This window comes from Gymnogyps californianus, chromosome 24, assembly GCF_018139145.2.
Source record: "Gymnogyps californianus isolate 813 chromosome 24, ASM1813914v2, whole genome shotgun sequence".
Lineage (NCBI taxonomy): Eukaryota > Metazoa > Chordata > Aves > Accipitriformes > Cathartidae > Gymnogyps > Gymnogyps californianus.
In genome coordinates this window covers 5,997-275,801 of record NC_059494.1, presented here as the reverse complement: position 1 = coordinate 275,801, position 269,805 = coordinate 5,997, and the positions used below count along the sequence as shown (strand labels likewise).

The following is a 269,805-nucleotide window of genomic DNA, read 5'->3' as shown; positions in this document are numbered from 1 at the left end:
GTGAGGGAGCCTTGGCACGGCCGCCCCACGTCCCTCCCGCCGCGGGAAGGGCTGCAGCGGGGACAGGCAGTGGCCCTGGGCTGGGGGGCACGGGGCCCTCTGTCCTGCTGGGGAGCGATGCGGGGGGCACTGGGAGGCAGCACTCCGGTAGGGCAAGGCTGGACCAGGCTCAAGGGTCAGCCGGGGCTGTCTGCTCCAACACGTCGCCTACGGTGTCAGCAACAGCCCTGCCCAGTTCTGGGGTCTGGGTCAAGATGGGGGCATCCCAGCTCTGCCCACGGTGCTCAGGGCCTCTTGGGTCCTGCCACGTCCCTGACGTGGCACAGGGAACCCCGGCTGGACCCCCGGAGTCCCGGCTGCTGTAAGCTCCCTCCACCTGGGCACATCCCGGGCTCTGCAGGGTACCAAGGCCGAGGGGCCAGGAGCACCCAGGGTCACCCCAGTCCCTCGGGGGACAGGATGGCCAGTCCTGGGGTTGGCTCTGCCTCCAGAGCCTCTTGCCTGCCCTTGGTCAGTGCAGCCCGGTCTGTCCTGGCCAGGAACAGCAGGCACCCTGCATGCCCCGGGCTTGCTGCGTGGTGTGAATGTGCTTACGCAGTGTGGGTTACTCCAGTCTAGACAAGCCCTGACCAAAAATACCTTCCCTGTGCAGAGGGAACTCCCTCACTACACGCCGCTTTTCTGTTTTCCTTTGAGAGCTTTCTTCCTGCAAGCCCTTCCCTGGTCCCCCAGCAGGGTCCTTCCCCCTGTCCCAGCCCTCTGGGCTGGTTGTTTTAATATCTGATGGTGTAAAACAAAGCTGGTGGGAAGTGCCAGGGCAGGGCGTCTCTGCCGCAGAGTTTGCAAACAAAGGTCTGTAAAGGAGCAGCAGCTCCTGGAGTCGGGGGCAGCGAGGCACAGCCCAGGTTTGGGAGCTTGTCTGCTCGGTTTTCCTCTGGCCGGGCTGCGGTGCCCAGCAGCTGCCCCAGTTCCTGGCATTGCCTCGACAGCTCCTCTGTGCAGCCAGGAACGTGCCTGCTCCCTTCCCTTGAGATCCAATTTCGCCCCTTGGATGCATCTCTGGAAAAACCAGCTGGGCCACAATGCTGCAGTGTGCGGCTCCGAAGGGCAGGGCAGCCTGGTGCGTGGCGGGGAGCGCTGCTGCTCCTTCCCAAGGTGGACGAGGCTGCCTGTCTGCTCACAGCCGTGCCCCTGTGCAGGAAAGGGGCTGAGACCTGACCAAATTCATGGCATGACAAGCCATGAGTAACCTGCAGTTGGAGGGAGCTCCCAAGCTGTGTCTGGACACAGCGAGGGGCTGTGAGCTGCAGCCAGCCCCTGCCCCGTGTGTGCTCCCTGGCCCCTTTCTGGAAGGATGGGGGATGCTGGCAGGGAGCTGCCTGTGTGCCGGCTCCTTGGCCCCACGGACGCCAGCAGGGCACTGGGGAAAGCGAAGCAGGTCCGGTTTCTGCTGCAAAGTCTGCAGTCCCTCCCGCCTTCACTAGCCCTGGTCATGGCTGAACGCCGTGGCGTGCTGCCAGCGCTGCTCCAGCTCCGGGCCAGACCCCGCTGCTGGCGAGGGTGCTGCCTCGAGTCCCCTGGTCCGAGCACCGGGAGGGTCTGGGCCGGGCTCGCTGTGCTCCTGGCATAGCAAGGCTGCTACTGCTCTTGGGAGCTGAGGGTGGGGGAGCAGGGTCTAGTGGTGGGGTAAAGTGCCCCCCACCAGCCTGTGTGCCTCGCTTTCCCCCTTTGAGGTTTGAGTTTGTACCAAGCCCCGTGGCTCAGAGCTGGTAAGAGCTCCGTGCATCCTGCTTTGGTGGATCCCAGGCAGCCCCTCTCGCATTTGGGGTGAGTGGTGGCCCTGGGCATTGTGCCGGCTTGTGACTGGGGTGTCCAAACCCCTTTGCAGTGGGTGACTCAGGAGTTAGGGATCCAGTCCTGGTTGTGCTGGGGCAGATTCAGCGGCAGGCTGAAGCCAAGCAGCGTTGGCCCGCAAGGCATTGCTGGGACCTGCTCTCTGAGAGCTGTCCTGTTCCCCAGCGTCAGCAGCTCCACGCACCAAGCGCTCAGCCAAGACGCCTCCTTTCCAAAATAAGCTGCTGCTGGCAGCGCTCAGCCAGGCTCTGGCTTCCAGCCCCGCTCCGGAGGGGGCCCTGGGCTGCCTCCCCCAACCTGTGCCTCCTGGCTGCCTCCCGCCTTGCCACGCAGCATCCTCCCTCTCCTCTCCTCTCCCTGGCACCTGGGACTCCTCCTGCCGATTCAACGGGCTTCGGCTGGGTTCGTCTGCCCTGGCCCCGTCCCCAGGTTGCCTCCTGCTCTTGGCTTCTCTCCCCAGCTGACTGGGGCAAGAGGCAGGCGAAGGGGCTGAGCTTCCCGGTGCCCGCAGCGCGCTTCCAGGAGCGGGCCGAGGCCTCGCCAGGAAGGATGTTACTCATCCCCTAAACATCCCCTTCCCTGGCCGGCAGCCACGGGAGGAGGCTGCCACCAGATGAGCCTGCGGCTGGGGGGGCGGGAGGTGGCCCCTGCTCAGGGACCGCCCCGGGAGGGGGGCCGATGCCTGCGGGGGGAGCAGGTCGCACCTTCGCGTGGGGATGCTTGCAGCTCCCTGCCCGAGCGCAGCCTGCGAGGAAGCGGCGCGGGGGGGGGGGGGGCCGCCACGCCGCGTGGGCCTCTTCTCCTCAGCGTGGCGAGGGCAAAGCCGGGGTGTCCGGGCCAGGACGCCCAGGCCGTGGCCCCTGGAGGCGGGAGTGCTGCCCAGCACGGCCCTCGGGGGCTGCGGGGGCCCAGAGCGGTTGCGAGTGAGCGGCTGGTGCCCGGACGGGGCTCCCGGAGCGGCCCCCGCCCCCGGCGTCAGCCCCCGCCTTCCCCCGGGCGCCGGCACCGTCCCACCGCGCCGCCGGGCAGCGGGTGCCGCGGCCCGCCGCACGCTCCCGCGCCGGGTCAGAGCTGCCGGGCGGGGCTCTGGGCGGCGGGGGCGGCGGGCGGCGCCGGGCAGCGCCGGGGCGCGGCGGCCGGCGGCAGAGGGCAGCAAGAGCCCGGCGGAGCCGCGGCGCCGCTGGAGCGGGGCCGGGACGCGCGGGGCCGCCCCGGCAGCCCCGGCCCTTCCGCCGCCCCGGCCGCCGCCGGTGCCCGCCGAGCCCGCTCCTCTCGCGGGTGCTCCGCTGGCGCAGCCCCGGCGTAGGGCTGCCGGGCCCCTGGGGGGCACGGCCGGCGGAGCCCCCAGTCCCCGGCAGCACGGCGGGGCCGCCGCCCCCGCCCCGATGTCCCCCGCGCCCTCCCCGCGCTGCCCGGCCCGGCCCGGCCCGCCGGGACCCTGCGCGGAGCCCGGGTGCTCCCTCCAGCCTGTCTTCTCCTTCTCCTTCTCCTTCTCCTTCTCCTTCTCCTTCTCCTCCTTCTCCTTCTCCTCCTTCTCCTTCTCCTTCTCCCTCCTCTGATCCCATCAGTGCCGCCTCCCCCCACACCCTTTAATCGACGATTCCTATGAAATGTGCCCAGTGCCACAGACTCCTCTGATCTCAGTGAGTAAGGGAAGGAGGGGGGTAAAGAAGAAATTAAATAGCAAAAGAAGGAGGAAACGAGGAGGGGAAAGGCCTCCCATAGGAGGCTGGTAAATTATGCCTCTTTCTCATTAGAGCAGCCCGGCAAGAGCCTGTCCCAAGCCGGTGCCCTGTCCCGCTGGAGCGTGCAGGGTCACCCTGCTCTTGGTTCTGGCACCCGGGTTGGAGCTGGCTGGGGATGCCCCTCGGCAGAGCAAGCGGCTGGGGCAGCAGGCACCGCTGGGAGCCCTCCCCACTGCGTAACCCCGGCCCTGCTAGAGCCGCTCTGGCATGGAGGAGCTGGCAGCCAAGCCTGGAGAAGCAGCCAGAGGGTACAAGTAGCAGTTTGTTTTCTGCCGCTTGCCAGGAGCCGCGCGGAGATGCGGCGCTGCCAGGGACGTGCTCTCTGGAAGCATGGGGCTGCCAAATGCCAGCCCTGCCACGGGATGGCTGGCCTTTCCCCACCGGCCCTGGCTCTTGCTCAGGGGAAGGCCTCACCGGCACGACGGCGGATGAGGTGGGTATTCCTGGGGTCCTTTCCTTTCCCACTCCTACCATGACGTTCCCACCAAACCAGAGTTGCACTGCGAGGCCACTGGGGGCTGCAGGTCCCTCTCCATTATGGCAGGGATCACCCTGCTGCCAGCATGTCTCTGCCTCTCGGAGCTGCTGCGTGAGAGCTGGCTGCTGGACAAGAAATGACCCACACGGCGCGAGCAGGTCTGTCCCTGCCAAGCCTGCGCCTCTCCCTCGCCTGCTCTGCCTCTGCGCGGGATGGACGGTGCGGGCAGCCGGTGGTGACGGATGGTGCTGTCAGAGCCCCGGCACCTGGGCCTGGGACAGGACAGAGGGGCTGCCGCTGCCCGGCTGGGAGCGGGCAAGGACAAGAGAGACCGCAGGGGCAGGGCAGGGGGATCTGCCGGTGGCTTCGTTGCCTTCCTCGTCAGTCCTGCAGTGGCGTTTGCCCAGCTCTGCCGCCATCATGCCCCCACGTTGGGGAATGGTGCAGCTGGGGGGGAGCCCAGTTCCCCCTGTGACAGCCCAGCGCTGCCTCGAGCACATCGTTCCCCCAGCACACAGGGGCACGAGCCTGTCCCCGGTCCCACGCCCTGGCACGCCTGAGGGCTCCCCGAGCATGGCACAGCATGCGGGGTCTGCCGCAGCCAGGGGAGAGGGACTCGAGGGGGCTGCGAGAAGGGGCCGCCTGAGAGCAAGGGCACCAGGGTCCTGCCGGGGGCCGCTCGTCGGGGTCTCTGTTCTCCTCTGCTCCTTCGGCCTCTCTCACCCAGCCAGCCCCTCGCGCCCCTCTCAGCCCCCTCGGCCCCGTGGGGTGATGCTGGGAAGTGGCAGGGCAGAGGGGACGGGGTTCCCAGGCAGGGGAGGGGGCTTGGGGCAGAGATGGCGCCTCAGTCCAGCCCTCAACTGTTTTTTTTTTTGTTACTTTAATATTTTTCCCTTTTACACTCTTGCTGCCTTAACATGACCTTGGCCAAATTATTTCCCCTCCCTTTGAGATTTATGGCCCTCTTCCAGAAATTATCTGTTCCATCTACGAAAATAGACGTTGTGCTGTTATTACATTTTAAAATATAATAAGGGCTGGGAGACTGCTCTTCTGCCGCTTTTCCTCCCCGGCCACCCTCCCTCCACAGAGCACAAACCCCACAGGTCGCTGGTGCGGGGCCAAGAGTGGGTGCAGCAAGGGGGGGGGCATCCCCAGCCCTTTCCAACTCCAGAGAGGGGGGGTCTCCCTCCCTGGCTCCCCTCAGCGGAGCTGGGGTAACGGGAGATCTCCCATCTGAGACAGCAGCTGCTCTCAGAAAATGCTGGGACTGCCGGGGGACAGACGGGGTGAAACGGGCTGGCCTTCCCACGGGGGGACTGGGGGTGGTCCCTGGCTCTGTGAAGCCAGCAGGACTCGGCTCATGGCTGGAAAATCCTGCTCACAGCCCGAGGGGACAGCGTAGCCCATCGCTCTGGGACTCCTGAGCCCTCCGGGCACGTGCAGGGTGGCCTTTGCACAGTCACGCTCTATTTCAGTGGTTTTGTTGAGGTTATTATTATTGTTCTTTTCTACCAGGGCCTGGAGGCGAGTTGTCGTCCCCGAGGACGGGCTCTCCTTCCCCTGCTGCGTACCCCGCCAGCGCTGCCCCGCGGCGCGTTAGGAACCGGCGTGAGCGGCCACGCGCTCCGGTGCAATGGTGATGGGGAGCAGAGGCAAAGGCAAGTTCAAACCCACCTCCCCAGCCCCGTCTCAGCCGGAGGGGGTCTGGGATCACGGGGGTGTCCCGGAGATGCCAAATGGCTGCAAATAAACCAAACGTGAAAATCAGATCAAACTTGGACGTTTCGGTTGTTGCTTTTCCTCCCCATCGCCCCGTTTGTTTCCTGACTTGTGCATGCGCGTGTTTATGTGTGCAGCTGTGTACGTTTTGGGATAATTCACTTTCTGTTGGATTTTCCCCCTCCTGTTGTAAATGCAGAGCCTTGTGCTGTCTCCACTCTAGGCAATCCGCAGAGGTGAGCCCTTAAACACGGTCCCCCTTGGGCGCAGGAAGGCTGTGCAGATGCCACACTCAGGTGGTTTAAGGGGTGCATTTAACAGCAAATTTTAACTCTGCAGGATGTCCAGAGCTGATGTCTCTCTGGACAAACACCATCTGGGCAAAGGAAAAGGGGCTGGGGAAGCGTCTGGGTTTGCTTTTCATTCTGCTCAGAGGAGTCACTTTGATCATCCTGGAAAGCCTGTGGCTGTGCGCTCTGGTGTAAGGATGGGTCTGTCCCACGGGCCGATGGCGTCGCTGCCTTCCCGAACGGCGACGGGACCAAGAGGACAGAGCCGTGGTGGGGAGGAAAGGGGCTGAGCCTGTTCGTGGATTAAGGTTAAACAGGAGGAGAGGCTGACCCCTCACAGCTGCTGCTCTTCAAATGTTTTATTTCCTGCTCTGTGTAAGCCCGGATTGACCTGCAGGCAGCAGAAAATGTCGAACAACAAACGATCCCCCTGAAAGGAGAAAAACACCAGAAAACCCACGAGAAAAACCCAGTGGGTTGTCTGGACCCCAGCCTGCTGGCTGGAAACACGGGGGGCTCTGGGGAGGAGGGTGGGCAGCACTGGATGGGGGCACTGGGGCTGGTGTAGGGCAAGTGGGCTGGCAACGTGGGGGTCCCTTTCTCCAGCTCAAGTATCCACCCATGCTCGAGTTTTCCCAAGGGCAACGGGCCTCCCGGAGCAGCATCCTGCGTGGCTGCCGGGGCTGCCAGAGCTGCCTTGTGGGGCGGGCAACGGCAGGGAGCTGGGGCCGGGGTGCTGGCAGAGCCACCTCTGGGCCCGGTGGGTGCCAGACTGCTTTGCTGGCGGGCGGGGGGATGCGTGGGGGTCCCTAAAGGGGAGTGGGAAGGGGGCTCACGGGGCCGTGGGAGAGGGCCGGACCCAGGACCCCTTCCCAGGCCGGCACCTGAGCTGAGGGAGGAGAGGGATGCTGCCGCTCCCCGCCATCACACGACGCAGGGAATGCTCGGTGAGCCGAGACCTGCAGCCCCAGGGGAGGATTTCGGGTTTCGTTTCCTTTTCTTGATTAAAAAAAAAAAGGGACGCGCACACGCACACACACACACACACACACGACTTCTTGTGTTTAGCGTTTATTAGAAAAAAGCCCCAAAACCAGAGCGCTGCCTGACCGGGAAGGGGTGGCGGCAGGGCCGGCGGCGCAAACCTCACGGCTCCGGTTTGCGGGCGAACCTGCGGTGCCGGGGGGGGGGGGCGGGGGGCTGTCCCCCCGCGGGGCTGGGAAGGGGCCGTGCCCCGCCGGCCGGGGGTCCCGCGGGGGCGGCCCGGGGGTGCAGCCCCCGCCGCGGCCCGGCCCGCCGCTCCCCGCCCGGCACCGCACGGGTTAACCGCCGCTCCCCGCCCGCGCCGCCTCTTCTTTGGCTGCTCGGCCTTCCCCAGATTGACACCTTCCGCGGCGGCCGGCCCGGCTGGCCAATGGGAAGGCGGCTCCGCGCGCCCCACGTGGGGGCGGGCCGCTCCCGCGGCGCTCCCATTGGCTGGCGGCCGGGGCGATTGCCCGCACGGGCCAGGCCCCACGTGGAGCTGGCGCTGGCGCTCGTTCATTGATCGCGCTCCGCAGAGCGGCTGCCGCGGCGGGGGCGCCGGCCCGGCCGGGCGGGGCGGGGCGGGGCGGGGCGGGGCCGCCGGCCCGGTGCGGCTCGGCTCGGCTCGGCCCGGCTCGGCTCGGCTCGGCTCGGCCCGGCCCGCCACAGGGGCGTGCGCCCGGGCCCGCAGCCAGCATCGCGGTGAGTCGAGTCCCGTCCCGTCCCGGTCCGCTCTCCGCCGCGCCGGTCCGGGCCCGCTCGGGGACTCCCGCCGGGCGGGGTCCGGCCCCGCTCGGGGCTGGGGGGGGCGGCGGCGAGGCCGGTCCCTCCCCACGGCCGTACCTGCTGCGGGCGGCGGCGGGGCCATTGTCTGCGCGGCGCGGGGGGCGGGGGGGTGCGGGCCTGGGCCGTGCCCGCGGCGGGGCCGGGGGGTGGCGGAGCCCGCGCACGGGGCGGGGAGCCGGCGGGGGGGGTGTGTGTGTGTGTGTCCTGCGGCGGGCGGGTCCCGCCGCGCCCGGAAGGAGCTCCGGGGCCCCCCCGTCCCCGCGGGGATGCGGAGCGGCTCGGCTGGGGCGCGCGGTGTGGGGGTCCCGGGTCCCGGCGGCCGCGGGGGAGCTGCGGGCGGGGCCGGGTCCCCGGGGCTCTGCCCTGCTCCGCTGTGGCTCCCGCAGGGCCCCGCGCCCCGGCCAGCCGCGTGAGCCGGCAGTGCCGGGCAGTGACTCCCCGTCTGTCTCCCAGGGCCCGATCCGGAGCTGGGACGTGTCCTCAGGCCCCCATCCTGAGCCTGCAGCGGGGCCCGGAGCGGCGAGAGGGATCCCGGGCCTGTCCGGTGCCAAAGATGTTCCCGCAGAACCGGCCCTCGGTGAGCGCGTGGCTTGGCCTCGTCCCCTCTGGCCCACGGGCGAGCACATGGTGCTGTGGTGGCCGCGCTGGCCTGGCCCTTGGCACGGCCCCGCGCCCCTAAGCCGGGCTCGCCGCCTGCCTCGCCGTGCGGGGGGCGGGAGGTGTCGGCCTTGGCCTGGAAAGTTGTTCCAACGGCACGCAGCACGCTCAGGAGCAGTGGTGTGGCTCTTCCCAAACCTGGCTCAGCCCCAGGGCTGCGGGGATTTGGGTTTTATGACATGCTGGAAGCTGGGTCGCGGTCAGGGCGTGACCGTGGGACTGGTGACGAGCCGGCGGGAAGCTCTGCTGTGTGGTACGCGGGCGAGGACGGACCCCCGGGGCCGAGGCTGGGCGGGAGGGCCGGGGGGCTGCACGCTCTGCGCGCATGGGCTGCACGCTCTGTGCCACCCGTCGTGGTTGTTAATCCTCCTCTTCTGGCTCAGTGGCTGAACCGGTGCTGAAAAGGTGGAGAACGATTGCCCTTGGTGCCCGGCTGTAAGCAGTTTCCTCTGCGGTAGCTCTTTCTGCCGCCTCCTCCGTGTGCTGCTCTCCCAGACGTGCCCGTAGCCTCTTCCCTGGGTGCAGGAAACCCCCAGGGCACTCGCGAGCCTTGCTGGGTCAGCAGCAATGACCCTGGGGGTCCCCTCCTCTGCCTAGGCCCATCTCCAGGCACCCTCCGCTGCCTCGGGAGCCGCTGTCGCTGCCAGTGCCATCCCCAGCACCCCCCAGTCCCTCAAGCTGACTTACCCGGAGACCTTGGACCGCATCAAGGAGGAATTCCAGTTCCTGCAGAACCAATACCACAGGTGAGAAGCTGCCAGAGCTCGCGTGCCAGCAAGGCGCTGGGCACTTAACTGGCGCTGGCGAGAGGCAGGCTCCCCCTCGGCACTGGGCATCAGTGCGGGCTGGCGGGAAGCGCCGTCCCATGCTGCTGCGGGCACTGGTCCATCTGGAGGTCGGCTGTGCCAAGCACCACCTTGGTAGCCTGAAATGACGCTGTTTGAGGGGGAAGCTCGCCCTCCTCCTGCCAAAAGCCCCAGGATGAGGGTGCTGGCTTCCAGGGCCTGGCTTCTGGGCTGAGCTGGAGCCGCCACTTAGCAGAGCTGGAGTCCCCCTGATCCCCCCTGCTGCTGGCCAGGATCACCTCCCCTTCCCCGCACGGTGCTGGGCAGAGCAAGGTTTGAAATGCAGCTCGGCTTTGCAGCTCGCTCCATTTGGGAAGCAGATGCTGGGGAGGGGGTTAAAACTCCGTGCACATTGCTCCCTGACACCGGATCCCTTTGCTGTCCTCCTCTTTATCAGCCCCTTCCCACCCTCTTTCAGGTGATTTTCTTGGCTTGTGCTGGGAGATGGGATTGAATCTGAGAGCAGGAGGCTGAAGCACGTGGTGCGCTGGGAGGGCTTGTGCTCTGTCCAGCCCAGGAGATCTTGTCTCTGGGGGGACCAGGGGGTCTCTCCCTCTCCCTCCCTCCCTCCCTCCTTCCCTCTCTCTTTCTTCTCTATATTTTTACAGCTTGAAGTTAGAATGTGAAAAGCTGGCAACAGAAAAAACAGAAATCCAGCGTCATTATGTCATGGTTAGTGAGCTCCACCTGAAAGGAGGAGGGCGGCGGGGGGTGTCTTTTCTGAACCATCAAAGGACACACAGCCCTGGGATGCTTTGGCTTCCCCTTGCGTTTGGGTTGTGTGGCCAGGTGCTGAGATCTGGTTCCTGTGGCTGTTACTGTCTGTTTTTCCCCCAAAACGAGCCGTGGTGTTTGAGCAGGGCTTGCTGTCGCAGCTTGTGGTGGCGAAGCCACTCCCGTGCGGGTTGTCTCTTTTCCCACCGGCAGCGAGTGGGAGCCCTGGGAGGACCGTGTCCGTTCTGCGGTCGGTGGCCGTGTGCTGGAGAGACCTCTGCTCCCGGGAGAGGAGCTGGGGACCGTGTTCTCTGCCTGGCCTGGCCACAGCATGGGCGTTTGTGGCCGGGCTGACCCCACACGCCAGCGCCGGAGAGGACTTTCTGGTTGCGAGTGCCCCTTGGCTCCGCAGCCGTGCTGATGCTGCCTTCTCTCCCTCGCAGTACTACGAGATGTCCTACGGCCTGAACATCGAGATGCACAAACAGGTGAGTCTGGGTGGGACGGGAGCATTGTCCCAGCTCCCCTGTCCCTGCTCCCCGTCCCCGCCTTGCCGTCTGGGCCCTTCGGGGTCATCCCTTCCCACGGAAAGCGTGGGATGTCACTCCCTGCTGTCGCCCAGGGAGGGCTGTGCTTGTGGGGGATGTGCTCCCTTCTCTGTGCTTTGGGAGCTCTGTGCTGCTCTGCGTCATGGCCTTCGTCTGTCTCCTCAGCTCTCTGCACACGCGTGTGCACTCCGGTGTGAGCTGCCGTTTGCTTGCTGCGTTCAGGGTGCGCGTTCCTGGCTGGGTCGCGATGTGCTTGTTGCAGTGGGGAGAGAGCAGCGGTGGAGGACTTGTGCTTGCACGGCCGCTCACGCCAGTTGTAAGCAGCCGCTTGGGGACTGTCGTGGAGGAGACTGGCTCCCGCAGGGCAAGGGGTGCTGCAGCGTCACGGCAGGGTGACGGGCAGGGTGACGAGCTCTGGCTCGCTGCCTTTGCGACTGTCCGGTGCCAGCTGGCCCTGGGGGCAGCTCGCCTCGGGGCCGGGGCCGAGGAGCATCCTGAGGTGGGAAGGAGGGGGCTGGGGCGTGGGTGCAGGGTGGGCTCCCCGAAGGCTCGGGGCTGCACATTCCCCCTTGCTGCCTCCCCATCCCTCCCTCCCTCCCTCCCTTCCTCCCGCTGTGCCGCGCTCCGGGTCACCAGCTGCTCTGAGACAGAAGGTTTCTTCTCATCTATTTTTAAAGAGGCTGCGGAGGAGCCTGGTGAGGCGTGCTGCAGCCACAGCCTCCTTCCTTCCCGCCCCGCCGCCGCCAACTGTTGCGCGGGAGCCGGCTCGGGCGGGCGGCACGGGGGTGCCGGCCCCCGGCCCCCCGGCACAGGGCAGGCTGACGGCCGCTCTCGCCAGCTCTGCGCTCGCCGGGTGGGTGTTTCTGCCGCTCTCCTCATTTCCCGCGGCGCGCCCGTGCCGCCATCCCCGCCGTGCCAAGCCGGCCGAGAAGGAGGCGTGAAGCTGCCCTTGCGAGGGGCGATGCCGAGGGTCCGCCCGGCAGACCTCCCCGGCTCTCCCCCAGCCCTCGCAGGCCTGTGTTTTCTGCCAGTCCCAGGTGCCGCTGGCTGCCCGCCAGCGAGCTGTCTGCACTTTTAACAAGGGCCCGTAAGTCTGCTCTGACAGCCAGCGGCCATTGTGTGAAAAATGGGAACTGCCTGCGTGGGAGCCGTGGGTTATCGCTGCTGTGGGGAGGTCGGGTTGCTGTCTCTCCTCCCCTTCCCCCAAATCCAGCGCTGCTCGTGGGCATGGGCAGGGGTCCTGAGCGCTCTTGGCTGCCCCGGGAGCCCCGAAGAAGCACTTGCCCCGTGGCTGCTGGCGAAGGCAGGGTAGTGCCGTGGTGCGGTGCTGCCTCCATCCTCGCTGTGCCTGGCTGAGCATCCCCCAGAGGCTCCCCGGGCGCCCAGCTCCCGCGGTGCTGGCGTCTGCAGCTTTGGCACCGGCAAGGGCCGAGGCGCGGGGAGGTTTTGCCCTGGGTTTGTCTGGAGGGAAATGGGGCTGGGGGCTGGGGGGCTGGCTGTGGTGGTGCAGCTCTCCAGGCAGCCACAGGCTCGGCAGGGGAGGCTCAAGACAGGAACGAGCAGGAGACGTTAATTTTTTATTGTTGTTTTGTTTTTGGCATGGAAGGGGCCTGTAGCTTTTTATAAAACCACCTCCCCGAATCTGCCTGGCCTTGGACTTGCTCACCGTGAGCCAGAGGGGAGGTGACGGTGCTGGTGGCTGGGGGGGCTGCAAACAGCATCATCATTTTTCATGCTGAGAGCGTTAAAGTGCCAGTAAATTGCACATTAACGAGTGCGAGTGAATTGGAGGCAGCTCTCCCCAAGGAGCTGCTGCCCATCAGTGCATTAGGGAAGAGAATCCATCACTGCTGGCCCCGGGAGACAGCTAAATCCTTCCCAGAACTGCCGGCTGCCAAATCTCCTTGCTCCCCCCCGCCTTCCTTTCTTTTCTTTCTCTTTTTTCCTGCCTCGGAAGGGGAAGCGAGGGCGGGTGCCGGATTGTTTCTGCTCTCTGCGGGTCTGGCAAAAACGAGTCGGTGGCCGCTCTGGAGGGGAGCATGGGGTGTCCCTGGGTCTGTGTCCCCACACCGACCGGGCAGCGCTGTGGCCCTCCGCCCTGGCACTGCGGTGCCTGCGCCAGCCGGGCATGGGAGACGTGCCCAAGGTCCCGGCGGGGAGATCGTGGGGTCAGCTCCATCCCTGGCTGTTGGGGTGCTTCAGCCTCTGGTCTCCTCCTGGGGCTGACAAGAGGGTCTGGGTTCGACCCCCTCCTCTCAGCCCCAAGCGTCTCCGTAACGCTTTCATCCTCCACACTGGGGTGGGCAGGGAGCTCCTCGGAGCTTGGGACAGCACATTACCTGGAGCCCCCATGCCTGGGGCATCCCCCGCCTGTCCAGGAGCGGAGGACCGCCTGGGTTTAGGGAGAGCTGCTGATCTCTGCCCCGTCTCCAGTGCTGGGGTGGGGTCCCCAGCTCTGCGTGACAAAGAGCAGCGTGGACGTCTCCGCTGTTGCCTCGAGCAGTGTCTGCTCTCCCGACTGTCACCCGCTGGTGCTTGGGGCAGGGGCCTGACCCCGCAGCCCCTGGGGGTTCTCCCCAGGGACGCGTCTGTGGGGCCGGGGATGGCTTAATGTCTGTGCTCTCCCCTAGCTCGGGATGTGCAGCATGGGGCCGGTGGGGGCCCTGCCCTGGCTGTGGGGTGCGATGGGAGCATGGCACGGCACGCCGCCGCTCCGCTCGCTCTCTGCGCGCTGCTCCCCCCGCTCTGCGCTCCTGATTGCCTGTGGCACTCAAGTGTTGCAGAAAAACAGCAGCTGTAAGGAGAGCACCTCTCCAGGGCTTCCTGCGGGCCAGGAGAGCAGCAATTAGCAGTCGTGGTGCCGGCAGGAGGCTGTGCGGAGGGCGGAGGGGAGCCTGCCGGGGCCCTGACCTGCGGGGCTGGGGGCTTGCTTGGGGATGGCCCCTGGTGGCGTGGGCCATCGGGCTCCATGTCCCTGGCAGGGAGGAGGCAGGAGCCATCCCAGAGCTCTCAGGGTGGGGACGGAGGATGCTGGGCTCGTGTTTTTGGAGGGGGGGGCGTTAGGAAGGAGAGCTTTCCTGGTCCCCACCGCGGTGTTTCTGCTCCTTGGTGCTGAGCAGCAGCTCTTGGGGCCAAGTGCCAGCACCCTGTGGCTGCTTGGGCGGCGATGGGGAGGGGGCGTCTGCCTGCCTGGGGAGCACCCTTGGCAGGAGGGGTCTCCTGCGGTGTTGGGGGCCGCTCGGCACGGGGGCAGCTCTGCCCCTTGCCCTGACGGGCACTGCCTCTCTTCTGCTGCCAGACGGAGATCGCGAAGCGGCTCAATGTGATCTGCGCCCAGCTCATCCCGTTCCTGTCTCAGGAGGTGGGTGAGCCCTCGGACCCCGACCGGGTGTGCAGAGCTCCTTCGGGGCACAGGGAGCGTCCCTGCTGGGGGACTCAGGCCCTGCACTTTGGGCTGGGCTGGGGGGGCTGGCTTTGCCCCATTCCCTGAAGAAACAAGACTGCCGCAGCCCTGCTCGCTGCAGGAGTCAGCGGGGGCATCGCCTGGTGCTGACGCGCTCTTCTCTCCACGCAGCACCAGCAGCAGGTGGTCCAGGCCGTGGAGCGTGCGAAGCAGGTGACTATGACCGACCTGAACGCGGCGATCGGGGTACGTCAACCCTCTGCCCACCCCTTCCCGCCACCCCCTGGCTGGGGGTGCTGGGCTCCCGCAGGCGATGGTGCCCCCCTGCTCCCACCATCCCCTGGGCTGGAGACCCGTCGTGCCCCGAGCACAGCGGGGTCGGCTGCAGCCCCCTGCCCCTAGTGCCTTCTCCCACCTGTGGCTGAGTCAGGCGGAGGAGAGGGGCAAGCCAGGCTGGTTTGGGGGGCTGCCAGCAGTACTCGGGGTGGAGGAGATGCAGCTGCTGCTGCAGCGGTGTCGAAGCAGGGTGCGGGGGTGATGGCTGGTGCGTGTCACTGTGTCCTGATGCCCTGTGGCCCGGGTGGAGGGGGGGGGTTGTCACCGTCCCCACACCTCGGCTGTTCCCTTGAGACCGCAGCAGTACAGTGGTACCGATACGCATAGGGTCCCCCATCCACCCCAGTAGCTCCTGTCGCGGGGTGGGAGGAGGCGGCGGGAGGGATGTGGTGGCCCCCACAGCTTGGCTGGGGGCACCCTGGGAGCGTGCCCTGCCCCTCCTCACCCAGCTCCCCGTCCCCTGGCTGACCCAGGGCTGCCGGTGGGGAGGAGCAGCCTCTTCCCCCCCCTGCCCGGCAGCCGTCCTGACGCGGCCCTTCGGCTCTGCTCTCTCCTCCTGCTCCTCTCCAGCACCAGCTCCAGACCCAGCACCTCTCGCACCACGCTCCTCCCATCCCGCTGACCCCCCACCCCTCTGGGATGCAGCCCACCGGCCTCGCCGGCATCAGCAGCGCCTCGGGGCTGCTGGCACTCTCGGGGGCGCTGGGAGCCCAGGCCCAGCTCCTCGCCAAAGATGACCGAGGAGTCCATGACACCGAGCCTAGGGGTGAGCGTGGGGGGACGGGAGGCAGGGGGGGGGGGGGGCAGGTCGGGTCTGGTGTGACCCTCCTGGCGGCAGGCAAACCTGGGAACGGGTGATGTTGGGCCCTGGGGCTGCCTCTGCTCCCCATGCCCTTCCCGCTCGGGCACTTCCCCAGGGTGGGGGCCAGGGCTGGGTGGGGGGTGGCTTGTCGGTGTCTCGGGGCTCCCGACCAGGCTGGTGGAGTGGGGGGCTTGCCGGCCATGAGGGGTTTGGGTGGGGAACGTCCCACACCGAGCAGCACCTCCTGGGAGGGCAGTGGGGTGTGCTGGGGGGTGGTGGTGGGGGTGTCATCCCTGGTGGGGGCCCAGGACCACCCTGCTGCTGTAGTGGTGGCCCGGCCCTGCCACGAGCACCCCAGCACCTGCGGGAGGAGCGGGCAGCTTTCCCGGGGGGCTCTCGGCGGTGGCACAGCGTGTCCCTCCTTCCCTTCTCCTGCTGCTGCGCCTCCGCGTTGCCACGGCGACAGAGCGAGACCCCGGCCCCGTAAGTGCCTTTTCCTTCTCTTGCACCATGTCCCTCCCGCTGCGCAGGCTCCGGCCGGGACCCTGGGAGCAGGCGGCCGCGTGGGGGACGGATCCTGCTCCCCGGCCGAGGCGTAGCCGTGTGGGTGGGTGCACTCCCCGCGAGGACCCCTTCCCCGCGTCACGTGGGCAAAACACGCCATCCCCCCAAGCAGCGTCCCCCTCCTCGCTCCTTCGGCAGGAGCTGAAGCACGAGCTGGCAGCACGGGGGGCTGCACTGGGGCCCTCCGTGCCCCAGGAGCCAGCCGCAGCCCCGTGTTGGTGCTGCCTGTCCTGGGAGTTGGGCACAGTGGCTCACGGCCCCTAATGCTGTGTCCCCCTGCCCCAGAGCTCCCTGGCACTGCCCAACGGGGACCGGGCACGAGCCATCTCCGAGTACCTGAGCAGCAGCAGCAAGAAGAGGAAGGTGGAGGAGAAGGACTTCGTTACGGACTACGTGAGCCTGGGGCTGGGGGGCTTGGGGCATCCCCATTTCCTCTTGCGGGGCGATGAGCAGAGCTGCCCGCGCCTCCGGCACTTCCCAGGCGGGAGCGAGGGCAGCCTCAGCCCCTTTGGCTCCGACCGTCCTCTGTGTTTCAGGGCAGCGACGCAGACAAAAGCGAAGACAACTTGGTGGTGGATGAGGTCAGTGTGCCGGGGGCTGGGGTCGGTGTGTTGCTGCCTGTCCCTCTCCCTGAGGCGGGGGCTAAAAGGCTGTTACAGGCAGAGGCGGGCAGCACGGGGAGGTGGCAGTGGGACCCCTGAGTCGTGCTCACCAGCCCTCGCTGATGGCAGCGATGAGCCCCAGGATCCAGGCTCCCAGCCTGGCCCTCGCTCGAGCTACCAGCTTGCCATGGCCCAGGACATCCCTGCGCTCCTGCCTGCTCTGCTGCCTGCTGATTTCCCTCCCCCCCCAGGACCCCTCTTCCCCGCACAGTGTCCACTCCTACTCGTCCCGGGAGAACGGGGTAGAGAAAGTCCCGCTGGGGAGGAAGGAGGCTGTACCACTCAGCCCGACCTCCATGGCCTCCTCGAGCAGCACGTCCCCATCTCGGAGCAAGGATGCGCCCATGGTACGTGCGTTGCGTGGGGCAGCTGGGGTGCTTCGGTCAGGGGTTGTGCTTGGCGTCCCTGCTGCCTGGGTTCGACTGGCAGAGCTGCTGGACATGGGTCCACCTGCTTCCAAACCCATGGGGCGAAGGCAATGCTGGGGGGACAGGGAGGGCTCCTGCTCCATTAGATCCCCTCTCGTGTCCCATCCCACAGACCTTGCAGCGCTGGCTGGGCTGGGCTGTTGTCAGGGATGAGGAACAGGGACCAGCTTGCTGGGGGGGACCTGAGGAGACCCCCTGGCAGGGCGGCAGTGCAGCTGTCAGATCTCCCCGCTCTGTTCCTGGCAGGTGGAGAAGGCAGGGACGCCCAGCCTGAAGTCCAGCACCCCCACCTCCCAGGGCGATGCCGCGGCCCCGGGCTCCAGCGGTGCCCAGCAGTTTCGCCCCACTGCCGCCAAGGCCCCCGTGGACCCGCTGGGTGAGCTTGGACCCGCCGGGGCCTGGGTGGGTGGCTCTGAGTGCTGGTCCCGCCAGCCCCCGTGAGGACGGACCCTGCGCCCCGTCCCTTCATGCTGCCTCTCCCCCGACAGCCCTGGGCCTGAGGAACCCTCTGGGAGTGCAGAGCCCCTACTCAGCTGCCTTCGGCATAGCCCACCCCGCGGTTAACGGGGACATGGCCGGGACCGGCGCCTACGCCAGCCTCCACCTCATGTCCCCGCAGCTCAACGGGGCTGCGGCTGCCGTGGGAGCCGGCAGCTACGGGCGCTCCCCCCTGGTGCGTGAGCCTCTTCCCTGCGGGGCTGTGGGGGCCGTGGGGTGCGAGCTGCTCTCACCCGCTGTCCCCTCCAGGTGGGCTACGACCCGCACCCCCACATGCGCGTCCCAGGGCTGGCAGCCGGCATGCAAGTGGGGACTTCGGGGAAACCGTAAGTGGGGCCGCACTGGGCTGGGGGCTGCACTGGGGGCAGGGGGCAAGGTGTCCTGCAGGGCTTAAGCTGGGAGGCATGGGTGGGCCAGGGCGAGCAGGGGTGGGGAGCACTGCCCGGGGGGGGGCACCCGTTCCTGGGCAGCGGCAGGCTGTCGTGTGCCCAGCCAGGCTTCACCGGGTGCCACTCTGCTCACAGTTCCAACTCCAAACCATGCTGCCTGTGTCGAGCACACTGGGTCCGATGTGGCACCGGCCGCTCTCCATGCAAGATCCTTGGCTGGTTCTCACCGCTCTGTCCCTTTCCAGCGCCTACTCCTTCCACGTCAGCGCCGACGGGCAGATGCAGCCGGTGCCTTTCCCACCCGACGCCCTCATCGGCTCCGGCATCCCCCGCCACGCTCGGCAGCTCCACACCCTGACCCACGGCGAGGTGGTCTGCGCTGTCACCATCAGCAACTCCACGCGGCACGTCTACACCGGGGGCAAGGGCTGTGTGAAGGTGTGGGACGTGGGGCAGCCGGGCACCAAGACGGCCGTGGCTCAGCTGGACTGTTTGGTAAGGAGGGGCACGCCGCCACTCTGGCGTGACTTGTTTCCCTGTTTCCCTGCGCTGTGGTGAAGAGGGGGTCTGGGGTCCCTGTTGGGCATCTGAAAGCGATGATGTGCACCGAGGAGTCTCCATGTGTGTTTCTAAGCGGAGGCGCTGTGGGGCTGCTTGGGAGGGATGGTGGCTCCATGCTGCCAGCATGCTCCCCTGCGCTGCTCCGTCTTTTCTGAGTGTCCCAAGCTTTTGGGGGGTCTTTACACCCCCACCCCTTGGCACTGCTTTGTCTGACAGCACCTGCCCTAAGACAAGCCTTTGCCAGCGTCAACCCCCCACCCCCCCCCCCCCGGCCAGATACTTTGTACGGGCCAGAGTTGCAGGGGCTGAAGCATCACTCAGATTCAGCTCTGTCCTTCCTTCTGCTTTTGCTTGTGTGAGTCTGGCTGGAGGGAGAACTCCTATTTCTTTTAAAAATAAATGAAGTGGACTGTCAGACCACAGCAATTCACCAGAGCCAAGCTGGAGGCACAGCCATCACCTGAGAGTATTTTTAACCTGTGTTCTTTGAGATTTATTTTAAACGCACTGCTGGAATCGGAGTCCCTGTGCCTGCTTTGAACAGCCCAAACCCAAGTCCTCTCCCCGACTTGCTGGCCTTGGGGCCTGGGCAGCCTGACAAATGTTATTCCTGGACAGTGCTGGCCTTGAAGATACAGATGCATAAACAAGGAAATGACCGAGTCATGATAATTTCAAGCTGCATCAGAAATTCGGGAGCAGGGGAAAATGGTGTTTTAGTGCTCGGAGCTGTGGGCTGTTTCAGCCTTGTTGGAGCTGCTTCCCCGGCTGCCCCTCGTCTCCTCCAGGACCGGCCGTGTGTCAGGCAGCTGCTGGCAGGGGTGCTGTGGGGTGAGGGTGTCCCCAAGGCCGTTCATAGTGCAGTAACAAACTGAGGGGCTCCTGTGGGGGCTGGCTGGGGTGACTGCTCTGGGCATGGGATGGGGTGGGCTGCACAGCTGCCTCTGCCCCAGCCCTGCTGTCCCAGGAGGGCGGCTGGGGGTCTGCCCCACTGCTGCTGCTCCTGCCCTCAGGATGAGCTACTGGCCCTGGGATGACCAGGCAGTCTGGGATGGGTGCAGAAGGGCTGGAGGGGAAGGGGTTAACGGGGTCCTCCTTCCTGCACCCCAGAACCGCGACAACTACATCCGTTCCTGCAAGCTGCTGCCCGACGGCCGGAGCCTGATCGTGGGGGGGGAGGCCAGCACCCTCTCCATCTGGGACCTGGCGGCCCCCACGCCCCGCATCAAGGCCGAGCTCACCTCCTCTGCGCCCGCCTGCTACGCCCTGGCCATCAGCCCTGACGCCAAAGTCTGCTTCTCCTGCTGCAGTGACGGCAACATCGTGGTGTGGGACCTGCAGAACCAGACCCTGGTCAGGTGAGCCCGGGGCAGGGGGAGCGTGGGCAGGGCTGCTCGGGGCTCCTCAGGCCAGGGACCCCTTGGTCCTCTCCAGGGCGTCCCCACCCTGCCCCGCAGTCCAGCCCTGGCCATGGGACAGTCCCTGTCCTTGCAGCAGGGATCTCGTGCTCCTCACTGCTGGGTGCTGCCCCGGCCCACGCTCTGCACTGCAGGCGCTGGCAGTCCTCACAGCCGTGCCCTCGCCCTCTCCGTCGCCCTCTTTCCCAGGCAGTTTCAAGGCCACACGGATGGTGCCAGCTGCATCGACATCTCTAACGATGGCACCAAGCTGTGGACAGGGGGGCTGGACAACACGGTGCGGTGCTGGGACCTGCGGGAAGGGCGTCAGCTGCAGCAGCACGACTTCAGCTCCCAGGTAGGGGCTGGGGCGGCCGGGAGCACCACGGGGCCGGCCGGGACCTGCCGGGCCGCTGCCTAACCCTGTCTCTCTCCCCAGATCTTCTCCCTGGGGTACTGCCCGACAGGAGAGTGGCTGGCAGTGGGCATGGAGAGCAGCAACGTGGAGATCCTGCATGTCACCAAACCGGACAAGTATCAGCTGCACCTCCACGAGAGCTGCGTTCTCTCCCTCAAATTCGCCTCCTGTGGTAGGCACGCCTCTCCCGGCCCCCTGGCTCTGGAGCCTCGGGGATGTAGTCTCCTCTCCTGGCCACGTGTCCCAGGGCTTGTTGCACTGGGGGCAAGCACTGGCTCCAGTAGCCAGCCCGGTCCTGTGTGGATGCTAGTGGTATCCCTCAGAGAAGGGGCATCCGTCCCTCCTGGAGCAACACCCGCGGCTGCACTCTCAGCTGTTATCCCAGGACTCCCCTTTGTGTTCCTTAAAACAGCCTCTTGGCTAACGAGCATTGCCCCCTTGTCCCCACCTTGTGTTACACAACCTGGGCATGATTTGCTGCAGGAATCCAGCTGGTGGGCCTGGTTTGGTGACACAACGCTCCTCTTTGTCCCTTCTGTCCCTCCCACAGGGAAGTGGTTCGTGAGCACAGGGAAGGACAACCTGCTGAATGCCTGGCGGACGCCCTACGGAGCCAGCATCTTCCAGGTGTGGGGCGTACGCAGATGTTCCTCTGGGTGAGGGTGCCCAGAGCTGGGACTGCCCAGTACAACCCAACTGTAAATATATCTTAGCAATAATGAGGCCCATAAACAAACTCGTCCCTGCAGCATCCCTGGGCACAACTCGGGGCCCCAAGTCCCAAGGGGTGGGAGCGGGACCTTGCTCTGGGGCTGCTTCTTGCACTTACCCCCTGCCCTCCTCTCTCCAGTCAAAGGAAACCTCCTCCGTCCTCAGCTGCGATGTCTCCACAGATGACCAGTTCATCGTGACTGGCTCAGGAGACAAGAAAGCTACGGTTTACGAGGTCATTTACTGAGAGCGAGAGAGGTGCCAACTGCGGGGAGGGCCCATGCAGCGTGGACAGGCGGACATCCACGTGGACGGATGGGTTGACTCTACCTGCCCTGCTGCTGACTTCCCGAAGAACGTGCAGCCCGTGGCCAGGGCATCCGAGCCAGAGGAGAGCGGCAAGGGGTGGAGGTGGCCCTGGGACCACGGCCAGGCGTCATGCTGGGCTGGGAGGTGGCGGCTGCTGCTCGCGGTGAATTTCCTGGGGACTTTCTCCTTGTTTTGTTCTTTATTTGTTGGTTTGTTTCTAAATCTGGACTGGGGGAGTTGGGGGGGAGGGTCTGGTGGTGGTAGGGGTTTTGTTTCATTTTTTTGAGGATTTTTTTGTTTTTAACTTCTTGCTGTGGGGTTTGGGTTTTTTTGTTGTTAAGGCTCTGGGCCAGGCAGGGGAGGATGGGTGCTCTCCTCATCTCCCTCTGTGCCTCCTAGGGTGTATTTAATAATAAAAATAAACAAAAAAGCACAGCGGTGCCTTGTCCTGGGCAGCAGCCTCAGTGCTCTGTGGCTGTGGGATGGAGCCAGCTGAGGGTGGGTGAAAGCAGGGGAGCCGCAGCAGTAGCGTCATCCCCTTTGGCTGCCGCAGCTGGCCGCTCCTTTCCCTTTCCTGCATTGGGGCAGGTTTGCTGCCGCTCTCTGCTGCAGGCAGGGTGGTGAGGCCCGGCAGCAGGACGGCGCTGCCTGCCCTCTCTCCGCTCAGCCCTGCGTTGGTCCTGTGCGCAGCCGGAGCACTGCTGCCCACGAGGGGAAGGACGCGTGGCGGCTGTGCAGTGCCATCCCTGGAGCAGCCTCTGTTTCTGTGGGGTGTGGGGGAGAGGCCGGCGCTGGAGGAAGCGGTTTTTGAAGGAAATGAGATGTTTGCAGTTGGCGCTGGCTTATCGGTCTGGCTTCCCGCCAGAGCTGCTGTGGGGGAAGCAGGGCTGTTGCTGAGAGCCTTGGAGCACAGCCCGGTGGCAGCGGCCACGGCAAGGGCTGGCAGGGAAGCAGGGTGCCGCCGGCTGCGGTGTGGCGGCCGCGATGCACTCCTGCCCCGAGCCCGGCCCTGAGGCGCAGCTCGCCACATCCAGCCCAGAGCGGGGGCTGCGGCTGCAGCAGTGCCAGAGCAGGGGCTGCTGTGGCGGGCAGGCAGCCAGGGCAGGAGCGGCTCCGCCACGGTAGGAAAGGCCTCTCCAGCGCTGCTGGCTAAGGGAGGGTGGGGTCCTCTCCTGGACCCCCAGCTACACGAGCCCAGCTGGACAGCGCTGGCTGGGGAAGCCACAGCTGAGGTGACCCTCGCTCCGTACCCATGAGGGGGTGCAGGATGGGAGCAGCCCCTGCTTCTGTTCCTGCCTCCATGGCAGGGCCCCGGCACCCCAACTGCCACCGTGGGAGGGGGCTGAGCCCCCAGCTCCATGGGTGCAGGTGCCATTTCAGGGGATCTGGGGCTGGGGGTCAGCTCCCTGGGAACAGGTTTCCATTGGTCCTGCAGTGAGATCAGCCCCTGGCCTGCCACCAGACCAGCCACTCTTTTATTCCTTTTTATTAGTAAGGGATTGAAAACACAGTTAAATACATTTCTTTACTGATAATTTACAGCTGTTTCTGCAGCAGAAAATGGGTGCCATTAAATCAGTAGCAGTACTTCAGGAGCAACACTATCTCGGTCACTCTTGGCCTCGTTGTGCCGCCCCGCCAGCCCTCCAGCTCCCCGTGCCTCCAGCCCTGACGGGCAGACAGGCCCTAGGACGCACGGACCAGCCCCTGCCTGCTGCCCAGCTTGGGGGGACGCCTGGCCACGAGCGCTCACCTCCAGCGCTCTCCCCTTCACCTCTGCGACGCGTCGGGCAGGAACCAGGGCAGGGGAGCGGGGCCGGTGCCCTGGCCTTGCTTTGGCGCCTGAAAGGAGAGGAGGAGGAGGGAGAGCAGGGCTGCGGGAGGGCTGGCCCAGCACTGATGGATGAGGGATGGTGACGGACGGGGCTCAGTACACCACCTCGTACACTGTGGCCTTCTTGTCGCCAGAGCCCGTAACGATGAATTTGTCGTTCACGGAGATGTCGCAGCTCAGCACCGACGAGGACTCTTTAGACTGAACGTGAGAGAGGCGGGTGGTGAGGGCGGCGCTGGTGGCTGAAGCCGCCATCATCCACCCCATCCAAATGCTTTCCCCCGCACCTGGAAGATGCTGGCTCCGTAGGGCGTCCGCCAGGCGTTCAGCAGGTTGTCCTTCCCCGTGCTCACGAACCACTTCCCTGTGGGAGGGAGACAAAGCGGGTCAGCGTTTGGGACTCCATTCAGGGGCGCTGAGCATGGCGGGGGGGGGAACCAAAAGGACTTGTCTGGGGCTGTACACAGCCCAAGCAGAAAACACAGCGCTCGCCTACCACAGGAGGCAAATTTGAGGGAGAGAACGCAGCTCTCGTGGAGGTGCAGCTGGTACTTCTCGGGTTTGGTGACATGCAGGATCTCCACGTTGCTGCTCTCCATGCCCACTGCCAGCCACTCTCCTGTCGGGCAGTACCCCAGGGAGAAGATCTGGGGAGAGAGACAGGGTTAGGCAGCGGCCCGGCAGGTCCCGGCCGGCCCCGTGGTGCTCCCGGCCGCCCCAGCCCCTACCTGGGAGCTGAAGTCGTGCTGCTGCAGCTGACGCCCTTCCCGCAGGTCCCAGCACCGCACCGTGTTGTCCAGCCCCCCTGTCCACAGCTTGGTGCCATAGTTAGAGATGTCGATGCAGCTGGCACCATCCGTGTGGCCTTGAAACTGCCTGGGAAAGAGGGCGACGGAGAGGGCGAGGGCACGGCTGTGAGGACTGCCAGCTCCCTAAGAGCCAGCATCCCCGCCACATTCCTGCCCTGTGGCACCAGCCGCCTGCCCTGGGCTCACCTCACCATGGTCTGGTTCTGCAGGTCCCACACCACGATGTTGCCGTCACTGCAGCAGGAGAAGCAGACTTTGGCGTCAGGGCTGATGGCCAGGGCGTAGCAGGCGGGCGCAGAGGAGGTGAGCTCGGCCTTGATGCGGGGCGTGGGGGCCGCCAGGTCCCAGATGGAGAGGGTGCTGGCCTCCCCCCCCACGATCAGGCTCCGGCCGTCGGGCAGCAGCTTGCAGGAGCGGATGTAGTTGTCGCGGTTCTGAATTGGGATTACAGGGAATGGGGCGAGTGAAGGAGGAGCTGATCAGTGCATGGGAGGGGTGCAGGAGACAGATCTCCTTTTCTCGTCACAGACATGAAAGGACCCTCTGTCCCCCTCCATTGTAACAGGCGCACATTCCCCTTCCCAGCCCCCCAAAATGCCTTTCTGTTCCTCCTCTTTACCAAGCAGTCCAGCTGAGCCACGGCCGTCTTGGCGCCCGGCTGCCCCACGTCCCACACCTTCACACAGCCCTTGCCCCCGGTGTAGACGTGCTGTGTGGAGCTGCTGATGGTAACAGCGCAGACCACCTCGCCGTGGGTCAGGGTGTGGAGCTGCCGAGCGTGGCGGGGGATGCCGGAGCCGATGAGGGCGTCGGGTGGGAAAGGTACCGGCTGCATCTGCCCGTCGGCGCTGACGTGGAAGGAGTAGGCGCTGGAAGGGAGCAGAAGAGAGGACTGAAGAATCCCTGGGTGACACCTGAGTGCAGGAGCTGACCTCACCCATTAGCCACGCTCGAGCCAGGTGGAAGGTGTCCTGCTCTGGCTAATGAGGGATATAATTAACCAGCTCTTTGTTACCACCAGCTACTCAGAATGAAACAACAGCATTGGACTCAGAAGTGGAGAGAAACTCTAGCCAGGCCCTGCCCTGCCCTACACCTGCTGGGTGTAGAAACGAGCCCTGGGGAAGGAGATCCCCCCGTACCCATCCCGTGCTGCCCGGCTTGGCCCCTTGCTGGCCACCCTCCCTGCAGCCCCCGCGTGTGCGGCCACACTTACGGTTTCCCTCCTGGGATGGTGGAGAGTGAAGACGAGATGGTGGAAGCCCTCAGGTGAGGGTGTGACTCAAAAGCCACCTGCACAAAGCAAAGGGCACATGATGAGCAAAGGAGGGGACACGAAGGCTGGGCTCATGCCTTTCCCCACATGCCCCGGGATGGGGCCAGCCTGGCTCGGTGCACAGTCCCTGCTTGCTGCTTCATCCACGCGCAAGTGACAAAGGCCAAAATGGGCTCCCAAAGACACAGCTACACACCAGTGGGACCAGTGGGGGCTTCTCCGAGAGCTCTGCAGCCTCCACCGGCCCCACAACCCAGACACCTCCAGAAGGGAGCCCTTCCTATGGTGCACCCCTCAGCCTGAGCTCATTGCAGCAGTGCAGATACTGCACATCAGGGACAGCGCGTGCCCGGGACAGCAGGGGACAGGCAGCAGAGCCAACACGTGCCAGCAGACTTGGCTTATCCCTCAGCGACTTACCATCGGGGACCGGCCGTACATCACAGCGCTGCTGACCTGCGGCGAGAGGTGGATGCCCATGTACATGCTGGGGGCTGGGAGCTCCCCATTGAGGGTGGCATGAGGCACCATCCCGAAGGAGGACGTGTAGGGGCTGGACATGCTCAGCGGGCTGCGGAGAGCTGCACAAGGAGAGACCCGCTTATTGGCCCTAGCCGATGGGTGTGAGCGAGCATCACCCAAGGGAAAAGGGCATCTGGCAGAAGCCAGGCAGCAAGAGGCAGCGTCACCTCTGCACCAGGCCCAGCCAAGCCTGGCATGAACCAGCGGATCAGGAGGAGGGCAGGCAGGTTATGGATTGGGAGCCAAAGACCCAAGGAGAGGGGGAGCCCCTGAGGCTCATCAGTCATGGACCTGGCCTGCAGATGCAGCACGGGAGATCAAACGGCTCCATCCCTCCAAAGGATGCACCATGGACCAGCCGCTAACCCACGGCTACCCTCATCTCTGCTGCCAACGTCCTTTCAGTCTTGGCCAGGCCAAGTTGTCTGCAGTTGATGGCTAAGTGGCTCCACCTCCAGGGTTTCGATGGTTTATTGAAATCGATTCCAATTCAATTTTTGCTAAACCGCTGTAATTTTCTAGCCCAGACAAGGGCTTAACGTCTCCAGTCCTGGCTCTATTTCTCCCTTGGGATAGCTGTCCTCCTCCCATCACCTTCTGGCCCCTTTGGCTAGACAGTGGCCAAACTGTTCCAGAGACGTCTTCCCAAGGCTTCCCTAAATGTCTTCAAGGAAACTGAGGCAGGAAAAGGGGGTGTGACCAGTTCACCATCAGCCACCACAGAGGCCACTACTGAGCCCTCATCCCCCTCCTTTGTGCTTTCAGAAGGCAGCAGCCACTGACAGGGGGTCCTGGGTCAGCTGGATCTCGCCCAGGGTCTCTGCAGCACCCAGTGCATGCAGACCCTCACCCCTACAGAGATCCTCAGCTGCACAAGGAGACCGGCCACGTCCTGGCCTCCCGCATCCCCATGTGCTGGTGGCAGCACTCAGCCACCCCTCTGACCCCTGCAGCCAAGCCCTGAAGCATGCAGCTTCACATAGCAACGCCAAAATGACAACTTGTCAGAGAAAAACAACAATCTCCAGACAAAACACCTGCCCCCCGTAGTGAAGAGCTCCGCACATCAACACACCACCTCCAGCGGGTCTGAGCCTGCCAGGAAAGCGTCGGCAGTTGGGTACGCGGTAATTGCACATAGGTGCACACGTTGGCTGTGGTCAATATGTTTGATTACGTGGAGCAAAATGGTCCTCCCAGCTCTGCTGATGAGAGAAAGTGTCCTGCCTCCCCTCGCCCCAGCCCCATGGCACCGTCCGCAGCAGAGCGCGACACCCCCCGCTGTCCCCGGACACTCACTGATGGTGTCGGTGGTAGGTGCCTTGGTGGGGGGCTGCCGGAGCAGGGCGGCCGAGCTGGGTCCGGGGCCGGGCGTGAGGGAGTCACGGGGCGGCGAGGAAGCAGAGGGCTTGGAGGTGGGAGCGCTGGCTGGGGGGTCGGTCTGCACAGCAGAGGGAAGAGCAGCCTCAGCGGCGGGACCACTGCCTGGGAGAGCGATCCCCGGCACCATACGCCTGCCAAAGGCCTCGAACCACCCGGGAGGGGAGGGGGACACCAAGAGGCACCACTCCCGGACAGAGCTGGATGGGGACTCGGCCATCCTGGGCCCGATCCCTTCTCCTTTTCTCCTTTGCCCCTTGCACCCTTCCCATGATGTGGAAGGAGCCCCATGTCCCCCCCCTCGGGTGTAAACGCCCGATGCAAGCCCCAGGTCACCCCAAACTGTCACAATCCTGCACCCCTACAGCACCCTGCTGCCAGCACGCAGCCCCGCGGGGCCATTACACAGAGATTTGCTGCTCCCTCGTGTGAAATCCCTCTGCGCCGGGGGCACCCCCATCCCCAGCCTGCGTGGAGCAGGACCGGGAGGATGGACGCCTGGGACGAACTGGCCTCTCCGATCCCCACAGCTATTTCATTCCTTTCTTTTTTCTTGCCTCTCTTATTTCTTCCTCTTTTTCTGCCTGGGGATTTTGTCAACACTAGCAAAGGAAAAAAATTAATAACAGAGAAAAGCTACGTGCTGCGCTGGCAGATTGCTCAGGGCGCTTTGTCTGCTCTAATCCGATTGTGCTGGGGAGCTGCTGCTCGCTGCTCCCTGCGGCCCCCAGCCGGCTCCTGACCCCGGGATGGCGGGGATGCATTGCTTTGGTCCCTGCGGTGGCTGGGAGGGCCGAGGAGTGGCAGAAGCGTCCCTCCCCCTTCCCGCATGCTGATGTTTCAATCTGAGCATTGGGCTGGTGCTTCGCAAGGAGGACCGGGGAAAAAAAAAAAAAGAAAAAAAAAAAAAGAAAAATCGATTGCCGAGAGCAGCTCTGGGGAATCCTGCAGGCAGCTGGATGGAAAATACCTGCATAGAGCCAGGCCTCTGCCTAGCAGATGATTAGCCTCCCTCTGAGGGCACGGACCTCTGCTCCCAGTGCTGGGGAGTCTGGCAGTGGGTACCAAGCACTCGGCACCGGTGTCTCCTCACCCACCTTCGGGCTGTGGCAGACAGGCCACAGAGAAATTTGGGGCCATGTCCCCAGCTCCGCTGCCCACCCACGGCCCGGGCTGCCCATGCTGCTCCCTACCAGACTCTGGTCCTTCGGCTTGAGGGGCGTCGTGCTGCGGCTAGAGGTGATGGAGGCAGGGCTCTCGGGCATCTCCCGGCGGGCTGGCGGGAGCCGGCTGCTGGGTGCGCGGCTGGGGCTGCCGGGCTCCGAGGGAGGGTCCTGGGGGAAGAAGAGGTCTCTGGGGAGCTGGGAACCGCAGTCGCTCTGCGCAGGAGGGCAGGCACAACAGGGGCCCCGGAGAGCCACCCCCAGGCCCAGAGCCCAGCAGGGACCGTCAAGCCCCAGTCTGCTCCCCCCTGCCTGCCAGGCGAGCTGCTCGTCCAGCCGCTCACTGCCCCACATCTGCCTGAGCTTAATGAGGAGCATCCACGCAGAGGCCTCAGCTCTGCTCCACAGTCCCCTGGATGAGAAACCTCCTTGATTTTTCTCTTTGAACAAAATCAGAGGTAACAGCAGATTCAGAGGACACTGGTGGCCACGGATGCCTTCACAAGGAGGGATGGCGACCAGCACACCCAAGGAACTGAGAAAGGGCCTCTTGGCAGCTCCTCGACAGCATTTCACAGGCAAGGCCACCCATCTGCTCTTGCACTCCTATAACCATTCAATTAGGGCTGTGATTTTTATCACCATAATTACACCGATGAGCAGTTTTTATAAGTGTCATTTTCTGCAGAAATCCCCGCTGATGTTCCTTTCAGGGCTTGTATTTTCTTGGGAAGTGGCAGGAGGAAAAAAAAAAAAAAATCACGTGTGTTGTCCCTCCCCCCAGTCTTCCAGGGGAGAAAAAGGGATGTCCCCAAAAACATCATCTCTGCCAAGAATAGCTGAGGCTGTGCTAAAGTACTGTTGTATCTGCCTTGGTGGTCAGGGAAGGTTGTACCTGAAGCACCTGGCAGTTTGGTTGCAAGAGACTGAAATTCAGTGTACCGTGCACTGAGACACAGGCACAGGCTCAGTGTGTTAACGTCAAGGCTGCTCTAAGGCCAGGCACCGTATGAGACTGCCCGGACGGGGGCTGGCGGGGCCGGGCCGGGTTGGGGGCATGCTGCGAGCTCTCCTGCCAAAGGCAGCACAGCAGGCCTGCCTGCTCCTGCCACCTCCGCGCGCGTGAGCTGCCAGCAGCAAGCCCAGCTCCCTGGGGCTCTCATCCCAGCTTATCAGCCTCCCCATATGGGATGCTACAGGAGAGGGGTGAAACGGGATTGTGAAGTGGAGCCAAGTTTATGGCTGGCAAAGCTGATCCCTGGTTGGCACAACCTTCAACCCAGAGCACTGCGAATCGGAATCAGCCTTGGCTGGCATGAACACATCAGAGCAGGGCTGGCGCATGTCCTGGCTGGCCGCTCCTGCCCAGCAGCAATGACCCAGAGCCTAACAAACCCCAAAGCTCGGGAACCAGAGTCCTAAACCTGATGATTTGAGCTGGATACCCTGCAAGGCTTCAGCATGCCCTTAAGGGTGTGGGCTTACCTCATCCACCACAAGGTTGTATTCGCTCTTGTCCCCATCGCTATCCTGCAAGGGGGGAGAAACCCAGAAAGGCTCAGTCAGGAGTGGGAGAGGCTGGACCAAGCTCTGGGCTCTGCCCCACAGGACCCCAGCCAGCAGAGAGACCCCATTCTCTCCTGCACATCACTTCTCGTGGACCAACACCATGCCCTGCAGGCAGCGACCCAACCCTCTGGCTGAGGGGCCTCCCCGGGGCTCTTAATTTTGTTCGTTTCTTTTCGCAGGATTACAGCCCTCTGCTCCCAGGGCAGGCACAGAGCTCCCCGGCCACCTCCAGGGCCTGGGCCCGTCTCCCACAGCCACACTCTTCGGTGCACTCACATAATGCCCAGGCAGGTCCTTCTCCTCCCGCTTCCGCTTCAGCCCCGTGCCTCCCGTCCGCTCCTCATCCTGCAGGCTCTCGGGAGGGGAAGCAGAAACGCTCTGAGCCAGAGAGGGGAAGAGGAAGGCGTGTGAGCCGGTGAGAGAGCAGACAGCCTGCAAATCCCTGCCAGCCGCATTTCCTCTCTGGAAGAGACCTCCCAGTGCTGCTGCCTGCACCCAGCCAGTGTCCAGCATCCAGCCAGCTACCCGTGCAACCTGTGCCACAGCCGGTTTGGGGGGCAGGGGTCCCCTTCCCCCACCAAGCAGGTGTCAGGGCTAAAGGGGGAGGCTCTACTCTCCCCCTTGGCACAGAAACCTGTGGCATCCCCTGACTGGCATCCCGTGCACCCTTGGCCAAGAGTCCTCTAAGATTCAAACATACCTAGGGGCAGACATGGGGTTTAGTCTGGTGCTTTAAGCAAGGCTGGGGAAGATATTTCCAGACCCCTGAGTTCTAGCCTGAATTCATCCATTCAGCTCCGACGGGGCAGAGAGAAGGGAAGCAGGATGGGGACTGTCCTTGGGGGTTGGCTGCCCACAGTCTCCTGGCGTGGGCAGAAGGCAGATGCATTTTTAGGGTGCTCAGAGACTCACCCACATGCAGCCCCAACACGCCATCACCTCCCTTTCCCAGCTTGGCCCCAGAAAGACTCCAAAGTGAGCTGCCCTCACTCCTTCCCCTGCCCACTCTTCACCTCTCAAACCTGGCCAGGCCCCACGCCCCAGCCGCTCCCCAGGGAGAACACGGCCGGTCCATCATCCCATCATCGCCTCCACCCCGGCAAAGCATCTCCCTGGCTGGCGGGCAGGAGGAAGAGGGAGAGAACAAAGCCCTGCCCAAAACCCCAAAGCCACAGGCTCCCCTTCCTTGCCAGAGCAGAGGGGTGGGCAACAGGGCAGGGGGGCAACAGCCCCAGCCGGCAGACAAGCCCTGCTGTGACAGGGACGAGGGAGGACAAGGAGTCCCAGCCGTGCCCTGGCCCAGCCGCTGGCATGCAGGGCTGCGTGAAGCCAGGAGCTGAGCGAGGCAGCATCCCTAGCACAGCTGGAGAGCAGATCCGCCCCTTCGGGAGATAACAAGGCATGGCGGAGTGGAAAATCCCCATCGGAGACGTGTTTACTTCACCTTAACCCTGCCGCTGCAGGAGCCAGCGGGCTGGGAAGCAGGATGGGGCCAGCAGGACGAATGCCCCTTCCCCGAGATGCTGCCAGCAGCCGCAGGGGTGTCTCAAATCCCCTCCCGCCCCCCATGCTCGCTGCTCGGAGGACGATAATGCAATCAAGTGGTGCCTGCCCACCTGCAGCCCCCTGGCTCTCCTGCAAACCAGAGGAACACCAGGCTGACACCAGTTACCGGAGAGGCTGCCCTTCCTCCCAGAGCAGCCGGGGTGCCTGGGCCGGGGCAGTTTCTGGGGCACGGCTCCCCAACCTTCCCAGGACTGCTCTGCAGAGCAGTTCGTGCCAGGGGTCCGGGAGAAAACGCCCCTTCCCAGGGCTCCCACATGGTTGATTGTTTCCAGCACAGTAGGATTAAGAGCCTCGACACATACAACCACAGAGCAGAAAGGATGCTCCCAGTCCCCCGGGGCGATCTCTGGAGGAGGTACCTGGGTATATACAGGATCACAGGGGTGATCCATCCTGCACAACACAGCGACCATCTCTCCCTCCTCCTCTCCCACCTGACTGCAAGCCTATGAAGATCAATGCCAATTGCTCCCCAATGGAGGGGCTCGTTAACCCTTCCTTCCCCTGCCTGTACCAGGAGCTGGAGCTCTGGCTTACTGCAGCCACGGATTCTGGGAAGGGAGTCATAGACCTGGGACTCATGACAGGCTGGGGGGTATCTTAAAAGGGAGGGTGCAGCCAAGGGTTGCAGAGGGGCTGGCAGCACTGGGCTTAGGTAAGCAGACCTGTTCAGAGCGTTTCCTAAACTGGAAACTTCTTGAAAAGGACAGGGCTGGTTATTTCAGGAGCAGCCCTCGACCTTTAGATCCTTGCATCAGCAAAGACTCTGAACTGAGGTGGCCCAGAACCTTCAGCTACAAAACCCCGATGCAAACAGAGCCCATCCAAGCCAGCAAAGCAAAGGCAACAGGGGCTGCAACAAGCAGAGCCCCTTTGTCTTCTATTCTCCGCTCAGATGTTCTCCTGGACTCCCCTACATCCCTACGCACACATATTTGCCACTTGGCTGCTCCCACCCTCCACACTGCAGCTGGATTTACTCTCCAGCCTGCAGCACCACGGAGTTCAAACACGGCTCTGTTCCACCCTAGACACGGCTGCATTTCAGCGCTGCCTCCACCATGCATGTGCCAGTGGAGCGGATGCCAGCTCAGGTGCAGGAGCCGGTCTGGAGCCTGTGCATTCACACCCCTGGGGCTCAAGCTGGGTTTGCACGTGCAGTGCTGTTCGCCAGAGGGACTGGGCTGCCCCAGAGGTCAGGGCAGAAGTGCTGGGCCCTGCTCAGGGGCGACAGCAGAAGGGCTGGACACCTTGCCCTGGATAAACAAGGGTGGGAATGCACAGCGGGACACGGGTCAGGGCCCCCTTCGTTAGGCTGGCCTGGAAGGAGGCTCCTTCTAGCCCTTGGGGAAATCAGCTCCACTGAGAAATACGAGATGACCCCCAAATTCCCCAAATCCAGAGATTTGGCCCAGCCTCGTGAGGACCCCTGCGCTGCCTGCGGGAGAGGGCAGAGCTGCCCCAAGCCCCTCTCCCCACCTACCCCCAGCTTCGTGGCTTGCCCTTGCCTTCTTGCCATGCTAAGCCCTTGCAAACTCAGTACCCAGGGGAAGGCCAGTCCTGGGAGTCTGTCACCCTAGTCACCTTGTGTGCAAACACAGCCAGCCTTGAAAGGTGACTCAGGGTGGCAGGGGGAGATGTCCCCTGCTCTTATGCACCAAGCTGGGGAGGGAGGGGGAGGAAAGGAGCCCACACATTGGGAGGAATGAATGGGAGACCCAGAGCCCGCAGCAGAAGGAGAGCAGGGTGCCTGAGCTGTGGTGTACAAGGGAACAACATGGACCTGCTCTGCCCGCAGAGCTGCCTCCCCTCCCCAAGGAGCCCCACGACTCCAACCTGGCCCCACATGCCAATGAAACCCCCGTCCCTGCCGCTGCCTCCCCTCGTGCTGGAGCACGGCCTTGCAGGCTGCCACCAGACAGAGGACAGCTCAGCTACCTCTGGGCTGTTTGCTTTGAAAAGGTCAGGAAACAAAACATTCCTGGAAATCCTACTGCAAGCGCTTGCCAAGGGAGCCGTCTGCAGCACCTGCAGAAGACACAGCCCCTGCTCCTGATCGCACTGCCCCAAAGCCAAGCCCACCGCTGCCCCGGGGTGCCCTCCCCGCAGCCAGGCTCTCCCAGCACCCACAGCCTTTCCCAGGAGCCTGGCAGCCAGCTCTGCCTCCTGACTGGAGCATGCTGGAGATGCCTGAAGTGACTCTGGGGGCTGGCAGGCTGCCGGGCAGGGTCCCGTGGAGGGAAAGCCTGTCCACTTGCCCACGCACTGAGGCCAGCTGAGGCCACCAGCCCGGCCAGAGCCAGGCGTGCCGGCACGACTTACCCGGCTCGGGGTGTGCTCTGGAGCCCGGGCGGCAGCAGGGAGAGCATCCAGGCAGGTCCGTGTCGGTGAGGCAGAGGGGAGAGGAAAAGGCTGTTAATGCGGAGGCTGTGCCCCAAGTACCCGGATAGGGAGGAGAAAGGGGCACTGCAGGGCAACACGGGAGGAGACAGCGGGACATGGGCTGAAAAATCACACCCAATATCCCACTTTGACCATCTGCAGCGTGGATTCTCTGATGTCTAATGGGAGGCGAGCACATCGGTCTTCCTCGGGGAAGCAGGGGGAATCTCTATCCACCCACCTACTTTCAAGAAATTCACTCCAGCTTCGGAATCTCTTCCCTGGATGTGGGGACAGGTCCAAGGCTGCCAGGAGGGGACAAGCCAGCCAGCCAGCTGAGACCTCCTGAATCACACCCATCCTATTTCCTTAGGAAGCCATGCTAAAAAGCCCTACTTCGAAACCCTCCGAGGCTTTTTTACATGCACAACAAAACAGGTCCACCTCCCTGAGCTCAGGGAAGAAGTGCCAGGCATTTGCTGCAAACCTAAGCGTGGGGTCATGGGCTGGGGTCTGGCAACCCGCCCTGGTTGATTTTCATTCCTCACGATCCCATCAGCATTCGGAGAGAACAAACTCGTCCTAGTCTCTGCTGGCAAAAGGAGGCAGGCGGGTATCAGGAGATGAGGGACGCTGCGTGTGGGCGGCTGCTCCATGGGTATGGTCAGCACGGAGCCGGGGAAAGGCGGGGGAGAGGGACCGGGTGCCTGCCACCAGCACTTCAGCCCTGGCTCAGCTTGATCCACACCAGCTCAGGCTAACCATGGCAGAGCACCGGGGATTAACCCAAGCCATATGTAGCATTTCACTTTTTTTTGTTGTTTTAAAAGGAATTATTCTGAGTGTCTTTGTGCCCTCTGCCACGGCTGGATGCCCATGCCAAGGGGCAGCTCTGGGCCGTGCATGGCAGGAGCTGCCGCTGGAAGCGCAGGCTGCCCGGGTCTCAAAGGGTTAAGGCAGGCACAGCACAGCCTGCTTTTATCCTCTTTCTGAGTTTGTTTTTCTCCTTCGGGGGAAGGCCATACTTAAAGAAACACTGACAGAATTAAAACCACAGACACCTGCGTACAGGGGTGCAAAACAGACACAGTTTCCTGCTGCTATTTTCACCACCTTGAAATCTTACAAGCAAGACCGGATCATTAGGAAAATGCAACAAACCCCTCCACTGCCCAGTTTTGCTGTTACCGTTGGGTCCTGGCCCAGCAGCATTTCCAGACCCTGAATCAGGGACACAGGGAGCAGCCAGCACCTTCCCCAGAGGAGTGTGCAGAGGAGCATCACTATGGCTGTTGAATTTTACTGTTTCTAGCCCATAGAGCTGCCCTGCTGCCCAGAGCCCTCTGCCTGTGCCTCAGTGTTCCTGTCAGCAAAAACACCTGATGCCTGCGCTCTGCAGAAGGTGACTAGAGCTCAGAGCGGCTTCTCCTTCGTGCAGCACTTCAATAGCAACAAGCCACCAGCAAAGCTGGGTCATGTTATTAATTTGGCCCAGGCCTGCCAGTAGCATTCAGAGCACTGATTTAACGATGATTAAATATTGATGATGTTTGTAAAGCACTTTGTGATCCTGATAGGAGGAGGCACCCATAAGGATGAGGAATTACTGCTATTTACAAGGCACCACACACACAATAAGGCTCTGCTTTCTAAATTCCCTGCCACAGACCTGTGGCTCCCACAATTTCTACCAGGGGCTTGCAACAGTATTTTCCCTTAAAGTCTCAGCTTCAGGCATCAGATCTTTATCTGGTGTAAACCTTGGTGTAAACAGAGAGGGTTTCTCTGTGGTGGGGATCTCACACGCTCCCAGCTGCCTCATGGAGGGGGACCCTCACACACTGGAAATACTCAGGGGAGCAGGAACACCCATGTGTGCACACACGTGCCCAGAGCCCTGCTGCTTGGCCTCTGGGGTGCACACACAGCCGCCCGCCCACCACCACACACCATCACTGCATGGCAGCTGTTCCCCTGGTCAGAAATAGAGCCAGCCTCCCGGGGCTGCAGATATTTAATTAGCTGGATCTGCCATTTGCAGTGCTTGCTGCTCCCCCTGGCCGCAGGGAGCAGCTGCCAGGCACTGAGGAGCCCCAGGAAACAGGCAGAGCGGGCAGCAAGATCCCTCCCAGCGCTGTCCGTGCACCTCTGGGACGTCTGCCCAGCACTGACTCAGTCAGTCTTCGAAGGGTTAATCCAGCTGTGCTTCTTCCCCTTACCTCTGTTCTCCCCATCCTGGGCCACTCTGTCCTCCTTGGCAGCCAGCTGAGACTGCGCCATCAATGCCCCCGAAAGGGCCAGGAGCCCCGAGGTGCCGCTGACCCCGCTCAGGCTAGAAGGCTGCATGCTGGAGGGGTGGGATGTCAGCGGGATGGGGGATGCGTGGTGGGAGAGGTGCTGAAGCTGCTGCTGCTGAAAGAGAAAGAGCAAATGGTCCTCGATCTGGGAGGAGACAGCCGCAGCCATGCCCGGCACCCCTCAGCTTCCCGCATGAACTGCAATGCAAAGCGCAATGGGATGAGACGCAACGCAAGGACAAGGAGGGGAGCAGAGCTGTCGAGGCTGCACAGTCCAGGTCACATCGCCTGCCCCTGCCACCCAGGGCACCTCGAGTACCTCCCCGCGGCAGAGGTGATCCGGACACGTGGCAGACGAGCCCAAGCCGTGGCTCTGCCCTGCTCTGCTCAGGGCGGCGGGGGGCAGGGAGGATCCCAGAGGCCATCCACCGCCTTGGGGACACTGCGGCAAACCCTCTCACTGCAGGGGACCAGCCCCGGGCTTATCAAAGTAGTAAAGACCCTGGCTTCCCCCATCACTGCACTGCGTGGTCTGTACCCCTGAGCAGGAAAGAGCCTTCGCCCACGGCTGGGCAGCGGGACTCACCCCGACAATGCTGTTCAGTTCCCCCATGGTCACCTGCTTGGCCCGCTCCACAGCCTGCAGGACCTGCTGCTGGTGCTGGGAAGGAAGAGCACGGGGAGGTCACACCATGCCCCTGGCCAGAGGGACCACACGGCCCACCATCGCCCCAGCCGCCCGGGTTGCGCAGCCCCCTCTCCCATCCCTCCAGCGCCGGTACAGAGGTTTCCCCCCCCCGAACCTCCCGTTGTTCAGGCTGGACTCAGGTTTGCCTCTTCCTGAGGGCCTCGAGAGAAGCCTGAGCAGTCCGGTGCACATCCCCTGCCTCCTTCCTTACCTCCTGCGTCAGAAAGGGTATAATCTGGGCACAGATGGCACTCAGTCTCTTGACAATCTCTGCCTGAAAGAGGAAGCAGGTATCGCTATGGACGGGAGGGCTCTGAGCCCCATCCAGTCCCCTCCAGCAGAGAGGAGGGCAGCCAAGCATCCTGCAGACACACGCAGCCTCTGCGGAGGAGTTAAAATCTCCCCACCCACACCCGCTCAGCGTAAATCCTCCTGCTGCCTCTGCGTCCCTGCTGGGATTTCCAAAGCTGCTGCCAAGGGAGGACTCTGCCCAGGGCTGCGGGACCCTCCCAGGCTGTCAGGTCCCCCCAGGCACATGGGAGGGAACCCGACTCCTAAATCCCTCCGTGGATCCAGGCCAAGCCGAGCTCTAAGCTGTCAGTCCTTTCGCAGCCCAGCTGGCTTTGCTCAGCCCAAACCCATCTTGGCTTTGTGGGCTGCCGCTCTCGCAGCCAGCGGGCAGGCTGGCAGGGAAGGAGGAGAGCCGAGCCGCAAGCGCTGGCAGCGGGCCATCGGCATGCTGCTCGCTCTCTCCCTGAACGTCGGACTCGAAGCCAGGGGGAGAGCAAGGGGGACGCAAAATTCACACAAACAAATTCAGCCCTCTCTGCACCGCACCAGCAAAGCCCTGCAAGGCACCAATGGTGGTACCTGCTCTGCCCTCCCTGCCCTGGCCACAGCAGGGGCTCCTGCTCCCACCCCTGCCGAAGCCCCAGGTCAGCCGGCAGCTCTCCCTGCTCCTTCCAGAGGGGGAGCGGAGGCACAGAGCACCCCCATACCTGTCCCCTGCCCAGCAAGTGGCAACGAGGAAATGCAGAGGACCTGGCGCGTCCTCTCCTCAGCCTGTGGTTACAGACAGACCCACAGCCTGGCTGCGTCCCCACCGGGTAAGCGGCATTTCCCAAGGGAAGGGGCTGTGGCTTCCAGCCCAGCCTCTCCAAAAGAAAACCCACGCCTCCCGGGGAAAACTTGATCTCCCCCACCCGCTGCAAATCCACCCTGGCACTGGCGGAGGGATTGGCTGCTGTGAAGTGTTTTCTCATCTCAGGTTTCCGACAATCCCTGACAGCATTGCAGAGAGGTCAAACCACGCACAAAGCCGGCAAAGAACAAAGGGAACATTTACCTGCTGTGCTCAAAGGCTGCCTGCGCCTGGGAGCACACCCGCACCCACCAGCGCCCCGGTCACCCGCAGGTCCCGGCTGCTGCGTCAGCCACTGCCACGACGCCCACGCAGGACCCCAGCAGCCAGAGACCCCCCCTCCTCCGGACCTCTCCTGCCCACGCAGAGCCAGGAGCCGGACCCGGGTGGGCCAGGGCTCCCTCTCCTCAACCACTTGGCCATCGCCTCTCTCACCTCGCGGGCAGAGTCCCCGGCCCTGCGTGGCTCGGGCCACCCCTGGGTCCCAGTCCCACCCCTGGGTCCCAGTCCCACTGGAGCTTGGAGCATGCGGGGATGGCAGGAACGTGCTCGCGGGCTCTATGACTCTCCCTGCTAACAAAAGGAGCAAACTCGGAGGGGCTGAGCCAGCTGGAGGAATATGGCAGTTGACTTGCCACTTTGTCAGGCATTGGTCCAAACTAATTTCCCTGGCAGAGAGCCCGTGATGACTAGATTGATAAATCTGAAGAGGGAAAGCAAATTAACGCTGGAACAAAAGGGGAACCAGGGAAGGGTGAAAACACTCCTCTGGCTTCGGGAAAGGAAAAGGGGATTAAAAAAAAAAGAAAAGAAAGACAATCCATTTGCCTCTGGGCTCCAGCTCCTGCTGTTTCCTCCACGATCCCTCCTGCGTCTGGGGCCCCAGGGAGAGGTACGTGCACAGGGCTCATGGCCCGGCTCTGAGAGGTGCTTTGGGATGGCAGGGAGGGGGTCCTGTCCCAAGGCACCTACCAGAACTCAATAGCGCACATCCTGACAACTGCTGAACCCCTTTGCAGGCCAGTCCCTCGCACAGAGCCGTGCTACGTCTCCCATGCCATTACAGCTACATGGGGACGAGGGAGATAATTTTCCAACAAAGTCTCCACCCTCGGCCTCTTCCCCACCATCCCCTGCTGCTGGCCCGGACCCCACCTCACTTACCTGCTTGTGCATTTCAATGTTCAGCCCGTAGGACATCTCATAGTACTGAGAGCAAAATCACAACACAGCCTGGTTAGGAGCTGCCCAGAGCAACTGGCCCGTTACCAGCCAGGGGCTCGGCAGCCAGCCCGCCCCTGCTCCCCCCAGCCGAACACCACCGCTGCTGCTGAGGGTCCCTGCTCCCCCCAGCCGAACACCACCGCTGCTGCTGAGGGTCCCTGCTCCCCCCAGCCCATGAGAAACAGCTGTCCAGCACAGCATGGGCCGAGACCCGTGCCATGAGCCTGGGACAAGGTGGGGAGCAGCTGCAGTGTAGACTGTTTAACACCTGTAATTTCTGCATTAGTTTAATGTGTAAACCAGCCCCCTTGCCTCCCACATCCCCTCCTGTCCTGGCCTGTCCTTCCCACCCCTAACCCAGACCCAGTCCCTGACACAGCTGCCCATCTAGTCACACGGGTGGCCATGCCTGCGCAAAAGCAAAGGTGACATCGGGTTACACCTTTCACCAGTCACTAGTGACTCTGGCAGTGGTGACAGCAGCAGACCCCGTCCCCTTGCCCCTGAGGACAGGGAGAAGGGGGGGACCAGACGACCCGCCTTCCTCCAACAAAGCCCATTTCAAAGGCGGCAGCCCACCTCTGGGAACCCCTGAGCCTCCGGGATGTGGGAAGGGATCCCAGCTGGTGGGTGACAGGAACATGCCCTGCGATGCCGATAAAGCCTAGCAGACCCCTGGCCTCACGGACAGGGCTGTCATCACCCGGGGGATGGGGGTTGCCCAAGTTTAGGTCTGTCTGCCTTTTGGATGGTGTAATTTGGGTTCCCCCTTTCCCTAGAGAGGCCAGTAATGTCAGATGCTGAAGGAGAGGGAATGCTGCTCTGGCTCTGCAGTTCCCATCGTCTTCCCTTCCTTCCAGCAGCTACCCCCCCTCCTGCCAGGGCTGCCAGCAGAAGGCCTGGCTCTGGCTGGTGCCCGGGTGTGTGCGTCGGTGTCAGGGCCTATTAACCCCGCGCTGGCAACTGCGGAGGGCTCCTGCCCTGCTCCTTCTAAAGGCAGCTTCCCCTTCCACCCAAAACACCAGCCTTGGGGTACCACTTCCAAGACACCCCCCCCTTGGGAGAGAGACAGGGAGGAGGAGGAAGATCTCTTAAAAGGCCAAACAGAAAAAGGGAAAAAAGAAAATAAAAGAGACAAAACCTATGGCACCACTCCTGGGCTCAAGCAGCACCCAGTGGCAGCAGACATCAGCAGAAGAGCCAGCCGTTGCTAAGAATAACGATTAACTCCTTCCTAACTCACACACCCCCCAGCCCCACCACCCAGGCCAGACCCAGGCCAGGCACCCCCCGGCAGGGGCGGCTCGGGGAGGCCGCTGGCCCATTTGGGCGAGCGGCTGAGTGGAGCCCCAGAGGCCGGGGCCTCAGCGGAGGGTGGCAGTCAGGGATGCTTTGGGGGAGGCGGGGGGACAGGGCAGGGGTAGCTCACCATGACATAATGTCTCTGCATCTCCGTCTTCTCACTCACCAGCTTCTCACATTCCAGCTTCAGGCTGCAAAGAGGATCCACGGTTTTCATTCACGGACCCACACCTCCTGCCCCATCCCTCCAGCTCCCACTTTCCACCCCACGACCTCAGCAAGCTCGGCATATCTGCTGCCTGCCCCCACAGTCTCATGGGGCTGCGGGGGTGTCACACGCCCACCCCTAACTGGTGTTGCCATCCCTGGGGGACCTGAACCCCTGCGGCTTTGCTGCCCACGCAGCCCCCGCTCCCCCCCGGCCGGTCTATCGCACCCACCCGGTGCTCCGTTCCCGCAGCACTGCTGCCATCCCCTCCACATCGCCCTACACCCAGCTCAGCCTGAGGGAACAAATCGTGGGTGGTCTCCCCCTTGGGACCCCCACTCAAGACCTGGTGCCCCAATTCACGGCTTCACACTACCCCTCAGCCTAGACCCCTCTCCCGTTCTTCCCCAAGCGCTCCTTTCACCAGGACCCCTTTCTCCATCTTCTCCTGCCCCAATTCACCCCCTGGTCTGCGCCCCATCCTTCCCCCGTGCCCGGACTCCCCTCTCCCCGTGCCCTCAGCCCCCGTTACGCCCCTTCCCCGGATGCTCGCCTCTGCCCGTAGCCCTGCCTGACCCCCGGCCACCTCCTGCCCCCTAAGCCACCTCGTCTCTTCACCTCCCGCCCTGCGCCCCCCCTAAAATAGGGGTCCCCCGCCCGCAGCTCCCTTCCCGACCCTGCAGCCCCGCTCCACCCGCCCCTCACCTGTGGTACTGAGCCTGCAGGAACTGAAATTCCTCCTTGATGCGGTCGCAGATTTCCAGGACCGAGAACTTGAAGGGCTGCCCGGGCTGGAGGGGGGTCTGGGGAGAGACGGCCCGGCTGGAGGCTGTGGCTCCGCCGCGCTGCCCCCCGCCGCCCCCGCCCGCCCCGGTACTTACCGGGTGCCGTCCCTGCGGGAACATCCTGAGGGCCCGGGCCCCCGCCCCGGCCCCCCCGCTCCCCGGCCCCTGCTCCCCGCCCGTCTCCCCGCCCCTGGCGGGGGAGCTCCCCCGCCGGGCTCCGGGGGTCCTCGGGGGTCCCTCGCCTCGACGCCGGCAGCGGGAGGGCGGCCGGGCCGCGGAGTCCGCGCGGAGGCGGGGGGTCGGCGGGGGCGCCGAGCGGCTCAGGCGGGGCGAAGCCGGCTGCCGTCGGGCGGGCGGGCAGGGGGGCGGCCGGGCGGCCGCGGGGTCTCCGCTCGCCCCCCATGGGGGCCGGGGGCGGGGGCAGGGAGGGGGCGGGAGCGGGCGGCGCCGGCGGGGCCCCGGCGGTCCCCGGCTGGCGGAGCTGGCGGAGCTGCCGCCCGGCCCCGCCGGCCCCGCGCGCCCCGTCCGCCGGCGCCCGCTTAAGGTGGCGCGTCCCCGCAGGACGCGGGGGGCGCCGGGGCCCGCGGGGCTCGGGACGGCGGGAGGGAGCGGCTCCGCCGCCCGCCCGGGCAGCGCCGGAGCTCCCGCCGCGCCGGCTCCGTTGCCGCGGCGGCCCGAGGGGGCGGCGGCCCCGCTGCCCCGACCCCACGCTCCCGCGGCGATGCCGGGGACCGAGGCGGGGGGGGGTGTCCCGGGAAGGGGCCGGCCCTGGAGCCGCTGCCCCGGGGCCGAGCGGAACCACGCGGGAGGCGTCCGCCGACACCGCTGCCCCAGCCCTCCGCCCCCGCCGGAGCGCCGCTCGCCTCCGCGGGCCCCTCCCTCGCCCCGGGACCCCCCTCCCGCACGTCCCCCGGCCCGGCCGCACTCGCGCGCGCGGCGGCTCCGCGGGGCCCTGCCCCGGAGCCGGGCTGAGTCGGGAGCGGGGCCGCGCCGACAGCCCCCGGGCCAGAAGCATCCCCGTCCCCCGGGAGCGCAGCCGGCCGCAGCCACCGCCCCCTCCGCTCCGGGCGGACACGGCAGCGGCCACCGGCGGGGCAGCGCGGGGGCGCGGAAATCACAAACGAAAGGCGGCCTGGCAGCGCCCGGCCGAGCAGGGGACCCCAGGGGCCGCGGGCCCCCGGTGCGCTGGGACGCCGGCTCACCGCCGGGCCGGGCTGGGCCGCCACGCTGCGGCCCCGTGCTCGCCCAGCGGGGGCTGCAGAGAGCGCAACGCCGGGGGTGCCTCGGGACCAGCCCCCTCGCCCGCCCGGGGCGGCGGGGAGCACCGGACGGCCAGACGGGCCGCGCTGCCGGGACGGGACGGGAGCGGCCCCGGGGCCGCGCGCTCCCACCGCACGCAGCGGCCACGGCGACCCCGCTCCACCTTAACCAGCCTCGCGGCCCGCAGCGGCGGTGGCCGCCCCTGCCATTGGCTGCCGCTGCGGGAGCGCCGGCCAATCGCGCTGCCCCGTTCCCACATGGGTTCGTGACGCCGCATACCGGGAAGGCCAATGAGAGGCGAGCGGGCAGCGGGCGCCCCCGCGGAGGCGCCGCGGGGCTCGCTGGGAGTTGTAGTTCGTCAGTCGCGGCGCCGGGCGCGGCGGCGGCCGCCCGGGGCCGGCCCGTCCCACCCGCTGCCCGCCGGGGGCCCGGCGTGGCGGGGCCCGGCCTCCTGGGGCGGGCCCGGCCCACAGCCGCCGGGCGGCCGGGGCTCCCGCCGCGGGCGGCCGGGGCGAGGACTACACGGCCCACAAGGCCTTGCGGCGGCCGCCGGCTGCCACTCAAAGTAACGTGGGGCGGCGGGGCCCGGGGCCGCGCTCGGCGGCCGCGACTACCGGGGGCCGGGGGGGGGGGGGGGGGGGCCGCGGCCCGGACGGGCCCGGAGCCGCCGCAGCCGCCGGGCTCAGCCTCCCTGCGGGCCCTGGGCTGCCGCAGCCGGCGGCGCGGAGCGGAGCGGGGGAGGCCCCCGGCGCCGCGCGGAGGAGGGAAACCCCCGGCCGGCCCCAGGGCCCGGGCGCTCGGCTCTGCCGGCGGAGGTTCCCGGTGGCTCCCGGAGAGCGGCTGCGGCGGCAGCGGGGGCCGGGCCGAGCTGCCCCGGCCGCCGCCGCTCCGCACCCGCCGCCGCCGCGGGCCCACCGCGCGGTTCTCGGGCGTCGCCGTGCCGTTAACCCGGGGCCGGGCGAGCCGCGGGGAGCAGAGTGCCGGGCTCGGTGCCCCCCGGGCGGGGAGGATCGCTGCCCCCTCCGCCGCAGGGGCCGGCACAAAGGAAGGCCTGCCCGCAGGCTCTGCCGGCGGCGGCGCGGAGCTGGGAGCCGATGCCGGCCCCGGGGGAGCGGGGGGGGCCGCCCCAGCCCCTCACCAGTATCGCGACCCCCCGGGTTCCCCGGCGGGGCCGAGGCCGGGATCCTGACCCCGCTCCAAGCCACGAGCCCCTTCCCCTCCCCAGCCGCCTGCCCGAGCCCCCGGCTAGGCCACGGCCGGGGCGCGGGGGCAGCTCCGGGCACCGGCCCCCAGCCCAGCGGGGCAGCTCTCCCGGCCTGCCCCAGCCCCGCCGATCTGTGGCCACGCACCCTGCCCCAAGAGCCCCTCCCGCCCCACCGAGGGCCCCTTCCCTGTCCCCCACGATCCCTCCTCGTCCCCCACGACCCTCCAGCTGCAGCCCACCGTGAAGTCGACGCCTTTGGGGGTGGTAAAGGGGGAGCAGGGAACAATCCTTAAATATTGCAGGAACCAGCTGTACCTGGGCACCGCACAGGCAGGCACAAGGTTAAATATTTAATGCCTCGCATTTCATCCTAATCTTTTATTGATTGTGTTATTTACTTGCTGCATGCTGGCCAGGGCCGGGGCAAGGCGGTGGGCACCAGAGGCTCTCCCTCCTCTCCCCACCCGGTGCCATCCCAGGGCTGCCTGCTGCCATTGCCCCTCCCTGTGGTGCCCGGGCAGGGACCGGGGGCCTTCCCGTGGCAGCGGGCAGGCTGGCTGGGCTGGGGGCCCTCCAGCCCCAAACGGTCCCCAAGCGAGCAGCCGGCCCCTGCCCAGCCCCAGCGCCTTCCCTTTCGCCTTCCCTGGCCGCGGGTGCTCACCGGGCAGATCCAGCGCTGCAGGCAGGGACGGCCGCTAGCCAGCCACCTCGGCTCCAAAGCCCTTGAAAAACCTCTTTCGTGTATGCGCGTGTGTGTGCATATTATATATCTGCACATATGACTACACATATTTTAATCCAAATGTAAAGTTTTATTTATTTTTGGTTTGTTGCCTTATTGGGGGAGTTGGTTTTTTTTATTTAAGGAAGGCAAGTGTTTTTTCAAAAGCTGGAAACATTTCAGATCGTGTTTCAAGGGAAGGAGAGACTGAGATGTTTTGCAGCATTTCTCAAAACTCCTTACCAAAAATTGCTGGTTTTCCTTAGGCAGTTTCTCTGTTCTCTTGTCTCAGAGAGTGACACAGGTAAACCTGGAACAGGCAGCTCCGGAATGATGGATGTCACAGGCATCTTCATCACCCTCCATTAATGATTGACGTGGGCCCTGGAGCAGGACAGCCTGTAACCCAGAGATTAATTTGCTTCAGCATGTGCTTGGACTGGGGAGAAAACCACTGCAGTTAACCCTTTGCACCCACAGGCCTCTGGATGCAGCAGCAAAGGGAGCTGGTCCCACTCCTCCCTCCAGGCGCAGGGACACAAGGCGCAGGGCAGAGGACGCGGCTGACACCAGCCAGCAAAGCCGGGCTGAGCCCCGGCTGCCGCCGCCGCTGCAGGATGCTCAGCCGGGGACCCAGCTGCTCCCTGTGGCAGCCACACACTTGTGCCTGGTAGCAGCGGCGCTTGGAAGAGCCCCAAAGGACGAGGGCGTTTGAAATCCACGCCAGGATCGACAGGCGAGTGCTGTAAACAGCCCTTCTGTTTATAACCAGCAGAGAAACCAAACAAGCCCGGGCTTCAGGACACTCGGGAGCTCCGTTTGAACCCAGATCCAAGCAAAACAGGTTGCTGCTGCTGGAAGTACCCTGACGATTTTGCCTTTCAGCTCCCTCTCCAAACGCCAGCCTGGGGCACGGAAACACGCAGCCTCCTGCCCCTGCCAGGAAGGGCAGCCCCGGCGCTGTGCCCTGGGTCCAGTCATTTCTCTCCCCACGCACCTCCTTTGCGCAGCTTCCCACACCCAGCACGTCTCCAGAGTGGACGGTCAAGGGCAGAGACCGTCACGTTTCTCAGAGATGCCCACGGGTGACCAGGGCTCACCGCTCTCGGGGCAGCTGAAGCCTGCACAGTCTCTCCTCCAGCCCCTGGTCTGAAACCCTCCTGGGTGCCCCTTCTCCCGCCTGCTTTGCTCAGCTCTGCTTTGCTCCATCCCTTCCAAATGCAGGCACCAGGCAGGTCGGTGGTGAAGCGCCACGTGCAACCATCTCGCATCCAAGAGGGCTGCTCTACAGCACAAAGCCGCCATGTGTCCAGTTTTGCAGGTGTATTTGCTGGCCTGGCAGGAGACCGCCGGGGATGGGAAGGGAGCAGGGGACATGGCTGGGACCCAGCACTGCCTCAGTCTCCTCGCGGCGGCTGGGGATGCCCCGTTCTTTGCAGACTGGTTCTCTGCACCTGCCTCTTCAGGTCCTCGTGGGTTCAGGGCCTGTTGGGTTTAAGCACATGGGCAAGCGTAGCCCCGGGTGGGCTTTTTGGCAGCCAGGGTTTGCACGCAGGGTTTTTGGGTCGGTAGAGCCATTACAGGGCAAGGGGACCAGAACCGGCGTCACCAGATTTAGAAGATTCACATTTTCCCTACCAAGACTCAATCAACCAGTTTGCCTGGCCTGTGGAAGCAGGGAGCAAACATGATCGTGATGTTTCCAAACCATCCCATTTTCAGCTTCTCACTTGCATACTTGAATGAGGAGCCTTGAACTCGGCGGAGCTGAGTTCCTCGCAACCTCAGACAATGTGAATTTCCCTGGGCATTTATACCAGCAACTGGCACAAACAGGGGCCTTATCCTGGCTGGAGTCTGTCCTGGAATGAACATGAGATGCGAAGAGAAACTAAGGGATGGGACTGGCAGCAAGTCAGCAAGAGCTGAGCCAAAGCTGTACTAGAAATCAAGGTTCTCCAGCGCCCTGAGCCACGCTCCTGGGACCAAACCACAGGTCCCCATCCCCGGGCCCCCAGCGCTGTTGCCTGCTCTTTAAAGCCACGTATCCCCAGAGCATCTGCAAGGCAAACCACACACAGGAGCCGGGGGAGCTGAGGGTCTCTCCTGCCATGCCCAGGCAGGGCCCCCTTGCACGTTGCAGAGCCGGTGTGCTCCCACCCGCAGCCCCTGCACTGCTGCGCTCCCACTTTGCCAGGGACACCTCGTCACCGCAGGGCTGTGGACTTGGGGGACACCCGCAAAAGAGATGCGGCAGCCCTTGGAGCAACCCAGGAGCTGACAGACTCTCGTCTCTGGCGCTGCCTTTGATCTGTATGTTGGCTCCTGTTTGCACTTACCGGCTCTGAGTGGTTTTTAATTATTGATGCCTCTTTTAGCTTTTATCTCGTGCTCACTGCAGCCAGGAAGGGCTTGGCGTTCCTGCATTAGTGATGAATTGGGAAGGAGGCCCTGCTCCACCACGCTGCAAAGCATTCCTGGCTTGCAGGCTGTGCCATTGTTTCAAGCAAAGCTGCGCTGAAAAATGAGGAGGGTGGGAGCGGGAGGGGGATGTGGTGGAGGCGATTCCTGCTGCTGCCACAGAGGCGACGGGATCTGTCCTACGGGAAGAAGCTGAAGGGGATGGACCGAGAGTCAGAGGTGTGGAAACCTCCTTCACCCAGTGAAAAACTGGCACCTGCTCACCTCATCGAGGAGGAAAGATGCTGTTTTATGACCTCTCCAGTGGCAGGCAGGTGGAAGGGGGGGAAGAGATGCGAGACAGCAGAGTTTTGCCAAGCTCCTGGCAGCTGCAAGCAGGAATCGATGGCAAACCTAGGCTAAATGCTGTGCTGCTCTGCGGTCAGGGCACGGGGCGCTGATGGACGGGGTCCTGCCCCTGCCCTCCAGACTCGGCTGACTCTCCGTCCGCCGCAGCCAAAGCTCTTTGGACAGCAGGACAGTGGCTGTCGCTAGGTTGCTCTCTATCCCCCCTTAATGAGCCAGGGCTTTGCAGAGTTTTTCCAAGGATCCCGGTGCCAGGAGAGCTGGTTCTCAGCCCATCTGCCTGCGTCCCTCTCCCACTCTTGTATCACAACCTCTCGCACACAAAGAGAAGGGGTTTCTCTGCCAGGAGCCAGTCTTAAACCATCCCTGATCAGCAGAGCTTTGGAGGCCCCACGTCACCCGCTTCTTGCTTGCGTTGAGCCTCTTCTGCCAGGGCAGGAGAGGAGCTCACGGCTCCAGTCATGAGAGAGGTTACAAGGCAGAGCAGCCTCTTTGGAAGGAGAGAAGCTGTTTCCTCAAGTCTGCAGCTACTGGGAGAGTCATGAGGGAGGTATTTTTAACCCTTTTTTTGCTGCTGGTTTGGATTAGATTTGCAGATTTTGGTACGCAGTTAGATTTGAGCCCAAATCTGGTAAGGCGCCCTATGAAACTACTCCCTTCGGAAATCCAAAAGCAAATGCAGCAGTTGCAAACAGAGCCAGGCTGGAAGCACGAGGCATGGGGAACCGCAGGACTGCCTGTCCATGGGATGGGATATCAGGGTGCCTCCCATCACCCAGAGAAACACTTCGGGTGTGAAGCCAGCACACTTCAGGAACGGGTCATCAAGGGAAGCGGGAGTGGAGCACGAGGTTCAGCTCAGCATCTGCTAGGAGGTGCAGGGAATTTGGAGAGCCCAAAAGCTCTGTCTTTATACTTTACAGTGGGTTAGTCTCCCACAGGGAGCAAGGAGATATCCACAGCCCAGTCAGGAGTGGCTCCCTGGCCCCAGCCTGCTGGCAGCCGAGGATGCTCAGCCAGCAGCCTCATGGTTTGATCGACCCCTTGCCCACCGAACCGAGGCTGCTAATTAGCTCTAACAACAGGGATGTCTGTTCCTCTGAAATCGCCAGCCTGAAAACACCCCAGACCAATTTCTCCTAAATCCTCCTCCCTTGCGCATCCATCAGGAATAACATCCACTTACAGTGCTCCCTACCCCCAGGCTGAGTTTGAACCAGTGACCTCGAGGTGAAAGCCCTTGAAAAGCCCAGGCCCTCCCCACAGCCACCGCGCTCCCAGCGGGGTTTTCAGCAGCACTTACAGAGCAGAGATGGTTTTAGCAACTGTCGCATCGCAGCAGCCCTGGCCCGAAGCTGCGTTGGCCTTTCACATCAGAAACCTGCTCGCTCAGTGTCAGCGAGGCCCTCGGAGCAGCTGCAAGACCATGGGGTCAGACTGCAGCTATTGGTAGCGTTTCAGCCGGCTCCTGACCAGGAGCCCCCGCGCAGTGCGGAGGGGGCAGGCGTTGGACCTGTCTGCCCGGTGCTCCGGCCCCTCCAAGGGTGCTTGAGGTCAGGCCAGCCCCTGTCACGCAGCAGCAGCTCTGCTCTCACCATGGGCTCTGCGCTCTGGATCTGCCCTGCAGCGGCTGAGCAGCCAGCGGCGATGGCTGCTTCCGAGAGCACAGGCGATGGCTGCGTCAGGAGCATCGGGCCCTGCACGGGGCACCTGGTTTGGCAGGGGACAGGGCTGAGACCCCCAGGCAGCCCTGAAGAGTCCCAGCCAGCAGCCAGAGTTCAAAGACCACCACCGGAGCTGTGCTCCTCTGCAGACTCCCCCCCACCCCCCGTCCCTTGCAAGCCTGTGCCGGGAGCCCTGCCGCAGCCATCCCCTGCATAAATGCTGGCGAGGCATCACAGGCAGATAACCGGAGCATTGTCAAGCCCTCGCGCTGCCCACAGGCTCTGTAACCCATCCAAAGCCACAACACAGCTGTGCCAGGCCTGGCCAGCGCTCCCGGGACAGTGGGACACGGGACCAAGCCGCACACCAGTCCCTCCATCCCCTCTTTGCAGCAGGCTGGTCTGCGCCAGAAGAAACCCGTCAGAAGCAGCGCCAGGGAAGGGGCCGAGCGGAGCCGCAGCCCCAGCAGGCGTTCATACCGCACCGTGCACCTTTCCTTAAGCTTCTCCCGCCCTGGACCTGCTGCAGCGGACACAGCCCCAGCCCGAAGCACCACCACTCTGGAGCCAGACCTGGTCCCAGGTCTGAGCCAGTTCAGCAGATCCCATTCCTATCTGCGCTACCACACTCCTCCGACCTCAGTGGGCAGCCGGGGGCACTGAGACCCCCCCAACACGGCTTCCTTCCCAGGGGAAGGAAATTTTCCCACTCCAGCTGGCCTGGGAGATACAGAGGGGAAGATGTTATCAGGGCAGAGCAGGCTCTGAAGCCAGAGGACAGCTCTAATTATTGAGAGCCAATTCCATTACAGCAATCTCAGCCCCAGGGCAACACAGGCCAGATTTTCCAGAGGGGCCGAGTGCCACAGAAGCAGCTTATCCTCTGCACCCACAGGAAAAATGAATTATGCACGCACAGAGCAGACCTGCGGCAACCCACAGGGACCATTCCCATGCGTTACCAAACCACACCGCTCCTGCGCCAGCGGAGAGCCAATAGCCCTTGGTGGCACTTCACTCCAGACCTCCTTGCTTTTTATCCAGAAAGCTCCCAGGTCCCTTTCGCCACCGCCTGCTTTCACCTTGCTCTCTGGGGTTTTTTTTGGCTTTGCCTGGGCATCCTCCTTGCCCTGGCTCCAGCAGACTCCAGCCAAAGCTCTGATGTGGGCACGCGGCTCCGCAAGGATGCCTGGGGAGGGATGGCGTCCCGGAGCTGGATGCAGGCAATGAAGATGGTCCTCATTCTGCCAGCAGCTGTGGAGATCAGAGCAGGAAAGAAGCCAGAACCAGAGGTCTCAATGTTCACCCCCCTCCTCCTGGCTCACAGAGGAGCCTCCAGAGAGAGGGGGCCCCCCCAGGAAGGGCAGCACATTGCACCAGGTAAGGCAGGGACTGGTCTGGGACACGCTCACCTGGAGGAGGGAGGGCAGCTCTTCCAGACACCTCCCACAGCCCGCTGGGAGCCACGACAGCACATGGGGAAACAGAGTCCAATGTCAGGCAGAGTCCAATGCCAGCCAGCAAAGCTACCTGTTCTCCCCCACTGATTCCCCTGTCGGGGGCGGGGGCAGGAGAGGGAGGGAAGTATTTTAAAGTCATCCCAAAGGCGGCAAGAAAGCAGGCAGCAAGTCACAGTTTTAACCAACCTTCTTATTTCTTTATTTGAAAGGCACAGCTTGTACGTCCTTGATACAGCATTTTCAGTTCCTCTTATTATAGGTCAAGTGATTAAACACAAAAAGCAAAACAAGATCTTTCTAAAGGACTATATACAAACACCAGATTATTATTTAATTTTATGCTTTTTTTTGTTCCATTTTTGTTTTTTTTTTTTTTAGAAGACACGCTAGCGCACGGAGATAAGAACAGAGAAAGCTGCTGTATCCTCTACACGGGGTCAGGGGCGCAGGGAGGGGGAGGACCAGGAAAGGCTCTCAGTCTGCTTGCCCCTCTGCCCAGCTGCCCGAGCCCCCCAAAGCTGGGTGCTATGCCGAAGGGGAGCGGGTGGTGGAGGCTCCCCCTCCAGCCCGAGGCCAAGGAGCAGCCGAGGAGAAACCCCGGTGGCCGGAGCGCGTGGTACTGCCGCGGTGCCGCGGGACTGGCGAGGAACAGATACATGCAGAACAGCAAGGTGCCGGCCTGGTATTAGTGCAGGAGGGGCGCAGGGAGGGCAGGGCCAGGGCGATGCAACGAGATCAAGAGCGCTTGGGGAGGGAGGAGATGGTTTTGGGGCAGGGATCCCAGCAGGGAGTTGTGCAGAAACCGTTAGGATCACGGGGCATCTTTAAATACCAAGGGGGGAGCGGCGGGTGGAGGGGAGCCACGTGGCACCGAGGAGCTGGGACAGCCAGGGGGCAAGCAGCCCCAGAGCAGCTCAAGCCAGGCTCTGGCTCGACCCTGTGACAGAGCGGGAGCAGGGACGGGGAAGCCAGGCTGGGCACAGGGAGAGCATGATCGGCCACACGGTTACTGCTATGGCGCTTGCATTGCTGCGGAGCAGCCGGTCCACGGGGATGGCGGTGGGGGCATCCCCCAGGCACTGCTGCCCATGGGAACAGGCCTGGCAAGCTGCCACCAAACACAAGCCCCCGCGATTCTGCTGCGCAGCAACTAGAGAGAGATACTGCATCTTGCATTAACCCGCCCCCCCCGCACCCCAGACAGCCCCCTCCCCCCGGCCCCCCATTCACTCTAATCCGATTTCTCCCCGTCGTCATCTTGGTGGGCATCCCCGTCATGGCCGTTCTTGTCCTCCTTGGAGAGGTGAGCCTGAGAGCCCAAGGCCGAGAGCGAGAGGAGCCCGGTGCCGGCGCTGACAGCGGGGAGGGACGGGGGCTGGAGGCCCACGGGAAGCGGAGTCAGAGGCAGAGCGAGGGCTTGGAGCTGTGACAGCTGGTGAGCTTGAAGCTGCTGCTGTAGAGAACGATGGACGGACAGGAAGACAGGAGAAGGCTATTGTCATTTTGAGTGCACTTGGACCTCAACCCAAAGGCCTAGGCTGCCCAGACAGACTGTGCCAGCAGCCAAGCTTAAACCAGGGACCTCAGGGTCCTGGAGAGCACCACAGCCTCGGGGTGGGGAAGAAAAAAAAGAGATTCTAGAGTCCTTGGGCTGCGACAGCCTCAAGAGAAGACTCAACAGTGTGTCCCCAGCATGACACAGAGCCCCTAGCCCACAGGACATCTGGCCTCGGACTCTGGCATGCTCCAAGGATGCGGTTAAAGCCCTCCCAACCTTGACCAAGAACAGATGGTGTTTTCATGTCAAGGAGCTGCTGCAGTTCCTGCGCAAAACCAAAGCTCCTCTCCTTGCACCCTGCTGGGATGGAGCAGGAATTCGTGCTCCCCTGCAAACCCATGCCCACGTCATAACAAGTCTGGACAAAACCAGCCCCATGCTGGCAGGGCCAGCCCAGCACTCAGCCTCATCCCAGCAGGGCTGCAGCACTGCACGTGAAGCAGCCTGCTCCCAGCACGCAGGGCACATCCCCAGGTTATGACTCCCCTGCCCGGCTCTGTCTCGAAGGCCAAAGGCACGGATTCCCATCCCTCCGAACCCAAACTAAACATGCATCACGTACACGGATGATGGAGTTCAGTTCTGGTGCCGTAACCTGCTTGGCTCGTTCAATGGCTCCCAGGACTTGCTGCTGATGCTGGTGTGGAGAGAACAGAGGAATTCAGGGTCATTTCTAGTATCACAGGGAAGGAGAACAGGGACCCAGCCCTGCTGGGTCTGATACACACACATGTACGTTGTCTCAGCTGTCAATACTGAGATGTCAAGGTGCAGAGGCAGGCTGGTTAATCCCACAGCTGGAGACACCTGCACGCACTTCATTTGTGACAAGGACCTTACACCACTGAGGCCCGTGGTAGCAAGGAGCAGGGAAGGAGGCATGCCTGTCTCATTCCAGTTCCTCACCACAGGGTTAAGCAGGTCCCCTCTTACTCCCATCCTTGTCCTGCTCTGCACAGGCCCAGCGATCCTTGGCCAGAAGGGCTCTAAGGTGGGCAATCCTCTCACCCTGCCTCCCCTCTCCTACCCAGACCTGACACAAAGCAAGACTCCCTAACAAACAAAACAAGCCCTAAAATCAGAAGCTCTTGGGAAGCTCCCCACTCCTTGGGACACATCCCGGGTCCCAACTGCAGCAGCTGGAAGATGCTGCTGTGGAAGAGCCCAGCACGGCTGCTCCAAACACAAGCAGGAAAAACAGCTGTATCACATACTTTAAAAAATAAAGGACAACTGTACTTGCTCCTCTGAGAGTAGAAGGTCTCTGAACACCAGGCCCATCCACTGCACTCCAGCAAGTGAATTTTTCTTTCCGTCTTGGCAGCAGGACAAGGTTGGGGAGGGGGAAGGGGTTGCATTAAGATGCAAAAGGTTTAGTTGTGGCTTAGTTATTAGGCAGCTCTGATAGTTATTAGGCAGCTCTGATCTGATCAGCAAGCCACTTTGTCTTCCCTGAGAACAGGTGGGTGTGAAAAACACAGCCTGTCCCCCAACCACACAGCTAACCCAGACCAAAAAACACAGTCTCCATCCCACAGCTAGTCCTGACCAAAAAACCAGCCGTGAGACCAGCCGTGGAGTTTAGCCTCTGTGGGGTTGTGTGGGGAGATGGACAGATATGGCACTAGAAGTGCTTCATCTTCCTCCTGCCTCAGGCAGCAACTCCCAAGCCCTCCCAATTAATTTCTCAGGGGAGTGGGAGGAGCCCATCAGCTGCATTAATTAATGAGGCAGAGGAACCAGATCTCAAGGAGGAGCCATATGGAGGTATTTTTTTAAACACCCTCCTCCCCCAATTAGCTGCCTGAAGCTCCCACCACCTGTGTAGAAGTGGCCCATGGCTCAGAAATCACAGGCAGGAGAGAACAGAGCCCATCTTTGTCCACAGCCACCAACAAAGGGGACGGGCAGGCACATTAGCCACTGCACAGCGCCTGGGGGGGCTGCTCGAAGGCCTCCAGGCCAAAACTGTCTTCAAGGGCTCATCCCCACGCAGGGGCTGAGAGCAAGCGATGAGGCTTCCCAGAGCAGGGGCGAGGAGCTGCCCGTGCGGGACAGGGGCCTCTGCTCCCCCCTGCCAACGCACCCCCAAGCCAGAGCCGAGGCCAAGCCGGGGGACTCACCTCTTGCGAAAGGTAGGGCAGAACCTGTGCACAAATCCCATTTAGCCTCTTGACGATTTCAGCCTGGAAGGTGGGAAGAACAGAGAGGAAAGGCATCAGGCAGCTCGGGACTGACCACCCTCAGCACCGGCTGCCCCACCTTCCCTCTCCCCAGGCAGGGCCAGAGTCCCCAAACAGCCCTGAGAAAACACACTCCCCCCGGAAAGATGCGGGCAGCGTCCCGGTGCCATGGGGGGGTCACCTCGACCCCAAGGCCCCTCCCTACATAGTTAAACAGATCAATGCTGCTGACTGCAAAGAGCAGGTTTTCAATATTCTCTTCCCTCTCTGGGTCTCCGATATTCATTTAACGAATTGGAAACTTATTATAGACCCAGGTGGGGATGTGTTGAATTACATTCGCCATGCGGACACAGACACACATGCTGCCTCCACCGAGACCCCCGCTCTGCCCTGGAGACGGGCTGCTCAGCCTCCTTGGACTCCCCCTCCCCAAAGGCAAGTGTTCACCCGCTGCCAGCCTCCCCGCGGCTGAGCTGCAGGACTGGGGCTATTCAGGGAGACCACAGGGACTGGGCAGCTTCTTTACTAGCCTCATACAAGCAGGCGGCAAATTTTGGGGTGTTAAATGCTTTCCTCCTGGGAAAGAGTAAAGCTACCAGCCCTTTGCAAATCACTTTCCAACGGAGTCAAAAGAAATACAGAGCCAAAGGGTTTAGGCATGCACTGAAACCAGCTGAGGGGGCCCCACCAGCACCACAGGGGAGCGGACTAGGCTGGGAGACAGTTCACGGGACAGCAGTGAGGATTTGTGGCTCAGATCCTTTACCAAGATGCAGGTTTTCCCAGGGAAGCCAGTCTTGTGGGCTTACCAAGGGCAATGGGATTGGAGGCATCAAGTGCCTTTGTGGGGAGCAGAATTGTGCTAAGAGGCTTATAACTGAGCCACGACACACAGATGACTTTGTGACTGGAAGCTGAAGCCAGATAAAGTCAGGCTCAGAGGAGGCTCATGTTGTTAAAAGCACAGGTAATTAGCTACTGGGGATAATTAACAACTTAACCACCAGCGAGGGTAACGAACAAACTTATGCAGGCTGCAACACAGTCTCCATCACAAGGAGGCTTTCTTAGAAGGTCTGCATCATGTTACCTAATCACAGCCCAAGAGAAGTGCTCTCTGGCCTGACTGCAGCGAGAGCCCAGGGGGAGCCAAATGTGTTTTTCATGTCGGGGTGAAGCCCCAACAAGCCTTCCCGGGCACCAGGGAAGGCAGCAGGGCCAGGAACCCACCTGGGACCCGGGAGGAGGGTGGGAGGGACCTGGGGTCATCTCCTGCCCTCCACCCCAGGTTTGTGTCTGCTGGCCAACTCCGAGCTGCAGCTCCAGACCCTGCCTGCGCTGCCTTGTCCGGTGCTTAAATACCTGTTCAGGCCCTGGGGAGAACCAGAGCGTGCCCGCAGCCTGGGCTGGAAGACCTCAGTCTGGGCACTGCGATCCCGAGAGGTGGCGGGTCCCTGCATTTCGAAGGCAGCTCTGACATTTTACAGGCTCATGGCATTTCTAGTTCCTGAAATACCACTGAAGTGACAGAGGGCAAAGCACGGCAGACAACCCACCCTCCCCAGGAATTAGAGCACTTGGAAATGCCTTCCCCCTACCTGTTTGTGCATTTCAATATTCAGCCCATAGGACATCTCGTAATACTGTAGAGCGGGAGAGAAGAGAACAAAAGAAATTGTAAGTCAAGTCTCCACCTGGTAAAGCGGCTCCATACAGCAGTGCTGAGAACTACTACTGCTTTCCTAGCAAGGTCTTCTACAAAGGCTGGGCAAGGATGGAAGGAGAGAAGAGGCCAGCCCTAGGAAACAAAGACAGCAGGAGGCAAACACAGACAGAGACCCTCTGCAGGTCCAAGGCAGAAGCACCAAGCCCAGGCGTGCCCTTGCCCACCCTCACACCGCTGCAGACAGAGACCTGGGAACTTGCTGACTGGGCCCCATGCAACACCCCTCACAGACACCTTTCAGCAGTCTGCATCAAGGTGAGAGAGCGCGATGCTGCTTCAAACCTGAAAAAAGGCTCAGGGCTCCACAGACTTCCATATCCACAGCCAAAAGAGAGGCAGCCTGACTCTACAAGCTTTGCCCAGCCAATATCCTAAAGCCCACGTGGCTGCTTCAGCAGCAAATGGAAGAGATCACAATTGGTCTTCATCTAGCAAGTAACACATCCAGCTGCACACAGCTCCAGCTATCTGGGAAGAAGCTATGTGGGGAAAAAAACACCACCACACAAAAACCCCACCCAGAAAACCCCCGCACAGCAGCAACAGGCAGCTACAGAGCAATCTATTGGCAGGAGAAGCTAATTCTTGACCCCTGGAAGAAGCTGTTTTAAGGCTGATGTCTGAGAGTTTAGAAATCTCCCTCAGCTTGCAGGCTGCAATCCTGATTCTTCCAAAGGGGAAGAAAAATCCACATCTGTGCTCATTTAATTCAAGGAGAAGATCACTGGCATTTCGGTACCGACACCACAAATCTGAGAAGTGCCCAGCTTGGTATCGCCATGATCTCAGTCTGCTCTAACACCGCTGCTGGCTTTTCAGGCTTCTTTGCATTCTGAAGACTGAGCAGGAAGCAGGAGCCCGACCCCCAAGCTGCTAATTGTGACTTACTCAAAAATCAGAGCAGCTGTAGCAGCTTTGCACATTCACAGAAACCCTCCTCTTTGCTTCCCCGTGACTCGCTGTGGTGGGGAGCGACAGCAGCTCTGCGTGATTCCAGCTCAGCCACGCAGACGAGGCAGGAGCTGCTGTGCCTGCAAAGCCTCGAATGCTGCACAACAAGCAATAGCCCTTCCCCTCTGCTGGTAACCTGAATCAATTCTGGTGACTGTCAGCATTAAGGGAAAAAAAATAGATCTCAGCCACACCTGGAGATGAGAGTCTCCACGCAGGCTGCAAGGCCCAGGAAGCAGTCATTTATCAGGGAGAATGGGGCAGGCTTCCCCATTAATATACAAGGAAAGCTGTGACCTCTTCTCCATGTCCCCAGCCCCAAGCATGCCTTGCTCCTCACAGCCTCAGAGTCCGGACACACGGGCGGTACAGGAGGACGGAGGAGCCAGCTCCCTTATTTCTGGTTTTAAAGTCCTAATTCTGCTCTGAAGAGCTGCTGTATTAATTTCTACATCTTATCTCTTCCTTCCAGGGCAGGTACAGCAGCTGGCAAGCAGGCACCAGCTCATCTTTATGGACAGGATCACAATCTCCTGTTAACTCCTTGATAGGAAAGGAACAGACCACAGCCTTGCCTGGCATCCATCCCCTCTGCTACAAGGGCTCTTCCACACGTGGGAAGACAGAGGCATTACCTGGCAGGCAAACAGTCACCCTGCCTACAAGAACACGGCTGTTTTCCTGGCAGATTTCTCTTTAGAGAGTTATGGCTAAGCCTGCTGCCCATGTGTGGCACCACGTCTCATGCCTTTACCCATCACTGCCCTGGGATTTGCACACTTTGTGCTGGGACACGCACGCCAGTGGGACGTGCTAGCACTTAGCACCATGGCTCCGCGTGGCTGCTGGGGTCATGAGAAGGTGCAGAGGGTTTAGTTCTCGCACAGCAGCTGGTTTCTGCTTCCATCTCCCACCAGGCTTGTGGTGTTTCCCAGCTTCACAACTTCTCAGAGCACTGCTTTGTCTTTCACTGGCCATGACTCTCCCGGAGCCCCCAGACGCCTGCACACCAGCACCTTGCAGCTCCTTCTCAGGTGCGTAAGAGCTGTCACTTCCCCCAGGGCACAGGGAGGAAGGGCACGCAGCCAGTCAGTGGCAAGGCCAAGGACCCCATCACCACCCATCAAGCAGTCAGCCAGCGGGCCCATCAGTTTTCTATGTCCAACAATTCTCTGCTGCTTCCTCGCATTTCAACAATCCACTGCATGCAGACAACACAAAATATAAAAGCGCCCCACTTTCAGAAAAGCCAACGCCAGCCTTGTTTAGAGACCTGCCGCTCCACGGAGCGAAGGCTCCCTGCCAGGGAAAACCCAGGCACAGGCACCTGCTCACCGCTGAGTCCCCACCCGCGCCACCCACGTGCTCTCGGCTGCCGGGGCCGGTCCTTACCATGACGTAGTGACGCTGCATCTCCGATTTCTCACTGGCTAGTTTGTCACATTCCAACTTCAAGCTGAAAAGCCAGAAAACAGTAAGAAAACCACAAACAGGAGGTGAGAGAGTTGATCGCCACAGAGCAGCTGCTTCCTGCATGGCCCCATCCTGGCCAGGCTAGCTTCTCGGACACCACCATCCAGACTCCAAGGGGCGGTCGGAGCTGGGCCACGGTGTGCTGGCACAGCGGCGACCACAACAGAGCCCACTCCCACCTTCCCAGCTGGAGCCTCACCAACACACGTTCAGGAGAAGCAGCACAAGGCTGTCCACCAGCTGGACACCGACCTCCCCCAGGCAAATCCTTTCGTCGGGAAGCAGAAAGCCGGGCAGAAGCAGAGGTGGCTGCCCAGGGACGGGTTTGCCTTTCCTCAAGTGATCGCTGGCAGCTGGGGAGGGCTTCTAGCACGGGCCTGTCTGCAGCACTGAAGAGATGCTCCAATACCACTTCAAAACCAAAGCCAGATCCATTTCTGGATGGTGGGGGGGAGGCCCAAGTGCAGCACACCCCTCCAGAAGAAAGGATTTTTTCTCTCCTCTAGGTTCTTCACACCCTTCAGAGAAAGGGCCGCTGCTCCCAGTGTTTTATGAGACTCCAACTCACCAGCCAAGCAACTGCAGCCAGCATGTGCTGTGGTTTTATGTTTCAAACAAGAAACAGCTTCACCTACACAAAACCTGCTTCTTCTCGAGCAGATTAAGTCCAGGGGGGTGGGGGGATAGCCTCCCTTCCAGCAGGCATGTTTCCTGGACTCCCCTGCTCCCTCGCTGGCACTGCCCAGAGACACGGGGACACGAGGAAATAGCCATTTCCCAGCAGTTTTTCTGCCTGCTCCTGCCAGAACGACACCACCGCAAACCTGTGACCTGGCTGCCCGGCGGAGCCCAGGCTGGGGGAAGGCAGGCAGGGAAGTCGCAGCTGCGTGGCACCAAGGCACGCACCACAACCAGCACCTCGCAGCCTGCTGGGCCGTGGCAGAGGGCATCACCCAGTCGATTTGACCCAAGAGCTTCACGTTTATTTCAGACACACACACACACAAAGCAACAGATCGTCACAAGCCAGCTTTCAGGTCAGCAGCAGCATTTCCACACACACCCGCAGAAAAGCGGAAGCTTTTGGATTTAAGTGCTCCCTGCAGCATTCGCTGTTCAAGAACAGCAGCCAGTGAGAAGAACTGAGGAAAACTCCCAGCAAGACACGGGAGGCCTGGCAAGCCTCTGCGCGGTCCTGGCCGAGCAGCACTCAGAGGAAAGACCTTGGCTGGAGAAGGAAGACGCACGTTCTCCTCGCTGGGCTCCCAAGCGGACGCGACTAATCCCCTGCCCTAGGTCCTCCCCTAGCCAAAGGCGACCCAAGCTACACAGCCGGGTCTCCTTGGCATTCCCGTTCGGTCCACGCAGCAGAGCAACAAAGCAGAAGAATCAGAGTGATTCTTGCATGTCGTGCCACCGCGTGCCAGCCCAGCAGGGGCTGCGGGGCAGACCCGGGCCGGGCCCGGCGGTGCACGGAAGCACGTACCTGTGGTACTGGGCCTGCAGGAGCTGGAACTCGTCCTTGATGCGGTCACAGGAGTCGGAGGTCGTGAACTTCAGCTGCTGCGGCAGGTGAGAGGAGCCCTTGAACAACAGGAGACAGCGCTGAGCGCTGGGGCAGGCAGCCTGCCCGTCCCACCCGCGCAGCAGCCCCGAGCCCGCCCCGGACCGGGCCGGGACGCCTCGCCTCGCACCGGGAGCTGAGCCGCCGCACGGGCAGGCCGGGCCCGGCAGCCAGAGGGCCGGCCGGGCACCCCGAGGGCCGGCGCGCTCGGGCCCGGGACGCGCCCAAGGTCACCCGTGGGGCCGCTGGCGCCCAGCCCCGCCGCCCCTCGGCAGCGGCAGCGGCCGGGGCGGCTCCGCCGGCGCGACGCCCGGCCGGGGCGGGGAGACCCCCGCCCTCTCGCTGCCGGCGGCGAGAGGCGCTCGGTCGCCTCGGCCCCGCCGGGGCCGCCACAGGGAGGCCAGGCGGCCCCCGCGCCGGGCCGGCCCGCGGCCCCCCGGTGCCCGGCCCCGCCCCGCGGCCCCGCCGCCGCCACCCCGGCCCCGGCCCCGGCCGCGCCGGGCTCCCGCGCCCGGCCGCGCCGTACCGAGTGTCGGCTTTGTGGAAACATCATGTCAGGCTGCGGCTCGGCCCCCGCACGGAGCGGCCCGGTGCCGCCGCCCGCTCCCGCGCCCGCCGCGGCTCCCCGCGCCGCCGCCGCCTTTGTCCGCGCCGGGCCCGGCCGCCCCGGCCCCGCGGCCGCCCCGCCCCGGCCGCGCCGCTCGCCCCGCGCCGCTCCCGCCGCCCCGCCGCCGGCGCCTATTGTCTAATGGCGGCTGCGGCTCCGGCTCCGTCCTGCGGCTGCTCGGCACCACCTGCCGCCGCCGCCTCCCCGGGCCGGGCGGGCCCACGGCCGCCCCCGCCCCCGCCGGTCCCCGCCCCCGCCGCGCGGCGCCGGCGGCCGCGGGCACCGGCCCGGGCCGGGCTGCGGGCTTGCGGGCGGCGCGGGGCCCGCCCAGGCCGCGGGAGCCGAGCCGGGGCCCGGGCCGGGTCCGGCGCGCCGGGCCGAGGCCCCGCGCGGCCGCCCGGCTCCCCCGCCCCGCTGTCGGGCGCGGCAGGGCGACGGGGCCGGGGCGGGCCGGGCCGGGCCTTTCCCCCGCCGGCGTCTCCTCCCCGCCTCCGGGTCCCCGCGCCCTCACCCTCCCTGAGCCCTGGCCCTGGCAGTCCTGCCGGGGCTGCCCGGCCCCCCCGTGCCCTCCCGGTGCTGCGGGCTGTCGGACGTCGCTCCCCGTTCCCCGGGCCCCTCCTCGCCGCCGGTGCCGAGGCAGGACCCCGGGCTCAGCACCAGCCGCAGCGGAGGTGTGGAGCGCTGCCCTGCGGGGCCCGAGGGCCGAGGCGCCGCCGCTGAGCCGCCGCAGCAGCTCTTGGCGGAGGCCTCGGGTTTACCCTGGACCGGGGTAACTCTGGGACTGAAGCCTGGCAGGGGTTTGCAGGGCAGGCCTCGGTACCTGCGGTCCCTGGTGCCAGGTCACGGGAGCCCTGGACGGCGCCGGGTCTCGCTGTGTGATGAGGCTTCCTCGCCTTTCGCAGCTCGCTTGCGCAGAAGAGCGTTGGCCTGCCCAGTAAAGATAATTCTTGTGGCTCCTGGCATTGCATCTTTATTACATGGTGTTAGAAGGAAGGGGAAGCTTTGCTGTTAATGAAGCCACCACTCCAGTTTCTCACAGGTTCTTAAACCTGATGTGACACCGCAGAATCTGAACCGTGCTGGCAATGCAGGGAACGCCATCAGATGCGGCTCGTTTTCACATCCTTCCCCAAGCGGGAGAACAGGGTTTGTTTACACAGGGGTTTGTTTTGCTTTATTTCAACACTGCCTTTGCTGAGCACGAGGGAAGGCGAAGGCAACGGCAAGGGAATTCACCTGCAACTGGCCCCAAACAAACTTCCCATCTCCAGACAATGGAAAATTCTGCTCTGGATGCAAACTTTGGTCCTAAACCTGCTGCCTGAGGAGCAGACCCTGCAGTTTGTGTCCTGGGGGATCGATTGCATCCGCACAGAGAGCAGAGAGGTGGGGAATTCAGCCACAGACTTCATTGCTGGAAGGACTTTGTTGCCATGGGGCCTCTTGCAAGCCACACACACAAATGTGCCTGAGCTGAGGCGGGATCAGGTCCTTGGAAGCCAGCCTGAGAATAACAGGCAGGAACACGGCTGGCGTGTGTGAGCCCACAGGGAGCTTTCATCAATTTCAGATGCTGCTCTGTGTCTATCTTTAAAAATCAGTACATTTTCTGATTAAAAATAAAACCCTACATGTCATGGCTCCAGCAATGCGGGCTGGGCTGTTGTGGTATTTATTTTTAAAGAGAACAATATAGCAGCTGAGTTATTGTGACACCTTCTGCATATTGTGCAGTAGCTTCTTCACTTCGACGTCTCCATATTAGTGAAAACTGTGACAGCTTCATACCAAGGATTATTAATAGTGCAGGCAGGCTTTATGGCCCTGCAGAATAAGGGTTGGAAAACAGGGTAGACAGTCTCCCCCCAGCTGGTCAGCGTGCTGGTCCCCTTTTTAAATGTAGAGAAACTGAGCCACCCTAGCCTGGGCTTTGCACAAGGGCAGTGAGATGCAGTTTGTAATTGGTGTGTGCAGGAGACCAGAGTAGGTCACTGCTGTCCCCTTGCAAAGCTAAGGCCTGCCTCTCTGGTGAGCTCTACCTTCAGTGGGAGGCACTGGAGCAAGTCTGGAGCATGTCTCGTGTTCCCTGCCAGGCTTGTCACCTTGCTGCCATGTGGGGGGGAAGGAAGGGACAGTAGGATGCGGAAGGGTTTGGCCCTCAGCTACGTGATGATTCAGATAGACAGTGCCTCGGTTGAGAGCTTTACCATCCCTGGCCCCCAGCACAGAACAGACTGGCCTTGCAGGTAGTAGTCCCCACTCCATTAAAGGAATTAGCTATCTATTATAGAGATGATTATGTTAAGTGCAGAAGAAATGTGCAGCATGCAAATGCTGTGCTTTGAATCACGTGTTCAAAATCAGGGGCTGTGGGCTCTCTCCTGCACTCCGCAGTGGGAGCGCTGGTGCAAGGTCCATTGCTGTGAGCCCATGCATGTGGCCACTGAGAAGATTCTGGGCTGGACCAGCTCATCCCAAGGGGAGCACCCGGAGCTTGGGATCCTCTTGCACGGCTGCTACCTGTGGGGTTTGCACCATTCAGACCGCTCCTGCTTCGTTTGCAGAAGGGCTCCCACGTTGTTCTAAGAAGTTACTCCTTTTAGTTGAAAAAACCCTTTGAGCGTATGTGTGGGTCAGGAGGCTCACATTTGCTGCTAGTTTGGAAGAACAGATTGTGTGTATTCCTGCAGCAGCTAGAGACCTAAACTACAATGTCAACCGCCCTGTGCAACACGTACATGCACATAAGAAAAGATGGCCCCTAAGTACACGGCAGGTTGTTTCTCCCGCGTTACAGACTTTGTCCACGTTAGAGGTGCTGAAGGATGATCTGGTGTGCTGTGCCTGCAGAGCGGTTGCTGTCTGTTAATATCTTCCCATCCAGGATATTGCAGGGGTTGGTCACGATGCAGAGCAGGACAAACTTTGAGATGAGATCTCCAGAGTGGATGTCTTGCCTTATCAGTCCCCTCAGGTAAGACGAGGAGGGCAGCCAGGGCCAAAGGTGTGTTCTTTACCCAGCGGTGGCTGCCTTTTAGTGCAGCTATGTACACACTTTTGAGACACTCAGGAATATCTGTCTGCCTGCCAAGCCAGGTAGCATCTCTGCTCTCCTTTTCCAGCTCATCCCTTCATTGCTCGTCTAGATATTATAATTTTTTCTTTAACTTGAATGAAATTTTTTCCAGTTGAGATAAAGCAGCAAAGTTGCCACGTAGCAACCTGAAACAACAGGTATTCCTAGTGATGGTACTGCCAAAGCCGTGAAGCATTTGTCCTCGATACAAACAGGACCAGGATCTTCCTGTGGTTGATGGACTTCTTTAAACAACAATAATAATTACAAGAGTAGATTGAACTTCCCAGAAGACAATGCAGAGGCACTCTTCCTGGGCCCTGGGCTGCCAGTATGAAGCTTCCCTCGGCTCAGCAGCGCGCAGCCTCCACGGCTCTGCCACGCGGTCCCCCAGCTTAGACCCCGGCCTCTGGAAAGGGCTCGCGGCACGTCTCCAAGGCACACGTCAGCGGGAATGGCTGGGCAGCCGCGCCGCCAGCTTGCTGGCACCTTTGGCCCCTGCCGGGCTCCCCAGCAGTGGGGGGCAAAAGGAACGTGCATCTCAAGCCTTCCCTTGGTCACGGTGAAAGCACGGGAGCCCTGCTCACACTGCCCTGTGCTGCCTTCCCCTCTCTTTGCAACAACTCGCAGTCACTCCCTTCCAAGTGGGAAATTAAATGTTCCTTTATTGGCTTTTATGTTGGCTACAAAATGTTCCATTTTATCTTTTTTTTTCCTCTCCTTTCTTCCAGGAAACACACTAATTTACGGTATAATCTTGGCAAATCCCAATCCAGGGGAACACAAACTTGCTTGTGCCTAGTAAATGACGCTTTAATGGGCCTGTCTCCAGCCGGGCAATGTATCTGCATCTGAAGAAGGGGGAATTATAACCTTGCCCAAGCAGTGGGCCTGCATGTGTCAGCAGGGGTGAATATGGCCTGGGCATGGCAGCAAAACAGCGCATGGAGGAGCCTGCCTTAAACACACCCTGGTAAAAGGAGGGGATTCCCACAGCCCACCTCAGACCTGGCTCAGGAAATGAGGGTTTTTCCAGTGCAGGAAGGGAGCTCTGAGCACGTGTGTAGGAGGTCTCCAAGTGAACCAACATTTGTCTGCTGTGAGGCTGTTTCATGGCAATGTTGGAAAGCTGCAGCTGGAGCAGATGGATCCCCCCTACTCCCGCAACACCTTGGCCAGGAGCAAGGTCATGCCAGGCACTCGCTGCTCCCAGGGCTACGTCGGGGTTGAGCTGAGCTTGCAGGTGGGTTTCCAGGGAGTGTGTCTGCTCCTAGGGAAGCTGGACCATCCTTTGGAGGGGCCGCAGAGGGCAGCCAGGGACTTGGCTGCTGACGTTGACAGCTTAGTCGAGGGCCTGACACTGCATGGCGACTTGGTGTGGGAGGCTGGCAAAGGGGTCTCCAGGCCAGGCCGGTCAGGACACGGGGGCTGGAGGAGCCACTTCCACCTCTCCTGCAGCACCCTGCTTGGCATCAGCTTTCCAGGGAGGAAGGTGCCGTGCCTGCCTTTAGCATCCCTTTAAGGCACTGCGGTACACGTGGTGATCTCACGGCATGCCTGCTGGCCTCGCATCTGCCCCCAGCCGTGTGCCCTCAATTCGTACCACACCACGTCCACACGGAGCTTTGCCTTTCACCATGTCCTGAGCTGGCCCAAGCCTGTGGGCTTGTCTGGCTGGAGAGCAGGAGCAGTCTCCTGCTCAGAGTCAGTGCAGGACTGGACCTCTCCCGTGCCTCCATGCTGGTCTCCTGCCCGCAGAGGCTGGAGGGAAGATCCTGCCATCGCTCCCACTTCCCCAGACATGCGTGTCTAGGGACATCCTCGCTTGCCAGGTCGCCTGGCCACTGGCGCTGGAGCCTGGTTACCCAGGGACCGGGAGTTTATATTTAGCATTGCTAATGGAGCAATAGGCTGTCCCAGTCCCCGGCCCCAGCAGGAAGGGTTTGTACAGGGATGCCCTAATGAGACCAGAGCAACTTCCTATTCTTTCCTAAAAGGAGCAGTCTAACAAAGCTGCCAAAAATAAATCTATTTAATGAAGAGCCTTTGTAAATTATTCAGATATTACATCCCACTCCAGCACTGGTTCAAGGAGAGAGGCTGTACAGACACTTTCTTCTCTGAAGCTCTGGACACAAGGTGAAAGTCATGCTGTCATTGCAATGGAAATGCAGGCTCTAAGATCCTGGTTTTACCCTGAGAATACTGTCTCTTTTAGCTGGAATTAAAGAGGAAGAAATAAAAAAGGCACAGCAGCAATTCGGGCCCTGAGAAAAGGAAGTTTTTTTCCTTTCCCGCCCTGTCTCAGGACCACTCTTGAGTCCCAACATGTAAAACTGACCACATACACAAGTGTTTTGCAGGATCGAGTCTGAGAAATTTGGACTTCCCTGGGCACTGCACGCCTCAGTGCGGTGTGGACAGGACCTCGCTGGAGGTGGTGTGGTTCAGCCAGTGGCTCCTCCTTTGCTTCTCCGTTGTGGTTTGAATGCTGTGGACTTTTTCCAGTAGAAACAGGGCTGAGACCCAGCAAACTCATTAAACTTCAGCTGCCATCCATACACCAGCTGCTAACAAATCCCAGTCCCTCCCCAGGATGTAAAGCCTGGCTTTGCAGAGTGCCGTCCCCCACTGCCACCCCATATTCAGACATCTGTGAGGCATTTTATAAGGCACAGTGGTTGGCAGCTTGCAGGCTATTAGCCACAGCCAGCCCCGTGCCATGCTGCTGGTGCTCACAGGCTTCTCCCCTTCCACCCTCCCTGTTTTCCCAGCCCATCTTCGCTGGCAGCAAGGCAGTGGGGCTGGCTCCTGCTGTGCCCAGCCCTGCAGCTTGGCTCTGGCCAGGGCTGGGCAGAGGAACTGCCTGCTTCTGCTCACCGGCCGCCCTGCCGGGTACATGCCTGACCTCCACGGCTGCGCACAGCAGCAAAACCCTCGTGCAAAGTTTCCCTGCTGACTTTAATGTGGAACCACGTGGTTTCTAGTGCTTTAAAGCTGCAGGGGTTAATTCTGTGTTTTGCTTCAGCCTCTCAGGACTACATTCAGGTTTCTCTTTCTGTGGTTCCTTGCACCCTGCCATCAGCAGTTTGCTGTTGCAGGCAGTCAGCAGAGACTGCATGTGGGAAGGGGTAGAATCTCTTGGGGCACAAGGAGAGGCGCTTGGGACAAGGGAGGCATTTTCACAGAGCGTATCTCGGCCAGGATCCCTCGGGTGGGTTGCCTGTGGGCCGTTCCCACACATCCCGTGACGCAGCCTGCCATCCCAGAGCAGAGGTCGCTTTCTCCCCTCTCCACATGCCGCTGTGATGGGCCACACACAGACTCATTGCCTGTGACTCAGGTCAGGCCCCCGCAGGGATGTCAGGGGCCTGCAGGACCCCGGCAGCATCCCCGAGGGCCAGAGCGGAGGCTGGCAGGGGGCTGGCATCCCGGCACCAGGCTCCCACACTGCTGAGATGTCTGACAGCCCCTCGCCTGCCCCTGCCCCTTCCCTCTCCCAGGAGTCGCTGCGATGCAGCCGCTCAGACGCCTCTGCAGCACCGTGGCTGCCTGCGGGGAGGAGCGCTGCCGGCTGCCTGGTTTGCTCTGAGCGCTCATGGCTCGGGTGGAGGCAGATCTCACGGCTGAGGGCCTGGGGACCGGGCTGTCCATGCGGCACCTACCGTGCCGCCCACCCCTTCACCACCCACCCACCGCGGCCGGGCCAGGGCCCCAGCTCCCTGCCCGGCCAGCCGGCTTCGCCCAGGGAGGCCAGCGGCGCTGGGGTAGTCACGGTGCCGGGGACGGCGGGGGAGGCTGGGCGCTGGGCCCCGGCTCCCTGCCACATCCAGGCCAGCTCCTGTGTGACCTGAGGCCACACTGTCCCTTATCACCCCTCTTATCACAGGGATTATTGGCTTTTTATATTAAACTTTCTCCAGATAGCATAACGCAATCTACCAGACGCCTGGCGAGGGCTTGGCAGGCCCGGGAGTGATTTATAAGCAATCTGTCTCTGCGGTCTCTCTTTCACATACGGGCTGTTTCCTCCTCTCCCTCACCACCTCCCAACTCTCCCCCCACCGCCGCCGTTACCAGCCATGCAAATCTCCCTGCTGCAACGAAGGGCTGGAATGAGCAGCGGGGCTGCCCCACGGAGGGTGGGTCCCCCATGCCACCAGCCGGGATAGCAGCGATGCCCCCGCCGCAGCCAGCAGCCATCGTGCCCGCCTCTCGGGCTGCTGGGCACGGGGCCTTTGGGCCCCGCCACATCCAGGCAGGCGGCCGACTGCCTGGGTAGGAAACATCCTTACGACACTGGTGGCGACACCAGTGCCGTGGCCGTGGGGTCAGGTGGCTGCATCCCACGGGGGTGTAGCCGTGTCCCCCGGCACGTGCCCCACTGTCCATTATCGCATTTCTCACATCTTCCTTCTTTGAAACGTCTGCTGCTGGCCTCCGTCAGGGACAGACACTGAGCCACAGCCATTGGCCTGATCCTGTCCTCTGCAGTCACCCACAGCCTCCTCTGCTCTGCCCGGGGTGGGGGCAGGCCAGAGAGGCAAAACCCCACCTAATTCCCCTCCATTACAACTGCTGACTTGAACACTGTCCTGGGAATTGACATGAGGGTGCAGCATTTGGACGGCAAACACAAGGCAGGTTCCTGATTTAGTTACTGACACCTTACTCAAGCGATAATTTGAAGCTGTCTCTGAACCCCGAAGCTGGGCTGGTTCCTACAGTCGGTCCTGCTGTACTTGCTGCAGCACTGTCTGCCTGGCTGGGAAGAGGAAACCAGCAGGTTCCTGCACTCAGCCTGGACCGAGTGCAGGGTCCCGGTGCAACAGCTGCTCTGGCCGCTGCATCCCTTGGCAGATTTCACTGCTTGTTGCTGAGATTCCCCTGCCAAAGCCAGAGCCCTGTGCCTGGCAGAGGGGTCAGAGCCGAAGCTCAGCAGCCAGGGCTGGCGCTGGCTGGGGCAGCTTTGTGGGGTCATTCTTTGTCTTGAACTCCAAGCAGCAGTTGATAACCCAGGGAGCTGGCAGAAAGTGTGTTCTACCCTCTCAGTGCCCTGGCATTACCTGTGCTGCCACAGAGGCTGCCTGGCACATGGCATTGGGACAGTCTGGGGTGACCTGCTGGTGTCCCCTCGCCTGCTCCCAAAGGTGCTCATCTGCCATACATCCCCGGCCCAGCCCACACTCTGCCCAGTGCTCTCTTCCCCCAATTTCAATGGCAGTGACCCAGGTCTGGGGTCCTGGGCACCGTGGGCTCGCAGGGAGGTGAGGAAGACCTACGGCAGCCAGCAGTGTGGCATTGCCTGTCCTGCGAACACGGCCTTGGCAGTGCACCCGCCAGATGCCATTCTGCAGTGCTGTCCCTCGCCCCCGTCACCGCCCAGCCCCAATGGCTCTGTCCCCTGGGACACCCAGGTGCTCATGACTGGACACAGCAGAGTCCCAGCAGCTCAGCTCCCGCACGGGGCAGCAGACAAAGCACTTGTTCTGCACCACATGCCCACATTACCATGCTCTTTTCCTGGGGAAACTGTCTTGCTGCTTGCCCTCAGAGGCAAAAATGAACCCCATCCCAAATTCCCCGCCTATACCAAGAAGAAAAATGAGAAACTGCCTCATGGATGTGCACAGGTCCCAGCCAGGGGTGGCCTGTGGGTAGAAAGGGCCCATCTCCAAGGAAGAGCCTTGGTCTGGGCAGGCTTTTTACAGCTGGTAAAACATTTCTACCCTCTTTGATCCCGTTTTATCAGTGACTTGGAATAATTGGGTTCCATTCCTCATGGTGGCTGCCCACCCCCCCTTCTGCTGTGGCCTGTGTTTTTGCTGCAGACTGATTAGGGGTAATTATCATCCTTTTTACCAGCCAAAGTGCAAGGAACAGTTCACACTCCTTGCAGGAAGCAGGAAAGGGATTTTGCAGCTGAGGCGTGATGAGGAAGCACATGGCAAGGATGCCTGAAATTGCCTGCTGCCGGGCCAGGGCTGGGACAGCATCAAGCTCCAGAGAAGGGCTTAGCGCCGGGTGGTGTCTCTGAGGCATTTGGTGGGAGATAAACAGGAAGTTTGAAGCCATAACATGGTCAGGAGGTTCAGGGGAATCCACTGACCCTTTGACCATGGGGAGGCTCCTGGGCCGACTAGTTTCTAGAAGCAGCATTTGAATCCCTCTGCACATGAAACAGAGACCGAGTGTGATGGTGGGAGTGATCAGCAGGGGCTGGAATGGGCAAAGGAGGGGCTTCTAGACCAGGCTGGCTGTGTGTCATGGGTATGGCAAGGACTCTCACCTCTCTCCTTCTCTGTTTCCCTTGCTGGACAAAGGGAGTAATGAGATACCAATTTTAAGGTCAAAGGGATCATCCAGGCTTTCCTCCTGCCTAATGTGAGGCAGATAATCTCTCTGGGCAATCCTACATCACATTCCTCCTGCCGCTGTGCAGGATCAGTGCTCATCTACTGCATGGGAGCTCCATCAAATGAATATTTGCAACAACTTCTGAGATTTGCACAGGGAAGACAGATTACTACACCCTTAAGTGTCTTCCTGTACTCAGCTAGTTTAGCGGTGCTGCATTCCAGGTAGGGAGAACATTTCTTCCTGACCTCAATTTATGACAAAACACTGAAGCATGATGCTGGATTGATTGCACAAGGAGATTGTGTCTTAGTAACTCGTGTGAATGCTGCAGCAGCTGTGCTAATTCATCATTCCTTTTTTATGAAATCTATGTGCAGGTTGAGTGCAATTAAATGATGTGCTTTGGGATCCTAGGGGATGAAAGGATCACGGTAAATGTAGGTTTGTTATCCTGATTTACCGTGTGCTGAGCCCACCTACAACAGCCGTGACAAACCAGATGCGAAACATAAGGTTTAAAAAACTGTAATCCAGCAATTGCTGTCACAGGCTGCATTTGTCAGCGTGTCTGATCTGGGTGCCTTTCCCCCTCTTTTCAGAGAACTCAAGTCTCCTGGTGGCATCTTCCTGTGACAGGCAATTGAAGAGCTTGTAAAAATAATTTTGGGGGAGGCTGAAACATTTGACACCTGCTCTGCAGTAATAACACCTGGCACGCTCAGGCTTTACGAAGAGACCTTATGCACCTTGCAGGTACTTATTAAGTACCTCTTGTGGCCTCCTGGGCAGCATTTACAGACTGGGAGCTGCAGCACAGGGAAGGAGATGAAGGAGTTGATGGCGGGGGGAGTCCCAGCTTATGCAAAGTTAGCACTACTGTCATGATTTTACTGGCATAAAAGTGCTTTCATTTATGAAACGATACATTGCTTTCCTTTCCCTTACTGTAAGAGCTGTGCTGGCATGTGATGGGAACTGCTGACCACGCACTGGCCAGGAGGGGGTTAAAGAGGGGCAGGGGCCCGATTCTGACCTGAAACACCAGGGGAAGGAGGTGTTAGAGGGGTGTTGCTGGCTGGAGGCAGGCTGGCAGCATCTCTGCGGGCCGGTGGCTTGCTAGTGCCCTCCTGTGGGAGGCGAGGCTGGCGGTGGGTGCTCCGCGCTCCTTGCGGTGTGCTGGGGCCGATGGGTCTGGATGGAGGTGGTTGCATGCCCAGAGCTGGAAGCGGTGCTGGGGAGACTGAGGTAAGGCGGTTGCAGGGTGCCATGGGCGAAGGGATGTGCTCAAGATGAGGTGCTGTGAGACAATCCTAGCTGTGACCTGCTGGCCCATGTCGGTGTCTGGCATGGCCTGACCTGACCCAGTTTGTCCTCGGCTCTTGGTAGGCACTGCCGGACCACCCTCTGGCTGCAGGTCCCGGTGACCCTATCCTCTTCCCCATTGGAAAACATGCCGTGTTTTCTGTTGGCCCCTGGCTTGTCCTGCTTCTCTGTAATGGCTCTGCCTCTGTCCTCCTCTTCTCGGATCAGAAAGCCCTCTCAGTGCCTGGGTTGTGCTCTCAGGAGTGACAGTTCTGCTGGCACGAACCCAGAATGTGCCACCGATGCATGAACAAGTCATCAGCATCACAGACATGATGCAAAGGCCCTGGTATTTTCTAATGCAGCCTTGCTGTTGTGGCCTGCCCCACAGCAAGCACTGGGCATGCAGCTCCCTCCCAGAGGAACCTGTGTCTCCATTCAGGGGAGTGATGGCAGAGAGTTTGGGGAGGAAGGTATGCACTTGCCTTTCCATATGCTTTGAATGTTGTTGCAGATTAAGTAGGGAGGGTGTTTGACACAGCGAGGTTGCACATCATGCTGCTTCAGTCTGCCAAAAGGGAAGGGCTGAACGCTGGAGTAGCTCTTGTCCCATGACAGTGGGAACTTGCTGTTGCGCCTTCCAGGGCTTGGGCAGCTCCAAGGGTGCTGGCAAGGGACGGGGGTGAAGGGCAGACAGGCCAAAGAGGAGTCAGGGTGGATGGCAAAAACAGGCAGAGGAGGAGGGAAGTCCAAGGAGCCGTGGTGAACCTCTGAGAAGGGGAGAACTCAGGGTGGGAGTCATAGGCCCAGTGTTTATAGCTGGGGAGGGAATGGGCTTTGTTTTAAAAAAAAAAAAAAAATTAATCCCACCCAGTAACTGAAACGGTGTGGGTGACCCCATTACCCCTAAGCCTGCAGATTATGGTCAGTGGATCTCCAGGCTGGATGAAAAGCACGCTCTGGCCCTTAATTGTGAGCTCATTTTAAAACCACACAAATGAGAAATAGCTCAAGTGTCCTCCCAAGCACCTGGGTAGGAGTTGTTTCACCTTGCTTTGTTCCTTAAGCACCTGTATGCACCAGGAATTCAACTGTCCCTGCACAGTGCTCACCAGGCGGTTTGATGTCTGGTGTGCCTGGCCCTGTGGGGCTGACCTGGCTGCCTGCATTCCCTGGCTGGTGGCACAGCCCTGCTGCATGCATGAGGGATGTTCCCAGGGCTGCTGCAACCCCTTCTCCTTGCTCTGTTCCAGAGACTACTTCAGTGATCCCAGTGGTCCTGGCCACTCATTTGCACTGACGAGAGCTCAGGGTAGTGTTTAACTGATGCCACCCCTTCCCAAGATGACGTGAGGGAAATGCTGCTGCTGCTGCAGGTGTAGGCAGGAAACCTTGAAAGGGATGAAAAAGGAGGGGAGCAGGTGTGAGGCTACAGAAACGCTTGGGAGGGGCTTTAAAGTGTTGTGGGGTTTTTTTAAACAGAAAATGGTGAGCAGCATGAAGCCCAGATCAAAGAGGAGAGTGTTGTGTCCTGTCCTGTTCCTCCTTCCACCCAGCTTTAACGAGAGCCTTACATCCTAGCACAGGGCCCAGCAGGTAGCAAAGCTCTGCTGTGCAATTCAGAAGGTATTCTGCCTCTCAGACCTGCAGCATGGGGCTGGGGGCAGCTCATCAAACTCCTCAGGCTGGCTGGAAGGTGGGTCTGTGAAAGGGGTGAGCTGGGCGTTGGCTCTGGAGTGCTGCACGGAGGGCTATGGGGAGAGCACGTGGCTGGCCGGGGCACCCTGGCACTGGGTCCCCGGTCGCTGTCAGCACCTGCTGCTCAGTGGGTAACGCCTGACCCAAGGGAAGCGGTCCTGGCGTGACTGGGATACGGGGATGGGACTCGGTCCGTCTGACTTGATTCCCTCCCCGCCCCCGGCTGCTGCCACCCCTCTTCTGGAGGGGCCGGGGGTGAACGGCGGTGGGGCAGCTGACTGCGGGTGGAGGAGCGGAGCTGGGGGGGTCCCGGGGCGACGGGTGCGCGGCCTCGGGCGCTCGCAAGCGGCGCGTGCGGGGCGAGCCCGGCGCCGGGTCTTCGGCCGGGGCGGGCTCCGGCGGGGAGCGGCGCCGGCTCCGCTCCGCTCCGCTGCTGCCCTCTGCCGAGCGCGGCCCCGGGGCCCGGCGGCACCGCCCCGGCTGCGCCCCCGCCCCGCGCCTCGGTCAGCGGGCGGGACCGGGCCGGTACCGGGGCCGCGCTCGCGGCCCGTGGGAGCGGGCCCGCGCGGACCCGGGCACGGCCGTGGGGGCCCGGACCCCTCCCGGCGGCGCCGCGCTCCGCCCCGGCGCGATGGCCCCGGCCCCCGTGGGGGGATCCGAGGCGCGGGAGTGAGCGGCGGCGGTCGCCGGGGCCCGTTCTGGGGGGTGCCTGGGGGAGAAGGGGTTTCGCTTCAGGTCTGGCGCTTGAACCAGGCGCTTGCGTCAGCTGCTGCGCGCCTGCCGCAAGGCTGGAAGCGCCCGGTGGGTTGCTCCTGGCAAAGACTTTGTGACAGTAACGCACCAGCTGTCTGCGCCTTCTCTTTCTCATCTCTTGCAGACCACCTCTCTGCTTTCTCCTCCTCCCTTCTTCTCCCTGGTGATGTTCCCCCTTTTGTTTTGGTCTTGCTGTGCACTCTGAGCCGTTTGCCTTTCCTTCAAGCTACTAGGAGACAGCTACCAGTGCCTGCTCGCGATCCCCGCCCTCCCATCCTGCTTCTTGGGAAGGGGTAGCCATCACACAGTGGACACCTCCTAACTTGGGAAATGAGATTCTAGCTCAGCTCCATGGGATTGTCAGCTCCTGGAGACGCACTGAGGAGTGAAACCCCACGCTGCGTTTTTCCAACAACTAGAAGGTATAAAATGTTGACTGGCAGCAGGGCACTTCCAGCTGACAGAAAATGTTACCCTGAAGTTGGGGGGGGGGGGGGGGGGGGGGGAGGATCTATAACCCTGCACCACCTCTGCTGCTGAAAGCTCATCTGAGAGGTGAATTGTAGTAACTAGTTCTTTCCAACAGCTGAAGGAAATGGTTGTTCAACTTACAAAATCGCAAAGTACAAGATGTAATCAGGGTCCTGATTCAGCAAAGTACATGCTGAAAGGGGCACGTGCTTGGCTTCCAGAATATCCCTGTGTGTATGTGTGCAGCTGAACTGGGGATCCTGTGCTCAGAGCACCTGCTTCCTGCATTAAGATGGGAGCAGTTCTCATCGTCTGGTTGTGAGCTGCTTTTTTTAAGCAATTAAAAATTTCCTCAATTAAGCTGTTGATCAAGCAGCTGCAGCAAAATGCAGCTGGGCTGTCCCTTCTCCCCTCTGCTCTCAAGCATCTGGAACTCAAGCACCTAAGAAATGGGGCCAGAATGGAGAAAGGGAATGGCACTTTGAAGTGTCTGCAATGCTATCCAGCAAGGTGTGCTTGCATCCTGATGGGCTCAGTGACTGAACACCCTTTACAAGGGCTGGGACCTTCCTCTCTATAAATGAATGGGGGTCATCTTTCTGCTTAATATTAACTCCTGCAAATGTGGGTCGTGCAAGTAGTCGCCCTGAAGTGGCCTGATGTGTTCAGGATCAGCTTTGTGGGAAATGCTGCTCATTAAGTCCTTCATGCAGAACTTGGGAAGCCACAAAAAACACAAGGATCCCCGTGCCCCTTGCCAGCCTGCAGGAGAATAGAGGTGGGGCTAGACAGATTGGCAGGAATGCCCCCGCTTAGGCAAGCAGCTGCTGGTCAGAGCAAATACTATTGGAAAGCATGCAGCAGTAGGGGACTGGGGAGGATGCCTGGAAGTCAGTGACATCTGTTGACAGCAGCAGTTGCGAGAGGCTGCGAGGGGAGAGAAAGGTAAGGAGAGGAACATCTGAGACTACAGACACAGCAACCCAGGTGGGGCAGGGAAACGGAGACTGGGGCTTAGGGAACTGCACAGCACACTGGTGACAAAGCTGAGGGAAATCCCAGGTCTCTGGTTTTCTAGGTGAGCCCTCTGAGCACCGAAACTTTTCTATTAGGGCAGAAAGGGAAGGAGTGGACAGACTATTGTTGCTTGGAGACTAGCAGTTCTGTCACTCTTAAATCGATAGTTTGATCAGGATTCATCAGAACTGATGTCTGTCAGCAGGAACCAAGCAAGTGGTCCAGAGGATGGATGCAAAGAAACTCCTTTTCTTTTGGCAAGCTGTGAAAGCTTCTTCAGGATCTTCTGGCCTTTAGATTTTGATTCTGCCCAGGGAAAGGTAACCAAAACAATAGCCTCTAGCATATAGCACCTTGTGGTTCAAAGCAGCCTAGCAATCCTAACTAGATTACTCTTTAGCATGCTCCTGAGACACAGTATCTATCTTGCACTCACAGCCTGAGGACATGCAAAAGAGGTTAAGTGACTTGCCTGAAGTCAGAACAGTGTTGCAGGGGTTATAGGAACCAAAGTCTTCCTGCCTCCTTAAAGCACCATCCATAGATAGAGTTCTAAAGGGCAGAAGGTCACACTGAGCAGCCCACTGTGTCTTCGATTCTGGATGTCCTGAGCACCACTGTCTGTAGAATAGTTTTTGGCTGCCAAAGCAAAATGACTACACCTCCTTCACCAGAGATTAGTAATGAGGGAGTAAGAGTCCTCTCTCAGCTGTGGGACATCTGGAAGAGAAAGTAAGAGAACATAAGAACGGGAGGTGAGCATCGGTGCTGTGAAAGGCCAAACTTTGGAGAGACCACTGGGGGAAAAAAAAAAGTTAGAATTGTCTTTTAATTGAGGCCAAGAGCTCAAGGGAATAGCACAGGTATAAGAGGAGCAGGTGGAACTTAAGTGGAAAACAGAACCTGCTGTTTGTGAGTATCTCATGTTTCTGTCTCAGCCAGACTGCCATAAGGTAGGGACTAGCAAGCCACAGCACAAGCCAGGCAGGTAACAAGGAAGACAGGTATGTAACAGCTCTATCATGCTTTTTTGGACCTTCAAAAAGACTGGTTACATACAGACCTCCAGGCAGAGTAGACTAGGAAAGGTGAGTGAGCCCAGCCCAGGAGGTGTGGGAACACACTGCAAGCAGACAGAGTAGGCAGTGTTGGAGCTGGGTGTCCATAAGGGCTCCGAAACACCAGCAAAAGCACCTGCAAAAAGAACAAGAGACTGGGTAAACTCAGGGGTTAGGGAAGCTGAAAGTGAGACAAAGAAACAACACCAGATGGAGCAAGAGAAACCAAGACAAGCAGGGGGAGAGGAAGGTGGGAAGAGACTTCTCCTTTGGAAAGTTAAGTGTGCATCTGTTTACCTTGCCATGTGGAATATGCAGAGGTCTTGCTTTGCCTACTCCCCTCCTTCTGGGAGGAGAGATTTGAAATGAGGCATGTATTAAAGCACTTACAGATCCATAGGGCTGGGATGGAGGGGGCCCTGCTGAATCAGGATACACGACCATCCCAGTACAGCTTGTAACAGCTGGAGCCCTGGCATCCATCTGAAAGGAAGGTGGGAGCTGCAGCATGTGGATTTTGGCAGCATCTGCTGCTGCATGATTTGGCCATGGAAAAAGAGAATCTTCTGAATTTCCAGAATTCTATCTATCTTTCTGTATGGAGGGCTATGGGGAGAGCACGTGGCTGGCTGGGGCACCCTGGCACTGGGTCCCAAGTCCCTGTCAGCACCTGCTGCTTGTGGGTAATGCCTGACCCAAGGAAAATGGTCCTGGCGTGACTGGGATACGGCGATGGGACTCAGTTGGTCTGATTTAATTCCCGCCACCTCCAGCTGCTGCCACCCCTTTTCTGGAGGGGTTGGGGATGAACTGTGATTGGGAAACTGACTCTGCAGGTGGAGGAGCAGAGCTGGGGGGTCCCAGGCAGCCGTGCAAGGCAGGGCGATGGGTGTGCAGCCACAGGTGCTCACAAGTGGTGTGTGCACGAGGGGAGCCCGGGTGGCAGGTCTTCTGCTGGGGGCAGGTTCCCGTGGGGCACAGTGGGGTTGCTCAGAAAGATAAAGCTCCACTGGCGGCAAAAGGATGAACGCGTGGCTGTGGCTTGGACGGGGTGCATCAGGCTGCCAGCTGGGGTACCTGTCACAGGGCAACAGGGACCTAGTAAGAAGCAATGGGGAAACCAGGGTTAAAGACAGCTTTGAGACCCCTGTCTGGAGAGATGCAGAGCGAGGGAGGACTCGGAGGTGGCATCCAGAGAGCTTAGCCGACAGGCTCTGTCCCCGTCTGGCTCGGCTCTGGTGGGACGTAGTCAGGAGATGGCAGCAGCCAGAGCCCGGGAGCGCTGGGCTGGCACTCGTGTGCCTCGTCTTTTTTCTCCTCTGCATCGAGGACTGCCGCAGCCGTGGGCGGCAGAGGGAGGCCGGGCTGGCCGGGTCTGCGGGGCCTACAGCTGAGCAGGGCCTTCCCCCGAGCAGGGCCAGGCCTGGCTGGCTCCGCCGAGGCGGCGCAAGGCACCCCCGGACGGCGGGTGGGCCCCGAGAGGTGCGGGAACTGCCGCAACGCCCAGGGCCGCGGGCCCGCCCTGCGCCGCCGTCCTAGCGGCCACCGCGGCCCGGCGGGGCCAGGCCGCGGGCCCGCGGCGAGCGGGAGGGCGGCGCGGCGCCAGCTCCCCGCTCGGCCGCGACGAGGCCCCCGTCGCGACGAGGCCCCCGGCCCGCCGCCCCGGCCCGCCCCGCGCTGGCCGCCCCTCGCCCCGGCCCGCCCCACGCTGGGCGCCCCGGTCCGCCACCGTCCCACAATGCCCGGCGGCCCCGCCCCGCTCTGGGAACGCGCGTCCGAGCGCCCCCCCCACCGACCGGCCAACCAAACTTGCGCTCCGGTTGGCCGCGGCGCCCCGCCCCGCCGGTCCGGGCCCGCCCCGCCGCGCGCCGCGCTCTCCCACTGGCGCCGGCAGCTGTCAGTCAGCGCTTGTTTTCGGCGGCAGCGGGTTGGGTTGCGCCGGCTCGTCGCTGGCTCGGCGGGGCTGTGTGAGGAGGGAGCGGCGGGCGGTGCAGCCGGGCGAGGGCAGCGCGCTGAGGGGGGCGGCGGCGGCGCTAGGCCCGGCCGCAGGAGTCGGGGCCGAGGCCGGGGCCGGGCCGGGCCGGGCCGGCGCCGCGGAGGGAGGGTGGGTGGGGAGGGAAGGGGGCGCCGGGCCGGGCTCCCGGCCGTGCGGAGGACGGTGGTCGGTGCCGGGGGGGTGGGGGTGGGCGGGGGCGTCCCGGCCGCGGCGCGACCATGACTCTGGAGTCCATGATGGCCTGTTGCCTGAGCGACGAGGTGAAGGAGTCGAAGCGCATCAACGCCGAGATCGAGAAGCAGCTGCGGAGGGACAAGCGCGACGCCCGCCGCGAGCTGAAGCTGCTGCTGCTGGGTGAGGAGCGCCGGGGCCCGGCCCGGCCCGCGGGGCCGCCGCTCCCGCCGCGGGGCCTGGCCCGCCCGCCCGGCCCCGGGCTCGCGGCTGCCGCGGGGCTTGACAGGTCCGGGTGGCTGCGCGGCCCCGCCGCGCCCGGGCTGTGGCGGGGAGCGGGTGTGGTGGGGAAGCGGCGGGAGCCACCAGCGATCCCCGCCTCTGAGCCTTGCGCTCGGGGTGGCCTTCCTTTCGGTGCCGGGGCTGGCCGTCTCGTTGGCTGCCCTTTGTTTGTTTTTTATGATGCGTTCTCTGTCAAAATGGATTTTGACATAAGCAGGAACTATGAAGCTGAAATTTCTGGTTCTAAACGCAGGCACGCACACACGCGCGTGGAAATTGTCTCGAGGAAACGCTTCCCAGAGCGTGCTGGCCTTTATTAGCGTATGAAAATTTGCTGGTGGAGCTGATGCTTTTTGGTGTTGTCAGTGAACTTCTGGGCCTTGAGTGAATGTCTGTGGAAAAATTGGCCTCCAGCTCCTAAACCACAAAGTTCCCCTTGCGCAGTCCTGGGAGGGCCAGCAGGGTTAGGAACTTGGTGTAGCGAATCTGAAGGGAGAACTGAAGCAGTAAGAATGCACGAGTTCTGTGTCTGATGAGGAAATGGCTATAGTGTTTAGCGTTACCTTCAGAGGTAGACATCACCTGTGCAGCGATAAGGATGTAGGTGTTCAGATGGAAACGTAGTAGTGTTCTGTGATCGTGCAGATGGATAACTATTCTGTGTTTAGAGAAGGCTTATAGGGATGGGTAATCAGTTACGAGAGCAGACAGCTAAGATTTCAGGCATTTACGTCCTTCTTCAGCAGTGAGTTTGATGTTCATGTCCAGGTAGCCCTCAAATTTAAACTTAAGTTACAGTTTTCATGGGTACTGTGATTTATCGTTGCTTGTGTAAGTATCCTGCTTTGTGTCTTAAATACTGTATCATCTCAAGCTGAAATATAAAGCAGATCTGATGGATTGAGCTTATTCACTTGGGGTCTGTCGTGAGTTGGCAAGCCATTAAGGTACAGGTAGAAGAATTAGGATGAAATGTTTGTGAAAACAAACGTAAAACATTACACAAGTGAAGTGAGGCCGTGTCTGCTCAGTCCTTTGGAGGTCTCCAATACTGACATTGTTGCATAGTGATAATTGTTAAGTGAAGGCCAGGGCTTTCCCCCTCACCATGAATCCTCGGCGATTAACATGTTGCTGTTCTTCAGGTGAAAGGTAAAATCGAGGGCTTGACATTTGTGCTCTTTGAAGATGCTGTGTCAGTTTCAGTAAGGCTTCTTGTATACTAGGGAATGTGTCTCTCACTCTCATGCTTCCCTAAAGCAGTCCCACAGAAGCAGCTGTTTCAAAATAGGTTGGCACTATAGGATAGATCTGGGTTAAGAAGATCCCACTGGATCTAAAGATTTCACTTTAGAAATAATTCACATTGCTCAAGAATCTTTTCTGCTTTTCTAAAAGATACAGTTAAGTAAGATTCAGCATTAGATTTACCAAAAAAACCCCAAAACCATCTATGTGAGGTGGTTCATATTGGATAAGCAACACTCCTAGTTTTAGGCCACGTTTGCTGGATGCTTTTCACTGGATACAGCACATTGCCTACCTTAAGTTGTGGCAGGTAATGCGTGTTCTCTCTCCTTGACATAACTACTGCTTGCAGGGATTTCTTCTGTCTTGCTCCTATTATGTGGAGTTCTTACATTCGCAAGTATTAGTGATCGTATTAGTGAGAGGGCTTTCACAAATCTTCAAAATTTTGAAAAGGGTGCGTGTGTGGAGGGAGTTTCTGCCTTGTAGAAACTCTGGTAATTTTTCTTGTCACTACGTCTAGTGACAGTTCATTGAAGCCTAAAACAGAAAATTGGGGTGAAGAATAACAGTGCTAATCAATGATGAACCTGATAATAAGAAATGTGATTTCAAGGTATTGGACATTGCCCTCTGGTATAAGGTAGTCATTCATGTTTTTACTGGGTGGGGAGGGGGGAGAATATTTTATACAAAAATTACTTGTGATTAAGCATGGGATACTGTTGACTGAGTCATGTGTTTACAAGTGCCTGTCAGGTACTTGGGGGTCATTAGTAACTTATTGTAAACTCTGCTGCTTTCATGTGTTGATAGAAGATATGGTGAATTCAGATTATCTCCTTGTCTATGAGGCCATACCCACCAGGGCTTATAATGTTCTGGTGTAGCGCTGTTCTGTATTGTAGATGGCCTAGGTAAAAGCAAGAGGCACCTTTTTAAAAAAACCCAACCAAACAAAAAATGCAAACCAAAAAACAGGTGATGATGGAGTGACAGGAAGAATCTGTGTTTGAACTCTTAAGTTCTGAAGTAAGTGAATGGCTGGTGCTGAGGTTTCTCTTATGTTTTCATTATTGGAATGCTTTGAAGCATCACTTTTTTTTTTCTCAGTTTTGGTTGCTGTGGTAAAAGACAAGGAAGTATTTCTCACCACAGTGAGAGAAACCACAAAAGATTTCAGTTTCCAGTTTTTTCCCCCCGTTTATGGTGTAGCTTTCTGTTTGAGATGAAGATAGTTTGCTGCATATTAATGGTGTTTATAATGTTAATTTCTAACTATGCTGACATAGTTTCTGTCAGTTCTTGGATATGGGGAAAGTTTGTTTATTTTAAACATGCTGCTTCTGGTTATGTGCTTGCTGCTTTTATTTGAGCATATTTATTTGTTTGCCTTTTAGCCTGGCACTATAAACATGAGTAATTGAGAATCTACATGTGAGTGGTAATTGTGTATTGTGATGAATGAGATCCTGTCTTAATATATCTATCCTCTAGTGTGAGGCAAGTACCTGGTGGTTCCTGTGCTGAAAGCCAGGGCTCTGCCAGCATGCTTATTTGTAACTACAGATCAAAAGGATTTGTCGCTTCTGCGATACATTTTAGTTTTTGCTCTCAGTAGTCAAGGGAGCTGGGCCACTGTATTAGAGAGAGCTGTCTTTTTTTATATATATATATATATATTCTGCATATCGATAGCAAATTTTAGAAGATTGAACAAAAGTACTCAACAGAAGTGTCAATGGTATACACTTAGGCTGTTGCTTGTGGGATGAAGTGTGGAGGTATGCTAATCACATGTGGGACTTGACCCATGTGTCCCCTCCATGAAAGGTACTGTGTATATATAGAATGGAAGTCGCTGGGTACTTTCCATAATACCAGTTGAATCATGAATTTAACAAGGCTGTGTAACGGCATGGATACTTTATCTGATGATATTTTTCTCTCATACTTACTGTGTTAGAAAGTTCCCACTGTCTTTATATCATCTGTTGGCCTTCACGTGTTAAATGACACTTTTCTGGGGCCATAAATGTAGGAGTGGGAGGACCTGCCCAACTGACTGTGCAGGAAGCAGGCATTGAAAGGGCTGGACTGTTTAATGCGCTGGCATTGGTGCGAGCGTGTCTTGCCCTCCCACCTACTCTAAGACCCAGCTTCTCTGGGGCAGTAATCCTGTGTAATAAGGAACCGGTAGCCTTGCTGAGCAGCCTGCTTTCTGTTAGGGATCAAGAGTGCAGACAGCTGTGAGCAGCATCCTACTCTGTTCTCCCTGTCAGTTGCTATTTTTAACTCTATAATATCCAGAGGCTGCAGGCAGTATTAGAGGTATCTTGCCACAATGATGATTATCATTTCAGTCCTTAAGAGCAAACATCATGTTTGCCCAGTAGTTTGGGATACTAGGCAGATGCAGTGACTGGATTGTTCACGTCAGATGGATAAGCAAGTAGTTTCTTGAGCTCCGTTCTCCTTTAGAGTAGATTTTTCTCTTGTGTTCAGTTCTTTTCTATGGAAAGACACATAGTCTATAAAGTAAAGAGCATTTTGTGCCAAATCACAGCGGAAGAAAATTCGCTCTTTACTGTGCAAGTAGGCTTCCCCTGGCCCGCTCACTGTTGTCTCAGTTTGCAGTACTTACCAACTTGAGAGTGCATCTGGGCCCTCTCTGGCTGGTGCTGTGATTGTAGCATCTTGCTGGAGTATCTGGGAATAGGTCAGGTGTGACGGACAACGGCCTTTTGACGCAGAACGTGTGGGAGTGGCTGTAATGTGAGATTTGGAATAAGTACCAGAGCTGCTTTTGAAGGCTGCTGTAAAGGACAAGATGTCTTCCTTCTATGCTGTTAGATTCGTAGTGGGGATGAGCAGGACCACCCAGACTGTCTTTTAACATTCTGGAAAGCGGCTAAAAAAGTGGTTGGAAGTTGTGTGTACTTGGGCATAGTAACAGGAACTTTGGGGTATGATGTGATTGATGTTAGCTTGCTTTCTTCTGTAGCAAGCCTTGCTTGTGATGGCTCCTAACTCTCTCTCTTGCGTTCTGTAGGCACTGGGGAGAGTGGAAAAAGCACGTTCATTAAGCAAATGCGTATAATTCATGGCTCAGGCTACTCTGAAGAGGACAAAAAAGGCTTCACCAAGCTGGTGTACCAAAACATCTTCACTGCCATGCAGTCTATGATCAGGGCCATGGAAACCCTGAAGATTCTGTACAAATATGAACAGAACAAGGTAAGTTTTTCTCACAATTTTTGTGTGTGTCTTTAGGCAATGGGGATTCTAGGGTTTGACTCCTAAGTTCCTGTTTGTTTCTGTCCTTCTGCATTGCAATCTCAACCTCCCTGAACTCTTTCCCATAAAAGTTTTGTGCTTAAGGACTGCTTTTTATGACATTTTGTTGATATCTGACTCCGTTTACTTGGTTGTGTTAAGGGATAGAGCAACTTTCTCAGGTTGGTTTGCGTACTGGTCTGCATAGTGAGTGGTGGGAGCAAGGGATTGGAATACGATATAGGGTATAGGAGAGGTGTTCTTTTTACTCATTTCAAGGATTCAGTATTGTTAAATGTGTCGGGCTTTTCTTTGCATGAGTTACTATTCACATCGGAACTTGAAGCTGACAAAATACATGCTGGACCCAAAAGACACCTCTACTGGTAGTTATCACTATTGCTGCAACCTGTCAGTTTTTCTGATAGGTACTGACCAAAGGTACAAACCTTTCTTGAACGGTTTTGGACTCAACCACAGAAATGTGATTTCAGCTGAAGTCTTGCTTAATGATTTTGGGTCCAGGAGTAAATTTTTCAGCCAGATCTGGTCTAAATTATTTTAGCTTTTTTGGGGGAGGACGGGGAGGGTGAGGGTGTGCCAGGAAATTAGATTTTTTTTTTTTTTTTTTTTTAGTGTGTTTTGCTTCTTTAATGCTTAGTACCTTAATATTTTTAAGTGAAATTGTATTTTATCTGTTCTGGCACAGAGTAACTTGGAGCAGATTTTTAGTAACTGTTTATAGGGACTGGATGGTGCACCGGGAGTTCTTGAGTCTGAACACCTTTTCTGCCTTTAGAGAGGTTCTGCAATCTCAGTGATGAGAATAGGCAGCGTGTGAGGAAGCTTGCCTTGCCTGTGCTTTACCTGTGGCATGGTGGAGGTGTTTTGATAGGTATAACTGCCAGTTTTTACTTATGATAATGTGTGCAGAACTTGGCTTTGTTTTTTATTTTTCCTGGTATAGGTGGTATAGGCAAAAGCCCCTTCCCGCGGCAAGTGTACCAAAGATTTCAGAAAGCAGCTTGGTGTGGTTAATAACCTCACAGATGCCACAGGCTGTTGTAATGACTGTAGTCCTTCCTTTGCTTATAGCTTGTAGGGTGGGCATTTTTATTTTCTCTCTCAGAAGGGATCATGATTGAAATACGCTGAAACAATGTCTTTATTGCTATTCAAAATGTAGTTTAAAATTTTTTTTGTGAGAAACCTGAGATAGCAACTTGTTATCCAGCTGCAATTTAACCTCCTCAGAAGTTGGGCCATCTGTGGTTCTTCACAGTGAATGCTCTGCCTTGGAAAGCACTGTGTTTCAAAACACTTGGTGATCTAATGATAGGTGAAACCTGCTGCTGCTTTACAGCTTACTCTGTGAAGGAGCATATGATGCTTTGGGGGAATTTTGCTGATGTCTGCTATATCTTAGATGTATAGTTTACCCATTGTCCCTCTGGTCTTAGCAACCTGATCCACAACCAGCATGTGGATCCTTGAAGTCATAATGTAAGGATTTAGTTCATCTGAGAATTTTTGCCTGCCTGTGACCGGTACCTCCTGCTCCTGACCGCGTGCCCCCCTGGCCTTTTTCTTTTTTTTTTTTTCTTTTTTTTTCTTTTTTTTTTTTTTTTCTTTTCAATCTCCAGGCCAACGCAGTGCTGATCCGGGAAGTGGATGTAGAAAAGGTCATGACATTTGAGCAGCCATATGTAAGTGCAATTAAAACATTGTGGAACGACCCTGGAATACAAGAGTGTTATGACCGGAGAAGAGAATATCAGCTTTCCGACTCAGCTAAATAGTGAGTGTATAATCACTGGCATGCACTGGTAGATGGTAGTGATGGTCTAACAAATAATACCTGTCCAATTTTTTTAATTGAAGTCTAGAGTTTGTTTCAAAGGGCAGGAACACTGCTGTAGGTTTCACTACATAGTTTGTTTAAAGTTGCTTTTATCTTTTTCATTGAGGCGGATGAATCTCGCCAGTGTTTTAGACAAGCTGCACAGTCTCTGCTGGCTCTGTGTATTGGAATAAAAGTCATAGGCATATGAGAAAAGCACTTTGCCTTTATCAGCCAGAAGTATCCTTAGGAAAAGTTAAGATGAAAGAGCAGTGGGAGCAGGTAACTGGTAGCTTGTTTGAATCTGGCTCCAGAAAGGCAAAGAGGTTTGCTGGAGATGGGAGAAGCTATGTTTATTTAGGGATAGATTTAGATCTGGAAATTCCTTACCATTTGCTACTTTTCATGAGGGTATGAGGTGTTCTGGTGGGTGATAAAGACAGTTGTTCACACATCTGCTTCTGGATATACCTGAGATGAGAATCTCTACCTTATGCCATTATGTTGGTCCTGGCTCTTAGGCAGCAGAAGTGTTGCTCTTTCTCTTCAGGTTTGTCCTTTGGCCTACAGGTGTACATGGATGTGTAGCTTAATGGATTTATTATTAATAAAATCTAAGTCTGGTGACATAGGTTCGTTTATAAATAGAAAACCTCAAATGAGACTTGATTCTGAAACATAAGCATCCACTGTACTTAAACTTTCTCTGTAGTAAAGATTGTCTTCCACACTCCTATACAGAGTTGATAAAATTGTCCTTAATATATCTGTTTATCCTCCAAAGGGGATGGCTGGTGAATTACTGTTCCCCAAAGATGTATTCTATTATTTTTCCACATCATATTTTAAATGATTCGGGTGACTTCTGACTTTCTTGTTATGCTAGGGAAAGACTAAACATAGCAGTGTTTAAATCTGTGTATTTATGTGCTGCAACCTAAGGTAGTTTGTTTTTTTTTTTTTTTTTTTTCCATTGTGCTTCTTGTAGCTATCTTAGCGACGTGGATCGTATCGCTACCCCGGGATATCTACCAACTCAGCAAGATGTGCTACGGGTTAGAGTTCCTACAACCGGTATCATAGAGTACCCCTTTGACCTAGAGAATATTATCTTCAGGTACTGAAGGTGTATTCATGTTACAGCTGAACTGAGAGAGGAGTGATATGGTTTCAGGAAGGATGAGTTCTGGATTGCTTTAGAGTGTCCAGGTGCTTAGTGGAGAGGCTTGAGTGGATGTATGTGCTGTGATGTTACGAAGTATCTGCTGACAGGTGCTCCTGTAACGGACATGGTGTAACATTTATTCTGATTAAGGGAAGACTCCAAGCTGAAGCATTGACTGTCACAAAGCAGAACATGCTTTTGAATCAGTGATGCTTAAAGCCCAACTAACCGTCTTGCGGGAGTTGGTGTCCTTCCTGGGAAGGATTGCATTGCTGGCATCTGAGGCTGAAGTGGTAGCTTGTGAGGCAGCTGAGTGAACTGTTGGTAGCTTAAGCCACCAAGGGGAGGAGGGGGAAGCTTGGTCTGGGCAGTGCTTGACTTGAAATGTATTTCCCTTTAAGAATGCTTAGCTCAAGCAACTTTGACCATTTATTGCTCCTTCAAAAAGAGACCACTTTTTGTGCAGAAATACTTCCTTGTATGTCATACCTAGCATCTGCCTTCAGAGATGGTTTTCTGTGCCTACCTTGTGCTCTCAGGATAACACCAAAACTTGCTGCCTATGCTGCTGCAGCAATAGAAGGTATTTGGAGGCTTAAGCCAGCAATTGAGCATGGCATAAAGGGCACAATGACATGCCTGTCTAGTGCAAAGCAATTTTCTCCCTAGCTCTCTGGTACTTACGTGCTCCCTGCCCTTCTCTACCACAGTGTTGACATTACAAGAGAGGAATAAAGAAGCCTGCATCCTCTCTCTTAAACCATTCAGTTACAGATACACAGAAAGTTACTCTCCCTGTTCTGGTTTGCTGACCTATGAAATAGGTATAGGGTTTTATCAAAGGTGGACCATGTGTGTCGCACTTCACGTGAGTGACAAAATAATTTTAGCGTACTATACAGGTGGGACTTGACACTGAGGAGCTGAAGTGCATAACTGTTAAACAGCACATTCTAAGAAGAGTTTAATAACTAAAGAAAGCTCTTTGTACGAGAGAAGTTTTGAGGTAAGAAGATGCTTTAATAAAAAAGAAAAATAGTTTGCTCATTTGACAGAGCAGAGTTTTGAAGGACTTGTATTTTCAGACTCAGGACTGCTACTTAGCAAACCAGAGCAGAATGCAACTAAAAATGGTAATGCTGATATTTGGGATTTGAATTTGGTATCACTGACCTATGGCCATCTCTTCAGTTTGATGTGTTTCTGGAACAGGATGTTTTGTAAACTTGATGGTTTTGTTAGCAAGCATATATTATTACATCCCCATGCCAGGCTAACTTGAATGGTAAAGAGCCATGTTTGTTGTCATCGTATGCTGGTCCTTTGCATTCAGATAGAGAGCTGCAGCTACTTCTGTGATACTGTATGTATTTCTCTTCCTTAGAATGGTGGATGTTGGAGGTCAAAGATCAGAACGAAGGAAGTGGATCCATTGCTTTGAAAATGTGACTTCCATCATGTTTTTAGTAGCACTTAGTGAATATGACCAAGTTCTGGTGGAATCTGATAACGAGGTAAGCCGAAAAATGGGAACTCTGCAGGAGGGTGGAAGGAAAGGAGGAATGTCTTTCTAGCTGCTTGGAGGCTGGTACCAAAGTGCTTGGTGCCAAGTTGGATTAGCAAGTATTGTTGGTTTTGGCCTTCATTTCTTCCTGTTGCAAAGGGAACATCAGCCTCAACGAGTCATAATGTCCCTGAGAATGGAAAATGCACAGTGCATTCAAATCATCTGTACTTCTCAAGTAATACCAAAATACTCTGAAATTGCTGAGTTCTGTGTGCCTTGGAAGGTACTGTGCAATGTGACAGCATGCTCTTAAAAATCGCCCATTCCTCTTTTCCACACTGAATTACTTCATGCTGTGACTGCTGTCTTGTTAGATAGTGACTGGTCTCTTTGAAGGTGCAATACTGAATTTTTGCACTTGCTAATAGATTAAAAAAATGCCATTAGGTAACAGCAGTTATTCCTTTTCTATGAGACAAAATGTGTTCACAAAGTATTGTGGCCAGTCCTCTCACGTGACTGTCAAAGCATAAAATGACGTTTAAGCCTTTTGATATGAATGGCTTGCCAATTAAATGAAGCTTGAGTCCGTCAGATTTTGCATTTCCTTTCCATTTACCGGTGCAGCTTGATCCAGAACCTAGCTGGGGCCAAAATATTCTGTGTACACTATCTGGGATGCTGGATCGATACAGATCTGAGTACGTGTGCAGGTAGCAGAAAGGCATCTTAGTGCTTATTTGTGAAAACAAGACTTTCTTTTTCTTATTTCAGAACCGGATGGAAGAGAGTAAAGCTCTCTTTCGAACCATTATCACTTATCCATGGTTCCAAAACTCTTCTGTTATCCTCTTTCTCAACAAGAAAGATCTGTTGGAAGACAAGATCCTATATTCCCACCTTGTTGACTATTTCCCAGAGTTTGATGGTGAGTGGTTTTTAAGGAGGAAGGCTCTATATCTAGAAGAAGGGGTGGAGGTGGTTTGGTTAGAATTTTGTTGATTTTAAAAGAAAACTCAGATCTAGAGATGGGGAGAACATCTTAATTTGAGAAGGGATACCTACAACAAAGAGAAAATGTCACAAAAATGTCTCGATCGTATGTAGATAACTGGAATCTGATCGAATGATTAAATAATGAACCTCTCCTAGATGAAGAATTACATCATCATCCCCCCCCGCCCCCATATGCACTTCAAAGTATTAAATAGTGGAAGTCTAACTTTCCTACCTGTATGCTTGTGCGTATAACCCGTTTCATAAACTTGTGACAATTCGCTGGTATACTAGGCATTTTAACCCTCTAGTCAAGAGGTGACTTAAGTCCTTGTTCTGAGAAACTGACTGGTCAAATACCCAAGTTGTTCAAATGATGGTGCTGAAAAATCTCAGGTAGCATGAAATTCTTATTAGTGTGCCATCTGCAGTTGTGGAAAAATATCATCTATGTGAAACAGAGAAATTCCCATCTGAAAGAAAATTCCTTAGCCAAAATAGCATTTCAAGCTCTTCAGCTGAGTGCATTTAAAGTTGTCTGGTAACACATCTGTACAGGGCTGAAAATAAATAAAAGTAGTGGAGAATGAGATCAGGCAACACACTTCTTGCCATGCTCTCATGTATTAACTCTGTCATTATGTGCTTTAAAAATACAAAGTAAAGGAAGAATTGCCATTTTGCAAACAGCTTTTGTCTTTTAAACAACTAACGAAATCGCTCCTTATTAGCTGTCCTCCCATTTCTGGAGTTTCATGCCCCCTGCTGTCTGAAAGCACAAGCACTCTGAAATTGTCAGTGGTGGAAAACATCACGTTTTTACAGCAGGCTGGGAATGGCTGGTGAGCTTATTGGTCAAATAGTGCATATTTCTAGTATAACTTAACAGCTGGAGACAAGATCGCAACATCAGGAAGTGTCATATACTTTCAGTTTTTTCATATAAGCATTTCCTGTAGCTCCTCCAGGGATGCTGCATGGCTTGTGAGTGGGAGGTAGCCCATCAGACCACCTCTCAAGAGATGGTCCTTGCCATGGAGAATGTGACAACACCAGTACTGTGAAAGAAGTATCAGTAGGTGACTTCTTCTGAGTTGTCATCAGCACTATGAAGTAAATACTGGCAAAAATTCCGGTTCTTAGCTCCTGTGAGTTGACCAGCCAGTTAGGACAGACTGCAGTTTTGGCTGCCTTGTTTGCAAAACATATGCTTGTGTCTTTCAGCGCATAAGATCCATCTATATGTTAGGAAGAAATATACATCCCATTTCCAGAGGAGAGCATTGTGTTATGTGTATCCAGCATCTGTCGCTGTTATCTAGTGAACGCAGCACATACAGGGTTATACCAAATGCTGTATTTCAAAGGACGGTCTGAAATGATGCCTTGGTGTCTGTCAAAACTCTCAGCCTTGGAAAAATGCCTTTTGTAGGTTTTGGTTAGATAACTGAAAAGCATAAGATGCTTCAGCTCCTGGGACTTTTATGTAATAAATGGTCTTAATTTCTTCTTTATAGCTCTGTAACCCGTAAGAAAAAGTGCACTAGCAGTTATTCTGATGGATCAAACCAGGGGATGTGCTTAGCATAAATCCATTAACTGCTTGCTTTGTTTGCTGCAGGCCCACAGAGGGATGCACAGGCAGCCCGTGAGTTCATTCTCAAAATGTTTGTGGATTTAAATCCCGACAGCGATAAAATCATCTATTCTCACTTCACATGTGCCACAGACACAGAAAACATCCGTTTCGTCTTTGCAGCTGTCAAGGACACCATCCTACAGCTCAACCTGAAGGAGTACAACCTGGTTTGACCTGCTCTGCTCTCGGCCCCTTGAGAGGCTTCATTGTGAAGAAAAGACAAAAAAAGAAATTTTAAATATGACAGGAAAAAAAGTTTTAGTTTTTGATGATGTAATGATTGCAAATTGTCTGATCTGTGGAGTGGCAAGTGCTCAGTGTTATCCTGGAGTCTCATGTCTCTGTCCACAGAGTAGCTGATTTCATATTTTTAACAAATTGCTTTTATTTCACAGTTAACGGGGATATGCCTCATTTCTTCAGCACCTTGCTTACTTCTTAATTTTTGCCTAACAGCTAAGGCAGTCTCATCTTGAGCTTTCCTTTGTTGCTTAGCCACTTTTTTTTCCCCTTTTCATTCCCATGGTATATATAGAAAAAAATAACTTTCCAGCTGAGATTGTGAATTCACTGGACTGTGGGAGTGCAGAATGCTACTGGTCCCTTTGCCTTGTGCTATAGGGTGCCTCTGGTGTAATTTGCTAATCCTGCTTGCTCCCCTCCCCACCCCCCGCCCCTTCTTTCCTTTCCCTTCCCCAGGACACGCTCCATGGTTCACTGTGATGAAATGTTGGGGAGGAGCGATTGCTCTCCAACTAGTGTGCAAAAAAAGAAAAAGGCAAAACAAACAAACAAACAAAAAAAGCCATCACTTTTCCATTCTTTATATATACTAGTTCTGAGTTATTTTTTCTTATCAATTATAAAAGGTATGGAGACTGTGATTTTTTTTTTTTTTTTAAATTATTGATGTTCTATACATAGTTTGCTACATGTTGCTGTATTTTGTTCATGGACTACAAATGATGGAAGCTCTTGGAGCAATAGCTGCTGAGCCTGGGGAAGTGCCTGACTGTAATTGTTCTTTTTTTATTTTATTTTGTTTTTATTTTTTCACACACATACACACATCCCCCCCACACCACAAGCGCATGCACACGCGCACAAGGCTCAATTTGCAGAGAGAAACTGTGTTTTGTTGAGTATGTGACATCAAGTGAGCAACTTCTCTATGCAGCAAATATCAAAAGCACACTGAGTAATTGTGGCATTTAAACATCAGACTTTGGCTGGATTGAAAATCTTAGTCTCATGCCACCCTCTAGTTCTTTTCTTGCTGCTAGTAGCAAACAAGCCTTGTTTATTGCATTTTGTGCCAGTGTGTTGAATGACTTTGTAAGAATTCCTTGGTCCTGTCCAGCTTGCAGATTTTGAGAAAGGACCAGAGTTGGTGGGTGACAAACTTTGGGACATAGGTAGGATTCTTACTTGAAAAGATTGAGGATAGCTCTTGGAGGGAGTGGCAATTCTCTCTCCCCTGTTTATGCATTCCCCTGAGGCACATGCTGCTGTGTTTCTCTTTAGAGGAGTATGGATCCTCTTTGGAAGACTTGCACACATACTTGCTCCAGGGTGCATGTGATAATCAAGTTACAGTAGTCATGGCTGGAGCACGCGGCTGCTATGGAATCCAGAAAGCCCTGCTGTGGTTGCACTTTTGTTTAGCAGGAGAGTAGAGGCAGAGACAGCAGGGTTTGCTGGTGCAGGTGGAAGGTAGAGGGGAAGTAGTTCTGGATTCTAGATGCCAAATGAAACTCCACTAAGCAGAAGGATGTGAAGCCTTTGCACATGAGAGAGCTTTTTCCAGGAGCTGAGGCAAGTGAACAAATGTGCTGAAGACCAGTTGCCGGCCTGGAAGATAACTGCAGTGGCAAGGCAAGGTGTGAGTAGGAAACAGGGAAATCCGACCCACCTCTGGATGTGTGTCATTTAGCCATCATTAATGCTTCTGTTTCAATTCCAACAAGTAGCATTGGGTCCAAATTCTCTGGATCAACCAGATCGCCCCCTTGAAGGCTAGCAGGCTGCCAGTAGATAAAAGACTAAATGAGCTGCACTGTTGAAGGGGGCTGTTGATATTTTGTCTCTTTTGTAGACAGAGCACTACATCAGTGTTTTGCACAACATGTAAGAGTAAATCTTAACTGTCTGAGATGCTTAAGATGCTTTGATCTAGAACACTAAAATAAGGAGGGACAAAATTCTGAGTAATTCTGTTTATAGGTCCCTCTTGTTTTCCAGAATAGCTGAGGGAAGCCTCTGTATGTCTCAGAGCACTACAGAAGAAAGCAAGCTCTGCTAAGAGCGATTAGAGAGCTCCAGTTGGAACAGTAGCCATGGGACCAACAGCTGAAGAGCCAGTCTGGCTGAGCAGTGATGCTGAGGGAAACGCAGCATCTCTTTAGACTAGCCATGCTCTGGACTGCATTTAACACTTGGGAGGAATGAGAGGGATTCCCATGTGTCAGACAGCTTTGCATCAATTTTACTGCTTTTTTTGTCTATGCCAAAATGATCCATTTTGTATAAATTCCTCTTTATAGGACAGTTTCTAATCATCTTCGTGTATTCTGAGTGCTGTTCATCTGAAGCAGATGGCAGCACCAGCCTCTTCCGCTTCTGTGATCCTCTTGTAAATGGTTCACACTACAACTATTGCCAGCAACGAACCTGGCACTGAGATATACAGGTTCTTGGAAATAACTTCCCAGAGGTTTTTTTTCCAAGGTGAATGATGGTGGTACTTCCACTTGAATCAGAAACTTTTTTTTGTTTTGTATCCTCCCCTGCTTCAAGAGCTGCTGCCCTGGCACAGGAGGAGGGATCTTGGCTTCTGTCTCTTGCAGAGTGAATCTGCATCGTCATGGGGAACTGTGGGAGGCTATGGGGAACTGTGGGAGGCTGTGGGCACAAGGATTTAGGCGTGTGCTGTACCTTACCGAGCAACTGCTTGGTGTAGCTGTTGGCCTGATAACTGACTTGGTGTGATGATTATTGCAAAGGGAAGGGGCGAACATTATGCGATGGCTGTCTCATGAGTTCCTGAAACTTCATTCTGAATTAGGGGAGGAATGGCTCAGACTTGTACACATAATCTGGAGTTGTCTGTGGACTATATTATATGTGAGAAGATACCAGTGTTAGCACGTGCTTTTCTTAGCAAGCAGTAGCTTGTGTGCCTCCAGGTTGGCCAATGAAGCATTCCTGCAGAACTGGTTCATGTCTCTGTTGGCTGGCCCTTTGGCAAATACCTGCCCTAGCAAAAGTGCCAAACCTTGAACCAAGTTTGCCTATATCATCTTTTCTGAAAGTGAGACCAGTCAGAATTTTCTGCAGGTTGAGACAACAGGTTGACCTTCAGAAAAGAGGTGGAATTGGGTTCTTGTAGAGAATCTAGAATCTTGAGTCTGAGGAAGTGGTCTCTTGGCTAACCTCTGCTCCTTGTGCACTTTTTATCTTTGTTCTGCTGAAGAAACCAACATACTTTGAACCAGTTTGAAACTTGAAGTCAGTGAGGAAAGGACCATCCCATTTCTTTGCACCATTCTGTGTGGATTGGCTACCTGGTGAGCAACAGCCCCTTCCTGCTTCAGCGTGTCAGATAGCTCCTGCCCTTTCTGCCTGTCTCCCCTTCTCCCGGAGTTGGATTCTTTGGTCTCTTGTTGTTGCTTCCTAGCAATGTTGGCCTTGCGTTCAACTATGGTTTTTCTTCATGTGTTTTATTGGTTTAAAAAAAAAAAAAAAAAAAGTACTTCCGGAGTGTGCTGACCATTGTATTGTACTGTACAGAGCCCAGGTTGTTAGAGTCCAGCAGAGATAAAGTGTGTTATGCAGCACCCAGTTTTTTAAGAGTATGGTTTGTGCCAATGCCCCTTCTTTAGTAGTGCCAGAGACTCTTTACAAGTGCCAATGTGGTGGAAATTATTTGGTTATACTTGTATATTATAGGATCCTGATTTAAGACAATTTAAACATTATCCTATTTAAAAAGATACTATATAAAATGCTGTTTTTAAACCTTGTCATTTGCAATGCATGTATTGTTGTGCGTGTTGGGGTGGGGGGAGGGAAGAGGGTAGGGTAAAGGAGTTTCTGAATAAGATGCCCAGTGTCAGGATCTATTCAGGCTCCAAACTGTCTCATTCCAGTCCAGGAGTGTGATTGTTTCTTGGAATGATCCCACTCTGACTGCTGGGCAACAACCCTTATTACAGAAATATCTGATGGAAATTGATTTTCATATCTTTCTCCTGAAATAAATTCTCTGTTTGAAATTGGAATAAATTTTGTTCCTAAAAGCCGTGGTGGTCACGCATGCATTTCTTCACTGCTGTCCCTCCTCTCCCCCTCCTTCTGGTTGGCTTAATGACTTCTGTACCCTGTGGGACCTGCATCCGATTGAAGCACAGTCTGCCCTCCTAGCTAGCAATGTTGTCCCTGCTCAGAAAATCAGGTCTCTGAGGCATAGAAACAAAGTATGTTTTGGTAAATATAAGGTATAGTATACAATAACTATATATAATGTACTGTACTAATAATTCTGAACTGAAGTGTGAGCAGTGGCTGACTCAGGTTTTAAGATGTAGGGAGGCAATGGTGGCACCTTGACTTAAAATTTTGCAGGATTTTGGAGTAGAATTGCTAAGTGAAGTTGTCAGTATTCGCTGCTGCTTCTTGCTGTAGTGTCAGCCCATTTCAGGCACATTTCTTGCACGACGTGTTGCCAATAGCAAAATGTTGGTGGGACCAGACGTGCTTCCAGTCTTGTCTGTTAGCAACATGGACTGAAATACGAAACACTGCTTAAATTTATCCCTTTAGGAGTCCAGAGATGGATGATTGTGAAAGCTTTCACAAAGGGATTTCCTGGGATGGAGTTCCTAGAATTTAATTCTTGTTCCCCAGGAATTTCAGATTAAATCAGCTGCGAGTGGGTAGAGATGTCTAACTTCCTTTGTGTACGGTTTCCTGTGTTTTCAGGAAGCTGCAACCAAGGATGTTCTGCTCCCTTTTGTGTCGTTTAATGCACAGGTGAAGTTGCAGGTACTGGAGAGCCTGAGATGCTGTGTTTTGTCTCAAACCAGGAAGATCACTCCAATCTGGTTGGCCATAATACTGGCAGGTATTTGTGACATTGCTGTTTTCTAATTAAGGGTGAATGTACATTGCTTTTCTCAGTAGCTCTGCGTTCTCACCAGCTGGAAAGCACAAAATAGTAGCTGAAAGAAGTGTGTTTGGTTTGTTGTTTATTTCCTTCAGCTCCATGTGGGTCATGTGTTGTGCCATTCTTTGCAAAGAGAGTATAATATGCTCCGTTTAAATGAAGCATAGTGACAGATTCAGACTTTTCAAGGAAGAAGGTAAAGTCTTAAAACTAATGCCCAGTATTCCCAACTGACTGTGAGAGGGCCTTGTGTTTCGGCCTTTTGCAGCCTCCAGCTGTGATACACGTGCAAATTGCCCATACTTGCTGCAGGTGTGCCGTACGGGTGCTGCCTCTGAAGCATTGCAGCTTGTTCAGCGTATATGCAGGAGGTTGGGTCCCTGCCTGTCTTGGAGTGGCCCAGGGAAAGAGGCAGCTGGGAGCAGCAGCCGATAGAACAATCCACGCAGCTTGCTCACAGTTGCTGTCTTTCCCAAGGGCCCCTCAAACATAGACTGAGAAAACCGTTTCCAGCAAGACGGTGAGCTCCTAGCCTCCACCTCAGCAGCTGGGGGCGAGGGGCCCTCCGCTCCTTTGTCCTGCGCAGGAAGTACCCATCCTGCAAGGAGAAGTCTTGGGAGCCCAGCAGCGACCGTGGCCCGGAGCTGCCTGCTGCTGCCTGGACAATTCCTTTCGCCTGCAGCCTGCTCTCAGGGGACTCCTGGGAAAACAGGGCAGTCAGAACTGGGCTGTGGGCCAGGTGAGTTTTCTGGTAAGGTGTGCTGGCCAGGGACTGGGGTTTTGTTAGTGCTGCAAGTCACTTCAAACCTGGCCGTTAGACATCACTGCCAACACCAGATCAGGTCCTTGGGATTGTGTACATAGGTGGACCCACACATTAAGGAAATCAATTTCCATCTTTTTCGTATTAAAAAATGCCGTGCAGAAGAAGACGGCAAAGAAGAGAGAATTTGGGATTCACCTTGTCCTTGGACAGCCATCATCCTCATAGCGGGAGAAAGCTCTTTTCTTTGAGCATTACATTTGCTCAAAATGCTGGGAAAGCTAGGGAAGCGTCTGTCCAGCATGAGAAGAATAAAATGTCATATGAAATTTATAAAGCAGGAATATAATGCCTCCCTCCTTTCACTGTAGCTTTCTGTCCTGTGCCTAGCCTGACCCCACGTTGCCTTACGCAGGACTCTGCAATCTATGGCATGCCGATCAGAGGCATGGTACCAGCTTGGCTTGTTTGAATGGCAGCTGTTTGTTGATGCAACGTTACCATCAAGAGCAGCGACTTCCTGGACCACAGGCTCAGCGAGGGGCATCCATCCAGCACTCTCTGCCTCTAGTTTATGTTTTTGTTTTCCTGTGCAGCACATCTGTCCTCTGAAGGCTGCTGGGTCCTGCCTCCCATTTCATTGTCTACTTTTATCATACCTAGCAGTCACTGTGGTAAGCTCCAGATGGCTCAAGGATAGAACATGGAAATCATGAGTCCCTCCATTGCAGAAGCCAATCTCTTCTGGCATGAAGGCATTTGAATAAATACTGCAATTACCTGTTTCTGAAGGTAGTGCTTTGGAATGCAGGTGGAGAAAAGCTTTTTTTTTTTTTTTTTTAAAAAAAAAAAAAAAAGCTTTTATAGTGTATGTGTCCCTGCAAACAACAGCAATAAGAACTGATGGGAAATAGTCAGGATGGAAATGAAGGTTTCCAGAAACTGCCTTGGACAAAATCTTCCTTCCTTCCTTCCTCCCTCCCTCCCTCCCTCCCTCCCTCCCTCGTTTGTAAAGCTAGTTGAAAATAAATTGCATGTGTGGTCCATGATATCTCAGTAGCTTCCCAGCAAAAGCTAGCACCGTTAGCAATTTCTAAAACAAACTCTTGTTTGTGCACTCGCCTCAGGCATACCAGTTCAGTATAGTTGTCTTTGAGCTGGTTTATTTTCTGTGATGTGGTCCAATCAGGAATTTAAGCCTCTACAAGCAATTTTTGTAACATCTGTATCACCTTGGGTTGAGAACTCACGGCTTCTGAAGAGTTTTTGTGGCTCCCATGCTGGACTGGGTGACAAGACCCAGCGTTTGGGCTGTATGAAAGCTTCTGGGTAACCCGGCTCCCGAGATGGGCGAGGATGTGGCTCAGCAGGGACTACAGATGCAGCGTGGGGGCTGTTCTGCATGCCCAGTCAGGTGCTATTACCTGTTGTCACTGGCCACTCCTATGCACTGCTCCCAGAATTGCTCCTTCCTTCATCTCAGGTGTGTATCTATAGCTCCTGGCCACGGAAATAAATGGTGTTTGTATGAAGCATCCAAAAGGCAGGTCTCCTGCTGTGCTGGTTCGTATACTCCCTCCCAGCGGCTCAGACCTTCAACCTCTAATACTGCAAACAGCTGATAGCTTCAATGAGGCTCTTTGCAAAGTAGAGGCGATGTAGGATGAGAACGTCCTTGGAATTCTTCTGGAAAGGATTTGGCAGCCTGATTAGAAAAGAAGTCTCAGCTCGTTGTCAGCTTTGCAACACTTGATCCAGAGCAGATTAAATGTTGTCAAGAACCCTAGGGGAAAGAGGTGCCTTTCTCAGCTTAGCCACGAACTCACTTCCAAACTGCAATCTTACGCTTTGTTGAAAAAGGTTTTTTAGAGGTAAGTTTTTTGGATCAGTTCGGAAGTTGCTTAGACAGAACATTGAAGAACGCGTGCTGTTGCTAACCCGAAGAGGGCACTGTGTGCACGTAAAACCCACAGCATGAATGTGCTCTCCTTGTGCAACATCATCATCCGCAGCAAAAATCACCGATAACTTTGTTCAGTTACAGCTTTTCTTAGTCACGTGAATGACCTGGGGGGCTTTAAGACGTTTGAATTACTAGGTTTGGAAAGTACTTGGAATCTTAAAATCTTTGGTCTAGTGTTTTGTATCCAGCGCTGCTGCAGATATTATATGGGCTCTAACAAGTCACCATTATGCAAAGGCGAACATAAGGAAAGGCAAACACTCCCCAGAAGTACATCTTGAAAAATAAAACCCATTAGGGGTTTTCTTTTAACACAAAAACTTCAGTGTGACTGCTGCTTTTCAAAAACTTTGGAGATTGTGTTTCTATACTCAGGAAACTGTTGTTGTAACCTGCAAACCGAAGTGTACCTATAGGCTTAAAATGGTTTAAGAACAGGAGCTGGTTGGTGAAATTGGGCTTGATCAAAACTTCCAGATCAAAACCCAAGTTTGGATTAAAAAAGACAGACATTCTTATCAGTAGTTTTGTAAACTTTGTCCTCTAGTCTTTGATTTTAGAATTTCATTTGTCACTTCTAATCTCAAGAGTATGTTGGATTCCTGTGCTTTAAACAGATCTCTTCTCCCCACCCCCCCTCCTTTCTATGCAGTTAGAAGAATGCAAATATTGTCAAGTTCAAAACCTCTGTGTGCTACAAAACTACCTACAAAACTAATAATAGAGTGTCAGATTTTATCCCATTTTTCTCCAACGGTTGCTTAAATGTCTTCAGCTGTCTGACTGCTTTTTCCGTTACTGGCGCATCCCCACCACTTGGGTATGAATCCAGCTCCCCACCTCAGCTGGGCCGATTCCTGTCGAATTCATCTCATGTCTGAAGACTCAAGTTCTGTTGCTCTTTGCATGGAGAGCTGGGTCTCTCATTCCCCAGCTGTAAGCCCCAAAGTGTGCAGCGATAGTTAGGGCCAGAGTAAACGTGGCATCAAGGAGAGTGAGATGTTTGTTCTGCAGGTGCAGGCTCAAGTTTTCTCCTGAGTGTTTTGGTCCGGCGGTGTCATTGCAGCACGACACTCACCAGGGTTCCTGTGCCTCACAGCTCTCAGGTCCTGAACCTCTAGTGGTTTGGTGCGACTGGTTATTGCAGCAATGAAAGGGGAGAAACGAGGCCTGCTTACAGCACAGGAAATCCATATAAATAGAAGATTATTATAAAACTCCTCCTCTCCTCCCTGCCCTGCATTAGGCTTGGATAGACCACGAAATTTTGCCAATGTCTCACCTGGAATCCCAGTCAAAACTGTTATGTTTGGAAATCCACGTAGGGAGAAAAAACGAGTGGAGTTAGTGTTTTCATACTTGTTTGAAGACAAGCCTCAAAGTTATAGGTCTTGGAATGCCCTTTGTCTGTGTAAAATAGAATACCTTCACCATTTCACTGTCCATCACACTCCTTCCCTCGCCTTGCCTTATCAGCAGCAGTTACCTTGTGAAAGATGTCCAAGTGGCTGATGTGGATTGTACAGACTCCTTCATTCTCACTTCAGTGTGGTTGCATTGTGTGTGTGTGCTGTGTCTGGGGAAAGGCCCTCTCAAAAAAGCTTTCTTTTGGCTTTTCCCCCTGCAATTCTGTAGAGAATAGAAAAGGTTTACTGTCACTTTCTACTGGTAGGAAGAGTCTGTGCTTCTGTGATCTGAAGTTTTTACTCAAAAAGTTTCTGGCTTTGTTTCTGGCTTTCAAAATTCAGGAGAGGACAAGGTTCTCTGCATTCACTTGTACTTGCCTGTGTTTCACTTCCATCATATGAATGCAGAAGCTAGCTGATGGGCATTAAGCCTGGATTGTATGCCCTGTACTTGCAGCTGGTGGACAGGAGTGTTCTCTTTCAGGACTCTTTCAGATCAGCTGGTTTGCTGATGTGCAGATGCCCTCACCAATTAAGATTAATTCAATCAGACTGATGTAGTTCAGGCTATGCCAATGAGCAGCAGGTTAACCCTGAGCACCTGCGATGACGGAGGGAGTGCCTGCACTACTAGATCTGTGCAGTCGGCAGCAGGGTTTCTGTGCTGCCCAGTTCTCGTAGGTGAGTAACTCCTCTCATGGCAGGGGGCCTTGGCATGCGTGGGGGAACTGAAAGCGCTGGCTCATAGCGATGCAGAGGAGCTTCCTAGCCTCTTGGACTGGGCGGCTCTGTTTTTAAGAGCCTGAATCTGTAGATGTCAGATTCCATTTCCCTCCCCTCCTTGAGGCAGAGGTGCTAGTGAGAGGTGTCAGATGAGGAAGCAAGAAGCTGTTTTTTCCTTATGGTTGTTCTTTCTGAGCTGGGGGTGGGGGTTCAGTGTTTGTCTCTCTTACTTCTGGACACCCCCCCGCCCGGGCTAGGGAAGGATGTGGTGTTTCTCAGAATGTGAGGTTTTTCACTGCATGGCTTGTGGATGAGAGGTTGTGCAGGGTGCAGGAAAGTGCAGTCTGGCAGGCTTAGCCACTTTTGTAACTTGGACTTGATTGGCACTTCTGTCACACAGGGCAGAACTGCAGCAAGGGACATACTGAAATTGTTTTCCTGGAGGAACTGCTGTTAACTTGAAAACGTAGTGGGACCTGGCAGAGTGGGTTTTTCCTTGTCTCTTTTGTCAATGAAATCCTAAGCGCCTGGTGGAAATGTTTGTTCTCAGTCTCTTGCTAGGTCACTTGCCAAATCTCCAGATTAATTTCCTTCTGATGTAATACTTTCAAGCTCTATTCTAGAAGAGGTGGGTCTTTACTTTTTTTGTCTTAAACTACGACATGTAGGAAGAAAATGTTTGCTGACTGTCAGGCTGTGGTGGGAATGTGTGGTTCTTCTCTTTGCTGCCAACTTCACTAAAAAGACCTGAATGACTCAATGTGCCTTGATGAACACTTGTGTGTGACAGAGGGCTCATCAGGATTTCCCTGACTGGCACCTGCCTGAGCCCAGCCACAGTGGAATGCAGAGGGCTGGAGGGTGGAGCCGGGAGGGACGAAGCCAGAGCCTGCGGGAAACTGTGCTCTGCTCTAAAGAGCTGAGCTGCTGCAGCCACCTTCTCCCCGAATTCCCCCTCCCCAGCCTCCATGGCTCAGTGCTTCTGCTGCTGCCATGTTTGCCAGTGTTTCCTATTAGAGGAGGATAAAGCTGTCATTCTGATCAACAGCAAAATCAACAAAAGCCTGAGGGAGAAGAGATGAGTCTGGCAGGAGCTGAAATTGCTGCTTCTTGGCGAGTGGCACTGGGGGAAAGACGCTGGTTTTCTGTTGAATGACAGCCAGGCAGAGGCGGGATGGAGGAGAATCGAGTGGGGCCACGGGGCAGCAGACGGGACAGAGGGAGGAAGTCCCCCAAAGTACCAGCTGGAGGTACCTGGGGGGAGTACGTGTGCCTGACTGCATGGGAGGAGAGCCACTGGCTGACTAGTGCCAGAAATGCTGCTCTGGATGCTGAGGTGGTTCTCCCAGCTTCACTGTTGCGCAGCCTTGAGCAAGTCTATGCCTCTATTGCCTCTAGCCATGTTTTTTTGGCATCTTCAGAGTGAGGAGTGAGAACTGATTCTACTGCATGCACATACAGCACCTTGTGGGGGAGGATGATTGTCACCAGGGCATCTGGCCACTACTGTAATACGCAGCACTGAAACATCTCCGACTTTATGGGTCACCAATGAGTTAATGCCTACACCTTTCACTCTTGTTTTCCAGTACAACCAGGCACAAAAATCTCTTGAATCTTTGGGTATGATTTCTTTCCTGACACACCAAAACTGAGGTTGACTCTGTGGGGTTTGTGCCTCAGTAACACAGTGGTTGGATGTTATCACAAGCTACGGGGGCTTGTGGGAAGAGAAGGGTGGTGATATCGTTAAGGCATGCGGACAGGAGTAGTACTCCCAGTTCTGTTTCCTTTATTGCTACAGATTGCCTTTACCCTTTTATGGACTGGCAGAGATCTGAGATAAAATCATGTATTGCAGTAATGCCTTACAGCCTAGATGTAAGACCTTGCTGTGCGAGGTGCTGTTGTCATCTTGCTTACAGTGAGGGTCAGCGTTCTGGCTGTCCACATTGTCTGTGGCTTGAACCAGGACCAAAGCCTTTGCTTCTAAGCCAGTTGGTGCAGCTGACTTGTGTCCAAGCTGCTTGGGGGTATTGCCTTCTGGAATGGACTGGTGGTATCCATGTGGCACAGCAATAGGTCTAGATCTCTTTTGCACCCTGTGTTACCCATGGTCAGAAAACACACAAGGCTTTGACTTTGGTAATATTTTTTTTTCTTCTGTTGAAGTCTGCAAGAAAGAATGAAATGGTGGTGTCATAGCCCTATAGGATGCTGTATTTATACTGTGACGTCCAGTGGCATGAGTGTATGCCTGCTTTGGGAGATGGTGTAAAGATGCACATGAAGGAGGGCAACTGAAGGCAAGAAGCTTGCTGTACAACTCCAACACTGGCTACAGGCAGAGAAAGTAAAGTTTGGTGCTATCTGCCTCCACACTGTTTATCTGGGAATGCACTTGCCTCTTTGCTGGAGGAACCTAGTCATCTGACTCCAGAAGAGAACTGGGAGTGAGCTAGCATGTACACTGTGGAGTATGAGGGGAATGTGGCTTGAGAATGAGCCAAACGTGATGTAGACATGTGACACAGCCCTGCAGGTTGAAGGGACAGACTGCTTCCTCGTACCGCGGCTCCCTGCGGTTTTCTGTCCAATCTGGAGTGGATAGCTGAGGGCTCTTATATTCCCGCTGTTCAGGATGTGCTGCAGAGCCAAATGCCTACAGCTGGCAGCAAGGAATACCACTTCTCCGTGCAGAATGGGATGTTAAGGTGAAGCTCCTGTAAAGCAGCCAGCCCTTTGAGCGTGGCAAGTGTGTGGGATTCCCCTTCTCCCAAACAACTGTCCTGCACCCTGCCTCTTCCCTCTCTATCATGCCTCTTGTCCTTGGGCTGTCTCTCTTGGCTGCCCCTCCCTTCCCCAGTGGGAAATAAGGCAGCACCTACTAGAATATCCTCTGCTTCTGCTTGGACTGGGCAGGTGCTGTGGTTATCAGGAAGCAGAGCCTTTGCACCTCTGTGCCTTTTCTTGTTCAAAATGCTACCTGCATCTTGAATTTCAGGTAGTTGAATTCCACCTGGCTCTGGTGTTTTTCCTGTCCTCTGCCCAAGAGGTGGCTTGGTAAGGCTTCTGCTCACTTGCTCTCGGCAGGCTAAGAGTGCATTTGGGATTACATTTAGTAACTCACTTGATATCTGGTAACCCGTTGAGATGTGACAGCACAGTCCTGGGGGGCTCTGAGTCCATAATCCCTGTCAAAGCTGTGGTCCCAGGCACTGCCTGCCCAAAGGGGAAAACATCGTGCCCCTGCCTCTGGCTGACCCTCCATCCTGGCAGGATCATGGATGTGGGTGGGCAGAAGTCAGAGCAGAGGAAATGGATCTGATGCTTTGAGAGTGTGATTGCTCTCAGCTATCTGGCCTCCCTCAGTGAATGTGACGGCTCCCTGGAAGACAACAGCGAGGAGCCAAGAAGCTCGCAGGCTGTGCCGGGAGGTGCTGGTGAAGGAGCTCGTCCAGTGGTCCAGGCAGGTGGGTGAGCGTCAGTGAGGAGTGCGGGCCATCTCTACCATCGCTGCTCTGCAGCAGGGCTGTGGAGTTCGGCAGAGTGCTCTTGGAGGCTGGTGAGCTGGACGTCTGCCCGAGAGGGACAGCAGTCTCTGCGTGCTACCCCCTCGCTGCAGAACAGGGTGGCGGAGAGCCTGGCTCTGCTCGGGGCTGCCCTGGCTCTGGAGCACACTGGGGATCCTCTTTCTGAGCAAAACAAACCTCCTGGAGGACACGATTGCTGCCTGAGACGCGGCCCAGTACTTTACCTCCTTCCATGGTAACATGCTCCTCCAGGCAGCTGCGTGGCTGGAGCAGCCAAGTGCATGTGTCATCAGCATGAGCTGCTGCTCCCCTGGGTGTCTGACAGCCTGAGTGCGCTGGAGGCAGCAGGATGCTTGGCACAGCCCTGTGACACAGCTTGTCTCGTGGAGCACTCAGGCACTGCAGGGGCTACAGCCTCAGCTGTGTTCCTGACTTTGCTGTGCTCTGCGGGCAGGCTGCCCTGTGATAAGATGGGCTAATTCTGCCCCCGTGCAACACCGGTGGGCACACGCTGCAAGTGCTCCCATAGCCCTGGGGACCCCTTGTGCTCAGTGTCCCCTCCCCTGTGTAGTTCTTCTTTCCTGCCTGCTCACACTGCAGCACATGGGTGGAAGACCATCTCCTGCCGGGAGATGACCGATTACCATCTTTTCAGGTTTGCGTGAGCACTCCACACTGGGGAGAGGAGGCCAAGAGGCTTCCCCTGCTCTGAAAACCAGGCTTGACACCTATTCTGGGGGTTTAGGTGGGACAGAAAATGGAGGCCACTGGTTAGGGTAGAAACTTGCAGCTTGGGATTCAGCTGTTTTGAGCAGTGAGTTCTGTGCTGTTCAGGACTGGAGCCAGCGGCCGAGAGAAACCCAAATCACAGAAGGAAAAAGGATCTCCAATGCAGATGCAATTTATTGTTTTTAAGTATTCTTACAACACTGGAGCTACAGCAAGAGGGGAGAAAGGAGGCAGCAGGTTTCAGAGGTACGGGGCAGCAGCAGCAGTAGTGAAGCAGGAGCTGAAAGTGTCCTCCTTGGAGCTGGGGCAACCCTCTAACCCCAGGGCTTGGGCAAAGGAGACCCAGGCATCTGGTGTCACAAATGGAAGGGGCAGGGAGGAGGCTGCTCTTTGGATCCCCCCGATCTAATTGTACTGCCTTCCTCAAAGGGCGGCAGACATCCCAACAGCTACTGTCACCTCACTCAGGGCTGTCCTGCTGCTTCCTTTCTAGAGCTGTAGCCACAAGCAGCTTGACCAAGGGGTAAATCAGAGCAGCAAAGTGCGGGAGCATGCACTGTGTAAATGGGCACTCCCTAGCTTGCACAGGGAACAAACGCAGTCAAGGTGCAATCTCTGCACCAGGCCCCCCCACTTTGCTAGAGAGAAGTCTTTCCCATGTCTGTGAGGATGAGTGGAAGATATTTCCCAGGGAGAAAGGAAGAAAAAGCGGGTGAGCATGGGGCCCTGAGCGTGAGTTTTCCAGGGTAGCAGCTGAGGGGAGAGTAGGGTTATGCTGACTTCATGACACTGTTGACCCAGGGAAGGTAAGGAGCAATGTGTGTGTAGAAACCGGGCCAATTGTTATGCCTATAGGAGAAGATGCCGTAGGCTTTGTTGTTGCAGACGAGTGGATCCCCAGCGTCACCCTGTAAAATGGAGGAGGAGAGAGATCAGTGTTGATTTACGTAGGGTCCCCAGGAAAAGGGTGCATTTCCAAAGAACAGGGAGGCTGCAAATACCAGGACAGAGCTTCCCCAGGAGAAGGCTGGACTCGCAATGGATGTGGATAGCTCTGGGCCCAAAAAGAACCATTGGCAGTTTTGTCTAGGACCCAGTACAGGACCCAGCACAACTACAGCCGGGCAAACGCTGAAGCTTAAAGTATCGCTTCATTTCTGCCCTTCTGCTGGCTGCAGAGCACTACAAAATGCACTCAGACCAGCTATGAGATTTAGGGCAAATCCCTCTTTGGCCAAGCTGTTGTCCTGTTGTGCTGTTGCAGACTCGTAGGTCCTGTGCTGTGGGAATACAAGGATCCCCTTGTCCCTTCTGCTTCACTCATGGCTGAGCACAAGCGTGATGCCTGCAGTCAGCAGGAATGCTGCTGATCATCTGAGCGTCTGATCCTTGGAGATCGAGACCCAGGGCACCTGAGAGGGATGCTGCTGAGGAAGCATGGACTGATGGCAGGGCAGGGAGGGGAGAGTGAGGGGACAACAAAAAGCAATTTTAGACAGTACTTTTTCAGTGAAGTTTTTTAGCCCAGATTAGGTTCGTGCCCAGCACCTGGCTGAAACCTCCCCTGCAGACTTCTACTCGCTAAGTCAGAGACTGACCTTTTCAGGTAACCCAGCAGATCCACTGCGGCCACAAATCAAGTTGTCAGCAAGTCCAGGGTAGTGGCTGAGGCAGTCCCTTTGTTTGATGATGGTGACGGTGGCTTCGCGTAACATGGTAGCGGGTGTTTTGTAGCCCCAGCCAGCTATGCTGCATGCAGTCCCACCAGGGACTTTTGACTTTTCAAAGGAAATGGTCCTAACGTAGCTGTTGCTGGTGGCATTGCCTTTCAGCTGGGCAAGGGGACAGAAAACACAGAAATAAGTGCTTGTCTGTAAGTGCTCTGTGATGAAGGCTGCCCCCTCCTGCTCCAGGGTTACAGCTCAGCCCTGCATGTTGGGCAGATGGGACCATGCAGGTGCTCCAGGCAGGTAGTTACCTTCAGCAGGAGGATGTCATTTCCCTTCTTAGGACTCGTGAAGTCTGGGTGGCAGTGATACTCTTGGACTTCGAATGTTTGCCAGCTTTCCTCTCTCCTCTGGATTGTGTGGGCTCCAAGGATGACAGTCAGAGGTTTGTGTCTGGTAAAATCAAGAACAGCGTACGTCATTAGCTTTCTCCTGTCTTCCCTGATAACGCTGAGGCGCATCTCCCAGGGGCATGGCCAGGAAAGACTGGCTGGGCTTTAAAGAAGAATGGTGGGAGCAAGGAGCTCTGCCAGTGAATCTACCCAGTCAAGAGGCAGAGCAAGTTCCCGTCTGACAGACCGGAGCTCTGCAAGGGTTACTTTACCTCTGGATCCAGAGCTGAGCGGATTTGGTCCAATGCTGCTGCTGTGTACTAAGATATGTGGATTGTTCGTCCAGGCTTCGTAGGCCCATGGAAGTCCATGGCACGAAGGAGGGATTTCTAAATGAGGACCCTGCTCTGGGCCAATGTACCTTTACTGGCCTCTACATCATCTGCAGAGGGGGCTGCCTTAGGAAAATCGGGAGGGACCCTGGGTACGGGTAGGAGTCCCTCTCAATCTAGCAGGTGAGGCTTGGGCACCCAGGCTCCTGGGTTCTGCTGATCCCCCTTTCTGCTGCTCAGATGTGGGGACTGGCCCTGTGCCTGGGTTACTGGCACCAGGGCAGAGCTGTCAGCCCTGAGGAGTGTAGTAGCTACACCCAGAGTCATGCGCATCTAGAAAAGCCCTCTTGCCTGTCCACGCACCAGTTTCTCCAGCTGGAGGGATAGAAGAGAGCTGGGCAAGCAGCTTGCTCATAAAAGATTATTAATTCTGACAGCAGTCTTGGAGGTCTTTGGTGGCAGAAAGGGCAAAGCCTGACCCCAGCAATCCCTGCTATGCCAGCAGGTCAGTCACAGCAAGGGAGGAAGCTGGTCTGACTTCTCATCGCTGACGTCTGGGAAGAATAAAACGAGTCATGGAGGGGGAATAAAAAAAAATAAATGTAAGTACCTGAACGTGGGCTGGGGAGGGACATGGGGAAGGATGGCTCAAGGGAGAGCTGCAGACATACCCCTGCTGTTTCGGTGCTAGCCCCGACAGCCTTGCCCTGTCCCAGCAGTGTAGCCTGCACTCCCTGCTAGGGAAAGAGTTTGGCCACAGCCATGAAGGAAGTGACTCAAACTGTTAGACCTCCATCTGGGAGATGTTACCCAGATCATGGCAGTGCGACAATCTCGTTGCGCCAGGTGCTGTACAAACATAGCAAAAACTTACACGAAGCATTGAGCCGCTGTCATCACCCAGTTCGGGGCCACTAGGAAGCCTCCGCAGAAACGGTTGTTCTTTCCTTGCAGATAGGCCATGTAGGGTACGGAGCGGGTCTTGGCTTCACCTCCTCCCTCCATCCGATTCCAGGAATAATCTGGAATGGACGGGACTGAGGATGAGGGGATCGGAGGACAACAGAGCACAGGACATGCTGCCTGGGACTCTTCCTTTCCCAGCCCTCTCCTCACCTCCACGCCGCTGTACTTACTGGCTTTAGCCGGGGGGCATGTCACCAGCAGGAGGGAGAGCAGGAGTTTCTGCAGGTGCTTCATCATCGTGTTCTTGGCTTCAGTGGATCCCTTAGAGGTGAGGCTGCAGCTGCGGACTCTTCCTGCTCCCAGCAAGGTTTTATAGCCTGAGACTAGACTCCAGGAAACCACAGAAGTCAGATTCATCTGATTGATCTATCAGTAAATTGCATGCCTCAGCAATCTGAGAGGGGAATTCAGTCAGCCTTACCCTTGGGCATCAACCCACATTCATCTTGGGCCTGATCTGGGGTATCTGATGTCCTTCGAAACCCAGAGCCAATTTTAACCCATTGACTTTGAGCTGGAAGCTGTAGAGCGCATACGCACCCTCATCACTTTGTCTGCCAGCGTGCTCTTCTCTTGCAGCTTGTATTTGTTGTAGAGCACTTGCAAACTCCCTTGATTTTTATCATGAGCCCTGCGAGAACACTATTTCTTTCACTCGATGTACCAGTTCCAAAAACCGTGCAGTGGCAGTTGAGGACCCTCTTGCTCTTTCTCAGTAGGTGGAGTCCTGGCTAATAGAGCAAAATCGGTGTGAGTGCATTTATAACACCACACTGGTCATGGCTATGTGAGGGCAAGAAGTTGTTACGGCAGCTTCATGAGCGTGGCCCACAGCAGCATGACTGCTGCTGTTGCCATGAGGTCTCTGTTCTGCACCAGCTGCTAACTTAGGGCTCTGCTTTGTACAGCAAAAGACACCATTTTAAGTGTTTCTTTCCAAATGTAATTGTTCACCGTTAAATTGGGGAGTTTGCTGTCTCTTACCAGCCAGTGTGAGAGAAGAGAGGAGGACACTTCCTTGACCCTGGGTCAGGGGCTCGCTTTCCCTCTGATGTGTTGAGGGAGGGTGGAGACAGGGATGCAAGTTTGGGATTCTGCCCCGTCACTGGCTAGAGATAACCCGATGACACATTTCCCTGAAGCTGGTCTTGTTCCTCGGGGAAGGGTCATGTCCAAGCGCGTCACAGCCAGCGCTGCCCCCGCCCTGGCAGGCACTGAGTTTTAAATGCCAAACACGTGCCAGGTGCCTTTCTGCAGGGCATGGCGGGGATCTGTCTGCCCTCAACCAGGCCCCGTGGCAGCTGCACCTCCTCCTCCAGCCCATGGTGAGAAGGACCGCGCTGGAGGAAGGGCTGGTGGCAAATCACTGAAGACGCTCCCCCCGGCCCCCAGGATGTCCCTTGCCTCCCCACTGGCACCAGTACACAGGCTCCAGCAAAGGGTGGAAGATGGGCATGCCTGTCCGCTTGCCCCAGCAGCAGTTCCTTCCTTCAGCTGTGAGAAAACGGGGCTGACATGTCCTTGCTGCCCTCACTGACTGCCGGTAAATTTGCTTTCCTATCTTCCCCCAGCGCCACAGGGCAAAACCCATTTTTAAGCTAAAAGCTGCCATTCTCGTGCAAAGACTGCAGCAGCTGGAGCTTCAAGGAAAACCCTGCCGTGACAAAGATTTGTGCTACACAGATAAGCAGTTGCAGCCTTTTCACTTGCAGATTTCCTAGCTGATAGCAGCTCTTAGCAGAAGCCCAAACCATGGACCCTTCTCGCTTTCCCCAGGGTGGCATGGGTGCTGAAGGCAAAGGCAACGACGTAGTTTCCCTTCATCCCAGGCAAGAACAGGGAGAACATAAGAGCAGACATCCAGGGCCAGACTGCAGGCCATCTCCTCCCTCTGACAGAGGTGGCTAGTGGTAGCCTCAGAAAGACTATGAGAACAGGGCAAACATCCCGTTCCCTTGAATTGCACACAGTTTCTGTATGTTTAAAATTCCCCGCTGGGTTTCCCCGCCACAAACCAGTCCAGTCTCTCTTGAACTTGCACAGACATCTGTCATCCTGCACCAGGGAGTTCTGCAGCTCAGTTATTTACCAATGCACTGTCTCTGCCCCTTGTCATCTCCTCCAGGAAAGTGTCCAGCACTCTCCTATCTGTATACAAGAGATGTCATCAGAGACTAGCTGGAAGAAAGGAGACTAGGGCTCAGAGTTTAGGCAGGCTGCTTTACACCCAGTGCAGGCCATGGAAGGAGGGGCTGGTGCAAGTCATTCAGACTCTAGTGCAGGAGCTGTCTGAAAGTGGTGCTAGAGCATCCTTTGTGGGGAGGAGAAGCTCACCGCTGAGTATCACCCGGCTGAGGGGAGAGCCGTAAGCCCTTTTGGTTTTGTGCTACTGCTCGAACAGTCTCTGCTCGTGCTGTACTGCTGGGGCTGGGCTTGCCTTTGTGAGATGGACTGAAACATGCCAACAAGCTCCAAGGCAGACAGCTCCCAGCTAGGACTCGCCTTTGTCTTCTCCAGGGAAAGAGTCGGGCTCTCCTGCTATAGTTGGCTTGGGAGGAAAGGAGGAAGTGGCAGGGGGTCAGGCGCTTTTGTGAACCCAGGTCCTTTATCAACCCTTCCAGTGACTGTATCAATGTCTCTACCCAGGACATCATGTTGATGTTCAGGAGATGGAGGACTGTGGTTGCTGGAGGATGGCAGAGGCAAAGACTGAAAGCACTGGTGTGCAACAGCTGGGACTTTGAGTATGTCTCCTCTCTGGGATCCTAAAGCCCTGTCCCTGGGCTCTCAGCTGCCACCTGCCCTACACCCAAGGGGGGGGCAGAAACAGCACAGTCCACAAAAAGCCCAGCTCCCTTCACCTGCTGGAGCCCTTACAGCTAAGACAGCTGAAAAGATTAGCCTGGTTTCCCTTGTGACCCAGCCTCCTCTCTTGGCTGCCCTGTCTCCTAGGGTGCAACATCACCCAGGCACGAGGTCCCTGCAGAGGGGACAGTGATTGCTTTGCAGGGAATGGCAGCTTTTGACCCCGGTACCTGCTGACACACTACATCCTGGCTGTCAGCTGCTCCCGGGCAGGTGGTGACATTGCTGAAGTTGGTGAATGGAGTGTGTGCACATCACTTTTCCCAGCCCATTTCTACCTGGGCAGTTTCTCTTCCTGCAACACACTCATCCCCATAACCCCAGGAAGGGCAACTGTAGCTCTTTCCTCCAAGTCTACCAGCAATTCAGTGGATGCAGAGCTGTGACTGCCTCTGTCCCAACAGGCTGACCTCTCACTTGCACCAGCTAGACCCTCCCTCCCTTCTCCCTGGGGCAAGGAAGAAGACATACGCTGGGAAATGCAACTCTGAGTTTACTGAGGGTGTTTTAAGTGCAGTAAGGTTCAAGCAGGGACAGGGTTATCTCTGAAGGAAACTGGGTCCGTTGTAGCACAGCCTCTTTCAGGTGCCATCTGGATGATCCCTGCTTCTGCCAGGGTGATTTAACGTGGCCCTGAACTGTCTGTCTGCGATGGGCAGGGAATGGGACAGCCAGCAGCCTCAGAACAGAAAGAAGGGGACCCTTGTGTCCACCGATCAGGGCACTCAGGTTCCCAAGGAGAGAGGAAGGAGTCAAGCCTTCAGCAGGCGCAGGAAGGAAACCATTGCAGTCTCGAGGGCCGCACCAATGCTGGAGCGAGTGCGGCTGCTGCTACTTCTTCAGGGTTTTTTTGATCCAGGGCAGGTAGTTGGAGATGCGGCTGTAGACCCCGGGCGGGGTGTTGTACCCAAAGGAAACGATGCCTTGTGCCACCTTATTGCATACCAGGGGCCCGCCAGAATCTCCCTGAGGACAGATGAGAGACTGGTTTTAGAGGCCTCTTCCCTGTGGGAACAGGCTTCACCTTGGTCTCTCCCTGCCCAGGCACTGCCAGCAGGACTGTGTCTTTGCCTCGGATCTGCAGCTCTGCTCCTGCCCCACATGCCCACCGAGCTGGAGGAGCTGTCTGGAGCAGGCGAGTTGGGGCTCTAACCCTGGGACTGTGCATGGACCGTGGTGTCAGGGCATCCAGAGAGCTAGTCCACATGGGAGCTAATAATCAAATGCTTGTCACCTCTCCTGGGAACCAGCTAAGTCTGTGCCAGCAGCAGCCCCTGCTACCAGAGAGCCCGCCTGCCCCGCGGCCAAGCCCCCAGCCCGTTGGCAGCCCCTACCTGGCTGGAATCCCTGAGCTCATGGAAGCTGCCGGCACAGACCATGCCGGTGTTGAGATGCGGATAGAAGCGGATGCATTTCCTGCGGCTGTAGATGGTGACTTTGGTTTCAAAGAGCTTGTTGGTCGCCTGGTCGTCATCGATCAGGCCCCACCCGGCTATGCTGCACTTGGTGCCCGTGGGGAGGTCGCTGCTGGTCTTGGGCAGTGGAATGGTCTTAACGTAGTCATTGAGAGTGGCCTTCGCTGTCAGCTGGGAGAAAGCAAGGTTTTTGGAGAAGGCTATGAGCAGAACAGCTGAAGGACACTTCGTGCGCAGAGGTAGGGGCGGTCTAGCAGGACATACAGCACTGCAAGCCCTGGTGAGCTGCCGCGAATAGGGCATGCAGCTCCAAGCCCTGCCCACGGTTCCGTCCCAGGTCCCTCCCATTCCTGCCTGCCTCCTGCACTCATGGGCAGAAGCAGCTGATGGTTTGCAGAAGGCGCTAACAGCAAGAATGTGCTCTGCCCAGACCCTGTTAGACCCACCACCCCACTCTACCCTCCGACCCACTGCCTGCTGCAGGACTGCCTTGCCTTGAGCAGCATGATGTCATTAGATGTGGTGTTGGGGTCGTATTCAGGGTGCTGGTGGTATCTGAGAACTCCCCGGATCTGCTGGGTTGTTTCTGGTTTGTGGATGTTGTGAGCCCCCAGGATGACTGTGATATTCCTGGCCATGGCAGCAGAGGGGAGAAGAGGGAAAACAGATTGGGTCTCACCTGTGTCCCTCCCCTTTTGCAGGCAGGTGGAGAGAGCTGCTCAGCACAGGAGGAAGAGGAACCTACTCCAAAATTACTCCAGTGATGGACCTCACAGGTTAGGGGAGGAAGAAGGGGATAAATCCCCTGTATGAAGTACTCACCCCATGCAGTGTGCGGCTGTCATCACCCAGTCAGGGGCCACCAGGAAGCCTCCACAGGCTAACATCCCTGCCTTCAGGTATGCCATGTAAGGGTGGGAGTGGGGCTGAGCCTCATGGCCCCCCACAATCTGACCCCGTAGAGCACCTGCAAGACACGCCACCGCAGGATGAGCTGGTGGCTGCTGGGGTCAGAGCCCAGACCAGCAGCCTCACTCACAGCAGCTTGTGGCACCCCAGCTTACTGGCATTGGCCCATGAGCAGGAAAGCAGGAACAGCAGGGCCAGCAGTGGCTGGGGCTGGCACATCTCTTCCCACAGCTGGACACTCCTTCCAAGATGTGTGGAAGTCTGAGTCTCCTAGTGCCCAAGGGCTGGTTTTATACCCTGGGACCAGCTGTACCCAGCAGCCAGGAAACCATGTGCGATGGCCTGATTGTGCTAATCAGAGCAGTGCAGCATCCCTGCAGGTCTATCTGCATCTCTGCTGCCCCGGCCTGCTCACATGCCCCATGTGCCCTGAGGCTGTGATTGATGAGTGATAGAGCAGGACAGAAAGGCCAGGGCAGAGAGAGCATGGTATGCCACAGTCCCAAAGCCTCAGGGATGCTGACTGGGAGAGGTGTCCTAGGGTGTTTCTGGGGTGTGATTTAGCATTTCTCCCACAGTTTGGCTGCAGGACAAATCACGTCCATCCGCTTCAAAGCGTGATGTCTTCAAGCTCTGGCAATCAGGCTGTCTCATACTGTACCTTCAGTAGCTCATGCTACTTGCTCCTGGGGGTGGTCAGGTCACTTCGTGCTTTGTTGGCAAGCGCAATGACTGCAGATGCTCTTGCCCCTCTATGGTTTCCGCTCCGCAGCTGGTCTGGCCACTGGCACATCTGTTCAAATGGGACCAGGGGAAACCTTCATCTACCGTGCTCTGGATTCTCTGCTCTCTCCCTTCCCTGACCTGAAATTGCCTGCAAACCAGGCTGCAATTGCTGTCTTCACCTTGCCCCTAGCAAAGTGTGATTTGGTTAAATGCTAAACTAAGCACCAATCCTGCTGCGCTTGTCCCTTCCTGGCCTTGTGGCCCTGAACAGAAATGACCATTGGGCTGTCCCAGGTGATCCTGTTTCAAAGAGGTGACCAAATCTTTGTGTCAAGGGCACAGACCTGGAGCTCAGGACACCTGCGTTCTTCCTATTCCTGGCTCTCACACTGCCTTAGCTGGTGGCTGTCCGCTCTTTCGTTCTGATCTTTGGGCCTCCAATTGCCTAAGTGTGTCCTGCAATGGCAGCTGAGACTGTCCTTTGTATGAACAGCTGCCTGACCCTCAGGCTGCAAGCTCAGAGGGAGCTGTGCCATAAAATCCTGTGTTGTTTAAAGTTGTCCTTCCTGTTTGCACTTCCTCGCCCTTATCTACCTTAATTTTCGCCACTGCCAGGTTGTCCCAGTTTGCTGCATTGTTTCTTGCTCCCTGGGGCTTGTCTGGGCAGTTGCGTGCCCACAGCAAAGCATAAATCTATTGGGGTTAATGCTGTGTGAAGTGTGTGCTCTGCTCAGGAGGCACTGCAGGTTGCATACTGGAAGGACATCTTTTCCATGCTCACAGACTTTCAACAACTCATGACTCTGCTCCAGCACAAGAGCATCCAAGGGGCTGGGCACAGCCACAGCAGAGAGGGGCCATAGAGGAGGTGGCAGGGTGCCGCACTGGAGCTGTGTGGCCTCTCTGCTGCCATAAGGGCAAAAGCTGTCATGAGAGCACAGCCAGGTTCTGCACTCCTCCTGCACCCAGCCTCATCCCTCCTATTTTGAGTGTTGGTCAGGATTAAACCTTCCCTCAGATGCTCTTCAGAAATTTTCTCTGAGCCCTGAAGTCCAGCCCTTTCCCTTGCTTTGCCCCATCAGCACCAAAGTCTGGCTTAGGGGCAAACCAGCAGGCAATTGCCTGGCCATGGCCACTGCTCATCCCCAGAGGCTGTGCTTGTGTGACAAGAGGGACAGAGCCCAAGAGCGTGGAAGTGCCACTGGCTTGTGTGAGCACTTGCAATGTAGGGCAGCCAGGTCTCTGGCCAGCGTGCTAGTTGCTGAAGCTGGAGCAGTGCTCTCCTGTCCTCTCTGGCCCAGTGAAGCTGTGGGCAGCTGCTAGCCATTCTTAAGCAAAGCAGCTACTCCAAAACACCTTCCTCTACTGTGCAGATGAACAATTTGCTATTGAAAGGATGGGGAGAGCTGGGGAGGTAGGCCTTAATGTCTCCTTTTAATCCCTGGAGTACTTTCAATCTGGTTCACCTAGGCAGGAACCCTCCCAGAAGCTCTGGCTGAGGTCACTACAGGTTCTCTGCAGGCACCTGGTTTAAATAAGCTAATTTGGACTTGTAACTGCAGCCAGGAACTGATGAAAAAATGCAACAGGCAAAGGCAATAGAACAATTAGCACTCTGAGGCCTCAATGCTGCCCCCTTCCCCCCCCCCGCCCCCCGAATCCTTAGTCCTGCTGTGGGAGATTTCTCTACCCAAAGACCTGGTCTGTGTGCCCATTCCCTGTGACACTTTCTGCCAACACTTCTCAGGGGCCTGCACGTCACTTGAGGAAAATGAGGCTTGCTTTAATCCTAAATCACCATCTCTGGAGCAGTCTCTGGTTACTGGTCCTAATGTGAGAAGTGGTTTAAACTCAGCTGTGCCTGCCCAAGACATGATACCAGCTTTGCTTCTTGCTGAGAGTGATTTCAGGTTAAAAAGCACATACAGCTCCAAGGCTCCCAGCAAAGGAGAGTGAATCAGGAGGAAGACCACTTAGTATTTTTATGTATAACAGGCAAGGAGGAAAAACAGCAGGTGGAGGAAGTTATGCACAGGATGGTAAGCAGCAGAGCTTGGGATAAATTTATGCTCTCCAGACACAGTGCAGCAGCACCAGCCCTGCTGCCAGTAAATGCATTGCCCCTGCCCCAGCCAGGCAGCACTAACCACAGGGAGGTCTGTTGCTTGCCCTTCCTCTACGGTGTTCAGGTTAGGTTTCAAACCAGCCCGATTTCCTCTGCGGGGTGCTTGGTACCACACCCCTGCCAGTTCCCCCTTGCGCAGGCATCACCCTGCTGTTTACGCTGAGCCCTCCCTGGCCTGTTTCCTGGGCGAGGACTGGTTCCTCCCTGCCATCCCCACATGAACATGGGAAGAAACAGCTCTCAGCTGTGAGCCTGCGGGGACAAGTCTGGCATTGAGCTAGGCCCTGCCCCAGAGGGTGCAAAGCAGCGTTGATGAGCTCACACAAGGGATTTTATGGGTCCTGCGCAGGGGAGCCTCGGCCAGAGGCTCCAGCCAGGTCCCTGGAGCAGCCTCATGGCCTTGGTGACACCACACTGACCATGGCTGTCTGTGCCACACTGAGTGGGGGTGGCAGGAGCAGCATGCAGCGCCCTCCCTCCTGGGGATGTGTCTGCTCACTGGAGACATGGTTACAGGGCAGAAGATGCTAGGGGAAAGCTGAGCTTGTCCCAGGCACAGTAGGAGAACTGGTGTTGGGCATGGCGTTTGGAGACCAGACACTGAGCTGGTCCAGCTTTTCCAGCCCCTCTGAGCTACCCAGGCCAAAACCCAGACCTAGGGAGAGGAGGGATTGCTTCTCTGGCAATTGCCAGTGGCTGTCAGGAGCTGCATGAAATGCCACACTGTAAAGAAGAAGCGAGACTCAGGACTTTGCATTTGTGGCATGTTTACTCTGGAGGGATGCTGAGGGATGAGCGCCTTCAAAGCTCCCGTCCTACAGGCACTGAGCACTGGAAACGCTCAGTGCCTTTCACTGCAGAGCAGCCAAAAGGTCAAAATCTCAAACCTGTCGCAAAGGAGGGAAAGGTGTGACACCATGGGAGACAGGGTCTGGGCTGGCCCACTGATGATGTGTTTTACTGGGATGACTTCCAAGTAATTATCTTTTTTTTGGAGGGGTGGGGAGAGGCATTTTATAGAGCTGTTTGCTTTCTGTTTAATGTTTTTGCATTGAGGAAATGCAAGTTTCTACAGAAAAGCCACTTAAAGAAAAAAATCAACAAAAGTTTGCCATTTAAGGTCATTAAGGTGGTCTAAAGGAGATGATCCTGAAACTTTCTCTTTCATGTTCTTGTTTTCCTTCAAATCCAGAGATGCACTGCAGAGACTTTTCCTACAGAGACCCACCATCACCACCACCCAATTTCAATGAACTGACACCCCGGCACAACAACTGTGCCTGGGACAATTCTTTGAGTGCTCTGAAGGGCCAGGTCTCCAGGGTTTGGTGTCAGCCCAAGCCAAAGGGGCCTTGCTGGCTCTTCACAGTTCCTCTGGGGCCAGAAGCATCCCGCCACGCTGGGGACTGGGATGTGCCACTGGAAAGATGACCACCTGCTGCTCCGCAGTAGAAGAGACCAAAGCTAGGAAATGCAACCAACCAACTGCCAGGAGCGATCAGTCATTTTTAAACCAGCACAACTCCACCCTTCCTGGAGCAGAAAAACACCTGCGGGCGAATGGATGCCTTGACTGATGGTTGGGCTGTGCTGGGGCCACACAGTGGGGACAGGATAGGTGGGTGGGGAGGTGAGGAGGGAGCCTTGTGGGACAGAGATGGGGATGCCAGCTGTCCATGAGCCAGTCTGGGGGTTGCCTGGCTGGGCCCACCAGGCAGAGCTCTCCACAGAGCTTCACCCAGGGATTTTTTTAATCAGAATGTGTGAAAATACAAGTTTTAATCAGGACTGTGCAGCAGCACAGCAGGAAAACCTCAACAGAAATCATCGACCTTTTATCTTGCATTTGTAGCTTGCTGTCTTTCCCCCGCAGCTGCTCATGGCCCCCCATAATCTGGAGCTGGACGCCCTCCTGGGAGCAGGTGGTCTCAGGGCAGGAGTGACCGGCCATGCCACTGGCCACAAACCCAGGGAGCCAGGCTCCAGGCTGCTCCTGCCCTGCTCCTCTCTGGGCATCCCTGTCTGCAGACAAACTCTTCCCTCTGGGGCCGAGGTGCTTTTGACCTCCCGTTGGCCTCGGTAGGAGCAGGCTGCAGTGGGTTCCAGGGCTTCTGCTGCTAAGGTGCCTCATCTCAGCATCTGTGAACACCTGCTATGGCCACGGCTCTGGCAGAGGGTTCAGGGGGCTGCAGCTGGCCCCCATACCTCCCCTGGTCCTTCCAAGCCCAGCACTCAGCGGCTCTCAGGCAGTTTCAAGTAGATTGTGGTCTTGATCTGAAGGAAAGAGATGAGTTGCAGGATGGTGTGTCCCTCCCCCACCCCCTTCATTTCAAAGAAAGAACATCTGAACAGAAACGGCAGCAAAGGAGAAGTACCAAGATAAAGCTCAGCCTGCGTCTGTGCAGATAGCAATGGGGAGTCGCTGCAGAACAACAGGAACTCTCCCTCGTGCGGGTGCCCAGCTGAGGGGGAGCCTCGTTTGCCCCCAGCCGTGGAGCTGGGGACTCCCTGCCTCGGGTCTGGCAGCAGCAGCTCTGAGGGGGACGTGGGGCCAGATTTGTGCCAGCCAGCGAGGCCCCGCTCTGCTGAGCTGATTGCGTGGAGTGGAGGGGACCCAAGTCCCCCCAGACCCCCCAGGCTGTGGGACTGTGCCCGGACTTGCCATGAGATGGGAGCAGTGTTTGAGGTGCGTGGTGACTTGGGACGAGGCAGGGAGCTCGGTAGGCTGTTGTGGGGCAGAAGTGAGAGGGTGCTGGAAGGGCAGCAACAAGGGGTGGGACACAGCTCAGACAGCTTCCCAGAGCCGGTCCCCCTCACGACGTGCTGTGAAACTGTGGCATGCCTCACAGGTACCCAGTCCCCTCCGCTATGGAAAGGCCAAACAAGCCAGGTGCTAGGACAGAGCAAGGAACAAGGTTTTGTCTCACTGGAACAGCTCTTGAGAAAATAATCAGCCCTGCCTTTTAGGCAGCACCTGATGTGCTTACGGAAGGGGCGTTAGGAAAAGCCTATGGTATTTTGCTGGTCCAGAGGACCCGGCACCCCATGGGTGAGTGTGTTGAGCTGTCCCAGCTGCTTATCTGCCTCAAGCCCTCCTGCCATCAAAAGCATTTGCCTCCCACCTGCCCCACACTCTCCGCAGATCTCCCTGACAAAGAGCTCGTTCCTGTCAGATATCTCTTTCCTGAGACTGCTCACATGCTGCCAGCTATTTGAGAAGCTACTTAGGGCCCCTGACAAGGCAAGTTTCTTCATCCTCTGATCTTTTAGGGACACCCCACAGTTCTGTCCTGAGCAGACACATTAGCTGGAGGCTCAGCCTGAAGCAAGAATAAAGCAGGGGTGATGTGCAAGAATCACATTGACCTTTTGATTCAGTGCTGTGCTGGGAGCATCTGCCCAGCCCGTTTGGGAGCGTGCTCTTTGTGCTGAATGTGCAATCTTGTACTCTTCTCTGGATTGAACTGCACTTATGGCCCAGCCTTCCTGCTGATTTCCGCTCCTTCAATCTTGGGGTCATCTGCTGACTTTATCAGCATGAGTTTCTTTCCACGCTGCTGACAGAAAAGCCCAAAACACCAGTTGGATGGGTGAATGTGGAGGATGGAGCCCTCAGCTTTTGATGAGAACCACTCTTGCTTGCACATGACTTCCTGCAGCAGGAACCTCCTTTGCATTTTCCACTTGTTTATGCTCCGATCCAGGCTAGGATCTCTCCACTCATCAAGCAGTGGATGGGCTCCCAGGACAACTCCCTGCTTGCCATGCTGATGGAAGAAATCACCGCTTTTTGCTCTCAACCTGGGGACCTCTCCATGGCTTTGTGCCAGTCTGGAGTGAGAACACAGAGGTGAAAGCAGAAAGCAGGGTGCAGCTTCTGCTGTGATCCTGAGTTAAAAGGTGCTCTGTCTTTCTTTTCTCTATGCCTCTTTGCAGCTGTTTTGGGTGGGGTTCATCCTGCACAGAAATGTGGTTGATGTTGTAACTTCCCTTTTTCCACTTTGGTAGGTAGAAGTCTCACTTATTTTGCACAAGGAGCCCTCCCCACTACCTACTCTGTGCTGGGCCTCAGACAAGCAGCTGGAGAGCACTGCTAGCTGCTGAACCTCCCTCCGGCAGCAAGAGCCTCGGGCCAGTCATGACAGGTGAGTCATAAGGCAAATTCAACAGCCGCGGTTGGGAATAGCATTTGCAAGACTTACTCTCCGGTTCAGTTTTGCAGACGCAGGGAATGGGTCAATGATAGACATTAACATTACAATCATGTCAGGACTCCTGGGTTCTGGTCTCAGTGCAGCGCCTTGCGCCTTCTGCAATGCCAGGCAAGAGGCAGCAGCTTTGTGCCTCTGTTTCCCTATCTGTGACCTAGACAATGGGAAGATCCTGACCCATCTCTAGCATGGAGAGCTGAAGGTGGAGGGTGCAGTGCCAGGGCACATGCAGGGCTTTGACCAGCTGGTTTCTTTTGAACTGGGTGGAACTGAGCCCTAGCTTCAGACACACACAGGTGCCTGGACTTGCTGCATTGACAGGGCAGGACTTGGATGGATGTGTCCTGAGAGACTGGCAGGAGCTGGGCCCATGGGGGAGCCCAGAGGGGTGAGAGCATGGAGGTTCCTCCTGGAGAAGGATGTATCTGGGCATGGGTGGTGCACAGGCCAGCTGATGAAGAGGCAGTTGCTCTCTGCCAAGCTCAGGGGTGAATTTAATGCCACAAAAGGCAAAGCACTTAGTGTCTTAGGCTGTCTGGGTGTTCTTACTAGCACTTGGCTTTGTTCAGCCCAACAGACCCTACCCATCAAGGTGGGAGGTGTTACCCCATTTGACCCAGCCTGCCCTGACTCAAAGAGGGGCCTGACACATTTCATTCATGTCCCACCTTCACAACCACAGCAAAGCTGAGAATAGCCAGACCCTTAGTGAGAAATGATGATAGCTGTTAGAAACGATGTCAATACTCTAGCTCACAACAGGAAACTTTATTAAACAACAGGAAGCCCATGCTCATGTGTGGACTTACAAAACACCTCACCCTCCTCTCCCCTTGCTCTTTCAGTGCCGCGGGGCTGGCAGACAGGGCTCTAACCCTCATCTTCACGCTGGGTAGGGCTGCTGGGATCAGAGCCGGTCCTCTGTGGCAGAGTCTCACAGCTGTCTCCAGCCGTCAAACGGCGGGTCTGCTCTGCTCCAAACCCCACCTCAACCCTTGTTCCATCGTGCATCCCTTGGCTGCTGACCTAGGCTCAGAAGATGGATGGTTCAGAGCTGAGCTGGCTGGTGAATCGCTCCCTTCCCCTTCCACTGGGCTCTGCTCAATATCCTGAGCTCAGACTTGACCTGCTTGACAGGAAAAGTTCCTGCCTGCAGCTGGCTGCCATGAGGAATGTGAACATCATCCTGCAGCACTACAACTTCACAGGCAAGCTGACCAACCGGCAGTCTGGGGATGAGGGCATGGGTCTCATCCGCACAACCTTTGCCATCATCAGCTGCATCATCATCCTGGAGAACCTGCTTGTGCTGCTGGCCATCCTGCGGTGTCTGCGAGCCCGCCGCTGGGTCTACTCCTGCATTGCCAGCATCACCGTGAGCGACCTGCTTGCAGGAATTGCCTACCTTTCTAATCTCTGCCTCTCGGGCAAGAAGACCTTCCAGCTTTCACCTCAGCTCTGGTTCCTGCGGGAAGGCATTCTCTTCATCGCGCTGGCTGCCTCCACCTTCAGCTTGCTTGTGACTGCCATCGAGCGCTACAGTGCCATGGTAAGGCCGATTGCTGAGAACGAAGCCAGCAAGACCCTGCGCTTACGCAGCCTGATCATTTCCTGCTGGCTGCTGGCCTTCATCATTGGACTGCTTCCACTGCTGGGCTGGAACTGTCTGTGCGACTTCAATGCCTGCTCTGTCCTCCTGCCTCTCTACTCCAAGAACTACATCCTTTTCTCCGTAGTCATGTTCAGCATCATCCTCCTGGGGATCATTGGCCTCTACATCTCCATCTTCCAGCTGGTCCAGGCCAGTTCTAAGCAAACCAGTTCCCGGCACAGCCGCAAACGGTCCCTGCGCTTGCTCAAGACTGTGCTGATGATCCTGGGTGCCTTCATCATCTGCTGGAGCCCCCTCTTTGTCCTGTTGCTCTTTGACGTCTTCTGTAAGACCCAGACCTGCACACACCTCCACAGCCTGGACTGGACCTTGGCTCTGGCCATGCTTAACTCAAGCGTTAACCCCATCATTTACTCCCTCCGGAGCGTGGAGGTGCGCCGTGCTGTGGGAAGCCTGCTGTGCTGCTGCTGTGTCAGGGTTGGGCTTTGCAAGCCTGGGAACTGCTTGGTCATCACAGACATCAACTCTGGCTCATCCACAGAGAGCTCCCTCCGCTACCGGGAGAGCTTCCGCAGCTCTGTAGCACTGAACGCCCGGCCCAGAGCACCTCTCTCCAGCAACTCCAGCATGATGAGCAATCTCCCCAGCCTCTGAGAGGCCATGGGGAGAGCAACAGATGACAGACAGCCCACCGGGACCTCATGCTGCTGGTCTTGGCCTGGCAGAACTGTACCCTACATGCAGCTCAGGCTGACCAGGTGCAGCCCCACCCCAGTTGTTAACTGTGGTCAGGCTTTCCAGTCCCTTCAGACTGGGATGTTGCTTCAGTGTGGGTGCAGCATAGGGACAGGCATTGCTCTTAGGATGGGAGTGAAGGATATGGGCACATTTTGGGATTGATGCTCTGCTGAGACAACTGTTGTGCCTAGGTTATAAGTGGACCCTGCTCCATGTGTGCATGTATATAGATGCTGTACCTGCCCAGATGAGGGTATTTTGCCCCAGGGCACAGTGACAAACAGGGTGGGTATCCCCAGCGTGACTGCCCCCCAACCCCTTGGGATCAGGCTGGGCTGGCAGTGCTGCCACTGCATGTCCTGCAGGGCTGGAGGCGATACTTGAGTCTTCCCCTGCAGTTTACAGCCTTCTGGAACTGCTGTGATGGGCACAGCTGCTGGGAAAGGATGCAGGCTTGATGTCTTGCCAGGGAGTCAAGAACAACTGGCTTTGCAAGTGCAAGTGTGTGCAGCTGTGGGGCAGCTCAGAGGCCCCTGGCCAGGAACCAAGTGCCCACCTGTAGTGCAGCACAAACCAGCCACAGGATGGCAGAGGGCTGCAGCAACAGCCCAGTCCCTCACCAGAATGTAGAGGCCGGGCACTGTGCCTGGGCAAATGCTGTGACAGTGCTTACAGCCTGGCAGCAAGAAGTAAGAGCCCTGCCATGCCTCTGGGCACGGGGCTGCACCTGCAGTGACAGCCCTGGCACCACCACGGGCAGAAGGAGGTACCCACAGTGACTGGGGAGTCTGGTGCCATCCTGCATGGCAGAGCTACCTGCTCCCATCTGGCTGAACCTCTCAGGTAACGTACGCCTGTACAGCAGAGGGTTCGCAGCGCTGTGGCCTCCCAGAGAGGTAGGTCATGCTCCGGCAAATCTGCCAAGTTCTAAGGTCCCCACACAGGGGGAGGTGCCCACTGTGGTGGGCACTGGAAGGTTGAGCAGCAGCTTCTAGATGCATTCTATTGTCTCCGGTGGGGTTTGGCTCACACCTGTACAGACGCAGGAGGAATTGTTTCTTCTTCTTTTTTGGGCCGAAAAGGCTGCATCCTTCCAGAAACCTTTCCAAAAACAGCATTTGCAATGGAACAGATTTGCAAGAATCACTTCAACAGCCTGGAACAGCGTCATCACCCGGAGGCAAGATGGGGTGGAGCCTGCCCCAAGCCCTTCTGAAGTTCAGCACAGCTGGGGAAAGGAATGGAGGAGTCTGATCCTAGCATGTTTGCTCTAAGCGCTACCACATTTGGAGAAGGGGGTTGCCCATGCTCTGCCAGGGAAATGTTCTGAGGGTCTCCACCTCCCTGTGAGCTGGGCAGCATCAACAGCAGAGAAGGTACCTAAGGACCCCAGGAACCCTGGGCTCACAGCAGTCACATATGGATTCTCCCTGCTGCCCCAGGGCTGAGCACTGCTGCCCTGGCCTCTCTGAATGCCATGCCTTCTCTCCCCTGAGCTTGCAGGCCAGTGACTGCCTGGCTGCAGCCTCTGGCCCTGTCAGTTTGCTGGCTGGTATCTCCGAAGTAGCAGGAGAGATCCCAAGTTGCTGCAACTTCACAGGCAGGAAGCTTAAGAGGCTGCCAAGTTGTGCAGGCACACAGCCCAGCTGGCAGCAGAAATGGACATTTCCGTGGGCAGGCAGATAGCTGTGCTGCATGAAGTTGGTGGGGGGAACTGCTCCCAGGGCAAGGCCAGCTGGGGCCAGCAGAGGCTTTTGCAGGGCTTGGAGACCTCTGCAGCAGGGTTGGCAGGGCTGGGGCTGTGACAGGGGTCAAGCAGCACTAGCAGCTCCCGAGGAGCCAACAAGAACATGCAGAATGCCCGCTGGCACAGGGAAGGGGAGGCGGGGGGCACAATGACACCCTCACGCCAGGCCTGCAGGTTGCAGTTCATTGGGGCCAGGCTTCATCCCTGGTACTGAGAGGACTGTTCTGTGCTACGAAGGATGGCTGGCTCCAAAATAGCCCCATTCCTGCCTGGGTCTGATAAGAGACCCAGCGGGGCCCAGAAGGCACTGCCAGCTTGCACCTCAGATTCCTGCTCTTCTAGTCCCTAACCAAGTGAAAAATCAGAGCAGCACCCAAATGCCTCCTCTCACCGTGCAAGGAGGCCAAAGCCACCCAAGCACTGGGGAGGAGAAGCTCCTGAGGACTTAAAACCTGCTGGCCCGGCCGCTCAGCAGGAGGTGCTGAGCTTCCAGCCCGTTTGTCTTGCAATAAATCTAGATGATAAGAAAGCCCCTGTTTGATTTGCTATGATTTTCTCTTCCTGCAGATCAGGTACCCGGTGGCTGGTCCCGTAGGCGAGGGGCCGCCGCGTGGCAGTCTGGAGGTCTGGTGCCGCCAAGGGAGGCACCGCGGCGGCTGGCATGGGACAGGGCTGCGAGCTGGGGCAGGGCCAGGCTGCCCGCTCAGCGAGCCCCTCGGCTGGGACCCAGCTCGCTGCCTGGCGCCCGGCCTCGCCAGCCGCCCCCTCCACCTCCAAGCGCGGGTGCAGGAGCACGCAGGCATTCCCCGCAGGCCCGGGACAGCCGGAGCCCGCCGTCCCGTCCCCGGGGCAGCGGGATCGCCCCACTCCCGGGGGCGGTGGGAGCCCCCCGTTCCGTTCCCGGGGCGGCACAGCCGGAGGCGGCACGGCCCGGGGAGCTGCCGCGCTGCGCCTCGCACACGCGCCGGCACCGGGCACTTTCGCCGCCGCTCTTCGGCGACGCGTGTGACGTGGCTCCGCGGGTTCTGTTCACGGTTCCCGCTGCCGCGGGCGGTCAGCACCCCGCGGCCGGCGCCGACAGCGCTGCCCGCCCGCCTGCCGCGGAGCGGGGCGGCAGGGAGCGCCGCGGGCCCGGCCCGGCAGCAGCTGCGGAGCGGAGCGCTCCCTGCAGGCCAGCCATGGCGGCGACTACAGCTCCCAGCGCCCCTTGCGGCGGCGGACGAACTACAGCTCCCGGCAGCCCGCGGGAGACGCGGGCGGTGCGTGCCGCGTCGTGCGTGCCGTGCGTGCCGGTGGAGCAGGCCGCAGCGGCGGGGCCGGGGCCGCGGCGATGCTGGAGGAGGCAGGCGAGGTGCTGGAGTCGGTGCTGAAGGCCTCATGCCTGCCGCTCAGCTTCCTGCTCTTCGTGCCCGCCGTGCTTCTGCTCCTGGGCCCGCCGCCCGCCGCCGAGGCCGCCCACGAGTTCACGGTCTACCGCATGCAGCAGTACGAGCTGGGCGGGCAGCCCTACGGTGAGAGACTGCACGGCCAGGCAGGGCTCGATTCGGCCACCGGCCTGCGCCAGGCCTCGGTCCTCCGGGAGGGCGAATCCCGGCAGCGGCCCCCTTCAGGGCCGATGGGGCCCTGGGAAGAGCCCCGACCCCGGCGAGGAGCCCGGGGTAGGCCGCGAAGGCACGGGCGGCCCGGGGAGGGCGACCCAGCCCAGGGGAGGCTGCAGGAGAGCTTGGAGGGCCCTGGGAGGCTGCAGCCGGGCCCGGGTCTGAGCCCAGACCCAGGGGAGGCCGCAGGCAGGCCCCGTCCGGCTGAGTTTTACTGCCCAGTCTCAGCACGAGCCAGAGGGTGCCGAGAGCTTCCACATGGTGACCTAGAGGTGGCCAAGGACCCTGCTGTGTCCTTGCAGGCTCCTGTCTGTGGGCTGAACTCCCTGTGTTGCAAGTAGTCCAGCTGCAGCCCTCTTGCATACTGGGGAACCTGGTCGTGAGCTCAGTTTTGTTCTCTTGCCTTTGACTCCTCTGTTGACAGGTTGATTCTTCTTCGCTCTTCAGCCTCTTCTTCACTCTCGATTAGCAGTGTGTATTGCTCTAGTGTCTCCTTGAGAGTCCTTTCTTTTACAGTTCTTCCTTTATGTTACGATTGACCTCCAGTTCCTCTGTTCTGTTGCTTCCAGGCTGCTGATTGTGCAACACCTTTCTTTGAGTCAGAAACACAACCTGTTCTGTGAATCATTGAAGTGTTGTAACCCTCAGGCTCCGCCCCCCTGTACTCACCCAGAATCAAGTGGTGGTTCTGAGTCTTCTGTAGATATTTTATTCCAGATCAGGGCATGTGTTCTGTCTGAGTGACTCTTTCTGCTGTCTGTTTTTTGTGGCCTAGGTTTCAGACATGTTAACAGTCTGGCATTACAGCCCCACATTTATTCTGTACTGTCCATGAGACTCGGTTTCTAGATCTTTCAGATCTTCATAAGATCCAACGTCAGTAGAAGCTATGAAATTCCAGCTATGCCTGCACGCTTTGTAAACACTGCAGACGGTACTGGTGACTTCTGAATATCTGAAATTATTTCTGGGTTGTTCCATCACAGTTTCTCAAAATGTGTCCGCATCTTGAGACCTCTGCTGTTGAGAACCTCACTAGATGCGAGGTAGGCTCTCTCATGGGGGTATTAAGCTATCTCTTTTCTCATGTGGTGGTAAATCTTTGTTGGCAGGCTTAATCAGGGCAGCAGGTGTGTGTTTCAGCTGGCTTTGACTTTGGTTGCCTGAGTGTTCTCTCTAGCCAAGTGCTCACAACATATTTTGGAATATTTTGTGAACTCTTGAAAAGCCACACATTGTTTTTTAAGATGCTTGCAATTAACTTTTTATGCTGTTTCTTTTTCTGGAGCCTTTTAGCTTGGTGGATTGTGTGTTTCCTTTGTTTCTTGCCAGCCCCTCTGGGTAGCTGATGTTCCTGTTCCATGTGTGTTCTGAGGCCAGACGTCCTTCAGGATAAAAGCTATTTGTTGTTCCAGATTCTCATATTCTTTTCCAAAAAGACAAATAGAGATGGCTGCTGAGCCTTTTCTTGCAGGGGGGAGAAGAGTTTTTTGTCAACATCAGTCATAGAGCAATTTAAGAACAAACTTGGACTTCCTCTAATACTGTTAGAATAGAGTTCTTTAGATTGTCAAGGAACAATTATTAAACAGTTCTCTGTAGAGAAACTACAGAAAATTAACTTGTGCTGTGCTGTCAGAAAATACTGTTGGGTCTGCTCTGCTTAGATGTCAGAGGGTTGTGCTGAGAGCAGAACTCTGGATCCACACTTTGCTATGTTTACACAATGTTGCTTTGGAAATGGTGGAGGGATTATCCTCATTATGGATTGTTTTTCTCTGATCGGGGCAGGGCACTGCTGTTAATATTTGTTTGTTAAACAGTGTAGGAGCTCTATGTGGAGAATTCAGATCGTGCCTTAACTCCGTTTCTGGGTGTTTGTCCCTCACTGATACTATGCAGTGGAAGTACAGATTTTTCGTGTTTAGATGATTTGACCTTTGACGAGACCAAAATAATGTTAGAGTTAAGTTAAGCCAGGTTTAAATCTCACCTTTAGTAACACTCCTATTTGGCATAGGCTGAGATGCCTTCTGGAGCACCTTGCTCCTTCCCTGTCTGCATGGGGACCCAGTGTGATGAAGTCTTCAATGCAGGTGCCAGAGTTATAGAAGAAGAAATTGGATTTGGAGCGTTACAAATTGTAAGGTGGATTGGAATGTCTGTTTATACAAGATGTCCTTGTGCTCCTCTCTTGGAGAATGCTGGAGCTGCTGGCAAGCCTCCAGACTGCTGTTCTCCCAAAGGACTGCATTTTCGAGTGGGGGATTTGATATGCTGAAACTGAGAGTAGGAGAGAGCGAGCAGTTAGAAGCAGCCTGCTCATTTGGAATTTTCTCAGCCACAGAAACATCCCAGTGCGTGAGCTAGAACAGCCCTTTGGATGGACATGAGGTAGCCTTGTGTCCTTTCACAAAGTGGTTCTGCACAGCTTGCATCCTCTGCTTGCAGACACGACCCTACAGCTGGAGGATGCAGTAGGCTGCATAGCAAGAGGCCAGGCTTTCTCCAGGTATATTGCTGTCTGCAGGTATTAGGTGCAGGCAAGCAAACAGGTAGCCTGCGTGGTTGTGGTGGGGAGGAAGACTGGAAGGTGGTCCAGGCTGTGTAGTGCTGGAGTCAGGGGAGCCTGGCAGGGCATGGCTGCATAGATGTTGCTCTGATGGATGCAAGGAAAAAACACAGATCTGTGTTTCTTCTTGGATGAGGGAGAAGAGATGAACTTAGCTTTCTGCAGGTCCTGGCTGCTCTGAAGTTCAGCAGACTGTCACCAAGACTGTTCTGAGAAGGAGCTAGGCTCAAGCAAAGGGGATGTGATGAAATCACTTACAAAACCTCTTGCTGTTCTCTCCTCACAGGCACCAGGAGCGCAGTGCTTAACACAGAAGCCCGCACTGTAGAAGCGGACGTCCTGAGCCGCCGCTGCGTCATGATGCGGCTGGTGGATTTCTCCTATGAGCAGTACCAGAAGGCTCTCCGCCAGTCAGCTGGTGCTGTGGTGATCATCTTGCCGCGATCTATCTCTTCTGTCCCACAGGATGTTGTAAGGGTAAAAAAAAAAAAAACAAAACACGTTCCCTTTCTCTTCCAATGGGAGATGTTTGTGAGAGGGAGAGAGGCTTGGATTGCTGCAGGTAGAAAGCTCCTGTTGTAATGCACAACAAATCATATTCTAATTTTAAAACTTACCATTCTCTCTCTGCTTTGGTTGTTAATTTTTTTCTGCCCCCTTGCATGTTTAGCAGATGCTAAGCTTGTGTCTCACTTAAATCCTCAGCAATTCATGGAGATAGAGCCGGAAATGCTTGCTATGGAAACCATTGTGCCAGTCTACTTTGCAGTGGAAGATGAAGAGCTGCTGTCTATCTATGAACAAACGCGGGCTGCTTCTGCATCGCAGGGTTCTGCCTCAGCTGCGGAAGGTGAGTTCTAATGAGTGGGGGAAAGGTTTAGAGGAAGACAGGCCTGATCCCATCTCTGGGAGCAGTCTGCTGTGTCATATGCACCATGGACCAGTGTTCTGTTGCCTTCATGTTTATTCTGTCTTTGTTAAAGTGCTTTGAGATTTAATGGAAGAAAAACACAGTATAAGAGAGAGTACTACTTGACTATATTTGGAAATACAGTTGCATGGAATTAAGTTCTCAGCTTCACACTATTGCAAGTAAGATAGAAAGCAAAACTTGGGTTAAAAACAACATGGAAGATGTTAAGTGACTACACTGTGTTGGTAGAAGCTGAAGCTTTTTGTCTGACCACAAGTCAGTTCAGTGCTTCCATGTATTCCCCTGTAAATAACTTTACTATCTTACTGACCTGCTGCTCATGATTAACTTTAGGACTGCTGGAGAAAAATTTTTGGTTTAGCCAGCTCAAAATATTGGGATTTCAGGACAGAATGAAAATGCATGGTCATCAGGATTCTGTATCAATGCATAAGCACAAGCGACAAGTGAGAGGACTTAAATGGTTTAAAGCTGGTCTCTCCAAAGCTCAGTTAGCAAGGGAAATAAAGGGGTGAAACTTACTCAGGTGTACTTTTTTGTTTTGTTTTGTTCTAGTTCTGCTGCACACAGCAACTGCCAATGGCTTCCAGATGGTGACCAGTGGGGCTCAAAGCAAAGCTGTCAATGACTGGCTCATACCCAGCGTGGAGGTGAGTTGTATATGGATTCAAACTGGCAACATTGATGGGATGCCTTCTTTTGTTGGAACTTCATCAGACATTTGGACTGATAGGGGAAGTCAGGGGAGTCTCAGTGAGGTAAGTGTCTGAAGTCCTCAGAACTGAGGCCACTGCAGACTCAGTAGGCGTGTAGAAGTCAGGCTGTCTTTATACAGGCGCACAAGAGGCGATGCTGAGTAACGCTGATCTCTTTCCTATGCAGGGAAGGCTAACGGGGCTGGGTGGAGAAGACCTGCCCACTGTTGTGATAGTTGCCCACTATGATTCTTTTGGAGTGGCTCCAGTGAGTATTCTTTCTTCCTGCAGCTGTCTGTTCCTGTCTGTGTGTTCCTGTCTCTTTTCCCGTGTGGCCTCTGCCCCTATGTTTTTTCCTGGCCTTAAAGACGCGGGGCAGTTATAAGCAGAGCATGGTGGTGTGCTATCTTGAAGGCTGTTCTGGTACGTGAGAATAAGTGTAGGGTTATCACCTTGTCCCACTTCATCCTGCAGTGGCTGTCGCATGGTGCTGACTCCAACGGCAGTGGTATCTCAGTGCTACTGGAACTAGCCAGGCTGTTTTCCCGGCTCTACACCTACAGACGTACCCATGCTGGGTAAGACACTGCCCTATTCTTGGTTGAATGTGTGTAGCTGAGATCAGATAAGAAGGGCTTTTGCTCCAGATCTGTAGAGTGTTACAAGCAGTCCTTTACTTCCTTTGCTTTGTTTTGTTTCCCTCCAAGTACAGCTGCTGTTAATGGCCAAGCTCCTTCCTTTGGTTTCTTTGCTGTAGCTCTGCTCAAGCTTGGGGACAAGTGGAGGGAATGATGTGGGAAGTAGATTTCATCCTCAAGCACTGGGAACTGCCCCCTTTTACCCCGTCCTGCCATTACCTTAGCATGTGGCATGAAAGAACCATTTGTTAATGGACAGTTTGCCTTGAATGTCAGGTGCTAGCTGTTGTAATTTCACCACACCTCCAAGGGTGAGTAAAGGAGTTCTGTAGCCATGGAGTGCAGCATGCTAACACTTTTCTGTCTTCTTTGATGGGCAGGTATAACTTGCTGTTCTTTGCATCTGGAGGTGGCAAGTTTAATTATCAAGGAACCAAGCGGTGGCTGGAAGACAATTTGGACCACACTGGTGAGTAAGGGGCTGGCATTCCAGCATGTTCTGTGGCAAGACCTCTGTTAATACCATTGTGTTAAGTGTCTAGTATGTCAGCCCTCCTGTGAGAATCTCCTTGTGTGGGCCTTGCTTTTTTGGGATGGAAATCCCAGCACAAACCATAGCAATAAAGGTTTGGATTTTTCTGTTCCAGATTCCAGCCTGCTGCAGGACAACGTAGCATTTGTTCTCTGCCTTGATACTCTGGGCCGAGGCAATAGCCTTCACCTCCATGTCTCAAAGCCTCCCAAAGAGGGGACCTTGCAGCATGCGTTTCTGAGAGAACTGGAGATGGTAATGAAAAGCATTTTAGGTAGATGGGAACTTGGGACTTACTATGGGGAGCTGCAGCTCTCCAAGAGAGGAAGGAAGGAAGACAGACATGAAGAAAGGGTGTGCCATTGAAATATTTCATGTATTGTTTACGGTCACTTGATTTGAAGTGCAGACAAATCCTCATGCCACAGTGCCAAATGAAGCAGACTAGATCTGCTGCATTTTCCACTGCACTTCCTTATGGCTTGTTGCTTGCAAAAGCTACCCTGTAGTGACACTAAAACAGCTTTTTTGACATTAATACAGCTTTTTAATGGCAGTAACTGCACCTTACAGGTGGAACTGTATTTACCATCTGGAACACAAAAAAATTGGGTCTAGGTGAACTGGGCAGTGCAAGATGGGACTATGCAGTGGGCAGCATGACACCCTGGATGGCTTGTCCTTTCCCTCAGGTTGTTGCCAGCCAGTTCCCAGAGGTGAAGTTTTCCATGGTGCACAAGAAGATAAACTTGGCTGAGGACATGCTGGCATGGGAGCATGAGCGTTTTGCAATCCGACGCTTGCCAGCATTCACCATCTCCCATCTGGAGAGCCACCGGGACAGCCTGCGCAACAGCATCATGGATAGGAGGTTAGAGGCCTTAGGGAAGGCTGCAGTTGAAATCCAGCCCGTAAACACAAATTGGCCTCATGGCTGCTGTGCTGTTCTGACGGTCAGAGGGTGGGTGAAAAAACACTGGGAGCTGGGCTCTGGATTCAGGCTCATGCTTGATGCAGTGAAAAAGGGTGGTTTCTAGAGGAAGCTGATCCCATTGACAAGTCCATAATCCCCTCTTTTGCTTTAGGGCACGAATAGACACTAAGGCACTAACCAGAAATACTAGGATCATTGCTGAGGCTTTGACAAGGGTCATCTACAACCTAACAGACAAGGTAAGAGCTGCGCGTCGTGCTAGCCAGATTTGTCCTGCCCAACCAAGCTTGCTCTCACCAATAGCCTGGGTTTTTTTTTCCCTTGCAGGGAGCACCTGCAGATCTGCAGATCTTCACGGATCAGATGGTGAGCACAGTGCATTTTTGTAACCTGTGGGAAGAAGGAATCAAGAGTCTGGGAGAGAGGTCTGGTCTCAGCATATGTGTGTTTGACTCCCTTTCTTTGGCGGTACTTTTATGCAGCAGATCCAGCAGGAGCAACTAGAGTCAGTGATGGACTGGCTGAGCAGTCAGCCCAGGGCTGCCCAGCTGATTGATAAAGACAGCACCTTCCTCAACACCTTAGAATATTATATGGGTCGCTACCTGAAGGATGTCAAACAGCATCATGTAAAGGCAGACAAACGGTAAGAAAAGAGATGAAAGTACCAGCCAGGGCATGCAAACTGGCTTCCCCCTCCGATGAATTTTGTCTCTGAGCTGCAGCTTTTCTGGCTTCTTGGCATGTAGCTGGAAGTGATTGCTCTTTTCTGCTCTCCTGTCAGTTTTGGTTCATGCTCTCTGGTCTCCCAGAGAAAGCTCTTTGCTGTTCCTCACAGCACAGTAACAAGTCCCAGCAGCTCCCTCTATCTGAAGAGCTTCTTTTTTCACTGTTTTGGTTCCACCCGTCCCACTCTGAGTTCTGCTTCTCTCTGAATGCAGGAAAAGACTAAGGTCCACTAGAAAGCTCTCTCTAATTGCAAGAAGGCAGCTTCCATCCTGTCTAACCTGCTTGGATTGAAGCAGTTCAATGAACCCAGTGAGGCATCTTCCATGTGCCTCTTCTGAGACAGCTGAACAGCATGTGTTCTGAGTTGTATCCTTAGGCTTCTGATTGTAGGAAAAGAACGACTTGACAACTAAAATCAGTTCAAAACCGGTATGCAAGGTGGTCATGCTTACCTGTCTCTGGTTGGATGAACTCCCTGGGAACAGAGGTCTGGGCTGTCCTTACTGCAGTGTCAAGAAGTGTAATACAGCCTGAAGAATTTCTTCTTTTCACAGGGACCCTGAATTTGTTTTCTATGACCAGCTGAAACAGGTGATGAATGCATACAGGTATGGAATTCCCTTGGGCATGTTGGGCCATTGTCTCGCTCTGTGGCAGTACCTGCTGTAGCAATTTCATGGGTTCTTTCTTTATCGCAGGGTCAAGCCAGCAATCTTTGACCTACTTCTGGCTGTCTGTATCGCAGCCTACCTTGGTGTTGCCTATGTTGCAGTGCAGGTAAGAGAAGCAGGAGACAGATGTATTATTTTCCTCATAAATCACGTTAGCTACAGTAACTGGTGCTCACACAGTCCCAGCACCAAAGTTGGAACAATAATGCCACCCCACTCTAAAAATAGTAATCCAAAATGGCTGGCTGTTTTGATGTGTATGTTTCTGAGTATCTCAGTTGGCTGTGCTGGAGGCAATCTCTTGCCATTCTAGTGCAAAACTATTTTATAGAGCTCCTTCTCTTGGTCAAGGACATGCACAACTCACTACTTAAGCTATTTTGGCTATGTAACAGCTTCAGAGTGAAACTTCTCAAGGTAGCTAAAATCTGCTGTAATGTTAAAAGTTTGCAGCTTGTCGTAAGTTAGGAGTGTTAGGAAATCCTTCCAGTATCTGAACTTGGGATGCAGCTTAGAAATGCATCTTCAACGTCTTGTTTTGTTTTGTTTTTTTTCAATGAAACCATAAATACATCCTGTGTCCATACTCCTGGAAAGTGATACTCCATGCCTTGGCCAGCCAGCTTAAATTTAGTGATTTTGTTTAAGTGTTAACAAAGCCACTGTGAGCTAGGCTTCTGATCCTGGCTGGCTTCCTGGCTGTCTTCTCTGAAGAACATGAATGAAAGGGAAGCGTTTTACGTCAATCTAAATTTTGATCTCTTCATGTTATTTGTGTTTATTATTTCTTTGGGGAAACAACAAGCATTTAAAAATCCGATGTAACAACATAAACAGGAGGGAAAACATATACTTTGACTTCTGTCAGCTATCTTCATTACGTTTGTTATTACAAATTATTTGAAGCCTGGATCTTGTTATATCTGTCAAATATCTGAAGTAGCTGTTATCGAATCAAAATGCAATTAATCAAAGCAGAATCAAAAGAGGAATTAAGTGAATTTCTAAGTCACTGGTGAAATGGTGAAAGAGAAGATCCAGTTAAAGGATTGTGAACTACTGGGAATCTCTGTGTTTGCCTGGTTCATTTTTACATTCCTGAAACTGTTAGCAGCAGTGTTTCTGTAGTGACCAGTATCATGCATGTGTTGAAATCTGAAGCTTTCTCCTCCCCTTCAGAAGGAACAGAATTGCATCAAAAAATGCAAAATCTTTAACAAGTGTTTGCATCTTCATAATGGGGGTGATACAGGCCTGCACAAACACTTCTGTAAGCTGTCACTTTCTGTACAACTTCAAGTAACTGGCTTCATTGCAAGAATTCCTCCTAATTCACCAAGTCCCACTCTGTCTTCAGGATGAGAGTGCTAGTGGGTGATCCAAACAAGGTATTGCATTTGAACATTAGTATTTTTTTAAGCCTTCTAGTAAGTTTTCTCTCTGTGTAGAACACAGTCATTTTATTAGAATTTATAATGACTCATGGTTACTTATTTTCCTTCTGTTTCCAGCACTTTGGTCTCCTTTACAAGATGATACAGAGATTATCCCTTAAAACCAAGCAGCAGTGAAGCAACGAGTCATCACCCATACAGCAGCACTGAGCCATTGGTGAGCCCATCAGGAACCTTCTGCCTTCCATTGAATCCTGCTGTTTCTCTTCCTCTGTCTCCTCTTTGCTACTCTATAGAGGGGAGGAAGGCAGAAAGAAAATGAAATTTTAACTCTTGTGCACCTTTTAAGTGCTTTTCTTCACCTTCTTCCCCTGACTTGCACCATGTCTGTTTTCCTTTGCTTTTTGGCGAGGGAGAGGCTCGGAGACTTCAGTAGTTCCTGCAGGTTGTTTAAACACTGAACGGCTGATTCTGAGCAGCTTCTATGAGTGTAAAACCAAGTCCAGCACCTTCATGGACACATATGCCATACAGCCAACTTGGAAACTGAAACTACAGAGTAGAGTGACGTGTTATCTCTGCCCAGCAAACAAGGACTCAGAGCAGTTGTTTAAAAGAAAAAAAAAAAGTGCACACGCAAATTAAAGAGAATACTATTAGCATGTTTTCTTATGGCACCTCTTCCTTAAGTTCACTGCCTGGCTTTAGGAACGTGTGCTGAGCAAGCAGTGTCTGCAGCAAGCATCTTCCTGCATTTTGTTTAGACTGTGCAATAACTCATTCCCTTATAGGAGATGCACTGTAAACGATCTTGACTGTTACTGACAGAATGAGGAAAGATTGTTAAAACGGGTTCCTTGCATTAGGGTTCTTACCAGGACAGGTTCTCTCCTGTCTCTATTGGAGGATGCATTTTGCTGTGTACTTGATTTCTCTTAAAGTTTATGGTCCTTGAACAGTTCATGGCTGCCACCGCTCTGTGCTAAACTCGTGCTTGGTTTTTAAGGGGTGTTCTACAGTCCCAACTGCTGCAGGATCGTCTTCTGTGCTGTTCCATGTATTTAAACGAGCTGGTTATATTAATAGCAAGAGCAGTCCAGCTCCTGCTGAGCTCTGGTCTGTAATCCCTTCAATCTTCATTCCTCAGTTTTCACTTCCAGATGGGTTCTGGATTTTGGGGTGTTTTCCCATGTTCAACTGCATCTCAGGGTCTCATTTCACATTTTTCACCTCTGTTATTTCTGGAAACACTGTTCCTGGCCTGCACGTATGAGCAAAGTGCTTGTTGCTGTCCTTTCATGTGCTGCCCCCAGTATGTATGAAGGGAGGCAGGTCACTTAGCCATTAAAAAGCAAAACAAAACAAAAAATGAAGTTTTATGAATGTCATTTTAAACATGGCTGTTTCTAGAACTGTACCTAAGAGAGTGTATCTTCGAACACACTCTCTGTTACTTTTATCCTTGAGCAAGCCTTATTTTTAGTTTGCTGATGCTTCTGGATGGAGAGCACTATGTAGTTGCCCAAAGTAGTTGCCAGTGCTGGACAAAGACCAGGAGGGCCGGGTAACCAGTTGCTCAAGCATTGTCATCATCTTAAGTTTAAGTCTTTCCTGAATTCCACCATCCAAGGTAAGCAGGATACTTGTCACCACTTTCTGGTGAGAGCTGAATGCCCTTTCTGGGCAGTGTTGCACTTTGTTTACCCTCAAGTTTTTCTGGAAAATATGTCAAGATACTGAGTACAAGTCCTAGGCTAGTTGTAGTTCTAGAAGATGTCCTGATTGAATACTACTGTCCTGCCACTCAACAATATTTGAGTCCTTTCTGTAATTTGTTCTATGCCCATGAGGTCTCTTCACAGGCCACGGTGACTACCTTTTTTTTAAAATGACTACTTGTATTTAAAATAGCTTCTTTTACAGAGGCTGAAAAGCTCTTGTGGGTTTGAATGAAGGTCTACCCTTTTTTTGTATGCAAGGAAAATTCAAGCCGTGCAGCCTTGTCTGCACCACAGCTGCTGTGCATGCACTTGTTAGAAAAGGGGTTGTTGCGGCCAGTCACTGTCCTTGTCGTTTGGATGGGGACCAAAGCACTGATGTCCATCAATCTTGGTTTGTTTCACTGTAGTCTCCTTCATGGAGTACCCTTGCCCCATGCTGTGTGCTTTCTGCCACTTTAAATGTGTAGCAACTTGTTCTTTAAAGAGTCTTTTCTTTTCCAGGAGAGCACGCTGATGTCAGTGGCTCACTGTAGTATCAGCAGGTGGCATGGTACCAAGCACTCCTGAAATATCAGCCCTACAGGGAAACTTGCCTTTTTCTGATCTTTTGAGTGCTTATTTAAAATATGTCTCTGCATGCATGAAGTGTTCGTGACACTCCTCTGCCAAATGAAATTATAATGACTTCAGAAATTGCTGGAGTAGCTGGAAGACGAGCCTTGATTGTTTTCCACTGGCTTTTATGCTCTGCCCTTAGAGACTACATATGTTGTGCTATGGGAAGGTGCATGCTCTGGACTGTGTAGGTTCAGAACATGCACGGTACAGTGGCTATCTGAAGAACTTCTCTGTAGGTTCTGAATATCTGGAAGTAGTTTCAGAGGCCTCCAGCTGCATCATACATTTCTAGTGTGTTACACTTGGAGAGCAGATTACTTAACCAGGCTTAATGAAACTCCATTACTTCACTGAGAAAAATAGAAAAACCAAAATTACTAGCAATCCTGCTGCAGTTTGACTTGATGAATATAAAATTTGCAAGTTGTGGGCAAGAGAGAACAGAACAGGCCCGGAGCATTCTTCCTTGCAGTGGAGACTGTCAACCTTTGGTCTTCCAGATGAGAAGCTCAAAGTTCAGAGTCAAAAACTTCCACCGAGGCAACCTGGTGTGGTTGCAGCTATGTCCCTGTCAAGGTTGTAGCATTAGAGCAAACACTTTAGCTCCTTGTGGTCTCAACAATAAACTGTTAACACTTGTGATGCAGTGCCAGAAGCCAGTGGCAGCTATCTAAAAGAAAGGTGGACAGAGGTAAATGAGGAGAGTTCATAAACCTGAAGGGCAGTTGGGATAGTACATCGCGCTCTCCCACACGAGGGTAACTTCTCCTATAATCTGATTGGATGCATTTTGTGTATCTCTAGCTGGCTGCCATAGAAAGTAGTTTTTACTACAGATAAGGGTTTATGCTTTTGATCAAAGTGCATGTGCACTGAAACATTATATACGCAAATCTGAGATAGTCCAATTCCAGCTTTCTCATAGCTGGAACAGAGTGCCCATCCTGGGAGTGAACTTAGTTGCCACATTGCTGTTTCCTTTCGGAAGTTGACAGAGAAGCTGGTAAATAGACCCTGCTGTTCCACTAAGTTTTGAAAAAACAAGAAAAATGGTGCTGATCTATACTGCAGCATGTCTGATCAATTCTGTCACCAACACGACAGGCAAAGGCAGAAATCCAACAGCTGTTCTGGTAAAATGAAAGTTCTCCACAACATTGCAGAAGAGCTCCGTGTAGCTGATTCTTGTTGCCCCTATTTTTACCCATCCTTTTTATCAGGAGTTTGCCTGGCCTGGAAGGAAGAAGCATGGAAAGCATATGTCCATGTATACACAAGAGGCTAGCAGTTGATGCTTCTAGCCATAAAACATTTTCTTTGCTATCTGTGTGACTCTACCTGTTGTCCTGGTGCTGTCACAGTCTGCAGCTCACAAAAACCTGGTTTTCCAACAGGGTTTAAGCACTGAAGCTGTTCATTCCTTCTGTCCACTCCCACCCACACAGGCACTTAATGCGGATTGTATGCGAGTAGTTTGGACTATTGTAGTTGATGTCCCAAATAAGAAAGGTTGGCTCATTGTTATGAAACAAGTACTACTGTGCAATATGAACTCCACCCTTGTACTCGGTGCTAAGAGGAAAGACCCTGAAGCCAAAATGGAACTAGGTACCCCACTATCTGTGGCTGGAGGAGTCACCACAATCTGTTTAGATGTTTAAAAGCACAGATACCCAAAATTGTTGTGGGGCTTGGTTTGGGGGGAGGGGTGCGGGGGTGTTGGTTGGTTTGTTTTAAATCATGCGCTCTCATGTTGTTCGTAGCACAAGCCAAAATATCGAGCTTCTCCTGCACCTTGTGGCCAAGCTGGGTTTTACATTTAAGAGCCATTCAGTCTTGACTTACCGATCTGAAATGATGGGGGTGCTACTATATGTCTCAGTAAACTGGGCCTCTGGGTACTCAGGTGTGGGCTCCTGCTTGCTCACTTTGATCTGTTTAGTTTCCATTTGTAGTTATTGGATAGCAACTTCAAGGTTATAATCTGGAATATTTGCAGCTCAGGAAAAAGAGTTGATTTATCTAGCAATGTTAACTCAATTATTTATCTCTTGTGTGTCCTAAAGAACAAATGTATATTGAGGTGAATATTTAAAAGCCAACAGAAAATTCAATGCAGTTGATTTACATATTTTTTCTGACTATAAATGTAATAATATTTAAGTATTTTAACATTTTTCATTTCCTTATTTGTTTGTCCCTTTTTCCCTTGGAAAAATAAATCGAGTGAGTAGGTTTGATGAACAGATTTGTTGGAGAACTATTTGCTGCTGCAAGCTCAAAAAACTGGAATGTCCTTGCATTATTTGAAGGAATAGACCCCCTGCAAAAAGGGAGAAAATGCATGTGTTTAAGAGCTTACATCATCCCTTCTATATAGTCAAAAGTAAAATAGTATGACAGAAAACATTTACAGACCCTGAGCGAGATTCCAGCACCTTGAGGTGAGCAAATTCCCATTTATTCGAAGGGTTCGTGCTGATTTGAAGCAATTAAAGTTTCTGTGCAAGACAGCTTCAATACTGTCAAAAACTGGCTACCTGAGAAGCCAACACAGTGTATGCTACCGGTAGATTGTTGTGCCTCCGTCATTACCAAATGACTTTTTGAACACTTACAAACTATTTATTCAAATTATAAACATTGCAAGAGATCTCTTCCTCGAGCATGAGTCAGTCCAAGTCTTACGAACCACAGTGGTCATAGTTGTAGAGTGGGAAACTGACCTAAACACAACAGAAGGGGAAAGACGGAGGTTGTACTTTCATTCTGCCTCCTCGTAATGGCCGAGTATCTAAGGGGTTTTCCTTGGTAAAGACCTTTCTTTCACGCATCAGCTGCCCCACCTTCCCACACGTGTTGTAAGGATGTACAAAGTCAAGTCTCGGTGCCTGCCGTGCCCCGCCGGGACGTTTGCTTGCCCGCCGGCAGTACAGCCACACCCGAGCCGACGCCTGCTCCCTGTGGCTCGGCCCGGCGGCGGTTTCCTGCCGTCCGGGGCCGCGCGGGGGCACGGAGAGAACAGCGCTCTCGTAAACCCAAGCCAAGCCGGGGCCGCCAGCTCTGCCGCCCGCCGGGGGCCGCGGCCGGGCCGCCTGCAGGGCTCGGCGCTCGGCGCCCGGCCCCGGCGGGCGAGGCGGGGCACGCGGGCAGCGCTGCCGCGATTGGCCGGATGGCGGGGGCGCTGGCATTGCGGGAGGAGCAGGGAGCCGCGGGATTGGAGGGGCGGCGGTGGGGGGCGGGGCTTGGCTCTTCGAGAAGGCCGCGGGCCGGCTGCCTGGTCCACGCGCCGCGCTCTGTCAGGTAGGAGCAGCGCCGGGGAGGGTGAGGGTCGGCCCCGGCCCCGGCCCCGGCCCCGGCCCCGGCCCCGGCCCTTCCCTTCCCTTCCCGCGGGCCCGGTGGCTCTGGGCTGACCGGCGGTGACGCGCCGCTCTTCCCGTAGGATGCCCAAGGCCAAGGAGTTGGCGGGGACGAGCAGCTCGGAGAGCGGCCCGGAGGAGGAGGAGGAGGAGGAGGAGGGGAAGGTACTGCCACCCCGGGGAGAAGGGAGAGCCGCCAGCAGAGCTTCCCGGTCGGGTCTCGGTCCCGAGGGCAGGTGACACGCCTTTCCCCCCCACACCGCGGGGCAGGGGCCCGGCGGCGCCCCTTCTCCCCCCCCCACCGGCAGCAGAGGCACCTGGCAGTCGCAGTGTGCCCAGCAGCACGGGTGCCTTGTTCGTGGACCGTGAAACTGGTGCGCTGTGGAGGCTCAAGTACAGCCCAGGAGAAGGGCTGTGGCTCCTCAGACCAGGCTGTTCAAGCTGGTGATCTCTCTTTCTAGAAAAGAAAGAAAGAAATGTCTTCTAAGTCAGAGAAAAGGCTGAAAACAGAGGCCAAACCTTCAAAGGTGACAGAAAATCCTCCAGGACAAGGCAGTGAAGAAGAGGGCATGTTCCAGGTATGGAGGGCAGGGATCCACTCTAGGAACACATCTTCCTCCTCCTCTTTATACAAGTCTCCCCTCTACCTCCTCTGCTTGTAGCAGAGCATCTTTGTAGCTGAGCTGACTGCCTGGGGTGCCTGCTGTTCCTTCGCTAGTCCTCTGGCATGTTGAGTGACCCAACAGGCCCTATGGGCTGAGGAGCAGCTTGTTGCAGGGCTGGGTTTAACGCAGGCTCTGTGTCGCCGCAGATTGGGAAGATGCGTTATGTCAGAGTGTCCTGCTTCAAGGGGAAGGTCCTCGTGGACATCAGGGAGTTCTACGCTGACAAGGAGGGCGGCATGAAACCGGGGCGGAAAGGTACAACCGCGTTCGCCAGGTGGCGCCGGGGCCGCCGGCCGCTCCGCCGCGGCGGCTGGCTCTGCAGCGCCGGCTCCGCCCGTCCCCCTCGGCGGCAGGGAGAGCTGTGCATGCCGCCCTGAGGGACTGGGGAGCTGGCAAACCGCTCGGGAGGGTATAGCACTGTCTCAGCCTGGGTGGCAGCAACTGAAGAAAAGCACAAAGAGTGAGTGAGTGGCAGCCTGCAGTGAGATCTGGAGCTCGGCAGGACCGCTCTGAGAAGCAGTGCAGGAAGATGCTGTGCAGGACTCTGGTTCCACCTCTGGTCACCAGTCCTTTCTCTGGCTGTTGGCAGGGGCAGAGCTGCAAGGTGGAGGAGGGGAGGCTGAAAACACTGGCTCTGATGTTGCTTCCTTCTGTCCTACTGCTAGCTGACAAACTTGTGTTTTGGTACTGGTGATGCCTACGGCAAAAAGGTGGCATTTTGTGTGTTTGCCCCTAATGTGTAATGGTGGAGCTGTGCTTGACAGGGAGAGCCTCCCGGAAGTAAATCCATCCTTCCCTATCTAGGTGGGGACAGGAAGGTTAAGACCCTTCTGGATCCCTACCAAGACACCCCAGTGCTGCTGTGTTAGGTGTTCCTTATTCTTTTGGCAAGGTGTCTGATGATGTGATATAGTGGCACAACTTGGGTGGCCCATCACAGCAGCACTACCTGAGTAGGTGATGCAAGCAAAGGCAGCTGGAGAAAGGAAGACACATTTTTCTCCAGAGCTCTTCAACTGATGAGTCAACACTCAGCTTAGGCCTTTTGCTTTGGGACTTTGACAGTGACTTGCCAGCTTGCCTCGTAGTTCACAGGCTGTGGACTCTTTTCACCTGTCCTGTGTGTTGTGCCCAGCAAACATTCAGTTAATGTGGGGTTTCTTGAGGAACCTTTTGGTCCTTGCTATAGGGTTTTTTGTGTCGGGGTGGACGAATTTCTTTCAGCTTGGTTTGCTTCATAACTACTAAGCATAGTTTTCCTTCCAGAAATTAATTTCCTTCAGAGAAGTTACAAGTATAAATTACTCACTTAAAGGGAACTGTGTACCCTGTAATGAAAATGGGAAGCAAAGCCCTCGAGCTTTTCTGTGCCACTGGGGGCAGAGAGGGAAAGGAGCGTTGTGGACTCCTTCCGGGCTGGAAAAAGCACACCCACAATGTAAGACAGAAGATCCATCAGTTAGAACAAAGATGATGAAGAAATGTTTTTTCATTTAAATACTGCCTCTGCTGTTTTTCTCAAGAGTTCTTGGCCCCTGATCTTTATCTAGAGAATTTAATAAAGCTTGGGCCCTAGTTCTTTAATGTGATTCTTAACAATGCCAAAAGGAACAAGTTGACAACGTCTGGCTGGAACGCACACAGCAATTCCACTACCATGTTTGTTTTGTAAGGGAGAGGGACAGGACATCAAGACCTTATCTCTGCTGGATCTAAAAAGAAGCCAGTTCTTCTCTAGTGTTTAAGCCACGCTAGTGATTTCTTGTTAGCAGCAGTTTTTTTAAATAGAGCTAGAGTTGGCATTATTTCCTTTGGGCAGTTGAAAGGATGGTGTCCTAACTGCTGTGTGGAGTAAGGTTCTCCTAGAATTTCTTCCCAGCTCATGTGGGTGGGAATTTGTACTAGGGAATAGGCTATAAGGGGCTGTGGGACTCTTGAAAGGCAATTTGAGCTTATATTCTCACATGGCGCTTCTGTGATAGCATTGAGTACTTCTTGATACGAATGCTGAAGTGCTGGCACAACTGCCATGCTTAGAAGGCTACTTCTGCTTCTGGTCTGTGCCTCTGCCCCAGATTCCAACTTTCCCTTCTGTAGCTAGTCTGAAGGAGCCAATCTGGTGTGCTACTTGATGTTTACCCCTTGCCTCCTCTGAAACCTCTCTTTCTTCTGTTTCTAGGGATTGCCCTGTCTGCAGAACAGTGGAACCAGCTGAAGGAGATCATTCCTGAGATCGATGCTGCAGTCAAGAAATTATAAGATGAAGAATCTTGGACACCTTCAATCTGTTTCCTTTCCCTTAAGTGCACTGACAACTATAAAGCCAAGGATTCTCATCTGGAGCCTTCCCCTCACCTTGCTGGTGTCTCCTCACTGAGGTGGTGGTCATGCTGAAAAGACCAGAGACTCTTCTATTTTCAAGAAGTAGCTTGTAACGAGCACCTGGAACTAGAGCCAGGGCTGTGAAGTGAGACTTCAGCACCTCTGGTTTCAAGCAGACTTGGGGTCTGTGCTGGTGAGGGACGTGACCCCAGCCTGGCTTTCCAGGGGTGGATGACTTCAGTCTACCTTGTGGAGTGCTTTAACTGCTCTACATCCATTACTGTCTTCCACTTGGTTGACTGTTGAGTAAGATGTATACCTCGTGTTGGCATCCTCTGTTTCTTCCACATGTCATTCTGGCTATTCCAAGTACTTTCTGTGTTGGTGAGGGTTGTTTGGTGTTTTGGGGTTTGGTGGGTTTTTTTGAGTGAAGAAAGGGTTTATTATACGTTAGCAACTGGTTTGTCTGTAGAGGGTGAATATGCACAATAAATGTGTTTGCATTATAAAAAAGAGAGGCATAGTGTTTCACAGGCTGGCATCTCAACTCTTTGTTTCAGGCACCCTTCTTTGTAGGTTGCTGTTGGATTTCCCTTTCAGAAGGAGAGTGCTCTGTAGTGTTTATTCTCATGATATGTTCCCAATAATCCTGCTATACAGAAGCAGTCAGACAGCGGTCTACTCCAGGTCATGGGAAGGGCAAGCTGGAATGTGAATCATTCAAAGGAACTGGTAATTAGGAGGCCTATTAAATAGAGGGGAAATTAAAGGCCTAAGGAGGAAAAAGAATATTCCTTTCCCTGTGGCAGAAAAAAATGACAAGCTATGGAAAGAGTGGAGAGAGGGTATTTTATGCTTGATCTCTAAATGGATCCCACTCTGGGATCAGCTGCAGCAAGTGCAGCCTTCCTCAGCAAGACTTTTCCAGACTTTTCAACAGCTTGCGTCTTCCATCTATTTTTGGTTTTTCTCTTGGCCTGGTTTCCATAGTATCTGAATGCTTCATGCTCTTAAATATATCTGACACTTGCAACACCTTGGTGAAGTAGGAGGTACTAAGGCCCTTGCTCTATAGAGGTGCTGGGGCTGTAACAGCTCAGGGTTGTGTGGAAGATGTGGGGTGGAGCAGCGAATTGAAACTAGGCTTTCCTAAATGCTGAATTTGTAACTGCTGGATTAACCTCTCACCAGGGATAGCAGGAGGAAAAAAAAAAAAAAATCTTCATAAAACTGTCTCTTAAAAATTTTTTGAAGGGCTCAGTGCTGTAGCTGCTTGGAGCAGGGGTGGAGATGGGTAGACTTGATGACTGAGGCATTCTCCTCTAATCCTGTGTTCAGCTATTCTCTATTCAAGTGTCACGTTTCTTTCCCTCAAGTAAGTGAGAGAGAGCATGAGGATACTAGACTGTGTCCTGAAGCCAGGTTGCTCATGCTGTAAGCTTATTCCTGTCGAATATTCATAACATAATGTCTTAATAGAGTGTTCAGAGACTAAAGGTAATGGGAAGATAAAGAATTTACAAAAAAGAAAGAGGTGAAGGAGAAGCAGATGGTGTAGGTATGAACCCAAGATACTAGGGATGCTCAGTCCTTTGATTTTTGTCTCAGCCCTGGGGTACCCAGACCAAAGCATGTGACAGAAACAACCATCTCTGTGCATGATGCATGCTCCAGGAGTGTTTGGGGGGCAGAGGGAGAAGCCAGATCAAATCAGCAGAACTTAATATCTTTGCTGATTAAAAACAGGTCCAAAATGAACTTGGATCAGTTCAATTCAATATTGCATGATTCTAGAGCTGATGAGTGGCCTCCCCTTAATTGGGAAAGGAGGGCCATGTTCCATTGTTTTCTGACTAGCTTTCTTTCAAGTGTTGGAAGAAACAGTTTGCAAACAAACCAAGCTTTTTGTGTAACAGGCAACAAGGCTTTTTTTTTTTTTTTTTTTTTTTAAATCCTTAAAGAACAGCTGCTGTTGATCAGAAAGATATCTGGAATCTTTGATGTTCATTTCCAATCTACCCACTGTTACAGACAACTTCCGGTCATAAAATCCACAAGCCTTAAAATTTAGTTAATTTTTGGTTTGTTGCAAAGTTAAAATATTTTTAAAACCTAATCTTAAATTGGTTCGGGTAACAGATATCCAATGAAAGGTAAACAGCAAGGTCTTGGTAAACAAGAGAGGATGAAAGCTTATAGCAAGTTGTACTCTTTTACACAGAGAGGGTGTTTTTTCTTTTAAGCTGTTAATCTGGCTGTCTTGGAGCAGTTTTCTCTGCAGAACCTTTTGCTCCAGACCAGAAACAATCACATTACAGGAATGAACTTTTATCTTCTTGAGATACTATATTGTTGCTTGGATATTTTCTGCCAGGACTGTCTTAACTAGCCCTTTGGCTCTTCTGCCTGGGGAGCAAATAGGTAAGGGAAGGTAGATTGTTTTGAAGGAGCCTTGAAAGATCCTTCCCCCCCCCGCTTTTTTCTGGGCTGCTGTGAGGATTTCCTGCCTCAAGTGCTGTCTCCTAGGTGATGTGGAAATTAAGAGCTCCAGCCTGTATTTTCTCCATTCCTTGATGCCTTTAGGAGCTGGAAGGGAAGGACAGGCACTCCTAATGCAAAGTGTATCTTGCTGTTCCTGTGTCCTTTGTTTGAGCCCTTCTCAAATTTGGGCCACTGGACTGGACCTCTTCACCTTTTATCTTAAGCTGCCCCTGTCTAAATCCAAACACTCATATGCCACAAGAAGCCAGCAAAGTATAGATATGTTTAAAGAAAACACCTCGGGTTTTTTCACTAGCAAATGTCTCTCTGCAGAAGAGAAACTTCCGGGGCACACAATGTGGTTTTCTTTTAACAGTTCTTTTTTGAAGCGGCATCTCAGGTTAGGGCAGAATCTGTTCCTTCACCCTCTGGTAATCATGCATTTGAGCTCTGCTGTGCCCCTTCTAGCTCTCCCCTGCAGCCTCCTCAGTGACAGATGCAACATGTTTCTTCTTCATCTGCAAAGGTGACCTGTCATTTCCATTTTTCACTCTCTTGGTGCTATGACTATCTTTTATCTACCCCTTAATCCTGTTACTGTGGTATATAATTCTCTGTCTGGCTCTGTAAACTCTTTCCAGGTGCTGATTGACAGCTGTTCTATTTTTCATTTACCAGCAGTTTTTTCATGTCTGTTTTTCTCTGCTGCAGTCGAGGTGATTATAATATGTCCATTCATGGACTCTGAAAGATACTGGATATATCTTTCCTTCTAAATAGACATTTTTCTACCTGAGGCACTGGGTCCCTCAAGGTGTAACATAAGCCTAGAGCAGCTTGTGCTGCAGCAGCTGACATGAAAAAGCAGGCTAGGCATGGAAAGGTGCTTGAAAACATTACTTGCTTAGCTATGATTCATCCAAGGTGAGGTTTGCTGCTGTTGTGATAAAGGTTTCTTGTTTTTAAGATTGCCTTATCTGTTTACAGCTGTTAAAAATGAGAACAGTTTGACTTGGCTTCCGAATAGATAGCAGAACCCTGGCAGTCTCTGCAAGAGATGTAAACAGAATGTTTGACCCGTGTGGGGAGTTCTGTTTTTTTCGGGGGTGAATTTTAGGAGTGGTACCACCCTCAAACACAAGGCATCTCTACAGCAAGAGTCTTGAGACACCTTGCAATGGCCCCTGGGTTCAGGCCAGGCTGCAAAAACCTGAGGGCCTTTGTGAGTCCGTTTCAGTGAAAAGCCTGGATGCAAATTCCAGGCTCTCACACCTGCTGGCTCTGAATAAGTGTTCTGGCAGCTCCACACACAGGTGGGGACAATAGCCAGGGCTGGAGAAAGAAGGGTACAAAACTGCAGCTTAGAGAAGGGTTGAGATCCTCTGCTGAGGACAAGAGAGAAGAGGAACGAATGCACAGTGCTTTCCTACTGAGGGCCAGCATGTGCCTCTGGTTCTGCAGGGGCATCTGTTGTTCTTGCCATGACTTTTGCCTGGGAGCCAGGTGGGTGCTCATATGTGAACAGTACTCTCAGTTCCTCTCTCTGCTCCCTAGGATTGGTACACCTCTTCTTCCCCTGATAACCCACCCTCTTTTTCCTAACCTTTCCTGCACAGATAGCAGCATTGAAACCTGCTGCAAGTATCTCCTGTTGCAGGGGCCTGGAGTCGGCCCTCTACCTTTCTGGGTAAAATCAAGCATAACAGATCTGGGTAGTATTTGAGCCAGTGCTCTGGGAGGTGAGCTGTGTGAGCTAGTATGTGGGGCACTGTGGGGAGAGGGCAGGAAGGAGGATGGGACTTGGGGAGCTGGCAAGAGGGCAGTCTACTGAATTGGGCTGCTGTGTGGGAGCATGGAGCTGTTGTTGCACTGGCTATGTGTGTTGGATAGCAGGGTCCCCTCCTCCGCTCACTGCCTCCGTCTATCTGCAGGATCCAGGGCAAGAGTAGTGGGAGATGGCAGAAAGCTCCTCGTGGAGAGACTAAGCAAGGGGAAGAGAGGCCGCGTTGTGCCAGCACCCCAGTCCTTTGTAAAGCCTCAGGCCTGGCACGCTCGGTAGAGCTGAGCACCTGGCTCTGCCAAAGCTATCTCTGCAAACAATCCAGCAAACACACCTCCTCCCTCCTCCCAGCACGAGGGCGCAGAAGTCCATTCATCTTCAGGGACACTGGGGCAGGACGACAGGCTAAAAATGTATGGCGCGATGACAAGAGCTGTGCATGCTGCAGAGGAAATGCCCTGTGGGATATGCAGGTGGTGTGTGGCTGTGGGCGGCAGCGCTGGGTTGGGCTGCGTCCCTGCAGCTGCGCTGCTGAGGGCAGCTGCTCCTTGTGGAGCACGAGCTTTGGGTGTGCTGTGCCTCGCATCACCCTGGCATAACAGAGGTGGAGCAGAGAGATGAGGCAGCCTGGGCCACCTGGACTGTGCTGCTCGGAGCACTGACAGCCCCTGCTGCCTCACGTTGTCTGTCAGAACTGGAGAAGCTGGTGGGAGAGAGATCTGCATCCTCGCATGAGGAGTCAGGTCTGACCTGGTAGCAAAAATGGCTGCTTCAACATGGATATGTGACCAGCTTCTGACCATCTGGCACAGTCTGAACGGGACCTAGCTGAAAACGCCTCTGCCAGGCCACAGTTAGGAGGGAGCTGAGCTTCTCAAAAGAAAGGGGGCTTTGCCCACAAGGGTCTGGGGCAGAGAGACCTGGCCAGGGTTGTAGACCTGGGGCCATGTATCGCTTCCCGTTGCAGCGAGGCCCCCTCCAGGACCGGTGCTTGTGGCTGTGCTCACTGCCCTGTCACCGTTTCTTCACTTTGGGGGAGGGCTGCGTTGGAAAATTTTCTGCTTTAAGTAATTTCTTTTCCTCCAGACCCTGGTGCTGAGACACTGAGAAAAAGGGGCCAAACACTGATTTCTGATATGGATGTGGAAGGGCACTCTACCGTCTCTCTTGTTAGCGGTACAAGAGCAAGGTCTTATTTTGGAAGAAGCTCTCATGCCTAATTTCCTGACAGCTGATGACAATTTGTCCTTCTGAGATCAGTACCAGGTCCTACAAATAATACCTCCCACCCCTGCTGGGCACACAGGGCCTATTCGTAGGTGCTCAGAGCTCTCCCCCTTGCTCCCAGGGCCTCAGTGCTTCCAGAACGCGGGCCCTAAAAACACGCCTCTTCTCTTGCCCGAGAAAGACAGGCGTTGTGCCTCCTCCTCGGCCCTCAGGATGCGGTCAGAGCTGCCTTGCCGCCTCATCCGTGGCTGCAAGCGCCTTCGTGGCTCTCCTCGCCGAGGGGGCCCTCTCCTGGGGCCCCCCCCGGCCCCGCGCCCCTCCCTTGGGGGCCCCTCCGTCCCTCCCTTGTCCCCGCGGCCCTCTCTCGGGGCACCCCGCCCCTCCCTTGGGCGCCCGCGCCCCGCCTTGGCCCCGCGCCGTCACCCGCGGGCCCGCAGGGGGCGCTGCGCAGCGGCTCTTTGTGGCGCCGCGGCGGCGGCGGCGCTGGCGGCGGGGCCGTTCCCAGCCGCGCTGCCTCCCCCGTCCGCCGGCCCGCCCGCCCGCCCGCAGCCGCGCCGGGCGCGGGGCATGGCCAGACTCACCGAGGGCGAGGCGAGGAGGCAGCCGCCGCCGCTCCCGCCAGCGCCGCAGCCGCCGCGCCCGCCGCGCCGAGCCTCCCCCATGAGCAGCAGCGGCGGCGCGGAGCCCCCCGCGCAGCCCGACAGCATGAAGGACCTGGATGCCATCAAGCTCTTCGTGGGGCAGATCCCGCGCAACCTGGAGGAGAAGGACCTCAAGCCGCTCTTCGAGCAGTTCGGCAAGATCTACGAGCTCACCGTGCTCAAGGACCGCTACACCGGCATGCACAAGGGTGAGCCCGGCGCCGCACGGCCCGGCCCGGCCCGGCCCGCTCCCCGGGGCGCGCACAAAGGGCGGCGGGTCCCGCCGTCCCCCGCCCGCCCGGGGGTCGGTCCACGCGTGACCCATCGCGACGTGCTGCCTCAGCCCCCTCGGCGGGGGCTCGTGCCCCTGATCCGCTGCCCGGGAAAGGGTCTGCATCCCCGGCGCCCACGGGGGGGGGGGGTGGGTCGGCACCGTGGCCCGGGTGGGGTTCGGCGTCCCCGCGCCGGAGCCCCGCGGAGCCCGACCGTGCCCGCGCACCCCTCCTGTCCCGGTCCCGGCACCCCGCCGGTAGCCCGGGGCCTGGCGCCGGTCGCGCCGGTGCGTGGGGTGCTGTGACAAAGGCGCCGACGCGCAGAGTGGGGCAGGCTGAGGCTGCTGCAGGTCGCGGCAGCTAGGGCTGAAGCGGGAGCCCTCGGTGAGCGGCCAGCCGTCCTCCCTTTGGTCTTGGACCTCCTCGCAGGCAGGAATACGGTGCTACAGTTTTAAAATCCGCGTAACAAAGAACGTCGGCCGCAAATCTGCTGTTGCCAGTCGTGTTTGGGATAGATGAGGGGCCTTCTTGATGATAGATTGGGATAGATGAGGGGTTTGTCTTTGCTGAAAGACCTTTAGCGGATGCTAAAAAGTTTGAGGAGGCTTGTTTAGCTGCACTTACTGTTGTATTTGAAAGCTGTATTTTGAAAAGCTGTCACGTTCAGGATGTCAGCTCCCTTCTGTGGAGCAGTTCTAGCCCACCCCCAGCAGGTGTTTGGGATCTTGTGATCACCACAGCTCCAGCTATGAATGGGAGTTCACAGAGCCCGTTTGCTGTGAGATCTGAGAGAGCGATCGCAGCACCACTCCCTGGCACATGTAGAGCAAGCCTGCAGCGAACCTACAGTAAGTACTTTGAAAGCTGTCAGTGCTCAGGCTGGGCCCCTGTGCCCTAAAACGATTCGTGATGGGGTCGTGTGTTGGTGCGTGCTGGAAGGAGTGTAGTTGCGTTCAGTCCTGATGCCTCTGGTTTCAGATTTAGGCAAGGTAAGAAAAACTGAGTGCTGTGGCAACTCGAACCGTTCTAGACTGAAGAGAGAGGGAAGGGGACAACAGAAAAATAAGTTTATTTTCAAACAAAAGGCCAAATCTAACCCCAGCACAAAAGGAAAACACTTCCTCATGGAAGCCTGTGGGAGCTGGGCTGGCTTGGATTTAGGTGAAGAAATATGCCTGGTTGGGACTTCAGAACCAAAACGCTATGTGCTTGTGTGTCTATGTGTGCAAGGGACTGAGTCCAAACCTGCTACCATCTGACAGTGAGTCGCCAGGTTTCAAACCCAGTGAGGAGGAGAATGGGCCTGAGGCAAGAGGCAATTGCACATTTCATGTCAGTTGACATATTAAATATAGACTGTGTGGTCTGAGGTCAGGTTCCAGGCAGGCAACAGATTCTAGGGATCTGCCACTTAGATATGGAAATTAGAGGGGGCAGCACTGATACTAGCCAGATCTGTGTGACATTAACTTGCTGCTAAATGTTGGATTCCTGCAGCAAAATAAATATATCCCTTTGGTTTTGACGTTTTTGAGCAGATGCAGGTGTTGGTCAGGGGCTGTTGGTGCTCTGTTCTGTCCGGAAAAGGCTGTTGAGATGTGTAGGTTCTTCTGGTGGCTATTGTACAGTCATTTCCACACACCTTCAGTTCCCTCCGCTCCCCCCCCCCCCCCCCCCCCCCCCCCCCCCCCCCCCCCCCCCCCCCCCCCCCCCCCGTTTTGTACAAAGTGAAAGGTTGGGATTCCTTTCCTGGAACCTGGAGGTTCCTAGACCCTCAGCCTGGTTTGGGAATAGGCAATATACCTCTCCAAAGTAGTCATTCCTCCACAAGGATGCGGGTGGGGTTTAGCGTGCAGTGAAGAAATTAGACCCACAATCCAGCCAACCCTGACCCCAGCCTTCCCCTCCCATCTTATCAGGTCTGGCTGCACTAGCTTAGGCTGCATGCAAGAAGGCCAACCTGGTGAGGAGCCCCTGCTCCCGTTAGCATCAGCAGGCCTGGAAGGTGCCAGACCTGACCCAGAAGTCGCAGCGGCCTGAAGCACTGTCCCAGGAGCTGGCCAGGGCTTCACAGCCCCAGATCAGGGGAAGGCTTTGGCAAATCTGGATGACTATGCACTCATTCCTGCACCATACAGAAGCCATAATCTTTCTGGGGCAGTTGTAACAGCAGATTCGGTTTTCTCTCCCCATGTTCCCTGATCTGCAGCGAGATCCAATTGACAGCTCACATGCGGCTTCCATCTGCTTTTTCCCTTTCTTTCCCTAGATGGGGAGAAGCAGTTGTGTGAGAAGCCAGCACTGCTGGTAAAGCCCAGTAGCTCCTCTTGCAATCCCTTGCAGCTTGACATGGAGCTGAGCAGCTGCCTCTGCCCCCAGGGAGGAAGGAAGGGTGGAAAAGACCTGCCAGGGGCAGGAGGGTGTGAATTGGGCTGCAGAGTCTGAGAGCCCAAGAGCTAGCTAGGACTGTCCTGTACAGGTGCTGAGAACTGATGAATTCACTGGAGGCACAGGAGGATCTTACAGGCCTGCTAGAAACATAAGCACCGTTATGAAATGGCTTTATTAGTGCCTGACTATTCATGTCTCGGCAACCTGACTACTGGTAGTTGATACTGTTCCAGCCTCCTAATATTATTCATGAGGCAGTTTTTCTATTTATGTTAATCACAGATACGTTTGCATGTTAATGGCAGTGTTTGTCTTAAAGCTAATATTTTCATAGGAAGAGCGGGGAGGCATTTGAACAGGCTTTTGGAATGGGTCAGAGGAGACCGAGCAGGGAGAATCAAGTGGAAATTTTTGGCCTTGTGTTCAAGGATTGGGCAGAAGGCAGTTCCTCCATGAGTGTCAGCTATGCTCTCCTGGATGGGCTTCCTAGCAGTGCCCGTGGTAGGGAAAGTGGAGAGATTCTGGAGTGTGAGATACTAAACTGAACCGCAGGGGAGTGGCAGGGACAGGAGCAGCCCTCTCGCAGGGCGTGTGGAGAAGCATAATACAGTGTGTGGACAGGTGGGTGGCTTTTCCAAAGGGCAAGGAGGCAATAACAACCTCAGCCTAACTTGCCTCACTGGCAGCTGAGTTTTGACTCAGCTTCTGCAGGCTTGTAGATAAGCTCCCCGCTGACTCCATGCTTGCCCTGCTGAAGTATTTGATGTGATTTCTCATGCTAAGCTGAATCTAGAGACCCCTCTCTTCTGCAAACTGACAGCCTTTTCTTGCTCAAGGCTTTAGACTGCTGATGTCTGGAGTAATGTTTAGGATCTGAAGGGACTGTAAATCCCAGAGTCAATGTGTGGTTTGTAGGGAGGATCAGGCACAGAATATCTTTTTTTTTTTTTTTTTTTTTTTTTTTTTTTTTTGCTGCAGTCTCTTGGAAGTGGAACTAGGCTGGGTTCTGCTTACAGTGGGAGTAGGGTGGTGTCACCCAACACTAAGGGGACATACAGGTTCTTTTAGGGATCCTTGGCAGAATGATGATGGCACTAAGTCATAGTTACACTTAAAGCTTTATTTTCTTAACAGAATTTTATCATTAGTAGAGCACAGAATTTATGATTAGAATGGCATAGGATTTCTACAAGCAGAATCACTACAGTACAATCTAGAAGTAGCATAATACAGAATTTATACTACAACTTAACTTATGATTTCTAATCACCTGGACCCCCTGCAGATCAGGTCAGATTTTAATACATGGTTTGCTGTATCAATATAACAATCATAATCTAGACTCGAAAGTCATATAAAAGAAGACAAGTCACTCAGTCCTTGGAGGAAGCAGATGATGGTGGAGGTGTCCCTGGCCACCAGTGGTCACGGCTCTCACGCTCCAGCAGCAGCTCTGGTCCAAGTTCCCCCATTTAGGACTTGTAACGGCTTGATTTTATAGACAGTGCTCTGGGTGCTGTTATGCTTCCCTGTTCTGTGACTGGATCATCAACACCACCTGGTTGGCCGGGTGCCTGGGGCCTTCAAGGCCGGCACTTTTTAACACCCTGAGCACTTTTTAACACCATGTCCCATGTCTCAGCAGGCATAACTGACTTCGTGTTAGAAGTGCCCAAAGGGGCATAAGCCTGTCGACCTGAGTTTGTTGTTAACTAAAGCAGGAAATGTGGAAGTGAGAAAACCTAGTGAGAGTGACGGGCCCCTTTGCACCTCTGTGGACATCTCCTCACTGTTGAGTGGATCCCTGGGTGACTCTGTAAGGCTCAGAGTTTTAGGAGCCTGAAGAACCCATGAAAGACTTGGTTAGCAGGGTCCTGTCACAGCATGGAAGCCCTTCCTAGCTGGGAAAACGTGGCTTTCCTTGAGCCTCTGGTACTTCTGTAAGCTTCAGGCATCTGGGTGAAGGCAGGGGACAAGGGGAGGCTGTGGAAAATGCCTGGTGCTTCACTTACTTGGTGCATCCTAAGGAGCAGCTGAAGAGTTAGTTTGCAAGAGATAATGTCTCTTCAGGAAGGAAGATCCTTTTTCCCAAATATTTGTTTACACAGTTAGGCTTAGACTGTAGTGTTTCTGCAAAACCCCTTTCCGTATTTCTGACCAGGACTTTGCAAAGAGAATAGCATTGACTCCTGCATCCTACCTCCAAAACATCTGGGGGTGGAGGACAGTAATCATGTTTTCCAAAGGACCTAGCTGACCTCTTTAGCTCCCTCCTTTCCACAGCCAGTACAGCCTCCCACATTCCTGCCATTTGGGAAGCAGGAATGAGATGAAATGAATGAGCTGAATGTCCTGAAGGCTTAGAGACATGGAGAGCTCAGGGATGGAGCAGTGGACAGGGCTGTCCTGTGCTCGTAGGCTTGCTTGTCCCAGTCCAGCCCAGACACAGCCTGTTGTTAGAGGCTGCCGAAGTGCTGTTTCATGCTTGAGTGAAGGGAGGGAGTACAAGCTGTTGAGCAAATATCCACATCGTTGAGAAGATGAGCAGCATCAAGGATTGCCCTGGGAGTGAAGCAGGAGGTTTGAGTGAGGCATCTTCAGGCTCCATAGCTGCAGGATGCTTCTGTCTCCAGAGGCTGCTACCTCTTGGTACAGATACCCGAGCACCTAAAAGATGAACAGTATTTTGGGCTGCCTTTGCTGTAGGGAAGAGAAGGACTGGAGGGCTCTAGGGAGGGGATTCATGGCACTTTTTTGGATTGGTGCTGGTGGATGTAGGTGTTGCTGGGCTTTACAAATCCCTGATCTGGCATGGTGACAGTACCTTGCAAAATAACTCTCTATCCCTGTGTGAGAAGCATCTCTCCTTTATCCCCACTAAATGGTGCACCTTTGTCCAATCCTCATTTTATCCTTGTCCTCCAATGGGCTGAGGTTTTTGAGCCTGCCAGTGTGCATTACCTCAGTTTTGATGTTCCTGAGCACTGGAATTGGGACTCGGGGACTGGGTTTGAGTGCTTAACTCAGCAGGTGGCTTCGTGTAGACTTATTCCTCTCCTATCCTTAGCTTTCTTAGGTTTGATGGCTAATTCTCCTGAGGCAAGGGTGGTGTCTTCATTGCACATGGACATGGTACCAATGCATTGAAGCTCTCAGTGGAATAAATTGCTTATTCCCAACTCCTCACTTCCAAGTTTTGTGTGCTAAACCTGACCCCGATTGTCTTAGAACAGGTCTTGTGTGACTTGCAAAGTAGCAGACTGGAGCAGCAGGTGGAATCAGGCAAGCATCTGCGTTTGGGACTTTGGTGACCAGGCCTCCAAATCTGTTAGAAATAGGGTTTGGGCTCTCTGGTTATACAGGTGCTTTTGAGGCTTTTCCTGATGCTTGACATCACAGCAGTCTGCGAGGGGAGAGCAAAAGCAAAGCGGTGCTTCCCCCCCACAATAGAGCTAGCTGCCTTTGCCATGAGAAGTGAAGGTTACCTGCATGCTTCCTGGCCTCACTGCATTTGTTAAATTATCCGGTGATCCCAGGTCTGGCCTTGGTGCAGCATTCTCAGTTCAAAACCTGGGCAATAGGGAGCTTTAATTACCTGTTAGAGATATCTAATACTTGTGTGCTGTTTGTGGAGGGTTTTTTTTCCCTAGCAAGAGCTGTGAGGAGAGATGTGATTTGCTTAGCTGCAGCAGCTTACTGGAGTTGGGATGGAAGAACAGCACAATCTTGTTGCCATGGGTTGGGATTGCCCCGAGCAGCTGGCTTCCACGTGGCCTAGAAGTGTTGTGTACCATGGAGTCACCCTGGGGCAGAGGGGAGAGATCCAGACAGCCCCTATCCTGCATCCACCTTTGGATCCATGGAGAGCTGAATCGGCTTTGGAGTACCCCAAGCCAGGCACAAGAACGTGGGGGCAAAAGAACAGGCCTCTCTGTTTGGGCCATAACAATGCATCTGCAGCCCCAGCACAACAATATAGACATGGACATTTAGCAACAAGTTGAAGGGACATGTCCTGCCTTTGCTTAGGATGTGAAATGCCACTGCGAATAGGAGGGGGATGATTGAGGGGGTCAGATGCATTTTAGCATTTGAGTCTATTCTCCAGTGCTTTGCCCATCCTCATCTGAAACAACTCAAGTGATGGAGCTCCAGGCACTTCCCTGAGGAGATCATTCCACAGTCCAATAAATCTCTCTCTGCTAGGAAATGTTTTCTTGATAACCAGCCAAATTTTTCCTTTGCTTAGTTTCATTTGATTGTTCTTAGCATCAAAGCACGCAAAGATGATCCCTCTTCTTCCTGGAGGGGCTACAATTCCTCCCCTCCTCCCTTGGCTCCAGTGTTAGGCTAAGATGTTGAGTCAAATCTTGACTAAGAATGTCAGGATCTGGCCTTTTCTGTGTGCTTTTCATCTTGCTACTTAAGTTGGCCTTTGCAGAATGCATCATGCTTTGCTGTTTTCTGTATTTCCCTTGTCGTGCATATGTATATTTGTGTGTGTTTGTGCACATGGTATGGGTGTATGTATGGCACAGAAAGCCAGGCCTCTCCTGTAGCTTTCCATGATTCTGTGAGTCTGGATGATGGAGCTTTCATATGAGCCTAAAATCCCAGACGCTTTTCCTCTTTTCTTGCCCCCCCCCCCCCCCCCCCTTTTTTTTTTTTAAATCGACAATCATACTGGTCCTTGCATCTCCTCTGATCCTTGTGTTTTGGGCTGTTTCTCCCACAGGCAATGTTCGCTTGCATTTTGCTCTCCTGTTGCTTCTCACCTTGGTCAACACCTGTTTCAAACCTAGTTGATTCACTGGGACACTTTTCCATGACTTCAGTAGACCTTGGATGGGGCCTGCAAGTCCTTTAACGTTGTTTCTTTGTCTTTTTCCCTAGAGTCTTCGACACATCCAAATTACATAACATTTACACCTTTAACTAGCAAGCCGCCCCCTCTGTGCCCCCCCCCCCCCCCCCCCCCCCCCCCCCCCCCCCCGTAAAAAGGTCAGGTCTCGCACAAGGGCTGCCCTAGGCACTTCCTCTGTACCTGAGCAGAAATGTTGGGATGGAGGTCTGCTGGAACAGGGCAGCATCTGTAGTTCTTGTACTTCGGTCACCTGCTGTTACCAAAGAGGAACGTTGTGTCAATGTGCATCTGCAATTGCATGCCTAACTTGACACTTGCTGTATCCACTGCAGGTTGTGCGTTCCTCACGTACTGTGCCAGAGACTCTGCCATCAAAGCCCAGACAGCACTGCATGAACAGAAGACTTTGCCAGGGGTAAGTCCCAGTGAATTGTGCCTGGACCTTATGCCATGGGCCGGCAAACGGGGGATTGTCATGGGAGGGAGGGAGGGTGAGAAGTGGCTTAGATTAATTTTCCTGCTTGTGAAAGAGAAGTGTGGTTTGGGCGTTAGAACAGGGACATGGGAACCAAAGCACAGCGCTGCTCTTCACAGAGCTGCTGCTCTTTTCTCCACCTTGCCAAGGCTGCCCTATGTAACTCCAGCCAAGCCTATTTCCGTGCTGGTCTCAGTGGTGTGATGGAACATCTTCAGCTACCTGTCCCTGTCACTAGGGAGCTGTGGGCTTTGGGGTGAAGTGCGTCGGCCCAGCCTGCACTCTGGGCATGCTGAAAAGCTGACAAGAGACAAGACAAGGTACCAGGCCCTTTTCCTCCAGGCGTGCAGAACTTCTGGTGCATCTGCTCCTAGTCTGCCATTGCCCTGCAGGGTGCCTGGACAATTTGTTGAGTGGCTCTGTGCAGGACCCAAAATGACTTCTAGTGCAGTGGCGGAGTTGGATCAGCTTCTCAGAAGAAAAAAATACGCTTGCCACATCCCATTGTTTGGAAGAGAAATGGGTTACATAGGTGAGACCAAGACTGCTGAACTAGCTGTGGTCTGTTCCTGGGTCCTGCTCGCTCCACAGCTGGTGTTAGGAGCAAAGTGCAGTAGGGATCACAGGAGGCCAGGCACTGTGGAACAGGTCCCTCCTTGCAGGGAAGTCCTCTGCCTCCCTGGGACCTGCTGGTGAGCTGAAAGGAGTTCTGAATTGTTGCCATTCCCATTTTGGTATGATTTGAGAGCTTTGACTGGGCAGTTCCCTTGCTGCGCTGAAGGGGTTGATCAAGCACGTTGGAAGGATTCATTTGGAGGTGAGTAGGCGGAGGAGTTGGGTACTTATAGACAGAAGCTCACAGGAGGCCCTGAGTGCTCAAGGCAACAGAATAATGAATGTAAACCAAGGGTCTCTGGAGAGGGGTTAGGAATTCTTAACCATAACATTTCCTCTTTAACCCATAAAGGTCCAAATAGCTTCCCTCACCTCTCTCATCTCCCCTCAAGACCTCCACATGCACACATCCTTTTCCATATTTGTTCACCTGTGCTCCCTTTTTGCACGGGCCTGTGTTGGCATTTGAGGGCTGGAAAATGCACGTAACTTAATTACCACTTAATAGGATCTTTACTGTTTCAGGTTATCTCAGGGCAGCAAGGGGGAAGAGTGCAGATAACCAGGTGCTCAAATACTATTTGAGTTAATTTTGTGTGAGGGGGAAAAGGTCAGCCTTTCAGGCTAAAGCAGTGTAATCTGTGTGTGTTGGTCCAGGGCAGAATTGATAGTCTATAAGGACAAGTCAAAGGATGGAGGAGCAGTCGTGATGAGTCATGGTACAGTGCTGTAACACAATGGAGAAGACAGATATGTCTCTACCTGGTACCTGTATAGGGACTCTGAAAGGTTATTCATGTGAGGCTCAGTGGATTCAAGGCAATCTCTGCGTTGGGAATTTGTTGCATGTTTCGCTATGTCCTCTACTGTTTGTGCTCTCAGTGGTTATAGAGTGCTGCATCGAGTAGTATTTAAAGCAGCAATTTATCTGTGATGTGGTGATCTAAAGGCTTTTTATGTTAAAGGAGGTGTAAGAAACTGCTTGGGAACAGTAAGAAGTCTGTGCTAGCTGAGTACTTTCAAACATGTTTGTCTGGAGACAGTTAATGAGCAATGTGGTGTAATTAAGCTTCAGGATTAAGATGAAGAGCTGTACTGCATTTCGAGCTGTCTATTTTCAGGCTGGCAATACACCACTTCATCACATTTATTCTCTCTTTTGGAAAGTCCCTCAATGACCAAGAAGGCAGGATTCTCTCTCTTTGGTCATTTTAGTGGTCATTTAGAGATGGTTACTACCAGAATGGAACAGACCTCCATCCTGATGTGCATAGAGTTGGTCTTGGCATGGACGTGGGCTGGGTGACCTGAGGTAGCTTTCAGCCCTGTTTTCTTAGCCTGGTTTGCTTGTGTCTGCATAGTATCACCCATCCCTCTGACCCAGCTGATCACAGAGAATACTGTGGAAATGAGTCAGAGGCAGGAGTCCTAGGTAACTGATTGTTTCCCTGTTTTGGGAACAAGGCCATGGAATTTCATCTCTGTACATTCACAGCTAGATCATCTTCTGATGAACTCTGTGGCAAAGTCTCTCACCAGAAATACAGTGAGGACCCTAGCATAGGACAGAGAACAGAATGTACGGGACCACACGGCTGGGATTTCAGTAAATGGGCCGTAGTCTGGTAAACAAGCGATTTCTTGTTCATTTTACCCATTTACTATCTCTTTATTGCACATAGCAATAGCAGGAAGAAAATTTAAGAGTGTATGACATCAGTGTAGGGTGACACAAACTGTCACCTGAATGTATGACCAAGCATCAGCATGTTTAGAGACAGCAATTGATCAAACTGGCATAGAAAGGATCTTGTTGGTAATCCTACACTTGCCATTGTATTGCAAAGCAACCATAGATGCCACAAGTACTCAAGTACCTTCCTTTGTTGGTCTCAATGCAGAGACCAGTGGTTGATCTCAACAGTTCATGAACCTGAGTAGAGACAGATGGCTTTCTTAGTCTAGACTGGGGATTTGGTGAGGACAGGCTTACAGAAATGCTTTGCTGTGGTTTCTGATAGGTCCTTAGGCTGTGATCAGGCAGCTGGAGCTGGACTTCTGGGTTTCCAAGTCTGTCACTGGGTAGGCCTGTGCCCATAGAGGTATTGCTTAGGCCCTCCAGGTCTGATGCTGACAATGTCAGCCCATCTAAGAATGCTGCCACATTGTTCCTGCAGGGCCATATGGGCAGTGCAGCTTTCCTGAGGTTTTATATTTATATTGTAGGTTTTCCACATAAGTCAATAGGAATCACCATGGTCTCTATTTGCTTTTATGGCATTTCTGGCAAGTTCTCCTTTTGGGAGATCAAAATTCTTGTTTATTTTTAAATTGAGGGCTGTTGGATGTATGGTAGCTAAATAGAATTTAAACTCAAAAAAGCTCATTTTTTGACAGTAAGTCTTAGCATCTTTTTCCGAAGGTAGACAGATTTTTGGCTTTCACCCCCTTTTGTAAGGGCTAGTGTGCTCAGGGTGTAAAGCAAGAAGACTGTCAGCTGTATATTGTATTATCTAAAACACCTCTGTTGCCTGCAGAGCTGGTGAATTGCTATCAGTGCATTCTGGAAGTAACAAATGCATGAATCTTCCTTTGGGGAAGGAAGGATGGAGCTTCCTAGAACAGAGAGGTAAAGTGCATCCTCGGTGAATTAGAAGTGTCTCATCACCCAGGCTTACTCAGGAGCTTAAAAGGATGCCAAGTATCTATGCCCTTGCTGTCAGCTGGGGTAAGCAGGAAGAATGCCCTGCCTTGTGGCTGTGTGGGCAGGGAGCCTGTTTCCACACACTGTGGTGTGGGCCCTCAGATGTGGACAGCAACCTGTGAACCTCAGCACAGCCAAAGGGCTCGCACGCAGCAAGACAGGTTTGCCCATCACCCTAGTCGGTACACGTGACAAGCGGGAAGCACATCGGGAAGCACATCACACCTTGCTCACAGTAACTCATGCTGTGCGGCATACAGACAGTGCCAGCATCGTGGACAGTTCTCTGCCCAGCACCACCTCCTAGCCAGCCTGACACACTCCTGCTCCCTGCTGTGACGTACTTTCTGCGTCCTGCATGTGCAAAGATCCTGTTTCCTGTTCCCCAGTTTTGCTCCCTGAGGACAGGCTGGGCAATTGCACAATTAAGTCTGACTCAGTCCCAATAAAGCAGTTTGACGGGCTCCAAAGGCTCAGCAGAGATGGAAACAGATCTGCCTGAGGAACAAAATAGAAACCAGCTCCCTTTGTGGCCTGAGTCCACAGGGCTTGGGGAAAGATACACAACCCATGGAGGCTGAGCAGAGGCAAAATCTTTGGATCTGAAAAACAGAGAGGGAATCAAGCCCTTACGCTTCTTCCTAAATCTAGTGTCCTCTTCAGCTGCCAGCCAGCCTAGCAGTGCAGTGTTTCACCTTCTCCCCGCTCCCTGGCACACTCCTCCCTGGCTCGGTGAAACGATATTATATCTCAATAACCCATGCCTTTGATTCGTGATTGTACCTTCACTTTGCTGAGTTCTGAAAGGAATTGGAGAGGTTATTAATGACACGCAGTGATCACACACCAAGTTAAAGCCTCTCGCTAAGTGAAATTTGAGGGAAAAGCAGCCAGCTTTTCAATATTTCGCAGAAACGCTTTGTGTCTCTTTTCATTTGCAGCCAGACAGCTGCAAATTAGATAAAATTGCTCCTGAAGAAGAAGGGGAAGAAGAATAGAGGGAGGAAGCGGAGGGGGGGGAGGTTTAAAAAAGTAATTCTTCTGGCAAGGTACAGTTACAGTTTTATTTCTATGCAGAACAAAGAAGGGCTTGCTGAAAGGTAGGCAAGTAAGTGGCAGAAATTGGTATTGATCCAAGCTGGGAATATGGGCAGTTTAAGAGCAGTGATGGGGGTACTGAAATGTGCCTACATCAGGGGGAGAACTCATGGATGCAGTGACGGCTTGGGAACGCAGGGACACAGGAATGGAAAATTACAGAAAGCAGCAGCGTTAGAGCAGAGAGAGACTCTGGGAATGCACCAGGGGTTGAGATGCTGCAGCACTAACTCAGATGATTGGGCACAAGGATTAATGCAGAGACCCAGCAGAGCTTGAGCAGAGGGCATCCCTGTGGGCAGGCTGTCTCCTGTGCTGCCAGGAGCAAGGGCTCACCGTGGGCCATCTGTCAGGATCCACAGCCCATGATGATATAAGGGAACACAGGTGACTGGAGGGGTTTTGGTAGAGAGGTCAAAGCATCTCATTCTCCCTTCCCCTCTCTTTTGTACAAGTGCTGGTGTGAAGCCAGCCTGGACCAGTATTTCTGAAAGTTTCTTCATGTGAACACTACAGGATATTGCAGCTGGCAAAGCTGGGGAGACATGCTGAGGAGTGGTGTAGGGGCCCTGAATGTTTGGTTGGGGGCTGAAGCTGGACTCTGGTTGTTAATCTTTGAGGTGGCCTCTGCAGTTTGAACCTTTGGGCAGGGCAGGGTGGAGAAATTTTTCCCGTGTCCATCCTGCAGGTTTGATAGACGATATCAGCAAATTCATGAGAGCCATGCAACATTATCAGTAGAAGGTAGCAATACGGAGAGCATGTCGAGGCTGTCTCATTGAAATGGCAGCACCAGGACATGAAGGTACTGGGCTAAAGCAGCCCCTGGGCAAGGAGCAACAGAAGTGCCTGTTCACTGCAGAGACAATTGCAAATGCTTATGCTGGTGGCGGTTTGGCTTAACGGGCTGAGGCAAGGCAGCAGCCCTACGAAGTACATACCCTGAAGAGGCAGGGGGAGAGCAAGCTGCCAAGGCAAACATTGGCTCCTGCTGCCTACGGAACTGGAAGGATAATGAAATTAAAGATCAGCACCCGTTCCCACATGCTGCCCAAATGCACACACGCAGGCTCTGTCCTGTGCACAAGGGGCCTCCCTTTCTCCCTAGAAATTGCTGCCCTTTGCACAACCGGGCACTCGCATCTCCTTGTAGCACACAGCTTAGACTTTTGTCTCCTAGAGCTGGCATGTTTCCTGGTGAGCTCACCTGTGCACGTGAAAACACTCACCCACGCACCTGCGCACCAACCCACACAGACCTTCATCTTTGCAAAGGCACATATGCTCCTGAGCATGACTCTGCATTCCTGTCTCCCCAGGGTCATTTGGTACGTGTGCATGCACACAAGTGTTTGTGAATGTGGATATAGAATCACAGAATAATTTATGTTGCAAGAGACCTCTGGGGTCTCTGGTCAAACCCCACTCAAAGCAGGGCTAACTACATCAGATCACTGAGGACCTTCTCCAACTGAGTTTTGAATATCTCCAAGGAGATCCCGCAGTCGCTCTGGGCCTCTCTTCCAGTCTGTGAGCGCCCCCAAAGTGAAATAGTTTATCTGATATCAGCCATAACTTTTGTTGTTCAGCCCAGGGAAGAGATGGCTCAGGGGGTTCTTCTGGTGACACTGGGACTCAGGCCCATTTTCAGTGGATTTTCGGGCTTGTCGTTATTGCAGGAGGTTTTGCACCACTCCGACCGTTAATGGTTGCCATGGGAACTGGTGCACTCGGCCTGTGTGCAGCAGCCGAGGCGGAGGGTCCTTGCTGCCGTCTGCTTGGCCCCGTCCGCAGCCACCAAAGCTTGTTAAATTAGCAGAGACCTCTTTCCCCAGCCGCTCTAATTAACCTGCCATGGCGGGAGAAGAGCTGGGGGCATGGCCGCATGGAGGAACTGCTAGTACCCCTGGCTGTCAGGCCCAGACCGACCGCAGCGTGTTAACCTTCCAGCACATCCATGGGAGAGGCCTGTGCAAGCCCTCTGCAGACCTGGCTGTGTCTGTCAGCTCAGGCTTCCTGTGCCCCTCGCTCTGCGCTTTGCTGGTTTGCTGAGGTCCTTGGAGGCTCCTGCTTGGGCACGGAGAAGCACCTGAGCATGTTCACTGGACCAGGTGTCCAGTGAAGCAGGGTCAGTGGTGCACCAGTGAGCACAGGGAAAGATGGGTGTTGGATGTCTTCTCCAAACAGCCTGACAGAAAGATCACAGCCAGGTGAGTGTGGCAGTGCTCCCAGCTTTCCCCTCTGCAGCTTTCTTGCACTTGCTCAGAGTAACTTGGTGACCCATCTCATAGCATCTTATTCCTGCTTTTTGTAGGCCTGCTAAGCACTTTCCACCTTACTTTGAGCTGGGAGTGGCTCCTGTGATTAGGGCCTCCTTGGGCAAGCCGAGGACAGCAAGACCCAGCCTCTGCTGAAGCAAGATCCTGCAGCTGATGCAGGACTATGGGCCTGAGCACCAAGCTGGCTTTCTGGTGGCCAGAATGATCTCTTGTGGTCTGGACAAACTTGGTAGGGGAGCTTTTGGGGTTTTCAGTTCCTTCAGCTCTGTCTTGCAAGAGTGGGGAGGAGCAGGAGGAAGTTTGGGGCTGAATACTACTACTCTTTGCACTGCTGAAAAGCCCCCTTGAAACCGAAAGGTACTCACCTGAATTTGGCCCAGGATTTTTCTTCCTGTTGCCTCTGGGGGAAAACTTGTTATCCTAGCACCTGTAGAAAAGGATTTGAGAAAGTTGGCACTTTTCTCATCTAAAAGCTCCTTTGACCTTCATTGGCACTGATCACAAGTGACAAGAAGAGATCAGGGCAACAAGGAGGATCATCTAATGTCCTCCTTGATGCAGTGCCCTGCAGTGCCCTGAAACATCAAGGAAGGAGCCCCATGAGGACAGACTGACCATGGAGTCCTGAGAGACCACACGTAAATGTGTCCGCCAAACAGTCATGTACATGATAGGGGCTGTAATTGCTATGTTGGGCTGGCCTCCCTGCTGGTTGTCTGATGTTAATGCACAGTAATGGTGCTGTCACTTCCATAGAGATACCAGGGAGATCCAAAGGCTTTCTGAGTCATGGAGATAAGTTGCTTGCCTTCCTCCCAGAGCAGCACTAGCTACAGTGGGGACAAGGATGTCTGACTGTGTTAAGGGAGAAGGAACACAGCGCAGCAGAGAATCCAAGAGGCAAAGCAGCCAGTCCATGTGTGTTGTGGCCTGCACGCTGCTCGGATGTCTGCTTGCTGATTCCTGCATGCACTCAGCTTCAGTGGGGAATGGAGGATGACTTCCGGGCTCTGCCTGATTTGCCCTCTGTGCTAGGGGTAGGGAAAGTACCTCCCAAAGAAACTTGTGAGAGGAGTTGGAGTTTATAAGTCCTCTTCTTGGTGACACAAAGCATTTGGGTGAAGTCCTCCAACATCTTCCTTGCTCATGCAAAAAGAGACGGCCTTAGCCATGCAGGCAGGAGCTGTGTGGTTTTGACTCTGGGCTTCACATCCTGCTTCTGCCACAGACTTCCTGCATGACCTTCATTGTCACATGCCTTGATTCCTCCACCTGGAACACAGTACCCCTAACTATCCTTGTCTCCTTCATAATGGGATTGGATGGGGTGAATTCATAAGCAGCCTTTAGAGCTGTACTGGAATGGTGCTTGGTGCTAATGTTGCTCATGTTTCTGTGCAAGACAACTCCCCTCTCTCAGGGAAGGATGGTTCTTCTGGATAGGACCGAGGTACACTGAAACGTCAGTGGAAAGATGCAAGCAGGAGACTTGAGCACTGAGACTGGCACCAATCCGTCACTGCTTGCATTCCTGACCAGAAACAGAATCCAAATGAGCAAATCAGCATTTAGATTTATGTGCTCTGCACAGCTAGAACTGGTTGTGATCATTCAGGCAGGGCATTTTCAACTGGCCAGAAGAGGACCAGCCCACAGTTTGCAAAGCCTCAGAACCCAGGACCTAATTCTGCCAATGGCCTTGGATGCCTTTTGGTTCCTGACATCCCAGAGGAGCCAGCCTGCATTGTGTGTTTCATACTCTCTGCTTCTGACCCTCTTAATGCTATGAGGTTCCCCTGCATTGCACCTGAGGGGCGATTTTACATCACTTACTCCTAATTAATAGAGAGGCTTGCCCTGCCATCCCAGGGGGCTTTCTTCCTCTATCCAGCTTTTGCAGTTTGAAAGCTGAGGAAGCAAGAGCTAGGGGTCACTCCTCCTCCTTGGAGAACATGGCTACCAGATTGCTGAGATGATAGCTCATGCTAGGCATCACTGTAAATGTGGGGAGCTAGTTCACCTCCAGAAGGGGTTTTTTGGGGGTGTGGTGAGAGAAATGGTGCATTTTGGCCTTGGTGAAATGAATAGCAAAGCTTCCTCTGACTTTAGCAGGGCCAGGAATTTTCCTTAGATCCTTGGTCCCAAGAGTGCTACAAGGGTGGGGGAGCATTTCCTTGAAAGCAGGGAGGAAGCCCAAACAGAGCACAGTTCCCCGTTTCTCTGTGCTGATCAGATGCTGGGGATGGGATGGGATGTAATCTAGATGCTCGCCAGCAAGGCCTCTCACCCCTGCCTCTTCCCTAGAAACCTCTAGGCTCCTCTGGGCTGCAGTGACTGTCTTGCCACCGGGTATCTTGTCACTGCTCCCTGAGGGCTACACAGGAAATGTGGCTGCTGTGCTTTGTAGCATGTAACACTCCAGTGGTAAGTATAGCTTTGTGCCCCCATCAGGCTGCCAGTTGATTCCCACCAGTAACCCCAAAGAAAGCAAGCTAGCAAAGGCTGCGTGCTTGTGAGGAGGAGAGCAGTGCAGACAGAGAAACATCGTCTGTGAGAGCTGTGGGCTGTGGAGGGTAAGCATGGCTGTTTGGAAAGGGAAGGTGTGCATCCAGCCAGGAGGGCAAATGTGAGGGAGAAGCCGAAGGGGGGGCAGTGGGAGCTTTGCCCCCTCCCATGTGCTGCCCATCTGGTGTCCATTGCTGCATGTGGCTCCAGAAGGTTTCTTGAGTCCAGTGGGTCATGGAGCTGACAGCTCTTAGTCTGTCATTGGCAGCGGGCAGGAAGGACCGTGAAGTGCGGGGGTGAGGGACTCGGGGTGGGGGACATTTGGCCCATGGTGGCCTGACAGCATGTGCTAAATGTTAATGTGATATTCTTCAGAAATTAAGAATAATAATGCTCAGCTGAATAATTAAATGAGGAGAATAAAGCTCAGCTAGTGAGGCAGGCACAGGCTCATAAATCATTTGCTCAAGTTCTCCGTGCCACATGTGTGTTCACATATGTTTGTGTTCTTGTGTGGTAAAGGCAAGCATGTCTGTGCACGTGCATCTACTTGGCACTTGGAATTTAAGGCAGGCACATCCTGACTCTGTGGGATTCTGGGCCCAGCTGGGCATGTACAAATACGGCTTTCTTAGAGTCAGGTGTGTTCTCTGATTACTGTGCAGCTTGAGATGATGACTGGAGGCCAGAAGAATTTGTACTTCCAGAGTTTGCTGTGCAAGCTAGAAGCATGTCCTCCCTGCTGTCCTGTTACTCTCTCCCTCAAATGGAAGGGGTAAAGCTTGACCATCCTTTCTGTGCGTTGAGTTCCTGCAGGGGACAGACCTCTTTGTCTGAGACCTGTATACAAAGTTTAGGACCCCACAGGGACACTTCTCAAGGCCTTGGGACCTATGTTGTTGAGTTAAAGCAACTGTGGACTCTCTTTGCATTTGTAGGCTCGCACCTCTGCTTGAGAGGCCTTTGATATTTTGTTCATCTTTGATGGCAACATGGGACATGGAAGGATTAAAGTGTTGTTGGCCTGTTTGTGGAAGCCTCTGGGTATCCAGTTCTCTGCAAGGAGGACCGTGCCTGCCTCTGCCTCAGTTGGGAGACCTCCCATTTCAGGAAGCAGCAGGCAGAGCATCCTGCTGCTCTTCTCCAAGCCTCAGCATCTGGACAAATGTCTTGTATCTTGTTTTCTCCTCTTTACCCACATCTTCCAGAGCAGATGAAGACCAGCCTAGAGACCAGACCTCAGTTCGATGGGTGGCTCTCAAAGGCACTGGAGCTCGCAAGGTCTCTAGAAATGGGCAGCCCTTGACTGAGGGCTTGGTCTGACATTGGCAGAGGGTGAATCTTCCTGTGCCCTGCCAAGGTGCTGTGTCAGGTAGGCAAGAGAGAAGCTGTGGCCACAGCTGTGGGGTGCAGAGCAGCCCACATGCTTGATCTCACCCTAGGCAGCCCCACTTCCTCATGTTGCCACAGCCAGACACTGCTTCCAGACTTGCACCGGTGCTAACCCACGTCACTGTGCTGGCATCGGCGCTGGCACCTCTACTGCCAGTGCTGTCTTGCAGGCATCGTGCCATGGCCCTGCTGTGGGAATGTCGCCCCGCTGTGGGTGTGTGACCCTGTGGGGTGCACTCCCCCATGGCGTGCACTCCCCCATGACGGGCAGGTTCAGTAGGGCCAGCCATGGCTCGCTGTCCCAGGGGCAGGCCCTGCAGTGCACCCTCAGCTGCATAGCAGTGCCTGGGATGGGGGGAAGGAAAGGGGTGGACAGATGGGTAGAGGGGGCCCCCTCCCCAGAGATCATATCAAAATGTCTCTTTTGTGCAAAGCAGAGGGAATGCCCCCAAGAGCTGGTTTCCATGGCAACCACAAATGTCAGGTTCCATGTGGTGAATAACCGTTTCCATGACAACACCTCCTTTACCCTAGGTGCTGGGAGCTGGAGTGACAGCCCTGTTGGGGGAGGGGACAGGGAGATGTCCTCAGGTACTTAACCCCCTCCCTCACCTCCCTCCATCCTTTCCGACTCCTTGCCCCAAGCCCTCAGCCCCAGCATTCCTGGGTGGGTCCGTGCTTACGTGAGGGTGTGATGCTCTTGGCTTCCACAGCATCCCTTCCTCCCTCCCTTCCCCCAAACGGATTTGCTCCTCATAGAAGCTAAGATCCGAGTCTGTCCCTCCATCTCCCTCCCCATCTGTTTAGCTTAATCCTGGTTTTGCATCCTGGGTAGAAACAAAGCTATTTCTCAGTGCTGTGGGAGCAGTGGGGAGTGAGGTGGCCAGCTGCCCCTCTTGGCTCCGCACTGAGCCCTCTCTTCCAAGCACACATCTGGGCTGCCTGCCCTCTCCCACCCAGCCTGCTGCCGAAACACCCCCAGCCTCGGTTTGCACAGGCATAATTGCCAGAGGCTGTGAGCAGCGATAGGAGCCACTGCCTCTCAGCGAGGAAATCTGAGGCTTTCTGGAGCAATGTCTGACCACATCCTTCTGAACCCCTGCCCCACATCCCACTCAGCTCATGGGCTGAAAGAGATGCCTGGTCCTTGGCAGCTTGTGGAGGGAGCAGCAGTCCAGGGGCTGGCGAGTGCCAGTGCTGCACATGCTGGGGCCACATGGCAGCACAGCGGGATGTTAGGAGCTCTGCAAATCCATGCAGCTGATCGAGAGTGGGAGAGGGACCCTCAGCATTTCCCTTTCCCCCAAATGACAGAGCAAGTCCTGGGAGATGGAGTTGGAGTTGGCACTGCTGCCTACCGAGGTGCAGCATGGCAGCAGCTTGGCCTTCCTTTGGGAAGCCACCAGCCAGTCTCTGGCTCTGCCAAGCAGCCCCATATTGCTCGTGAGGCAGAGATGGTATGGCTTGGGGCTGGTCCCAGCTTCTGCTCATCCTGCCTGAGATCCACCAGTCAGCGGAAGCCAGCTCACAGCCCCCAGCTGCCACAAGCACTCTCTTGTGCTCAGCGGTCAGGCTTCAGCAGTGGTGTGCCATGCCACGGCAGCCTGTCACCTTCTGGTTGGTATCTCTGTCCTGTGAACTGCAAAGTTACTTCACAGGTTTCCTCCAGCTGTTGTGAATGTGGGCTCTACCTCTGGTTTCTGGCCAGTCTGGCTCAGCCACCACTTGGAGAGTGACAGCAGTCCACATTTTGCATGCTGGCTTCTAAACACATTTCATTTGGTGACTTTCATGGCTTGATTTCATTTTCTGTTTTGTTATTGTTGCTATTTTTCCTGAGGGTGTTTCCTAAGAGAGGGGACAGACTACGCCTGGACCTGTAACTTGTGTGCAGGTCTTACCTGTAATACTCTGATTGGTTTTTATTATGAATGTCACTGATTCAAGTCACTGTCAGCCTCTGTGAATGATGCTGAGAGACATGGAGTGAGATGTGCTGTGAATGTGGAAATCTGCCTTGTACGCCGTTCCTCAGAGGAGATTCTGGCTCAGTTGGATCCTGCTAGCCTGGGAAGGAGGCTACAGCTTGTCAATTGCCTTTCTGGGCAGCATAGGACACGCATACCTTCCAGCAGACAAGAGTTTTGCCCTGCTTTGCAAACCAGACAGTTAAAGCTGTGCGTTACTTAATGCAGCTACTCATCGGTAGAAGCGTTCTTCTGTCTTACCTGGAGTGTCCCCATATCACGTGAGCTAAGCTACCCCTCAGGCTTGTTGCTTGTGGTTGGATTATTGCTGATGACACTAATGGGTGCAAGAGAGGTAAACAGCTCTTCCCCACAACCAAGCAAGAGGAGTTTTGTCACTTTCAACCTGAGCATTCCCCTTGTGGACAGGAGATGTTGCTGGAGAGCAGCACTGCCCTTCTTTAGAGCCAATCTAGTGCACAGAGCTCTGACTGCATGAGGGCTAGGGAGGGGGGAACATAACATGCCTGCTTGCTGTACTGCTCCTAGCCAAGTTCAGAGGCAGTCTTTCCTCCCTCCTGCAAGGAAACTAAGTGGCTTAATTAGGTGAGGTGACCATGCCTGCGCTGAGTCAAGGTGGGCATAGGAAGAGCTTCCAGGCATAATCTCACCTTAGGCCACCCTGACCACTGTTCAGGCTCCAGTCTTGTGGTGATGAGCTGCTTCCTTGGAGTCCTTTCTTTGCCACTTGCTGTGTGGGAGGAGGTGGAGGTTTATGCATGGTGGGCATTTCCAGGAGAGCTGTTCCCTGCAGGCAAGCAAGCAGCTGAGCAGGGAAAAGCACCAGGTTTCCTTTTGAGAAGTCTGAAATCCATGTGGTTCCTTCTTCAAGGGGTCTGGTTGCCATCACAATGTCTTGGTTCCCTTCTGCCACTCTCCTACTGTGCACAGCAGGCAGAAAAGGGCACCCTGGTGCCACTGCCATCAGCACCATGTGCCAGGCAGATGGGCCAAGCTCTAACCTTCTGCATTTCTCTTTCATTGCAGATGGCGCGCCCAATTCAAGTGAAACCTGCAGACAGCGAGAGCCGTGGAGGTAGTTGTCATCTCTCCTTGTTTCTCCTTTGGCTTTGTGCTTGTGAGGGGGACCAAGCAAAGAGACAGGGTCCTGACCTGGCCTTCCTCTCCCTGCAGTCTGTATGAAGGGATGTTTGTGTGTGGGAGGCATTTGGGGCGGCAGGGGGAGAGTCTAGGGATAGGCTTTGATGGGGAGCCTTCAGGTTGGCACTGCGGGCAGCTGAGAGCACCCCAAGTCCTGAGGGTAATAATGTGGCTGCCCACTCCACTCTCTTTCCCAGCCCTTTGAGGGTACTATTAGCCTCACAGTATCTGCCCTAGGAGGTTACTGAAGCAGGCATGCACTTTGGTGTATGGCAGCAGGGGTCCTGAAGGGGTGTAAGGAGTTGGGAAGAGGTTTCTTCATTCTTATACCTGATCAGCCATGCAGCAGCACTGGCTTTTTAACCTGTTCAGCTCGCTGCTCCGCAGCTGCTTCTCCTGTCTGCAGCTCACTCCTCTGCCTCCCCCATCACTGTTGGACTGTCTCAGCCTCTCCACTCTCAGTCCTGCAGCAGCCCCCATCACACTGTCAGGGCCACAGTGCTGTTGCAGAAAATAGCATGTGATGGGTAAATAGTGTCTGAAGGGAAAGGATCCTGAGTTTAGGCCTGAGACCGAAGTGCTGTCAGCCTGCAGGGGACCAGCTTGGTTGGAGCAGCATACACTGAGTCGTTCAGAGGTGGAAGATTGGGAACAGGAGAATCTCTGTTAATTTAATGGGGAGTTCACAGCAGCTCAGGTGCCTCCTCCAGGTGGAGAAGATTTGCAACTCCAGCCTTTTCCAAATTTATGAACTCGTTTTGCTGCTTTTTCTTGTCTTACCGATATGTTTCTTTTCCTCTTCTCTCCATTCCTGCATCTGCCTCTCCATGCCTTGTGCTGTTGGTGCTGCCTCTGAAAGCAGTTTAGTAGTGGGGAGGGGAGAATTTGTGTGAGACTCTTTGTCCTGTAGGGCAGCATATCCTGCATGCTGTGTTTAGATTTGGAAGGCTTTTGTTTTAAATTTTAAGGGTCACTTTCAAGCAGTTTGTAGTGACTTTCAATTATTGCACTGGCAGGAACATGAGATATATTTTATATGAATGTGTGTATTTATGGTTGTGTGATTCTCCTTTTAAAAAAAAAAAAAAGTTCGTCAGTTTAAGTCAGATCATTTTTCCAAACAGAATCTGTGACTTTTCATTACTTACTTGAGGGATAAGACACCTGACTTTTACTGAAGTCTGGGCATTTTTATTCCATTGGGCTATACTGAGAATCTCAGGCATGTCACCTGTAGACATGCTCCTTTTGAAAAGAACCATGGCTTAAGCCTCCAAAGAAACTAGCATGCCTAAAACACATAGGACTGGATTAATCTCACCTTACTTCAGCCCCTGGGTTCAGGGTTGAGTTTAAGGTCCTCGTCCATGCTATAGACAGTAAAAAGAGACTAGTGCCTTCAGGGTGATTCATTCTCTCACTCTTGACACCGATATTAGGAGTGGATGAGCTGTCCTTTAGAGGTGCCTGCAGTGGGAATAGAGGAAGCTGAATGCTCACTGACACCTCATATTGCCTCTAGATACAGCCATTAGGTGGTCGATCCTTCCTCCACCACATTGATTTTAAAAATTTGCACCCTAGATGTCTAATTAATTCAGAAATTGTGTAATTGTATCTGAGGTTATTCCTAATGAGTCTTTAAAAAAAAAAAAGCATAGAAGACTAGAAAAGCCTTTGCCAGTCATACCAATAACTCAACATCACAAAACCATTACATGTACACACTGGCAGATCTCATGCACTCTCAGGCTGTAAGACATGCCTGCATAGCAACCCTCGCAGCCAACACAGAGACACAGGCAGATGTAGCTACAGACAGATGCCCCATGTGTGCACTGCTTTGCAAATACATATATGTGCCACTTGACACACATGTTCATAGGCAAATGCACACATTTACCTTCACCAGTACCACCCGTGCACAGCCCTAGCATTAAGCCCTCACACAACAGCAGTAAAAACAGACCAAACAGACAATTCAGGCTGTGGACAGACCGACCACTGCAGCTTTGTTTTAACAGTTTGTGTCTCTTCGATGAGTGCAACTCTGGCATCTCTGGTGTCCAATACTAGGCTGAGGTCATTTCTGCAGTCTTTCTTTTGCTGGTGGGGCACTACTAGGGACTCTGTTCTATACACAGCCACCTAGTATCACAAAATGTGTTGGGACTTAACATCTCTGACGCCTCAGCTCCTCTGTCAAATTGAACTGAAATAGGCCTACAGGTTCAAAAACAGGATGTTGATTTGGAGGCAAGCTTTTGGCCAAGGCGCTGGACTCTGAAATCTCTAAGCCTATGAAAAGTGCCACAATCTCTAATGACTGCAAACGTCAGGGCATCAGCTCTGCTTCCCATGGAGAAGGTCATAGAGAAAAGCAGCCTTTGGAGTCTGAACACCTGCCTCCCTCCAGCCCATGTGCCTAGCTTCATTGCAGCTTCATTGCAGAGCTCAAAAGCGAGTAGCTCCCGCAGGATCCTGGACAAACTGGAATTTTTCTGGAGGCAGAAGCAGCATCAAGACAGCACCCTATATTTGTCTGAATCAGGTTGCTCTTTCCAAAGGTTTCTGTTGTGATGCTCCACTTGTCAGAGAAGTGGATGAGCAAGTTTGCAGATAGGGGAAGAGCCATTCCCTATAGCAATAGTCCCACACTGGCAGGAGGTAAAAGAAAGATTTGGGGCAGAGCAGAACTGCTTGGACTAGGAATTTATCAAGGGAACAGCTGCATGCATCAGTGAGGCTCTGCTCTGCATTATCCTTGAAAGGAACCTCTTATCCTCTCCAGGGACTGACATCTCTCAAATTAAGCACCCTGAATTACGTACATGAAGTTAGAGCACCAGAATTTGTCTCCTCGTCTAAGAGATGCTAATTTTTGTGCCAAAGGGGCAGTTTTGGCCAAGCCCTGCAGGGGCTGTGTGGGGATATCTGGATGCTCAGTGTTACTGCACCCTGCAGAAGGAGTTCACTAGTAAAAAGATGCTGCCTGCATTAGTTCAGAGGCGGGGACCTGTGATTCTGGCACAGGCTTTGTCAGCTCTTTCCTCCTTTCCCTCACGCCTCTGATGTGAGCCTGGAAATGCCAGGAGGAGATAGAGTGAGGGGGCAGAGGAGCTTGTCTGTGCTTTTTGCGAGACCTGGAGCACTCTGCTGTGCTGATGTGATATGACAGCTAGCCCAAGCCCATTAGCACTGCCTTAGAGACAAGGAAGCTCTCTGCATACCCAAGATTTGCTGTGTCCCATCCACAGCCAACTGCTTGAGTGGCCTTCCTCCCTCTCCCTGATCCTTGCTGCTGACAGCTGCTGGCCACATGACCTAAATCCACTGAGTTTCAAGAGGAGCATCCTCCAGTAGCTTTTGTGCTCTCCTCTCTCTCTCATGGCTGAAGCATTCAGCCTTAACCCCTCGCTTGTTCCCGTGGTATCTTCATCAGCGACCTGCTCTGCACTGGCCCTCCTCCTGCTGCCTGGGTGACTGACTGTGCCCAGGGCATGTTTCCATGGGAACTCAACAGTCAGAGATCAGAGACAATTTTCCTGGTTGCTGGACAGCATGGGAAATTGCCAATCGGAGGGTGAAAAACAAGAGCTGGAGAGAAAGTGAAGGAAAAATGGCAGGAGGAGGGTGTGCTGTTACAAGTGGGAGAGAGAAGATCTTCCAGCGCTGCAGGAGTCCCTGCTGGTGAGCCAAAGGAGCCAGTGACCCACAGCAGTGGCTTGAAGATGCCAGCTGCTTTGGGATCGACGGCTTGAAAGAGTGGTGACAGCAGACATCAGGTGAAAGGGCTTGCAGGGTTTCGGCCCAGTTGTGGAGAGATGAGGCAGCCTGCTTATTGGTAGGGGAACACCCCTATTTCGAAGCTGGCTCAAGTGAGAGGGCACTAGATCATGGGTTGGGCTCCAACACGTGGAGAGGGAGAGAGGTCAGCAGCAGAGGAGCCCTTTCACAGGTCCTCAGTTGCTGCAAAGAGGCATCCTAGGGGAACAAGCCTGGATCCTTTTCCTATGTGCCCTCTTGGGAACTGGGCTGTATGAAATGAAAATAACTGTGAAGAAATCTTTCTCTGACGTTGTCAGTGACTTCACCCCCTTCTAATATTACCATCCTGGGCATTCAGAAAAGATTCAGAACCAATAGGTGTGTTTCTTTATATTTGCCTTTACAGCTTGAGTCCCTAAGGTATCACAGTTTTAACCTGTTCTGCATAGCCAGGAAGGCTGGCATTTTTTTCTTCCAAATTAAAAAAAGAAAAGCTGAAATTCCCACATGAACACAGGACTTCCAAAATGTTCCGTTAGTGAGCCCTGTCAGACAACAGAAGACCTGCAGTAAAACTGTTAGAATGGAGACTAGCATCCACTGTTTCAATGGACCTTTCCCAAAGTGCAGGGTAAAGAAAAATGCTTTTGATCCAACAGAAATGGTGTGAGGATGAAACCACAAGAACTATCCAGGAAATTTCAAGGCCCTCTGAAGGAGAAAACAACTAGTAATTCATAGGATTTGATCGCAAGTTGACAAGGTTCCTTTTTGTTCAGTGCCTCCATTGCAAAGTTGTGGCCTCTTGCATCCATTAGACTGTTGCTTGGCGGAGACTTAAGCTTTGGGTAGCTGTGGTAACCATCAGGTCTTTGCACTGAATTAGTCATCAGCCAGAACTGGAACGAATTACCAGCTCTCCACTGGTTACCTACTATTCTTCCGCAAAAACCTCACTTTACACAAAATCAGAAGCAAAAGGCCAATGTTACAAAAGTAACATTACGTCTGTGTAGCTGTATGTTCCCCCCACCTAGAGTTCCAGCTTTTTTAATTTCTAATATAACTGACTTTCCCAGTTGTCTCGACATCCGCCTGCCACCTCCACCCAAACAGCCAGACAGCCTGCTGGCGTCCCTAAAGAGCAAGGCAAGACCATCAAGTGCATTTCTGGCTGTTAAGTCTTAGTCCACAGTTATTTGCTTGTTAGTTCAAAGAACAGAGGATTATTTTACAGCATCTAAAGTCAGTACAAATATTTCCCAGTGTGTTTCTCCCCTTTGTTGATGTATTTTTTGAGGAACTCCTGCTGTGTTTGCAATCCAAAGGGCGCAGCATGGTGCACGTATCTGAAATAAGGCCTGGCTGCAGCTGCAATATAGATTCAGGGTAGAGGAAGGGGCAAGACTGCAGAGCTCAAGTGTCCCCTCCCATAGCCGAACTCGGATCACATACGGCACCAGGTGATGTTAATGGGAGCACAGAGCTACTGCTCCTTTAGTTTCCATTCTCTTCTCCACCTCCCAGTAAATATCTTCCTGACCAGTCCCATTTTTTTTCCACTCCCAGTCAGATTTTTCACCTTCTCTATGTGCTATGTTTTTTGCTGGTTTGCCCACCAGCATTTCTGAGCTGGCCCTTGGGTGGGGGCAGATGCTGTCTTACTGCGAAGAAGGCAGCTGTACAGCACCTGGTTTATTAGCTCCTGTGCCTTGGCTGGGGATTATTGGGCATTGCCAGAGCACTAAATTTTGGATGGACTGAATCAGCTGAAATAGCGTCTCCAAAATGCACTAAATTTTGGATGGACTCAATCAGCTGAAATGGTGTCTCCAAAATGCAACCATTGTCATGCAGGTGCAGGGAGAAATGTAGAAAGAATCGCAAGGAAAATGGAAGGGGATGAAATTCCCACAGGTTTAGTTGTCCAGGGAATCATGAAAATGGGGAAGCTGGGAAGTTTGGCCTTTAAAAAATACACAAGGCCATATATTTCAGCCACTTCCAGTGATATAAATCGGGAGTATCTGTTTGGGACTGGGTAAGAGCCTTAGATGCAGCACTTTTAACCCTTTATCTGTGGTGGATCAAAGTGGCATCTGTGTTGCATGTACATCTAGTGCCTAGTGGAGAGCTGTGCCTGCATGAGCTTGTGCTTGGGCTCTGTAGAGTGGTGCAGCCATACAGGTGGCTCCCTGTGGTGTCTGCATGGTGGAAGAGTGCATCTGTCTGCACATCCCTTGCTCACTGAGGAATTTTGTTTCTGAAGGCATCTGCTGGGGTTGGGTCAATGTGCAAGCATGTTCCTGTGCATGTGTGAGCCTATGTGCTTGTCCATTAATGTTGTGGGTGTGCATCTGCTTTTCTGCAAGGGACCAATGGCACATGTAGATACTTCCTGCATGTGTTCCCAAGTGTCTCTGTATGTGGCAGAGCAGTGGGGTGGAGGCGGCTTGCTTAATTACCTGAGTGGGAACCATCCTCTGAGCCAAGGGGAGCAAGGAAGGGGCTGGGGGGGCTTTACTGGCAGTATGAATGTGTAATGTGTCATCCATTCCTGCCACACATACGCACCACCACCCCTGCAGCCTGCTCTGCTGCTGTAGCTCCAAGACCTGTTGTTTTTCAGGTCACTGCACTCTCAAACAGATAGCAGCTTCCTGGCTATTTTCCCTGACGTGCGTCACATTACATTGGTTTTGTTTGAAGCCAGCCCCTCTGATCCTGTCACTGATCCTGTCACTAACAATAAGGGATCCTCTCTCACTGCTCCTCCCAAGCCATATCCTGACACATTTGCTCCTATGGGTCATGTCTCCCCATGCATGTTTGGGGTAGTGGAGGTGGGTTAACTCTGTAGTTGGCACAACTGTCTCCTTGCAAAAATGGAGATTGGGCTGGCATGTAGGCTGGGATTTTAATGTTGTGCTATTTTCATAGCTGTTCACGGCAATCTGTGGAGGATGTTGCCCCACTGCTGTGTTTGTGCTTGACTGGATGGCATCAGGCTGTGTGATGGGCCCCTGTGTATACTGATGGGGGTAGAGAGGGGGAGAAAGCACTGTGCACCTTTCTTCCCACCTCCACACTTGGCCATCCCAACAAAACCATAATCCTCACTTCTCCCTTCTGATGGAGGAACCCAGAAGGACCCTGAGCTCAAAGTCCTGGATGTATTGGCCAGCCTTCCAGCCCCCCGCCAGTGTGACACGGGTACAAAATGCCCTTGGAGAGGGGGGAGGGGGGACCGTGGAGCTGTTTGTTGGTCCTCGCCCAACTGTCTCGCATTTGGCTGATCCTATGGTGAGGCAAATTGGGACCCAGGATGCCAGGGTTTATTCCAGGCCTTAGAGGAAAGCTTGGTAGACATACTGGTTAGACTGGGGTAGGGAAGGGCAAATTGAAGCTAAGATGCTTGGTTACATAGCAGCTGTGGAAACAGTGATCTTGGAGAGAAGGAAAAGGAAACAGAAGCCAAGGGTCCTGGAATTTATTCACCCTGCCTCAGCTGGTCTGCTGTATTTCCTAAGGTACCTCTTGGACTTCACATATTGTTCAATAAGGGTATAATTGCCCAGGCAGTTTTTCTTATTATCATTTGTGTTGGGTCATTCAAAGGAAAGGGCTAATGAATAGAAGGAAATTATTAATCTTCTGTTTTCCTTTGGGGAGGGTAGGACAGGGGAAACCACAGAAACCTTTGCAGGTGTGAGGAGCTTGGGAGGACCCTACATACTCACCCCTGGAAGCATTTCAGCCAACAGCAAATCATTTCCATGCCAGGCATGTTTTCAACACTAGGCTGTTTTGTGCTTAAGTGTCCCTATCCTCCTGCTTTGGACTGTAAGCCTCATAGAAGGTTGATGTTTCTGTGTTTGCCCCTAGGGGACAGGAAGCTCTTTGTGGGCATGTTAAATAAGCAGCAGTCTGAGGATGACGTACTCCGGCTCTTTGAACCATTTGGGGTCATTGATGAATGTACGGTGCTCCGTGGACCTGATGGTAACAGCAAAGGTGTGAACCCGTCTGTGTGTCCTGCCCTTTCTCCCTGCTCTTCAAGTAGCACTTACCTGCCTCACCACCTGTGCCTCCTTTCCACTGGGGCACTTATTCCCCCACTCCGTCTTTATAGGAACCCATATCACAGCCCGGCATAGGGAGCAGGGCAGGAAGAGTTGTCTGCTGCAAGGAAAGATTGGGGAAGATGGGCAGAGACCGAGGTGAAAGGAGGGGAAGCAGAGCACGATGAGTAGCCGAGTTATCAGGATCACTGGTGAGCCTGTTGGCTCAGTCTGTGTCTGCAATTTGAAATGTTTGTACCCACAATTAGGAGTGCATAGAGAAGTTGGGGAAGAGATAATCAGGGGCAAGGGTGGAGATGGTGACATCATCTATAGAGTATATAATTGAAGTAACAATTTGAGACCCTTCCTGTTTTCTCCAGGATAGAGGACTTGGGAGGAGTCATTCGTTTTGTTCCCTGCTTTCTTGGGGTGGCTTTCCTTTGCCCTGCCTGAGATCCAGATGGTCTCTTGTGTGATGATGCAAGGGGCACTTTCACAGCAGTCCTGTCACTGCAATCTCCTGTACTCTTTCTGTCCCTTTCCAGGCTGTGCTTTTGTAAAGTTCTCATCTCACACAGAGGCTCAGGCAGCAATCCACGCACTCCATGGCAGCCAGACAATGCCCGTGAGTATAAGGCCAGGGTACCTACCCTCTTCCTAATCCTCTTCCCATCACCCTGTTGCAGGGACCTCCCATCACTATCCAAAATTATGACAGGTTCAACTGCAGTTTCCAGCTCGTGTGGTTGTGGGGGGTGGGGGGGATGTGTGTGCACATCTGTGCTCTTGTCTTTGGGGACCATCCTGTCTCCTCGGCTGGTGTGTGTATATCTATGTCTGTCCAGACTGGTAGTGACAGCACTTACAGCTATAAAGGCTAAATAAAAGAGAGCCAAGAACCAGGCCATGAATTTGTCTTGGAGACAGCTACCTGGAGTAGTTCAAAACTGAGCAGGGCGCAAACTAACAATTCAGCAATGTGAGCAGTCAGGACTGCAGTGTCTGAGCACCCTCTCTGCCTTCTCTTATTTGGGCAGTAGAGGAGGCCTCTGGGGCAGGCTGAGTGTGGATGGGAACGCTTTGTGCATTGTGTGGCATTGTGTAGCTGCAGCTGTGCCGCCTTGTGCAAGTGGAGCTGCAGTTGTGATCTCGTCTCTCACAATCTCTAACCTGGATTGGGGCACCTTGTGGGCAGGACAGTGCATTGCTGCAGCAGGAGTATTTCCAGCTGCCAGGAACTGCTCTGCCGATCCAGCCAAGTTCATGGTGGTGATGGTGCTTGTGGCTGACAACGTCCTGGGTGTTCCTGGCTGCACCATCACCTGGTGAACGCAGCCAGGGATGTGTGCACCCCCTTGTGCAGCTGTGCAAGGCCCAGGGTGTGAGGGGAAGGGTTGGGTGGACGGATGGATGGGGAAGGGCACAGCCCAGGTTCCAGGCAGCTCCTGAGCACTTTCATGCCAATATTTGCTCTTCTGCTCCTCTTCCCACTCCTCTCTGCTGCACGTTCTGCCCCATCCCACCTTGCCTGACTGCTGACTCTCTGGCTGTCCCACGGCCTCTTCTCTCCCTGCCTCCTCTCTCTGTCTCCTCTCTCTGTGCCTAGGGCGCCTCCTCCAGTCTAGTGGTGAAGTTTGCTGACACAGATAAGGAGAGGACCCTCCGTCGTATGCAGCAAATGGTGGGGCAGCTGGGGATATTCACTCCATCTCTCACCTTGCCGTTCAGCCCATACAGCGCCTATGCGCAGGCTGTGAGTATCACGCGTGTGTGTGTGGGGAAAGGCTGCCCTCTTGGCTGTGGGGCAACACCATACCTGGGCTGGGAGACCACAAACGGGTCTCTGTAACAAATGCGTGAAAGCTTCCTGGCACCTGGGATTTGTTCCTCGCTTCAGTGTCTCCAGTCAGCAGCCTAGCCTTTGTGCATTTCTCTCCTGGAAGGGGGTGACAGGAGAGAGCTGGGACCTTCTCAAAGTGAGGCTGGATTACTCTGATGTGGTGTAGACTGGCGGAGGTGTCTGGGAACAGGTTAAGCATGACCCAGTGTCTTTCTGTCTTGTTTTGAGGACAGCTCAGAGCCATGATTCCTGGGTGATGTCTGCCAGACATAGCAGCCTGCCAACTTGTGAACCTTTCCTCTGGGTCTATGGCACAAATGTGTGTCTCTGCTTTTGGAGCACCATGAGAGCCCTGGGCCCAGCTTAATGTGTTTATTTCTCGGCTGAATTTCTCAGGAGGGCCCTAATTCCCCCAGTGCTGTCCTTGGCTCCCAGGGTTTTCTTTCTTGGCTAGTATGACTGTGGGGTTTGCAGAATGCTGGAGAGGGAGCAGTGGGTAGCAGAGGGTCAGAGGTGTTTCAGCAGTCTGGCCTCCTCTGGCAAGACTGGCTGTGCTTTGGATCTTAGTGAGAGAACCTCATTGCCTTGGAGCGATGGTGGTCATTGCAATTGATGTTTGAAGTAGGTCCCAAACTCAACAAGTCCCTGATCAGCTGTGGTGGAGCATCTTTTGGGTCTTCTTGGTGACTGTCACTTTCAGGTCTCTGCTACCAAGTATAAAGCCCATGGAAGGAGGCCTAGAAATTGCTCAAGGCATGAGAGATGCTTGCGTCAAACAAAGAACTCAAAAGTAGATACCATTACTGAAAGTAATTTTCCAGAGGGGGAGTGCAAATAAACCTGTCCTTCTCATATATGTGGATACCTCTTTCACCTCTGGCTTCAGTGGCTACTTGGTGTGTCTCCCTTCCATCTACTTGACAGAGAAGGAACTGTTTCTCAATTGTTGCCCGTTTCCCTCAAAGAATCTCCAGAAACTGCCAAATACCATTTAAGTGTGTGGCAAGAGCATGGAGTAGCAAAAGAAAAGAGGCAATACATATGAGGCTCCGTTGGCGAATTTTCGGAACCAAATGTAGAATTTGTCCAACACAGATTACTTGATTCTTCTTGTGTAATGAGGCTGAGAACAGCTATACCATTCCAAGCACCAAGGCTTCCAGCAGAAGAATGGTTTAGTGGGGAGAACCCTGTCTGACCAGACACCAGTATCTCTTGCCACAACCAGTCTTTTCTATCCAGCCTTGTAATCCACAAGCCAGCTATACCTGAGGTCTGAGGTTGTAGCTTAGCTGTGGGTCAGCTATGAGATGATTATTGTGGTGTCTCTTCTGCTGTCATGGAGATGGCGCTAATTTGGGCATGGCATGAAGGAGGCAGGAATGGACCACACAGTGAGGTTATGATGGCAGAAAGTACTTTATTAGCTGATGGTCCAGGATGTGTAAGGAAGGAGAGCAGCGAGACCTTCTAGACTCGGTCTTTAAGTGCCCTCCAATCTTGAGAAACTTCTGCTGATGGCAAGAAGCCAGTCAGGCCTAGGCTGTGCTCCTTGCTTATCTGCATCTTCTTTCTCCTCAGTTGTGTCTGTAAATTTGTTGCTTTGTCTCTGATTCTTCACTGGCCTTCCTGTGCTGTGACTTTATTTTGGCTTTCCCCTTGACTCAAGACTCAGCCTGTCTCCCACTCTTCCAGGTTTTTTCCTTCTTTTCCTTTTACTTTCCACTGGTTTTGGTTCTCTCTCCTTCTTTCTGAGGCACTGACCTCACCTAATTTTTTCTTCTCTTGTGTCATCCCAGTCTTTGGCCTCCCTTCTCCCAGAGGAAAGATCCTAGCCAGTTCTCATACGCATACAGTGTCCCTATCAGAGGGATAGGGTATCAACCCTTTAAAATGCCATCTAATATCTCTGGAAGTGGGGACAGAAGGGAGGGATTTCCTTGCTGAATCTCCTTACAGCATTTCCAAATGTCCTGCCATGGGCAGCTCTTGGGAGCTGGGACCTCTGGTAAGCCAGGGCTCAAGGGAATTCCAACATAGTTCATGCTTGCATGGTGCAGGGCTTGGAGTAATAGATGCTGCACCCAAGGTTACTCACAGGCCCAGGAGATGCAGCTAACGATTATGTATGTGGTTGAATCAGACTGAGAGGAGCGAGTGCTGCTGGGGTGAACTGGTGCATCATAGGCATTGGTTCTTACATTCACAGTTCAATATGCCAACAACTTTCTCTCCCTGTCCCCATGGGATTTGCTGCCTTGCCAAGGCAAAGCAGTCCCCAGGGTCCCCGGCCTAGGAGGAAGAAGTTTGGAGCCTGGGTTGTTTGGTTTTTGGTTTTTTTTTTCAGTTGGATGTTTTAAATTTATATTAATTGCATTTTCCTTTAAAAACTATCTCAAATTAAACTTGAAATAATCACAAACTATGTTAGGTCTAAAGTTATTCTGATCTATTCAAATATACAAAATAAGATATTAAAAACAGTCAAACAGTACATGTTAGCTGATACAGTTTGTAAGAAAAATTCTTATCTGGGAAATATGACTGGCTAAGCATCTGGAAGCAGTTTATTTTGGTGCTTAAACCAGGTTTTGATCCCAGGTGCGTCTTCTGCAAGTGAAAAGTGAGTATTTCCTTCATTTCAGTTTATTCAACAAGTTGAATTCAGTCATTGGTTCAGATGGAATAGGGAACTGATTGGGAGCTGAAAAAATAATCTATCAATACAAAAGAGGCCTGAAGTCTTAAAAAAGCAGCCAGTGCAATTTACTAACTGCTTATAATGCTCGAATACTTCTTGTATTTCATAAATCAGTTAGTTCTAAGCACAAAACATAGTTTGTTCACAGCCCCCCCCTTTTCTTTCTGCTCTTATGGTTCATTATGGTAATTTTATTTAAGTAATGAAAACAATTTCAGAATGCTAGTTTGGTGCATGTGCAGTTGGATGCAGGTCTTGTTCCTGCCAGAGCCTGGCACAGAACAGGCATTAATGAGAAAAAAGAAAATCAATATTCATCTAGTAAATAAGAAATGCACTGGTTCCTGCATCCTTAAATGGGGACAGTGTGAAGATAGGACTAGGAATATGTGCAGACCGTTTGCCATAGGGACACCTTCCTTAGCAGAGTTTTGTGCTCTCAGGAAGGCCACATTTTGCTGTAATCCTGGCTCAGGGTGAGTGGTTCCCAGTAATGTGAGTGACTTGTGCTTCAGGGCAATCACTCCAAAGACAATGTGGCGGCAAATAGATGAGGTGATTTCAGGGCGCTTGCTTTCTGGAGTCAGGCGATAGTGAACCGCTTTGCTGTCAGTCAGTCCTGCCTGCCTGCAGAGACCCTGCTCTGTGGCGTGCCTGGGAGTGTCCCACCTCTGCCCCAAAAAGGGCTCTCCCCTATCCCAGCGCTGCCGTGCAGAGTCAGTTCCACCCGAGCTGCTTTGCTCATGCCAGCTTACAGAGACAGCAATGTCATGCAATTAGGCAATTCCTCTTCTTTTTATGCAACAGCAATAATCAGCTTCTGTGTGGAGGAAACTAAGAGAAGGTTTAGCTAGCCATGAACTTTTCAGAGTTACCAAACTGGCTTACTGACAGCCATTTGTGGATGAGGCGGGTTACTTGAGTGGTGTGTAGTTATGTTGCAAAGCACACAGTGGGATACGGTTGTAGTTAGTGTAAGGAGGATTTGTGTTTTTCTTGGTTTTTGCCATGTGCCACCGTCCAGCTCCTCCTGTGGAATTATACAGTTTCCAGAGAGCTGTGCCCGTGCCTCCCCTGCTCTTCTTGCTTGATGGTGAAGACAAGGCTTATAAAGGGGCTAGATAATTTTGCATCCAGAACTAAGTCTTTGTTGCCACTGCACTCAGAGTGCAGTCTGATTTAATCTTATGCTCCACAGCACCAACTGATGGCCAAATAGGACCAGAAGGATTTTTTTCTTCTTCCTCCTAACCGTCCTCCCAACCTCGTGTCCCACCCCCCCCGCCCCACCCCCCCCACCCCTTCTTTTTGCATTGTGCATCTCTGCCTAGTCAGGTGTGTTACGGGACCACAAGGAGCTGCAATCCCCCAAGTGGTGCAGACCACTGCCGGAGGAAAGACTGAGCTCAGTGGATCATGGGGCAGATCTCAGACAGCAAAGCATGCCATAAGAGCTGGACCTGGACAGACACCTGGCTGTACGGCAGGGTGCATGTACCAGAATGAGCTTCGCGTGTCTCCCAGCAGCACGGTCTCCTTGTTGAGGCTGGGCAAAAGGAGAGAGATTTGGACCCCGTTCCTCAAGGCAAAGCTGTGTTATTTAATACCTGGCAGTGTCCCAGGAGAAGTGGCAGTGCTCAGAGAAGGGGCTGTGGCTGGGAGGAAATGTCATTGCTGGGCCTGACAGAGCAGTAGGGCCTGCGGTGAGAGGGTGCTGCTGGGTGCCAGGAGTACACCCCTTTCCCTGCCCCCTTCCCCCCTGCAGGAGCTCTCTGAGCAGGAGGGGCCCATCCCGATGGCCCGATGGCCTGGCGCATAGCTGAGTGAGCAAAGACCCCTCAAGGCTGCTGGCACGTGGAGAGGGCGAGGGTGGGTGGAGGGCTGCCCGGCTGCGGCCCTGGCTTTGTGGAGGATGCCTGCCTAGCCGTGTCCCCCGGCTGCAGGGCACGAAGCTGTGCCCAGCTCTCGGGGGCTTCCACGCATGGCCTGGCCCAGGCCGCCGACCCGCCGTGGCCGGGGCAGCCCCTGCGTGAGTACGTGGCCGCAGGGAGCTCCAGGCCCACCTCGGGGGCTCCCGGACGCGGAGACCGTCAGCCGGGCGCGGCGCGGGGCTTCAGAGGACGGCCACGCCGCCGCCCGCCCCGGCAGGTCGCGCTGAGTCGCGGGAAGCTCCGGGGCAGGCAGCGGGAGCCCGGCGACCCCCAGCGGCGGCTGGGGGAGATGCCGAGGCCGCAGGTCCGGCCCGTCCGCGGCCACCGGCAGCGGCGGGGGAAGGCGGAGGCCGAGCGGGCCTGCGCAGCCTCCCCGGGCTCCGCCCGCGGCTGCGGTGGGGCCCCGATGGCGGGAGGCGCCCAGCAGCGCGAGGCGCCCAGCAGCGCGAGGCCTGGGGCGGGCGGAGCAGCCACTGGGCCGGAGGTGGCCCTGAGTGGGGCGAGACCCCTGGGCAGCGCGAGGCCCTCAGTGGCGCAAAGCCCTGGGCAGCGTGGGGCCCTGACTGCATGGTCCTGCCTTGCAGCTGATGCAGCAGCAGACGACGGTTCTCTCCACCTCCCATGGCAGCTACCTGAGCCCAGGCGTCGCCTTTTCCCCTTGCCACATCCAGCAGATCGGTGCCGTCAGTCTCAATGGGCTGCCAGCCACTCCTGTTGCACCAACATCAGGTGAGGGCCTGGTGTGGGCCAGGACGCAGCAAGTCCTCTACTACCAATGAATCTCCTGCCCCGGCACTCAGCACGGCGCTCATACAGGTAAAACAGTTCCCGCATCCCTCCAGGCTCAGCATCTGGATTAGGCCACTCTTTTCTAACAATGCAGCCCCTGAGGACAGCAGTCCCTAGTTTTGTGCAAATTTCTGCAACGTCCCCGACACCCTCAACGCACATTCTCTTGCCCTACTGCTGTTCCTCTCTGCTGCAGTTTTTCCCTTTGATATAGTAAAGAAGGACCAGGTTCCCAGGATTGCACCTGACTGAGTACAGCAGTGCTATTATCATCATCCCACAGTAATAATATCAGCAATAATGCATATTGGGTTTCAACACCTGTCAAGAACAGGTCTGTATCATGCTAGGTGCTGTACAAACCTGGATTAAAAATGTTCCATCCCAAAGCTCTGACAGCAACCACAACTAGCAATGCTGCGCATGCTCTTCTCACTAGTGCTGCCTCTAATTTTGTGAAGGCTCCAGCACTAGTTAGTCTGTCACCTCCACGTGCCTACTAGGAGAGATAATAGCTTCATACACAGCAGTCTTGCCAGGCAGATGGAAGGAGGGAGCACGGGCTTTGTGGGACCTCAACTCTCATGGGATGTCCTCTCTTCTTGCTCTACAGGGCTACATTCACCGCCTCTTTTGGGAACAGCAGCCATGCCGGGACTGGTGGCACCCATTTCAAATGGATTCACTGGAGTGGTACCATTTCCAAACGGGCATCCAACCTTGGAAACAGTTTACACCAATGGCCTTGTGCCATACTCAGGTATGGAGAGCAGGAAAAAAAAAACCCATCCAGAGACCTTAGGAACTGCAGTTAGCTCCTCTTTTCTGGATTCCCCACACAGAACACTTTTTCTAGCTCCCTACCGGCCAGGCACTGAGACTCACTTGGCAGAGGGGTGGGGGGAGAGAGACAAAGAGAACGCATGAGTGATTCCCTTTGCTGGGCTTCTGATTATGTTCTTCTCTGCAGCCCAGAGCCCTTCAGTAGCAGAGACTTTGCACCCAGCCTTCACAGGAGTTCAGCAGTATGCAGGTACCAGCTTCCCTTGTCTCCCTCAGGCCCTTGTGTGGCTGACCAGATCCTCAGGTAAACAGTTTGTTCTGTCTCCTTGAAATACAGCTGTGTATCCTACCACCACCATCACCCCCATTGCTCAGAGCATCCCTCAGCCACCTCCCATCCTGCAGCAGCAGCAACGAGAAGGTGAGGATCAGGGTGGGAGTGTGTGTGTCTGGCAGGGGTGGGGTGGGGTGAATTTGTGTAGCTTGTCTTCTGCACCACAGAACCAATGGAGAGGAGACAGCACTAATCTTTGTCTGCTCTAAGCTTTAATATTGGAGCTGGGTTGTGGAACCAACCATGTCTCTGCAGTGAGTGGACTGGAAGGGTTCAGAGGATGCTTGTCATGCAAACTTTCTGAGCTCATCCCTGGCCAGATGCTGCCAAGTACAAAGGGGACAGCAAACACTAGAACACCAAGCTTTGACACCAAAGGGTATAGAGTCAGCACCTTCCCTATGCAAGCAGGGGAAAAGAGCACTTCCTCCCCATCTTTACTGATGCCAGAACCACACTGGTACCAGTCAAATCAGCCTCTCCAACATACTGTCCTCTCTCTTCAGCCTTCCTAGCCTCCTGAGTTTTTCAGCTTATTTCAAAACCGGCCTGGACAGAATTTGGAGGCAAAGGCATTCTCTGTCTACTCCTGCTTCGTACAGCAGGTGTCAGCGAGGGAACAGCTCCTTGTGCTCATCAGGCTCACATGGAGCAAGTGAAGGATTGGGCAGGACCAGGTCAGCCCATAAATTGGATGTGTGGCAATCCAGGAGATTTCCAGTTGGGGCTGTGGCTTATGGCCTGAAGGCAACCACTGCATAGCTGTGGGCAGGGAACACTAGAGCAGCGCCTTTCACGTAGCAGTGTCTGCTGCTCTCCTAGGACTGGGAGCGCTATGAACAAGGAGCTGTCACCTCAGCTAATTTCCTTCCAGCAAAACAGCACCCAGACACTCACAGAGTTTTTGTGTCCAGCACCCCACGTGGGAACTGGGCAAGCTGTGAAAGTGAATCTGCTCTCCAGAAACTCTAACTCTGCATATTGCCTCCCAGCTGCTCTTAGAGACCCCTCAGAACCCTTTGTGGACCAGAGACAGAGAGAGACAAGCAAGGGGAGGTCAAGACAGAAGGAGGCAGTGCTGGGGTTCTCTTCCAGTGCTGTGCTCTGAGTTGAGCCCATTTCTCTTCCCTTCCCTTTGGGGGCTCTCTGTTTTGTCCCTCCCCATTGCCCCCCTGCCTGCAGGTCCTGAAGGCTGCAATCTCTTCATCTACCATCTCCCTCAGGAGTTTGGAGACAATGAGTTGATGCAGATGTTCCTGCCCTTTGGCAATATCATTTCCTCCAAGGTATTCATGGATCGTGCCACCAACCAGAGCAAGTGTTTTGGTGAGTGCTGATGCCAGCAGGCAAGGGAAGCATGATGGATAACTAGGACACTCATGCATTGGGCGTGGCACCAACAGTGCCGTTATTATCCATGCCTGTGTCCTGTCCTTCAGGTTTTGTAAGCTTTGACAACCCATCCAGTGCACAGACTGCTATCCAGGCCATGAATGGCTTCCAGATTGGCATGAAACGTTTGAAGGTCCAGTTAAAACGACCCAAGGATGCTAACCATCCCTACTGACAGCAGTGAGCAAGCAGGAGTCACTTCTGCAGCACAGGTAAAGCTGGCACCATCACAGCACAGTTCCTACACCGTGCTGGCCAGTGTCAGGGGGCAGCAAGGTCTGGCTGCTCCCTACGGGGTGGGAAGCCAGGAACTGAATGCAGTAACACAGCTAGCAGGGCACAGGCCTCGCTGGCCAGGGCCCAGCCCCAGCACCTGAGCAAGGCGACCAAGGGAGGCCTGGAGATGATGGCCAGGTTCAACCAAGAGTCTAGATCATCAGGCAAGTTTGTGGCAATGAGGCAGGCCCAAGGCCAAGCCAGAGAGTCAATCTGCAGGTCAAGATCAGGATCAGGATCAGGTCTGGTGAAGGTAAACAGGGTCAGACATAGTCCAGTGATTACCAGGCAGGTCTATAATGAGAATAATAAACAGATCCAACATCAAGACAGGAAGACAATCCAAGGGTTGGAGCCCAGATAATAAGATCCATGGACAGGTGGAGACTGACACTTCCGCGATGTAGATCAGACAAGGACTGAAGGCACAGGCTTGAGCTGTAATGAGACTCCTGGGCGCATGGGCAGAGAGTGTAGACAGAAGCCACACGTGAGGCTGGTCGAGGCCATTAAGGCCAGTTAGTGCACTCAGGGCCCCGACAGGCAGATGGATTCAAATTATCTGCCTGTGGTCTAAGCAAGGTTTCAGTCTACTTTCTGACTACTCCCAAAAAGTGTTCATCTTCCTAAAAAGATTTTAAAACCCAATAGTTTTGTTTTCAATTGTTACATGTGCCCTGAAATTAGTCTGCAGAGAATGCTTTCCAGGGTAAGAAGGGACAATACCATTATTCACAAGGATCACAGAAAAGCAGAGAAAAGGTGAGACCCTGAAGGGCCACAGAAGAGCTGCCTGATGTGAGAGCTGGCTGTCAAAGAGCTAGTTCCTACCAGCCAACAGACTGGGAGCAAGGGAGGGCTGATCTCGGTCCCTTCCAATTGGGGTCATCTTCCTCCACGTTTAAGCAACAGCAACTCAAAACCTGAGGTTTGCATAGATGTCCTCCTAATCTCCCAATTCCCTCCCTCCTCCCTTTCTATTCAGGTGAAGGGAAAGTCCAGAGGAAGAATTTCTGCTTCAGGTTGATTTACAGAGAGGCCAGTAAATTTATCAACTCTTTGACTCCACCCTTTTCCTTCCTCTGCTCCCCACCTACCCACCCCGTCCTCCTTCTGCCCTCCTCCCCAAAACATGCAATTAAGGAGAAGGCTCAATATCTGCCCAGCAGGAAGATTCTTGCCACGACGGACTCGCATATTTGCTGCTAATGTGGTGCATAGCAAAGGGACCAGAAAACCAGCAGCCCCTGGGGACCTCAAGCTCTTCCTTTTGGGGTATGCCTGGAGTACACGGACCAAGAAAACCCACTGGTGTGTCTCTAGGTTACTGCAGTGATATATGGAAACTTAGCTCCATCCCTCCCTGCCTCCTGCCCCATCTCCTGGCCCTTTCATAGATAAATATAAATATATATATATACAGTCTCTATTTTTTTTTAAAGTGGCTCACAGGACCAAACTTTTCCATTCAGAGACTGACTCCTTACAAGAGGGATCGGAAGTTAAGGGTTTACCTTTGCAACAGTGTCTTCTCAGCAAGCACTGCAGATAGGCCTGAACATTTTGAGAGGATGCTTGGATGGACAGAGAGCGAGAGAGACAGAGTGCATCTCTCTGCTCAGCATTAGCAAGAAGCAAGGAGAAAGAGAACTACATACCTCCAGGATTAGGGCACAGCCAGCTGCTCAGCTCAAGTCACTCATCCACCGACCTTAGCACCAGCCTGGTTAAGGATCTCAAGCGCTCTCAGTCTTATCTTTCCAAGGGCTTCTGCAGACAAAGCTCCTGGAATTTGGTGCCAGAGCCTATCCTGAGTACGCCTCAATTAGGCTGAAAGCACAGGAAACCAGTCCCTGTACCTACAGGAACTGTACTGCCTCCCCACACGTGGCACAGATCCGTATTTCATAGCTCTCCATGGTAACGGAGCATTTTCTTGATCAAGGCAAGAGAAGATGAAAGAGTGTGAGCAGATGCAATCTCCAAAACAGAGTGACAGAAGCCTCCCAGGGGCTACACACTGCCTCCCCATGTTGGAAGTAACCTAATGCTGGTTAGCGGGCAGTTCCAATTCCCAGACGAAACAGGACATTTTCTCCATCTGAATTTAGCAAGAGGACTCACCTCTTGCACCCTCTGCAAAGCTTTCCCAAGCAGACACAAGGATAGTATGATGAAAGAGGGTTGCCATTCTTTTTTTTCCCCACCACCCCTTCCAAGGGATCGATAATACATTATGCAGCATGTATAGATACAGCTATGTACACATACACTTAAGCACAGAACATAGTTCAGAGCTTGATTTAACAAAGATCCCCTGGGGGTGGGGGGTGTCATACTGACAAGGCATATCCCTTTAACAACTTGAAACAGTCTCTTTAAGTTTCTACCAAAATAAGGAAAGAAAAACAAAACAAACCAACCAACCCCACAAACCTTCTGAATGGTTAGTTTCAATATTCCACAGTTTGATAAGGTACCAAGAACATTCCCCTCTGTCTCTGTGTGTGTGTGCGTGCGCGCATGCGCACGTCTGCGTTCAAACATGAACAGAGGGTTGGTGGAGAAAGGTTGATGCAATTGATACTGAAGGGAGAAATGGAGACTTCAGAGAACCCCAGCCAATTCTCATCCTCCTCCAGGTTCCCTTTATTCAGATGTTTGTGGCACAGTTCTTTAAGTACCTTCACATCTCCTCAACTGCCCCTCTGTATCTGATGCTGAGTGTTTATGAGAGATGGAGGAAGCTGTGTGAGTCTGTATGTTTCTATAGTCCATGTTTACTTATTGTAAATACCATTTTTATACTTAACATCTATTATGTACGTGATTTGTATAATGTACTTTATTTCTGCTACGAGTAATTTCATGAAGTTTAAACTTAATCTAATTTTGAACAAAACAAAAAAAAAAAAAAAAGACCAACAAATGCAAAATGGAAAAAAAAAAAGGACTTTGGAAATTCTAGGTCAAGCTGGTTTAAAACAAGCATTTACAGTTTCTTCCATCACAGTTACTGATGTGACTGTACAATGTTACAGGTGTGATACAAGCTTCGTCAATGTCAAATTCCTCACTCTGGTCAAAAAAAATCTTGAATTTATTTAATAAAAGTTTTACTTGCTAAGTAACTGGGGTTCTACTTCATGTGTTAGTTGCACCTGCTTTTAGATAATGCTTACAACTGGAAGACAATCACCAAAGGCCTGGGGCGAGGAAAGTCTGTTTCCATTCAGCAAATCATCTGTGCAGTCAGTTAAAAAGCATTTCACAGAGGCATGGATGACAGAGCCTGAGTCCTACAGAATATAACCCTGCCTTACTCTGAACACCACTCAATGTCCCTGTGTCTCTAAGAATGCTGTCTGTGGAATTTTATTCCAGTCTTCAGAATATGATCCCCAAAATGCAAGTTTGTTATATTAGCCCAATTGCAACCAATGAGTTCAGCAGCCAAGCTCCAGCTGAGCTAAACACAAACCAGTCACAGCTCTTGTGTGCAGATACCAGACATCTTTTAAGAACTCCTGTGTACTCTGCTCACAACCCTGCCCTGTTGTTTTTTTGTTTTTGTTTTTGTTACACAGTTTAAAAGTTTAAAAGAGAACAAAACTGGGTTCTCTCAACAGCACCTTGATGGAAAATCAATCGAGAGCTAGAGCCCAGCCCATCTGGTGCATAGCACAGAACCAGGAAAAGGGAAAGCAAATGCACAGACTCCTCGTCTCTGCCCTGAAGGTGAGGAACACGCTTAGGGTTGGTAGAGAACCAACGCCATTTGCCATGCCCATGGTTCAGCCCCTGCTTCTATAAAAGCACCCGTTTCCCTGGGACTTTCTTCTGCTTTGAAACTCCTATTTAATGGTGCTGGAGAAAAGCAGAATATGAGCAGAGAATGAAATCTAGGACTACCTCAATTTTTGATGCCTCCTTTCCCTCGCACCAACGCAATTCTGCAGTGACTGAGCCAACGTGTATACTGCAAACGGTCATGAGAAGCAAGCAGGTGTGTGTTTTAGAAAGAGCAAGTTCAAACTCCAGAGTTTGTAAATTGCAGTGAGTTCTTATTTCCACACAGCTCCGTAGAAAGCTTTGTCATGTCAAAATCCAGTCAATGGCAAGAGAGGAAGGAAAACACTCAGCTGGTGCCTGTTCCTATGATGTGAATAAAATGTACTTGCGACTAAAAGTGCCACACACCATTCCCCGTAACAAGAATTAAGAACTCAAGCTGCAGTGACATCTCTTGCAGGCACGCAAGTTTTTATAGTTGGCTCAGAACAAGAGTGCGCTTAGTCTAGCACCTAGATGTCAACAAAGCAAAGAAGGAGGGGGACATGCAGTGACCCTTTCCCAGGAAGCCACCTCTCATCGGCTAGAATGTACTCCTCAACCTGCTTTTTTTCTCTCCTTGGAGAAGACCAGCTATGACTGAAGAAAGATTGTGACTGGCAAGGCTCTGCACACTCCGTTTTAGTTCTATATCCCCTAGACAAGCCTGTTCTTTAAGCAACACCTGGATGTTCCAATAAATTCCAAACCTGTTAACCAGTTTCTACAAAATGTTCAGCTTTCAAAGCTACTTAAAATTCCTTCAGGATTCATGCATTGCAGATGGGAACAACACACAAAATAACCATCCTCTCAGACACCAAAGAGCCCACATATAGATCTTTTATCCATCCCCAGCCCAGGAGGATCCAAGCAGAGACTGCTTTTTCTTAGCTGCTAGAACTTACAAGCCATCACACATATCTGTAGGCATAATGTGTTAGGGAAGAATTCCCTCTACATTCTTTCTCCTGTTCAGTGCAGGAATCATCAGCCCATCTTGGCATTTACAGCAAGGAAGAGGTGATTTAACAGGTCCCATGCAGTCAGCAAACATCTACCAACGGGCCTGTGCTCATAGAAGCCGGGTCACCAGCCTTCCTTCACAGAGGAAGCATCAACATGTAACACCAAAACATAAAAAAAAAAAAAAAAGTTTTATTAAACTAGAGATTAAAATTCTATTTATAGGAAGCAAGAAGGTTCACAGAGTCCACAAAACAATGAAGCAGTGGGGCAGGATGTCCCAGGAATGTACAGACATTCCAGGACATCCTGTACAGACAGAGGTTAAAGCTGGAGCTGAGAGAAGACTGGAGGCAGTAAAAGCAGACAGGTGAGGCTGAAGGAGGGGAGATGGGTGGATGGCTAAGACAGAGTGAACAGTGTGAAAGATCTCTGACTGATGGGTAGAAATAGCAGAACTGTGGCTGAAGCTGGATGAGAGGGAGACCAAGAAGAGTCTTATGAAAAGAGCTAAGGTTACTTTGCCACCACTGCTGCCCTGCTCCTGCTTGACACCAATGGTTGAATGGGATGCTTAGTGGGATGGGGGGAACGTAATTAGAAGGGATGTGGGATGGGAGAGGAGACAGACTGGGCATCCTTTAAGGACTACTGTAGTTATAGTAACTCTGTAAAACCTGGTCCCGGTCATTCGGGAACAAAACCCAGAGGCAGCACATGTGCTGCAGCCACCATGGGTAGAAAACCTCCTGCACCCGTGTGGCACCCCCCCGGATGATGGCGAGTGCAGCTTCAGGAGCAGGAGAAGCAGTTAGGTGCACTTTGCCCCTGGAAGGAAACAGTCAGAGGATCACTCAAAGCCAGTCAATCCTTGGTGTGGTTTTAACTGTGCAGACTGACTACCACAGCATTCTGCATGCTCATGTTCCATGCTGAGGTGGACATGCACAACCCCCATGATGTACCCAAGCAGATGCACTCTTCTCATTAGTTTTCTTGCACATTGAAACAGATGCGCACACCATCTTAAACACAGTTGTAGTGCATTTTTTGCATGCTTTCAAGAAGAGGCATGCTCCTGCAGACACCCTCCCAGACTCCTACATCCTTCTCCAAATACACACCTGGTATTCTTTAATGCCGTATCGGTATCAATCAGGCCCAGGATGCACAGTGTGATAGAGACATTTCTCTTCTGCATGATGAGTTCATGGCGCAGCGAGCTAAAGAATCCATCCAGTGCAAACTTGGTGGCAGAATAAGAAGTGGTGAAGGGAGTGGGTATTTTCCCTGGAAAGGAAAAGGAGAGAATGGAAAACACCAGGAAAGTGGCTGGAAGGAGGATGGTGCCATGGAGAGGGAATCTGGGCAAACACAAGAGGCTTTGCCATCCTGCATCAACCCATGTTCTGTTCAGGTCAGTTTCCCTCTGTTTCTAGTCACATGCAGGCACTTACTTAGAAAATGATACCACTTTGTGCACGAGCACATCCCAGCGCAAGAGCCACCACATACGTGGATAAGGGGACAAAATTTCTTTTAACTTACACAGTAACCAGCTCACATGCTGGGCTAAAAAGCCCAGTGTGATGGTCTACCTGCAGCCTTCCCCTCCCCCATCACATGGACTGGATCACATGCTGGTGCATCTGGCCATGACATTTCCCTGACACCAAGGCATGTTACGTCACAAGGCAGGGATGAACCGTAGTCTGAAGTTGTGTATGGTGATGCAGCTCCCTTGAGCACCCATTGAGACTTTCTCCTGCCTTTCCATCCTGTACAGTAGTTGCAGCTACTCAGCAGCCTGCTACTGAGGCTGTCCAAAGCCAGAAGGCCTTAGAGTGGCAGGATGGTCTTAATGCTGTGTCAGAAATGCAGGGGAGATGGGCCTGGCTGTGAGGGACAGGAGCCAAACAAGCAGATCTGGGCACATGGTGAGTGAAGAGCAAAGTTCCAAGGGAATGCAAAATGGTGCTACACAGAGAAGGTCTTTCAGAAAACAAGAAGGCCAGCCAGCCACCATCCTGCTTGCTACTATAAAACGCACAGCTTGAAAATGTGTTGAGGGGTTGAAGGACACAGAAAAACATGATGTGCTGGGAACCATTGTTTCCACAAGGCCAGCACTTACGCCAGTTAAAGACACTAACCTGTGAGGGAAGAAACAACCACCAGAGAGCCTTTATTCTTCTCCAGGGTGGGAAGAGCTGCTGTTGCAAGTGCCACATAACTGAAGAAATTCACCTGGAATGATAAAAGTAGACATGGAAGAAGCAAGAGGGTTTGCAGGGAAGGTCAGCATGAGCCAGAAAGCCAATACAGTGGTCAGAAATGGAAAGGAGCATGGCTTGGATTTGCTTTTTCAAACATCAAGTGAAAAGAATCATCTCTGTGAAGACGGGGACAAACATTGTATCCATGAATCTTTCAGATCCCAGAAAAAGCAATGGAGAAGAGTCAGAGCAAAGGTTATTCCTGGGCTTTAACATACCGATTTCTTGACAAGAGACAATTAGCTGTCCCTGATTTCTCTATATGCCATTCTTTACTCCACAATCCCTATCCAGCAACAAGGACACCAGTAGTGTCTCAATTTGCTCCCCTTTTAAGTTTCTCTTGACTGAGCTCAGACTACAACAAAGCATAACATTCAGCATCTCTTCTGAGCTTGACTGCTTTCTAACTTGTAAGAAATTTCTTACCTGTGACCCCAAGTTCCCTACTTGCTGCTCCTTCCAACATGAAATAGAACTAATATGACCCACCTGACCTAAGAAGGCTGAATCAAGAAAACAGCTCTTCATCTCCATGGTCCCAAAACCTGGTACCCAAGGTGATTCTGTAGGAAAACTCTGAATCTGTGAGCAGAGACTCAAATGGCAAACACCATTTCAAACAACCTTATTGTGTTCTGCAATGACATGTGCACTTGCTATAGATTAGTAGGAAGTGCTTGCTCCTCGCCTATTGGCCTTGCTAAACTAGACACACATTGCACAACTGCCCATAACTACCCATCAATCCCTAACAGTCCTGGGCTAATGGGAGATAAGAAGGACAGAAGGAAGGAGAGAAGTGAAGTTCTTCCCAGACATTCCTCTGCACACATATACAACAACTGAGCAAAACACCTGTCTAGTAACAAAGCCTTCAAACCATTTGACTTGAAACACAATTGAAATAAAAGGTTTGTTCTCAACTGTTGCCATAGACTTGAATTTGCCTTTGAGCTTTCCAAAGCTGTCCCAGGAGAAGCCAGACTCACCCAGTTCCAGGTGAGCTCTTCCTGCTGGGAAACCTCACCTGCATGAGCCAGCGGGTGTATTCCACATCTCCAGCCCACATCTGGAAACGGGTCATGCCAATGTGGTTCAACACCAGGTAATCCAGTCCCCCTGCAGATAGGAGAAAAAGCAGCCAAACAAAGAGGCCATTCCCTAACCAGTAACCAAGGAACTCGGAAATGCCAGCAGGAGGGCTGAACCGACCAGCCGCTCCCTCAGAAGGCTAGAAAGTGCTTTACCATGAAGATACACGAAATATGTCCATCTGGGAGCAGCTTTGCCTGCTCCTCAAGGGTAGAATTGGAAGGAAAGCTGTTCTTCTTTGACAGCAGCTCTCCAAAATGATGTTTCAGGGTAATGCAGACTTGGAACTTAGTTCTGGTGGTACACTCTATTTTCAAAGTATACAAATTTGCAACAGAAAAATTACGATTGGTATGGTATCAGCAGAAACAGCAGAAGGTTTAAAAGAAAGGTATGACTTGATGGCTGCTGGACTGGCAGGTCATCCAGATCACAGCATACTTACACACAATTTCTTAAGACACATCAGGAAAACCAAGAGCATCATGAAGTAATTAAGACACTCAAATAATGGACAAAAGGATAGTGAGTATAACAGAAAATGCTGCCTAATGATAGTCTGACCCAAATGCGACAAGATGGAGCGGCAAAAGATCATAATCACTCAACTGCTACAGGGCACAAAAGACAATCAAAAAGCAGCACATGGTCACCAACCAAGAACCCAGAAGACAGGATGAGGACTCAACAGTGGGCATCCCTTGTCCTTTGTATCACCACAAGTAAGCTTGGCCAAGGTACTTGGTCATACACATGTTGTTGCTTGTGAGTACTAAAGAATGAGTGAAGGCCAATGCATGAGAGTGGGACTACTGCGAATCAGTTCTGGTGAAAATAAGACCACCTTCCCCTTCTATACAGTCTTGGACTGAGCTTTGCTACAGGGGCAGGTCACTGCTTTGAGACCTCCCAGTTTCTGTCTCTCTCAACACAAGGCACTATGTTCAGGGTTGGGTGTGTGCAGCTGGTACCCGCTCACGTATGGCAAATGCGTGTACATGTGGTACCCTGTGACAGGTGAGATACTGCAGCTGTTGCTATAGGGTGTGGTTTTGGTGAAGTACAGTGAACAAGTACTTTCTGCATACTTTTCTCCTCTAGCAAAAGACATATCCTCCCCATGAAAGGCAGCTAAAAAGATGGCCATATCCAGATTGGTATTTACAAACCCCACACCCTCCTGTCCTAAACATCCCCCTCAGCGAGGAACGTGGGGAAACTGAAGCGGGAAGCTCCTACTGGAATGAGAACTGTCTATATACCTGAAAGCCAAAGAGATGCCCAAGATGCTTACCCAGCTTTTCGACAGCAAACTGAACCACCTTTTCAGGCTCTGAAGGGGAAGACATATCTGCAGGGATATAAAGTATTTTCTTTGCTCCAAGTGTCAGGCATTTCTCCACCACCTTGAAAAAGAACACACCCCCAAAGATCAAACAATATGGAGTGGAAGGAAAAGAACAGAAATAAGGCCACTGTAAGGCACTGGTTTTTTCCCCATACTACAGTCAGTGAGAGTCAATTCTGGACAGAGACACACTTTAATTTTAAATCTACCACTATTCAGCCCACGGAGAGCTCATTTTGCATCCAGGCTTTGTTTAACCAGACAGTTAAATAGAGGTAACTCTTAGCAGGATGCAGATTCAATCTACCTTGGAAAAGAATCAAGATTCACCCCAAAAAGAGTTTTCTTCAGGAGAACTCTTCTGGAATAAGGGTTATGCTTTACATTAAGTTCTTCTTTTTGCTCCAAAATACGTGGTAAGGCTCTAGCAGTATTCATCTTTCATAGTTCCTTTGCTATGTTGAGTATGTGAAGGTGCCCAGTAATGATACGCAGTTTAGCTATTTGCTGAAATAATGCCTTCCAGGCATTAGGAACTATTCTTGTGCTCACTGTCCCCAGCTCTCCTTTTGTGCCGTTTTATAGCGAAGAACTTTCCTTGCAAGTCACCTATCCCCACAGTTTAAGAGATACCTTCTCTAAATATTGTCCCATTTTATAAACTACAGATAAAGGAGTCTCTTCTATTCAAGCTGGTCAAAAATTATTTAACCTACAAAAAGGTTGGAGTCTTTAACAAAACAGCTACCAATAGAACTGTTTGGACTCTGAAAAGCTGCACAATATTGCACAGGAATTGTAGTTCATAGAATCATAGAATATCTTGAGTTGGAAGGGACCCCTAAGGATCATCGAGTCCAACTCCCTGCTCCTCGCAGAACTACCTAAAACTAAACCATATGACTAAGACCATCGTCCAGACACTCCTCGAACTCTGACAGGCTTGGTGCCATGACCAGTTCTCCCTGGGAAGCCTGTTCCAGTGACTGACCACTCTCTCAGTGAAGAATGTTTTCCTAATGTCCAATCTGAACTTCCCCTGACACAGCGTCATACCGTTGCATCATGTAAATGTTCAGGCAGTAAAAAGTTCAGGCAGTGTATACGCATCTTGCTGTACAGGCCAAGCTCCCTTCTGGGTTACACCTCCCCAGTATGCAGTGTTACTGCCTTCTGGTAAGAAAAACCGGGCATATTGCAGCAGGCACTGGTGTATGGCATCACAAAGCAGCCCATCCAGGAGATCAGTTACAGAGAAGAATGGCACAGGACACTGCCAGCAAATCAGGCTCAAAACATGTCACTGGCATGTTCCATCTTTCTACATAAGTGGAAAGAATTTTGAAAGTAACTAAGCTGTTTTTGCTCAACAACAGTTCTGAAGGAAAACTTACCACGCTGACAACTAATTTGTTGTTGCTGGTTTTTTGATGAAAGTCCATATCTCTTATGTCTTCCCTCATACAAAGTTCTTACCTTCTGCAGCACATCTTCCCTCCTAGCAGTCAAAACAACTTCAGCACCAAATCTGGCATAATGATATGCCATCTGCTCTCCAATCCCAGCACTGGCTCCAGTCAGGAGAACACGGGCACCAGACAAGCTCTCTTATTTATGGGAAAGAGAATAAAAGATATAGAAGTTAAGTGAAGGAAGCAGCAGAGGAGCTGCCCTTAACTATTGGCAGAGCTCTAAAGTAGAAAGGTGTGTGTAAGTGCTCAAAAGTCTCGATGCTTCTCCAAAACTAGAAGAGGCAGGACTGACCTGAAGAAGCCATGAGATTAACAATACCTTCCAATTCTTGCTAGACTGAAAATAATCAAAAATCACCTAATCTTTGAAGAATGAGCTATTTTTCCCTTCTGACAGGTGCCTACAACAAAAAGGTTAGTCATCAGCCACCTCATGTCAAGTAGCCAGCCATATTGATCTGTTTTGGCCTGGGTCACAGGAAAGCTTGGCTAGCTCAACAAGCTCCAGCACATGGCACTCAGCTTGGCCTAGCTCCACTAACATGCAACAGCCAGTTCCTTCCTCCATCCTGACAACGCCCAGGTTCATACGTCAGTCATGGAGCAGGAGGATCAGTCTGACCCACTTCACTCAGACAGCAGCTGGCGTGCTAGAAACCAAACAGCCAAGCCTTGCTTCACCATTCCCATCTCTCTTCCCCAGCTCAGCATTCTTCCATGGAGCTGGATAATGGATAAAAGTGTGCAGCCGGCATGGCTCAGTTGCCATGGAACAAGCCCCAGGCCCAACTGCCCAAGAGGTGCATTGTTTTATCACTGCGTGTTTATTGTGGACATTACGCCCAGGCTATCACTGCCAGGAAATAACGATATGATTATGCAAGCTAGCTGTGTCACATGCCCTTTCCCTGGGTTCCTAGACCAGTATCTTTCAAGGATGAAGTTGGTTTTCACATTATAAAAAGCTGTACAACATAAACCAGGCTCTGGGCTTCCTGCCTCCTGCATATCGTTTATTCTTTGCCACCAGTATGGAGACATGTCAGCCCTCTTGTGCTGGGCACTGCACATCTATAGAGATGGTTCTGGACCCCAAGGAGTTTGCAATCAAAACAAAAATAGAGAAAGGCAGTAGTGAAGTACATGTCATTTTTTCCCCACATAAGACAGCAGGATCCCTTGTAAATGCTGTTAGACCATTTTGTCTTCCTCTTTGTGTCAAGCTTCTCCTTATTTCTGGGAATGAAGCATTGCTTTGGGGCCACCAGCTCTGGTAAGACTACGGGCAGGAATGAGACCACCAGTCAGAGTATGGAAATTCAACATCTTCTCTTATGTGACTTATATTCCAGTTTGGAATGACCCCCCTGGTAAGCCTACCTGGGTTAAAAGGGTCTTTCCAGAAGAAAGCTAGGAGCCCAGCTACAATCCCTGTAGCACAAAGCACTTTTCCAATTGGCTTCATATCCCTCCAAGCTGTGAAGAACAAAATGAAGTCTTGAAGCTGAGCACTCCAGCCAAAATACTGTAGTCTCCTTCCTCTGATGCGGGAAGCCAACCTGCAAGAGGCATGTAAAGTCCTTTTCTGTCCTGCATGTAAGAGAGGTGCTGTGTAGAACTGAGACTCCACCTGAGAAGTCTCTCCACTGGGAGCCAAAGTCACCTCTGTGAAGAATGAAAAACAGGGAGGACATGGACAACCAACACTTTGATAAGAAGCTGCAAAGAAGTTGCTGTTTCCCTGTTGAAGGGAGGGAACACCACAGTCCTACGAATGGTTTGCATTTGCCCAAGAAAGGTTAGGGCTTGGCTGTGCCAAGCAGTGCAATTCCCTGTTCAGAGGAAGTAACCTTGGCAGGATGAAAAATGTAAAGCTGCAGGCCTGAAGATAATGAAACCTGCTCTCGTACAAGAGGAAGGGACCCAAAGAGGGCAGAAAATAGGTCTGGAGAAAGCTCAAGAAATCATCTCATCTATCTTCCTGCCTTGCTCAACTACTGTTTTCTCAGCCTTTCATTTGCTCCAGGACAGCCGGTCTGGCATTCAGTCTGTCTTAAATGAACTGGACTGGGGGAATTATTTTTAAAATGTCTGTCCCTAATGGAACGCTCCACAGAAACTTGTGGAGTCAGCACCAATTCCTCATTTAAACCATTACTTGAAAGTCTAATTCCATTGTAAAAGCCTTCTGCATTTTGTATTGCTGCATTCTATTTCAGATTCTCACAGATATATTTGATGTAAAAATACATCAAATCTGAAAAGCAAAATTAATTAAACGATTATCTCTTTTCCAAAATAATATATTATCTGCAGCTGTTGACAAAAATTTAAAACAGATATGAAATCACACTGACAAATTACGTTTAGATGTCCTTTTCCATGCTTTGGGAATTATACATGCGTGCCATATATAAAATGGTGTACAAGGCAGGGAAAAAGGTGAGGGATTTCTGCACTTCTTCTTTAGAACTTGTCCTGCAAAAGGAAAATGCAAAACTTAAGTCAGTATCGAAACTTACTGATACTCATAGCATTCACTTACCAAGCTGAGCATCATTAGCCAGTACTATTTCTCTATATTTCCTGAGTTTTTCTGTCTTCACAAATTCTGTAGTAGCCAGAAGCAGTTTGATACAGTGAATACAGGAGGAATTAAAAAAGAAATTTTGCAGTAGTTCCAGAAGCTGTCTTCTGCAAAATTCACTTCGTCAACTTCCACAGTTCTGCAAACATGTTTAAAACTAGCTTTTTGGGGGGGGAACGACAGCATTATCAGAATATGGCTAATACTTAGTGAGATAATGAAATTAACAGTCTTACCCAGGGTACAGAGATGATCATGGACAGAAGTCTTTGCAGGACTGGGGCCTGGAGGAGATAAAAGGGAAAAATGGGAACAAGTATGAACTTCAGTAGCTGGAAGGTTCTGAGATAATATAGTAGATATTCTTGAAGTTGAGAAGTTAGCAGGTAGATTTGGAACTCAAGGGTTTTAAGTTAAAAGCATAATGTGATTTGACAACACAACACGTGTTTTCTATTTCTATTCATTGTATCTATTTCTACTGCCCTGTTACGAACAGGGGATCCAGGTCAGCTGAATATCAGCAGTTCAGACCACCTAATGTTTGCTTAGATGGATAAAACAACAGGTACGTTCTGTTTTGAAGCTGTCTGGATTTTCTCAGGATTAAGAAAAAAGTGAGAAACAAGACGCTCACAGTGAGAATTGCAATGGTTTCTGAACACGGCAGGCACCCACAGCAAGAGCTGGCCTTGTTTTGGCCAAATTTTATGTAAGCGTGTACAAAGACTAAAAGGTTAGGAGCTCTATTAATTAAAAAAAAAAGAGAGAGAGAGAGAGAAATAAAAGAAAGAGACATCTGATTCTAAGAAAAAGATCTTTCACCAGCAATTCCCACAGCTCTCTGAACTCAGAGTCAGCCTCTATACGAGTTCTCCCTAGTCTACAGCAGGAAAAAACCTCACGTCTAATCTTACAGAACGTTTAATTCATTAAAGAATTATTATGCTTGCAGCTGATAACATTCGCCACAGAAAGCCGTACCTCAGGATAGCCGGCACTTCTTGCTGCACAACACAGAAACGCAGCAGCAGACGGAGTTGAAAGGATGGAGCTTTGTCGCGAGCAACGGGGCTGAAGCCCCGGCCGAGCTTCCGTCGAGATGCGAAGAGCAGCAAGGCACCGTCTGCCGGCACGTTCCGGCACAGCGCCAGGACCGGGCGAGAGGGACGTGGCCGCGAGAGGCGGGGAGAGGTGCCCGCAGGACCCGAGCGCAGCTCTCCTCACGGGGGGCTCACCACCGAGAGGCACGCGGAGGCGCTGCGCGCGGGCTGCGGGACTGCCCCGCCCCTCCCCTGCTAGCCCGGGCCCCCACGGCCCCCGCCCGCGAGGCCCCGCCTACCCGCGCGCGCCGCCGGCCCCGACGCACCGCGGCGGGGGACGGGGACGCGGCGGCGCCCCCCTGAGCCGCCGCGTGACCTCCCTGGCGCCGGCCCGGCTGCCATGGCAACCGGCGAGGCGGCCGCGCCCTCCCGCGCTCGCCGCCCCGCGCTGAGCAGGAGGCGGGGACAAGCCGGAGCCGCCGCGCTCCCCTGGCCGCGTGACCGGCTCCCGAAGGTCCCCGCGGCGCGCGGCCGAGCGCGCCGCCTTTGCTGCAGTCATGGCCGCCAGGCTCTTCCCCGCCGTCAAGTGAGTCCCTGCGCCCGCGCTCCCCTGCCCGGAGAGCTCGGCCCGAGTGCTCGCCCTCCCCCCGTATGCACCGCCCGGCCCGCGCCCCCTCTGCCGCCGCGGCTCCCCGCGCCCCCGCGAGGACGGTCTCCCCCGGCTCTCCCGGGCCTGTTTCCGGGGCCCCGGCCGGCCCTGCTGGCCCGCAGGCGCCTGGCCTTGCAGCGCTGCGCCCTTGACCTCGCCTGCCCCCGTGCCAGGCTTGGCCTCCATTCGGCAGCTTCTTTGTGTGTCTCCGAATGCCTGGCAGCAGTCTGGCGGTTTTCTCGAGGCGAGCATCAATACGTAAAATAAAACCGGGGAATGCTGTCCAAGGACGCTTGTTTGCTGAGGGAACATTTTCAGCTCTGGACATAACAGCCCACTCGAAGGGAGAAGGTGTGGAAGGGTGCTTTTGGGAGCGAGTAGTAAATATTTAACAGAGAAATCCCTTTTCCCCAAAATGTTTGTGAATCCATGGATTTAAATATTGATTCTCTCTTGCCTCTCTCAAGGGCTATATCTCAACATGTTCTACTACTGCAGTACTGCTATCTGGCAAGTTTTTGATTGGTTGGTTGGGGTTTTTTTCCTAGGTGTGCAACAGCTTTTTGGTTTTTTTAAAGGGGAAACAACTCTCTGCCCTGTGAATTTGAAAAAGTCAGTCTCCCCAGATCTCTTATCTATAATGAAAAAGTAAATAAAGGTCAAATATTCTGTTCCTGCCTTCCATTTTGCAGGTTGCCACTACAGCTGTAAAACTAGTGTTTGCGCACCATGAAGTCTACTGGGAAACTTTAAAAGCTTAGGCAATGCAGGAACAGGCATGGCCAGGTGTTAACTGGACGATAATGAGCTTAACAAGAGATTGGTGTCTGTCAAACTAATCAGATTACTTATTAACAAGACAGCAAGAACCACATCATTAACATGGATGTCTTACCCACTGCAAAATCCTTTAGTTCCTTTTCTCAAAGGTATATGCCAGTGATTCTCAGACTTTAAAAAGTGGCACATACTTGGAGGTGTTTGATACTTCCTCATTTTTTCTTGAAAACTGTCACTGATAAAATGTGAACGGGTATGGTTTCAAGGGGCTGACAGGGAACAGTTGGCCTAGGAAGAAAAGGAAGGTAGCTAGATATTTTTCTGCTGCTTTTTGTCTGTAATAAGACATTACAGTGGAGTATTTGCGACCCTCAGATTTCTTTATCGATACCCTCCCTTTGACGGTCACAACCTACCAAGAGAGATGCATTGATAGTCATAAAGTGAACTGAACTGTTGCTGCTTTTGATTCTTTCAGGTTTGTCATCAAAGGAAGCCTGGCTGGAGCTGCTGTATATGTGGCATATGATCAGGGGCTGCTGGGCAGTGGCACACAAGGTGCTGAAGCTCTCAAAAAAGCTCAAGCAGCACTGCCTCCAGCTATCCAGGAGTGGACAAGTTATATAGGCTGGGAGGTAAGTACTGTGCAGATGAACATAGTCAGCAAAACAAATGCATTCTCTGAATGAGGAGGAAACATTGGGGTGGTATTCTGGTTCCAGTAATGCTGGCAGGAGTTTTGCTGTTGAAACTGGATTTCACATTGAGAATATTTTGAAGAGGATTGAAATGGAAGGAGGATAAAATTTTAAATTTAGGGGAGAGACATTGCTCACAGATGTTATTTCAAAGGAGAAGGGGTAACTAGCCTATGCAGGGTTTAGGAGGGGATTGCAAGCATGCTCTGGGAGATACTTCACTATGTAGTGGTATTCCTAAGCTGCTTTTGAAGGATCCTACATGCTTTTAAAAAAGGAATGAAAATATTCTCTTCCCAGTTTCTCAAGCTGCTAACAGTTCGTCAAATTGAATTTAAATTGCCTGAAGAGGCCCTTCTCTTTGAGTAATTCCTAGTTTCTAAAATCCTCAGGAGAAGCCTTCGCTGAAAGTTTGAAAAGCATTTTTCGTATGAGAGACTATTCTAAACTAATAGATAACAGTAAGGAGACAGCCATGGAGATGATTTTTCAGGAGCACCCAAATGATAAGTACCACCTTCTGCCCCTACTTTATACTGGGGGAAAGAGCAAAGTCCAGACTTTAAGCCTCATGTATGATCCCTTTTGAGACTTACGGAGAGTAGGCACCTAAGTATCTTTGAGATCTGAGGTCAAGAGGCTTCTCCAAGGTGATGTGAATCCTGTTATAAGTGAAATCCCTGAAGTGCTGATATTTTGTCTCTCTCTTTCTAGCTCCCACCCACTCCAAAATTTGACTTTTCCCCCTCTGATTCCTGGAATAAAGGTAAAATAACTTCTCACCAAACTGTGAAAGGAGCAAGGGGCCAAGAGTGGTGTAGCTTATACCAGTCTTGTTTCAATACTGTCCTCCTAAATTGAACGATGGAGGAGGAGGTGATAGATGTTACAGTCTGGTGGAAGGAGCATTGGGACTGGGACTAAGGAAGCATATTCTGCTCCAGGTGTTACCACCAGCACGCTGAATGACTTTGGACTTAATTTCTTGTTGTTCCAACTGTGAAATAAGGAGGAGGATGTGTGCCCATAAACCTGTCTGCCTTTTCTAACCAGAGGAGCTGGTGTTTCTTTTACCTACAAAGCTTGCTGCCCACCTGTGCCCCAAGACAGGCATGCCTACGCTATCCTAGAATCTAAGATTGAATGTTTCAGTGAAGTGTTTGGGGAGGCCTGTGGCCCCCACAATAAATAGATAGAGTTTATGCACCAGTGAGTTCATCAGCACTGGTAGTGATGAGGGAAACTAGAGCATAAAAATAAATGATGACTTATTCTTAAGAAAGGTGAACCTTTGGTTAAAGATTGAAGAGTTTATAAACTCTTCAGATGCTAGTACGTCTGAACTGAGCCTCTGACTTTTCAGAAGGGATGAGTATTCCCATTATTATTGGACTTTTAGAGATCTTGTTTGAAGGCCAAAGCATGTTATAAATACCTAGTAAGTTAATTTATAGTTTTTTATGGTGCAGCAAAAAGTCTTCATGTAATTGTGGGGAAACACAGTCCACAAATATTGTGACATGTCCAACATCACTCATGGAGTCTGTGGCAAGGCCAGAAATAAAATGGAACTTAGCTCAGTTCTTTGTTTCAGTCTTGTAATTGTCTATCCCTTATACTGGTCCTGAAGTTGGAATTTCTCTGTGTCACAAATGATACTGAGACAATAAAGCTGTACTTGAACCAAGGATCATTCAGGCCTCAGTGTGTTTGAAAGCTTCTGAGATAGAGCTAGATTTTTCTCTCTGTGTTTAGAGAGATCTACAATGCTAGAATAACATTAGGAAATTTGGCTTGAATGATGCTCTTCTTGGGATAATTCTTCTCTGCTTTCCTTGCAGGAGTGCAGACAGTCATGTCTGCCTTGTCTGTAGCTCCCACCAGGGCCTGTGAATACACTGTGGAAGGCTGGAAATATGTGAAGGATCATGTCAAATGAACACGTTCTCCAGGGTTCATGATTCTCTCCATCCTGTGTTGTCTTTGGGATCATGCATAGTCCATCCCTCTAGAGGGCAGCTCAGCCATGCAAGGGCTACAATAAAAGACTTTGGAACTTTCATTTGTATTTGGGTTGGTTTTAGCATACAGACTGCAATAATTGCTTTCTGTTTTACCAGTGATCAGAGGCTCAGCAGAGGTCATGGCCTTATGCTGAGGTATAGTCCCTGTTCTAAAGCTGCCAAGCTTGTTAACTGAACAGATTATTCTGAAGCTGAATTAATCTTGAAGGTAAATGCCATCTAATTCAAAACAAGCCAACAAGAGTTTAAAAAAAAAAAAAATCGAAGGTAACAGTAGAAGATGTTGTTCGAAGACAAAGCACTTGTCTTCAGGCTAGCTGAAGAAGGAGTGCCTCTGTCAGATAAAGAGCACATTATTGATGCGAAAGCTGCTTCCAGGTGGTCTGTGACTTGTCACACAACTGGGAGTAGCCAGTACTAGTTGCAATACTTGTTGATGATGACAACAGTGTGCAATAGAAAGGAGTTTATAAGTCTGTGATGCAAAACTTCAGCAAGTCATAGGAAACTTTTAACACACACCCCCCCCCCCCCCCAGTCTGTTCGGCTTATGGGCGTTGCCAGTGTTCCTAGTACCTGAGCTTGAACAGCAAAATCACAGTACTGTTTAACTGTAACGTTTCCAGCAACTAATCCAAATATGCCCTTGGATGCATAGTCAACGACCAGTAGCACTGTCAAATTTATGCCCGTATCTGAATTCTCAGCTCCACAGCATAGGTTGTTTGGAGGCAAGGGTTTAGATTTTAAATTTTACCAGCTGTTGGCTAAAACTAAGTGGATTCAGTTTGTCTCTTGACTTGAAAAAGTATTCTGTCTGCTTGCTTCTTTAAATGCCTGTAAAATAGGGCTGGAAGTACCTGTAAGATACTGGCACCTCTGTGTGTAAAGCTTTTTGGCAGCTGAGCAAGAGAGAAAATGGAAACGGGAAGGACCTCCAGTCACAGCAGAGTCCCCATGGAAGGGAGAATGAGGCCAAGGGTTTTCCTACTTCATCTAAACCTAGTGCCCCCATGAAGAATTAGGCAGAGGTACCTCAGGAACAGAGCCCGTTGACTGCAACTATGCCTTTGTGTATTATAAGTTCTTTGCAAAGGAACTTCTATTCTGCAGCTGAGCTATGAACAAATACGTGAACGTGAGCTAAACTCAGAGCTGGCCACTGAATAACTCCACAATCTGTGTGAACATTTTTTCATTTCCTTATTTTTTGAATGCCTAGAGACTTAAAGCTGTGTTTTCCTACGAGACTTTGTCCTAGTTTTTGCATGAATAAAAACAGAAGTGTGATTTTTTTTTTTTTTTTTTTTTTTTTTTTAAACCAGAAACCTTGTTTGCTGATAAGCAGCAATACAAAATGGGAGATGGGAAGGGAGGTTCCCAGAAAGCAAGAATATTCTCTCGCTATCCGTCTCTTCTTCCACAGGAGGCTGATAGCTCCTCTGAAGAGGAGGAGGAGCAAAGATTACAAGTGTACTTCTCAGTTCCCTGCCAAAATGTAAGTAGGTCCAAAAGATGCTGAAAGTAACAACTAGCTGTCAAATCAGCACAAGAAATAGGGTAAATTTCACTCTGGCATGGACCGTCATGAACATGTAACTGTGTATCAGGGACATAGGAGAAGAACCAGAGTTAGCAGCAAAAAAATTGTTTGCTGGTGGTAGACCTCTGGAGAAGAGGCAGTCAGCACTTCTGGTAGAACAGGAGTGTGCAACCTACAGTTAAATTAAGGCCTGGGCAGAAATTGGATTCCTGGCCACTCATTCCTGCCATCAGTTTTCTGAGGATTTTTTTGTTTTCACGTGAGAAAAATGAATGTCCATATCGTGATGGGTTAGGTACTAACATTCTGTTCTCATGGTGGAAATGCTAGTGGGCACATGCAGGCAGGGATGAGGGTTGCTGTAAAAGCTAAAGAGACGTTTTATCGCAATGGTGTTTCTAGGGATGGAGAACAAGGATGTAGCATGGCAGGTTAGGAAGTCAAAGTAGCTCATTAGCAGGACATCTACACTAATTCACTCCAAAATACTTTTGATGTATGTGTTCAGTCCTGCCATGTGTCTGCCTCCCCCTCAAAGCATTAACAAAGTAGCTGGGAAGCCATTTTCACAGCTCCTACAACACTGTGGCATTCTGTCCATTGTGAGCTGTTTGGTTTGGTCTCCCTAGAACAGGCTATAAACTACAGCTGCTGTTAGTGCATGTTACTTTTTAACCTCTCCAGCTATCTCCAGGACATGAAAAGGCAGGAAACGGAAGCAGCTAATCATTTATCTGCGGTTGTCTCTTACCTTTGCTGCTATGAAGGATTCTTGCAAAAAGGAAGACAGTACCGGTTGCTGCCAAAGTGAGGCTTGTCAGAAGCGCAATCCACCAGCATGTCCAGAGGACAAAAAAAGACACATTAAAGGCCAATTCTCTGCAGGCTGGACTCCAGAGGGAGTCTGGGAGTCACATAGCTTGGACCTGTCCGGTCTTGAAGGTACATATCTACAAATCCCTTTCAATTGATGAGTGCTTTGTCATAGACCTTTGGAGCTGCCCTTCTGTGCATACCCACTGATGATGGAACACGTCTGGGTGATTAGATATCCAATAAGTTTTTTTGTGAATCTAAGTTAAAGTTTAAGCAAGAGGAATTATACCAATAGGCAGGTGGTTTGCCAGACTCATACAGTTCAGTGGCAGCATTGTATACAAGAAATTCTGAATCTCAAGCGCCTTCACTGTGCTTTAGGTTCTCCTTCCTACTGGCACTTTTGAAGCAGGTCCAAGGTGGAGAAGCAAAATCTTTCACTGATGCTCACCTTCAAAGTGGCAGTGTCTTCCAACTCAATAAGATCTAAAATGGAGTTGCTCACTCTTGCTCTGGGTCTATCTTCATCCACATGCTGGCAGATGTGAAATTTTTCACAGTAGCCCATCTTACCTCTGCAGAAGGAAGCTGGTGTCCGTAGGAACTGTGTGGCATTGTAGTAACACGCCAGCAGAGAAATAGATGGGCTGGCACGTGTGCATGCATGGCCTAGGACAATTATACAAGCACGGGGAGAGTAGTTGGGCAAAGTGTATCTGCATGAAACATTTTGCTAGCTTGCAATACGCTCCAGTTTGTGGACTCTGCATGTTTTAATTTTAATGTTGATGAAAACTTTCCTGAGGTCAGTTCTCAGTCACAGCCAAGGTATATCCAAGGAGCACCAACGGCCTAGAAGGCATCAGTATTGTAAGATGGAGTTACAGATTTATTCTGTATTTTTAACCCTTTGTGATGGGATTGTGGCATGAGGTTGCAGAAGTCATTATGACATGGCGTAGCATCAGTATGAATCTGTTCCCTCTTCACAGGAAGCATCTGTGCCTATATGGGATGGGTTGTTGTAAATACACAGCTTGTAACCTCTCTGTCCTCAGGTCTCTGTCCCAGAGCTGCTGCTCATGCTTCCAAAACTAGGGACAGAGATTGTCCTCGCTGATGGAAGCAGAGGTGGCATTTCTCCCACACTGATGTGCTAACACAGTTGCAATTTTCTAGTCTGTGCTAGTTACAGAATGAGCCAAGGCACAGCTACAGGACAGGAAATAGGCAGGGGTAGGTAGGGAGAGTAGGATGAGTGCTTACTCAGATTAGGAAGCAGATTTAAAACACAAGAAGGAAGAAGGATTTGCGGGGGTTTTGTTTCCTTTTTTAACAAATAGTTATATGATGAAACTTACTGCCAAGAGATTTCAGAGGCTTTGGCTAAGGTATAAATAGCTTTAAAAAGCACTTAAATTAATTCCTGGAGGATGGGTCCATCAGTGGCTCTGAAACCTAATGGTCCAGATGGAAGCTACAGCTCAGTAAACCTTGGAGTGCCAGACACTGGGAGTTTATCACCTGATGAAGGATTGCTCTACATGCACGCTGTTCCAACATATTTTTCTTTACGCACCTGCCTCTAAAAGAAAGAATACTGAGTGGGAAGGACTTTTTCATCTGACCCAGTACATTTATTCTCTTATTACATCTCGATGACAATGTGTACATTCAATAAGGGACTGAGCCTTTCATACAATTGCTGCATTTAAGTCGAATGTTTTGCCAAGTCTAGTTTGTGACCTATAGAAACAATTGTAGGTAAGAGAGGGTGCTAATCGGATTCCTTTGCTGAGCAGACAGACTAAGTGGCAGTGTAGAAATTGACTTGTTAAAATAGTACCTGTGCTGCAGCTCACAGAATCGTTGAGCTTGGAAGGGACCTCTCAAGATAATCTAGTTCAACCTCTATGCTCAAGCAAGGTCAACTAGACCAGGTTGCCCAGGACCATGTCCAGCCAGGTTTTGAACATCTCAAAGGATGCAGACTCCACAACTTCTCTGGACAACCTATACCAGTGTTTGACCGCCCTCACAGTAAAAAGGTGTTTTCTTTTGTTCAGCTCACCCAGTATCTTTTCTGTTTCTGAACATGGTGACACTGGATACGGCCAGAGTGGCCTGGTGCCACTACACCAAACAGTTCTGGAATATCTTTCAAACAAAAAGAGTTGGCATTAGCAGGTAGGTCTAAAAACTCCCCAGTGCATTTTGTAGTTGTGTACTCTACTTTTGCGTAAACATCCATTCCTCCTTTCCAGTTTTTAGCTTTTTGCCTCGTAGATGTTTTGTAATAATGACTTTCACAGGCTACCTTTTTCTGTCACCAGTTATCGAGCACTCTGGCTGTCTCTAGTGGACCTGTCGTACAGAAGGATAAAAAGTTTACATCTGCCAGCACTGTGGCACTAAGCAGGGTTATGGGATGCTCCCATCCCATCTCCAAACTTACTGGTATCTTTTCAAGCCCTTAATATCTCTGGCTACACGTGGGGGAAAAGAAGTGGGGGGGGAAGGGGAGGGAAGAGGAAGAAGAGAAGAATAAAAACACAAGCAGCTTTTACTAACCCCATTTAAGCAGATTTGTTTCCCCATGCAGCAGAAAGGATAATTGGCCTTGGGAGCTGGTGCGGAGTGTTTCTTCAACTTGACCAGTTAGTGTTCTCAAAGACCCAGTCTATCTTCTCTTGGCAGAGTTCCCCCTAAGGTTTGAAAACAGCTGTGCCTGCAGCACAGGTGCTGACTGGAACTATTTTGACACAAATGAATGAGTTATTACACAAAATAGTTACAGTGATTAGCATCTGAGAGGGGGTTCTTTTTGAATGGATGTTGCCAGGAGGGAGCTGCAACCTCCAGGGAATGGTTTTTGAGAAAAAGCAACTGAACAAGGCATTTCTCAGACAGACTGACCCAGTGACTGAAGCATCACGTACGTATGTTACTTGTGGCCTGTGACTCTAGCCTCAAATCCCAGCACAGGCTTGTGACTACATGTTTCCAAGTGCCACGATTGCTTGCTTGATCTCTTGTCTGCATTTTAAAAAATGATGCCCATTTTCCCCACTCCCAGTGGGAAAATTTCACTTTCAGAACATAACTTTTAATCCCTCATGCAATTCCAGTCATCTTTTACTGGAAAATGTTGGATGAATGTATAAAGCACTGCCTTTCCAATGCAGTGGGAGGGGAGTACAGCTCCTTGTTCAGCTAGTAAGGGAACATACCCGCGCTGTGCTGCTGCTGGTGTTAAGTGGCACGGGCTGTGATTTGGCTCACTGGCAGCATAGCAGCAGGGATCAGAGTTGTTTCCCACATCACTCCCCACTCATCCCCTAGGTCTACTATTTACTGCCCACAGATGGGATGATCAGTTTCTGAAACACAAAAGGAAAGTAAAAGTAAAGCATGTGGCTGTAGGGCTGATGGCATTGCCAGACCCTTGAACCAGCAATTGTGATCCCAACCAACCCTTGATATTCAGAGCACTGGAATGTGCTCAAAGTTGTTTCTACCGTGTGCACCAGGTGAATGAGTGAGAGGGGAGTGATGCACGTGCGTTTGTCAGCTTGTGTCCTGAAGCACTAACTCTGCTCAGTCTTTATAAAAGAAAAGTAGTATTGCTGGTCCAAACAAAAACAAAAGAGCCCCAGTCCCACAATGTGCTCATTCCTTTGAAGTGCTGAAGTCATTGTATCAGCCCTAGATCCAGGACGGCCTCTGTGCTTATCTTCAAGTCTTTTCTGAAAACACCCTCGGCTTCAATGTCCTGGAACATAAGGGGAGAGGTAGAGTGAGGTTCAGGACTCCAGTCTACTCACCCATCCCACCAGGCCAAACCTCCCACTAAGAAAATTCTGACACTGTTATCGAGAGAGTCTTCCTCTCTCTAGCTTTTGCTACAAACAAAATGTCATCACTTCTTTGAACAAAGCATGGTCTTGGTTTATGTACACACACTACGTACAAACAGGTAGAATACTGCACCTCTGGTATGCTTGGAACTTTAGTTCTCCATGCTTTTCATGATCTTCTGTACCACTTTTTGCCCTTTGATGATTGCTTTCTAAAGCTTCTTCATTGTAATATGCTTTCTCAATGGTATTTTATGAATGATCTTCAGTAATTCAAGTTATTTACTAAAAAGAAGAGGAAGGTATGTACAAGTGACTGCAGTTCTCTTGTACATCAGCACTTAGTAAGCACGCTAGTTTGGCTTGCACAAATGCTTCAGTTGCCTTCTCAAGGCAAGATTGTTGGCATGAGGTGTACTTTCTCATCCTCACACTTCCTGCAGCGTTGTCATTCCAGCACAGTTCCCAAGAAGCACAGATGACATCCTGCACCACCAGCATCTTTAGTATGTTTATGAAATAAACATGAATTATGGAGGATTTATGCCATTTAACTATGGCATCAGATTAGTTACACAGACTTCCAAAGTCAGTGAAAGCCTCCAAAACAGTTAGGAACTGTTTCCCTCCACTGAAGATAAAGAGAGGCTAGGCTTCTAGTGTAGACACACTAGGCTGGCCTTTTAAGAACTAGATGCTCTGAAAATTCCTCTATGCTAACAGCACAGACCACTCATTCTGAGTTATGCAATACCAGGTCAAACTTGAACCTCGCAAAACTTTTGGAGATGTTTTTCCCTGTTTTGACAGAGCTGTTAGGTGACTCAATTAGCTAGCCCCAGTGGAGTCTGTCTTTGCAAAACAAGCAGCAGCTGACATACATACTCAGTAAGAGCTACACTTCACATTGCTATAGCTTTTAGAGATCAGACAAACATAAGCAAAAACTTTCTTACCTGAACTGCCAACTTGAGAGGCCACAACAGCAACGCTGAGTAACACTAAACCAAAATACCGAGGGAGAGTAGGACAAGCAGCTTGCTCTGCTGCACTGTGGTAAGTAGATTTTTCCTTGGAGGGCACAGTTGAATTGGAAACGGGCACATGCTCAGGATCTTGCTTGTACACTCGTTGTTAGCATCAAACATTCTCCATCTGCAGGCTAGGTATAGGTTTCATGTGTGAGCTTGAAATTGCTGGGAGATTACCATTAGCTGTAGTGCCATGAATGCTAAAACACAGCTGGCTTTTGCTTCTGTGTTAGTAGGATTATTCCACCTTCTTTGAATGCAATTACTTTGCTTTTCTCATCACAGAGGTTGCATGCTTCACTTGCTTTCATTTTAAGGACCAGAAAGGTTGGGACTGATCTGGAAGTTGTCCTTCCATTGCTGAGACTCCCAACAGGTTTGCAGAGTCAGTAAGGTTAATGAGTGAGGCAGGCATAAGTATTAAAATAACTTTTTTTGTTTTTGATTTATTCAACAGACTTTTTTTTTTTAAACACCTGAATTATTTTGGTAACATTCATTAGAACTACCTTGAGGACTCTAGCCTGCAAAAGTTCAATGAATGAGGATTCCTTAAAATCAGGGAACTCACATTTGCTGTTTGGAAAAAAATACCCTATGCAAACCCAATTTCTGTCCAATGCAAACCTGAGTTAATCAGTATATTTATGTTTTACTGCGTGCTTAATGTGTTACAGCAATTGATTACAGCAGTAATTAACCACAGAGATGCAACCTGCTTACACCAGTAGTGGACATTCCAAGGTTCTGCTCAAGTCGGGTCACATTGTCTCTATCCTCAGTTTATTTGGAATTGGGAAATAGAAGGCAGCTGTTTAGTTTTGTCTCCGCCTATGCTGTGTGGACTTTTTTTTTTTTTTTTGATAGCCCATAGAAATCTTTGCACCAGGCAAAAACCAGACCAAACCAAACCAAACCAAAAACCCCACAACCCCAAAACCAGAATTTGTCCAATCATTTCCGTGCACTGGATTTAATAAACACTGGACAGGCATCACAGCCACTGACTGGATGTCAAGGTTTGGGCGATCGGCTGCTCCCATGTCAGAAACATGCATGTAGTTAGTGTGGCCATCTAGCGGAATTAGAGGGAAATGCGGGTCAATTAAAAACCTGGTGGGAAAAAGTATGTATGATTTTCAGATGCAGTGAACATCATAATGAGATAAGAAGCTCCAGTTTGATTGGTTATTTGTTGTTTTTTTTCCCCCATGGTAGTCAAAAAGGTTCTTTTATTAGAGTAATTGTCTCCCCAGATGATAAAATACCATCACTTTGGCGTCAATCTCTACGTAGGTTGATGCAATAGTCTGGGTCATAGGCATGACTTTTTCGACTTCTCCAAACTCCTTAAATAGTCAACCAGGAGATGGCAATGTTCCTTATGCTTATAAATGACTGTGTGGTGCTGTAAATAGAGCCTGCCCTGGCTGGAGGCGAAATCTCATAACCCCTTTTGGGATGCTACATACCTGTTGAGGACAAGGAAAGATGCTCTCCTTAAAGCTACAAATTGACAGGTCAGTTGTGCTGGAGCTTCACATTCCCATGCAATTTCTGCAGAGAAGTCCAGATACAATAATAGGGACAGCCATAGGTTATAGCTAGTGGGAGTGATTTACTTGTCCTCATGCTTAATGGTCGATCCGAATTGGGAAAGACAAAGCAGAGCAGGTCTGGGGGTATCACCACTCTTTTTTTTCTCTGTATCAGAGGTGAACATCTAAAGGATTACAGGCAAGGAGGCGCTGGATTCTAGCCAGACCCACAGAATTATTACAGTTAGTTGCTACTAAGTGTAGCCGTCTGAAAGTCTATTCTGTTTGCATTCCTAGTTTGTGTTCTTGAACAAATGACTCAAGTCTTTCTGGGCCTTAGCTTCACCACTAAACCAAAAACTTTTACACTGAGGTTGATGCCAGTGCGATCCAGACAGCCTCGCGCAACTCCCCAGTGCAATCAAAGCAGCTTTTTAGAATTTAGATGGTTTGTCCACAGGGATCCTCCTCCAGTGTGGGAAGTCTCAACCCTGAAGACCTGAAGAGTTTCACTTCCCATTAACAATGCAGGCTGTAGGATATGAAAGGGAAAAAAAAAAAAAAATCTTCACGTAACTGAGAAAAAAAAAAAAATCTCTGAAGACGGAAAAAAACCAGTGACCCTACTAATTGAAGTAACAGGATTTCTTCCTCTTAGCATCACAAAAGCCATCTTTGGTCGGTAACGCTAAGGCCATGTTGCTCCAGAGATGACTGCACAAAGACAAATTATAATTTGCATATGACAAAGTAACAGATCGTTTGCACCAATCCTGATCATGTTAGTTCTCAATGCATTCTTAAAATGATGTCAAAGCACAGCCAATGGCTGTTTCTAATCTACTTCAAGGAAATTATGGATTGCTAGGTAAAATTACTGGCCTGAAATTGGTGGAGCTTTGGACTACCCTGATGAGAAGCTAAACAAAAATGAGTCTGACTTGCACATGAAAGTCATTACTTTCCCAAGTACCTGTGCATTTTCTCTTATAGAAGCTGTGCTGGTAACTCAGTACGTAGCCTTTTTCAGAGAGTGAAGAGTGTTACGTTGCACAGTACCTACCAACATGAGATAAGATGAAAAAAAATTCTTCACCAGTTGTCCTACAGGATCCTAAGTAAATTTTGCAGTGGCAGGGTGTTCAAACTTTGACAACTGCAATTTACTAACATTCTCTCATGCTGGTGTGTATGCTAGTTAATTTTGACACGTCTGAAGTAACACAGTACTTCAATGTATTTCTGGGAGCTGTGTGCTACTGAAAGTGCAAAGGGACACCTGTAAGGCATTTTGATACTTCATCTTTGAAAGAAAGTTACATGGTTTAACATACAGCGGAATAAATTAGTTTTCCAGGGACTGCTGAAACAAAGCAATTAACTGTAAACTGGCTTTTATTTATGGAAAATGGAATGCTTCATTAACAAACATTTTAAATGGGATATGAACAACACATTACAAAACAGATGAGTTCACATTGGATTGAGTGACATAATATGGCAGCAGCTTAAAAAAAAAATATTACACTTACAGTAGCCCATAAGTTACAATTAATGGTAACCCTGGGTAACAGATTAATTTCAGTTGCCACCTTGCATTAAAAATTAAAACACATTCAGTAGCGACGGTTGAAACGAGGATCATTAGGTCTGTTTGCTCTCTCCTGGCCAGCAAATCCTTCTCCTTGCATTCCTCCTCCATGCATCATCTGACTTTGGTTGCCACCTTGCATGAAACCTCCACGCCTAGAAAGCGATTCAGACATTTTAATTTTCTGTTGTGACTCTGGTAGTCAGGTTGATAAATGGGTGTTCTTTTAAAACTTTTTGTGTGATTTTTCACTCTTCAATAGGATGCACTACAGAAAAACCATGGGAATATTTTATTATTCCTTGACATTTAAATAACAAATCAGATGCTCCCATAAAATGTTTCTTCGGCCAATTTAAATAGAAGAGATGCCCCGTGAAAGGGAAACAAACACTTTGCTCTTTTTAAAGTTCTCACCCTGACATGCCTCCACGATGCATCACATGGCCAGGTCTGCCTCGACCTCCACCTGAAAAAGTTCAAATGCTTCCTTTATATCCACAGTAATAGTTTTACTTCATCTCCAAGGATAATAATGCCTGTATTTTCTGCTTTATGTAGCACAACTAATGAGCTGTTGTGCAAGAAGCATACCTTGCCATCTCTCATGATCCCGTCCTATCATTCCTCCATCCACACTGCTCTGCCATGAACGATCTTGATGTCCTTCAAATTTTCGACCGTGATCTCCCCAGTCACGTCCATCCCTGCAAAAGTGTGAAATTCATACCTTCTCACATTAGCCAGAGCACACAAAATAGATTAAACAACTAAGTCACAAACTTACTCAAATGCTTTACCAAGGTACATGCAAATCTTATATTTATATTCCTATCTGTTAAGTCAAATCTTAGTAAAAAGCCTTCTGTTCAATCCAACTAACACGACAAATAAGAAAATAAGATTTTCTTAATCTGGTTTATGCTACATTGATGTCCCAGTTTACTCCGAACATCCTAGCTTGTTGTTTTGACCAGTCAATTTATTTTTGGTGTTGTCTGTAGGCTGGCTTACTCACAGGACTTATTAAAAAACACAACCACAACACAAAACCTCAAAACACACCCCACCCCACCCCAGTCTGTAAGCATTTTATTAACTTGTTTTCCTCTCAAAGGGCTGACAGGATGGTGCTTCCAACAACTACAAACTGGGGAAGAAACACTACCCTGAAAATATCAAGCTTTGATAGTAATGTTAGGTAAAATTAATTGAAAACATGAAGACTTTCAGATGTGAAGTTATTAAAAAAAGAATCATGCCAAGATGCATGTTTTGATGTGCAAGGCAAGCTGAAAGAGCTACTCATTTGTAGTCCATCCAACAGAGAACATACTCGGGACGAAAGTCGGAAAAAAAGAATCGTACTTCCAAAAACTGTGTCCCACTTTCACATGTGGAAATACTCCTTAGATACACAAGAAAAAATATTTTCAGTTAAGCACACTAACCGTGACTGTGGGGGTATCCCTCTACTTTCACTCATTCTTCTGTCAGATCCATAGCTACCCCAACTTTCCCGAGAGTCTCGTGAATGACGGTCTGGTCCTCCATGGCGCTCATCTGGATAATGCTAAAAGGCAAAGAACACTTACAGGACTGCCCAAAACAGACTATTTAATTGTTTAAAGTTGCTCATTGTAATTACTCAATCTCAGAATCATTTAGGATGGAAGGGACCTCCTGAGATCATCTAGTCCAACCCCCGTGCTCAAGCAGGGTCAGGCAGGGCAGGCTGTCCAGAACAGTCTCCCATCAGGTTTTGAGTATCTTCACAGCTGGAGTCTTCACAACTTTCCCATGCAACCTGTTCCAGTGTTTGACCACACTCAGTTTAAAAAAAAAAAAAAAAAAAAAAAAAAAGGTGATCTGTTTTGTCTTCAGATGGAATTTCCTGTGTTTCGGTTTGTGCTCATTGATTCTTGTCCTGTCAGCGGGCACTACTGAGTAGAACCTGGCTCCATCTTCTCCATACCCTCCCTCCTGTGAGGTATTAATGCACATTGATAAGACAACCCAGGCTGAACAGTCCCAGCTCTCTCAGCCTCTCCTCATACAAAAGATGCTCCAGGCCCTTATCATCTTTGTGGCCCTGGGCTGCACTTACTCCAGTTAGCTCTTATCTTTCCTGTTCAGGGGAGCCCAGCACTGGACACAGTACACCAGATGGGTGCCGAGTAAAGAGGAAGGATCGCCTCCCTTGACCTTCTGGCAACGCTCTTCCTAATGCAGCCCAGGGTGCTACTGACCTTCTTTGCCAGGAGGATGCAATGCTGACTCATGGTCAGCATGTTGTCCACCACGACTCCAAGGTCCTTCTCTGCAAAACTGCTTTTCATCTGGTTGGTCCCAAGCATGTACTGCTGCACAGGGTTATTCCTCCCCAGGAGCAGGACTTTGCATTTTCCGTTGTTGAACTTAATGATATTCCCCTCTGCCCAATTCTCCAGCCTATCCAGGTCCCTCCGAGTCTCACAGCTTAGCCATCAGTAAAGGGCACTTGAGGATTCCACGAGTCCACAAAATTCATCTCTCACTGCTTGAATGTGCCCTGAAGGTCTTTCCCCCAGCCCTCAAAAACATGCAAACATCTTTACTAGTTTTGCTGTTATTTCCATGCAACCTCATAGAGTGAATTTTATGCATACTTTGTACCTTTGCACCTTTGTGTCTTCTACACAATCTTTTGGAACACTCTACCTTTTTGACACAATTCACTTGTTTGATTTGTATCAGAATAACTACATCTAACTTTCATAATGAACAAGTCTTTGAACTAAATTTCATCTTATTAAACAAAACAAGGCAATCTAGTTATCGATACATATTTTGGGAAATATAATTTAATTCTTAAATACTAAAATTTAATCTGATACACACTATAGAAAACCAGGTTATAAGAAGTTAAGATGTTTCTGTAGCTTTATAAAGCAACTCACTTGTCCATCCCGATCTCCCATCATTGTCCTTGATCCATCTCTCCTACAAACAGACAATTAAAATCAGACTGTGGTAGTAAAACATACAGTAGTCTATAAAAATCCATCTACTTAACAACACAGATGAAAAATCCCGCCTCCATGTAGTGCCAACATTATCTACAAAAGGCACAAACAGCTGGAACATATGGAAACCATGACACATTTTGGATTCCTGGAAAACCCGGTTAGTCCTACGGTATAAACCAGAATATTCTCGTTAAGATGCTAGGTGCCTACAATATTATTTAGAAAATTTTCAGAATCCTACGAACGTGTGAAACAGCATTGCAAGCAGAACACTCTGAACAAGCCTGTCAGAAGGTTTAACTCATGGCACAGTACAGATCTCTTCATGGTTATATAAGAAAAAGTCCACAGCCACTAAGCCACGCTTAAAAAATAAAATGCAAACCAAACATGCAGTAAAGGCAGCAAAATGTGACATTAAATACATTTTTGTCTTTTGATTTCACGCATCACAGTGGAGGTAAGACACCAACCTGTCTATTGAATGGTCTTGATAACGGCCACGATCCCTGTGATCAAAGTCATGGAAGCGATCCTGGCGACTGAAATCTGAATGGTACCTATCATTCATTGCCATTCGTTTTGCCTCTGGCCAGTACGGATCATCTCTCCTGAAAGAATGAACATACTCATTTTAGTCAAGATAATGATTTTTGATATTGTTCCCTCCTTCCAAACTGTGCAAACCAGAAGAAGGGTAGTTAAGTTCAAAAGGGAGTTGAAAAACCTCAGAGAGGATAGTTTGACTGGGGCTATTAAATGTGATCATCTCAATGCAATCAACAACTGCTGATTAATGGACGCTGAGAGCATACAGATAGCTTTTTATAGCACCGGCTGATGAGACAGAACCTGGCAGCAATGTTTTGCACTTGCATCATTTACATTTGCTGGCTTTACCTGCCATCTATGTCATACGGTCTTCTCATTGCAGACCGACGTTCTTGTTCATAGCGCAGTTGCTCATGCTGGCGTCGCAGCTCTTCTCTTTCTCGCTGAATACGATCTTGTTCTCTTCTCCTTTCATGCTCTATGTGCATTCGTTCTCTTTCCAGTCTTTCTCTTTCCATCCGTTCTCGTTCAAGACGCTGCCTTTCAATTTCCAGTCTCTCACGAGCAATCTCAAGCCTCTCCCTTTCTTCTCGTTCCCGGATAGTCTGCAGGTGCTGCTGTCTCTCCCGACGCTCACGTGTGCTATTTTAACAGAAACAAAAGGTTACAGACCTAATACTTCAACAAATAAAAGGAAGTTAAAAAGGGGGGGGGGAAAGAAGGGGGGGAAAAAAAAAAAGTAGTATTAAAAATTAAAACTACAGTGACTACAGACTTGCGTCAGCTCCCTGAAATTATACCTGGGGGGGGCGGGGAGGGAGGGCACGGAGGGAAGACACTCAGCGTACACATGAATTACTTGTGTTTAGAGACTGATCATATTATTCCCACAAAACCCACCTGTGGGGGCAAATAATCCTCTATGGTCAGGAGAATTTGAATCCAAATGCCCCAAGCTCATTCCTTCTACTCAAATAAAATATCCAACTGAAGAAGCCAGAACAGTATGCTGGATAATATGACTCCAGTAAGGCTCAAAAATCTACCTATGAGAGAGAAACTTCTTCCTCTCCAGTAAGAATAGTGAAAGCATTTTCTCCCTGTCCAATTCAGCTTACTTTAGGTAAGTAATAAAGTTTTGTAATGTGTGCAAAATGTTTTAACATGGAATTCAAGTCACAGTTTTAGGAAGAAATTTGATGGATGGCCATTACCACCTTTATCCTGTATTAAACATCATGAAAACAGACATAAAACCCCACCAAAAATAATTAAATACCTGAATTAGGTTCTTAACTAAAAAGATACAATGTGGAAACTTTGAAGGGTTGCTGGAAAATCCCCCATTTTCTCTACAGACACAACGTATTAAATATAAAAATATTCATCTTATTTTATTTCAAACACTATGGAGACTTTGAATGCCATGACAAGAAAGACAAGGTCTTATTCTGAGAAAGCCAACTTTTCTCCTGGTCCTTCCCTGTGTATTTGAGTGCGGCAAATTTAGAATTATCATTTCACCTCTACTATAATGCATGCTCAGCTAAGGAGAGCAGCATACTTAAATCAATTTAAACGACAAAATCTACAAAATGGAACAAGAACAAAAAACAAACTGCAATTTTTTCTCCCCAAACACAATTTCAAGCTTAGTATTAACAGAGTCAATAATTGGAGCTTTCCCAATTCAATAGATATGTGGCCCACAAACATATAACAAATTACAAGTAAAAAACAAATCAAACCCCTCTTTCTCTCTTAGTCATTTTAATCAAAAGAAAATTATATCCATTCTAGGAAAAAAAAATTTTTTTTCAAACAATTTCACTGTTGCTCTTACCGGCGCTGCTCCGCCTCCCTCATTTTTCGCTGTGCTTTAATTTTGTCAAATGGCACAATGCCTTGTCTCTCTCTGCTCTCTGATTTGCGATCCTGGCTCTTAATGCTCTGTATTTAATATTGAAGTAGAGAAACTTAATGGAGTACATTTATAAAAGGACAACTATCACAAACAATACTCTAAGCTCCATTTCCATTCATACATATCATGTCTCAAAGCTTGGTCCCCACATTTTTCAAAAAAGCTGTTCTTTTTTTAACATTACAGACACGCCATATATTAACACAGTAATGTTTACCTTCCCACATTTGTTTGGCAGGATTTAATTGCTGAATATGGTATCAGCTGTATGAAAGGTATTTTATTAATTAAGATCTAAATCCACATTATAGAAACTTTAATTGGACAAACTGGTACGACAAGCGTGGGTTACATGTAGCTTGGCAGGATTCAGTATTTGTTTCTAAGGAAAACTGATGATACTTCCCATGCAGAAACATTACTTACTCTGTCTTTTGATGCAGCTGATGTTTTCACACTAATCACAGGTTCTCCTTTGGATTTATCCATTACTACTGTTCTCTCTGTTCCTTTACTTCCTAAATACATCAGAGGTTGAGGGGAAAGAGATGGAAAAAACAATCAAACTATATAACCTACACCACTCATCGCTATGCCAGAAGTTGTGTTCTCTAAAATGTGAAAACAGGCATTTAACCCTCTCTTCAAAAATCATTTTTTCACTACACCTGTTCCAAGTGCTTCTGTTAAGGATGACACAATGTCAAACACCCTCCCCCCTGCCTCTTTATACCTTCTGGATTTCCAACTAAGAACCGGAAATAATTCTAGAACATTGGCAGTTCTTTGGAAAGAACAACCTACAATTAATTATTCATACTTCACCGTACCTTTTACTCTATGAAAAAAAGAATAGCCAAATTACCTGACTTAATAGTTTTAGGTTGATCTGATGAACCAGACTTCAGTTCATCTTTATCTTTTTTTTCCTTTTCATCTTTGTCTTCTGTCTTTTTAGGATCATCTTTTTGGTCAGATTTCTCATCCCTTTTAACACTGCTAGGTCTATAGATAGATATTGATATAGATTAGACTAATACAGAGTAAGAGAAAATAAAATTAAAGGAGAATGCTAGCAACACAGTAACAAAGTAGAATTCTGATGTGATAAGACAGTCATAATTAGATTTCCAAAGACTTCCTTCTACAACTTCCTACACCATAAAGACAATCAGACCATGCTGTGCATTTGTCATAAAAACTTGGCTATGATTCAGGTATCTCAACGGGAGGCAAAAGGAAAAATTCACACCACCATGTGCTTAACACCCACAAAGTTTCTTATACAACATGACAATTATGAAGTGCCAACGTGAACCATTTTTGTTGGGCAACTAGGTGAAATAAAGGCAAAAACTTCTCAGCAAATAGCATTTAATAGGCGTTATGCCTCAAGAAGATAATTAAAGCAAAAGACTTAGTGTCTTATTCAGCTACTTTCAGTAATGCTAGAGAGAAAAACATAGTGCTGAAGCAGAACATCTTCTGGAAACAGGATCTTGGATAACTGATCTCTGTTTGTGACCACAACCACCTGAGAAAGCCCTATTCCGAGGAGAGAAAAATTTAACGAAGAAACAGTGACATACTGATCAAAATTCTCAAATGGCCTTTCCTATAGATTTATGACATGAAAGCACCACGATCTTTACTAAAAACCAGATATAGCTAAATTAAAAGGTATGCTTGAAAATGCAACTTTCCAATGCCTACCTTAAAGCACATAACAGAAACGTGTTAAGTTAGGCACCGAACATCAACAGAAGTTTATCTTGTACTGAAAGTTGGACAAATGCATCTATCGCTCTTTTTGAACGTTTGTCACAGAAATTCTTACTGTAGCTTTGTTTTTCCTGACAAAACAACATAGACTGAAGAACAGCAAAACACCTTTGGACAGAGAATTTTTAGAACAGTACCTCTCACTGACTGACTCTTTCTTTGCTTCATTCTCTTTTTTTTCACTTGGCTTCTTCCCAGCAGGTTCATTTTTTGCCTGAAATTTATTTTCACATCATCAGCTGAGAATGTGGTCTTGATCATTTGTACAATCTGATGGTAATGGGATATCTTTGAGGATCAGTACTCACTTTTTCTACAGAAATTATTTTCCCATGTAACTCTGTTTTGTGGAGGTGAGTAATACACTTTGTTGCTTCCTCAGCTGTAGACATCGTAACAAAGCCGTAACAGCGAGCACCAGGACTGCGAGCATTAGTGACCACTTTTGCACCTACCACCTTTCCAAAACAAAGAGGTATTACACTCACTGTTAACAAGTGCCCGCCATTTAACAGCAAGAAGTACAAGCTCCATTTCTACTCTGTTTTATTGCTGTCCATCATCACTCAGGAAACTTCTATTTTTAAGAGATTAACATATACAAAAGGAGCATTGCTTGGAGCCAGTGCAATGCTGCAAAAGCTCAATCAATAGATGGGAGCCAAAGACTGAATTCTGTTCTGAAGAAAGCCCATTTAAAAAGGGGGGGGGGGGGGGAAGCCTAACTTTACATCAACAACATCATTTTGCTTAAGTATAAAGGAGTAAAAACCTAATAAAAATTTGTAAGCCAATTTCCACCCACATGCTAATGCTAGCTCAACTGCTAAGTCCCATCTCCCCTCGAAAAAATGTTCTCATGTCACTGCTTAGAGGCAGACCCACAATGTTATCTACACTCTTTTTTAACAAACAGGGTTTCCCCAAAAAGTGTAACTCGAAAAAGCCCACATAAAACACCTGTTTTCATAAACGGTGCCTAGTTATGCTCATATTTTCAATACAGCTCACTTTGTATTACAGAAATCAATCATATTTCACAGAGGTGTCATATTTTAAAGTACAGCTGAATAAATAATATACTTTTGAGCATTTGATTTATTGCAGATGTACACCTACTTCTAGGAAGCTTTGCCTCTGCTAATACTCCAAAGAAAATAACAGTAATTTTATTTAAACGGCTAAACGTTACCATGGCATCTACTCTACCAAGTAGAGGCAAATACTAGGTTGGCTGTCGCATAATTTTTAATTACATTTAAAATTTTGCGGTATATCTCTATGATCAACATTCCAGGTTACCAGATGGAGTTCTGAACAAATAAATGGAAGGAAAGTATTGCATTTTTATTGTTACAAGGAACATTAAAAAGATTTTACTAGTCTCATGACTTTCAGACAAACTCAAAGCTGTGCTACACTTAATCTATTTTTGTACCTATTGTAAAGTCATACTTAAGTTCTACAGTATTTTTGTTAAACATTCAATAGCAGATTGCTAGCACATACAGTTTTCTTCTACTACAATCTGCTGACAGTCATCTTTAAATAGGCTTCAAAGATTTGACAAAAATCCTTACTGATGTCTCTGACATCAGTCTTGTATTAAACTAGCTCTTTCAATTTTCCAACTGACAGGGAGATTTAACTTGCCATTTTGTCTATCATTAATAACAACTGCAGGACTCACCCCCCCCCGCCCCGAAACCAAACCAAACCAAACCAAAAACCCTCCCAAACTACCCAAACAAGTGCTTTTTAAAGCAATTGCCAACTCTAGACAGAAATAAAACTTCAGGTACCAAGGCAATTCTTAAGATATTCCCCAATGATTATGTTTCAACATTTACTGCATGTTTTACTTAGTCCTAGGGAAGTCTTTAATAAACAATGTTAAATTCACAGTTAACTCTGAATTTCCAATGGATGAAGATAGTACACTACAGCACAGGAGACAGAAGTATATGTAAACAGTCATGGACTGTTTCAAATAAGGGTCCATAAATGGAATTTTATATTGGTTTGGAAGTGAGCGACAGAATAAAAAAGCAGTCATTCAGCGTGTACTTCGGCAATATTTTCCTTGATATCCCACAATATTTTTGGTAATTTAATTCCTTTCACTGGTATTTTCAGTGACAGGAGCTTAAGAAGTCTGATTAAGACAGTTTCAAGTGAAAAAAACCCAAATGAAACCAAAACAAAAAACCCCTTACCTTCCCATATTTGCTAAACAGATTCTTCAAATCTGTAGCTCTGGTAGTGGAAGCCAGTCCACTCACCCAAAAGTTTCTACCAGAACCGCTAGCAGTGCGACCTAATTAGGAAAACACACAAACAAACCCAAAACATATCCAAAATCCTAATTCTTTCAACAACTACTTCTGATTTAAAAAGGAGCAGTTCCACAAATCTTTTATTTAAATTACAGAGCAAATGAAATGCAATGCATAACGTTCTCCCGCTATGATTCACATTCCTGAAGGCAAGTTGTATTACAAGTCCAAAAACTTTAAGATGGAAGTACAAGCTTTGATACATGCAATAGAAGTATGTTACATCATTCTTCAAGAAAGAAACTGGACTACAGCATCTCTGAAGTAACTCTGGCTCTTCAGAATGTGCCTGGATAGATCCCAGTAACTCTGCACTTACAGGAAAAGAGAGAAGACCTGCTAGAGTTGCAGGAACTGTGTTAGTACCCATGGATGCTCCGTTTTGCCCTCCTAATCTCCTCGACTCCAAAGGACTGATGATGGGATGCAGACTTAACTGTACCTCTCAAGGAAAGACATTCACCATAAAGAAAGGAAGAAAATTTCTCTCCTGTTTCTGCCCACACAGATTGCACAGTTGGGGTACGAAGCCTGTGACTTCAGCTACAGGAGTCAGAAAAGACCTAGCTTTCTTTAACTATGCAAGAACTACAGAACACCTGTCCAATTTGGCATCTAAACTAGAAAGATAATTTTATAAATGCATATGTACTTGTAAAGTCTGAAAACCCAACATCTAGTGATTAAAAAGTGTTCGAGCTGAACTCGAAGTTTGAGTGTTTGCATTTCAGTGTGAAGCACTTATGCAGGGATACTGTTTCCAGTCTCCTTTGAAATGTCTTTACTGTCCTTCTATCAGTCTTGGTACTGTTCAGTTCCAAGGCTTCAATGAATGGAGTGAAGCAGGTTTCAGTCCAGCTACCTGCTTCCAAACCATCTGCCTTTTTTTTTTTTGGTGATATATGGAATTTCTCCGAACTGCTTTCATCGAGGGGAGACATTTCTTCCAGAACCTTTGTAAAATGCTATTTTATTCAGGCGTCTTTCCATCTCTTACTTCCTGACTTCCTGATAATTTTTGTCATTGTCTCAAACATGAGCTTAGCATTGAGAACATTGTTGTTAATATTTATACAAGTTCCCTAGGGAAGCATGCAATCATTTGTGCTAATCTCTAAAAAAAAAGAGGTATTTTGTATAAAGGAGACTAAGTCTACACCTGTCATCTTCTAGTCTCAAGAACTGCATGGACAAAGGTGTGCCATGCATGCAAACACATGGGAGATATATTGTCTTGGTGTTTCAAAAAGCTGAGCCATAGGCTTTGATGCTTTTACTCCACACGCCTCCTCTATAATTTTAAAAAAGCCACCTGCAGTTACACTGGCACTAGCATCCTGGAGAAAGAGAAAAATGAGTACTTTCTTCTTTCCTCTATTTTACTGATGATTTTTTAGATTATTTAAACTCTGTTAATGTCATTTTTTAATAAGCTTCAATCAGTCTTAACATCTCCAGTTTTTGCCCTCCCATAGGACTTAAAAGCGGTGCTCCTGCAATGGTACTGCACTTCCAAGATGAAGAAAGACTGGGACTATAAAGTCTTCTCTAACTTAGAAACTGGAACTATATAGGTATTGGGAGCCAACCCTCAACACTGGAGACATCTTTCAGATATGCGTAAATCAACTGCCAAGTCCACCAGACTTATGAGCTCATAAATTTATTTTTCTATGCTCTTATTAATACAGCTCTCATAATGAATGCATGGAACATGGAAAACTCCTCGTCCTAGATAAAATCCTTTCATACAGGTGTGGAAATAGCAACGTATGAGTCAGAACTGACTTGTATATAGTTCTGTACCTTTCTTCTGGCTCAACCACTTTGCTCTGCATGCGGAGAGAGTTACATAATCAAGTAGCTACCTCTCCCCCGTGCTGTTTACTAAGCCAGAAAATGATTTAAACAAATATTATGGAACACAGCACATCCTTTGGAGGAAGGCATGCAGGGGCAAGGTTGTTATCAGACACCCAAGTTCCTGAAGGCTGTTTTGAATGCAAACTTCAAGAAGAGTTTTCCCAGTCCACAAAAATAACACACTCAAGTCCTTGGGTAAATGACAGCACGCACAAAACACTCCTTTAAATATTCTGAAATAAGAGAACACAAGATTACAGACTGTAAGAAAGAGGTAAACAGACCCTGATGGAGCTGATGGTGAGGTCCAGTAGCTTGCACAGAGAGGTATAACCCCGGATCTTGGAAAAAGCAGCTGACAGTAAGTTCAGTTTGTGTTGTAAAACCCAAACAAAACCAAAGAAATTCTTCCTGTCCAGTCGGTAGACAGTCTCATAATGAGTTTCTTGCCTACTATAGGAATTGCTGGAACTTCCACGCTTACAATGCTGAACTACCTGCCTGCAGTACATAAGAAGAACGTTAACAGTCAGTTCTAAATTTTCTGCCCTGGTGAGGCAGGAGAGAATAGAGAGGTGAGGTGAGCTGCAAAGACTCAGCAGCCTGATGTATTAAAAGGAAGAAGTATGATGAAAACAAGGAGCAGGCACCTGACACTGTTGATCAAGAAATTCTCATCTTGCTTATGATGCATATTTGCACCGTAAATAGGATCTGCATGGACAAAGATTTAATAACAATCTAATCTGGAGACAATGTTAAGCTGTAAGTTTCTGTGGCATTTAAATACGTGAATACTAGATTCCAAATTATTTCAGCAAAACAGAAGACGGTATGAAGAATCACAAGCGTATAGTAAAGCAAACACAATTGCGAAAAGGCTCTTGACTCACTAACAGCTGTTGGTAAGCATCTTCAGTGCCATGAAGGGCATATTTGCCACGTATTAACGTCTACCTTTGAAGATCAAGATACAAACAAAAGGGTGTGACACAGACATCCTTAGAAAATGCATAAAAGGGAAATAGGTTTTTTGGCATAAATAGATTAAAAAAAAAAATCCAGAAAGAGGTGAATAATTTATGGTATTTGACAACTGCAGATTCCAATGCTTTTCCGCTGAAATACCCCATCCAATACAAAAACAGTTTCTCCAAGCAATCATTAAAGTTCTATTTTTGAAAGAAACATACCTTTCTCATCCTTTGAGATCATCTTTGTATCTCTGTCCTCCTCAACAGGGCTAAAGACAAAACACCACAATGTTCCAGTCAGAAAGAAAAGTGACTAACCATAAATTACGAAAAATGCTAAAATTAAATACCTACCAGAAAATATGTTGCAAATGAAAACACACCTTTGTATACTAGCTTTAAGAAATCTGACAAGAAATAATGAAGTCAGATTCTTAAACACACTTATATTAGGAAGACGTTTACAAATAAGAGTAATTTAAGAAAACAACCTTTGAAGGTTGAGGAAGGAAAGAAATCAAACCCTCTGTGTTTAAAAGTAAAAAAAAAAAATACCTGCACATGGAGAAATAAAACAGACTCTTTAGGAATAGGCTACAATTTCATCAGTCTCGGTGGCCAATTGAAGGAAACAGCTTATTCGCATCACTTAACGACCAATGAAAAAAAGATAGCATCTGGTCTATAACGGAGAAAAAACAAACCTCTTTTTCTGATCACCGCCCTCACTGGTTGAGGACTCTTTAGTAGCAGGGGATTCCTCAGAATTAGCTTTGTCTTCTGTTTTCTTGGCACCTTCTTTGCTATCTTTGGCTTCGGGACCCGCGCCTTTTTCCGCTGTCTCCCCACTAGAGGCTTCCAGGCCTTGGGAGCGTTTGCTACTCTGATCGCTTAGGGTCTCTACTACTAAAGATTCAGAGTCCGGTTTCTCTTCCTCTATTGTCTGTTCACTTGTCTCCCCTTTTGCTACAACTAAACGCTTTGCTTCCTTCCTTGCCATAGCTTGTGCCGATTTGCTGTCCAAATCTAAAGCATCTTCCTCCAACTGAGCGGCAGCAAGAGCGTCCTCTTCCTCTGCTAGCCTCTTGCCTGGCACCACGTTACTTGCTTCCTGTGCATGTGGCCGCTCCGCTTCAGAAGTTTCTTCGTTAAGTAGTTCAGATTTACAAGTTTCCCCCAAAATGTCGAGTATTTTCTCATTTTCTACGGATTTAACAGGAATAGAATGGCACAAGATTTAATCACCAGGGAAATACAGCAATCACAAATGTGGAACTGGCATGGCTGCCACACTAACACCAAGAGAACTTCTAAGCTACACAGAGATTGGAAAACCCTAGTGTACACAGTGTTAAAAGTACTATGCTAACTGCTGTCTGACAAACTACCAAATCAGCCCTACAATGTTAACAGGGAAGAAAAATGCCCCCATAGATTTAACAAAAACCTTCTGGCTGATCCTTGATATTCTTCATGAAATCGTTCAGCTCTGTTTCTTCTCTAGTTAGCTTCCAGAGTCCGAGATGCTTAACTGAACGTATCAAGGCACTGAGGGTTCAATTTTTAAATTTCTGTGAAATTCTTTTAGCAGACAGTCCAACATGAGAACTGGGCATCTTCTGATGGTGCATGAGTGTGTTTGCAGTCCAGAAAGTGAAAAGTATCTGTATGAAATTTCCATGAAGAAACTCTCTTCTTTCTTCTGTATCCAGTAACTAATCTTTACATTTTAATGCCCTACAATATCTTTTTACTGCTTTCACTGCTTTCTACTTAGTAACAGAGTTAAGGTGTGTGCGATATCACAAGATCTGTTTACAAGCAGAATCTTTAGCTTTTAAACTGTGATTAACTTCTCTAAATCCATTTATGTAGTTTAACAGGTTTTTAAACCATTTCATTTCACTGGAAATATTTCAAAGATGACAAGCATCACTTCACAGATCTGGGGATATGATTGGGTTTCCAATCTCTATGACCCTGCATGATCTGGATTGTCCATCATAAAAATAATGCAAATTATGTTTGTTTGCCTGGTTTTTTAATAGTTAATGGTTTAAAAAGTATTAGTTGAAAAGACAGGAATATGTTTTTCTTTAACAGTACCTGGCTCCAAGTGTAGCTTCTCCATTTTCTGTTTGGGAAAATAAACACAGAATAAGGATTTTATGAAATGTGTTTTGTAACTCAGAATAACAGGAACCCCCCGCCCAATCCCAAGACTGAAAACTACACAAATCCACCTAGCACATTTAGCACTTTTTATCACCATCCACTGGAACTGAGTATTTTATATAGGTAATTTTTCTGGCACATTACAGCCAAATCAAAATATCAGCCACAATTGCCTTCTCATATCTGACTTGGAATGTTAGAGAGACCAATAAAGTATCTTTGTGTACCGCATCAACTGCAGAGTGAAAAACAAACCCAGCTACTACTTGATATAATCAGCAGGAGAAAGAAGAAATCAACAGTACAAGACCATTTTTATTTGTCACAAAAGTGGAGGAAGTCTTGATAGCTGACTGAAAAGTAGGGAAAGAACACAGGGCATTCTCATTTGACAGACATTATTCTGAGCAAGATCACATATGTCTTGGATTCTGTTACAATTTCATATCATGGTCATGTTTTTTTTGTCGTATGACCATAGAGTGAATACTGATAATAACAATCTGAAATACAGCTACATTTTCAATTTACCTTCATTTCAATTAAATCAGAAGAAGAGGCATCTAAATTGTTTTCAATTTCATCATAATCTTCCTAAAAGAGTAAAAAAGGAATTATAGCATTTCTTACAAAAAGTAACGCTAGCTTACGGAGAAATACTACCGTGTTCAATTTTCCCTAGCAATAATACGAGAAATATTTTCCAGTATTTGACAGATCTCAATTGCTACTTCAGATTGTGACCTAAGAATGAGGAGCAACATATAAATATTCTTGATGATTAAATATCTTTCTCCAGTTACCTTTAATTTTAATTTTGACATGACATTGTCTGTTTCAAAGTTAAGTCTTATTTAGAGAGGAAATTTATTTCACATTTCTGTGGTTACTGTACATAACATGCTTTTCCATTTTCCCACTTTTTTACTTCTTTAGTTTCTAACTGAAAAAAGAAGTTAGAAATGAAGGTGACTTAGGTTTCTACTTTTCCAAAAACAAAACACGTCCCCAAAATCTTCCTTCCTTAAGAGCTGATGGTAAGACTCAACCAAAGCTCATTGGTTACATGATTCACAACAGCTCTAATTTACAGAGCACCACAAAATTGCCTTTCAGGTTAACTGGATGTTGTCACAATGGCTCTGTTTTCATAAGGTAAATGATAAAAAGTTGAGACAGACACCATAGGCCTAAAATAAAAAAAAAAAAACAACAACATAAGGAGGCAAGGAAGGATAATACGTTCAGTTCTGGGAGTGAACAGCCTAAAATAAAAAAACCCACAAGGATCCAAGGAAGGATAGTATTTGGGGAGTGAATGTAACATATAGATTACCCTGCTCATTCAGTAGCAGGAGACTGTGCTGTCTGTAAAAGACATTGCAAGTTGCTCTCAAAACTACGTCAAAAGCCCGGCAATGTCAGAACAGGGCAATACACAATACATAAAGATTTTCTTGTTTTATTAATCTCTATGAGAAAACTGTACAACATAAACTCTTTAAACCAGAGCATTGTTCCTGCAGAAAAGATTTCCAAATTATCTGAGAGTTGAAAACGCTATGTTTCTCTCTTCTCCCCCCCCCCCCCATATGCGTATATACACTTAAACACATATAGATGGGAAGAGGGAACACCGAAATTAATACATTACTTTCAATTCCAGACTTCTTTCACAGCAAGCAAAGATGTTATTGCAAGGTAAAGAAGGCTGTGACTGGTCTACTGTGAACATTTCAAGCCTCTGATAGGTCCAAGAACATTTACGACTTAAAGAGTAGGACATGAGAGGTGTTAATGTGAAATAGAATCCATATGACATTCATGTCTTATATTCTATTACACTGAAATAACTCATTCATGTGCCCATATACTTATTAAATACCTTCTGAAAATTTACAAAGACCTCCACTCACTTACCTCATTTTCTGTTAGCTGATCTGGAAGTTCTTTCATTTCTGCTTCGACATTGTCTTTATTATCAGACAGAGAATCGAGAATATTATCAGGACTATAGTCTTCTCCACAGTCTACAGCACTGCTGTTATCTATTTCAGCTTCATCTAACACACTAATATCCATCATGTCAATATCTTGCAAGGTATCCAGACTTGCTTCGATATCCTCCTACAGAAAGAAAAAGGGTAGATGTGTATTTATTGTGGGTTAAATGATGCATATTCTTAGTAACAGCAATCATGATTTCACTTACGTGCCCATCTCTAGAGTTTTCTTCTAGTCCATTGTCTTCAACACCTTCTTCTTCTGGTTTTCTTCCTAAGAACAGCATCACTCAAGTGAGATATAGCACTACATTTCATAACACGTCTACTCTTTGCTGAATTATCTATTCAACACTGAGTTTGTTTCAACAAATAATCATTAAGACCCTGATTCAGAAGTCCAGGTCTGTCTGGATAAAATGGAAGATGACTTGCCACTTGATACAAGCGAACGGCATGAGCATGAACTAGAAGTAGCACAGCTGTATTTTTCAACAGCTACAGTCCTCTCATTCCACAACACTTCAATACCTAAAAAGATAACACTGTCTAGGAAGGTGTTCCATTTAAAAGAAACACCCTATCATTGTTACAAAAACCCTCCCTCTTGCCATTTAAATAATTAAACTGATTTAGAAGTAGTCTTCACTTTTAAGATCTTGGACACACAGATCATATTTAGGCACATCTGTCACCAGCAAACTTGTATCGCTATTCAAAACCAACTGCTCCTTCTCTATTTTTACCCCGTTATCTTAAAGGAAGCAGCTTAAAAGTAAGTTTCAGAAAGTATCTTTTAAGAACTGGTTATGAGCAATTCAAATAAACCACATGTAACATGGCCCACAAAATACTTAATGTTTTTGAAGCAAAATATACTTAAATCACTAATGAGCTATTTCAGAACAGTTTATTTTCAAAACAAGACAGTTATAAAATGAAATATGGCACTAACAAAACTTATACGTTTGTTATTTGTGCAACAATGGTTCTAATTATTCCCACTGTAATTTCTCGCATCTAAAAATGTATCCCAATGATGACGGAGGTTTAAAGGCTTCTATGAAAAAAGGAAAATGTATATAGTTACGGCACAGAAATTAGTACCCTGGGTGTTGTGGAGCCACCTTAATATACATTGGCAGAGCTTTCCATGGGAGCTTACGCTGCAGCTGCTTGCTCTATACCTGACAATTCTACACTCACGGTCACAAGTACAGAAGCACCTGCAGCTTACCGTCTCATCTACAGGTTTCACTTCTTGCTAATGGAAGTACAGTTAGTTATCATATTATCGTTTAAACTTGTTATCGCTCACTAACGCAACAGAGTTTTACCATTTTCCATAAGGGAAAAAGAAAAAGCACTTTTTTTTTTTTTTTTTTTAAATTAAACTAATGAAACAGAAGAAATCAACATCATATGCTAAGTTCTAGCTAAATGGAAACAAAGGAACTGTATTTGTCTAGACTCCGTACCTTTGCTAGTTCTCTTTGGCATTCTCTTGTTGGTCAGTTCTGAGGCCACAGGAATTTCATCAGGATCTCCTCCTTCCTCCTCAATGGCCTATCAGAGACAGCAGTATGACATTTATTGTATTGTTTGTTGGTGTGCGTTTGTACTGGTTTTGGATGGGACAGAGTTAAATTTCTTCACAGTAGCTTGTATGGGGCTATGTGTTGGATTTGTGCTGAGAACAGTGTTGATAACACAGCGGTGTTTTAGTTGTTGCTGAGCCGTGCTTACACAGTGCCAAGGCCTTTTCTGCTTCTCACACTGCCTCGCCAGCGAGCAGGCTGGGGGTGTACAACAAGATGAGAGGGAACACAGCCGGGACAACTGACCCCAACTGACCAAAGAGATATTCCATACCATATGATGTCACGCTCAGCACTAAAACTGGTGGGGGTGGAAGTTGGCAAGGCTGCCATTACTTGGGGACTGGCTCAGCATCGGTTGGTTGACAGTGAGCAATTGTTTTCTTTTACATCACTTGCTTTTCTTGGGTGTTTTTTTCCTTTTTCCTCCTCTGTTGTTTTTTTTGCCCTTCCATTTTTTTAAATTATTAAACTGTCTTTATCTCAATCCATGAGTTTTCTTTCACTTTTACCCTTCCAATTCTACCCCGCATCCTGCTGGGAGGAAGAGGGCGAGTGAGTGGCCATGTGGTGCTTAGCTGCCTATGAGGGCTAAACCACAACAGCATTATTAAGGATTTGTCAGATAGAAACACTAGTGTCTCACCCTCGTTCAGGTCATACAGCCGGGCAGCCATATCAGCCGTTAGAAACACTGAATACTAAGGTGTTTTAACACAACCCCACAGCCAAATCAAGCTACGACTGAGGAGCAAAGTTCCCCTCATCTGTAAACAAGGCTCCCTACCCTCATCTGTAAACAAGGCTCCCTACTTGGCAGATAAGCGCTTTAACTGTATAAAACTGACAGTGACCGCTACAGGAACTCAAGCGCATCCGCCAGTATTTTTTCCTCAACGTGCATGCCTATTAGAACCCATAAAAGGGTCAGGACGGACTACACTGTTCTGGCCTCATGGAAGTCTGTGAAAATACATTCCAAAGAGGTGGGAGAGATGCAGTCAGGTGAAGTGTGTACAGAGGAAACAAGAGAAGACATACGGGAAAGGGGAGCGTGTGTATATGCTGGGGGAATGGGAGAGGAAATGGGGGAAAGACGCTCGTACATCAGGAACAGGTAACGAGAGAAAGACCTGGGCCACTGCAGAGTGAAATCAGATTAGCGTTCCAAAGGAACGGCTGAGGTGCGAGTGGCGGTGTGGATGCCCCCACGCTGGAGCACGAGCGGGTGGCACGGCTCTCCGCCGGGGCGCTCGGGGCGGTGCCAAGAAGGACCGCAGCGGCGGGGCTGCCAGCGGTCCCCGCAAGGGCAACGGCTCTACAGTGGTCCGAGGAAAGGGGCACGCTGGTGCTAAAGGACACCCCGCGGCTCCCCGGGACCAGCACTGGGAAGCAGCGGGGGGGCACGGCGGCGCGGCGCCGCGGGACTCCAGCTCGAGCTCCCCTCAGGGCCTCCCTCGGCTCGGGACTCCGGGCTAGACTCCGAGCGCGCATGCGCCAAGTGCCCTCGGGCCGGGGACAAAGGACCCGGATGACACCTCCCCCTCCCCCGCCCCCTCTCCCGCCGGGTTTGTGCCTCACCTTCCTCAGCCGCTCCATGAGAACGCTCTTGTTGCCGCCGCTGTCTAGGTTACGGCGCTTGAGCTCGGCCCGCAAGTCGATGACTCGCAGCTCGCTCAGCCGCCGGGTTTCGGGTTCTGAGCCGAAAGCCACGGCCCCACCAAGGGATGTGAAGTCCCCCAGCCCGGCCGCTGATTGACTCTCCGCCATCAAGGCCCCTTCGATATTCCGCCTCAAGCCCGAACGCACGGGAGAATACAGCACAATCAGGCAGCTAACCTTGCGATCACAGCACAAAATGGTGGGGAGGCCAAGACGCGCCGAGGGGAGGGGGAAAAAGCGCGCTACGCGCAGGCTCGGAGAGAAGGGCGACAACGAGCAGGGGGGAGGGGGAAGGCGGGGCCTGGAAGAAAACTTGAATGACAACTTTTGCGCAGGCGCAGGCGGCATCGCTCGCGTCTAAGGACGGCTCGCGAGCTCTCGCGCATGCGTCCGAGGGCCGAAACAGACTGCGGTTGCGCATTCCTGCGCTGAGGTAGTCAAAGGAACTAGTGCGCATGCGTACCTGCAATAGCCGGCTCTAGAGCGGGGAGCTTCCGCTGCGCATGCACACAACCTGTCCGGGCCTTGTGGTCAACGCGCGTGCGGGCTGCGGTTCTTTTACTTCCCTCCCCTCCCCTCTCTCTTCACTGCGTCTCGTTTTTGCCACCATTTTGTGCTGCAACTGCGGCTTTTCGCCGTTTTATCCTGCTTTGCTCCGTGCGTGCGAGTCGAAACAACGGCCCCATGGCGGAGAGTCAGTTAGCGGCCGGGCAGGGAGAATCTGCGTCCTTGGGTGGGTCTGGAGTCTCCAGTTCGGAGTCTGAAAACCGGCGGCGGCTGAGCGAGCTGCGCGTGATAGACTTGCGGGCTGAACTTAAGCGCCGCAATTTGGACACCGGTGGAAACAAGAGCGTCCTCATGGAGCGACTCAGGAAGGTGAGCAGGGAGGCGCGTCGGGGCTGCCTAAGAGGGAGGCGTAGCCGGCGCGTGCGCGACCCTAGCCCGCCAGGCACTGCTGAGGAAAATGGCGCCAAACGGCTGTAGAGCGGAGGGAATGGTGCTGTGGGGAGCAGGGGGCGTGCGCCGGGCTCTGGGGGTGGTTCCGTGCAGCCCGCCAGGCTCAATGCCAGCGTTCCGTGCGTGACGAGCGTGGCTCCGTACTTGGCCGTCTCAGGCTCGCCCCTGAGACCGCTGGTCTCATGTAGTAGCGGTGGGGTGTATTGTGTGGGAGTCCGGCGTTTCCATGTACGCAGCGAGCCCCCCTTCGATTTCCTAGACCTGCACAACACAGCGTGTCTGCCGTGGCACTTGGCCCAAGTGTTTGTAGCCTCACACATTACTGGGCTTTGCGTCATGCATTGAGCTCCTGGATTTACAGTCTATACGCTGTCTATTAGGCTTTTTGCTGTGTACTGATTTTTTTTCTGGCTTTCTAGCTGGTAGCCTGTACACTGTGTCCTCATCAGAATGTTTGGTATGTTAGTAGCATGTGGACTGCCTTCATTGAACTGATGCTTGCTGTCTCCTAGAGCCGAGGTTCTTACTCTGTCGCCACACCCTGGGTATCTGTGCGCTGTTGCAAACGCTGTAGGATTGACTTTTTTTGTCTATAGGTTATGCTGCTGACTGTTTTCCAGAAAGTTTACACCAACATGCTACTGTTTCCTGTTTGCTTGTTGCTTTGAGCTGGTGGTCTTTGGTTTGTGTATCCAAGTTGCTGCTGTCTAACCTAGTTGCGCTAGATTCTTGTTTTGGTGTTTTTCTGCCTCTGATGTCCAGCTCTTAACAGAAATGCACAAATGGAATTTTTATGTCTGTCTTGACATCTATCTTTATCTTTTCCCTTTAATAGGCTATTGAGGAGGAAGGGGGGAATCCTGATGAAATTCCAGTGGTTTCAGAAAATATCATGAAGAAAACTCCAAAAAGAAGCAGCAAAGGTACAGGGCAGTTAGAGAGGATCTCCACCCCGGCCCCCTTGAGTTTTCTAGCAACTTTTACTCATTAAATGGAACCTTGCTAATCTTTTTTCTGAAGTCTGCTTTTCCTTTTGGAAAAGTGCTTGGTTTAATTTTGGCACTGTTGCTGAATGTTTTGCAGTCCCAAAGCTATAGCTAACATTGCTTGCCTGAGCCAGATTTGGGTAAAACTGGTTCTCTGGAAGAAATTAAGCATAGTTGAATCTTCTGTTCATTGGTTCTGACCTTTAATGCCATATGTTACTGGTATTAAATGTTACTGGAAGGATTTTAATTATTAGTTTTGATTTATACAAAATGTAAATTTGTGAGATGAAGCTCAAATGTTTTGCCAACTAATTTGTTTGACCCAGATTTTTGTCATTACACCCAATTTGGAGTGGTATTACATTTGCTTGCAATCTAAAATGTGAAATCTTAACTGGAAAGAGAACCAATGTTACAACTGTGGGTAAAAGCAGAGAGATCTTTGGTAATCGCGTTCATTTTTGAGTCTCAGAAAAATACCTAATGTATGTTATAGCACTTTTAGGGTTGAGATGGAAATAGATGAGATGTTCCTGTTAGCTCTAAAACCCCTTTCCCTTTTTTATTGTAATGTGCTTGTAGTTTTGAGGAAAAATAACATTCGAACATTCAGGAGTTACCGTTTGGCACTGAAACTAGCATACTGTTTTCAGTAATGTCAGTTCCGATATTATGTGTCCAGCTGGTGAACAGAGCACTGCAGTAATGCTTACACATAGAGTGGATTTTTTTCATTGTTTTGTATTGGGTTTTTCGTTTGGTTGCTTTTTTTCTTTTTTCCTTCTAGTAAATGTCTGTAAAGAAATGAAAGGTTAAGATAATAAATTACTGCAATCTCAGCTGAGCCAGAGGTTCTGGGGAGTCCACAGCGGTGCTTCTTGAACTCGTGACAGACCTTGGACAGTAGCATGTTTGTCAGTTACTGAATTGGGACGGTATATGAACACTCAGTTGTGGAAAATAAGGAAAAAGCAGATAACTAAACTGAATGGAATATCAACTCTGATGAAAAAGTAAAACTTGAAAGATACATATTATTACCTTCTTTTCATTCTAACGATCATAATGTTGTTAGGACGTAGACCAGATGAAGAGGGAGTAGAAGATAATGGCCTGGAAGAGGATTCGGGAGATGGACAGGTATGTGAGGCTGTGTTTGAAGCAAAGTAATGATCGCATTGCTTTCAAGTTACAATGACTATTATATATACTTTTTTTCTTTTTACAGGAGGATATTGAAGCAAGTTTGGATAACTTGCAGGATATTGACATGATGGATATTAGTGTGTTAGATGAAGCTGAAATAGATAATGGCAATGCAGTAGATTGCGGAGAGGATTACAGTGCTGATAATATTCTTGACTCACTGTCTGATAGTAAAGAAAATGCTGATGCAGAAGTGAAAGAACTTCCAGATCAGCCTACAGAATATACTGTAGGTAACTTGGAGGCATCCCCACAATTTTCAGAAATTAAAGAAGAATCAAGAGAAATACCAGTAGTGATGGTATGCATCTCTTATGTGTGTGAAATCAGATTTTTTTTTTCCTTTTTTTTAATTTTTTTTTTTTTTTTAACTAAATAGCAAAACGGTAGCTAAAGAGTATTTGAAACAATTTGGGGCTCTACCAGTTCTCATGGTCATTGCTTTTTGTTCTTTTACATATCTGTGGAAATAGCATTCTTGATTTTAAAATGCTTAGATGTTGTTTGTACACATACAACTGTACAAATTAATAGTAATCCAGAAAGCGTTCATTTTAATCATGCTTTGAGCTCTCTGCTTCACCTTGTGTTTACATTCCCATTTTCATATCTTTATTTAGGAGGACATGTGAGGCATACAAATGCTGTAGCGTTATTTACTTCACTTCAGCTGAACAGCAACATTCTGGGAACTATATTCTAGGTTATTTTTCTGTTAAGATAGAGTCTCGCAGTTACTCAGTTGTTGAAAGTATTTTTATGTTGGCTTTCCATGTTTGTCTGGCTGCTACACTGCTTATATGACACTGTCCGTCTGGGCTAGAAGATAACTTTTTTCCCCAAAGTCAAGTGTTTATCTCCTGAAATGTACAACAAAGCATTTGAAGAAAGTTATTTCTGCCCCATCTAATAGAGAAGTATAGCACTTCGTTGTGTGTGCATATTGTGTCGTCAGGCTGGACTACAAGATTCTAAAGTTGAGTGTTTCCCCCCCCAAATCTGAAAGTTGCAGAAAGAACCTTAACCCCCTATCCCCAAGCATATCCCTGCCCCACACAAGTCAAATAGAAATACCCAGAAAGTAGTTTTTTTTCAGTGACTAAACTACCAGAGTCCAGGTCAGCTCCTGTGGTCCTCTTTTATCAGTAAAGAAAGCAGTTATCAAGTCCCATAGACTTTTTGGCTCTATGTTGTTGCTGTAAATCAGAGAGAAAGAGTAAGAGAAAGTTTGCTGTTGGAATCCCCATCCTTAAAAGATTTTTGTGAGCCGACCAACATATTTGAGAGGTAATGAGAAAGCTTATTCCGTCGGTGGGCATCGGGAAGAGGCGTGGGGGTCACTGGTCAGTCTTTACCCGTATTGGTTGTTTTGGATGCTAGATATATTTGTTTAATGTCAGTTGTCGGTGAAAATAAAATCTTTGATTTCTCATTCAGGTTTCATTCACAATAGCGTTCTTTTATAGATAACAAAATGTCTTCCGTTTACTTTTTAAAGGTAGAGGTGGAAGATGTTGGAAACAGTTTAGATGCTTCTTCATCTGATTTAACCATAATAAAGGTAAATGGTAACCAATTTTTCTTTACAAACAAAAAGGCATAATGTATGCCATATAAATTGTATGCTGAAACAGTGTACGTATAGATAGTACACAGTGGGTGCATTCTTATTCTGCAAAGAGTAGGAGCTAATGCCTTTCTAATTTAATCATATGGACAGAGACAGATATATATCCATCTATCAGGTCATATATATATGTTGTATATGTCATACTGAGTTTGGGTGGTAGATTGGATTCTTTTTATCTGTTGTATAAACCAACTCAGTGCCTTACATTATATTTAACTTCCATTAAAAGTGTATGTATCCCATGTTGACAAGAAAGCTGAAACTGATCTATTCCTTTAATACTGGCCTTCTTTGCAAATCACTTATGGTAGGTTAAGGACACTTGTAGCTCCAGGTGAAGCTGGTGTTTCTATCGATCCTGTTTTCAGAAAGCAGACTTTATAAAGTAGACTCCAGAGAAGGGTAACACGAAGATAAGCTTTGCTCTATGCTGCTTACATTTGTTGATTTATTTACCCACGCGAGTGTGTACCATGTGTTCAACAGGTGTCTGAATTTGAGAAATATTGAAGTTTTTACACATTTCGTAAAACTCGAAGACGTTAAAAAGTAATGTTAAACCTTCTTGCGAGAAATTTATTTAAAATTCAATGTTTTCAAAGCTGAAATAGGCAAAATTATAGTAACTCTTTCCCTAAATTCTCCCCTGTCTTGGGAGGGTGAGAGATGTCATTCAGAATAACACCTTGACTTCTTATGAAATAGCGATATTTCTCCTTTTTTTTTATCTTTTTCAATGCAGGAACTTGAAGAGTTACCTTTGGAGCCAGGTACTGTTTTTTTGTTTTTGTGTTTTTGTTTTTGTTTGTTTGTTTGTTTTGTTTTGTTTTGTTTAAATTTAAAAAGAAAAAAAGTCCTGGGCGTTGAAACAGTTTCATTCTTCATTTAATTCTTTTTGTGTCCCTGGTTGTTTTTTTTTTTTAAATGCATTACTGTAGTGTACATTATTATGGTGGACAATCCAGGTCATGCAGGGTCATAGAGATTGGAAACCCAGTCATATCACCAGATCTGTGAATAACTGCTTTTTGAAAACATGTATTTAATGTGATGAAATGGTTCCATAGAACTGTTACCTACAGTGGAGTTAAGGAATGAGCCTTAAAGATGTAAAGGTTATGAAAACAGATCTTGTGATATCACACTGTACTGTAGCTCTATGAATATAAATACAGGAGCATAGGTAATACAAAGCTTTGGTACAGAACAGAAATTAAAGAGTGACTGGACTTCAGAAGAAGGAATACACTGTCATCACAGGAATTTTCTACAGATCCTATTCGCTTTCTGGACTGCGAACGCACTCATGCACCATCAGAAGATGCCCAGTTCTCATGTTGGACTGTCTGCTAAAAGAATTTCACAGAAATTTGGAAATTGAACTCTCAGTGCCTTGATACGTTCAGTTAAGCATCTCGGACTCTGGAAGCTAACTAGAGAAGAAACAGAGCTGAACGATTTCATGAAGAATATCAAGGATCAGCCAGAAGGTTTTTGTTAAATCTATGGGGGCATTTTTCTTCCCTGTTAACATTGTAGGGCTGATTTGGTAGTTTGTCAGACAGCAGTTAGCATAGTACTTTTAACACTGTGTACACTAGGGTTTTCCAATCTCTGTGTAGCTTAGAAGTTCTCTTGGTGTTAGTGTGGCAGCCATGCCAGTTCCACATTTGTGATTGCTGTATTTCCCTGGTGATTAAATCTTGTGCCATTCTATTCCTGTTAAATCCGTAGAAAATGAGAAAATACTCGACATTTTGGGGGAAACTTGTAAATCTGAACTACTTAACGAAGAAACTTCTGAAGCGGAGCGGCCACATGCACAGGAAGCAAGTAACGTGGTGCCAGGCAAGAGGCTAGCAGAGGAAGAGGACGCTCTTGCTGCCGCTCAGTTGGAGGAAGATGCTTTAGATTTGGACAGCAAATCGGCACAAGCTATGGCAAGGAAGGAAGCAAAGCGTTTAGTTGTAGCAAAAGGGGAGACAAGTGAACAGACAATAGAGGAAGAGAAACCGGACTCTGAATCTTTAGTAGTAGAGACCCTAAGCGATCAGAGTAGCAAACGCTCCCAAGGCCTGGAAGCCTCTAGTGGGGAGACAGCGGAAAAAGGCGCGGGTCCCGAAGCCAAAGATAGCAAAGAAGGTGCCAAGAAAACAGAAGACAAAGCTAATTCTGAGGAATCCCCTGCTACTAAAGAGTCCTCAACCAGTGAGGGCGGTGATCAGAAAAAGAGGTTTGTTTTTTCTCCGTTATAGACCAGATGCTATCTTTTTTTCATTGGTCGTTAAGTGATGCGAATAAGCTGTTTCCTTCAATTGGCCACCGAGACTGATGAAATTGTAGCCTATTCCTAAAGAGTCTGTTTTATTTCTCCATGTGCAGGTTGTTTTTTGTTTTTTTTTTTAAACACAGAGGGTTTGATTTCTTTCCTTCCTCAACCTTCAAAGGTTGTTTTCTTAAATTACTCTTATTTCTGTCATCTGCAAAACAGAATTGTCTGTTTAAGGATACGAATCCCATATTTCCTGTCACTCTTCTATAAATTTGCAAAGATAGCGTTTATTTCAGAACTAATTTACTGGTAGGTATCCAATTTTAGTGCACAGTCTAGAATTAACGTTCTTTTTGCATATGATCGATTGAATAACATGGTGTTTTGTCTCTAGCCCTGTTGAGGAGGACAGAGATACAAAGATAATCTCAAAAGATGAGAAAGGTATGTTTTAAAAAAAAAGTACAAATGACTTGGAAAAAAAAAAGTTACAGGATCAAATCTAACCATTATTTGTCAATTGTAGTAAGTAAACATTCAAAGGAGTGAATGGAGTAATAGTTCTACTCACTTTTTGACTTGCCTTTCTTGCATTTGTGTCTTGTTAATTCCCTAAGCATGCATATATCTTCACTGTAGTAGTTACATTGGAGTCCCACTAGCTTCATGAATGGTGATAGGTACTAGAAAGACCAGGATTTGTCTGAAAAAGCTCAACAGATGCCTAAATCTATAGGTTTATACTCTGTGTGGCAATTCTGGTGAGGACTGTTAATTCAGTGAACCCTCAATGCAGTTGTAACATAGACATTCAAAGCATGAATTGTAAATTTCAGTTCATGTAATTTCTGTAACCTTATTAACTGACAAAGTTTTTTTAAAAAAAGTCTCTTGTGAATTAATATTTAATACTTTGTAATTCTCATAGAAGTGATTGAAGTGTAGGAAGACAATATGTAGATGAAAACTCATTAAGACTATTCAAATGCACATCACGGAGTTCAGAAGTTCATTTTTGCAGGCTGCAATATGTCTATTGATTTTAAGATTGATTGGAAGAGGTAGAAGTAAAATCGCATGTGAAGAAGTGTATGAAGAAAAAAAAGTGGAGTTTGTAGGGCGATTACTTTTTCACTGTTGCATTCTGGTGCTACACGGTCTTTTATGTTCGGCTTTTTTGTACCTTAGGCCGTGCGGGTAGTGGTTCTGGCAGAAATTTGTGGGTTAGTGGCCTTTCATCCTCTACTAGAGCTACAGACTTGAAGAATCTTTTCAGCAAGTATGGAAAGGTACGTAGCGAATATGTAAATTAACAAACCATTTTATCAATTTACAAGGATGACCTTAAACTTAGCTGTTATTTTTCCTAATGAATAACTGGGTAGGCTAAGCACTTAACTTTCTTGTGTTCTTTTGAAACTCTATCTGAAAGTAGCATACTTCATAAAGAACGTTGTCTGAAATGTGGGGAGGGGGGGAGCAGGCAGAAATCCAGGTTTCAGAGAACCTCAGTGGAGATACTAGTAAAAATGAGGCAATTCTCAACAGGAGAGACTGGTAGGTTGTCATCTAGTGCACTGTAGTCTAATTATACCTCTTGGGTGTCCAGCGATAGTTAATGCTGTTTTAAACTGTTCCATTTCAAGGAGTATTCCTTTGAGAAATCTAGTCTTTGAGGGCAGGCTTCCGTTTGTTCTTCAGTGCCAGCTAGGATATGAGAGCAGAAGCTGTGGAAGGGAACTCTTTCCATGACCATCTCCCCTTCCTCCTAATACATTTCTGAATGTAATATTAAATGTTTTGTGTCGCTAAGCACGTGCCTCTGCGCTGTCAGAGAGTGTCATCTGTGGATAGAAACTAGCAGAGGTGTCCTGTAAGAAAAGACAAAGTGGTGGTAGGTTTTTTTTTTATTATTTTATTTTTATTGTTACGCCCCTACTCTCCCCTGCATATATATGTCTTCCTTAAGTTACTGACCTGCTCAGCAACTTGAAGATGAATTTTCTGAGCTGGTTATTATGGTGGTGTATTTTTCAGCAGAGCTGTATCAACAATCTGTTCCACAATCAGATTTATCTGTTTCATAGAATTTTGTGGGATTTTTTATACTTTTTTTCAGAACATGGAATAGCCTTTTTTCAGAACGTGGAATAATCTTAAATTTGAACATTTTCAGCTGTGTTTGTGTTGCTGGATACTTGGGTGTAAACACTGTTCACATCATATTCTGTAGTCTTTAGTGAGGCACTTCTAGAACATGGTTGGCCCAACAGTATCGAGGTCAAGTTAAAATGATAACCTTTCCTTTGCTGCCTGTCAAACGAGCCTAGCAACGTTGTCTTCTGAGAAAGCTGATGGAATGTTGTGTGCTGAGCGTATTCCTCCCCGTTAAAAGTGGATAGGTGCTATACTGTGTGGTACTGGTAGACAGAGCTGCTCAAATGGTGATTAAGTTAGAATTTATTTGGCGACAGATCTGCAAACACACAATAATTTTTTTTCCCAAAGGTGGTTGGTGCAAAAGTAGTGACAAATGCTCGCAGTCCTGGTGCTCGCTGTTACGGCTTTGTTACAATGTCGACATCTGAAGAAGCCACTAAGTGTATTAGTCATCTCCACAGAACAGAGTTGCATGGAAAAATGATTTCTGTGGAAAAGGTAAGTGGTAGCTATTCCATGACAGTGTAATGAAAATAAAAGTGTGCAAGTTTAATGTCTGTCTCTTATTATAAAAATATTTCTGGCTAAAATTCTAGGCAAAAAATGAACCAGCTGGGAAGAAGCCTTCAGACAAAAAGGAAGGTGAAACAAGGAAGGAAAAAGACAGGCATCATTCTGCAGAGTCCAAATCTGAGAAGTAAAGTGTTTTTTGGCATTTTTCTGGGTTTAAAGGCCACTCATTTGAAATTGCAGCCACATGACCAAAGTGAACAGTAACTGTAATAAATTTCAATTTGCTGCTTCATACTGCATCTGAAATAGGAGTAATACTTGAAAAAATGAAATTGGTGTTCTACAGCAGTAAGTGCATCTTAATTGGCCCTCCGTTCAGAAATACGGATCTCTTCAGGGTTTAGTATCAAAACTTGTCAGTTTTATCAGGAGATACCCAATCAACTCGTTTCTAGATAAACCATGATTTTTATCAGAATGGTTTGTCCTCTGATCTAACTCTGGCTTTGTCTGCTCTTTTAACTGACAAATATTTCCAGGATTTAGTCTGTCTTTTTGATAGACTGTTTGCATGGTTAGTGAGTGATACTTCAGTATTTGTTTTTCACGTGGTCTGTTGCTTTTGAAAGAGGCATTTTGCTTTACTACTTTTTGTTCTCTCAAAATTTTAAAAGATTTGGCAAAGGAGATGCTTTGGCAGGCTGGCCTGCTTGCATCAGGTGTTTAAGGTATTTGTTTACAAAAGCTCTTCTGGTGGAGCTCAACCTCTACCTGGGTTGGCCCTCTTCCCCCTATGCTAAGCATGAACTTTACTTATAGGTGGAACAGAAGACTTGACTTCTAGCACTCGAAGTCTCCAAATATTCAGAAGTATCATCTGTTGTTTCTCACTTTTGGTCAGTTTTAGCTTAGTATTGGTTGCTACTCTTAATCGTGCGTACAAGTATGCGTTGGCTTCAGCACAGCAGCATGGAAGGTATTGGGAGTGGGTTTTTTTGAGAGTATTTTTTGGCGGGTTTTTCTGTTTTGTTTTGTTTTGGCGTTGGTTTTTTTTTTTTTTTTTGGACGCGGTTGACTTGATCAGAGTGGTTATATGGCACTTTTTGCTAGGTTCTCTATTAAAGGAAAGTTTACCTGTAGGTTTGTTGGTATTAAGAAGGAGGAGAAGACTGACAGAAAAGATGATGCTAAGAAATCAGAAAAAGATGGAAAAGACGAAAAAGAAGGAAAAGAGAAAGATGAACAAAAGGCCGGATCCTCTGATAGATCTAGGGCAAGCAAATCAGGTAATTCTAGCTGCCTTTCAGAAATGTGTTTAAGGATACTTGTTTTAAAAAAACAAATTTAAAAAAATTGGTACAAAGAATATAAGCGACTGCGACGAAGCTTCTACTTTGCATCCAAAAAAATTTCCTTTATCAGCTAGATAGGAAATGGAAGAACAATCGTAAACATTCAGAATTGTGGCTGATTAGAAGACTTCAGTTTCTGCAAACCTCAGTGTTCTTACCAGATGTGATTCATAATTCAGTAAAAAGACCATGAAGAGTACTTAGTAATACTGATGTTTTCCTGGTGAACAAAAAACAACACCAGAAAATACCTTGAAAACCTTTTTTTCTGACTTAGAACGCTAGTAACTTAGCAACAAAGTTTTCATAATTACTGGGCTTTAAATACTCCAAATAGTGAACTGTGAGTTGTATGGAAGTATCACTGGGTTTAGACCTGACACAGTATGCAGTTCTGTGTGCCTTTTTCTTTTTTCTTTTTTTTTTTTTTTTTTAAATGTGGCAAAAGGATGTATTTTGCAGACAGAAGAATGAAATTAAATGTGCTTTCTTTTGACTGTCATTCCTGCCAGAAAACACTACTGTAATTTTGTGGTAGCTTTACTGCTCCCATCCCCAACTTGGTCGCATCTTGGTAAGCTATTTAAATCATAAATGTATTCTTCCATAAGTTATTTAAATAAAATAACTTTTTACTGCTTAGTATCTCGATGGTTTTAAATCTCGCAAGAATTTTTGAATGTCCTGCGTATTATTTACTCTCAGATGTATTTTGTTTTCTAGCGAGTCGAGGAACCGAAAGGACAGTGGTAATGGATAAATCTAAAGGTGAACCAGTAATTAGTGTGAAAACTTCTACATCAAAAGAGAGGGTAAGTACAACTTTCAGAGAAGCCTTTGTGTAAAAATAAGTGTCAAATAGCTTTATATGCATATAGTTGAAGGGTTTTTTACCTTGCATATTGGGAACAGTTATCCTTTTATCACTTTTTAGAAAGCATTAGGGTGTTAATGATGCTGCAAAGGTAAACGCTTATGTTTCACCTTCTTTATAGTTTTTGTTGCTGCTGTCCTAGTTGAAGAAGTAGAGTTGCAATATGAAAATGGTGTTAAGATGATGTGTTTCCCCGAGCATGGAGTGTGGTGACCGGTGACCTTTAAAGCAGTGTATTGTTTGCCACTGGTGCAAGTCAGATCATGCGCCCCTAGTACTTACATATATTTAAACTCTTTAGAAGTTCTGGCCAAATTCGGAGTACTTTTCCCCAACCTACTTTTCCATGGAATTCCAACATTATTTACCTCTGGGAGGGTACAATAGTCTGTTTTGTTCAGGTTGGCATAAGGTAGGCCTTTTGCCTAGGAATTTTAGCTAAAAATGCACTGTGTTCAGCTAATGTATTGTTTTGATTTAACTCAGAGTACAAAAAGCCAGGATCGCAAATCTGAGAGCAAAGAAAAGCAAGATATTTTATCATTTGATAAAATCAAAGAACAGCGAGAACGTGAACGTCAGAGACAGAGGGAGCGAGAAATCAGGGAAACGGAAAGACGTCGGTGAGTTTTCCCAGTTTCGCTCTAAACTTTGAATGGCATTTGTTTTTACTTCCCTTATCTGTGTTTTGAACAGGCTGCAAAGTAGTGTTGTGCTGGCCCTCCAACATCAGTATCTCAGATCGATTTGATACTAATCTATTGATAGAACAGACGTAATGCCAAATGATGAAGGTTTTTACTACTGAAATCGATCTTCTCTAAGCCTATGATTTTTGGGAGGCTCTTGTTGAGTAATAACTTTTGTAGGTGCTTTCAGGTCTCATGTTCCACTCGATCAGATTTGAATTTCCGTGCTTGATTTTTTTCCCCGGAATTTCGTAAATACTTCCTGTTTGTCAGACTTCTGTCTTAGGACATGTTGTGCTCTATGAAAGTTTTTCAGAGCTGACTTAGAGTAGATACCGTGCTACTTATGCAGAATGCTTACCCTTGCTTCTTTCATCTGTATGGACTCCCCCCCCCGCCCCCCCCCCGCCCCAAGCAGCTGCCACATGGTTGAGAAGAGATCATTCACATTTATGGGAAGAACATAGAAACTTTAAAAAAAAAAAAAAAAAGAAAAAGCAAACAAGAAACCCCACCCAAAACAAAGAAGCAATGCAGCTTAAACTTAAGATTCTTAATTGAAAACAAAATATCTCTTTTTCCATTAGAGAGAGAGAGAGGCGCGAACGAGAACAACGTCTTCAAGCTATTCATGAGCGGGATGAAAGACAGAGGCTCCAGAGAGAGCGAGAACGACTTGAATTTCAAAGGCAGCGTCTTGACAGAGAGCGCTTGGAGAGGGAGAGATTGGAGAGAGAAAGAATGCACATAGAGCAGGAAAGGAGACGAGAACAGGAACGAATCCAGCGAGAGAGGGAAGAGCTGCGACGTCAGCAGGAACAGCTACGCTACGAACAAGAACGGCGATCTGCCATGAGAAGGCCTTATGATCCTGACGGCAGGTAACGATAACTGCGATGAGATTCCAAACTCTTTGGCCACATCCAGTTACAGATAGAGCATTCTAAAGCCTAAGTAAGTTGTGAGTACCCTTGCTAAAGCAGTCATGGGAGCTCACAACTGAAAGACTGTTTACATGTTGCTTTTAACACTTCAGTATCAATCTTGAGAGAGAGCAAATGTCATACTCGTATACCTGTAAGCACAATTTTATTACGGCAGGTTTAAAATTCTTATTGCCCCAAAAGGAGTGACCAAAAATAGAAAGTGTGCGTATCGACTCTAAAGCAGGATTGCTAGCGGGAACAGATACTCATTCTCTTCTCACATCAGCACATGCTGAGATTAAGCTTTTTGTATACTGTCAATAAACCTAGCTTCCTCTGAAACTGAAATGCGATGCCCACTTAACACACAAGGGTTTTTAATTATAAATCAAAAATAATTGTTTGGATAATTGGAATGAATGAGGTTTGATATCAAGAGAGCAGGAGAGGAAGATTGTTTTGAGATTACTGCTAATCGTGACCTTCTGTGCAGGCGAGATGACCCGTACTGGCCAGAGGCAAAGCGAATGGCAATAGATGATAGGTATCATTCTGAATTTAGTCGTCAAGACCGCTTCCATGACTTTGACCACAGGGATCGTGGCCGATACCAAGATCATTGTTTGGACAGGTCAGCAAGGCGGTGTCTTTTCTTCCTATACCTTTATGGAAATTAGGTGTCTTTTTGTGGCTTACTAATGGCTTGAAGGGTGCCAAAAGAGAAGAGCAAAACAAATGACTCTTGTGCATTTCTCCTGTCTAATTTTACACGTGCTTGCAATCCTGTGTTTCCATCATTTATGGACGTATCGGAAAGAGGCTGCATAAAGATTATAAGCCTAGTCCTAATGTAGTCTGCTGTGATGCCAAGGGAGATCCTACAGCCTCTCGAGATATATGGAAATCTGGTTTACGAATCCCTGTTCATGAGCCTAAGATTTAGCCATTTCCTTTTGCTTTAAAACTTTCCCTACTTTCATCTTTGCAGCCTAGCTAATGCAGATTTTTATTTCCACAGAATGCAAAATACTTTCTGCGTAGTGCTATTGAGACTTCTGTTTTGCTCTCAAAGGATCTTTGGCAAAAACCATACCGCTTTGCTTTTGCTTGTAACTCATTTCTGATCCTGGTAGGTTCACTCAGTATTCTCCTGTGGTACCGTCAAGTACCTGACCATGCCTCAGTGATGCCTTGCTTACCCATATTACAGTAATAGATATTACTTTGATCTCTTTCTATGCTATGAAACAAGAACTCATTTAAATATCTTACCACTAAACAAACATTGGCGTTCAGATTTACAGCCTAATGAAGATAAATTTTCATGCACTATTTCATACAGATATCAGAATTATGATTACTGTATTGATTCAACTGAAACTTCTCTTTTTTTTGTTCCAGAAGAGATGGTTCAAGAGGAATACCAGATCGAGATGGGCAGGTGGGTTATACCCAAATAACTGCTTCAGTCAAAAAGCCAAACAAACCGACCCCAAAGCGGAAAGAACACAGTGCACATGCTGCCTAGTTCTTAAATGCAACCACCGCTGGGTTTAAACTGAGCAGATGTTCAAGCAGCAACTGATTTTGCCCGCTATGTGCGGAACGTAAGTTACTAAGTTACCTGCTCGCTAGGGCAGTAGCCGCAGATTGGGGCGGGGGAAACCTCCGAGCGATAGGAGCTACAGTACGGCATCTTCTCAGGCTGGTACCTGGCAATAAAAGGTTTCTGGTTAACCACCTTAGGTGTCTGTATTGTGTTAAGAGGTAGTTACTGTAGTGTCTTATCCTTAGTGAGGGATCCCTTCTCTGACGTTTATCTAAATGGTTTGTAGAAAATCACGGGTGTCATAATGGAACAAGGCAGATGAGTGTAAAAGGACAGGTGTGAAAACCAGTACCAGTGAGTGGTATACAAAACGTTTCATTTCTGAAGAGAGGTAGGAAGTAGGCAGATATTCTATGTAAAAATTAAAAATCTGGAGCCAGAATGTAAGCCTTAAAAACACCCTACTGAACGAAAAGCCTTCTCCCACCAACGAGCAGACCGGAATCTGTGCTGTGAAACAAAATAAATGCCTAGAGTGAACTGCGCACAGTAGCAACAATGGAACCAGTAAAAAACTGAGACAGCTACTGTTTTATTTTCTGACAGCTTATAGAAAGACAACCTCTGAGGAGCTGAACTTTTGCAATACTAAAAGAAAACCTGTATTGATTCTTAGCATAACTTTGTACCATTTGCCTTCCAGCATTACCCAGATGAACGCCACGGAGGGCCTGATCGTCACTCCCGGGATAGTTGGAGTGGCTATGGGTCTGACAGAAGAATGAGTGAAGGGAGAGGGATACCTCCACAAACCCGGTTAGTGCATATGAAATAAGGGAAGTGATTTGTTGGTTCTTAAAATTTTAACGCTCGGTGAACCTTTCAAGGGTGACAGTGGAAGCAGTTTGACAAGTATGAATCCTCTTTCCAGATAGTTTCTTTGAGCATCTGGAGAAGCAAGGAATTCACGCATCTAGCTCCCCTGTGCATCAAGGAAAGTGCTGCTCAGTTAGCTCAGCTCATAACTGTGCTTCTCTTGTAAATAACTTTCTTTTCTACAGATGAGATTCAGTCCTGTACCGGATGCTCCAGTAACGCCTACAAAAGTCTCATTTGTGGCTAGCGGTCAGGTTTTAAGGAAATCGAGTCAGAATCTCTGCAACAGTGGGGGTGGGGAACTGAGACTCACCTGGAATCATAGCGGTTTCTCTTTAAACCAGCTAGTCAAGCTAGGTGTATTCCGGATGCGTAATGTTCAGTTCTACATAAATATACCAGACAGAGGAGTGGCGGTCAATGAATTGTTCCATGTTTAAGTATTTTGGTACGCTGCGGTACTAATTACGTCTCTAGATCAGAAAAAGATGAGCTTTGTTGTGCGAAGGATGCTGTTCAACAAGCTTCTCGTCGTTTCTCTTTGACCAGTTTTCATTGCAATGATTGGGTGGCTATAGATAGAACTTGATTAACAATTTAATACACTTTTGTATGGGGTACGGTGTTTGGCTTTACCCTATGCTGCTAAATGGATAAGGGACACACCTAGAAGATGTTCTTTTATTTTTTTAAGAGATGGACGTGACTGGGGAGATCATGGTCGAAAGTTAGAGGGGCATCAAGATCGTTCATGGCAGGGAAATGTGGATGGAGGAATGATGGGACGGGATCATGAGAGATGGCAAGGTACACTTGCTGCTTACCAGTGTGATCGTGGTTTTTTTTTCTATGAATTACTGCTGCTGATCTTCTAGTGGTAGTTAAAATTCCTATGGAGCTTTAACAGCATTACCGAGAAAACAAATAAAATTCTGGGAACAAGGTGGCTTTTTATTAGGAAAACATAAAAGTCTGTCTTTTTTTTTTTTTTTTCTTTTTCTTTTTTTTTTTTTTTTTTCCTAAATTAGGTGGTGATAGAAGCATGCCTGGTCAGTCAGGACCAGGCCATGTGATGAATCGAGGAGGGATGTCGGGGTAAGAAGCTTTGTCAGAGTGCTGATAATGTTTTTATAATAGTTGACTGATCTGTATAAAAGAAGAAATTCTTTTAATAATACTTTCAGCTTCTGCTTAACTATGGATTGGCAAGTAGAAAAAAACCTAAGCAAACATCTTTTCTCAGAGTTGCAGTAGTATGAACTTTTCCGGGCAATTTTCAATTTGTCTGGTCTTGTTTTTAGGCGTGGAGGCTTCACGCAAGTTGGAAACCAGAGCCAGATCATGCAGAGTAGCGGAATACAAGGAGTGTTTGCGGGACAGGAGCGGACAAACAGACCGACTGAACCCCGTTTTACCCGCCGCTACTGAAAACACTATATATATATATATATATATACACACACACACACATATATATTTTTTTTTTTAATGCCAGATGACAATGGTGGTGAATTTTGTTAACGAGGGTCACCTTGAATTTGTGATTACAAAAAGCAAGACTGCTGCCGCATTGTAGCCAAATATTATGTCAACTTGTTGGTTTGGTTTCTTTTTTTTGTAATAAATGTATTCTTGGTCAAACATCACTTAAAGTTTCTGTTAGTGAAACATTCCACTTTTCAAAAATAATAAAATCAGTTTACGGCTACTAATTTCTTGTTTCTAGAGTCTTTGGCAATATGCCTCTCACGAGGGGCTTAAAAGGCAGTAAAGGAAAGAGACAATCTGCTTTCAACACTGAGATTCTAAGGGATGCCATCAGTCTGTGACGGTGTGGATGTGTATGTCCTTATCTGCATTTGAGAGAGAGGAGGGATCAGTGTGTTTTCTCATTTATTTCTCCACCAGTTGTTATACCATAAATGAGTACGAGTAGAAAGCACCGTCGTCCTAAGCCAAAGAGATGCTGGATCCCCAAGCTGCTGGTACAACGCCTTGCATGATAGTTTAGTTCCCATTTATGCCTTTGTCGTGCCCCAGAGTTTGTTTGGGTTTTTTTGTTGTCGTGTTTTTTTTTTTTTTTTTTTTTTGAAAAAACAGATGCCTCTGTTCAGTCCCTGGTCCTCTGACGACACCTGTACTCTGCTCAGATCCCCTCTGAAATTCCTCACCACGTCTCCAAGCCACCTTTTGCTACTCTAGCTCCCGCAGGACCTCTCTGCTCTCTGTCCTGATGTATCCTGAGGCCATCTGGGTTCCCCTTGGGACACTTTTGCTCTCTAGCATGCTTTGGATCCAGCTTGTTCCCTCAGAACCTCTCCTACAGCCATTTTTGTGCCCAAAGAACACTTTTTTTTTTTTTCCCCCCTCTATGCCATCTAGGATGCCTCTGTTGAGGTCCTCACCCTCTGAGGACAGCTGTACTCTGCTCATATCCCCTCTTCAGGCTCTCATAGTATCCCTGAGCCTTGTCTCCCTTGTGCCCTCTGGACCCCTCTTCCATTGTGATGCCTTCTTGGAGCTTCTTTGTGCCCTGCAGTCCTCTGCTAACTCTGTAACGCCCCTCAGTCCCCACTTATTCCCTGAGAATCCCTCCTGAGGCCATCTTTGTGCCCCAGAGCACTCCTTTTGTCCTCTGTGCCACCTGGGATGCCTCTGTTCAGGCCCTCAGTCAGATGACACCTGTCAAAGGCTGCTCGCTGCTGCCGCCCGCCGACCAAAAGGTGGTACTGCATGTGCGGCGACGAGCCGGCGCAGTGGGGCACGCGTCTGTGCTCACTGCTGCCATCTGGCGAATGAAAGGCGTTACTGCAGGTGGGGGGCAGCGCAGGCACGTTGGCGCACGCCTCCTCGCTCGCTGCTGCCGCCCGGCGACCAAAAGTCGGTACTGCAGCTGAAAAGACACGCATGCGCGGTGGCACGCTTCTCCGCGCTCGCTGCTGCCGCCCGGCGACCAAAGTTGAGTACTGCAGCTCTGGAGCCGCGCATGCGCGCTGGCGCGCTTTGCCGTGCTCGCTACTGCCTCCCGGCGACCAAAACTGGGTACTGCAGCTGAAAAGACACGCATGCGCGGCGGCACGCTTCGCCACGCTCACTACTGCCTCCCAGCGACCAAAATTCGGTACTGCAGCTCAGGAGCAGCGCATGCGCGCTGGCGCACTTTGCTGTGCTCGCTACTGCCACCCGGCGACCAAAAGGTGGTACTGCAGCTCCGGAGCCGCGCATGCGCGCATGCGCGCTTTGCCGCCGTCGCTACTGCCTCCCGGCGACCAAAAGTCGGTACTGCAACTCCGGAGCAGCGCATGCGCGCTTTGCCGCGCTCACTACTGCCGCCCGGCGACCAAAATGTGGTACTGCAGCTCTGGAGCCGCGCATGCGCGCTGGCGCGCTTTACCGTGCTCGCTGCTGCCGCCCGGCGACCAAAATTGGGTACTGCAGCTCGAAAGACGCGCATGCGCGGTGGCACGCTTTGCCGCGCTCGCTGCTGCCGCCCGGCGACCAAAAGTCGGTACTGCAGCTCTGGAGCCGCGCATGCGCGCTGGCGCGCTTTGCCGTGCTCGCTGCTGCCGCCCGGCGACCAAAATGTGGTACTGCCGCTCGGGAGCCGCGCTTGCACGGTGGTGCCTCATCCTCCACGTTGCTGTCCACCGGTAACGGCAATGCAATACTGCGGTGCCTGCCGGGTGGTGCCCGCGCGCTCGTTGCTGCCTGCCGGTAAGGAAACGTCGCTGCCGCCCCATGTGCACTATGTCGGCGGGCGCTCGGCGCGCAAAGCGCGGCACTGCAGCGCCGGTGCCGCCCCGGGGCGAGCGCCGCCCGCCGGGCGCTCGCTGCTGCTGCCACCTGGTGGCCGCAGCGCGGTACTGCAGCCCGGCGTTCGCGCGCCGGGTCTGGCCCCTCCGGCGCGCCGTCGGCAGCCGGTGCATGCGAGGTCCCCGGGAGCAGCATGGCGGCGCCGGTCCGCGGTGCTGGCGTCGTCGTCAGGTGAGCGCCGAGGCCATCGGTGAGGCGAGCGAGCCCCTTTGGCGGGTGCGGGGGTGTCTCCTGCCCGCTGGCCGCCCGGGGGTGGCGGGAGGGGGAGCTTCAAACCGCCCGCTGCGGCAGGCTCCCGGTGTGCTGGAGGCGAGCCGGGTCAGGGCAGCCCAGGGAGTTACCCGAGAGCTGATAGAAGGGAAGCGGGGAAGGAGGAGGACAACTCCCCAGGCGCAGATGCTGGGCACCTCCCTGTCCTGGTTTCGGCTGGGATAGAGTTAATTTGCAGTCCAGTAGCTGGTATAGTGCTGTGTTTGGATTTAGGATGAGAATAATGTTGATAACATGCTGATGTTTTAGTCGTTGCTAAGCAGTGGTCAGGGACTCTTCAGCTTCTCGTACTGCCCTGCCAGGGAGTAGGCTGGGGGGTACAAGAAGTTGGGAGGAGACACAGCCAGGACAGCTGACTCAAACTGGCCAAAGGGATATTCCATACCATATGATGTCATGCTCGGTATATAAAATAGGGGAAAAGCTTGCTGGGGGCTGCTGCTCGGGAACTGGCCAGGCATTAGTCAGTGGGTGGTGAGCAATTACATTGTGCATCGCTTGTTTTGTATATTCTAATTCTTTTATCATCATTATTATTATTTTCCCTTCCTTTTCTGTCCTATTAAACTGTCTTTATTCCAACCCACAAATTTTACTTTTTTTTTCCCCGATTCTCTCCCCCATCCCGCTGCGGGGGGGAGTGAGCAAACAGCTGTGTAGTGTTTAGCTGCCTGCCACGTTAAACCAGGACACTTCCCAACTCACCTGAGCCTCCCCCCAAGCCTCCCCCTGCTCCGCTCACCCCATGCAGCTGCCCCCAGCTCCAGCACCTCCCCTGAAGCCTGTCCCGTAGCCCCAGGTCACCCCTAAGCCCTGTCGTGACAGTGGCAAGCTGGCCCTTGATGCATCTCCAGAAGCCCCTGCGGAAGGAGGGGCTCCGGCCAGGGGCAAGCTATGATAGTAACGGTCACTGCTTCTCTTTTCCCTCTCCCAGAGGCTGCACTAAGGCCGTGGCTGTCCGTTCCTCCCCTGGGGATGCCGTTGACTGCACCCACCTCAGGCTTGCGTGGATTGTCTCTGCCTGGCCTCACTCTCCTTGCGGCATGGGGGTGAAAAGGGAGACGGAGCACTTAGTGGCTGTGGACAGGAGCTGCTGAAGCTGGAGAGGCCAGAGAAAGGTAAAGAAGAAGAAATCAAAGGCCATCCAGCTGGCAGCCGCCTCCCGCTGCAGGCAAGAGAAAGCCTGCCTCTCCGGGTGAGGAAGGATCCCTCTTTGTAGTCTGCAGCAGGCCAGACCGCCAGTGTGCACCGCGGGGTCTGTATGCGTAACCCAAAGCGTGGTACGGCCATGTAGTGCGCGACCGAGCGAGGCTGCGTGTCTAGGAAGCTTCGTCTCATAAGAGCTGTGAGACACCCGTGTATTCTCTTAGGTGGAGGACAGCCAAGCGACCGGAGTTACAGAAGAGGAAGGGAGGAGAGCAGGAGAAAGAAGGGTCTGAACTGACAAATTCTTCTGGCAGCACCGAGAGTGAGAGCTGCAGTGAGTCCTGGGCCCTTGGGGCCCTGTCGCCCTCGGTCCCTCCCTGGCCCCCTCTCTTTCCCACGCTGCTGTGATTTTCTTTGCTTCCCTGTACCTCTCCTCTCTATTCTTCTGTCCTGCTCCCTCTTCCTCTCTCCCTTTCTCTCTCTTGTTCTACCGCTCCCTTTTCTTTTTCTCCCTGCGTTTTTGTCCTGTTCTCTCTCCTTCCTTTTTGTCATCCTTCGTCTCTGTCCTGCAGCCCATTGCTGTTTTTTCCTTTTCCATCTCTTTGTCCTGAGCTGCATCCGTCTTCTTTTTTTCTCTGGCGTGTTCCCTGGCGTTCTTTTCCTCTCTCTGCTTGTACATGCCACTCTGTGTCCCTGCCTTCTCTTTCTCTCTCTCTCCTTCCTTCTCTTTCTCTTTCTATCCCTTTGTCTTGCTCAGTGTCGCTGTTTTTTTTTCATTCTGTAGCTCACTGTCCCCATCCTCCTTCCTGTTCATCTCTTACTTTCTCTGACCCTTTGTGCTGCTCCCTGCCCCTTTTTTTTTTCCATCCTCCATCTCTCTGCAGGGCTTCTAATACCTTTCTTTCTTTCTTTCTCCAATCCCCTGTGCTTTTCACGGTCTCTGTCCTTCTCTCTCTCTCGTTGTCATTATTCTTGTCTGTCGCTCTGTCTTGCTTCCTGTCCTGTTGTTTCTCGCTATATCCCTTTGTCCTGCTCCCTGCCCATATTCTTATTGCTCTCTGTCCTGTTGACCATCCTAGTTTTTTTTCTATATCTCCATCCTGCCGCTGCCCTGATTATTCTTTCTCTGCCCTTGTCCCTGTTGCTCTTTCTGTCTCTTTTCCTCTGTCCCTGCTGCTTTTTTCTCCATCTCTGTCCAGATCCCTGTCCCCCCCCCCCCCCTTTTTTTTTTCTTTTGCTGTCCCTCTGCCCTGCTTCCTCTCGCTATAGTTTCTGTCTGTCTCTCTCTGTCCCATTCCCTCTCCCATCCTTTCTAACTGTATCCCCCTGTCCAGCTAGCTGGCTCTTCTTTCCTTTCTCTCTTCCTCAGTATTTTTTTCTTTCTCCATATCTCTCTCCCACTGCCCATCGCAGTTGTTTTTTTTCCTCCAGTGCTGTCCTGCTCTCTGTCCCTTTTTTCTCTGTCATTCTGTCATGCTCCCTGTTTTTTAATTCCTCCATCTCTGTCCTGCAGCCCATCACTACTTTTTTCCTCTTCCATCCCTTTGTCCTGCTCCCTGTCCTTGTCTCTCTTTCCCTTTTTTCTGCCTCCCATCCTTTTTTCCGCCTCCCATCCTTTTTTCCTTCCTTGCTCCATCTCTCTATCCTGCTCCCTATCCTTCTCAGTCTCTCTCTGTTTCTCTGTCCTTCTCCTTGTCTTTCCACCCATTTCTGTCCTGTTCCGTCTTTGTTTTTTTTGTTCTCTGTCACTCTGTCCTGCTCCCTGTCACTGTTTTTTCTCACTCCATCTCTGTCCTGCAGCCCAGTGCTTTTTTTTCCTTCTCCAGCTATCTGTCCTGCTGCCCGTCCTAGGCTTTTTCCCCTCCATCTCTGTCCTGCTCCCTGTCTCTTATTTTTGCTTGTCTTTCACTTTGTTCTGCCTCCCTGTCCCTTTTTTTCCCTCTCTGTATCACCTTGTCTTGCTCCCTGTCCCTGTCTTTCTCTGACAATGTGTCCTGCTCCTTGTCCTTCTTCCCCCCCATACCTCATCCTTCTTTCTGTCTCTTTTCTCTTTCTATCCTTCTGCCTCAATGCTTCTTTCTCCACCTCAGTCCTGCTCCCTGCCCCTTGTTTCCTCTCACTGTCCCTCTGTCCTGCTTCCTGTCCCTGTTTTTTCTGTCTTTATTTCTCTGTCCTGCTGCCTGTCCAGTTGTTTTTTGCTATACCTCCCTGTCCAGCTGGCTTTCCCTTTTTTACTTTCTCTCCTCCTCTGTCCTGCTCCCTGGTCCTTTTTTCTCTTCCTCTGTCTCTGTCCTCTAGCCCATTGCTGGTTTTTTTTCCCTTCTTGGTCTCTTTGTACAGATCTGACCCATTCTTTATTTCTCAATTCCTTTGTCCTGGTCCCTGTCCTTTTTCTTTCTCTGTTTGTATGTCCTGCGCCCTGTCACTGTCTTTGTCCCTCCTCTGTTCTTCCTCTCCTTCCCCCCCATCTCTCTATCCCTCTGTCCTGCTCACTGACCCTACGTTTTCTTGCTCCATCTCTCTGCAGAGCTCCTTGTCCCTATTCCTCTACCTCTCTGACCTTTTCTTTCTACCTTTCTTTCTCTCTTTGCTCCTCCATCTTCTCCCTTGTCTTATTTTTCTCTTTCTAGTCCTGTCCTGCTCCCCATCACTGTAGTTTTCTGTCTCCATTTCTCTGCCCCACTCCCCATCCATCTTTTTCTTTCTCCATCCTGCTGTGCTGCTCCCTGTCCCTCCTTCCCTCTCTCTCTCCCTCTTTCTGTTGTTATCCTTGCGTCCCTCATTGTATCTCCACCCCTCTGTCCTGGTCCCCATCCCTAATTTTCCTTTTCCATTTCTCTGTCCTGCTTTCAGTCCCTGTTTCTTCTCTGGCTCCATCTCCCTGTCATTCTCCCTGTTGCTCTCGCTTGCTCTCTATCCCAGTGTCCTGCTCCCCATCCCTCTCTTTTTCTCTGTACCCCATTTTCTTCCTCCCTGTCCCTCACTTGCTTTCTGTATCCCTCTTTCCTTCCTCCTGTCCTTCCTTCCCCCTGCCCCCCTGCCTCTCGCCTGCTGCTTGTCACTGGTTTTTCTTTCTCCCACTCTCCGTCCAGGTTCTGTCCCTCTCGTTCTCTCTCTGTCCCTCTGTCCTTCCTCTAACCTGTATTTTGCACTCTCTATCCCTCTGCCCCTAACGCTTCTTTCTCCATCTCTCAGTCCTGCTCCCTGCCCCTTTTCTCCTCATACTGTCCATCTGTCCTGCTTCCTCTCCCTGGTTATTCTGCCTTTATCCCTCTGTCCTGCTGCCTGTCTCGTTGTTTCTAGTTATATCCTCCTGTCCAGCCAGCTGTCCCTTTTTTCCTCTCTCTTCCCTACTCTGGCCCTACTTTTTCTTGCTCCATCTCTGTCCAGCAGCCCATCATCGGTTTTTTTCCCCCTTCTCCGTCTCTTTGTCTTAATCTGCATCTGGTTCTCCCGCCCCACCCCCAGTCCCTCTGTCCTGTTCCTTCTCCTGCTTTTTGTCTCTCCAAGTCCCATGCTCTAGCCCCATCTTTCTCTCTCTCTCATTCCTTCCTTTTCCCTCCTTCTTTTCCTCTGCATCCCTTTGTCCCGTTGCTCATCAGTATTTTTTCCTTCCGTTCCTCTGTCCTGCTCCCTGTCCCTTACTTCTCTGTCAATCCCTCTGTCCTGTTGCCTGTCATTATTTTTGCTGTCTGCATCCCACTGCCCTGCTTCCCATTCATCTCTTTTGGCTCTATCCTCCTGTCCTTCTCCTCAGCAGTGTTTTTTCTTTATCCAGCTCTCTGACCTGCTCCCCGCCCCCCTCTTTTTCTCTCTGTCAATTCCCTGTACCTCTCTCTCTGCAATCTTGTGTCCCGCTCCTTGTCCCTCTCTGTTTATATCCCAGTGTCCTGGTCCCTGTTCCTCTTTTTGCCTCTCTACCCCTCTGTCCCTGTCCTTGTCCCTGTCCTTGTCCCTGTTTTTTCCTTCTCCATCTCTCTCCTGCTCCCCATCCTCCCCTTTCTCTCTCTGTCATTCTTTCCTCTTCCCTGTACCTCTGCTTTTCTGTATCCTTGCAACCTACTCCCTCTCTCCCTCTGTCTCTATCACAGTCTTGCTCCCCATCCCTCTTTTTTTCTTTCTGCCCTTCTGATGTGTGTGTCCCCCAACCCCCCTTTTACGTGTCCCAGTCTTTCTCTCTACATCCTTCTGTCATTCTCCTTCTCTTGCTCTTCTTGTTTTTTCTCTCTCTCTTCCTCTGTCCTGCTACCATCACTATTTTTTCCTTTTCCACCCCTTTGTCCTGCTCCCTGTCCTTGTCAATCTTTCCCTTTGCTCTGCCTCCAGTCTTTGTTTTCTCCATCTCTGTCCTTTTCCCTGTACCTTTTTCTCTCTGCTCCTCAGTCCTTCTCCCTCGTGTTATTTTTCTCTTTCTGCCATCCCTCTCTTTTTCGCTGTGAGCCTCTGTGCTGTTCCCTTTCCTTTCTTTCTCCAATTAGCTGTTATCTTACCTCTCCCTCTCTCCCTTCCCCGCTCTGTCCTGCTCCCTGTCCCTATTTATTGCTTCATCTGTCTGTCCCACTCTCTATCTCTGTTTTTTCTCATGCTCCATCTCTCTGTCATTCTCTCTGTTGCTCTCATTGTCTCTCTATCCCGGTGTCCTGCTCCCTGTCCCTGTCTCTTTCGCAGTATCCAGCTTTCTGGCTCCCTGTCCCTCACCTGTTTTCTATATCCCTCTGTCCTTCCTCCTGTCTTTCCTCATCCCTCTGGCCTGCTACCCATCACTATCTTTTTTTTCTTTCTCCCTCTCTCTGCCTCGGTCCCGTCACTCTCCTCCTCTCTCTGTCTCTAATGTTTCTTTCTCCATCTCCGCCCCGCTCCCTGTCCATTTTCTCTTATTCTCTCCGTCCTCCATCCTCCCCCTAACTTCTTGTCTGTATATCTCCATACCACTGCCTGTCCCGCCATTTCTCGCTATATCCCCCTGCCCAGCTCGCTGTCCCATTATTCCCCTCTGTCCTGATCCCTGGCCTCTTTTTCTCATCCTGCAGTCCATCACTGTTTAATCTTTCTCCATCTCTTTGTCCTCATCTGTGTGTGTCTTTTTTTTTTTCCCCTCAATCCCTCTGGCTTGTTCCCTGTCTCTTTCTCTCCCTCCCACCTTCTTTATTCCTCTCATTCCATTTTGCTCTCGATCCATCTGTTCTGTTCCCTGCTCATCATTTTCTCTCTCTTTCCCTCTGTCCTGCTCCCTGACGCTGTTTTTCTTCCGCCATGTCCCTGCAGGGCTCCTCATCCCTTTTTTATTGATTTCTCCATCTCACTGTCCTTTTCCCTGTACCTGTTTCTTTCTTTGCTCCTCAGTCCTTCTCCCTCATTTTATTTTTCTCTTTCTGTTCCTCTGTCCTGCTCCCCATCACTGTATTTTTGTTCTCTGTATCTGCTGCTCCAGTAACGACTGCCGAGTTGTCCGAGGGGAAGGGTGCGTGTACAGGCACCGAGCCCCAGAGCAGACTTACTCCCGGGACTTATAGACATTAACGAATAAACACTCGCTGTCTCCTTTGCACTCATGGCTGTGTTTGTAGCCCTTTGTACTTGGTGAGTGGCTGCCACCCAGTCCAGGGGAGCAGGTTACTTACTGGGTGTAAGGGGCCATGGCTGCAGCTGTGGGCTGGGGCTGGAAGAGCCCCGGGGGGCCAGTGAGGCTGATGGTGATGGCACCTCTGTATCACAGGGTTGCAGCCCCAGGTGCTGCTCGGGCATGCCTGCCTGAGAGTGCCAACAAGCTGCAAGGATGTTTCCAACCGAGAGGTTGGTGGTCAGTTGGAGTCAGGCCCCATGAGGGTGGCTCCCAGGGATTTTCTGAGAGCTGCTGGAGAGGAAGCAGGAAGAGGGGCAGGAGATGGATGCCCCCACCCCTCTGGGGACCTGGAGGCCTTCCCACCCCCTGGAAAAGGCACAGGGTGCCTCCCCAACTCAACAAAACTCCTCCAGCCCTGCTCACCCCATGCAGCTGCCCCCAGCTCCAGCACCTCCCCTGAAGCCTGTCCCGTAGCCACGGACTGCTCCCAAACCCTGTCCTCACGGCAGCAAGCTGCCCCTTGAATATGCTTTATTCTTCATAAATGCAGGTGCCTTTAGCATCAGTTCAGGGAAAGAGCGGCGTCTGCAGAAGCTCCTGCGGAAGGAGGGGTTCCTGCCTGAGGAGAGCTACAGTCATCCCTGTGGATAACAATTGCTTGCTCTTTCCCTCTCCCAGAGGCAGCGCTGAGGCCTCAGTTGTGGGTTCCTCTCCGGGGATGTTGTTGACTGCATCTGGCTCAGGTTTGGATGGGTTGCCTTTGGCCTCGTTCTCCGAGCGGCATGGGCAAAAAGGGACAGCTGGAGCGCTTACTGGCTGTGGACAGGAGCTGCCGTGGCTGAAGCTGGAGAGGCCAGAAAAAGGTAAAGCAGCTGAAGAATAAAATAAAAGGGATCCAGCCAGCAGCAGCCTCCAGCTGCAGACAGGAGACAGCCTGCCTCTCTGGGTGAGGAAGGGTCCCTCTCAGCGTAGTCCTCAGCAGATCCGATCACCAACGTGCGCGGCAGGGTCTGTATGCCTAACCAAAAACACAGTACGGCCATGCAGTGTGTGCGCGTGTGAGGCTACGTATCTGGGAAGCCTCATACCGTAAGAGCTGTAAGACACCAATCTATTCTTCTAGGTGGATGACAGTCAAGTGACTGGAGCTACAGAGGAGGAAAGGAGGGGGAGAGAAAGGGAGACAGAGAAAGATGCGTCCGAACTGTCAAATTCTCCCAGCAGCTCTGACAGTGGGAGCTGCGGTGAGTCCTGGACCCCTGGGGCTGTGTCGCCCTTCTGCATTCCGGTCCCCTCCATTCTATTTCTCTCACTGCTGTAATTTTTCTCACTTCCCTGTACCTCTCCCTCTCTCATTCTCCCGAGTCCCCCTCTTTCTCTGTCGTTCTGCCTCTCCATGTTCTTTTTCTCTCTCTATGCTTCTGTCGTGTTCCCTGTCCCTCTTTTTTTCATCCTCTGTCTCTGTCCTGCAGCCCATCACTATTTTTGTCTTTCTCCATCTATCTGTCTGTCTTCCTATCCCAATTCTTTTTAATTCCTCCCCATCTGCCCTTTAGCCCTTCACAATTCCCACCCCCCTATTCTCTCTGTCTGGCTCCATGTCCCTATTTCTAAATTCCTCTCTCTCTGCCCTGTATTCTAGATATGCTTTTTCTTGCTTATATTCTCTCGTTCCAGGTACCTGTCCCAATGTTTTAATGTCTTCCCTCTCTGTCCCATAGCCCATTTTTGTCTTTATTGTTCTCTCTCTGTCTAGCTCCCTGTCCCTATTCTTTAATTCCTCTGTCTCTCCCCTTTAGCTCATCGATTTAAAAAACCAAACAAACCAAAAAACCCAAAAAACCTCAGTCTCTCTCTGTCCACCTCACTGTCCCCTTTTTAATTCCTCCCTCTCTGCCCTGTGGGCCATCATTATTCTTTGTTTTTCTCCATCTCTCTCAGTGTGGTTCCCTGTGTCTTCCTCTTCTCTGGCCTGTAGCCCATCGCTATGTTTTTTTCCCCTCTGCCTCTCTCTCTGCCCTGTAGCTGATCGCTGCTGTATCGGCTTTATGCGGCAAGGTTTTGTTAGCTGGGGTGGGAGAGGGCAGGGGCTGCAGGGGTGGCTTCTGTGAGAAGACACCAGGAGTTGCCCCCATGTTGGGCACAGCCAGTCCCAGCCAGCTCCAAGACAGATCTGTGGCTGGTCAAAGCTGAGCCCATCAGCAACACTGGTAGCACCTCTGTGATGACGTATTTAAGAAGGGCTAAAAAATGCTGTGCAGAAGCTGTGATAGAGAAAATGTGAGTGTGAAACAGCCCTGCTGTTCACCCAGGTCAGTGAAGACGGAGAGGGAGGTGGTGCTCCAGGCGCCGGAGCAGAGATTCCCCTGCAGCCCGTGGTGAAGACCATGGCGAGGCAGGTTGTCCCCCTGCAGCCCATGGAGGTCCATGGTGGAGCAGACATCCACCTGCAGCCCATGGAGGACCCTACGCCGGAGCAGGTGGATGTGCCTGAAGGAAGCTGTGACCCCATGGAGAGCCCATGCTGGAGCAGGCTCCTGTCAGCAGCTGTGGCCTCGTGGAGAGGAGCCCATGCTGGAGCAGGTTTGCTGGCAGGACCTGTGGCCCTGTGGGAGGGACCCCACACTGGAGCAGAAAAAGAGCATGAGGAGGAAGGAGCAGCAGGGACAACACGTGATGAACTGACCACAACCCCTGCTCCCTGTCCCCCTGCGCTGCTCGGGGGGAGGAGGTGGAGAAGTCAGGAGTGAAGATGAGCCCAGAAAAAAAGAGAGGGGTGGGGGGAAGGTGTTTTTTAGATTTGTTTTTGTTTCTCATTATCCTACTCTGATTTTGATTGAAAATAAATTAATTTCCCCAAGTCAAGGCTGTTTTGCCTGTGACAGTAATCGGTGAGTGATCTCTTTGTCCTTATCTCGACCCACAAGCTTTTTTGTTGTATTTTCTCCCTGTCTTGTTGAGAAGGGGGAGCGATAGAACGGCTTGGTGGGCAGCCAAGGTCACCCCACCAGTTTCCTTCTATCAGGCTCCCTGTCCCTATTTTTTAATTCTTGCCTATGTTTCTTGTAGCCCTTGCTTTCAAACTTTCTTTCTACCTCTCCATCCCTATTTTTTTAATTCTTGCATATGTTTCTTGAACCCAGTTGCTTTTCAGATTTTCTTCCTACGTCTCCCTCTATGCAGCTCCGTGTACCTGTTTTTTAATTCTTGTATCCTGTCGCTTCCAAAATTTTCTTCCCACGTCTCACTTTATCCATCTCCCTGTCTCTAATTCTTAATTCTTCCCTCTCTGTCCTGTGTACTGTCACTTTTTACATTTTCTTTCTCCATCTCCCTTTTTCTATCTCCCTGTCCCCATTTGTTAGTTCTCGCCTATGTTTCTTGTACCCTGTTGCCTTTCAAAATTTTCTTTCTATGTCTACCTCTATCTGGCTCCCTGTTTCTATCTTTTATTTCTTGCCTATGTTTCTTTTCCCCTTTCACTGTAGAGTTTTTCCCCGTCCCTTGTCTTTTCTCTGTCTTGTTGTCCTACCGGTCCCTTCTGCCTCCCTATCCTGCTCCCCGTCTCTCTTATTTATTCCTCCATCTCTCTGTCCCTGTTTTCTTTGGCAATCTCTCCGCTCTTCTCTGTCTACACCGTTGTCCTGCTCCCGTCCCTCTCTTGTTGGCAGCATCCCGTTTTCTGGCTCCCTGTCCCACACCTCTGTGTCCCTCTGTCCTTCCTTCTGCTTTCTCTTCCCTTTTCTCCCTCTGTCCTGCTGCCTTTGGGCACTGAGCCTTGTAGCCAACTCACTGCTGGGATTTCTTATGTGCCTTAAGGAACAAACTTTTCCTGCCTCCTCTGTGCCCCTGGCTGTGTTTGCAGCCCCTGGGTGCAGAGCTCCTGGCTGTGGGCAGGAGCAGGGCAGGGGGTGATGTGCTGTGGGGCTTTGGCAATGGCCCCTGTTCCCGATGGCCCCAGCTGGGGCTGGAGCTGGGCAGCCCCAGGTGTGGCCAGTGAGGCTGAGGATGGGGCTGGCCCTGCTGTGGGAAGGGGCTCTAGCTTGAGAGGGGGCTGCCTGGGCATGGCTGCCTGAGGGAGCTGAGGAAGGGGAACTGGCTGAGGAGGGAATCCAAGGGGGTCCCGCACAGGCAGCTGCCTCCAGCAAGGAACAGGCAGTCCCTGTGGCAAGGAAGGATCCCTCCAAGCCGTCCCCAACAGAGCAGACCTCCAGCACATGGTGCTGGGAGGTCAGTGCCCCCGTCAGCTACATGCGTGAGCCACCATGTATTGAGGAAGCCTTCTGGATGAGGAGCATCAAGGCCTCTGCTGTGTGCTGCTGAGTGGGCAAGGGTCGGGTAGGTGGCACTGCAGAGGAGGAAAGGGCAGAGAGAGAAGCGTCGGGGTGGTGAAGGTCTCCTGCTGGCACCAGGAGCTGCGGTGAGCCACACATCCTCTCCTCTGCATCCTGGCCCATCTCTGCCACCCTTCTCCAGATGTCTGCCTGCCTCCCTTCCTCCATCTTCCTCTCTGCCCACCCACCTCCCTGTATGGCTCCTGAAAACCTATTCTTCTGCCAACTCTGCCCAGTACCCTGTTGCCTTTTAAATTTTTTCTGTGTCTCCCTCTAACCAGCTCC

At 51.5% G+C, this 269,805-nt stretch overlaps 14 protein-coding genes across 33 annotated transcripts; 8 read left to right on the top strand and 6 right to left on the bottom strand.

Moving 5' to 3' along the window:
• Positions 1 to 7,775: 7,775 nt before the first annotated feature.
• Positions 7,776 to 21,368, top strand: LOC127025452 (transducin-like enhancer protein 1). The gene is made up of 21 exons (XM_050910445.1): positions 7,776 to 7,814; positions 8,352 to 8,475; positions 9,153 to 9,301; positions 10,009 to 10,072; positions 10,558 to 10,602; positions 13,961 to 14,023; positions 14,237 to 14,311; positions 14,972 to 15,167; positions 15,670 to 15,686; positions 16,053 to 16,160; positions 16,304 to 16,348; positions 16,621 to 16,776; positions 17,104 to 17,233; positions 17,346 to 17,530; positions 17,605 to 17,681; positions 17,990 to 18,239; positions 19,416 to 19,663; positions 19,913 to 20,060; positions 20,142 to 20,292; positions 20,671 to 20,747; positions 20,971 to 21,368. The coding sequence occupies exons 2-21, from the start codon at positions 8,452 to 8,454 to the stop codon at positions 21,076 to 21,078; spliced, it is 2,316 nt and encodes a 771-aa protein (XP_050766402.1). The 5' UTR covers positions 7,776 to 7,814; positions 8,352 to 8,451; the 3' UTR covers positions 21,079 to 21,368.
• Positions 21,369 to 22,610: 1,242 nt separating this feature from the next.
• TLE2 (TLE family member 2, transcriptional corepressor) lies at positions 22,611 to 41,431 on the bottom strand. 3 transcript variants are annotated; one of them, XM_050910446.1, is made up of 20 exons: positions 41,383 to 41,431; positions 41,207 to 41,304; positions 40,421 to 40,484; positions 38,932 to 38,976; positions 36,838 to 36,900; positions 36,525 to 36,599; positions 35,861 to 36,053; positions 33,582 to 33,598; positions 29,970 to 30,071; positions 29,610 to 29,654; positions 28,155 to 28,295; positions 26,881 to 27,022; positions 25,480 to 25,640; positions 25,000 to 25,076; positions 24,403 to 24,652; positions 23,970 to 24,217; positions 23,703 to 23,850; positions 23,471 to 23,621; positions 23,262 to 23,338; positions 22,611 to 23,175 (listed from the first exon to the last, which is right to left on the bottom strand). In XM_050910446.1, the coding sequence occupies exons 1-20, from the start codon at positions 41,404 to 41,406 to the stop codon at positions 23,068 to 23,070; spliced, it is 2,229 nt and encodes a 742-aa protein (XP_050766403.1). In that variant the 5' UTR covers positions 41,407 to 41,431; the 3' UTR covers positions 22,611 to 23,067. The 3 variants fall into 3 exon arrangements, with proteins under 3 accessions (XP_050766403.1, XP_050766405.1, XP_050766404.1); XM_050910448.1 differs by having other exon boundaries at positions 35,861 to 36,050; XM_050910447.1 differs by lacking the exon at positions 22,611 to 23,175 and having other exon boundaries at positions 23,268 to 23,338; positions 23,703 to 23,846.
• Positions 41,432 to 51,586: 10,155 nt separating this feature from the next.
• TLE5 (TLE family member 5, transcriptional modulator) lies at positions 51,587 to 60,513 on the bottom strand. Of its 2 annotated transcripts, none has more exons than XM_050910474.1 (7): positions 60,346 to 60,513; positions 59,742 to 59,839; positions 58,175 to 58,238; positions 55,704 to 55,748; positions 54,043 to 54,105; positions 52,482 to 52,556; positions 51,587 to 51,811 (listed from the first exon to the last, which is right to left on the bottom strand). In XM_050910474.1, the coding sequence occupies exons 1-7, from the start codon at positions 60,370 to 60,372 to the stop codon at positions 51,593 to 51,595; spliced, it is 591 nt and encodes a 196-aa protein (XP_050766431.1). In that variant the 5' UTR covers positions 60,373 to 60,513; the 3' UTR covers positions 51,587 to 51,592. The 2 variants fall into 2 exon arrangements, with proteins under 2 accessions (XP_050766431.1, XP_050766430.1); XM_050910473.1 differs by having other exon boundaries at positions 51,587 to 51,814; positions 60,346 to 60,512.
• Positions 60,514 to 78,375: 17,862 nt separating this feature from the next.
• GNA11 (G protein subunit alpha 11) lies at positions 78,376 to 94,337 on the top strand. The gene is made up of 7 exons (XM_050910721.1): positions 78,376 to 78,511; positions 82,911 to 83,095; positions 84,778 to 84,932; positions 85,963 to 86,091; positions 87,524 to 87,653; positions 88,421 to 88,574; positions 90,264 to 94,337. The coding sequence occupies exons 1-7, from the start codon at positions 78,376 to 78,378 to the stop codon at positions 90,452 to 90,454; spliced, it is 1,080 nt and encodes a 359-aa protein (XP_050766678.1). The 3' UTR covers positions 90,455 to 94,337.
• A 10,922-nt stretch (positions 94,338 to 105,259) lies between these two features.
• Positions 105,260 to 108,153, bottom strand: LOC127025656 (granzyme E-like). Its single transcript, XM_050910728.1, has 5 exons — positions 108,090 to 108,153; positions 107,828 to 107,975; positions 106,541 to 106,682; positions 106,161 to 106,394; positions 105,260 to 105,470 (listed from the first exon to the last, which is right to left on the bottom strand). Exons 1-5 carry the CDS (start codon positions 108,151 to 108,153, stop codon positions 105,333 to 105,335), a joined length of 726 nt encoding a protein of 241 aa, XP_050766685.1. The 3' UTR covers positions 105,260 to 105,332.
• Positions 108,154 to 111,222: 3,069 nt separating this feature from the next.
• Positions 111,223 to 113,327, bottom strand: LOC127025655 (mast cell protease 1A-like). Its single transcript, XM_050910727.1, has 5 exons — positions 113,264 to 113,327; positions 113,022 to 113,166; positions 112,694 to 112,829; positions 112,119 to 112,370; positions 111,223 to 111,750 (listed from the first exon to the last, which is right to left on the bottom strand). The coding sequence occupies exons 1-5, from the start codon at positions 113,325 to 113,327 to the stop codon at positions 111,616 to 111,618; spliced, it is 732 nt and encodes a 243-aa protein (XP_050766684.1). The 3' UTR covers positions 111,223 to 111,615.
• A 7,852-nt stretch (positions 113,328 to 121,179) lies between these two features.
• Positions 121,180 to 122,436, top strand: S1PR4 (sphingosine-1-phosphate receptor 4). Its single transcript, XM_050910720.1, has one exon. The coding sequence runs from the start codon at positions 121,210 to 121,212 to the stop codon at positions 122,434 to 122,436; it is 1,227 nt and encodes a 408-aa protein (XP_050766677.1). The 5' UTR covers positions 121,180 to 121,209.
• Positions 122,437 to 125,597: 3,161 nt separating this feature from the next.
• NCLN (nicalin) lies at positions 125,598 to 138,987 on the top strand. Of its 2 annotated transcripts, none has more exons than XM_050910715.1 (15): positions 125,598 to 125,778; positions 128,724 to 128,914; positions 129,143 to 129,287; positions 129,927 to 130,021; positions 130,254 to 130,334; positions 130,541 to 130,644; positions 131,085 to 131,173; positions 131,352 to 131,491; positions 131,929 to 132,107; positions 132,322 to 132,409; positions 132,498 to 132,536; positions 132,656 to 132,816; positions 133,454 to 133,507; positions 133,598 to 133,676; positions 135,082 to 138,987. In XM_050910715.1, the coding sequence occupies exons 1-15, from the start codon at positions 125,598 to 125,600 to the stop codon at positions 135,139 to 135,141; spliced, it is 1,686 nt and encodes a 561-aa protein (XP_050766672.1). In that variant the 3' UTR covers positions 135,142 to 138,987. The 2 variants fall into 2 exon arrangements, with proteins under 2 accessions (XP_050766672.1, XP_050766671.1); XM_050910714.1 differs by having other exon boundaries at positions 132,653 to 132,816.
• Positions 138,988 to 140,866: 1,879 nt separating this feature from the next.
• Positions 140,867 to 144,105, top strand: LOC127025658 (activated RNA polymerase II transcriptional coactivator p15-like). The gene is made up of 4 exons (XM_050910730.1): positions 140,867 to 140,898; positions 141,124 to 141,240; positions 141,474 to 141,582; positions 143,507 to 144,105. The coding sequence occupies exons 2-4, from the start codon at positions 141,139 to 141,141 to the stop codon at positions 143,584 to 143,586; spliced, it is 291 nt and encodes a 96-aa protein (XP_050766687.1). The 5' UTR covers positions 140,867 to 140,898; positions 141,124 to 141,138; the 3' UTR covers positions 143,587 to 144,105.
• Positions 144,106 to 149,704: 5,599 nt separating this feature from the next.
• On the top strand, positions 149,705 to 191,888 carry CELF5 (CUGBP Elav-like family member 5). Of its 3 annotated transcripts, XM_050910717.1 has the most exons (13): positions 149,705 to 149,987; positions 157,638 to 157,720; positions 171,388 to 171,436; positions 179,155 to 179,283; positions 179,879 to 179,958; positions 180,940 to 181,086; positions 186,390 to 186,534; positions 187,208 to 187,354; positions 187,565 to 187,627; positions 187,715 to 187,798; positions 188,894 to 189,037; positions 189,151 to 189,315; positions 190,365 to 191,888. In XM_050910717.1, the coding sequence occupies exons 1-12, from the start codon at positions 149,705 to 149,707 to the stop codon at positions 189,276 to 189,278; spliced, it is 1,482 nt and encodes a 493-aa protein (XP_050766674.1). In that variant the 3' UTR covers positions 189,279 to 189,315; positions 190,365 to 191,888. The 3 variants fall into 3 exon arrangements, with proteins under 3 accessions (XP_050766674.1, XP_050766675.1, XP_050766676.1); XM_050910718.1 differs by lacking the exon at positions 180,940 to 181,086; XM_050910719.1 differs by lacking the exons at positions 189,151 to 189,315; positions 190,365 to 191,888 and having other exon boundaries at positions 171,388 to 171,439; positions 186,390 to 186,540; positions 187,286 to 187,354; positions 188,935 to 189,020.
• A 1,613-nt stretch (positions 191,889 to 193,501) lies between these two features.
• Positions 193,502 to 204,115, bottom strand: HSD11B1L (hydroxysteroid 11-beta dehydrogenase 1 like). Of its 4 annotated transcripts, none has more exons than XM_050910726.1 (9): positions 203,939 to 204,115; positions 203,191 to 203,238; positions 201,748 to 201,926; positions 200,372 to 200,502; positions 198,842 to 198,953; positions 197,483 to 197,574; positions 196,330 to 196,423; positions 195,301 to 195,466; positions 193,502 to 194,311 (listed from the first exon to the last, which is right to left on the bottom strand). In XM_050910726.1, exons 3-9 carry the CDS (start codon positions 201,830 to 201,832, stop codon positions 194,257 to 194,259), a joined length of 735 nt encoding a protein of 244 aa, XP_050766683.1. In that variant the 5' UTR covers positions 201,833 to 201,926; positions 203,191 to 203,238; positions 203,939 to 204,115; the 3' UTR covers positions 193,502 to 194,256. The 4 variants fall into 4 exon arrangements, with proteins under 4 accessions (XP_050766683.1, XP_050766679.1, XP_050766680.1 ...); XM_050910722.1 differs by lacking the exon at positions 193,502 to 194,311 and adding an exon at positions 194,407 to 195,004; XM_050910723.1 differs by lacking the exon at positions 193,502 to 194,311 and adding an exon at positions 194,407 to 195,004 and having other exon boundaries at positions 201,748 to 201,843.
• A 411-nt stretch (positions 204,116 to 204,526) lies between these two features.
• Positions 204,527 to 208,186, top strand: MICOS13 (mitochondrial contact site and cristae organizing system subunit 13). Its single transcript, XM_050910729.1, has 4 exons — positions 204,527 to 204,583; positions 205,905 to 206,061; positions 206,839 to 206,890; positions 207,966 to 208,186. Exons 1-4 carry the CDS (start codon positions 204,555 to 204,557, stop codon positions 208,061 to 208,063), a joined length of 336 nt encoding a protein of 111 aa, XP_050766686.1. The 5' UTR covers positions 204,527 to 204,554; the 3' UTR covers positions 208,064 to 208,186.
• A 10,126-nt stretch (positions 208,187 to 218,312) lies between these two features.
• Positions 218,313 to 238,599, bottom strand: LOC127025648 (scaffold attachment factor B1-like). Of its 5 annotated transcripts, none has more exons than XM_050910711.1 (21): positions 238,321 to 238,599; positions 236,620 to 236,707; positions 235,351 to 235,415; positions 235,055 to 235,265; positions 233,670 to 233,728; positions 233,070 to 233,097; positions 231,668 to 232,166; positions 231,183 to 231,232; positions 228,007 to 228,107; positions 226,099 to 226,248; positions 225,928 to 226,004; positions 224,874 to 225,013; positions 224,435 to 224,526; positions 223,928 to 224,034; positions 222,433 to 222,726; positions 222,006 to 222,140; positions 221,464 to 221,506; positions 219,976 to 220,097; positions 219,119 to 219,231; positions 218,942 to 218,993; positions 218,313 to 218,679 (listed from the first exon to the last, which is right to left on the bottom strand). In XM_050910711.1, the coding sequence occupies exons 1-21, from the start codon at positions 238,507 to 238,509 to the stop codon at positions 218,550 to 218,552; spliced, it is 2,745 nt and encodes a 914-aa protein (XP_050766668.1). In that variant the 5' UTR covers positions 238,510 to 238,599; the 3' UTR covers positions 218,313 to 218,549. The 5 variants fall into 5 exon arrangements, with proteins under 5 accessions (XP_050766668.1, XP_050766669.1, XP_050766666.1 ...); XM_050910712.1 differs by having other exon boundaries at positions 219,982 to 220,097; XM_050910709.1 differs by having other exon boundaries at positions 222,006 to 222,143; positions 233,670 to 233,732; positions 235,059 to 235,265.
• A 368-nt stretch (positions 238,600 to 238,967) lies between these two features.
• Positions 238,968 to 256,100, top strand: LOC127025417 (scaffold attachment factor B1-like). Of its 7 annotated transcripts, none has more exons than XM_050910384.1 (21): positions 238,968 to 239,277; positions 240,194 to 240,281; positions 241,423 to 241,487; positions 241,576 to 241,782; positions 243,052 to 243,114; positions 243,926 to 243,953; positions 244,918 to 245,416; positions 245,850 to 245,899; positions 246,644 to 246,744; positions 247,964 to 248,113; positions 248,212 to 248,312; positions 249,269 to 249,414; positions 250,204 to 250,292; positions 250,841 to 250,973; positions 251,633 to 251,924; positions 252,463 to 252,600; positions 253,371 to 253,410; positions 254,222 to 254,334; positions 255,089 to 255,201; positions 255,423 to 255,489; positions 255,696 to 256,100. In XM_050910384.1, exons 1-21 carry the CDS (start codon positions 239,086 to 239,088, stop codon positions 255,820 to 255,822), a joined length of 2,802 nt encoding a protein of 933 aa, XP_050766341.1. In that variant the 5' UTR covers positions 238,968 to 239,085; the 3' UTR covers positions 255,823 to 256,100. The 7 variants fall into 7 exon arrangements, with proteins under 7 accessions (XP_050766341.1, XP_050766340.1, XP_050766339.1 ...); XM_050910383.1 differs by having other exon boundaries at positions 250,841 to 250,977; positions 251,631 to 251,924; XM_050910382.1 differs by having other exon boundaries at positions 241,576 to 241,854; positions 250,841 to 250,977; positions 251,631 to 251,924.
• Positions 256,101 to 269,805: the final 13,705 nt, after the last annotated feature.

Coding starts and splice junctions, on each gene's coding strand:
- CELF5 (XM_050910717.1), top strand. CDS start 149,705: ATGGCCAGACTCACCGAGGGCGAGGCGAGGAGGCAGCCGCCGCCGCTC. Junction 181,087..186,389: donor ACAGCGCCTATGCGCAGGCT/GTGAGTATCACG, acceptor CCTGCCTTGCAG/CTGATGCAGCAGCAGACGAC. Junction 187,628..187,714: donor AGGAGTTCAGCAGTATGCAG/GTACCAGCTTCC, acceptor CTTGAAATACAG/CTGTGTATCCTACCACCACC.
- TLE5 (XM_050910473.1), bottom strand. CDS start 60,372: ATGATGTTTCCACAAAGCCGACACTCG. Junction 54,106..55,703: donor ATATTGAAATGCACAAACAG/GTAGGGGGAAGG, acceptor CCCACCTTCCAG/GCTGAAATCGTCAAGAGGCT. Junction 52,557..54,042: donor TGCCCTACCTTTCGCAAGAG/GTGAGTCCCCCG, acceptor TCTCCACACCAG/CATCAGCAGCAAGTCCTGGG.
- NCLN (XM_050910714.1), top strand. CDS start 125,598: ATGCTGGAGGAGGCAGGCGAGGTGCTGGAGTCGGTGCTGAAGGCCTCA. Junction 128,915..129,142: donor TCCCACAGGATGTTGTAAGG/GTAAAAAAAAAA, acceptor TTAAATCCTCAG/CAATTCATGGAGATAGAGCC. Junction 133,508..133,597: donor CAGGTGATGAATGCATACAG/GTATGGAATTCC, acceptor TCTTTATCGCAG/GGTCAAGCCAGCAATCTTTG.
- LOC127025655 (XM_050910727.1), bottom strand. CDS start 113,327: ATGTGCCAGCCCCAGCCACTGCTGGCCCTGCTGTTCCTGCTTTCCTGC. Junction 113,167..113,263: donor CTGCTCATGGGCCAATGCCA/GTAAGCTGGGGT, acceptor CGTGTCTTGCAG/GTGCTCTACGGGGTCAGATT. Junction 111,751..112,118: donor AGCTCAGGGATTCCAGCCAG/GTAGGGGCTGCC, acceptor ATCTGTCCTCAG/GGAGATTCTGGCGGGCCCCT.
- GNA11 (XM_050910721.1), top strand. CDS start 78,376: ATGACTCTGGAGTCCATGATGGCCTGTTGCCTGAGCGACGAGGTGAAG. Junction 86,092..87,523: donor CTAGAGAATATTATCTTCAG/GTACTGAAGGTG, acceptor TCTCTTCCTTAG/AATGGTGGATGTTGGAGGTC. Junction 88,575..90,263: donor CTATTTCCCAGAGTTTGATG/GTGAGTGGTTTT, acceptor TGTTTGCTGCAG/GCCCACAGAGGGATGCACAG.
- TLE2 (XM_050910446.1), bottom strand. CDS start 41,406: ATGTTCCCGCAGGGACGGCACCCG. Junction 28,296..29,609: donor ACAACCTTGTGGTGGATGAG/GTAAGCCCACAC, acceptor TTCTTCCCCCAG/GACCCTCCCTCGGAGCCCGG. Junction 25,641..26,880: donor ACCTACCACCGACACCATCA/GTGAGTGTCCGG, acceptor CTCCTTGTGCAG/CTCTCCGCAGCCCGCTGAGC.
- LOC127025417 (XM_050910382.1), top strand. CDS start 239,086: ATGGCGGAGAGTCAGTTAGCGGCCGGGCAGGGAGAATCTGCGTCCTTG. Junction 240,282..241,422: donor TCCAAAAAGAAGCAGCAAAG/GTACAGGGCAGT, acceptor TAATGTTGTTAG/GACGTAGACCAGATGAAGAG. Junction 253,411..254,221: donor TACCAGATCGAGATGGGCAG/GTGGGTTATACC, acceptor TTTGCCTTCCAG/CATTACCCAGATGAACGCCA.
- LOC127025452 (XM_050910445.1), top strand. CDS start 8,452: ATGTTCCCGCAGAACCGGCCCTCG. Junction 9,302..10,008: donor CTGCAGAACCAATACCACAG/GTGAGAAGCTGC, acceptor ATATTTTTACAG/CTTGAAGTTAGAATGTGAAA. Junction 20,293..20,670: donor CCTCAAATTCGCCTCCTGTG/GTAGGCACGCCT, acceptor TCCCTCCCACAG/GGAAGTGGTTCGTGAGCACA.
- MICOS13 (XM_050910729.1), top strand. CDS start 204,555: ATGGCCGCCAGGCTCTTCCCCGCCGTCAA. Junction 204,584..205,904: donor AGGCTCTTCCCCGCCGTCAA/GTGAGTCCCTGC, acceptor TGATTCTTTCAG/GTTTGTCATCAAAGGAAGCC. Junction 206,891..207,965: donor CTCTGATTCCTGGAATAAAG/GTAAAATAACTT, acceptor CTTTCCTTGCAG/GAGTGCAGACAGTCATGTCT.
- LOC127025656 (XM_050910728.1), bottom strand. CDS start 108,153: ATGAAGCACCTGCAGAAACTCCTGCTCTCCCTCCTGCTGGTGACATGC. Junction 107,976..108,089: donor ATGCCCCCCGGCTAAAGCCA/GTAAGTACAGCG, acceptor CGTCCATTCCAG/ATTATTCCTGGAATCGGATG. Junction 105,471..106,160: donor CTGCTGGGTTACCTGAAAAG/GTCAGTCTCTGA, acceptor TCCATTTTACAG/GGTGACGCTGGGGATCCACT.
- LOC127025648 (XM_050910709.1), bottom strand. CDS start 238,509: ATGGCGGAGAGTCAATCAGCGGCCGGGCTGGGGGACTTCACATCCCTT. Junction 233,733..235,058: donor ATCAGCTAACAGAAAATGAG/GTAAGTGAGTGG, acceptor TTACTCTTTTAG/GAAGATTATGATGAAATTGA. Junction 228,108..231,182: donor GATCTCAAAGGATGAGAAAG/GTATGTTTCTTT, acceptor TTTCCTAATTAG/GTCGCACTGCTAGCGGTTCT.
- HSD11B1L (XM_050910722.1), bottom strand. CDS start 201,832: ATGAAGCCAATTGGAAAAGTGCTTTGTGCTACAGGGATTGTAGCTGGG. Junction 196,424..197,482: donor ACACCCGCTGGCTCATGCAG/GTGAGGTTTCCC, acceptor TTATCATTCCAG/GTGAATTTCTTCAGTTATGT. Junction 195,005..195,300: donor ACGGCATTAAAGAATACCAG/GTGTGTATTTGG, acceptor GTTTCCTTCCAG/GGGCAAAGTGCACCTAACTG.
- S1PR4 (XM_050910720.1), top strand. CDS start 121,210: ATGGATGGTTCAGAGCTGAGCTGGCTGGTGAATCGCTCCCTTCCCCTT.
- LOC127025658 (XM_050910730.1), top strand. CDS start 141,139: ATGTCTTCTAAGTCAGAGAAAAGGCTGAAAACAGAGGCCAAACCTTCA. Junction 141,241..141,473: donor AAGAAGAGGGCATGTTCCAG/GTATGGAGGGCA, acceptor GTGTCGCCGCAG/ATTGGGAAGATGCGTTATGT. Junction 141,583..143,506: donor CATGAAACCGGGGCGGAAAG/GTACAACCGCGT, acceptor TTCTGTTTCTAG/GGATTGCCCTGTCTGCAGAA.